The following is a 288,358-nucleotide window of genomic DNA, read 5'->3' on the forward strand; positions in this document are numbered from 1 at the left end:
GAGATACAGTCTTCTTTTGCGGACTAAGTGTCTATTTCCTCTCTGATTCTGCAAGCAGTAAAATTATACCTTACTCATTTTAACTAGACTTTCTGAAGTCATATCTTAGAAATGAGTTATAGCACATCTAAGGCAAATAAGTAAAAGTCTGAGGTTGATTTTGTTAGGCGTATGGTGTACTTTTTGTTTCAAAAGGTATACAATGTGTATGTATACTGTCCTCTTAGTGTCTGTGCATTAAGTATTAATATGCATCTTCTGAATTAAAATGCATTGGGCTGTTTGCATTGTGGCTGTTGGCCTTTAGAAAACTGAAGAATAGGATAGAGCCAGAGGACCTTCTCCCCATTGGGAGCCAATACATGTTTTTAGAAGAAGAAGACATTGGATTTCAGTGTCTGAGTGGCTCACAATCTCCTCTATCTTCCTCCCCCACAACAGACACCCTGTGAGGTGGGTGGGGCTGGAGAGGGCTCTCCCAGCAGCTGCCCTTTCAAGGACAACCTCTGCCAGAGCTATGGCTGACCCAAGGCCATGCTAGCAGGTGCAAGTGGAGGAGTGGGGAATCAAACCCGGTTCTTCCAGATAAGAGTCCACACACTTCTCCACCAAACTGGCTCTCCAGGTAACCTTCAGGAAATTTTTAAATGTAGCAGAGATGTACGTTTTTGACAGTATCTTTCAGCTGTATTTCATCCTTCTTTATGGCTTGTGAGAATGTGATACTAAAAAAAAAAAAGTAGGAAGCCCTCAGAATTTTCATATACACCAGTGAGCCTGTAATCTGGTCCATCAAACTGGTTAATTATATGTAAGACATTTTTCAAAAGTCTAGTGAAATGTACTAAAGAGCTTAGAGAAGCAACTTTTTATATAGTAAAGTGTTGGCATGCTGGAAAGTCACAATATGGCATGTGATATAATGGTGTCAGGATCCAAGCGCTTCGCACAATTACTTTAGTCTAATTTATTTGAAACCTGTCTTACCTCACTTCCTCTGATTCAGTGTGGCTAACAATCACCACCAGGATACAAGGACAAAGAACAGTTCCATTAACAAGATCTTAAAAATGCAGATTAAAAGCATAGGGTTTTGTTTTTTTCTTAAAAGCACAGAAATGAGAATTGAAATGTTATTAAACTTGTTTTATGTACCTTTCTAAAGGTAGCAAAGTGGAGGCGCCCTCTGAACCATCCTAGTAATCCATTCCAAAGGACGGAACCCACCATAGAAAAAGCCTGTGACATGGTTGGCACCCTGTGAACAGTCCAAAGGAGAAAGTTGTCTAACGAATTTAGCTGGCATGTGGGCATTTTGCTGCAAGTAGAGAAGTGCCAAATTACCAATTCTCACAAAAGCCATTTGAGGATTGTCGTCCTGTGGTGCAGAGCGCAGTTGCACATGCTCCTCCTCACCAAGAATATAAGGCTTTGTGTGAGCCAGGCATATAAGATCCACACACTCCTTTCCCTTCATTAAGAAGATATTGGATTTATATCCCGCCCTCCACTCCGAAGAGTCTCAGAGCGGCTCACAATCTCCTTTCCCTTCCCCCCCACAACAGACACCCTGTGAGGTAGATGAAGATATTGCATTTATATCCCGCCCTCCACTCCGAAGAGTCTCAGAGCGGCTCACAATCTCCTTTCCCTTCCTCCCCCACAACAGACACCCTGTGAGGTAGATGAAGATATTGGATTTATATCCCGCCCTCCACTCCGAAGAGTCTCAGAGCGGCTCACACTCTCCTTTCCCTTCCTCCCCCACAACAGACACCCTGTGAGGTGGGTGGGGCTGGAGAGGGCTCTCCCAGCAGCTGCCCTTTCAAGGACAACCTCTGCCAGAGCTATGGCTGACCCAAGGCCATGCCAGCAGGTGCAAGTGGAGGAGTGGGGAATCAAACCCGGTTCTCCCAGATAAAAGTCCGCACACTTTACCACTACACCAAACTGGCTCTCCACTTAAAAGGTATATCAATGAACCCTATATGTATATGCCATTAACAAGATTTTTGAATTATGTTACCACACCAGTAAATTGCAAACCAGTGTGAATTTCAGAGAATACTGTAGTTTGCTGTATAGAAAATGAGATGGCACTGACCCCTTCCCAAATAAAACTACTCTGAAACTGAAGATCTGGGTTTGAATCCAGTGAACGGGATAAGCTAGGCAGGCTCAGCCACAGACCATATTTCTGCTTTTGCTAAAAATTCCTCTTGTAAGAAGGTCCCATTTAAAAATCATTGCTCTTGCACAAACAAGTGAGGGGGAAGTACACTCCACAGTAGATTAGTACATGGAAGTCGGTCATAGAACCCAAGCCAGTGTAATTGTTTAGTCATGTCAAATTGGTGTCCTGGGTTTCTTTTATTTGTGTGTGTGTGTGGGGGGGGGGTGCAGTTCTGCTCAGGATTGCATCATTTTGAAATACATCAACCACTTAGTGCTGTATTCCAGAAGATGGCAGGAAGTGGTTGTCTGGCATTGAAAGAAAAGAAGCATCTTAATCTTTGCAGCCTGAGCTTGGCAATAAGAACTTCGTTCAGAACTGAGTGATAGTTGGCAGTAATTTGGGGGTGCTTATGGACCCTACTTGGCTATTTGAAAAGCAGGTTGGTGCTGTTGCTAGGAATGTTTCCTACCATTTCCATTTGGTTAGGAAACTCCTTACTACACAGTCACGGTGAATTAGACAACTGCAATGCACTCTATGTGGCTTGAAGGTAAGTTGGAAAAATCAGTGCAAAACATTGCAGCCTGTTAGTATAAAGTGGTTTGGCTTGCTACAGTTGTATTAGTAGTAATTTGAAACAATTTAATCAATCCTATTATTTCTGACCTCCGTTTAAGGTGCTGGTTCTTTCCGCCATGGGCTAAGCTCCACATATTTTGAAGTGCATACTAGTCTGCTGGAACAAGTTTGCCCTCTGCCAAATGCATTCTGGAATGAAACTGTTTAGATCAGCACACTGGTTTAGGTTCTTAGAACAATGCTTCTCGTATTTGTGCCATCTACTTAACTGCTTAACAAGTTTATATTTTCTTGGCCAGATTATGACAATTTTCTGTTGTTGTCCCAGTCTTCCGGAATGGGATTGTGGAAGAAATCTGGAGAAACATCCTCCTTGGTGATGTTTCAAAAGCGATGTAAGACAGTCCATTGGAGGGCATGCTTTTTTGAGCAGGTTATCTTGATTTGCAGATTTAGGTGTTCTGGTTTTTAATTGCGGTGATTTTAATATATTTGAACGAATTGGTTGTTAATACCTCATAGTCAAAGAGGTGGGGTATAAATGTTTATATATTTGAGGCCTAAAAAGCATCTATTTGACTTCAGAGTCAATAACATCACTTAGGTTCAAGTAGTAACTTGGCTGCCACATTTTAAGCAATATTTCTTTCCTGTGGATGCCTTAAGGTACTAGTGGCCATTAATAAGTCCTTTTGTGGGCTTTATGGTAGAATGAAGCCATTAGGAGTGAAGTGGGCATGGTAATCAGAAATGCATTTAATATTGTGCAGGTTAATAAGCAGTGGCACAGAAAAGAGATAGGACAGAAGTTCTACTGCTCTATCTAATCTCAAACTCATTTAAAGTAATTCTTCCATGCTATTGGAGCACAATGTGTTGTTCTTTAATAATGTATAATTATTAAGGCAAGTGTCGTATAGATCAAAATGGCATGCTTTGGCTATCAGCCTTTTGGATTAGAGCAAAAAAATGTACTCCCAATGTCAAAGAGGGTGATGACTCACTGTATAAATGTATCAATAATAAGTACTGCCTACAGATTTTCTTTCAAAATAATTCTGCTCACTTTAGTAGGAATGTAGAAACTGGGAAACCACAAGGTTATGTAAGGGGCATCTCATTTTCCCCTGCTCCACTAATTCTTAGCCTTCCCTGGAAGGTGTCACAGACTATCCTCCTTTCTTGCTTCTCTTCTTCCTACTACCGACCAGCCTACTTTTTTCTGCCCTCATGTCTTCAGCTTTTCTTCCTTCCCTCACCCTGGCAGCCTCTCCGTAGGAAACCTGGCTAAATTGCATAGTGCAGGCAGCTGAGCCACACCCAGTTGTATGATGGAGAACCAGCAATGATTTGTACATTATTTCCGCCCCCCCCATCCCCTTCCCTCACTGCTTCCTCTTCCCCTCCTCCTGACAGCCCCATATCCTTACCTTTCCCTGCTTCCTTCTACCCACACCCCAACTAACCTGCTACTTATCTGCCTGCCATCTTCAGGTGTGTGTGTTATTTAATTATTTCATTTATATGCCATCCTTCTCCACATTGGGGACCCCAAACAGCAGGCATCGTTCTCCATGTTTATCCTCACACAATCCTGTGAGATAGGTGAGGCTGAGTGCATGTGACCGACCCGAGGTCACCCCACCAGTTTCCATGGCAGAGTAGAGATTCAAACCTTTGTAGTACAGATCCTAGTCTGAACCTGTAACTCCTGTACCACACTGGCTTTTGGGAGGTGGCTGCTGTTTAATGGTAGCAAGCAGCTGTGCCTGGATGAGTCACGCAAGTCGCAAGGTTGCAAGTTGGCCGGTGGTTGCTGCCAGGCCTGGTCCTGATGAGTCCTCTGTTAAAAGGCAAAACCGCCTCTTACAGGCAGATACCAAGGTTTGAAGGCTGGCATACTGTTGTAGTTGCCTAGTAACTTTCTTAAAGCTGTAGGTGCTGCTTCTATTATTCTAACCCTCAGTTGTTTTTTTAAAGATTTCAGATTTTTCTGCAAACCTGGAACATTTTTCAGGTTTGTATAAAGATTTGTCTATTTATGGCTCGTTTCTGGACTGAAGTATCCGCAGATTTGGCAATATTGAGAACTGGAGGTGCTGAGGTGATTAATTTTGATCATGCAGCACTGTGAGCTATGAAGTAAACCATTTCACATGCTATCAGATTTCTACACCTAAAACGCTTGGGATGGGAGATTAAGTGCATGCAACCAGCATGCATATATTGATCCAGGAGATGGTTATCTACCTGGTTGTTCTGCTGCACTATGTACAAATGCTGGGAAGCTGCAGCTGATTTCCAGTCATTAGCACTTTATATGCACAAGAAAAAGCAGCATGAGCTCTGTGCAAGTTGAATGTGCTTGCATATAGGGATTTGCAGTGCTATCCTAAGCAATAAATAAATAGGCTTAGAATAATTCTCCTTAGGATGGCACTGGTGAGATGTGATTCAGGGAGCAATCCTAAACATGTTTACTCAGAACAAAGCCTCATATTCTTCAGTAGGGCTTACTCTAGGAAAATATTCTTAAGATTGTATTTTCAGTTTAGTTGAATAACAATGATACCTAACTGAGCAGGGGGTATCTGGATTGTTGTATGTGATTGTTTAATTTAAAACATTGCTCAGCAGCTACCTAAGCTTTTACTGTAACAGAATATATGCATCAAGATACGGTTATAGGCATCGATATATACCATTTAAGTGTCTTCTACAAATATAGGCTGGAATAGAGAATGGAATTTTCCTGCTCTAGAATAACTACCATTCTGGAATTGGGCTTACATTTTCCACAATTGTAACAGTGAAAAAGAGCTGGCCTTGGGTCTTTGATTTTAAGTACTGCTCACTAGCTTTAAGCACCACATTTTCTTTACTGAGTGTGCACTGGGAGCCGTTACTTTCCTGGGTATGTAGCTCCAGCTGGTGGGAGATGAGGGCGCCCCTCCATATCTGCCAAGATCCTTTCCCACAGCAACAAGTAACCACAACTAGAATGCCTCGCTGGTACTAGAAAGAAGGCCTTTATGGCTCAAAGGATATGGGTTTTAAAAGAGTGTTGAATTTCCCTCATTTTAGCAAATGGTAATAATTAAGAAGTACACTTTTTAGATAATTACTAGAGCTATTAAGCCCCTCCGTTCTCCCATTTGCAAAAATAAGTTTGTAGAAAGGATACTTTTAACAATTAAGCCAAAAATGGAAGCCCAAGATGGCAGAAAAAAAATAACCTCTTCCACAATTAAATTAATTGTATATGTAGAACACATTAGCACAAGAAATCTGAAAGCCAAACTTATCTAGGTCTATTGGAAAGCAAGCCCCACTGTGTACAAGGAGAGTACACATGATTCTTAGTGGAGCCTTAGGCTTCCTCTTGTTAATTTAGCCCTTCCAATCAAGATGCAATCACAAGAGGCTGTGAGTATATGAGAAAAGATGGTTGCTGCTTCTTGCCCTGGATCATAGTTTAATGCAAGTTCTAACAACATAGTTTCAGTCTCATGGATTCTTGCCCTGGATCATAGTTTAATGCAAGTTCTAACAACATAGTTTCAGTCTCATGGATTTTAGCTGACTGTACTATGCTTGAGATCACAGTTGTGCAGAAGAGTCCTGAGGACTGTAATACAAAGAAAAAAGTAAGAGGATTAGATTCAGAGGCTATTGCACAAAAATGAGGTGACAACTTTTTATGGGGCATTAATTTAATTTGTTAGGACAACACAGCTACATTATGTGAGGCTTTGCATTGACAACAGGGGTGCAATAGACTAGAAGTTAGTTTTAGATGTGGAAAACATTCAAATCCCTGCTAATCTATCATTAGTAATTGGGTAACTTTGGGAACTTTACAATGACTGTAACCAATATTACAAAAGAGGGAAGAGTTGATCTGAGATCCATGGAGGAAGAAGTGCATGCAAATTAAATAAATTTAAGCACAATTAGGACATTGGAAAGGAGTGCCAACATTAAGCATAAGTCATTATCAGGACCAGCAAAACTAAATATTAAAGCTGAAAAACATAATGCTGAAATATTAATATTAATAATATTAAAGCTGAAAAACATAAGCATATGAGGTTTGCCAAGTAACACTCAGATAGACTTTTGCTGTATGAATCTAGGTGAAGCTTTATTACCAACATGCTACAGGAACAAAACTCTTCTCATTAAGAGACATTGTTAGGAATGAGAATAATTGATACAGACAGTCCTAAATAGCCCCAACGCCCCCCCCCCCAGCTCCCTGCCTGCAAACCCTTCTAATATAAGCAATCCAACAAGCAGTTACACTTTAATATAAACAAAGTGAGGAACAGATCAGGGAGATCATGGCACCACTCTTGGAGGTTGGGTCTCTCCTTCCTCCCAGATGTGTGTGGGAACAATTCACACAAAAATGCTTTCATGCCTCTCCTCTACCATCTCTAAGGACATTACATGAGATACAATATAGAACAGGAATAGATGAGAAAAACAACATGGCAGGTGATATAACATGGATTCTGACATAGCCCAAACAGTTCTCTTAAGGCAGGGTCAGATATACCAGTGACACTCTGATCAGGGAACACCGTTTACAGGAATGGGCATGGTCACAGGAGTGTCTGCACCTCCCCAACAGCAGCTACAAGCCCATGGTGCGCAAAGGGAAGATGCAAAGGACAGTGAGTGGTTGGCAGCGAATTACAGTTTTGTAAAAATAAAAATAAAAATGGGGACACCACAGAATGACAGAATGATCATTGGCTTGTAACAGACTGATCTCAGGTAAAAATTCTTGGAAATATATTTCAATGATTTGAATAGGACTTCTTCCAATTTGTGAAACAATGGTGATGTCATAGGGAACGCTTTCCCTATGAAGAAAAGTTAAGATGCTTGGGGCTCTTTAGCTTGGAGAAATGTCGACTGCGGGGTGACATGATAGAGGTTTACAAGATTATACATGGGATGGAGAAAGTAGAGAAAGAAGTACTTTTCTCCCTTTCTCACAATACAAGAATGGATAAAAAGAGGTACTTCTTCACCCAAAGGGTGATTAACATGTGGAATTCACTGCCACAGGAGGTGGTGGCGGCTACAAGCATGGCCAGCTTCAAGAGGGGTTAGATAAAAATATGGAGCAGAGGTCCATCAGTGGCTATTAGCCACAGTGTGTGTGTATGTATGTGTGTGTGTATATGTGTGTGTGTGTATATATATATATATATATATATAAATTTTTGGCCACTGTGTGATATAGAGTGTTGGACTGGATGGGCCATTGGCCTGATCCAACATGGCTTCTCTTATGTTCTTATGTTCATTTACAAAGTGTGAGGAACCATCTTGGAAAGAAATACAATCTCCCCATGCCAACATTTCCATATGTATGGCTTTTATCTATAAAAGTACAGACTTTTGTGATGATGCCATTCAGAAGAATAAGCAAGCGCCCAGATATGGCATGCATCTTTCACCTCTTAGGAATCAGCCCCTTTAGTGATTTTGATTAGCAGGAAATAAATTTCTAGCCATCTCTATATTATATAGTGTGTTGGTTTTTCATAGATTAAAAGGCTACAAGGACTGCAATAGTGTCTGGGGACTTGCCAAAGTTGGGCAGTTGGTCCATGATCAATGTTCGATTCTGAACTTCTGGTTCTTTGTTTAAAACGACAAATTGAATTGATGATGGATGGAAAAGTAAAGGTTAAAAAGAGGCCCAAATAAGTGAAAAAAGAGGTCAGGTAACAACAAACTTTTCTGAAACAACAGCAAGATAGTAAAGATTTTTGGCTGAGAATATACATTTAGGAACATGGGCATTCCACCATCAACTGCCTAACAGTGCGTTCTAAGGGCACTTTCCTGAAGTAAGCCCCAGTGAATAACATGGGACTTACTTCTGAATATACCTGCTAAGGATTCTTCTCTTAATTACATCCAATTAAATACATTCTACTAAATGCATTCTCCAAGCTTTCCAGCAAAAGCAGGGAAAAGATCCCCCCCCCCCCCCGGCACCTCTCGGAGTCTCCAAGAGGCTGGGGCTGGCTGCTGCTGTGGTGTGACCCCAGAGAAGGGGTTAAAAGTTTAAAACATCTTCTCTAGCATCGTGCTGCAGTGGCAGCCCAATCTCTCCATTCTATCCCATGGGCGCATAGGATAGGATGGATTCCATTCTGGGGTGGGGAGGGGCACAAGTAGGTAGCCTTGCCTAGGTACCAAACAATCTATGTCCAGCCCTGACTAAGGATGACTAATGGAAGGCTTACTGAGGCTCTTGTCTCTGTGTTGTCTCTGTGAGCAGCTGGAACTGCAAAATAGAGCACTGCTCCAAAAGGGTTTTCTGCAAAGGCTATTAAAACGTTGTGCTTATAAAAGAAGCTGTCAATTTAACTTCTGGGCTTCATACAGGCAATAGTTTTTTTTCACACAAGCAAGAGGGTCTGGAATCCTTTCCTCTTTTGCTTTTGGTATTTTGTGCGGACAGGTTTTTGTTTTAAATTGCCAAATATATTCTCCAGTCAAGATAAAATACATCTCTCTCAAATCATTTAATCACTTTTAAACCGGGGTCAGTGTTTTCTGGCAGGAAAAAAATTGCATGGACTATTTTAGTACTCCAACATGTTTTGGGGCTACAGTAACAAATTATCCCATTGGCAAAATCAACAAATTTCTCAGGTTGTTTTCTACCCTGGGTGATTTTCTCTTGCCAACAGAAAGAAAACTATACATAGTGTGTGGCTGTGAGCACACTGTTTTACAGATGTGCAGGTGAAGAAAAACTTCTAGAGCCACTTCTCTTTGCATTCTGCCCCAAAAGGCAGTTGGGCTTGACATTCATCTCTCAAAATAGTTTAGCAGGGTTTAAAAAGAATTTTCAATGAAGAAGCCCTCCTAAAATGTTTATTTCATTCCCTCGCTTTCCCCTGTATTCCTATTACAGCTAATATAAATTTGAATGTGCACATCTTAAATGTAATGTTAAAGATGTCAGGAACACAAAAGATGAACTGGTAAGACAAACATCAATGTATGGCAATAATTACCTTCCAAACATTATGAAGTTCTTAAAGCAGAGAAAATGCAAATGTAAACTGCACAATTCCTCTATTATTGCTATAAATAACGCCTCCATTATTTATCAAGAGATCTAACATAGCAGCTCTAACATAGCAGCATGGAGATCTAACATAGCAATTGAACTAAGAGGAGGGAGGAGGCTCACGGTCAATATCCTCACGCAGCCACTCTGCCTACTGGGAATGCTATTCTGGCAAGAAATTTCAATGGTTTAAGAACAACCATTCGAGAGCAGTGATGCTCTATATTCTTGGTGCTTGGAGGGCAGCAGTGGGAAAGCTTCTAGAGTTCTGGCCCCTCTGGTGGACCTCTTGATCCAGTTTGGGGTAGTGGTTAAGTGTGCGGACTCTTATCTGGGAGAACTGGGTTTGGTTCCCCACTCTTCCACTTGCACCTGCTGGAATGGCCTTGGGTCAGCCATAGCTCTGGCAGAGGTTGTCCTTGAAAGGGCAGCTGCTGTGAGAGCCCTCTCCAGCCCCACCCACCTCACAGGGTGTCTGTTGTGGGGGAGGAAGGGAAAGGAGATCGTGAGCCGCTCTGAGACTCTTTGGAGTGGAGGGCGGGATATAAATCCAATATCATCTACTTCTTCTTGATGATGCCTGGGTTTTGGTCACTGTGTAACAGGAGTGTTGGACTTGATGGGCCACTGGCCTGATCCAACACGGCTTCTCTTACGTTCTTATGTAACCACACCTAAGATAAGCTTGGGACAGTCACTTGGCCTAAGATAAGCCAAACCTGTTTGCAGGAGGAGGCAAGAACCACGCCTAACGTGAGCTTCTCCTGGGAGGCCTGCGATAAGGCCGTAAGGGATGTCGATAACGGCGGATTTATTTATGTAACTCCATCCTAGCATTTCTCAGAATACCTGCCCCAAAGCGGTTTACAATCTTTTGGGAATGAAAGAGAGCAACACCAATACCAACCCCTCGCCCCACTTCACAAACATCAGTAGGCAGCAACAGAGAGGGCGCTGTTCCTCCGCCCCCCTTTGCCTTTAATAATAATAATAATAATAATAATAATAATAATAATGCTTTTATTTATATTTTTTTAGAAGATAGATATTGGATTTATATCCCGCCCTCCACTCCGAAGAGCCTCAGCGGCTCACAATCTCCTTTCCCTTCCTCCCCCACAACAGACACCCTGTGAGGTGGGTGGGGCTGGAGAGGGCTCTCCCAGCAGCTGCCCTTTCAAGGACAACCTCTGCCAGGGCTATGGCTGACCCAAGGCCATTCCAGCAGGTGCAAGTGGAGGAGTGAGGAATCAAACCCGGCCCTCCCAGATAAGAGTCCGCTCACTTAACCACTATGGCTGACCCAAGGCCATTCCAGCAGGTGCAAGCGGAGGAGTGGGGAATCAAACCCGGTTCTCCCAGATAAGAGCCGGCACACTTAACCACTACACCAAACAGGCTCTCTATATCCCGCCCTCCCCGCCGAGGCAGGCTCAGGGCGGCTCACAAGACCCGGAGCGCACCATGATTATATTCCCGCGGGGGGGGGGGGCGTTTGTGCGCGCGGCAGGCTTTCGCGCCCCCGTCGCCCCCCTCCTGCAGTTTCCAGAACTACGACTCCCAGGATGCTTCAGCAGAGCGCCTCTCTCTCTTTCTCTTCTCCTCGGCCGGGGAGCTTGGGGAGGGGCCGGCGTCCGCGCCGTGCAATCACAAAGCCCGCGGAGGTGGGCAGGGGCCGGCGGCCGGCGGGGGATGCGCGATGGCTGCGGGAGAGCGGGCGAGCGGCGCTAGCGCTCCGAGGAGCCCGCCGCCAGCATTCGCCCCGCACGGCGCTGCGCGATAGAGCGCGCGAGAGAGAGATTCCTGCCACGCTGCTTGTCTTCTGCACCTGCTTTCCCGAAGCAAGAGCAACTCCGCGGCGATCCGAAGGGGCGTCCCGGGACTGCTTTGCAGCAGAAGCCCGCCTCCTCCCCGCTGCTGGCGGATGCCTCCCTCGGCCGCCTAGTCCTCTGGCTCGGCTCCCCTCCTCTCTCTCGCTCGCTCGCTCTGCCAAAGGCCCCGGCGGGGAAGCTCGGCGTGGAGATCTCGCCGCCCCGATGGCGGACCCGGCCGAATGCAGCATCAAAGTGATGTGCCGCTTCCGACCCCTCAACGAAGCCGAGATCCTCCGCGGGGACAAGTTCATCCCCAAATTCAAAGGGGAGGAGACGGTGGTGATCGGGGTAAGCCTCGGCGGGGGGAATGGATCGCCCTGCCCAGCCGCCCCTCGCCTCCTGCAGCGGCTCTGCTGCGCCCCCCCCCCCCGCCTGGCTCATTGTTCGCGGCGCCTGGGTGTGGGCCGGGGGGGGGCGCCCGTTTCACCTGGAGCTGCCGGAGGCGAGGCCGCTTGGGAGGGGAAGGGGGCCTCTTTCTCCTGGATGCGGGGGGCAGGGGGGTCCGTCCCGGTGGACTTGGGGGGACATTTGGAGCTGAGGTTGCTCAGGGGTGGAGCGTCTGCTTGGGAAGCAGAAGGTCGCAGGTTCAATCCCCGGCATCTCCCAAAAAGGGTCCAGGCAAAGAGGCGTGAAAAGCCTCAGCTGGAGACCCTGGAGAGCCATGAATGGGGCTGCGGCTCGGTGGTAGAGCATCTGCTTGGGAAGCAGAAGGTCCCAGGTTCAATCCCTGGCATCTCCAAAAAAGGGTGCAGGCAAATAGGTGTGAAAAACCTCAGTTGAGACCCTGGAGAGCCATGAATGGGGCTGTGGCTCAGTGGTAGAGCATCTGCTTGGGAAGCAGAATGTCCCAGGTTCAATCCCCGGCATCTCCAACTAAAAAGGGTCCAGGCAAGTAGGCGTGAATAACCTCAGCTTGAGACCCTGGAGAGCCATGAATGGGGCTGTGGCTCAGTGGCAGAGCATCTGCTTGGGAAGCAGAAGGTCCCAGGTTCAATCCCTGGCATCTCCAACTGAAAGGGTCCAGGCAAATTGGTGTGAAAAACCTCAGCTGGAGACCCTGGAGAGCCATGAATGGGGCTGTGGCTCAGTGGTAGAGCATCTGCTTGGGAAGCAGAAGGTCCCAGGTTCAATCCCTGGCATCTCCAAAAAAGGGTGCAGGCAAATAGGTGTGAAAAACCTCAGTTGAGACCCTGGAGAGCCATGAATGGGGCTGTGGCTCAGTGGTAGAGCATCTGCTTGGGAAGCAGAATGTCCCAGGTTCAATCCCCGGCATCTCCAACTAAAAAGGGTCCAGGCAAGTAGGCGTGAATAACCTCAGCTTGAGACCCTGGAGAGCCATGAATGGGGCTGTGGCTCAGTGGCAGAGCATCTGCTTGGGAAGCAGAAGGTCCCAGGTTCAATCCCTGGCATCTCCAACTGAAAGGGTCCAGGCAAATTGGTGTGAAAAACCTCAGCTGGAGACCCTGGAGAGCCATGAATGGGGCTGTGGCTCAGTGGCAGAGCATCTGCTTGGGAAGCAGAAGGTCGCAGGTTCAATCCCTGGCATCTCCCAAAAAGGGTCCAGGCAGAGGCATGAAAAACCTCAGTTTGGGACCCTGGAGAGCCATGAATGGGGCTGTGGCTCAGTGGCAGAGCATCTGCTTGGGAAGCAGAAGGTCCCAGGTTCAATCCCTGGCATCTCCCAAAAAGGGTCCAGGCAAAGAGGCGTGAAAAACCTCAGCTGGAGACCCTGGAGAGCCATGAATGGGGCTGGGGCTCAGTGGTAGAGCATCTGCTTGGGAAGCAGAAGGTCCCAGGTTCAATCCCTGGCATCTCCCAAAAAGGGTCCAGGCAAAGAGGCGTGAAAAACCTCAGCTGGAGACCCTGGAGAGCCATGAATGGGGCTGTGGCTCAGTGGTAGAGCATCTGCTTGGGAAGCAGAAGGTCCCAGGTTCAATCCCTGGCATCTCCCAAAAAGGGTCCAGGCTAAGAGGCACAAAAAGCCTCAGCTTGGGACCCTGGAGAGCCATGAATGGGGCTGTGGCTCAGTGGCAGAGCATTTGCTTGGGAAGCAGGAGGTCCCAGGTTCAATCCCTGGCATCTCCAAAAAAGGGTCCAGGCAAATAGGTGTGAAAAACCTCAGCTGGAGACCCTGGAGAGCTGCTGCCAGTCTGAGAAGACAAGACTGACTTTGATGGACCAAGGGTCTGATTCAGTATAAGGCAGCTTCAGATGTTCATAGGTCCCAAAGGAGAATGTTTTTTTTATGCCAGGGTCAATCCAGACGGACAGAGCATGCCGGAGAGCACAAGCCTTCTCTTAAACATTGCAGGGGGGAGTGGGGAGGGGAGGCTTGCTATGGAGGTCCGTTAAGTTTCCGTGCATTGCTGTGAGCGCAGGTGGGAGGCTTTGGTGACTCTCGCCAGGGTCAAAGGCTTGTTGTAGAAACTCACAGCTTCTTTGGCAGGCCCCGAGGACTTCCCATGCAGCCCTATGGAGAGTTGATCTAGTCGAAGCCGATTGAAATCAGGGCCTCGGATTGCTTCGGGCTGCGTTTTTTAGAGACCCGTGTTGGGTGCCTGCGGTTGCGGAAATGCTGCTGTAACTCGCCCAAACGTTCTCCATCCCCCCTCCTTTGTGCCTCCCACTGCAGGGAGAAACCTCTCCTGTACAGTCACGCTTGGCTGAGCTCCCTGTTTGTGTAGCCGCAGCAGAGGGCATTGGTGGGGAACTGAATGGAGTCGACCCCAATTGACTCTTCCAGCTGCTTCTCCCGGTTATTGCTGCAGCCTGCCGCTCCTCAACATTCATCAAGCTGATGTCATCTGGATCACTGGGCATGCTCGCTTTCCTTCCTCCTTTATGCCTTGGATTGATTGACAGGTGGCAAGACATTGCTGGGAGAATCGCCTTGGTGGAGGAATTCCCCGCCTGTATCTTTTTTCCTGTCCCTGCCCCTCTGCAACACCCAGCTTAGAAGCCCATGCATTTTAGTAGCACTTGGGTTAAAAAGCTTGCCAAGCTGCAGTCTCTGCAGATGGGGGGAAAGCGGGGTTTATGTATTCCGTACAGAGATGTTCTTCGGTTTTTCTCGCTGCAGTATGGATAGAGGACTCAGCTGTCAAATGCTGCCTTCTCTTAGGAAAGGCTCCTCACCTCCTTGCATCTTACTGGCCATTTCATAGAGAGAGACGTTGTCAGAGTTAGACTTGTCTGAGGTCCCTCCGCCCCGCTGTGCTGAGTTGAGCTTCTGCTGCTTTGACTACAGAGATCACATTCTGTGGGAAATAGTGGGATTTTATTCTGAGTTTCCATGAAAGCTTGTCAGTGGAAGGATCAGTGATAGCAGACAAACTTCTCTGAAAGATAATTTGGCTATTAGCTTTCCTTTGCTATGTGTAGACCAGGGGTCCTCAAACTTTTTAAATAGGGGGCCAGTTCACTGTCCCTCAGACTGTTGGAGGGCCAGACTGTAGAAGGCCATGGGCCGTCAGTTCTCCGTCTTCTGCATCTCTCTCCCTTCCCCACACCGCACACCCCGGCCTGGGAACTCACCTCACCTCGGTATCACCTCACACTCTGTCTCCGCTGCCTCAGCCCAGTGCCGGAAGTGTGCATTGCTAACGCGAGTTTAGGTCGAACGTCACTTCCGGTCTGATTTTGCCATAACCCGGCGGGCCGCATAAACGTCCTCAGCGGGCCGCATCTGGCCCGCGGGCCGTAGTTTGAGGACCCCTGGTGTAGACTATGTGAGTACTTTCTAGGACACAATGTCAGTTCATGTGGAGTAGCAGGCCCATTAAACTTAGTCAGTGCTTGAGTAAACTGAGTGTGCAATCCTAGAATAATAATAATAATAGTTTTTATTTATATCCCCCCCTCCCCGCCGAAGCAGGCTCAGGGCGGCTCACAACATATGTGAATGTGCTGAGGATCCTCTGAAAGACATGCCAGTGTGTTAAACATTGCTTGGTGGCTACATAGAGATGAAAGCCACTGTATGGATGAAAATACTGGATGCAGTGTAGGTGTTCCTTCTACTCAGAAGAAGGAGGTTTGGATTGATACAGTTTCTTTCACTTGGAGTTTCAGAGCGGTTTACAATCTCCTACCCTTACTCGCCCCACAACAGACATCCTGTGAGGTAGGTGGGGCTGAGAGACCTCTGAGACAACTGCTTTTGAGCGAACAGCTCTTTCGCGAACTGTGACTGACCCAAGGTCAGCCAGCCACCACGTGTAGAGGGTTAGAGTATCCAGGTTAGAGTTCACCGCTTTTAAACACTACACCAAATTGGTGAAGATTGGCTTTACCTGGGCTATCCAGGTCAGGGTGAGAGAGAGCTTCATTCCTGGTAGGTGATCCTTCCCATCAGTCAGGATGCAGCCCTCCTCTAAGTGAGAAATGTGGCTTTTTAAAATAATGTTTGTTTTGTATTGCTCCCTTTGCTTTAGGAGCTCAAATTGACATTTTTAGCCCCACAGAAAGCCTATGACATAGGGTTTGCTGAGAGAAGGTTACTTACCACAGCTATCTGGCTTTGTAACTGACTGGGTGTTTGAACCTGTACGTCTTAAAAAATGAATGCTTTTCACCAACTTTATGAAAAGGAGCATACCCCCACTAAGTTTTCTGAAGAAGACCATATTTTTTGCAGTGGCAGTGATTTCACAAAGGAAAATTGTTGCCATTTGGAAGCAACCTGACACTTGAACGACTATACTATACTGGCTTTTGACTGAGGACTATTTTTTGCCATCAAGTCACTGTTGACTTATGGTTACCCCATAAGGTAGGATTGTCAAACATGTGACCCACAGAATGCATCCGGCCCTGCAAGGGCTCCTATCCATCCCTTGAGCAACTGCCTCTCCTGCGTCCTTCTCCAGTTCTTCTACTGCTGTGTCACATCTTGCTTTGCCAAACTCTCTCAATCACACAGGAAAGATAGATAGGCAAGCTCTGTTCTCTGCACTGGTTGAGGCTCCTCCCCATCCTTCTTCCAGGGGGATGGAGGGAATGAGCCAGAGCTTGGCTTTCTGGCCTCAGGCACACAGGAGACAAAAGCAAGCCTTTCTTCCGTTGCCTTTGGCTGAGGCCCCATCCTCCCCTTTGCTCGCTGCCTCAATCACATGGGAGAAATATGAAGCACTTTTAAGACCAACAAAATTAAATTCAAGGCATGTGCTTTTGTGTGCTTTGTCTTGTGTGTGTGCATTTGGTTGGGCTCATTACTCTCTATGTGTGTGTTTTGATGGGCTTGTTATGCTGTGGTTCTCCTGGGTGCAACTGGGTTTGCCTCCCCTTTATTACTGTATTCATGCTCTCCTGATCTAGTCTTTCTCAGTAGGAAAGCAGTGTGAACTATTTAGATGAGGAATAACAACAAACCAGTGATGTGGATTAGGCTGAGAGTGTGTGTCCAGACCAAGTTCACCCAGCACATTTCTTTCACAGTCTGAGAATTTTGAACCTAGACTTCCCAGATAGCAGGCTGATACTGACCACTATACATGGCTGTCTCTCTGTTCTTGCACTGCCTCATAGGAGTTGCAGTTATTATTCTGGGAAGACTACAGTTTTGTAGGCAAACACATAGCGTTCACTTTGTGTCATCATACCTTTACGTGTTCTTGAACAGCACATGAAGGAAATTATGTCCAAAAGCTTGCAATGTCCAGCCATTTCATGTTTTCCTCTGGGTCTTAGGCTCAGAGCATTGATCATGAGATCTCTGTAATTAATGTCAGTAAATCAGAAGTCGGTTTGCAGCTTACAGACACACACCTGAACTGCATACAGGCATTTTGATTTGGTAATTCAGAGGTAGAGGTGTCAGTTATCAGAGACTGTTAAATAAACAAAATATTGAAAGAATGCTAATGTTTTAAGCATATTTTTTATATTAAGCAAAACAAATCTTTATTTTTGTTTGTGTCCTTTATAAAGGTTTTAGATCTGCTACTTGGCATTACATTTTATGACACACCAAGCCCAACAAGGTCTCATTTGTGTCAGATCTGGCCCTCATAACAAATGTGTTCGACACCCTTACTGTAGGGTTTTTAAGGCAAGAGATATTCAGAAGTGGTTTGCCATTGCCAGCCTCTGGGCCATGACCCTGATATTCCTTGGAGGTCTTCTACCGAAATTCTAGCCATGGCCACCCGGGTTAGCTTCTGAGATTCGGCTAGCCTTGGCTATCCAGGTCAGGGTGATTGATGACTCCTGATTGCTTAAATTGCATGTTTAAGTTAAGCTTCTGATACTTGATTACAGGTATAGGCGTTCTCTCTTGAGGGGAGGGGGACACTCTGATATGCTTGGGTTCCTCTTCCTACAATCCCTGGAGGCAGGAAATTGATTGCTCTTGCCATCTCCAGGGAGAGGAGGAACCCACCCTCAGTCAGTTTGGTGTAGTGGTTAAGTGCTCGGACTCTAATCTGGGAGAACCAGGTTTGATTCCCCACTTCTCCACGTGTACCTGCTGGGTGACCTTGGATTAGCCACAGAGCTAATCTCTCAGGAGCAGTTCTCGGAGAGCTCTCTCAGACCCACCTACCTCACAGGGTGTCTGTTGTGGGGAGAGGAAGGGAGGGAGTTTATAAACCACTCTAAGACTTTTGAGTGTAGGGCTGGGTATAGATCCAATCTCTTCCTCTCTGAGAGAAAAGTGGATTTAACCAGAATGTTAATTTTAGTAATTTTAGAATCTTAAATTAAACTATGTTTTTAAAAACTTATTGTATAATTACCGTATTGATGTTGTTAGCCGCCCTGAGCCTGCTTCGGCGGGGAGGGCGGGATATAAATAAAATGTTGTTGTTGTTGTTATTTAGAGAGGTTCTGAGATTTTCCTTTAAGGATCTCCTTTGATTGCGCTTTGTTTTTCTGTTTCAATGTGTGTGACTTTCTATATGCCTCTCCCTTTGTTTAAAAAACACACAAAACTTTATTCTTCTGGCTTCGCCTTCATTGAGGCTGTTTGCCTTTTGTTTGCTGCTTCAGTCATGGCGATGTCTGCAGCTGAGGTCTCTGACCATGGGACCTCCTCCAAGGGAGAGTTGGGGGAGGTGATCTACAGGCATTGGAGAAAGAAATCCCTGCAAACCCACTTGCCAGCCATCCCACCATGGCAGACCTCCTGGAGAGAGCCATAAATCACCTGGCTTGGATCATGAAGAAGCAGGCTTGATTTTTGGTGCCAAAACTGTCCCCTGTGCTGATCAGCCAGGATGGCCCGTATTGGCCCATCAGACCTGTTCAACACAGCCTTCTGCAGCCATAGGAGCTGTCAAGAGGAGAACATAGCTTCCCACTGGAGCCAGTTGGGGGAGAGCCCTTTGTTGTCCCACCAGGCTCCTAGGACTGGCTAGAACAATTTGTCTCCAGTTAGAGAAGGAAAAAAGAACTTCTTTACCCTCCTGGAAAATATGACTTCTTCCACTCAACACCCTTCCCTGTCCAGCTGAGCACCTTAAAAAATTAAGGCCTTTAGACACAGAGAAATGCCAGGGCTCCTCTTGACCAACAAAGGCTGCCTGTAAAAAGCACTTTCCTCATTTAGGAGCAATTATTCAATTTTCTTAGACTGCAGATCTGAAGACAGGGATTCCTTCTTGATGCATATCTGGATCAAGTGGAAGTCCCATTGCCTGAGGTCAAAGGCCCTCAACAGAGCAAGCCAACTCTCAGCACTTTTTTTTTCCTCATGAGGAGCTTCCCATTCTCATACATAAAACATTAAAAGTCCCTAACCCTATTCAACCTGCAGAAGAGCCAACTAACATCTGCCTAAAGCATCATGCATTTGGGGTCAGTGATAGATTCAATCCAGAAAAAAGTGTTTCTTCCACTAGGCAGAGCAGATTGTTCAGATGTAGAAAAGGTTCATTCTGTGAGATCAATGGACTTGATGATCCTAGCATGTCTTCTAGGTTAAATGTTTGCAGTTATGGAGACATAGTCATTTGAGCCCAGGCACGCTGTTGGGTACTTCAGTGGATGCTATTGCCATATCAGAGGCTCATAGCCCTCTGAAAGCACATCAGAGTCAGCATCAGTCAGCATCTCAGGAAGCACCTCCTTTGGTAGACAAGCAAGAAACGCTTGCAGGCAGACCCTTCCAAGTGACCACAGACCTACAGATCACAACATATGCTGGCTCGATGGGTTGGAGAGCCCATTGCATGCTGGGCCACATGCAGGGCTCCTGATCCCATCAAGAAGCTTCCCTCAGCATCAGCCTTTTGGAACTGTGTGTAATTCATCTTGCACTGCTCTACTTCCAAGGCCATCTGTCTCAATTGAACATATGCATATGGACAGATGACACCATGGCCAAGACCCATGTGAACCACCAGGGAGGCACCAAAGCCAAGAAGCTACAGCAGAAGTCTACTATCCTCATGTCCTGGACAGAACAACATCTGGCCTCTCTCAGAGCAGAACACATCAGGGGCAAAAGCAGATATTCAAGGAGATTGGTCAGCCAAATTAAGCTGGACCAGGGAGAGTGGTCCCTCAGTCTGTGGTTCTACATTTTAGCTTACCATACATAGATCTCTTTGCCTTCCTGACTAGTGCCAGGACAACCAGATTCTTCTTGAGACACCAGTGTCAACAAGCAAAACAGGTGATTGCTCTGATGTCCCCTTGGCCATTGGGCCTTCTTAATGCCTCTCCCTCCCACCCCAATTCCTTTGATTCCAAAGGTTCTGAATAAAATGAAACAGGAGAAGGCAGAGTTGATTTGCCTGGCCCTATTTTAGCCCAGGTGACCTTGGTTTTCCAGCCAGCTGAAATCATCAGTTCACCCACCATGCTAACTTCCACTGTCACTCAGTATATTAACCACAGGTCCCATCTGTCATCCCAACTCAGTTTGGCTTCATCTGACAGGATGGAGATTTAATGGCAAGTGCTGATCACACAGGGTTTCTCTGATCAGGCCATGCAGGCCATAATGGTGGCCTGGAGAATCTCCACTTCTAGAATTTACAAGACTTCTTGAAAGGGTTTGTAGAATCTTTCGGGCTCAAGTGCCGTGTTCTACTGAACACGGCACTTGAGCCCGAAAGATTCTACAAACCCTAATGATGTTACCAGCCATGAAAACCTGAAATCTTTGATAGTTCTTGAAAGGCTTTTGTCACATGAGGTGTCATGGGTGCTGGGGACCCTGTAGAGGAAGTTGAGCCTGCAGCAGAAACTGTGCCCCTGCCACCTGCACCAGTGCCCCTGCCTCCTGCTGGAGAAGATCCCAGCCCCCCTGCCTCGCCCTTTCGGGTGGCGCGTGTACGTGACCGCCTCCGTCAGGACCTCAGGGATCGGAGGAGGGCGGCACGCTCACAAGCAAGACGCTCCCTGAGCCCTGAGTTTTGAGAGGATTCTGGCCCTTCTAAGAGCAAGGATGCTTGAGTTGCAACAGGATCCTGGCTGCCTCTCTGAGCCAGCAATTAGCCCAAATGGGCAACAGCCAGCAGAGGGCTATATAGCTGTAGGCTTTGGGAGGAGGCTTTGTGGAAGCAACTAGTCATCTACCTGACGTCCTAGCATCCACTTCGGCTTTTGACTTTGGACCTCCTGACCTTGGCTTGACTTCTGGACCCCCTGACTACGGCTTCTGAACCTCTGACCTACGATACCTGGACAACGATTTGGCTTTGGCACCTTGGACACTCTTGCTCACCGGTTACAGACCTTGGACTGCCCCTGGACTTCGCTTGGCCTGGCCCCAGCTCGTGACAGATTGCTTCCACCCACACAAACACCCATTCCACAGGATGGATGCTGAAGCAAGTGGAACCGCAGGACTACTGGCTGCCCTCCAAGCCCAGGTACAGCAGCTGACACAGGCAGTAGTGCACTTGCAGCAACAGCCTGCAGCCAGTGCTCCAGCCAAGTGCCCAGTTCCCCCACCTGACAGATTTGGGGGTGCTGTGGAAGAATTTCCTGCGTTCCTGGCACAGTGTCAGCTGTACTTTGAACTAAGAGCACGGGACTTCCCCAATGACAAGACGAAGGTGTGTTTTATCATTAGTCTGTTAAAGGGGCAGGCGGCCAAGTGGGCCACACCCCTACTGGTTGGGTCCTCTCCCCTACTGACTGATTACCAGGGGTTTGAGGCCCACCTGTCTGCTGCCTTCTCCAACCCAGTCCAAGCAGCCACAGCCAACCGGAAAATCAGGGCCCTGAAACAAGGCCAGTCCTCGGTGGCTCAGTATGCCACCGAATTCAAGCTCCTGGCCCAAGACTTGGCGTGGAATGAGGCTGCTCAGATGGACCAGTTTACCGAGGGGTTGGCAGAGGAAGTCCTGGACGAACTGGCCAGGGTGGAGCGGCCCCCCACGCTCCAGGAACTTATCACCCTCTGCCTCCGCATCGATGGCCGCCTGGAAAGTCGCCGCCAAGCCAAGACCCGAGGGCGCCAGCTCCCTGCGCCATGCCACTTGGCTCCTCTCCCATCCCCAGCTAGTACCAGAGACGAGGGTGAGCCTATGCAGCTTGGAGCTGCTCGACCCCGCCTGACTCCAGAAGAAAAGGCCAGACGCCGCACGCAGAACCTGTGCCTCTACTGCGGCACGGCAGGCCACTATGCCTCTGGCTGCCCTGCTAAACATCGAATACCCAGACCTACATTGCCACCGCCGCCAAAAGGCCAGCCCCAGGCGTAAGTGGACCCTCCAGCCTGGGGCGACTAGCTGGGTCCTCCGAACAACAGGCTGATACCCCGGGCCCGTTCCTGCTACCAGTCAAACTCCATCTGCCCGATGGACGCTGGCTGTTCGTGTATGCCATGCTGGACTCGGGAGCGGCCCACTGTTTCGTAGATGCCGCCTTTGTAAAGCAGCACCAGATCCCAGTGCAGCCAAAAGAGATTCCGACGCTGGTGGAGGCTATTGACGGGCGCCTCCTCCGTTCTGGCCCCGTCACCCAGGAGACCTGTCCCATCACCTTCCACGTCCAGCAGCACCAAGAACAGCTGCAGTTTGATGTCGCCCGCATGCCTCGCTTCCCGCTGATTCTAGGCCTTTCCTGGCTGAAGCTGCACAACCCCATCGTGGACTGGGCTCAGCAAAACCTACGCTTCCGAGACCCATGCCCCCATCTGACTCCTCCCACCACTCTAGCAGCCGGCATCCCGAGTGGTGGTCCTCAGCTCCCTCAGAAGTATGCAGATTTCGCCGATGTCTTTGAAGAGACAGGAGCAGATCAGCTTCCCCCTCACCGACCCTATGACTGTGCCATTGATTTGGTACCTGGGGCACCACTCCCGGTGGGGCGTCTGTACCCAATGTCGGAGCCTGAGTTGGCAGCTTTGCGAGACTACCTGGACAAGAACCTGAAGCGCGGATTCATCCGACCCTCAACTTCTCCCCTGTCTGCTCCAGTCCTCTTCGTGAAGAAGAAAAGCGGGGAGCTCCGGCTGTGCAATGACTACCGGGCCCTGAACAAGATCACCATCCGCGACCGGTACCCTCTACCACTGATCCCTGAACTCTTGGATCGTTTAAAGGGGGCCCAAATCTACACCAAGCTGGACCTCCGCGGAGCGTACAATTTGGTGCGCATACGGCCCGGAGACGAATGGAAGACCGCGTTTGGGACCCGATACGGGCAGTACGAGCACCTGGTGATGCCCTTCGGATTGACCAACGCCCCCGCTGTCTTCCAGAGGTTCATGAATGATGTATTCCGGGACCTGCTCGACCGCTTCGCGATCATATACCTGGATGACATTCTAATTTACTCCCGCAATCCTGCCCAGCATGCCGAGCACGTCCGCCAGGTCCTACAGCGCCTACGAGCCCATGGCCTCTACGCCAAGCTGGAGAAGTGCGACTTTGACCTGCGCTCCGTCGAGTTCCTTGGTCACATTGTGTCACCACAGGGAATCCTCATGGACCCGAAGAAGGTGGAAGCGGTCCTGACCTGGCAGGCCCCTCAGAATTGCAAAGACCTGCAGCGGTTCCTTGGTTTTGCCAACTACTATCGGCAATTCATCCCAGCCTATGCATCTCTGACAACACCCCTGACTCAACTACTCCGCCCCAAAGAACTTTTCCACTGGTCCCCAGAGGCCGATAACGCTTTCTCCACCCTGAAGACCCGCTTCGCCACCGGGCCACTCCTGAGATACCCCGACCCCCAGCTTCCCTTTACGGTGGAAGCTGATGCCTCCAACGTGGCCCTGGGAGCAGTGCTGTCCCAGCGCGAGGAGCCGTCCCTGCCACTCCAGCCCTGCGCCTATTACTCACGCCAGCTCACTGCGGCAGAGAGGAACTACACCATCTGGGAGAGGGAGTTGCTCGCGATCAAGGTGGCTTTTGAGGTTTGGAGACATTACCTTGAAGGGGCTCGCCACCCTGTCCAAGTGCTCACCGACCACCGGAACTTGGAGCATCTCCAGACCACCCGCCGTCTCAACCAGCGCCAGATCCGGTGGTCCCTATTCTTCTCCCGCTTTGACTTCAAGATCACCTACATCCCCCATACCCAGAACCGGAAAGCCGATGCGCTCTCGCGGAAACCGGAATACGCTCCTGCTTCGACTGAGACCGTGCCTGCTGCTCCCATCCTGCCACCCTCAGTGTTTGCAGCCACCTACACTTCACCAGCACTCGTGGAGGACATTCGTGCTAGCCAGGCCAATGATCCCTGGGTCCAGTAACACCTCCAGGCACTCCAAGATGGCTCAACAGGCGAGTTCACGACTCGAGGCGGCCTCTTGCTACACCACGAACGCCTCTATGTGCCGCCCGGGCCCTTGCGGGCAGAAGTACTACGCATGACCCACGACGCGTTACCCGCTGGGCACTTTGGACAACATAAGACCACCCACTTGCTGACACGGGAATTCTGGTGGCCACGAGTTCGCTCCGATGTTGCCCGTTATGTCAGCTCCTGTGACGTCTGCCGACGGGCCAAAGACGTCCCAGCCAAACCCTCGGGGTTGTTACAGCCCTTGCCCACACCCTCAGGACTCTGGGATACCATCTCGATGGACTTCATCACGGAACTTCCACGATCCAAGGGTCAGACGTGCATCTTGGTGGTCGTCGACCTATTTACCAAGATGGCCCACTTCATTCCGTGCCCGAAACTTCCCACAGCTCAGGAGACAGCCCAGCTCTACCTGCAACACATCTTTCGTCTGCACGGACTCCCAGCCCACCTGATCTCAGACCGGGGCCCCCAGTTCTCCTCTCGGTTCTGGCAAGCCCTCCATTCCAGCCTGGGGACTCGAGTGCACCTGTCCTCAGCTTACCACCCACAGACAGATGGTCAGACAGAGCGCACCAATGCCACGCTAGAGCAATATCTCCGCTGTTACACCTGCTACCAGCAGGACGACTGGACCACTCTGTTGCCTCTAGCGGAATTTGCATACAACAACGCGGTCCATTCCTCCACCCAAATGACCCCGTTTGCTGCAACCTACGGGTACCACCCTCGGTTCTTCCCGGCGATCCTGCCACCCACGAATGTCCCCGCCGTTGAGGCCTACCTGCAAGAACTCCGCGCCAGCCAAGACTTGCTCCGAGAGCAGCTACAGCGGGCCAAGGAAGCCTATAAACTAGCTGCGGACCGGAAGAGGCAGGAAGGCCCCCCAATCCAGCCGGGGGATCAGGTGTGGCTCTCAACTCGCTACCTGCTCCGGCCTGGTCGGTCTCACAAGCTGGATGCGCGGTTCATTGGACCCTACCCTGTCTTAGAACAAATAAACCCCGTCGCCTTCAGGCTCCAGTTGCCACCCCACCTCCGCATTCACCCCGTGTTCCATCGCTCCCTCCTTGTTCCAGCTGCACGCCCTGACCCAGCTCGGCCTCCTTCTCCACCGCCACCACCACCAGTGTTGGTGGATGATGAAGAAGAATACGAGGTGCGCCAGATCCTGGACTCCCGGTACCATCGTGGAGGCCTCCAGTACCTTGTGGACTGGGAGGGATACGGCCCAGAAGACCGGTCTTGGGAGCCCGTGGACAATCTTCATGCCCGGACTTGGTGCAACGGTTCCACAACGACCACCCCGACCTCCCAGGCCCCTCGACGGAGGGGGGCCCTGGGGGGGGGATAGTGTCATGGGTGCTGGGGACCCTGTAGAGGAAGTTGAGCCTGCAGCAGAAACTGTGCCCCTGCCACCTGCACCAGTGCCCCTGCCTCCTGCTGGAGAAGATCCCAGCCCCCCTGCCTCGCCCTCTTGGGTGGCGCGTGTACGTGACCGCCTCCGTCAGGACCTCAGGGATCGGAGGAGGGCGGCACGCTCACAAGCAAGACGCTCCCTGAGCCCTGAGTTTTGAGAGGATTCTGGCCCTTCTAAGAGCAAGGATGCTTGAGTTGCAACAGGATCCTGGCTGCCTCTCTGAGCCAGCAATTAGCCCAAATGGGCAACAGCCAGCAGAGGGCTATATAGCTGTAGGCTTTGGGAGGAGGCTTTGTGGAAGCAACTAGTCATCTACCTGACGTCCTAGCATCCACTTCGGCTTTTGACTTTGGACCTCCTGACCTTGGCTTGACTTCTGGACCCCCTGACTACGGCTTCTGAACCTCTGACCTACGATACCTGGACAACGATTTGGCTTTGGCACCTTGGACACTCTTGCTCACCGGTTACAGACCTTGGACTGCCCCTGGACTTCGCCTGGCCTGGCCCCAGCTCGTGACATGAGGTAAGAGGAAACACCTCCATCCAGGCAACCTGGATCTTCCTTCAGGTACTGTCCTTCCTACAGGATGGAGTCTCTCGGGGTCTACAAGCAAGCACTCTCCATTGCCAGGGAGTCCTGTAGCCAGGATTTCAAACATTGGGGGGCATTTAAACTTCCTGGGAGGCACTTAATTTAATTAATTTTGAAGTTAACTTTGGGGCCTGAGGATTGGGGCCTAAGAAGAGGGAGGGAAGAGTGTTCATGAATAGTTGGGTCCTCCTATTCAGTTGTCCCACAAAAGCTTCTGCTCCCCCAAGTGCAGAGCTTTGCCCCATTGGACTATCCTCTTTGAAGCAAAGGAAAGAGACTGTGGGAGGAAAGGGAGAGCTTCTTGTGTAGTACAGAGCTCTTCCTGCGGCAGTGGGATCATGATGCCTTCCCAGACAGCCACAAAATGGCCCCTTTGGAAATGCTTGTGGGACAGACAGGGAAGCTTGCCAGTCCTTCACCAGGTGACACTGTGCTCCTCCAGGCAAGCCCTTCCTGTCCAGTCTACTGTCCCGCTGTCTGCCAAGCGCGCCCAGTGGTTCCTGCAGTGCTGGATCTAGGACAGGCGGGTCCCTAAAAGCATGACCAGCATGAAGAGATCAGATCCTCTCCCACCACCACTGGTGGTGCCCAGGCTTTTGGTCAGGCCCTCTAGGCCCCTACAGTGCACAGGTTTCCTTCTTTGAGACTTCATGTTGTTCTTTAGGTTCTAACCATTTGAACCTTTGAGTATGTTCTCCTTGAAATTCCTTACCCATCAGGAAGGGCTTATGCATCTTCCATAAGGACATGGTGGTTCTGTGCACAAATTCCATCTTCATTCTCAAGGTCAACACAACGCACAGGAGATATATTTGCCATCCTTCTGCCCAAAGCCATCTCATCCTAGGCAGAAGAATTGACACTTTCTTGACCTTCACAGAGCACTTCACATTTATATCAGGAGGACCAAGCCTTTTAGGAAGTCAGATTCCCTTTTGGGGCCTTTTCATCCAGCAGTCAACAGGAAAAGGGTTTCTAAGGTTATACTAAGCAGATGGCTAAAGGACTGCATCTCCTTGGCATATGAATCTCAAAGCCTTCAAGTCCCAGAGAGGATCACAGCTCATTCAACAAGAAATGTGATGTCAGCAGCATTTGATATGAATACATCTGTTGCAGAGATCTGCAAAGTTGCTACCTGGGCCTTGGTGTCAATAATTTTCAGACTGATACAATATGTGGGCAGAGAGTCTACAGCAAGTGGCCTAGTCCTACTGTTATGTCTATGCTCAGCAGTCACTTTTCCCTTCCTGGATCTGATGAGCATTGTAACATCCCAAGTGTATCAGTGTTTTCCTCCTCTTGAGAGAGAATGGAACACTGGGTTTACTGTGAAGGTTCATTCTTCTCAGGGATGAGGATGGCACTCCGGACCCACCCTAGTTGGAAGGTCTCTGTTTAGCCAGTTATGCTACCTAAAGTATGATTGACTGCCACTCCATGTTCATTGTTCTTTCACTGTTCTAACAGTTTATCTTTACCTGTATAGTTGGTTTCATAGGGTTCTGTAAGTCTTGCTGTGTGTCTGTTTGACTCACATTGTGGGTTGTTATAGCTGCGGAAGTCTCCAGACTGAGGTGTGGACTCCTTCTTCTCCCAGAGACAGAAAGTGCAGTCAATTCCTTGCCTCCAGGGATTGTGGGAAGAGGAACTCAAGCCTCAGAGTGTCTTCCTTGCCTTCAAGCAGAAGGAGCCTTCACAGTAAATCCAGTGTTCCATTTTCAAAGAGAGAGCATTTTGCGAATTCAGGTGGAAACTGACATTTCTCCCCGCAAGTTGACGCTTCCAGGCCATTTGCCAGGGGGCTACATCTTGGTGGTATTGCCATATGTTCAACTGTACAAAATAAGCAGCTTCAGCTTACTTATTTATATAGCATCTAACAGTATCCTAGGGATTTTTTTTTTGAAGATAAAAACAAACTGGAACCTACAGAAATAGCTTTCATTCGTAAAAAAAAAATGAGTGAGGGAAAGGAAGGGAGAAATTGCATATAAAACTACTTGTTTACAATATTGTATTTTTTCATAAGTGCTTCGTTAAGGAGAGTGGTAGTAGATAATCATTTCTGTAAAATAAGTGGACTGACAACCAAGTTTCTTTCCATCTCATTATGTTGAAGACCTACCGGATGTTGAAGATTTATGTGTGTGTGGCGTTGGCATGTCATCTGTGTCCATGCAGACAGGGATACGTGTTATCGTCTTTCAGTGTCAGGTTTGTGCGACTGGTAGGGTTAGCCCTTTCATTTCAGCCATTTATTTATTTGGAGTTGATTCCAATTTGATCGGTGGGAATAAGGACAGAGAAAGGTTTTAGTCTTTCAGTCTATGTGATGCTTCTGTTCAAGACGTTTTAATGTGCCCTTGGTTTATAGAAGGGTATTGCTGCATTGGATCTTGATGGTAGCTGTCACAACTTCTCTTTTAATTTATGTGATTAGATTTCTTGTTATTTCTCTGTCTGGTTATGTAACGCTGCCACCAGGAATTTAGTCCCAATCTTATTAGTTAACCTTCCCCACAGTATTGTGCCGAAGCTCTAAGGTGCCTTCGTTGGACTATGTGGTCCTGAGGATGAAACTCTTATATTTTAATAGCATACAGGGGTGGCCTCCAGATGTTTTTTGCCTACAACTCCCATCAGCCCCAGCCAGCATGACCAATGGCTGGGGCTGATGGGAGTCGTAGGTAAAAAACATCTGGAGAGCTACCGTTGGCCACCCCTGGCATAGGACACCAGGTCAAAATAAATTTATTTAATTAATTTCTACCCCACCCTTCCCACAAGCAGGCTTAGGGCATGGAAGACTAACAACAATGAAACTAACCATAAAACTATACAAGATCATTAATCCCTAAAAACAAGGTATCATTCTAAAAAATCATTTCACAGTGTCCTGGTATAATATGGCTGAAGAGAAAAGAGACGCCAGAGCCCATAAGAGTTTTTTAGATGGTGAAGGTCATTGCTCCAAATAAATCCAGCGATACAACAGATTACAGCAAATTATAGCTAAACAGAACAAGCATATTGATTTCAAGTTGATTTGTAACTTGTCTCTTTAGTGAATAAAACAGTGTATATGAATAACTCCTGACTGTGGTATCGCACTCTTAACCACTACACCAAACTGGAGAGCCAGTTTGGTGTAGTGGTTAAGTGTGCGGACTCTTATCTGGGAGAACCGGGTTTGATTCCCCACTCCTCCACTTGCACCTGCTAGCATGGCCTTGGGTCAGCCATAGCTCTGGCAGAGGTTGTCCTTGAAAGGGCAGCTGCTGTGAGAGCCCTCTCCAGCCCCACCCACCTCACAGGGTGACTGTTGTGGGGGAGGAAGGGAAAGGAGATTGTGAGCCGCTCTGAGACTCTTCGGAGTGGAGGGCAGGATATAAATCCAATATCTTCATCGACCTCACAGGGTGTCTGTTGTGGGGGAGGAAGGTAAAAGAGGTTGTGAGCCCCTCTGAGACTCTTCGGAGTGGAGGGCGGGATATAAATCCAATATCTTCATCTACCTCACAGGGTGTCTGTTGTGGGGGAGGAAGGGAAAGGAGATTGTGAGCCGCTCTGAGACTCTTCGGAGTGGAGGGTGGGATATAAATCCAATATCTTCTTCTTCTTTCATTTCACAAACACTCCTCACTCTAAAATCCTCCTTTCTCTTCAGGATGCACTTTATTCAGTCTTTATTTAGCCCAGTTTAATCTTTCTTAACTCAGCTTTCTGTTAGCTTCTGTCTCCCATACTCTTATAATACTTTGACAATATTAGGTTTAACTCTCTCTGGTCACTAAGTATTCTATTTACTTTTTTAGAATATTAATACCTTTCACAGCACTAATATGAGATTCTAATAAGAAGACTGCTTCTCAGACTTTGTAGACTGTTGACGGACCATAACTGACTGTTTAACTATTGACGGATTGACTGACTTCTGCCTTCTCTCTTTCCGCACACACATCCATATACTCTCAGTCACCAACCAGTCACCTCACTCATTCATTCCCCTCTTTCACCCCACTTGTTCTCCTGCAGTTTACCAAACATTTAAAGAAATACACACTTTAAATCATTTTTAGTAGCAGACAGAAAGCGATCTGTCATCCACCATCCTTACCAGTTTATCTTATCGTGTGTTTGGGACTCTAGAACACAGAGCGTGGATAGACCTACTAATCTTCCGAGCCACACGTTACTCTTCAGTCATTAAGAGAGCTGCAAGAAGCACACAATCTTTACACATTTCTTAAAATCTTATTTTTGCTTACTTATCCCACCTTTTAAACAATAACAAAGAGAAGGACGGGTATGCATGAAGCTCTTGCTTCGGCTCTTCAGCCAGTCATGAGTGGCAGCCAGTGCAGAAAAGGCTATCTACTACAACGGTGGCCAGACTTGCTTAATTAAGGTAAGGGCCGCATGGAATAAACATCAGATGTTTGAGAGCTGCCAGACATGAATGTCAGATGTTTGAGGGCCGCAAGACAGACAGGAAGGAAGGAAGGAAGGAAGGAAGGAAGAGCCGCTGCCAGTCTGAGAGAGACAATACTGACTTTGATGGACCAAGGGTCTGGTTCAGTATAAGGCAGCTTCATATGTTCATATATATGTTCAAGGAAGGAAGGAAGGAACATAGATGGGAAGAGGGAGAGGTGAAAATAAAGCAACTTTAAATGCAGTCTCCAAGCCACAAACTGGCTTGGTTTGGAGAAGTGATTTTAAGAGACCAATGCCTTCTCCAAGCTGGCCAATGGGGTGGTGGAGGCTTAAAGAGCCACACAATATGTGCAAAAGAGCCACATGTGGCTCCCAAGCCGCAGTCTGGTCACCCCTGGTTTAGTGCAAGAGGTAGTAACAGCTGCACAAAGATAGAAAAATGACAAGTGATGTTGGGAGAAAGGCTTGAATGCCAGGGGAGATTTATTTATTTATTTATTTATTTATTTATTCATTCATTCTATAACTTATATCCCGCCCTTCCCACAAAATGGCTCAGGGCGGCTCACAGCAAACGATAAAACAATAAGACAAAGTACAGAGTTATTACATTTAAAAATCAAAGCATTTTAAAACCTAAAAACCTTAAAATCTTAACATTAAAACTATACAGTATAATTCACAGAAGTCTAATAAGCTACATTTATCCAGTCAGGCGTAGGCTAACCGGAAGAGGGTTGTCTTACAGATGTGAAGTGCTTTGTTTTGTTAGCCATTCTTTACCTATTTAGAGTATTTCACAGGCCCATTCTGGAATAAAATGCATCTGTAACCCATTCTGCTGGTTTACTCATCCAGATTGTAGCTGTCTGCATTCTGTTTGGTGATGTGTTGGCTAAAGGAAATGTCTGAACATATCAGCTGGTCTGACAGGAAAGTTATATTGGATATTGACATGCGTCAGTGTCATTAGAAGAGATCAAATCAAATGGAAATTGTGAGGAAACAAAAAAAATAATCTAAAGGTAGGGTGTAGTGGCTTGAGTTGCAAAAACAGAGTCCAGAATACCATTTTAACAGATATCAGATTGGTAGATTTTATTGCAATAGATCTTCCTACGTTTGCTAGTCATGATAGTCAGCAGCACAACCTTCTTATTTAATACAATTTGCATTTTGCTCACCCTTTAAGGAGTTGTGTGTGTCTGTGTCCATTTTAAAGTGGTATCCATTATCTGAACCAGTTTTTAGATGATCTCTTATATTGGGCTAACTTTTGTTGTTTGAAGACTGTGCGAAGTTAAATGAGTTCTGTACTTGCCTCATAGATGCATGGGAGATAGAAAAGGATGTTCTTTTTAATGCTATGGTTCCAGCGCTCCTCTTCTTAAAAAAGTTTATACATAAATTTGCTATGAGATTCAAGCAACTGAACCTACCGTAATTTCAGTTCAAGACTACCTTTGTATAGCCTTTTTCTGTGCTTCTTGGAAATAAATCCCAATGAGTTAGTCGAGGCTTGCTTACTCTCATTAAAATACTAATAGGATTGCAGCCTTTGTTTTCATGCTTTAGGAGAAGCTTTCTGCTTAAGATCCTTAGCCGAGTGTCTAAAACTCAAAAGCCCTTAGACAGGGGATTGTGACGCTCAGGTTGGCCTTGCTCCATATTCACCCTGCCCTGAGAATCACTTGGATTTTAAGAGAACTGACTGATTATATTTCCATCTTTATGAGTAAGCACGTTTGGTATGTCTCATTATCAGGCATACTTCGCAGTAAATGTGCATTGTACTGCAGGTTGTATATGTGCTGGTTTAGGTTATTCAGTTTGTATCACCTACCATTTTCCTATCGAATCCTTAAAAATATTTGCACTTACAGTCATTAAAATAATTTTGTGGCAATTAATGCCCCTGGGTTAATCATGTGATAGATGAAGCAATGCTTCGTTATGTTTGACTAGAAGAGCTTTCCGTTAGTTTCAGTCGATGAGTCAGAGATTTGTACTCTGAAGGACAGTGAAGTGAAACATTTCTTTTTCTCTCCCAATAGATAAAGCAAAAGGAAGTATGTTTGGTTATTTGATCCCTGTTGTGTCCAGACACCATTAATTTTTATCCTCTAATGAGAACTCAGTATGGTACTGTTCTCTAAAGCCCCCCAATAGAAGCTTTGGCTTGATGGTACAGCCACAGTGCAACCGTGCTCATTCTACTGGGCTTGATTCACTTGGATCTCTAAGGGATGAGCACTGGTCTAACTATTGCTCAAGTCAGCCAAGTCAGTTGAAGCCATCACAACTCGGTGCCCTCTTCTGTTAAGTAGAACCTGTGTGACATCATGTTTGACTGAGGAGTTGGAGAGAGTAACACACAACAGGGATGAAAGTTTGCAGGATGGTGGTAAAATACCAAACTTGAGAAGACACCAGCTGGAATCCCCTTCAGAGCCTACTGTGTGGCAGTGGCAAAGAAACATTACGTTCCCACGTTGCGTATTCTTGATGTCATCTAACACTTCCTTTGTGTATTTTTTTTGTGTGTGTGTGCAACTGGAAGTTATGGTGACCTCTCGTGACTGACCCCTACTGGGGGCCTAGAGAATGTTCAAGGAGGTGGCTGAATAATCCTGCCCCCCCCCCCTCGTGACTGGGTATTTCAAGGACAGTTTCCCATCCGAGTACTAATCACAGTCGACCTTGTTTAGTTTCTGAGATCTGATGAGATTGACCTTGCCTGGGCTTGTCATCTAACAGTTTTGAGTCATTTGAGGTCTTGGGCCAAACCTCTGTGAACTGCTGTGACCAACTTGCTAAGCACTTTGAGAACAGAGTTGCTTATATCTGTTCACATTTCATGCTACATTAGAAGCAGTAAGCATATGCATAGCTACAGCTTGTTCTAGTTTATATTTTTCAGTTTCTGCGACCTGAGGACGTGGACAAGATCTTTGGAGAGGTGAGGCGTGTGACCCTTGTGTCGGACTTTTAGCTTAAGGCTGCCAGAGAAGGGAGTGTCTGACTTGGCTGGGTGGCAGAGATATTGAATGGCTCCTTGAAGTGGCAGTTCCGTTTGTCCCCCTTGCAGTTTACAATCTTAATGAAAACAGTGAGTGAGGTTGACTGGAGATTTGGGGTACGGAGTCATTAGTACTACTGGACTATTGAATTTGTTTGCTTATGACCTGACGGTATGTGAGCACAAAGTACAGAATAAATGGAACTGTATAAATAAATAATGATCTCTCTCTCTCTCTCTCAGCACAAACAAACCAAAGCTTAATCTACGTAATCTAGAAAAGCTGAGGTGTTATTCCTTAGTGGTATTACTGGCCTGGGAGCTGGTCTACAGCCTTTTTGGCAGGGTTATGTTTTCCTCTTAAGATTCAGTTCTGAAATATGGGCATGTTGCTGGTCCGGCATTGATGCACAGGTCTCAGCTGTGGCCACAAGTGCCTTTTCTCAAGAAAGGATGACAGACACCTGTTAGGGGAGGGACAGTGGCTCAGTGGTAGAGCATCTGCTTGGGAAGCAGAAGGTCCCAGGTTCAGTCCCTGGCATCTCCAAAAAAGGGTCCAGGCAAATAGGTGTGAAAAACCTCAGCTTGAGACCCTGGAGAGCCATGAATGGGGCTGTGGCTCAGTGGTAGAGCATCTGCTTGGGAAGCAGAAGGTCCCAGGTTCAATCCCTGGCATCTCCAAAAAAGGGTCCAGGCAAATAGGTGTGAAAAACCTCAGCTTGAGACCCTGAAGAGCCGCTGCCAGTCTGAGAAGACAATACTGACTTTGATGGACCAAAGGTCTGATTCAGTATAAGGCAGCTTCATATGTTTATATATATATATATATATATATATATATATATATATATATATATATATATATATATGACACCAGGGCTGGTTGCTCAGCCTGGACCACCTCACAAGGTTGTTGTTGGTGGTGGTGATGGGGGAGGGGAAAGTCTGGTGTGCCTCCTTGAGGCCCTCAGAGGTAGAACACCCAGGCATGTGTGTGTGTCTTGCATATGATTAAATGAATTTATTGGGGCTTTTGTGGATTCCCCAGTAATCAGTTGCTTTCACTCCTAGGAATCAATTGCTTTTGTTTGTATTTTGAGTAAAAAACCCCCATTAATTGGTTTTTCCTATGTTATTTATAAAGTTTATATCTTTAGTACTTGCCGTTATATTTCATGGTATACATGACCCAGCCTGATAAAGTAACATTTATGTCATATCTGGCCCTTGTAACAAATTAGTTCGACACCTTTGACTTAGAAGGTGAACAGGCAAAAGGAATGAGGTAACTATGATACAATAGATGGTTTATCACACAGACAGGTCTTTAAAATCGTGGAGAGACTTTTCTTGGCAGTCACTGCTTAAATAAACAAGCATAAGCTTCTTTGTCTCAAAAATACATAAGTTTATAGCCTCCACAATTCTCTAATTGTTATGGGCCCATTCAAAATTTGTCTTTGATCTTCTGAAATCTTGGACAGATTTTATTTTCTAATATATTAATCTATTACAGACAAGGAGACCTCCTGATTTTTATATAAATTAGAATAATATTTATGAAATGCTCTTCTCAGGGGGCATTTTGGACTGCTGAAGGAAGGGAAAGATCAGGGGCATTTTGGACTGCTAAGGGAAAAGTCCATGTAGCCATGGAATTGAAAGTCTGGCTCTAGCCCATGATTTTGTGGACTAAAGTATTAATAACGAAATGGATTTCTGTGAAGAAAGCTATGAAGTAATGGTTGTTGTGATCCAGACCATTGGTTATTACTGTTCACAACTTATGCTACAGTATTTATTTAATGCAATGAGTACAATTTGGGCAAAATGGCTTTTTAAAATTAAAAATGTAATTCATCTCTTCTAAATAGTTAAATTGTTTTTAAAAACTGAATCATGTCCAACTACCGCAGATTAAAATATATTTCTTGGTGTGAAGAGAAGGAGAAGAAACATGAGGACTAACTAGAGATATACAATTTCTGAAAATTTTTTAGCCTTTGGGGAAAAAAACTAGAAGTTTTGGAGGAAAAGGAAATTTGGGAAAACATTAAAATATGTGCAATACTTGTTTTCCTATCAAACTGAAACCTCTTTTATTGATTTAACATGAAATGCATTATTTATAATTTAGTCAGCATATATTTGGCATATTTATGGAATTTAAAACTATAAATATCTTCATTTTCTATAAGAAAAACTATAAGAATACACAGTACCTTAGAAAAAGTTGCAAACTACTGCATCCGATACTACTCTTCTACACAGATATTTATTTTTTACTATGAGTGGTAGGAAAAAAATAAAAGTTGAAGGTAGAAAACATTCTGTAGTAAACAAAAGGCAGTGTGTTATTTGGACAGAAATTCCTCATTGTGGTCACTATAGATAGGATTACCAGCATGTCTTGACATTAAGCTAAACTTTGTGACATTGAAAACACTAAATTCTTTGATAATGTATTATTAAATACATCATAGCATATTAATTGTTGCCAAAACTATTTACTTAAAAAAAAAAGAATGTTGCAAATATTGTGTATGTCTACAGTATAAGAGTTTTTTCATTGCTCCCCCAAATTTCTGGTTTTTCCCATCAGAAAAATTGAGGGAGTCCTCAGGAGATTTCATGCTGTACATTTGGAAAAAGTGAAATGCTTTGTAACATAAAATTTTTCTCATTCAAATTAAAAAAAAAATCATAGGAGGTTTCCATGCACCCTAGTGTACATTTTCTACTCTGAGTAGTCTACAATTCTATCTAGCACAAGATATTACACTTGTGGCATTTTTCTCTCTGCCATAATGACAGCTGAAAAGACCTTACATACTTGGAATCTGAAAAGGGCTTTTGTTGTTTTCCTTAAAGAAGAGAAGTCCTTTCTGTAAAGTCTCTCAGTTGTTCATCTGTCTTGTCGGGCCATCTAAAAGCCAGGCAGCATCATCTCAAATTCTGCCAAGGTGTATCATTTTGGCCATCAGATTGTGCTGTGAACATGCAGGGCTTTCCCGTCCCCTTTGGTGTGAGAATACATTCAACAAGGGCACAATCTGCTCTGTTAGCCTTCTTGCAAGGTGTTTTGTTGAGTGAGATCTGCAGGACTACAACATGGTCATCCTCTGACATTTTTGTGGAACTTTTCTGTGGACATGAAGAGAGATGTCAGTTGGATAGGGAGTCCTACATGCTCTCTTCCAATGAGAGCTGCACCCCATCTCCAGGGCAGGTTAACTTGTTAGTTTCCCAACATGGGACTGCATAGAGGACTAAATGTGAAAACAGTATTACATTTACCTGTAACTGTTATTCATTGAGTTGTCTTCTGTGCAGGCACACATTCCCTCCCTCCTGCCCTGCTGTGAGCTTTCAGAATGAAGCTGAGGTACACAAGGGGTGAAAAAGAGTGTGAACATTCATTCCTACCTGTTTCTGTGTATGCTGATCTGATTATATGACAGCAGGTGCAGTACCAGAATCCAGTCCATTTCCACTCTTTGTGTGAGAGTGCCTAGACTAGGTTTCAGGGGAACTCTCACAGGAAAAATGACTGATTGGGGAGAGTTTTCCCATGCTTTTTGCAAAACTGTAACCATAGTCCTGGAAGGGAAAGCACTATTACCATTGGTAATTCCACAATGCTTAAAAAGTAAATTGATATGATATATAGAGTGATATATCTATGATATATGATATATCTATGCAGGAAAATGCTGTGAGTATAGTAGAAGATCACTGGCTATGGATTCAGAAATGGAGAAGTGCTTTTATTTTTATTTAGTTTGCTGTCTTTAGAAACATGCATCTTGCTGACTCGTATTATTCAGGTGTAGCATTCAGGACCACGGTGACCTGCCTCTGTTATATAGCTGCTGCTGACTGTGCTTTGTGTCTCTCAGCTGTGTTGCTCATGCTTTCCCCTGATTTAGAATATTGATTTTTGAGAGAACTGGCTGTAGCCGAAAACGCCATGACAGGAGGAGAGAGTGAAAGGCAGTGGGCGATATGGGAACAAAATTGGAAGTAATATAAAAGGAATCAGTGAGGGGTTGTCAAAACAATAAATGATTGTGCGTTTTGGAGAAGGAACACTATGTCTAGCTGCATGGCAAGCATAATAGCAGACAGAGATGTGAAATGTGTCTTTTTAAGCATAGAATAGGAGTAGCCTGGTTTTACTATAATGAGGCTACGTGTATGAAATATTGATAGAACAGTTTAAGGAACTGTAGAACATGCTATGAACAAAACAGTATAGCAGTGAGATTTCTGGTCTTCCACAAAGTGAGTATAGGTAGTTTTGTGCCTACCTTCAGATGCTGCTAAAAAGGCAGTTTTATTTCCTGGTCTGATACTAATGGGAGAAATGCAGAGTCCTCAACATGCGTGTTGTGTGTTTTCCATTTTTCTTGCAAAGTCTTGCATACAATTAATTTTTGTATGGCTTGTGTGATTCATTCATTCCTGATAATGGGATGTATTTAAACAACAACAAAAATAACTACATTTTAATTTGCACACTGCTTCTTCGCTATGGGCACCTCGCTAATCTCATTCACTAATTTTTTCAGCAGAAGCTATGTTTGACTGCTTGAGAATCACATTCTGAGGATCTTGTCTGGCAAATTCTGTAGAATATTTTGAGGAGGAATATCAATGTGTAACAACCTTGATTAGCTCAAGCTTATCAGTGCTTGGAAGCTAAGTAGGATAGGCCATAGTTAGTATTGGACTAAGATTGTAATAATAATAATAATAATAATAATAATAATAATAATAATAATAATAATAATAATACTTTGTATCCCGCCCTCCCCGCCAGGGCAGGCTCAGGGCGGCTCACAGCATATAAATATAATATACAATAAAACCATACATAGTAGATACAATTACAATTATAAAATCAGCATTAAAACATTAGCAACTTACATTAAAATTAACATTGTGGTGCTATAACTTAAGTCTTTAGTAAAATTCAGTGACTAAAATATATCCAGCGAGACTTTCTTGATTTGGCATTAGGTGAAGGCTATTTTGAAGAGGTAGGTCTTACAAGCCCTGCGGAATTGGTCTAAATATCGCAGGGCCCGTACCTCCTCCGGGAGTTGATTCCACAGCAGTGGGGCTGCAATGGAGAAGGCTCGATCCCGGGTGGTCTTCAATCTGGCCTCTCTTGGCCCGGGGATATTCAGCTGGTTCTTTCCAGCTGACCTCAGCGCTCTCTGGGGTTCATATGGGGAGAGACGGTCCCTCAAGTAGGCAGGTCCTCGGCCATATAGGGCTTTAAAGGCGATAACCAGCACTTTGTAAAGGACTCGGTACACCACTGGCAGCCAGTGCAGTCCGCGTAGACCCGGCTGTATGTGTTCCCATCTTGGGAGCCCTAACAGCAGCCTAGCCGCCGCGTTCTGCACCAGCTGCAGCCGTCGAGTTCGGCACAAGGGCAGCCCCATGTAGAGGGCGTTACAGGAGAAGGTAATGGCCAACCACCTTGGCTCATGTCTTGCCTTGAAAACTTTTGCAAGGGTTGTCATAACGTGACCACGACTTGATGGCACTTAATTATTCTTATTATGTTGATGTATAGTTGCCAGTATAGAATTTTAAGGACCCATACCTGCTGTTGTAGGAGAATGAAATGCGTTTGTATGGGGAAATGAGAGTGTTTCTGAGACAAAGTTGAAATGAAATGCAATATATTCTGGGTTTTACTTCCTGGAAGTAATTATTTTGGTGTAGAAGATAAAATCTGATAAAGACCATTTTATGGTGTCTGTCAAAATAGTATTTTCTTTGTATGCAGTTTTCGTAGTGAAGATGATTAATAGTACAAAACTGCTGAAAGTGTATTGGGTGCGCTGTGGTTTTTATTAATGGTTTAAGAAAACGTTGTAGTCTTTTATACTCTTTGCTGGCCTTGAGCGCAAGGAGAGCTGGTGGCACCTAGCATTTTATGCAGTGATTCACATTTGTGAAGTGATGTACTAGCATTAAGTAAATGAATTATTGCAGCTCACCACACCCTCCTGGTATGGAGAATGATTTTCAATGGCAGCCCACGATTCAAGTGCCCTGAAGTCAACTGAGAACTTTAACTTAATGACAGTGACTGCTAACCGGTGTACTGCTTGAGGGACGGCACTTAGGCCTATTATGCACACACAGCTTACTGCAGAGAATCTGAGCAGTCAAGTCTTTAAGCTTGACTTCAGATTCTGTGCTTGCGGTACATACCATTCTTTCCTTCCAGGGTATTTATTCTGCAGCCCAGAATAAGTATACTGGGCTCTGTATTTGTGCTGCCCAGATTGAACCAGATGGCATGAGAAGTCAGCCCAGCCAGGCTCGCTGTGTGTGCAGGGAGCCAGTGGTCCCTAGCAGGCACAGCTCTTTGCTGCCTTCTCCGGGTAGTGGGAGAGGATAGTCCAGCTGGGCTTGCTGTGCATATGGGGAGCTGATGGCTCCCAGCAAGTGTAACTCAGTGTTGCCTTCTCATGCCTTCTCAGCGCTGCCTTTTCCTCACCAGGTGGTAGGGAAGGACAGCCCAGCCAGACTCACTGTGTACACACAGGGAGTTGATGGCTCTCAGCAGGAGCATCTCAACACTATCTTCTTGTGCTTTCCTGTTGAAGCTGGGGGGCCAGGAGAAGGCAGGAGAGGGCAGTCCAGCTCAAAGGCACTCTCACAAAACCTAGAAAAACAGCAAATGAGAAGCAAACTGAGAACTGAGGGAGGGAATGAAATGCAGAATCAAAAAGAAAACCTAAAGGACATGTATGGTAAAAGTGAGGCACTCGTAATGCAAGTGTGAGTGCAGTTTTCAATGCAGCAGTTGCTGTGCTAGAGTGAAGAGCAGTACTTCCTGGATGCTGGACCTTAGGACAACAAATTCCTCAGGAAGAATATCTTGGTACTGCCTAATCATTTTTATGATTAGGCCTTGTTGTTTGGATCAAATGGGACAGTCCCCCTTAAAAGCAGATAAAGTTATTATTAAGTACCTGTAACATCTAGCTTCTCTGTAAATAGAAAGAATAAATAGAATTTTATAAATAAAAAGGATAAGTTAACTGAACTAACAGTAATGTCAGATATATGCTACCTGGAACAGAGAGTGGGAAGGGTGTATGGACCAGTCAGCCTCCAGAATACCGCTGGACCACTGATATTAGCATGAAGCTGAACAAACAGAAGTCCAGTGGCACCTTGAGGAGCGGTGATGGCTATCTGAACAAGAGCATTCCTGAGCCAGAGCCCATCCCTTTGGGTGTGTGAAGGAGAGACCACCAAAGTGCAGGGGATGGGAGAGCAGAGCTCCAGCATCTATTCAGTTTCCAAGCTTTCTGAGGGTGAAACCAACTGGAAGCTTCAGGACAGCTTCCCTTTCTTTCCTCAACTTGACATACTCCTAGGAGAGCAGTTTACTAGGGGCACCTGCTTTGCGGGCTGTAGCTCAGCCCCCTGAAATCCAATTTTAATCAAACTTAGAGAGCAGGTAGAGGAGAGTCTGCTGAAGGGTTTGCCACAAGTTTGGCATCTCTAGCTTCCTCAGGGGCTGTTCTTTGCCTTCCTGAACTGAACAAACCAATGAACCACAAATTGTTTGGGAAATTGAATGAAACATGAACCAAACTGAACCACTGATTCAGACAATGAACCACAAACTGAACCAGCATTTTCGCATTCCAGCTCAATCCCTAGTTGTACTTTTTTCAAACTGTACGTTAATTGCAGTCACTGGTGACATTGCATTTCACAAGCAAATTATGAGTTGTATGAAGAAGTATTTCTTTGTGTGTCCTAGATCTACTTCAAAAGATGTTTCCCAAAATTAGGGATATTTGGAGAGAGGAAGGACGAATGTTCTGTATCTGCTTCCTCCAAACTGTGTTTTATAAATCTTTATGGCATCCTATATAGTTGTCTCCTTTTTTCAATTAAACAGAAGATTAAAAAGTGGAGAAGTAGGTGACAAAGAAAACGGGCTCAGCAAAATTTAAAAAAAAATAGAGGAGGGAAAAATGACAGAGTTCAGCTGTCAAGCAGATGAATATTGAGAAAAATTCAAGTAAAGGAAAATAAGGCCACTAAGTCAAAAAGTGAGTGAAAGTGAAAAAAAAAAACCATAAACATAAAATGAATGAAATTGTAACACTGGTAGAATTCGCTAAATTGTTCAGCACTGCAGTAGATAAATGGAGGAAGGGTTATTGAGCAGATGGAGGATATGAATGAAAAAAGGAGAAAAGAATCATAGCAGTATTGAGGAAGAAAACAGTAGCAAAAACAGTAGATGCTACAGTAGCAGGATGCAGAAGTGGAATTAGGTGATAAGCAGCAGAAGACGGTGGAGGACAGATGAGTCAATCAAAACAAAGCAAAGAATATTAATAAGATGTGTGATTAATGTGCAAGCTATTAAAAGAACCACAATGGATGTAAATAACAGCAAGAAATATATGCCACGGGGAAAATAGTCTATGGCATGGAATTCAAAATTAGAAGAGTGATGAGAATGGCATCTTAATGAAAGGAGTATTTGGTCCCCACGAACACCAGATATGCCACGGAGGAAGTAGGAGAAAAGGATGAAGCCTGAAAACATTTGAAAGACTATGGAGGAGAAAGACAATAGTTGATAAAAAGGAAAACACTAAGGAATGAATAACGAATGACAGGAATTCTGCATTTTTGTAATCAAGCGTTCATCTGTTTTCCTGGTTGCTGTTTGGGGTTGGACAGCATGAGGTAACCATTACCACTGATGCCTCTCTGGATGGGTGGGGAGGGCATTGTAGAGATCTCCATGTCCAAAGAAAGTGTCCTTCTCAGGAGAGGAAGTTACATATAAATGGAGATATACTCTTTAACTCTTTTTCAGATATTATCCAAGGGAGATCAGTTCTCATTCATACTGACAATGTTTCTGCCATGTTCTGCTCGAACAGGCAGGCAGGCTTTTCCCCCTCTCAAATGAGCCAAACCATTTAGGAAGTGTGTTAATCTTTTTCTTTCTTATGCCGTGCACAAGGAGAAACCAGTCACCTCCCAGACATTGTCTACTCTAGGTGGATTCAGAACGTAAGCATTTGTGTGCATGCACACTTTTTCAGACGAGGAATGAGGTACAGTAAGCAGAGCCACATATAGCTGGTGGGGTTTGGAATGCCAAGTGGTACAAAGTTAAAATCCAATAGCAGAAAAATAAAATCAACAAATTCAGAAAACCTTTGATCTGGGTTGAATTAGCGTGGGAAACCATAAAACAATAACGTGTCAGAATGTGAGAATGCCTGTTAATTATTCTATTGCTAATAAACCTGGGTCAAAAAGAAGGCATTTCTTTCCCAGAAGTCAGCAAAAAGTTTCTTCCCGACTTTTAAACTCCCCCACCATATCATTCTCCAGGAGGAACTGCGCAGAATTGCAGCCTCCGCAAAAGATTTCTTGGAAGTAAACTTCCTTCTCCCCATTCCCTGCTTGCCCTTTCCAAAGTTTGCAAAAAGTTCGAAGTGCAGGGCTGGGGAGGGGGGTGATCCCTGAGGGTGCTTACCTCCTGACTGAGGAATGGCTGCTTTGAACCGGGCAGGCGGATGGATGTACTGCAGCATGCTTGCAAGACCATGGCTGGTTCTCTGCCTTGGAGCAAGGCCGCGCTGCTTCTTTCATTTGCCTGGGTCCCAGGTGGATGAAAGGGGGAGCAGGGCTGCTCTGCCTCACTCCATGGCCCGGTTGCTAACAGGCCACGGACTGGTACCTGTCCACGACCCAGTGGTTGAGGAACCTTGTGATAGAGGAAGGTAAGATTTAGATAACTATAGCCTTGAAAAGAACATTACAGAAACATTTTACAAATTATTATTGAAAATTATACATCTCGGATAAAGAACAAAACAAAAGAAAGTTCTGCACTGAAGGACTGGGTTCCTGGCTATGAAACTCACTGGCCATATTAGCACAGGCCTTACAATTTTACCACTAAACCCCAAGTGGCTCTCCATCCTTGCATGCACATTTGAAAAATGTTTTCTACTACAATTTAATTACCCTAATTAGAATAACTGGGCTTCTGGCAAAGTAGAAGGCATTCTCTCCAGTTCTGTCAGCATAACTTATCTCTTGTTATTGTCACATTAAAATGGAGAACTTCATAGTGGAGGGTGGAATAAAAATGTGAAAGATGAGTGGTAAGATTGGCATTAAAAACTCCAGAGCTGCAATTAGCTACTTGCACAGGTTCACATGGTTGCATGTTTGTAGCTAAGTACTCATGCTCCAAAATATAGGCTGAACATGTATTCAGATATATGGCATTGCAAAGGTAAGACATTATCAAAATTAAATAGCCCTTATATTTTTGGTGAGGTGTTAAAGCTAGTTTCTACCCTTATTTGTCACTGATAATGTGCATTAAATTATAGTGATATTGACACGAGTTGAAAGTTTAATACGGTCAAAGACCAATCAATTAAATACAAATAACTTAATAAGATACAGTCAGGCAATACTATAATGGGAATAAAACATACACAGTATAAAATATAATTAGGCAATACTATAATGAGAATAAAACATAGACAGTATAAAATATAATTTCCTCCCCAAAAACACCGATTAAATTCCAGAACCAAGGCGTTCAGTTGGGTATTTCCCTTAGGAATTGCTTCCGGAGACTTATAGCTCGCGAAGCTATAAGATACAGTCAGGCAATACTATAAGGGGAATAAAACATACACAGTATAAAATATAATTAGGCAATACTATAATGAGAATAAAACATAGACAGTATAAAATATAATTTCCTCCCCAAAATAGTGATATTGTAATTTAATACAATTTAAGCCAGGATAATTGTCATTGTAGGAAAAACACAATTTCACACAAGTTCTGTTAGGCATTTTGAATAAAATAAAAGGGGACAGGCCATTTTGCTTTGACTTATGACTGATGACAATAATGTCAGATGTACATAGCAAGTGTGCCTTCTATTACATAATGGCTTGAATCCAGCCCTGAGCCCGCCTCGGTGGGGAGGGCAGGATATAAATCGAATAAATAAAAATAAAATAAATAAATTGCTGGAATCAATTACACCTCCCCCCCCCCCGTGTCCACAGAAATCCAACTCAACACTTAGTCAGACATGGTCACCTAAAAGTAAAATGGGAGATAGTTTTGAATATATCAAAATGTCCCAACACTTATATAGTAATATATATGTGATTAATTTTACTGATATAATATGAGAAAAATAAGACTCTACCTTAATTAGTTATTAGTATGTCTAATCCTCAACATGGTGGATACTGAAATCTAGAAAATAGGGCTATGAACATAGAAGACAAATCTTTCTGAGAACAGCCCCTAGTTTGAAGAAAAAGTTGAAATCTTAAAACACCTGGGGTGTGGTTTAACACCCCCAAATAAAGCATATGTAGTTTTAAGAAACATAGGTTCCCTGTGACCATTGCTAGGCAATTATAACAGCACTGCCAGTTGAAGCCTTGGTTTCTGTCAGGAAAAGAAACAGGAAGGGGACAGGGCCCTTTCAACTGCCATTTTGGCCATTGAGAGAGGTCTCATTAAAAATGGAGAGGAGGGGTTTTACCAGTTCTTTTGGGTGAAATGGACACCTTATCAATTTTAGAGAATTCTACGGAATAATTTTGGTGGCTTTTCATTTCCACTTTATGAAGATATGCCCCAAATAAACACATTTAATTCTGGCCCTTTGAAACTACAGGAAGCTAACGTATTCCTTTAAAAATAGTTTATTGGCTTCTGAAGGTTTACGAAAGGGAGAATTAAGGGAAGTACATAAAAGGAATCTCCATGCAGGAAAAGTGTATTTTGGCCTCAACAACATCCTTTATGTAATGAAGGGCTTGTGTGAGCAAAGTAGGCTTCCCAACCCCCCCCCCCCGTCCTGGTGGGGGACCCCCAGATTAGCAGCCTCTTCCCCCGCTCTCCAAAAATCCAGAAATGGGGGGGGGGGGGAGAAACAGCGCCAATTTTGGTGCCACTCTCTCAAACAGAGACACTCTTTCCCTGCCTGCCTCCCTTGCAGGCTTCAGGTTCCTCCCTTCCTCCGGGTCACAAAGAACTGCCCACTGCCGGCCTGCTATTCACTCCAGTCCGGCCTCCCTTTTCGAGGTGCACGTCCTCTCCGGCTGCCGGGCGGCATCTCCTTGGGGACTACGTTTCCTGGCGTGTCCCGCTCGGCTCCTTCCGCGGCTGGGCAGCTGTGTGTGGCGGCCGAATGGCAGTGCAGGGCCAGCAGAGGCAATGCCGATGAGGGGAGCCAGGCCGTAGCTGGAGGCGAGGCGAGGCAGCCGGCGGCATGTTTGGGCGGTCACGCAGCTGGGATGGCGGGCACGGCAGTGCCACCCGCAATGTCTGCTCCCTCGACAACCTCAAGTGAGTCTCCCGGGAGGGGGAGGCGGAAGGAAGGGGGCTCTAACACGGGTTCGGGACGGGGCACGTGGCCTTGATCTTGGCTCCACCCCTAATGTCTCCTGGCCCCACCCCCAAAGTCTCCTGGCTCCACCCCCAAAGTCCCCAGATATTTCTTGAATTGGACTTAGCAACCCTAGAGCAAAGCGATTGCATAAATGATTTACCTAATCTGAGTGATATTCCTGCACTCTTTTTAGCAAAACAAAACAGGAAACTGAATACCCATAACTGGCTAAATGTGGGGTTTCACACATTTTTTACTGTCAGTTTTCAGAATTTTCTAAGGAAAGCAGGTTACAGGTTTATAGCTTTCTTTTATAGAGAAGTCAAAATGAAACTAATGGAGCACAGGCACTGGACAGACTGGGTGCAGATTACAGATGCAGCTAAAGGGAACTGTATAATTAGATAGAATTTATTTGTCTGGAAGAAGTTAGCTTCACAGTCTTCCTGTTACCTGGTTGGCAAAAAGAAGTATATTTTGAATGGAGAATAGTCTGAACATCTACAAATGTTTGCCTAGAGATCCGCTTCCAGAGTGCCAAAGGCAAAGGATTCTGAATCTTTCCTGTGAATAGAACTTTGCTGGAGCTTTCAGCAGCTTACTCCAGTTTATTTGCATCTAGCTCACAGAAATCAGTGCTATCAGCGGAGAAAACTTAGCAGAGCTTTAGACTAGTTGGGAGGTGATTAAAGAAGTCTCATGGCTGGGAAACATGTAATTGTTGCCATGGGGAAACACTTAAAAATGGCCTCCCCATTAATGCTGCAAGGAGACAATTTTTTGACAAAATTTGGCTGGGTCCAGACCGGCAGTTTAAACTGACACAAGGACAGTTTGCAGACAGATTTAAAAATCAAGTCCAAAAATGTCCATCTGCCTCCTGTCTGGTTCTCATGCTCACCCTGTCCTCCGGTGGCTCTGGGGTGGCTCAAAAAACTACCACTTAGGAAGTGTTAGCAAATTCTTTTTGCCGCACACCATTCGCCTTTCTGGGCACCTGAATGCCAGAGTGCGAAGTGAATTGGTGGCGTGAACCCACCAATCCACTCTAGGTGCTCACCAGTATTCTTAAAATAAAACTGCCCTAGCTGTTTGGGTGTATGAGTGCATGGCCAATAAAAAAAGTAAGGAACAAAAGAAACTCAAACCATACTAAGGGGTTGGGGCGTAACAACTATCTGACGGTGCTCAAGTGTCCCTCATGTGAGATACAGGCACCTTGCACAGGAGCGTCTGATTGCTCTTTGTCCACTCCAGTTTGGGGTGCCTCCAGTGCGCCCTAAGCTGCCCGTCTGTACCCAGCCTGTCTGTGTCAAATAGTCCTCATCCTTGCTGTATTTTGTACTGATACCGACATATGACCTGAAGCTATTAGACAGGCTTTCTATAGTACCAGCAGTTGCAGGGACTGGCATGGAAATTTGGAATATGAAGACTCAGTCACTTGGCAACTGTTCTTATATGTAGCTCTTCAGATGAGAGGTTGCTTGCTTCAGCGTACCTGTGGCAAACGTTAAATGTGTGCTCCATTCCTCAGGGATACTCTGTGTGTGTGTATGTGGACTTGGTGGTTTTGCATAGGAATGAATTTGCAGAGGAATGAATTATTGATTTATTATGTTAGATTTATATCCCACCTATTCTACGAAGACTCAAGGTGGCTAACATAAAATAAACAATATTAAAACAGTAAAACAATCAGATAAAATCGCAATGGTGCTACTTTATCGATTCAGGCAGGATCATATAGTATTTTCCTTTCTCCAAAGTGGTGCATTTCATTTTTGTAAATACTGTTGGCTGAAAGAGAATTTGAGATGTTTCGGTTTTCCTAGGATAAATTCTAACCATTTTTTTAAAAGTACCTTTTGCTGTTTCTGATTTTGCCCCCGTCTTGTCGGTATCTTCTGGACTTCCCGGGAATTCTATGCAAACTACCTTGAATTGCATAAAGAAAGAAAAGCAGGATGGAAACACAATAAATGCGAATGAACTTTTCTTCCATGAGGAACCAAATGGGAGCTGGTCATAAATGGAGTTTTCTAATGATTTGATGACTTCACTCCTGCAAAGTTAGATGTCTGCAGATTACATATATAATGTTTTAATTTGAAGTAAAGAAAGTAAAACCTTCTAAGTTGTGACACTGATGAATGTGTTGTTTCCTGTTTTAGTTGAGGTTCAAACAGATTGATCTAATAGGAAATTAGAATTCTAACACGCTTGCTAACTGTTATGGATATGCTATCTCAGAAATGCCCAATATGGCATTTTGTTAATTCTGCCATCTTTGTAGTAATCGGCAATTCTAAAACCGTGGGAATGCCATTTGAGATGAATCTCTGTACTTTATAATAGCAGTTTCGTTGGATTTATTCCCTCCTAAAATAGTTCTTTTTCTTGCAGCAAGGGAAGCCTTATGTCTTCGATAGAGTGTTGCCTCCCAATACAACTCAGGAACAAGTCTACAATGCTTGTGCCAAGCAAATCGTTAAAGGTAAGATGCCCAGTTATGTTCTATTGTAGAAAATGTAATAATTTAATCATTCGAACATCTATTAGCTGTGTTCTCCTATGTAAACTCTTGAGATGTATGGTAGAAAACTTTTGCCGTAATTTCAGTATGATTTGAATGAATTATCATGTTATTTTTTGGGGGGGGGGCGGAAATGCAAGTAGGATAGCTTCCTGGGCAAAGCCATGTGCTGATCCCCAAGACTTGGTCTGAACTCACAAGCTGCATGCCTATACATGATTCCAAGCACTGTAAAATGAAACCACAATAGTTACAGTTTTTATTTGCCCATATTGAATAAAGGCATGCACCTGTCAGTGTGTATGCAAAGCCAAGCAGTTTCTAGCACATGCTGGGAAAGTGAAAGTAACAGAACTGCCAGGTAGATCATCTAAGTGACAGAAGGTGGCTGGTTGCCAGATTGCATCAGCCTGGGCAATGTCAGCATGACTCAGCAGCAAGCTGATTGGTTACCTGGGTGGATGATGTGTATAAATGTACAAAGACACTTTACTGTGTGTGGGATATGTATGGTGGAGTTGCAGCGGAGCATTCTGTCGGTTTGGAGAGTGGAGGTGTAAATAAACTGTATATACTTTTACTTTACTTTACTTTATTCGATTTATATCCCGCCCTACCCCACCGAGGTGGGCTCAGGGCGGCTTACAACAATAAAAGCTAACAAAGGTCGATTTAAATACAATTAAAATTATACAATAAAATACATAAAAGCCTAAAAATACATAAAACTCACATCGATATACACTATGCTACTATTCCTTAAATCAGTCCTTCAAATTTCCAATATTCAGTAATCTGATGTTTAAGATTTAATATTCAGGCATTCTGCTCACAGTTAATTATATGCCAACCGGAAGAGGGTTGTTTTACAGGCCCTGCGGAACTGTTCAAGGCTCCGCAGGGCCCTCACCTCCTCCGGGAGCTGATTCCACCAACAGGGAGCTGCAATCGAGAAGGCCCTGTCCCTGGTCGCTTTCAGACGGGCCTCCTTTGGCCCAGGGATTATAAGGAGGTTCTGAGACCCCGACCTCAGCACTCTCTGGGGGACATGTGGGGAGAGACGGTCCCTAAGGTAGGCAGGTCCCAGACCATAAAGGGCTTTAAAGGTCATAACCAGCACCTTGTACCGAACTCGGTATGTTATCAGCAGCCAGTGCAGTCCTCGAAGCCCCGGCTGGATGTGCTCCCGTCTAGGGAGCCCTAACAACAGCTGGGCAGCGGCATTCTGCACTAGCTGCAACTTCCGGGTTCGGCACAAGGGCAACCCCATGTAGAGGGCATTGCAGTAATCCAGCCTCGAGGTGACCGTTGCATGGATCACTGTTGCCAGGTCGTCGCCCTCCAGGAAAGGGGCCAACTGCCTTGCCCGCCTAAGATGAAAAAATGCGGACTTGGCAGTGGCTGCTATCTGGGCCTCCATAGTTAGGGTAGGCTCCAGTAGCACCCCCAGGCTCCTAACCCTGTGTGCCGCTGACAGAGGCACACCATCGAGGGCCGGTAAGGGAATCTCCCTCCCTGGACCACGGCGACCCAGGCAAAGGACCTCTGTCTTCGTCGGATTTAGCTTCAGCCCGCTCAGCCTGAGCCATCTAGACACGGCCTGCAATGCCAGGTCCAGGTTTTCTGGGACACAGGCAGGCCGGCCGTCCATAAGTAGATAGAGCTGGGTGTCATCAGCGTACTGGTGGCAACCCAGCCCATATCTCCGGGCAATCTGGGTAAGAGGGCGCATATAGATGTTAAACAACATCGGGGATAGAACTGCTCCCTGAGGGACCCCGCAATCCAGCGGGTATCTCTGGGACAATTCACCCCCAATCGCCACTCTTTGTCCCCGACCTTTGAGGAAAGAGGTAAGCCATTGTAAAGCCAACCCCTGAATCCCCACGTCGGCAAGACGGCAAGTCAGCAACCGATGGTCGACCGTGTCGAACGCTGCCGACAGGTCTAACAGCATCAGTACCGCCGAGCCGCCTCGTTCCAGATGCCGCTGGAGATCATCCACCAGGGCGACCAGCACTGTCTCCATCCCATGACCCGGGCGGAAGCCCGACTGATGGGAGTCAAGGACGGAAGCATCCTCCAGGAAACTCTGTAGTTGCAACGCCACTGCCCTCTCAATGAGTTTACCCAAAAAGGGTAAATTCGAGACCGGCCGATAGTGTGCCAATTCGGCCGGATCCAGTGTTGGTTTTTTTAAGAGGGGACGGACCACTGCCTCCTTAAGAGGCGTTGGAAATTGCCCTTCCATCAGGGATCTGTTTATGATATCCCGTATAGGATACCTAAGCTCCCTCTGGCAAGATTTAATAAGCCAGGAGGGGCAAGGGTCCGAATTGCAAGTTGTAGGGCGTGCAGACAAGAGGATCCTGTCAACTTCCTCCAAGCTGAGAGCGCCGAAACCATCCAGAATACAATCTGAAGACAGGCAAGGAGCCTCGGGTTCGGATACTGTCTCCAATATGGCGGGGGTGTCGCGGCGGAGCGACGCAACTTTATCTGCAAAAAATTTTGCAAAAGCCTCACAGCCTATTTCCAATTGACTAACGTTTGGGCTGCCCTGTGGCAGCGTTACAAGGGTCCGAATTATGTTGAACAATTGTGCCGGGCGCGAAGTTGCAGATGCAATCTTAGCCGCAAAGTATGTTTTCTTTGCGGCTTTGACTGCCATCTCATAGGACTTCATACACTCTCTATAAGATGTTCTAGTCGCTTCGTCTCGAGTACACCGCCATTGCCTCTCTAGTCGTCTGAGTCCTCGCTTTAGTTGCCGCAACTCCTGGTTATACTAGGGTGCTAGCTTTAGGCGAGGGCGCAGAGGACGTCTAGGTGCAATCTCATCGATGGCCCTGGAGAGCCTATCATTCCAGGACTCCACCAGGTCATCGAGGGAGTTGCCAGAGGGCCAGGGATCCCGTAGAGCCATCTGGAACCGTTCGGGGTCCATCTGGCTCCGCGGGCGAGCTAAAATAGGCTCGCCGCCTAAACGGGCTTGGGGTGGGATATTCATACGAGCCTTAAGGGCATAGTGGTCCGACCATGGCACTGTCTGAGCAGTAATATCGTCCACTAAAATTCCCGCCGCGAAGATCAGGTCTAACATGTGCCCCGCCTGGTGGGTAGGCGTTGTAACAAACTGGGAGAGTCCTAGCGTCGCCATGGATGACACTAGGTCCATCGCCTGACTAGAGGACATGTCATCGGCATGGACATTGAAGTCACCCAGGATCAAAAGCCTTGGGTACTCCAATGCCCAGCCTGCTACGGCCTCCATCAGGGATGGTAAGGCGCCGGCTGGTGCGTTAGGCGGTCGGTACACCAGCCAAACCGCCAACCCCTCCCCAACGTCCCACGCCAAACCGGCACATTCAATGCCCCCGATCTCCGGAGGCGGGAGGGCCCGAAAGGAGTAAGCCTCTCGTATGAGTATAGCCACCCCTCCCCCCCGCCCGCTAGTCCGGGACTGGTGAACGACCGAGAATCCTGGGGGAACCAACTGGGAGAGAGCTACAGTCTCCCCTTCGTGCACCCAGGTCTCGGTCACGCATGCCAGGTCCATATCCTGTTCGAACAGGAACTCCCGAAGGGTAGAGATCTTATTATTGATGGACCTGGCATTACATAACACCAGTGACGGAGGCGGGTAATTTACTCTGGCCCTACTACTTGCCACCGTCGGGATGGGACGTAGGCTGGAAGGGGGTCGAGCCCTGTTGTGTCTCAACCCCCTTCCCTTATAATTCCGCCTAGTCCCACCGTCATACCTTCCCCTCCCCAGGAGTACTGGAATCCCCAGGCCAGTCATCTCCTAGTTGTGTCCGCTCCACTGATGAAATAATTGAGGCTGAACTGCCCTCTTCTCCAACCCTCCTCCTCTCAACCGATCTATTTATGAACCAATCTGCCAATCACCCTAATAGTTATTTAATTAAAAGCCCCACCCAATCTTCCCAATAAATAATTAGCTAAAAATTAATTAATTATATAGTGGTTTTATCACTGCTGTGTGCAAGCCTTCATTCTTTGCATCACTAAAGACCACCCTCACTAAGCACAGGCGCATCAACAGCACCAAGGCTGAGCCCAGTGTTCTTTTTTTTTTACATTTTAGTATCATGTTAAAAAAACAGTTGTCAATGTTGTTATAGTGTCTTGTGTGATGCTGCTACTTTTCCATTCTTCCCAGATTGTCATTGCCTTGTTTGGTCCTTTTTCTCCTTTCCCTTTTTCAGCCTATCTTAGCCCTGTGTCCTGCCGGTGTTCCTTCTTTCTCAAGAGCATTGAGCTTCTTTTCTAAAGTTGCTGTATTACCTAATCACTAGTTTACATCCCTTACTGGTTCTGAACTTTTTTGAACTACGCCTCATTCTTCCCAGACTTCCCTGCCAGGGTAGTACACTCAGATCAGTGGGTAGGCTGGGCACAAAGGGCAAACAGTATTGCGTACATAGCTTTTTCTGTGTGGCTTGGGTGTTCTAAATCCCGCTGCTTTGAAGGCATGCACTAGGAGAGCAGAAAGTAGAGAAGACATCATGGTTCAAGTATTAATCTAGAAGTATGTGAGTGACTTGGTCTCTGCATCATCCATACTACAGTGGTGATGTGAAATATCTTTGAACCTTTTCTTTTTGTATATTGTAATAAAGCACACAGTTGGTCTATCAAGGTCAGTCTTGTCTACTTTGACAGGCAGAGGCTCTCAGGTAGAGGTCTTTCATATCAACTACTGTCTAATCCAGGAGGGTCAAACATACAGCCCAGGGGATGGAACTGGCCCGTCCAGGTCTGTTATTTGGCCCACAAGCAAGTTGGAGCCAGTTTGGTGTAGTGGTGAAGTGTGCGGACTCTTATCTGGGAGAACTGGGTTTGATTCTCCACTCCTCCACTTGCACCTGCTAGCATGGCCTTGGGTCAGCCATAGCTCTGGCAGAGGTTGTCCTTGAAAGGGCAGGTGCTGTGAGAGCCCTCTCCAGCCCCACCCACCTCACAGGGTGTCTGTTGTGGGGGAGGAAGGTAAAGGAGATTGTGAGCCACTCTGAGACTCTTCGGAGTGAGGGGCGGGATATAAATCCAATATCTTCTTCTTCTTCAAGGAAGAGGAGGGTCCCAGAAGCAGCAAGAGTGGTGAAAAGACCTGCATCAAGTCGGCTTTTTGGAGGGTCCATCCATCCTTCTTCCTTCTCCCAGAATGTGTGCACACTGGGCCTCCCCCTTTGCTTCAGCAGCAGAAGCAACCTCTTTAACCACACTTGCTACCACTTTCTTCTTCTCCTCTGCCTGCCTGTCTCACTCTTTGTCTGCTGTGATGCCAGAGAAGTGGGCCTTTGAGAAGAGGGATGAGGAGGGGGGGTTAGATAAAATATGGAGCAGAGGTCCATCAGTGGCTATTAGCCACAGTGTGTGTGTGTGTGTGTATATATAAATTATTGGCCACTGTGTGATACAGAGTGTTGGACTGGATGAGCCATTGGCCTGATCCAACATGGCTTCTCTTATGTTCTCTTGTAGTTGTATGCTAATTTGCTGCCATTCACAGGTCATAACAGCTGCTTTAATCCAATCTCAATTATATTAATCACCCAGTTACTTATGCGTCTTGAATCTATCTAGCACTTTCTGGCAACTACCACCCTCACCTGTATATATAAAGCTTGAAGAAAAATATTTTAATGCATCTGATGAAGTATGCCTGCACAGGAAAGCTTATACCCAGAATTAAAATATGTTGTACTATAATGTGGTCTTTCTGCTCTGTGTTACTGTGGCATATAATAAAAGCAATTAATTAAAATTCTCAGTCTTGCCAATTGACACACCCTCAGCTAGTTATAGGAGTAGTTCTGAGATTCATAAATGTGTCTTATACTGACCAAAAACCTTCTGTCATAGGTGTTTACAGGTAGTCCACCACCTTTGCATTGTATGGCTCAAGGAAACCTCCTAAAACAAGGCTAATTTATTGCTATATCCATTGGTTTTGTAGACAGCAAACCTTTGCTCTTTAAATTCTTTACAAAAAAGTAAATGTTGTTATTTGCACAAATGCTGTGGTTGTGATATGTGGCAAATATGGTCAGAAAACCTTGCTTCAGTATTTCCAGATTAGGTGTCCATAAGACTTTACCTTGGTAGTTCTATCTACATCAGGGGTCCTTCTTGTTGATCCAGTGGACACACTTGGAACTTTGAAAAAAGATAATGGGGAGCACCACAAAAATGGCTGCTATGCATGTTCCAAGTCAAATACTGCCTTATGATGGAGGTGCTGTTTCTGACAGAGTTGTTGAAAGGGTTCTTGTGTAGACACAAAATGAAGCTGTCTGGGCTCTTCTGAAACACTCTTTGCCTCATTGGGGGAGAAGAAAGCCAGAAGTGGCTTTTTGCTTTGAGGAGCAGATGCACTGGGGGGAGGGGAAGTGGGTGCCAGGAAACACAATGACAAGCACTATGGTACCCATCGGCACCATGTTGGGATCACTGCTCTACATAATTTCATCTACTGAGAAGGCAGAGAATGCTCTGCAGTGCCCTGGCCTCTTCTAGATACTTCTTAACCATAACCGTAGGGGAGGGACGGTGGCTCAGTGGTAGAGCATCTGCTTGGTAAGCAGAAGGTCGCAGGTTCAATCCCTGACATCTCCAAAAAAGGGTCCAGGCAAATAGGTGTGAAAAAACCTCAGCTTGAGACCCTGGAGAGCCATGAATGGGGCTGTGGCTCAGTGGTAGAGCATCTGCTTGGTAAGCAGAAGGTCCCAGGTTCAATCCCCAGCATCTCCAACTAAAAAGGGTCCAGGCAAATAGGTGTGAAAAACCTCAGCTTGAGACCCTGGAGAGCCGCTGCCAGTCTGAGTAGACAATACTGACTTTGATGGACCAAGGGTCTGATTCAGTAGAAGGCAGCTTCATATGTTAGTGTTTTCCCCTAGCCTTGTATGCACATTAATGTGAATTATATACAGATGTGCCTGTTGCAGCATGTATATATATTTGCTGTCTTTCTTCCTGGATTTCTGTTAATCTACTGGGAATAACTGCTAGGAAATACACCTTCATGAATTGTCTCAATGAACAATATATCATGTCCTTATTATTCCAAGTGGCAGACCTACCCTTAGGGCTTTTTCTCGTATAGTGTCCTTGGGACCAGAAAAGCTATTTCCAGGATGTATTTATGTATACATATTTTTAAAGAGTTGTTTATTACTGAGTATGTCATTTTGCTTAGTAGTCATTATGACTGTTGGTATGAATACCAGTTGACAGGCAGTTTTCTGTTGTCCAGACTAGAAATGTGTAGGGAAGATAAATTGCCAATCTCTCCCCCCTGAAATAACACATAAAACATGTTTCCCCCCTCCTAACTTTTGACCAACTACATTATTTTGAGGGAAATAAAATGTCTACATAATAGTACTACAGATCTGACATTTGTTTTTTTTTAACATCACTTCTTCTGTGATATAGTAACATCATTTTAAAAGGCTAATACAAAGGCTCCACTTAATTGCCTGCCTCCCCTCCCTCTCTGTTTCCCTTGTGCCCTGCTCTGGCTGTTTGTTGTTAGAAGAATATAAATTTTCTGTGCACAGAAATGACTGCCCTATCAGTGGAAAACTGCTGACTGAAAGGAATTAAGCACCATGGTTACTAGACGTTGTCATTGGAGTATACGGAAATAATACATGGCCAATATATTGCAAACTGGTGACCATTTTTCTTTTTCACAGTGGTAGTTTACAGGGGACATCTGGAGCACTGGATGAAGGCAAAATGATATTTTTAATTATTTGGATTGAGGGGAGTAGTTGTCTGCTGGACTCTTGTCAGTCTACTGACTGTCCCATTTTGGTTATTTGGATGCCTCACTTGGTTGAATAATTTGTGATAAGGTTTTTTTTGGTGTGTAAAATGTGTAGAGAAAAGAGCATCTTTAAGAAATGCACTTCAGGGTTTTTAAAATTCCCATATAATAGAGTAGCCTAACTTTTGCAAAGACCAGGTGAATTTTTATTGTATAGTATGGTGATTATAGAAATGTGTATGACACTTCACAGAGTTAATGTAAGTGCACGAAAAACTGATCTTTTCCCCCTGTCCCAAAGAAGCTTACAGTCTAAACAAACAATTCTGCTGTTTTCTTGCCTGAGTGGAAGCCTCTTTATCAGGAGGAATTAAAACTGCCTGAAGAACAGAAGCAGGAAAAAGAGAGAGAAAAATTAAAACTGGGATGAGAATGTTAAAAAGGGATGAAGGATGGTTTGCTAGAAGGGAGTTATCATGTCACAAGCTTTCTGGATCCCCAGGACAATTGCTTTTATATAGGGGTCACTTTCCTTTTTAGATTCTGTCAAGTGTTATGAATTCGGAGCACTCTAGATGACTCCTTAGCTTCATCTTTAATTACTTCACTCTTGCAGATTGTGGAGACATTGCATCTTATCACTGGGTTTGGGTTGCAAAAAAATCTATTTCAAGTACTGTGGACTGCTGCAAGCAAAGCACGAGATAATTAAGTTATGAGGCAGTGTTGGACATTTTCCTCTAACCGTAAACATGTAGGTTGTGACCTTCCTTAGAATAGGTAGCTGTTTTTAATGTTTGCATTAACTATGTAAATTTATAGAAGCATCATGCTATAAAATAAAAACACTCACCATGTTCCTTTGGAATAGATAGACTTTATATGTGAAAATATTATTGCATATTTAAGAATTACTGTGTTGTATTAAAGCAAGACGGAAGAAGCAAGTGTGTATTTGTTTTTCCTCAAGCATTTTTCATTGTTTTTAGTAGCTGATTTTTATAGTTTCTTGTCTGTAATTTCAGCACAGAACTCATTCCCTACATATGTAGTAGAGCTATTTTTCTTTGCCAGCTCTTTGTCAGAAAACAACTGTTTATCTGTTTATTGCTGGAGGCCTGTGATATGCTGTCCTCTAATCCAGCAGCCCCATTACTGCTTTCTACAGATGTATTTCTACATATTTCTACATCAGTGCCTGTATTCCTTGGCTGCTCTGTAAAGTGAAAGGATTGTTCTTCTGTTTAGTTTTACACTCTGTTTGCTGAGGGACTTAGGGCCAGATCTTAGTTACCGTATTTTGTTGATTTGTACTTTTTTGGTGTGGATGTATGGCTGAGAGGGATCTACTGGACCATATGTGTAGCTTTTTCCTTCTTCCCAGAAATTTTGGCTGCAAATGGTAACCAGCTGTTCCCAGCACCAGATATGTCAGACTGCAACGCATTTTGCACAAGACTGATGAGAGGTCTAACATTGTGACCTATATAATCATTTCTTTCCCTCTCCCTTTTTTGTGTTTTAATAGTTTGATGACGAGTTTTAGAGAACTCAGATACTTGCACACTTAGGTGATTTTTGTTGATCCTAATTAATAGTATTGCATGTATTTTGTTTTGGGGGGGGGGAGGCTGGTAGTTCCCCTGTCAGAAGTATATAGTGTAGGAACCTTTGGTGGGGAGCCGTGGCAGACTCTGCAAATGTGGAGACACACTGTGGTCAAAATTGTCTGCAAGAGGGCAAATCCCTGCTGATGCAGTCTCTGGATGAAATAGAGATAGCCCACTTTGTTTTCACTACAGCAGCTCCCCTGCTGGTTTTCTTGAAGAGACACCCAGGGTATGAGCAGCCGAGAGACCGGGGAAAACATTGAGCTGATTGCCACAGTGAAATACTAATGGACATTAAGTCTGACCAATTCTCACTTCTTAAGCTTCAAAGGATCTGATTAACATCATTGATAAAGAGAGATTGTCTTCTACCGCAGAGACAATGAACCTTGTGGTGAGATAAGCCTCTTCTTTCAGATAACATAAATCAACACAACCTTTATGGATTTAATGGTTTGAAATCTGGGTGTGTAAAAAGCTGAATAAGGTGAAGAAATAAGAAAGATTTTGAATGTATAAGGGGGGACAGTAAAAATGCTTTTATTAATTTTGTATATGGAAAATCTGCATGTGGATAAAGAGTTATTAGCTGAAGGGATGGGGGCAGGAATACATGGCCAGCTCTAGTGTTTTCCTTAAGACCACGTCTAACTGGCGGATTTATAAATACTCAAGGGCAAGCTAATATTTTGGCTGTGATGCTTTGTTCTTACAGCAACTTGATAAGAGGCTGCGGAATACTATATTGAAGAGACGGGAACAGAACTGCACGACTATTTCCGGTGTTTTGCTTGAGACTGCATTTTATTGGTGGATTATAACTAAGGACAGGCTAATGATCTAATTGTGCTGCTTTCTTGCTATGGCAACCTGAGGAGAGGCTGAGGAATATAAATACAGTAAAGTATCTTAATTGTCTCTTTTCCATTTAGTCAGTACAGAGAGCCCTGTTCCTGGATGTTGATGAATAGTTTCATTAAAGGAAGAGGGCCGGATCAGTAGACATGCCATCTGAAAAAGCAGTCACAGCTGAGCTACTTCAGAAACTATTTGACCAAATGGGTACAAAAATTAGAAGCTTTTGAAAAGAGAATGGAATTATATCTCAGGAATTTGGGACTCCTTCAAGCCAACCTTAAGGGGCAGGCTGATTGCCGTTGCTTCAGCCTGTAAGAAAGACAAACAAAATATATTAATAGAGATACAAAATAAGATGGCTTCACTAGAGAAAAAGCACATGCTTCTGGGGTGGGGGGTGGGGGGAGACTTTAAGAGCATTAGAAAGAGAAAGGAAAAAGTTGGATTTGTTAGAAACCTCTTCTATTCAGATAAATATATTGATTTTAGAACAAAAATATGTACGAAGAATCCAAAGTCTCTTAGGCTCCTGAAGTATAGAATTGCTAAGAAGCAGTCTGACAATATGATTCATGCCATTATAATGTCACAGGGTAATACATCCAGAGGAGTTAGCCGTTTTAGTCTGTTGCTGTAAAATAGTAAAGAGTTAAATATAGTAAAGAGTAGCACCTTTAAGACTTTAATAGTAAAGAGTAGCACCTTTAAGACTTAACACATTTTATTGTAGCAGAGAGCTGAGTTTCTCAAAAGCTTAATGCACTTATTAATTCAAAAGTTATCAGTGAAGTTTTTAAAGTAAATATTAAAAACTCTGTACACGTCAACTAACCCACAACCCGAATCCGATGAAGATGGAGGTTCTATATCTGAGTTGTGGTGGTCCGAGAAAGGAGATCCCCTTGCCAGCTTTTGATGGGGTGCCTCTAATATTGGCCCCAAAGCTCAGTTGCCTGGGAGTGCTCCTCTGACTATGAGGCCCAGGTAGCTACCACTGCCAAGTCCGCCTTTTTCCATCTGAGGCAGGTACGGCAGTTGGCCCTTTTTTGGATTACCACAATTTAGTAATGGTGATCCATGCTACTGTCACCTCGAGAATAGACTACTGTAATGCCCTCTACTTGGGGCTGTCCTTGACTCTGACTCGGAAATTGCAGCTAGTGCAGAACACTGCAGCACAGTGGTTAATGGGGCTTCTTGATGGAAGCACATTCAACCAGTGCTGAAAGAGCTGCACTGGCTTCCTGTTGTGTACCAAGTCCATTTCAAAGTGTTGGTACTGACCTTTAAAGCAGGTGACCAAGGACCTGCCTAACTCCGGGACCGCCTTTCCCCAAATGTTCCCCAGAGAGCACTGCATTCGGGAGCCCAAAATCTGCTATCCATCCCCAGACCAAGGGAGGCCAGACTAAGCTCTACACGGGCCAGGGCCTTCTCAGTGGCAGCACCAATGCTGTGGAATGCTCTCTCAAAGGCTGTAAAAGCCCTGTGGGATCTTTCCCAATTCCACAGGACCTGTAAAACTGAACTTTTCTGACAGACCTATAATCACTAAGTGGAAGAAGGCTGCCACTCTATGCTGCTGAGCAATATCATCAGAAGGACCACTAACAGATAAACAGAAGAATTATGACATCAATATAATCTGATCCACCTATGTTAAAATTCTTGTATATACAAAATTCTTGTATAGCAAATATTTAGTTTAAATTGTTATTTGTTTTAAGTTTTATCGTTTTTAAAATTGCAACTGAAACTGTTGTTTTTAACATGACTGTTAGCTGCCCTGAGTCTGCTTGTGGAGCGGCCGGGATATAAATCTAAGGTAAATAAAAAAATGAATGAATAAATAAATAAATAAATATTGGATTATTTAACATTGACTACATTCAATAAGATTTTAACAATGGACAACTTGGATTTTTGGATCAGCCTATTACACCTTCTGAAGTGAACACAGTATTTTTTTTAAAAAAAATTCAGAACAATAAGGCTATGGGTAGGGATTGCCACCCTATAGAATTTTATATATAAAAAAATTAAAAATATTTTGCCACAACCCCTTGGGGATATCTGCAGTCATGTCACGTCCACTGGTCAAATTCTTCGTTCTTGGCAAGAATCCACAATGATAGTCATACATAAGACCGGAAAGAACAACCATTATCCAGCTTCTTACCAGCCCATCTCACTACTCAATTATGACTTTAAAAAAAATTAATCTTTCTTAGCAGACAGATTAAATGAAATTATAGCAACCTATGTACATGAGGATCAAGTAGGTTTTATTCCTGGTTGTGCACTATCTGACAATATTAGGTAGGCTTGCTAATCCCCAGGTCCCAGCAGAGGATCCCCCAGTTTTGCAGGCTCCTTCCTGCCCCTAGTCAAGTGGTTGGTGGGGAGAAGCCCCACCCCAAAGCCACCATGTGCCTTTCCACCTCAGAAGGCTTAGAAGACTTGGGAAGGGCTTGCTTTTTGAAAAGTGTGTGTGCCTTTAAATCTCCAGAGACAGGCTGAATGGGGTGGAGTCAGCCTGCAGAACAGTGGCTGTTGTGAGAGAGGGAAGAGAAGCAGCCCTGTTCCTTCGTTTGTTTTACAGCCCCTCCAGAAGGCGTTTGCACAGTAAACTTCTGGTTTCCTGTGTTAGTCTAAAGAACTTGGTTGAGTATACAGCATTCAACAACACCTATGGTGAGTAAATTGTCCCAGTGAGACCACAAAATGTGTGCTTCCAGACTGTGTTTATTTTGGCTGGGCTGTGTGTGTGTGTGTGTGTGTGTGTGTGTGAGAGAGAGAGAGAGAGAGAGAGAGAGAGAGAGAGAGAGAGAGAGAGAGAGAGAGAAGGAGGAAGAAGAAGAAGGAGGAGGAGGAGGAAGGAAGCAGAAGTGCAGCCAGCTGCTGGGGGATGAGGGAATGAAGACTGCATTCAGGGGAACTGCACTGCTGTATTTTTAGTTATTTATTTTAGGGAATGGGAAAGTCTCCTGGCTCTACCCCTAAAGTCTCCTAGCCCACTCCCAAAGTCCCCAGATATTTTCTGAGTTAGACTTGGCAACCCTAATATTAGGAAATCTCTTCATTTGATACACTATTGTAGAACCAGGGCTTTTAAAAAGCTGAGTGCTGCTCTGGCTGGCTTGGCGAGGGCTTCAGCTCAAAAAAAGGTCTTATGGGGTCAAGCTGCACTGCTGCTCAGCTTTCTGGAACATCTGCTGGGTCTTTTCTAGAAAAAAAGAACCCCTGGGTAAAACCAGATAATCCCACTTTAACAGATGACATTTGCAATCCCAACAGAACTATTGTCAAACCAAAGAATCTTGGAGAATACGGCCAGTGTCAAACAAGGGCGCAGTCAATACCAAGACCTGTCATGAAGACACTGACACAAACACACTGTAAAATTATATTTCAAGAATTTTGGAGGGACCCATTTACCAGTATCCTGAAAACCCCTTGAATAACATCTGTATACCTGAACGTATCCCAAAAATATCAAGTGATGTTTTTTGAATATATATTCAGACTGGAATTATTGGAACTAGGGATATGAAGAAAACAGACCACGGACCTAATTTTTGCATGGACCAGGGATAGGTTCGAGGTCAGTTTACCTAGTCTGTGCATTTCCCCTTTTGATGGACTGTCCCTGGACCATGTTTTGATTTTCAGCGGCCCATTTGGTCCATTGGGGCAGTCTGTGGGCCAGACAACCTGATACCAAGGCTTTAATTGCCAGTAGGTTGGCAGTCTCTGAAGTGAGGTTGAATATTTGAAGGCTTGCTGTTCCATTTTGAAATTGATGCATCTATTATTATGTGAATAAGATACCAGGCCTTGGATAAAGGGAACTGCACCCTGAGATGATCATCTGACTTGGACACTTTTTTCCACGCTTGTCTATGCTGGAGGAGTCCATTGGAGTGATTCTGAGTCAAACTACTTTCTTTAGAGACTCTTTACTCTGTTCAGGACAGTTGCTTTGCTGACATTGATACTGGTGATGGATTTGGACTCTATTTGTTGAACTACTTAACTGCATTTAACTTACATTAGTGGATTTGGACTTTACCTGTTGAACTACTTACCTGTATTTAGATCATTTTCAGTTTATTATTATTACAGCCCATGGCCAACATAGTTCAAAACAAACTAATTTACATAAAATACAGAAAGTGCACGGCCAATAAGAGTATTATAATACAATATACAAGGACTTAAGGAGGTATTTAAAGGGATCTTATAGCATTCTTGATGGGGTGGGGGGGGGGAGGAAGAAAATAAAGGAAGAAGAATGCAAAGCCTAAGGGACATTGTTATCACTCCTTTGTGTAGTCTTTGCGAATTCGAAAGGCTGCAGCCATTCCCTTATTTTAGGATTAGGGCCAAAGGCCATTTCTTTTGTTTTTTTGGTAATCTCCAGGTGGTTATGGTCACAATAAAGGCCACATTGCTTTAAAGCCCTTCTAAGGCCTACCGGTGTCCTAGCTAGTAGGACTGTGTCATCTGCAAATCACCAGAGAGGGAGGATGGGTATCAATTAGGCTGAGATGACTAATCAGGTCGTTGATATAAATGGCAAAAAGGGAAGGGGCCAGAACGCAGCATTGTTTTACTGCTTTTGTTGATGGAATAAGGTTAGTTAGAAGCCCTTGTTTATTGCATCTGATTCTGACAACAGTGTTGGTATAAAGTGCCTGGTTCAAGAATAGGTCTATCAACTGAGGTGGCACTGAGTTTTTCCCAGAGGTTTGCTCTTGGTATGGAATCAAAGGCAGATTTTAAGTCTACGAAGGCTATATAAAGAGAGATCATTTTCTCGGTCACATATTTGTCAACCAAATGAGATAGTATCAAATGATGACCCAAGGTGGGTATTTAGATCTGTGACAGTAAAATTCTGGTATAATTTTGATACAGTTGTTTTCCACGGTTTTCTTTTAATTGTCTCCTTTGGGCCTGTCTTGTAACAGGTTTTTTCTGGGTACCATTCTGGCTTTGTTAATCTGTTTCTTGACTTCATCGGGTTGATACTTTAGTTCAAAAAAGGTTTGTTGTAGATCCCTCAGGTGAGAATCTCTGTGTGTAGGACTGGAGGAGATGCAGCCATAGCGTAGAGTCTAACTGTATACAAGGGATCATTTGATATGCTTAGGATGGTAGCTGGATGCATGTAGATGTTTGTCAATCTGTAGGCTTCTCATATAAGGTGGTGACTTTGTGTTCATTATGTATTTTTACAGTAGTGTACAGAAAATATATTTCTTGTATAGATTGGCTCATTGTCAGGTTGATGGTGGGGTGAAAGTCATTGAATGCCTGGTGGAATATATCCAGGGTGTCTTTACCAGGTGTCCATATAATAAAAATGCCATTAGTTATCACAGGTATAAGAGAGGTGTGAGTCGGTAGGGTTTTAGGAAGCACTGCTCCACGTCAGCCATAAAGATGTTAGCATTCTCTGAGACCAGGCTGTAATGTGGGACCATGGCTGTACCACCACGGGGGAGGGACGGTGGCTCAGTGGTAGAGCATCTGCTTGAGAAGCAGAAAGTCCCAGGTTCAATCCCCAGCATCTCCAAAAAAGGGTCCAGGCAAATAGGTGTGAAAAACCTCAGCTCGAGACCCTGGAGAGCCGCTGCCAGTCTGAGAAGACAATACTGACTTTGATGGACCAAGGGTCTGATTCAGTATAAGGCAGCTTCATTTGTTCATATGTTCACTGATCTGAAACAAGTTGTCATCAAATTTGAAGTGCTTATGGATGAGAACAAAATGGCAGTTTAGTAGCAGAGTCAGCTTTAATGTTGTCAGAAATCATGTTCCGTTTTGTTTGTTTGTTAGTTTTATTCAAGTTCTGTCCTGCGCTTCCTACCAAAAAGGGCTCAGGGCAGGTTACAGCATAAAAATTCATACATCAGCCCACATATAAGTATAATAAACTGTATCTTAATGCTTGTAATCCATCACTGTGTGGGGTGTTGGTATACAGAGATTACACATCCATGGTGGCTAAAATAGTATTCTCTGTAGGCTGTTCAAAGATTGTAGCTTTCTCAGAAAGTCTGTGGTGTCATGCACATAACTAGGAGCATCGATGGCATAGGGTCTTAGAACAGAGTCCATATATTCAGATAACCCCACAGTGATAGTGCCTATGCCTGAGACAATGGAGTGTCTTGGGTTGTTGAGTTTGTGTATTTTGGATTTGTACCTGTGTTCAAAAGGATATGTTCCTGAATGTGCAGGGCTAATTCCTTTATAATCTTGCTTAGTTCTTTTTTGTATTCCTGTTTGGGATCTGAGTAACTTGTTTGTAACAAGCAGCTTTCGGGAGTTGTCTTTGAACCTCCTGGATGTAGTCTGATCTATTCATGACTTCAACAGCTCCATTTTTGTCTGCCTCTAATTATATCGGGATTGTTCCTGACAGTGTCCATGGCCTTCCTTTCAGCATGGTTGAGATTCTGTTGTATGCAGTAGTGTTTGTTGATCACATCAGTTTGGACTATATGGTGAAAACATTTGATTTAGAGATCCAGTGTGGCATTGTGGCTATCAGGAGGGGTCCATGTGGAGTCTCTCTCTTTTTTAATCATTGTTTTGATGGTATGTGGTGGTACGTATCTTACTCTCTGGTGGGTTGGAGGGATGGTAGCTGTTCTCCAGTAGACTGTGTGATGGTATATTGTGAAGATGCTGTCTGTTTTTTTCTTGTTTTGTCCTTGCATACGTTGAAAGTACTCCTTCAGGCATACAACTTGCTGTGTAAGCTGACAGTCTCCAGAATTAAGTAGGAGTCAAGTGGCACCTTTAAGACCAACAAAGTTTTATTCAGAATGTTTATTCTGAATGTAAGCTTTCGTATACATGCGTACTTCTTCAGACAAGGGAATGGGATTCAGCGAGCAGAAATACATATAGCTGGTGGGCTAAGAGTGTAAACTGATACAAAGTTAGGATCAAATAGCAAAATAGTGTAATAAATTGGAAGACCATTTGGTCTGGATAGCATTTGTGTGGGAAACCAATAAAAGGTAATAAAAGTTGCCTGTTAATTGCTCTTGCTACAAGTCTAGGTAAAACAAGAGGACTTGTATTTCCTAGTGATGTTCTTGTCCACCTAATTTACTTTTTAACATGTAACATATATTATAAACATCATTCTAGTTTGCCATTAGAAAAAAATAATACATTAACATATAGTGAAAATGGGTTAAGTATATGAGATAAACAGCCAATAACCTTTATTTGAGTATGTCAGTTTAAAATATGATTCTGATACACTATTCTAAAAGAAAACTACATTGGAATTCTGCGGATACATAGCTATACTCTATATATAGACTTCAGAATTGTCTGCAACAGTTGTCAATGTTCTGAGGCATTCTACTCAAAGTTGGTGCCAAACCTTAGTTCTGCGGATAGAATACAGCAATCCTGTAGAGATAAGAAGAGATCCCACTGTATGGAAGACAGCACAAGTTTTTAGTGGTTCTCAGAGCATACTCAATTGGATGCAGTTAACATTTTGACTCAATCTTATCCAGACCCTCTCCTTATTACAGTCCCTGTTGTGCATGGCTTTTGAAGATACAGGACTTGTGGTCCCCAGCATTAGCCTTGTTTTGGTAGTCAGAAGAGACCTGTATCTTCATTTTCACCAGCACAAAAACTAACTGGATCCAATTTACTGTTTTGCCATACTGTTTAACATAAAACTTCTGGTTCTCTTCTCAGGCTTGATAAATCTTACATTGGACACGGGAGCCTAAGAGAAATATATATTTTCCGGGAAGAGGGACACATGTCTCATGCAGAGTCTATGATCTGGCCTCATTCCCTGTTGTCATCGAATAGATTATGTGCCCTGAGCTATTGTCCTTGAAGAAAGGTCACCCCTATTCATAATATTATTTGTAGGAGGAACTGCACATTTTATTTATGGCCTTTCAGTCTTTCTGTGCAAAGCTGCAGAGTTAAGTCGGTCCATTTTCTCAAAGAGAAGGAACCTTATGATACTAATTTTTAAAATTAAGCTTCAGGAAGATAAAGGAGCATAAAATAATCCCAGGTGGAGAAGAAACTGTACACAAGTCTTAAAACCTGGTTTTGTTTCTCTTCCTGAGCAATGCTGGAAAGTTCACATTGTAGGAACAGGTTTTTTCTCCCCCTTGTACTCTAATTCTGATAAATTGGACACTAACAAGAGTTCAAAGTATGTTTATTTAGGAAAGCAATAGGAAGGTTCAAATGTCTCCATTATTATCTAAATTAGATCTGGATGTCAAGAAATCCAGTTTCTTTGTGTTACCATAGCAACATTGTACATCTGTGCATTTTCTAGCAGATGCCATTCCTTAATTTCCCATTCTTTCCTTTCCTTGTTCTTACTGAATGTTGACTAATACATATGGTGCTTTTTTCTCTCAATGATTTATAGTTGTCTATAAATATTACCAATTCCTTTTTTTTCTTATTGCTTTCAGATGTTCTTGAGGGCTACAATGGTACTATTTTTGCTTATGGTCAAACATCTTCAGGAAAAACACATACCATGGAGGTAAGAGTAATTTAAAAAATGAATAGTAACTTAATCAGTAATGAAGGATCTTGGGGTAGAACCATGTTATGGTTTGCATTGCTGAAACTTGATGGTTACTTATACATTATGTATTGTAACAACAAATATAGTGTTTATTGATATTGGTTTTAGCACTTTGTCATTTCTTGCATTTTTTTTATATACACCGGAGGGGGACCTGCAAGGACTCACAGGGAAGGGAAAATCACCTATAGATCTGGTTGTGCTTCTCCTCCCACCCCCTGCACTCTATCCCTGCCTCATTCTGGCTCCCGTTCCATCATACTGTACTCTCACACTTCTTCTCTTGCTGTTTATGGCCACTGCTGGCATTTCAGGTGCCATTTGGAGGGTTTCTTCATCCAGAGAGGTGATGGGGGGAGTCAGCAGCTGGCCATGTGATGCTTTATATACAGGAAGACCATTCTTTGTTCTGAGAAATGTATGCTCTGACATGTAACAGAGTAAACAACGAAGGGCGAAGTAGAGATGGGGATACTTTGTGGAGGTATTGAGCTCCTGCTTCTACCCCAACCTAGTTGTGTTTTGGCCTGGGTAAATGGCACAGGGAGAAAGTAGCAGCCCCTCCTTCCCTCATGGTCCTGATCAGAAGGAGGCCTCCAGTGCCTCTAAATGGAGTTTCCACCAGGATCTCACATAGGGGTGTGTGTTCAGTATAAACTAAACCAAATAAATACCTCCCCCCCCAAAACCCCCCCACCTTATTGGTATTTTGGGGGTATTTAATAATAATAATAATAATAATAATAATAATAATAATAATAATAATAATAATAATAACTTTTATTTCTATCCCGCCCTCCCCGCCTAGGCGGCTCAGGGCGGCTAACAACAACTTACACATTAACATAAATAATAAAACTTTAAATTTAACTATTAAAATTAAACATAAAAACCAGTCAGTTAAGTTAAAATACATGATTTTCATTAGACTAAATATATATGAGTATATCTGGCATCTGAATGCAGATTAGACAATCTAGTTTGCCTATCTATTGTATATAGCTGGCCTGAATAAAAGCCAATATTTAGCTTTTATTTGTGCCAGCGATATTGCTGAGTTGTGCCACTACCACTGCAGCAATGCAGCTTAGAGAAGGCATTCCGTTAACTTGTGGAGGCATGCCACCAAGGTGGCTTGATTTTGCAAGTTAAGAAATCCCTTCACTCTCTGGAGTTGCAGCTCCTTGGTGACAGACCTCCACAAATGAATGAAATACAAATGTCTTCTTTTCACTTACTAAACTATTGTTAGGCTGTGCATTCAGCCCAGAAGGCTTATTTACAAAATACATGATTAAAAAACCAGTACCACAATAAAGTCAGCGAAGTAAGACAGTAGAGTAATAGTGGTATGTCCTTTAAAAAGGTTCTAGTAAAGCCTTGTCAATTGACAAGGAGATTGACAATAGGCTGGCAAAGGCAAACCGTGCATTTGGCCGACTGCATAAAAGAGTGTGGAGCAATAAGCATCTGAAAAAAGGCACAAACATCAATGTTTATAAAGCGGTTGTGATGACAACCCTAATCTACAGCTCCGAATCGTGGGTTTTATACCGTCATCACCTGCGACTCCTGGAGCGCTTTCATCAGCGCTGCCTTCGCACCATCCTCAACATCCACTGGAGTGACTTTGTGACCAACACTGAAGTCCTCAAGCGGGCGGAGGTTACAAGCATCGAGGCACTGCTGTTGAAGACACAGCTGCACTGGGCAGGGCATATTTCCAGGATGGAAAACCACCGCCTTCCCAAGATTGCCCTGTATGGCGAACTTTCCACCGGCCATCGAAATAGAGGGGCACCAAAGAAGAGGTACAAGGACTCCTTGAAGAAATCCCTTGGCACCTGTCGCATCAACCATCACCAGTGGTCTGACCTAGCCTCAGATCGCAAAGCAAGGAGGCACACCATCCACCAGGCTGTCTCTTCCTTTGAGAACGCATGCATAGCTGGTCTTGAGGACAAAAGGAGATTGAGGAAGAATCGCACTGCTACAGCACCAACCCCAAATCAGACTTTTCCCTGCAGCCACTGTAGCCGGACCTGCCTGTCCTGCATTGGTCTTGTCAGCCACCAGCGAGCCTGCAGCAGACGTGGACTACTGTACCCTTCTTAAATCTTCGTTCGTGAAGTCAAGCCAAGAAGAGTAAAGCCTTGTTCTTGCATTATTTGTTTGTGTGTCTTGGACTCTACCACCTCACTCGATCCGCCAGCTGTTTAAGAATAAATATTTTCAATTTGTTTTAATTTCCCCTTTAATTCAAAATCCATAATGGGGGAACATGATCATATTTGGATGCAGAATGAATTAAACAGGTGGCAGAGACTTAAGAGCTCTGATGAAACGGAACATTTTACTGTAGGGAAAAATAAAAGGATATAGTTCAAGGAATTATTTCCAATCACAATATCTATGTGAATAGCCACTAACAAAAAACACTGGACGTGGCAATGTTTTTCCCCCAAGTATTGCTCAGCGAAATGGTAGGATAGGATTAAAATCTACCCCCTATGCAGGACCTTTTTTGTAGAAAAAGTCCAGTAGGAACTCATGTTCATATTAGGCCACACCCCCTGACATCACCATTGTTTAGTATAGCTCTTTTGCATATTAGGCCACACCCTCTGTTGCCAAGCCAGCTGGAACTGTGTTCCTGTGCGTTCCTGCTCAAAAAAAGCCCTCCCCCTATGACTTCCTGTTGGATCCTATGACTCCCTTCTACCAAGTCTTCTTCCACAGAGAAAGACTTTCCTTCAGCAAACAGTGCTATTTGTAACCCAGGCACTGGAAGTAAGGGCAACTACAAGGCTTAAGGCCTCCTTTCTTAAATCCCCCCTCCCACTCACACACCTTGACTTAAGCAAAGTAACTATTTATTATAAGAGTAAACACAGTTTTATACATCGGGTATGGTGCTCTACACCCCCAAATTACTTTCCCTTCCCAAACCAGAGATCCAGCAGTCGGTGTCGCAGAAGGGCTGCCTTCTTGATGAAGCTGGCCCAGTCGCAGTCCCTCAGAAGCAGTAGGCCTCCAGTGGGAAGGAAAGTCCTCAGGGCCTCTCTCCTCACCATCCAACAGAAGAAGTCGGCTTCAGTTCATAGGCAGGTGGTCTGGGGGCTAACCTCCTCCAGAAAAACAGTCAGTTCCAAAAAACAGAGGGCCCACACCAGACAAACATCTCTTCAGCTGAGGCCTCAGCACTTCAGTCCTCGGAGAGCCCAAACGATTAGGGCTCTGCTCCCCCCAATATGCAAATGAAGTGCTTTCACTTCTTTTCCAACAGCATATATCCCCAACGTTCTACACATTTCTCCATCAGAAAATGTCATTTGCCATCTGGAGACGTCTTTCTCCCTCTAAGGAAAAGTTGGCAGAGGAAAGTCATAGGATCCCACTTAGCAGAAGGGAATAGTAGGATCCAACCCACAATTTACTTTCTGTCAAAATGAACATGCCATTTCAACTAAGTAAGCGAGTAACATATTAAGCAATTGTGGCATTAGTCTACCAGTCTTTAGGGCTGATATTTTAAAATGTGCATTATTTAACATGTTTTAATGTGCTTGTGGTAATGATCTGTCTCATCTAGTAGCATCTTCATTTATTACTTAGTAGGCATATGTAAAAAGATTTACTCTTCCCAAGGATTAGAGCAGATGAGATGCAGTGAGATCTGTAATCAGATCTCCAATCTATGTTTTACTGCAGCTGTGTAAGGTCTGCTTTGACTAAGAGCCAGTCAGGGGTAGCAAGGTTTGGGGTTTTTTTGTGTGTGTGTATTTTCCTCTCATTTTCTCCCCTACCCCTGCCTTTGAGATCTGTCCTCTTGGAAGAAACATATAAGCAGCCAGTATGTTTTCCCTATGGGCCAAGTAATTCCTGGGGGCTATGTGAGTTTGAGAAATGGGAGATGCAGAAAAAAAAATTAAATCTTCCCCTCCCAGTTGTGCATGAAGTTGCCTTGTACTGAGACAGACCCTTGGCCTGTTAAGGTCAATATTGACTACAATGAAGTGCATAGGCTCTCCAGGGGTCTCAGGTAGATGTCTTTCACTTCTGCCAGGTTCTTTTAATTGGAGATGCTAGCACCTTCTTTCTTTTCAGATAAGAGCCATAGCTCAGTTGTAATGCAGATGTGTGGTGTGCATAAAGTATCAATTTGACTTGCTATCATGTCAAGTTAAAACGGCTTCAGTTAGTAGGGCTGGGAAAGACCTCTGTCCAAGATTACTGAGAAACGCTTCTATTCAGAGTCGATAATACTGTGCAAGATGGATCAACTTTCGTAACTTCATTTAAAGATCCTTGATGTATTCAAAGATGGTGGGCAAATGAATGCTAATTGTATGTGAAATGTTTTTCTAGACAGTAACATTTGACATTTCAGCTGGGTATATCTAAGCATATCAGTAGTGGTAGATGTGAGTCAGAAGGCAGTAATGGTGTAGTTTATATTGATAGTGTTCATTTGCCACTGTCTTCTGTCCCAGTGCTAGGCTAAAGAGCCAGATAGGAAACCATTGCTATTTCCTGATGTGGGCTGGAGTGAAGAACTTCAAAAGTGAAGAAATGCTTATGTATTTGAAGGGCATATGTACACAGCAGGAAATGCTGAACGCTTGTCATTTTTCTGTTATGTGGAAATTTTTAAATCACTGCATGACTTTCAAACTTTTTTTCCTTGCATTTTGTAACATGTACATTGAGGGACGCAGATACAAGCTGTTATACAGGTATAAAAGTATTAATGTCTGCTTTATTTATCTGCCAAACCATTTATCATGAGGCTGCTTTCTTTCCCCCGTGTTCCAAAGCAGTGTCTCAGATCCACCAAAAATATCTTCTTTTCAAAACATGAAAGTTATAGTTCAGAGTAGGCTTTTATGTGTATATGAATATTTTAGAGTAGGCACACACACAAGTGTCCATGGTCTCCCCCTACCCTCAGGGCCGGAGAATGTGTGTGAGAGAGGAGAACTTTGGGTGCAGTCAGATGTACCATTAGTGGCGACACAGCTCCATCCCGCTGACGGATTAAATGTGTTCGTTCAGACATCCACATCTGGCAATCGAGCATCATCCAGGGTCATCCCGGCTTGCTGTGTCTCAATGCTGCATTAATTTGACAGCGCAGAAAGTCTGACCCTTTTTCAAAAAAGCGGCACAAGATCGGCTTTTTCCTGTTTGGACAGCTCACGCGCGATACTGCCCCTTGGAATGTTTACCGCCCCTCCCACCTTTTTTTTAAAAAAAAAAGCCCCAGCAGACATGCACATTGCCAGATCATCCGGGAATCTGAGGTGACGCTTCTGCCTCTCCAATCATCACAGGATCGGAGGGGGGCAGGGAACGTTATCCCACTATTCAGAACAGGAAAAAAAAAATCTTTTTTTTCAATGTGGAGGATTTCCAGATATCATTGTCACTGCCAATTTCTAGGAAAGTAATTCCTGGCAGTTCCCTGGTTTGAATCGGCAACGTTAATTCCGGAAACCTTCCCCCCCCCGCCTCTGAAGTAACATTTGATTTCCCACCTCCAAACAGTTGGGCACATTTCAATGGACACCCCCCCCCCCGAAATCACCATCTAATCACGCATGCTCCAAGAAAAGAGCGTGATAGTATTGGATGTCTGATCGCTCAACAACAGAATGAGTTGCATTCTTGGATGCTCGTCTGAATGGCCCTGCATCGAATCAATATTCAGCGGGCTACACACCCACTTGTAATGTAACGTGTGACCGCACCCTTTGTGAGACTAATATTTGCAGCAAAATAGAAGGAAAAATGCCCAGATCTGAACGGAATATGCGATAATGACAAAATTAACATTTATGTATACAATAAACCGGTTTCAGAATTTCAAGAAAAAGGGAAACTGTTTTTGATTATATTGCTGAGAATCAGAAATAATTTCAAGTTAAAAACAGAGAAATGAAAAGAGGCCATACAAATCTGTGGTGTTTGTTATAGTAAAATATCTGATATGAAGAAAGTTGGGATAGAAAAAAGATATTCAAATAGATGTGAAACTCAAGAGTATCTATAAATAAGCTTTAATAAGTCTGTATGTGTGTATGCCTTTTTTTGTAGCAGGAATTCCTTTGCATATTAGGCTACACCCTCCTGACGTAGCCAATCCTCCAAGAGCCTACAGGGCTCTTAGAACAGGGCCTAATGTAAGCTCTTGGAGGATTGGCTACATCAGGGGGTATGCAAAGGAGTTCCTGTTATAAACAAGCTCTCTGTGTGTGTGTAGAGAGGGGGAAGGGAAGGAAAACTCTCTCTGATATAGGCCTGTGGACTCTGCATCTCTGCCTTAATCTGTATCAGGTGGTTGTGTAGGCAGTCTCTGTTGGTGTCTGCTCTACATAGACAGAAGTTCATTTGTGTAGCATTTTCTAGAAGCGTTTCAAAACGTTGAATTCCCAAATTTGAATGGTTGGATTAAGATGTTACCATGTTTGTTTAGATTTTTATCTTGATTTCTAGGAGCCATTTTTATATAGCCACTGCATTTCTTATTAAAAAGTCTTAAATTGTACCATGCAAATGAAGGATGTTAGGATGAAATTTAAATAACTGGAAATGCAACCTGCCTCAAGGAGAAAACTGAGCATTGGTGTTTTGCAGGCCTCGGATTCAGCGGGAGCTCACAGGAGCACAGCTCCTGAACCTTTCTGACAGTTCCACCTCCTCCTCTCCACCTTGTCCATTGAATAGTAGGTGCTGCTGTGTAACAATCCGTAGATGAGCTCCACCACCTTTTCCCCTGCAAAACAACCCCTGGTGTTTTGTAAAATAACTTATTCCCTCATTAGTTTTTTCCCCCTCTGTTGGTTAATCTTTGCTGTTTTCTAGAGAGCAGGTAAGATGGATGGCAGAGGTGGCCAAACTGTGACTCGGGAGGCACATGTGGCTCTTTCACGCATATTGCGTGGCTCTTGACGCCCCCACCACCTTGTTGGCCAGCTCAGAGAAGACATTTGTGTCTTTAAAGCACTTCTCCAAGCCAAGCCAGCTGGCTGCTTGGAGAATGTATTTAGTTGCTTTCTTTTTCCCCTCTCCATCTTCCTTCCTTCCTTCCTTCCTTCCTTCCTTCCTTCCTTCCTTCCTTCCTTCCTTCCTTCCTTCCTTCCTTCCTTCCTTCCTTCCTTCCTTCCTTCCTTCCTTCCTTCCTTCCTTCCTTCCTTCCTTCCTTCCTTCCTTCCTTCCTTCCTTCCTTCCTTCCTTCCCTCCCTCCCTCCCTCCCTCCCTCAAACATCTGGCATTCATGTCTTGCTGCTCTCAAACATCTGACATTTATTCTGTGGCTCTTACATTAAACAAGTTTGGCCATCCCGATGGATGGTATAGGCAAGGGAAATTGCCAACTCCTTCTGTGCAGATGGTGAAATAGCACAGTAATCCATGAGCTCAGAATGTAATTAAATCAGAATGAATGTGGAGTTTGAGCTGGTAGAGAAGAGATATTTTTGAAAGCCAATTTACATACAGAATTAGAGGCTTAGATTAATTTTTTTTAGAAAGGGAAAAGATTTGTGTGTTTTGCTTGCTGCTTCCTGTTATTTGGTGGTTTTAAACACAGATTTCAGTCCATTCTGTGTTTTAATTCTTTTTTCTTTTAACTCTGGCATCCTTTTAGGCCTTTTAACCATACTTGTTAGGCCTTTTACCCATACTTTGGAAAACAATAAGCCTATTGTAAATACAAGGTTACATATATTCATTTCACATAATACCTTTTATGGGGGATTTCTCTTGTAAAATCTTATGCTTCAGCGTTTGAGCTGGAAAATATTTTAACATTGAGCCTTTACAGCTTATTGATCCTGCTGAAAACCTGTAGTACTTCTCTTTGCATTCCTGCAGGAACCCTTCCCTTTGCTTTTCTCTCCTGGTATCTTATTCTTTGCCAAAATTTATTCAGTTTGGGGAAACATCTTTCCGTCTGTGCTCTAAGCGCTGTCATAAAAACACCTTGAGTTAGATCCTGCATGTCCCTTCTGATGTAAAAAACCATTGCCTTGTCCTCACTTACTGAGATGCTCATAAACCCAAACGATCTTGCCTACAGTTTTGCAACAGAGTAACACAAATAGTTTGATTCAGTTCAGTTATAATGCCAAACCACGTTTTAGTGATTGGGAGCGCCACCACCAGCCTGGATTCTCTTCTCTTTCTACTACTTCCTACTTTATCACCTCCTTCGCTTTCTGCCACCTCCTACCCAGCCTGGGTTCTCTTCCTTTTCTACCACCTTCTACCTTTCTCTTCCCCCCCCACTTCCTACCCTTCTGGTTTATGCTGACTATATTTTGTCATGATGTTCTGAAATGGATTTGCAAACCATGTTAGAGATTAGCACTAATATACTTTACATGTTTGAATTCCTGAGAAACTCTGATTAGTAAAAACCAATAGAGGGAGGAATTCACACATAGGAGTGAGTCTGGGGTATGCATTCTTGATTGTCGCTGGTCATTACCTTTAAAGCCCTATATGGCCGAGGACCTGCTTACCTTAGGGACTGCCTCTCTCTACATGTTCCCCAGAGAGCACTAAGATCTAGCTCCCAAAGCCTCTTAAGGATCCCTGGACCAAAGGAGGCCAAACTGAAAGTAACGAGGGAGCAGGCCTTCTCTATAATGGCCCCCCACTGGTGGAATCAACTACAGGAGGAAGTGCGAGCCCTGCGGGACTTTAATCAGTTCCGCAGGGCTTGCAAAACCACCCTCTTTCTGCAAGCTTATAAGGAACCCTGAAAATGACATCTAGCCATCGGAATACATCTGTTGAATATAGCACCTTAATTTATTGTAGTTTTAAATTTTATGTAACTGTTTTTAAATGTATTTATTAACTGTATCTTAAAATTGTTTTACATAAACCATGGTATATACCATGTCCTGTTAGCCGCCCTGAGCCTGCTTCGGAGGGGAGGGCGGGATATAAATAAAATTATTTATTATTATTATTATTATTATTATTATTATTATTATTATTATTAAAGACTTGGTGCTATGTCTGAATTGCGTTTCTGTGAGTATGATATATACTTTGAGCAGACATCCAGGTGTTCTAAGCACATATTTAGAGTTTTCTTGGTTCTTCTAAGGTAGGGGAGGGGCCATGGCTCAGTAGTAGAGCATCTGTTTGACATGCAGCAGATCCCAAGTTTAGTCCCCAGTATCTCCACTTAAAAGGCTGTAGGTGATATGAAGACTTCCAGCTGAGACCTTGAAGAACTGCAGCCATTCTGAGGAGACAGTGGTGGCCTTGAGAGCCGGAGAGCCGGTTTGGTGTAGTGGTTAAGTGTGCGGACTCTTATCTGGGAGAATTGGGTTTGATTCCCCACTCCTCCACTTGCACCTGCTGGAATGGCCTTGGGTCAGCCATAGCTCTGGCAGAGGTTGTCCTTGAAAGGGCAGCTGCTGTGAGAGCCCTCTCCAGCCCCACTCATCTCACAGGGTGTCTGTTGTGGGGGAGGAAGGGAAAGGAGATTGTGAGCCGCTCTGAGACTCTTCGGAGTGGAGGGCGGGATATAAATCCAATATCTTCTTCTTCTTCTTCTTGATGGACCAAGAGTCTGATTCAGAATGAGGTAGCTTCATGTGTTCAATTTAATCAGCACTAAGGGCTTTAGTAGGTACATTTTTGTCATGAAATGTACTGTGAAAAGGTTGGTTCACTTAAGTTTTTTTGTTTTTTGGCAGGCCCTCCCAGGTAGGTGACTGGGGGCAGGGCTTTGGTTTAGCTCAGCTACTCGGCGTTTTCTCCTTGCCTAACGTGGTACTCTCCTTTGAATATTTAAGATACAGCCATAACATTGATAAGCACATTGATTCTACAACTCTGCATTTCTTCTCTGAAAACTCTAATGCAGCAGTTGTTGCAGTATTGGGGGGCGGGGAATCAGTCCCAGAATAAAACTGGAAGACCGAAGGAGGTCCTTACTTGAAAAGACAGATCGAAAGGATCTGGAAACAAAGACCTTGTGGACCATGAGAATAATTGGTGAAAACGGATTAAAAATTGTTTAATCTAATGAAAATGTTGCTTTTTACTGGTTGTTTTCCTTTACCAAACCTTTAGAATTACGGTTCTGTGCAGATGGCCTTGCCCAGGGTTTTTCCAAGGCTGTTGGGGTTGTGGTGGGGGAGAGTTGTCCGAGTAGGATGCAAGCCTCTTAGCGAAATGCACGGCTCTGGCACACATTATTGGGGCTCTGTCATTTTGTCTGCAGTATGCCACCCACCATTAATGAATATCAGTGTGTACGTTCCAGAGTTCTTTTTTAAATCTATACCTCTGATGATTCAGCACCTTATGCTGGCACACTGCTTCGCTTTTCCTTTGACCTGATTCTTCCCAAGCTGAGGACCAATGTCAGTAGTACCGGTTCTGACAGATCGGACTTGTTTTCTTACATTAAATTAGATAAAGGACTAAAAAATGGAACGGTCTGACCATTGCTCTTAGGAGGAAGGGTTATATAGACATCTATATAGATATCTATATAATTCATTCAGTACATTTTGCTCGACTGGAGTAGATTGTGCAGTAATGTATGAACTGGGACGGTAAAGCTGTGTGGGTTTTGTTAGGAAGAGCATTTTAATAATATCCTATTTGATTAATGCCTCCCAAATATCATTAGTAGCTGAAAGCTAGGGAACTTTAAAGTAAGCTCAAGTCAGTTGACTATATATAGTCTGTGCTAGCTTTTCATGTTCAATTTCCTTCATAATGGCTTGAATGATTAAGCTGGCTGCCAATCCTCCAGTTCCATTGCACTGAGATGTGGCATGTCATGTCTAAAGGGGCTATAGCTAAGAGCTGTGATGAAAACTGACTGACTACTGGCTTCCTTTTGTATACAGAGCAGCAGGGAGAGCAAGGTATGACACACTATCGAGTTGAGCTGTAAATATATGCGACGGCATGCTCTTCCACAGTTCATGCAGGGTTTTCGGCAGATGGGGGAGGGGAGAGCGAGAGCTGAAGGGACCTCCCTTGTTTTCTCGTCAATCTTCGCCCTGAAATCGGTCATGTGTATCAGTGATGTTGAGGAAAGAGCAGAAACCAAGGCCAAAGTGTCACTCTTGGTCTGCCCTCCAGCCATGCCAGCAATTTGGATTACCTCCCCCTTTTTTGGAGTGAAAGTGAAGACCATCTGAACCTGCTCTTCTGCTTTGTGCTATCCCATCCATTGGTCATAACTGACATAGGCTTGTATCCAATGAGATCTGCTTGAGGAACCCTGGTGGAGTACAACTTCTACTTCCTCCTCTGGTTGCAACGTGATGGCAGACGTACAATAACTTAAAACTTCGGTGTGAATGCACTGATCAGGATCACTGGAAAAGTTGGGCTGAGATAATGTGGCATTTTAATATCAATAGCTGCAATACTTGCAATGGTGGCAGAGCACCCAACTCAAGTACTCATGCATTGAAAATTGAGTTATATGTGTCTCCTGCTAACATACTTGGAAGGGAGGAAGTGCAGATGTGACCTTTTAAGGTCACTGGCTCTGTTTTAAAGAAACACATCACCCTGGTGCGTGAGTGGCCAGTTTGTCTCCCCCCTGAAGTCCTTGGAAAGAAGCATGAAGAGTATTTGTTATTAAGTCAGACACTTCCAGACCAGAAGGATTAATGTGTGTTTAAAAACTTGTTAGATGAATAAGAAAAAGTCAGAGTAAGAAACGACCATCTCTTCTCCCATGCATTCTTTAGCTACTCAAAAGCCCAGTAAAATTTCCTTATTGTTTGATCATACAGCTGCTGTATGGTGGTCTGACTGGTGTTGGTTTTCTTAGAGTGGTTAACAGGGGTGGGCGTGAATCTAATTCATGATTAAAATCACCTGGTTTGTGAACTGAACCTTCCATGACCCTCCATGTGGTTTTTGAAGGTTCGAGCAGTTCATAGTGGCGCGTGTTGGTGGCATCCGTGGCAGACATGAAGGCACAGATCAATTAAAATCATCAAAGCAATGTAGGAATGGACTTCTGCAGCCCTGGAAACACAAATATTGGCCCTTCAAAGCTTGACGGGCAGCACTGGCTGCCAATAAAAGAGCTCCCATTCTTCTGGAGGGGAGCTTGTACGGGGGTATCCCAGGGAGGTCTGCTTCAAAATTGATTTTTCTGGCTTACGGAGGTTCCATTCTGTACATTCCTGGACTTGTGGCTGTGATTTCCCTAGAGAGCAATTTCCTGGGGGCACCTACTTGGGGGGGCTGGTACTCCTTCCCCGAAGCCAATCCTCACCAAATTCTAGTGGGATATGAAGTGTTTGTATCTGGTACATGATTGAAAAAAAAATATTGGAGCAAAGGAAAGCTTCCAGGTCAACCGCTAGTAGCTGGCTGACCATGTAGACAGAAATCAGTGTGAAGTACACTGGTACAAGGTGCTGGTTATTACCTTTAAAGCCCTATATGGCCTGGGACCTGCCTACCTGAAGGACCGTCTCTCCCCACATGTTCCCCAGAGAGCACTGAGGTCAGGAACACAAAATCTCCTCTCTATCCCCGGGCCAAAAGAAGCCCGCTTGAAAGTCACCAGAGAAAGGGCTTTCTCCGTTATGGCCCCCACATGGTGGAATCAGCTGCCGGAAGAGGTGAGGGCCCTGCGGGACCTGGTTCAGTTCCGCAGGGCCTGTAAGACGACCCTCTTCCGGCTAGCTTACACCTAGCTGGGATGAAAACTTGATGTAACTGGCCAGCCATCTGTTTATATGAAATGTAATGTTACTGGTTTTTAAGGTTTAATTGTTTTTATCAAATTGAAATGTTACTGGTTTTTAAGGTTTTAAATGTTTAAGTATCTAATTGTTTTATACTTAAAATTGTTTAAATTTTATGTTTGATTAATTGTTGGAAGCCGCCCTGAGCCACTTGTGGGAAGGGCGGGATATAAATCCCGAATAAATAAATAAATAAAGTAGAAATGGAATGGAAGATGGATGGGAAGGTAATAAATCTGCAGACTGTTTTGCTGGGCTTAGAGCCAACTAATGCTGCCTTGCTAGCAGTACTGGTAGCATGCAAAGTCAGCTTCCTTTGCTTTATGCAAAGAATTTTAAGAAGGAAGAGCAGAGCATTTCTCACCCTACATATAACAGAGGTGTCAAACTCATTTGTTACGAGGGCTGGATCGAATATAAACGGGACTTTGTGGGGCCTGGCCATGCATGTCATAAAATGTAATGCCGGGTAGCAGAGATATAAACTTTACAAAGGACACAAACACAAAGATTTTTTTTAACTTAAAAATACAAATGCTTAAAGGTCTTGCAATATTTTGTTTAAAATGGAAAGGTGGCGGAATAGTGGGATTTGGCAATGCATTTTTTAAAATAAGACATCGAGAAAAAGCACAAGGATCACAGCAAAAATTAAAAATAGAAAATGCTCTGTCTACGAAAATATGAAACGGCTGGGCATTGCAAGCGTCTCTCCCCTCCCCCCATCTAGTCAGATTGGCAGTGGCTCTCTAGTGTAATATGGCTTTGGGTTCCCAGAGTAGAGTACTTCATGTCCATTCCGCAGTCTTCACGACCATTCAGCAGAGACAAGCTGGCTCAAAGCATCAGTCCTTTATTTGCAAGGACATAACTCCAGGAAGCAAGAACTTCAGCTGGCCATAGGAATGCTGGACTTGAAACACATTGCAGCACAGACAAAGTTGCAAGGAAAATGTGGAATGGATTTTCCATTAAGGTCTCTGAGCTGAGCCCTATCTATCTGGGCACAGAGACCTTAATGGAAAATCCATTCCATATTTTCCTTGCAGCTTTGCTTCCTGCTGCAGCCAGCAAAGACAAGGCAGAAAGAGCAGGGTACTTCGGCAGCCTCTGAGCTTCAAAGGGTGAGGGCGGGAGTGGGGGAGGGGGAGGAAGGAGCTCCACGAGCCTGATTGAAGCCCTGGGAGGGCCAGTTCTGGCCCACAGGGCAGACATTTGACACTCCTGACATATAATTTCTAACTTTTCCTCAGTGCAGTAATGAAGATACCTCCCCCCACTTTACTTTGTTGCTTATTTTTGTTGTAGCAATATAGTGAAGGCTTGCTTATAATTCTTCCCTAAAACCAGGAATATAAACACTCAGCAGTTCCAGTGTTTTGCAGTTAAGGGACAGCATTATGACCTCCCTGGCAGGATTATAAAACTCTTAACCTGTAACAAGTCAGGGATGCATACAGGAAAGCGAGGGGGCAGTTGTTAACAAGGACAAAAGGACATCACACACATTAAAAGCTAAAGGCTTTGCTCGCTCAGACTCCAGAGCATTTTTATGGGTAGAATAGGTATTCCAGCTGTCATGTGGGACCGGGGGATCCCCTGGAATTACAGCTTATTTTATCAGTTCCTCTGGAGAAAAGGGAGGTTTGGCATTGTACCCAGTGAGGTCCCCGTCCTCCCTAAGCTGCATCCCCAAATCTCCAAGAGTTTCCCAGCCTGGTTCTGGCCACCCAGATCCCCATCCCCTGCTAGTGGCCAGAGGGGCTTTCACAACCCGAGGGTGGAATTATTTCTTTCCGTAGAGCAGGATTATCCTCCTTGCTGTATCCACAAATGCTTCTCAAAATGCTGTCCTGGAGCAGAACAGCTCTTCCATCCCTGGAGATCTATAGCAATAGAAGAGGGAGGAGTGATTTTTTTCTTCACTTCTTCCCCTCACTGTAGTCTGCCAACCCACAGGACTGTTTGATAAAAATCCAATATCTTCATCTTCTTCTTCTTAAGCCACATGAATGCTGCAACCTCAGGAATTAACTTTGCAGGGGGCAGCAATTGATGCTGGGGTGAGGGGAAGGGGGGAGAGAGATGCAGTTCTTGCATCAGTGGGTCACTGGATCCATCCCCACTCATTTCAAAAGAGAACATATTTCATTTGCTTCCCCCCCCCCAAAAAAAACCCCCACATCTCCATTAGAATAACTGAGAAGACATCTTGGAGGGCATACCCTCCAGCATTCCGTGTTCCCTCTCCCAATTGGGTTGCCAGCTTTGGACCGGGAAATATCTGGAGATTTTGGGGGTAGAGGTTGAGGAGGGCAGGGTTTGGGGAGGGGAGGGTGTTCAGTGGGGTATAATGCCACAGAGTGCAACTGCCAAAGCAGCCATTTTCATGGGTTAACTGATCTCTGTCACATGGAGATCAGATGTAATCCCAGGAGATCTCCATGCACCACTTGGAAGTTGACAGCTCTCCCTCCCAGCCTTCATATCTCTGATGCCAGGCAAAATGGTCTGGTGTGCCACTTTTTGGCATAGATGCCAGAGGTTGCCTATCTCTGGCTTAGAGCAAAAGAATGATGCAGGATGGGATAGTGGAGAATTGCAGATTTGAATGGGACAGGGAGTTTATATGAAAAGAACTGTAGATATGGAGTTGGAGACCTGGTTTGAAGTCATTTCCCCTGTACCATAGCCTTGCAGATCACCATATGACAATTTCCGATGTATGAAGTGTGCACAATAATACGTATGTAAGGCTGCACTATTATTCCAGTATACAGGATACTTGTGCTGGGCAGAATGCACTGAAGCATGTGAAGAACTTTCAAATTTAAGAGACTGTATAAACTGTTAGTACCTGTGTTCGTTCAGATGCCTCTAGACATGCACTAGAAAGAAAGTTGGTACCTGCAGTGTTAAATATACATTTACTGAAGAGTTTTTTTCTCCTCCATGGTGAACATGTGGAATTCACTGCCACAGGAGGTGGTGGCAGCCACAAGCATAGCCACCTTCAAGAGGGGTTTAGATAAAAATATGGAGCAGAGGTCCATCAGTGGCTATTAGCCACAAAAAAATTTTGCCACTGTGTGACACAGAGTGTTGGACTGGATGGGCCATTGGCCTGATCCAACATGGCTTCTCTTATGTTCTTATGTGACACAGAGTGTTGGACTGGATGGGCCATTGGCCTGATCCAACATGGCTTCTCTTATGTTCTTATGTGACACAGAGTGTTGGACTGGATGGGCCATTGGCCTGATCCAACAGGGCTTCTCTTATGTTCTTATGTGACACAGAGTGTTGGACTGGATGGGCTGTGGAGAAACGCCATCTGAGAGTGTTGGTGCTTCATCCAAAAAGGCAGGGATCAGTAAATCCATTCAGCAGGCTTTGTAGCCTTCCCCTCACTCCCCCCCTCCCTTCCAGAGCCAAACCAACAACGCTAGGGGGAAAGTTTCCTAGAGAGGCAGGAAGGGCTGTTGTTCTTGCCATGTGCTAGGCAGGAAGAGTTTCTCAGTTTGCAGCAGGCGCTCGGGAAGGGAGGCTGCTTGCCTGTGGGCTCCTGCCTGGGAGGCTCCAGGCAGTAAGACAAAGTAAGTCATTCTCTTAGGCAGATCAAGTATAGACCAGGGACAATACGATGCGTTTAAAAACCACCTTTATTTTGTTATGCTGTTTGCTGGGCTTTGCTGTGTGGTGCTGTGCTGTGCTAACTTTTTAAATGCAACTGTTTTTGTTTTGTGTTTTTCTTTTCCTATATTTTTCTCTTTTAAATAAATGTTTTTTTTTCTGTTTTAAATGCTGGCAGTCAATCTCTGTACCACATAGATCCCCAGACCGCTTTAGACCACGCTGTGTTGAGAAGGGGGCCCCAGGTGAAGGGGGGGGAAGGCATGCAGTTGGATAAGGTGCCAATCCTCCAGGGGTGCCCCAAGGAAGCGCTGAGGTCTCTGTGAAACCCAAGTGCAGGGTGGCAGAGGACCTTGAGGCCTAGCCTCATAGCAGGAGAGGGGGATTGGGAGTCCTGTTCCTCTCAATCTGAACCCCGGGACTGAGCAGGTGGTGGCAGCGAGCCCAAGGGGCAGGAGGAGAGATAGCTCCCTCCAGGAGTTGGCGACTCCATAGGGAGCTGACGGGACCGGGTCTGAAGGCAGAATCGGGCCGGTTCCGCCACATGGGCCATTGGCCTGATCCAACAGGGCTTCTCTTATGTTCTTATGTGACACAGAGTGTTGGACTGGATGGGCCATTGGCCTGATCCAACATGGCTTCTCTTATGTTCTTATGTTATGTTCTAACATGGTTTCTTCAACTTTTTTTCCTTTTTTCCCCCCCTTTTTCTCTCTTTAGGGGAAGCTACATGACCCACAGCTGATGGGAATAATTCCAAGAATTGCACATGACATCTTTGATCACATCTATTCCATGGATGAAAACCTAGAATTTCACATAAAGGTAAATGTGGAATGACATGTTATGTAATGGCCAAATGAAGAAAAAAATTACTTTGATGTCAGACTGCAGTCACATTGTAAAAAGCTTGTATTTATCTGTAGGTGTTTTCTGTAAGTTAACGTTAATATGAAACAAATTTGGGTTCCCCATATCTAAGTTGAAGAAAAGATAGCTTGCTGCTATGCCAGTGTCTTAGTGACGCTCTGCTTCTTGCTATAATTTGAAAGAAGTGAATTTCTGGATTTTCTTCACTACGTTCCATATCTGCATTTTTGAACTCAGAAGATAAATGAAGATGCCAGGGCTGCATTCTCACATGGTTAAAAGCTGTGGTTTGATCAAACTTTGGGTGGCAGGGATTGTTATAGCTCCCAAACTGTTTCCCTGGACCCCTGTACATGTGTCATACTCTTGAACCAAATAAATAAAAATGTATAGCCCTTGCCATTACCTGGAGAATTTTTGTTTTTAGAAGATGGGCTGCTCCAGTTAATACTTCATCCTTTCAACATGAGTGTGTGAGTAAGATGAGGGTCCCAGCCTCCTTTTCCCCAAGTCTGTCTGGTAGGTTGAATTTAGAGCAGATTTAGGGTTGCTAACTTCCAGATAGTGACTGCTGATCTCCTGGGATTACAGTTGATTTTGTAAGATTTGGAGAGCCAGTTTGGTGTAGTGGTTAAGTGTGCAGACTCTTATCTGGGAGAACCGGGTTTGATTCCCCACTCCTCCACTTGCACCTGCTAGCATGGCCTTGGGTCAGCCATAGCTCTGGCAGAGGTTGTCCTTGAAAGGGCAGCTGCTGGGAGAGCCCTCTCCAGCCCCACCCACCTCACAGGGTGTCTGTTGTGGGGGAGGAAGGGAAAGGAGATTGTGAGCCACTCTGAGACTCTTCGGAGTGGAGGGCGGGATATAAATCCAATATCTTCATTTACCTCACAGGGTGTCTGTTGTGGGGGAGGAAGGAAAAGGAGATTGTGAGCCGCTCTGAGACTCTTCAGAGTGGAGGGGGGGATATAAATCTTATATCTTCATCTACCTCACAGGGTGTCTGTTGTGGGGGAGGAAGGTAAAGGAGATTGTGAGCCGCTCTGAGACTCTTCGGAGTGGAGGGCGGGATATAAATCCAATATCTTCTATCTTCTTCATCTTCTTCTTGATCTCCAGGTGACACAGATCAGTTCACCTGTAGCAAATTGCTGCTTTGGAAGGTGGACTCTGTGGCATTATACCCCACTGAACTCCCTTCTCCCAACCCCCCTCTTCCTCAGGCTCCATCCCCAAAATCTCCAGGTATTTCCCAACCTAGAGCTGGCAACCCTAAACAGACAGCTGAATGGGGGAAATAATCCATAAATTGGTGGGGACAGGACAGGCAAAGCACAAATTGTAAAAAAAAAATTATTCTGCATGCACAAATGAAGATCTGTTGGGGAAACCTGCACAGGGAACAATGTAATACAGAAAAAGGAAGGAAAATGCAGTTTCTTGCAAAGTAAATCTTACACAAGCTTCTGACATCTTCCCATCTAGGAGATGGTTCATTGTTAGCACACACACACACCACTGAAAGTTTCTGGGCTTGACAAAACATAAGAAAGGCTTATTCCTTTCAGACTCTTTTATGATCAACCAATTTTAATTCTGAGTATAAGCTTTTGTGTTATGCAGCCAGAAGCTTATACCAAGAATTAAACTTTGTTGGTCTTAAAGGTGCCACTGGACTCAAACTTTTTTCTGCTGCTTCAGACCAACTTGGCTACCCACCCGAATCGACTTTTGAATTCATTTTGTAGGGATCTTTCAGAGGCAGGGAAGTTTTTGTTGGACTATTTAGAAAGTGGAGTGTCCATTCAAACTTCCTGACAAAGGAGACTTTAAAATATGAAAATGCTGCAGTTTGTAAAAAGAGAGCGGATTGCGGAGAAGAAGTTGCTGTTAGACTAGGTAGATTCTCCATTGGACTCTTCCGCCACCCTGGGTTGGATAGCTATGGGTCATTGTGACAGATGACAGGTGAATCATCTGTACACTGATTCTCTTCTCCACTCAGTTTGGGATGCTCATCGGAATCTTGGTTTAATGGAGTTTTGGGGTCAGCTGAAAACTCCAAACAGGGCAGGCTTGTTCCTTCCTAAAATATAGGACTCTTGTAAAAGTGGTGTCTAAATGTAGGTATCTAATGGTTTATCTTGAAGCCTGAATGTAGTCCAAATGCAATTTGAAGTGAACAGAGGGGTAAAAGGGATTTTGCATAAGTGCGTATAGTTTCTGAAAATGTATGTTGCAAAAATCCATAAAATACTTTTTTTTAACCTTTTGTTGTAGTGGTCAAGCAGAGTCCCCCTTTTAAGCTGCCTCAGCCTGCATTTTGCTGGAAAGAAAGCTGTGACATGTCACTCTTAATGATACGATCACGATTTAAGAGCTTAGCTCATCTTAACACCGGTTGTATTTAAAAGGTTTAAGAGGCTGCTGGATAATCCTGGAGTTGAGCTATTGAGCCAAATATTGCTCTTACAGCAGGATTAGTTTTGGACCAAGCGGATAGCTTTTTCTTCTATTTGACATAGCTTTGAATTAATCAGAAGCATTAGGAAAAGAAAAGGGGAAAAAAAAACCCTTGTAAGCATTTAAAAAGATTAGGAATGCTGTTCATCCATTAATATAACTTAGAATAGCCCTAATATTGTATTGCTTCGCTTGAAAATTGATTTTTTAAAATTTGACTGACAGGTTGGCACAGATCCCCTTGCACCAGCAGTGAACCATGCGCTCTGCTCCATGCAGGCATCCCCAGTGAACAGGGTGGGATTTATTAGCTTGGGGAGTGTGGGGGAACACGGATACATCGCTTGAACACATACCCTAAATGGCATAATGTTATTTCTAGAACAAAAAAGGGAAAAATGCCAGGTGATAGATGACTGATCTATTATGCAAAGTCCCTATGCATTTAGCCATGCAGGCTTCATGGGGGGGGGAATTAAAACATTCACCTAGTGCTGGATAACATTAGGTGAATGTTCTGATTCCCGCTGACAAAACCTACATGGCAAAACAGGGAACTTTTGATAATTAGTCATCATAGCCAGAATTTTTCATTTGGTGAGGCCCACAGCCAGGATTTTTGTTTAGTGGGGCACAGTTTTTGTGGGAGCCCTAATTATTAGGAAATCCAGAGACTTCAAACTGCATTTTTTAGCTATTACCCCTCTGTTTTGACCACCGTTACATGGTGTCCTTGAGTTCAGGTCTGGGAAAAATCCAGCTGCTCTCTTCAAAGCAGCAACAGATAAAACACCCACAACTTGAACTATGTGTTTTGATTTTTTTTTTAAAGTACTCTCCCCCCCCCCCCCCGCAGACATTGAATTGGTAGGGATGGAAGACACCCGGTGGATGAGACATTGAACTGTGTGTTGCATCCCTCTTCCCCCAAGCAGAAATTTGGATCCTCCCCCCCCAGTCACACCAGCAGTCTGGCTAGGGTTGCCAATCCCCAGGTGGGGGCAGGGGATCCCCCAGTTTGGAGGCCCTCCCCCCTCTTCAGGGTCAACAGAAAGCGGGGGGAGGGGAGGGAAATGTCTGCTGGGAACTCTGTTATTCCCTATGGAGATTTATCCCCATAGAAAATAATGGAGAATTGATCCATGGGTATCTGGGGCTCTGGAGGGGCTGTTTTTTGAGGTAGAGGCACCAAATTTTCAGTATAGCATCTAGTGCCTCTCCCCAAAATATCCCCCAAGTTTCAAAAAGATTGGACCAGGAGGTCCAATTCTATGAGCCCCAAAAGAAGGTGCCCCTATCCTTCATTATTTCCTATGGAAGGAAGGCATTGAAAAGGTGTGCCGTCCCTTTAAATGTGATGGCCAGAACTCCCTTTGGAGTTCAATTATGCTTGCCACAGCCTTGATCTTGGCTCCACCCCCAAAGTTTCCTGGCTCCACCCCCAAAGTCCCCAGATATTTCTTGAATTGGACTTGGCAACCCTAAGTCTGGCCTTGGCTTACAGAGAGGCGGCATTATGTTTGGAGGTCTGCCTTCAGGCTGGGTGTTTAAAAAAAAAAAAAGAGAGAGAGGAGGGGGGTGCCACCACAAGCACAAGGCTTGGTGGGAGTGATGGGGGACTTGGGAGTGATGGTGGGCTGTGCTTGGAGGCGGCGGTGGCACAAGGCTTGGTGGGAGTGATGAGTGACTGCTTGGAGGCAGCAGCAGCGTGAGGCTTGGTGGGAGCAGTGGGGGGACTGTGCTTGGAGGCAGCAGAGGTGGGAGTGATGGGGTACTCTGGGCAAAGGGGGCTGGTGCTAAGTGGGGCTAGGAACTTTACATTGCAGGTAAATTGGTGGGGACAGGACCCTGGGGGGCCCCACATAGCTACAAGCCTGGATTTATCACCTGGCATTTCCCCCTTTTTATTCTGTTAGCTTGGGCTGCCAAGCTCCCACCAGGGGCGGGGGATTCCCCACCTGGGAGGGCCCCACCCTACCGCCAGGGAGCAGGCCGATGGAAGATCCCCACCCCTAAAGAGCCCTGTTGGCACATGCTGTCCCTGGCACTCTTGGAATTGCACTAAAAGCTCTTTGGTACCATAGAGTTTTACCACGAATCCTAGATCATTTCTGGTGTGACATTCTAGGAATCGTGGTAAAACTCTATGGTATGATAGAGTTTTATCGTGAGTCCTATAGCATCCCCAGTGTGATGACGTCACTTCTGGGTGATGTCATCGTGCTCCGTGCACCCCTGCCACAGTGGCGGAGGGATTTGGCAAGCCTGTGTTAGTGCATTGCTGGGTTTAGCCCAATTTTTCTTTATTGCTGGTATTAAAAAGGGGGGGGGGGATGCCAGACAGTTTTTACATTTGACTTTTCTTGTGCAGACATTTCTGTTGTGAGTTGGAATAGTATATTCATGGGTTCCCTCTTACCCTGCTCTTGACAAAGCTGGTGGTGTCTCTCTTCTGTTAGGAGATGATTAGGAAATTTGGGATGTTCTGTGGACTTGGGTGGTACCCAGTGGCCTACCTGGGGGGGGCAGTGCACCTCAGGTGCAACTTAAAGGCCTTTGAAGGAGGTGTGTCCTCACTGCAATGCCCCATGGACTGGGGGTCGTAGTGCAGAGAAGAACCCACATGGGTGGACTGGAGAGTTAGCAGTGCAGTGCTGGGCAGACACTTATTTGTTGCCGGGGGAGGGGGCAAACCTAGTGTTGCCAATCCCCAGGTGGGGGCAGGGGATCCCCCAGTTTGGAGGCCCTCCCCCTGCTTCAAGGTCATCAGAAAGCGGGGGGAGGAGGGGAGAGAAATGTCTGCTGGGTACTCATGATTCCCTATGGAGACCTATTCCCATAGAAAATAATGGAGAATTTATCCACGGGTATCTGGGGCTCTGGGGGCCCTGTTTTTTGAGGTAGAGGCACCAAATTTTGAGTATAGTATGCAGTGGCTCTCCCCAAAATACCCCCCAGGTTTCAAAAAGATTGGACCAGGGGGTCCAATTCTATGAGCCCCAAAAGAAGGTGCCCCTATCCTTCATTATTTCCTATGGAAGGAAGGCATTGAAAAGGTGTGCCGTCCCTTGAAATGTGGTGGCCGGAACTCCCTTTGGAGTTCAATGATGCTTGTCACAGCCTTGATCTTGGCTCCACCCCTAATGTCTCCTGGCTCCGCCCCCAAAGTCTCCTGGCTCCACCCCCCAAAAAGTCCCCAGATATTTCTTGAATTGGATTTGGCAACCCTAGGCAAACCCTTTCCTCATCCTGCTCCTGCCGCCAGTGTTGTGAGCCTGGGCTGAGTGTAGGGTGTGGTGAACTCCTGCCTGCTCTCAAGCCACCGTGGAAGGAAATTGGGAAGACAAGATGAACTACCCCCCCCCCCCCCTGGGGCAGAAGCCAGGTGCACAGCTGCACCCAGGGCAAGCCTTGGCTGCTTGGCTATCCACGGTGGGGTGATACTGGGGGCTCAAGCCAAAGATTGTCAGCAAGCTGTGCCACCCCCATGCAGCAGCATATGCTTTTGGCCGAAGGCTGTTGAATCATCTGAGGAGAGGAAGCAGGCATATGAACATATGAAGCTGCCTTATACTGAATCAGACCCTCGGTCCATCAAAGTCAGTATTGTCTACTCAGACTGGCAGCGGCTCTCCAGGTCTGAAGCTGAGGTTATTCACGCCTATTTGCCTGGACCCTTTTTTGGAGATGCCAGGGATTGAACCTGGGACCTTCTGCTTCCCAAGCAGATGCTCTACCACTGAGCCACAGCCCCATTCATGGCTCTCCAGGGTCTCAAGCTGAGGTTTTTCACACCTATTTGCCTGGACCCTTTTTTGGAGATGCCAGGGATTGAACTTGGGACCTTCTGCTTCCCAAGCAGATGCTCTACCACTGAGCCACAGCCCCATTCATGGCTCTCCAGGGTCTCAAGCTGAGGTTTTTCACACCTATTTGCATGGACCCTTTTTTGGAGATGCCAGGGATTGAACCTGGGACCTTCTGCTTCCCAAGCAGATGCTCTACCACTGAGCCACCGTCCCTCCCCACAGGCAGTTACCATGCATGTAGCAGAGGCCCCAGGCCACCCAGTGACCAGTAAAACGGGAGTTTGCTGGCACAGTCCTCCCATGAGGTGGTAGTTGCCTACAGCTAAAGGCCACCAGGTGGTCCATGGGGGAGGGAAGGCCAAATGCTGAGTTGCACGTTCAAAGTCAGGACTAGGCCCCCCCAGTGTGTGCATGAAGCTGCCAAAGAATATCCCCATTGGCCAAAGCACAACCGCCGCCTGGGGGGTGCGAATATGGCGGTGGTGCTGGCCACCAGCAGGTGCCGGCAGAGGATTGTCTGCACCCTCTGTGTGCAAATTCTGATCCCCACAGCCAACCAGGACAGCATCCTGTCAGCTGCAGGCCAAGCAGAGAGGTGTGTAACATCATCTTGGAATAGGCTTCCCAATCCCCAGGTCCCAGAGGGGGATCCCCCGGTTTTACAGGCTTCCCCCCTCCCCTAGCCAGCTGGTCGGTGGGGGAAGCCCCGCCCACAGAGCCATCATGCACCTCCATGAACGATTCCCATAGGGAATGATGGGGAATTGATCCGTGGGTATCGGGGGCTCTGGGGAGCTGTTTTTTGAGATAGAGGCACCAAAGCTTCAGTATAGCATCTAGTGCCTCTCCCCAAAATACCTCCCAAGTTTCAAAAAGATTGGACCAGGGGGTCCAATTCTATGAGCCCCAAAAGAAGGTGCCTCTATCCTTCATTATTTCCTATGGAAGGAAGGCATTTAAAAATTTGTGCAGTCCCTTTAAATGTGATGGCCAGAACTCCCTTGAAGTTCAATTATGCTTGTCACACCCTTGCTCTTGGCTCCACCCCCAAAGTTTCCTGGCTCCACCCCGCAAAGTCTCCTGGCTCCACCCCCAAAGTCTCCTGGCTCCACCCCCCAAAGTTCCCAGATATTTCTTGAATTGGACTTGGCAACCCTAGCTTGGAACCCTGAGCTGGCATGAATGCAGCTGTGGTGACTCCCTATCTTACCAGTGAGGCTGCCACTGAAGCAAAGCTATTCTGCTTGACTACTGCAGAGAAGGTTTTTCTACCACGCTGAAGCTGCAATTGGAGTGGCTCCGCTCCCTCCCTCCCCCGAGCAGCCTCCTGTTCCTTCTCTTGCACCAGTTGTTGGCTTGCAGGCAGGGTAGGAGCTCTGGGCCTTAGGTATGACACCCCTAGGCTATGTTTCTCTTTCCTCCAAGCCTCAAGCAATCTTCCTTAACAGATCATGCTGATAGCTGCTCCAGTAATTGCCACATCCCTGTTGTTTTCTCTAATACCTCTCTCCCCCCCTTTCCTTGCACCCAGCTCAGCCAGATCTTGCAAAGTAGTAGAGTGTTGCAGCAAGATAAAACAACCTTTCCCTCTCTTAATTTCCCTCCCTCTTTTCCACACATTTTTCATTCATTTCTGTCTCCTTTCATATAATTTTTCCTGTGTCCCACTCCCTTCTTTTCACTTTTTGGTTTCAATACCTTCTCATCCCCTATCGTGCTTGGTTGCCATAAGTCAACTGTGATTTGATGGGGAAAAAACCGGAAGGGTGATGTTAAAAATTATCTGACGCAGACACCAAATAGGCTATTTACACAACTCATGTTATCTTGCCTCTCTTCTCTGCAACAATTTCTGGTGAATACAGAGTAGGGGGAAATATATACAGTGCTTTAACACCCCTCCCCCCCAAAGGGACTTGGGTGAACACACATAAAAGTGCCTTATACTGAATCCGACCATTGGTCCATCGGGTCAGTATTGTTTTCTCAGACTGGCAGTGGCTCTCCAGGGTTTCAAGGAGAGGTCTTTTGGCCATCATTCTCCAACACAACTCTGGCTATGCTTGATTTTATGTCTAACCTCAGTTCAATTCTGACTTATCTTGTCTATCCAAATCTATTTTCTGTATTTTATGCTATACCATTAAAGGTTTGAAATTGAAATTGAAAGGTCTTTCACGTCACCACCTGTTCCTTTTTTTAACTGGATATGCAGGGGATTGAACTCAGACCTTCTACATTCAAAGCCGAGGCTCTTGCACTGTGCCACAGCTCCCTTCCCTCACTTCTCTGATCATTTATTTATTTGGCACAGTTTTATGTCACCTCTCCAGGGAAACCTGCCTGAAGCATCTTACAAAATAAAACATGATCAAAGCAAAACATTAGAAATTGTTAATTAAAACCTTGCATTACTGACCCAGCTAGATCATAAAAACAGACCACTGAGCAGCTTAAAGTAACAGTTTCAGACCAAAAACACACTCAGATGATGTTAACCGTGGTTAACATGCACCCTGTTGCAGAGTTAATGTTTGCATTTTTGCTTTTCTTGTGTGGTGTGGTAGGGAAGAATGTTGCTCCATTTCAGCCCATGTTGCTTTTGAACGGAAGGACGGACAGGAAAGGTTAAGAGTGTTGTAGTAGTAACTGTTATACTCAGGTTCGAATCACCACTTATGCCATGGAAGCTCATTGAGTGACTTTGGGTCAGTCACACTCTCTCAGCCTAACCTCACAGGGTTTTGTGACAATAAAATGTGGAAGAGGAGGATGATGTAAGGTGCTTTCAGTTTTCACTGGGGAGAAAGGCAGGGCATAAAATAATTTTATAAATAAAATATAATCATGTTAGCTGTGGTTAGGAAAAGTTCAAAATTGAGGCTATAAGCTGATTGGCAGACTGATTAATGTATTGTTTTGGCACCAGAACAATGCCTCCAGTCTACATACCCTTGCATGAAGCTTAATGTAGCTGTGAAGATCTGTGTGCAAACATCTACTATCCAAGTAGCTGATTCTGGGGTGTTGCATGCAGCATTTGCGGGTGATGCATGTTTTATAATCACATGGGTCCCATTTATGCACAGAGTTTTGCGTAACAAAACAGACACATACAGTCTTGTGTGGCTAGTCTTTATGAAATGGCAGTGCCAAATTATATTTTGTATCTAATTTGAAATTTAAAAAATCATTTTGTGCATATATCTTTTGTTGCGCTTCTTATGGCAGTGTTTTTCTCACTTCATATGGATGTGAGGAAAAAAATATTGTTTAAAATTACCCTGCTGTATTCTGTGACCCCCCACCCCTCCAGCCCAAAGCATTACAGCATGATAACAATTGACTGTTGCATACAGCTGTGACAGCAAATGTACTTGAATGGTATTTAATGGTGGTGCAAGCTGAATTACAAGAGAAAGGTGTCATTTGGAAGCAGGCATTCTGGCAGTGCTATAGAGGATTTAAGAACATAAGAGAAGCCATGTTAGATCAGGCCAATGGCCCATCCAGTCCAACACTCTGTGGCAAAATTTATATATATATATATATATATATATATATATATATATATACACACACACACACACACACACACACACACTGTGGCTAATAGCCACTGATGGACCTCTGCTCCATATTTTTATCTAAACCCCTCTTGAAGGTGGCCATGCTTGCAGCCGCCACCACCTCCTGTGGCAGTGAATTCCACATGTTAATCACCCTTTGGGTGAAGAAGTACTTCCTTTTATCCGTTTTAACCTGTCTGCTCAGCAATTTCATCGAATGCCCAGGAGTTCTTGTATTGTGAGAAAGGGAGAAAAGTACTTCTTTCTCTACTTTCTCCATCCCATGCATTATCTTGTAAGCCTCTATCATGTCACTCTGCAGTCGACGTTTCTCCAAGCTAAAGAGTCCCAAGCATTTCAACCTTTCTTCATAGGGAAAGTGTTCCAGCCCTTTAATCATTCTAGTTGCCCTTTTCTGGACTTTCTCCAGGATTTCATCAGACTGACACCATACCTTTCTGGATGAAATATTTTCAGGTGGGTAGCCATGTTGATTTGAAGCCACAGAACAAGCCCTTCCTGGCAACTAACCCCTCCCAGCCTATATATAATGGTTAGTCAACTCTGTTTCAATGTATCTCAAGAAATGTGCATGCACATGAAAGCTTATACCAAGAATGAAACTTGGTTAGGCTTAAAGTTGCCACTGGACTCGAACTTTGTTCTGGATAAAATATTGTTACTGTCAAAGCTCACTCAGCTGTGAGAATATTTCTTTAAAATGTAGAGAGTAACTGAGAGAAATGCTTATTTTCACATTTTAAAGTTACTGTTGGCTGGCCACCCATGAGTCAAATGCATTTGCACAGCAAAAGCAGATGGAGGACATAGAATCATTGGGACCCACCAAACACTGAAGGACTGCATAATTAACAGTATCGTTATGCTTACCTTTAGTGTTCTACATGCCCCAGATAAGATTCTTTTTCCTCCCCTGTGCTTTGGTTGTAGAAATGTGTTTGGCCTCTGCTTTTATCAACTGCATCTTTCCTTTATTTCGTTTTATAATAGGCATTTGCTTCACAGTTTGGTAGTAACATTAATTCTTACAGTGTTTGATTAGTAGCTATTGTATGAATGCAAACTGAACTTTGATGTCTTAGTTTTATACTTAAGTGTTCAGTGGTTTTTAAAAAATATCCGGGAACCCTTCCTACTCTAATTACAGTATTTTTCGCACCATAAGGCGCTCCGGACGATAGGACGCACCTTCCTCCTGGGGGGCGATCCGCTGCCTCTGCCTCCGATCCGGCGTTTCCCCCGCGCCTCCCTGCCTGGCTCCATCTTTTTCCAGCAAGCGCTGGGATCGCTCCACGTAGCCCCACCGCAAACCCAGCACTTCGCGAGCGCCGGCTGCAGAGGGGGCAGCGTGCTTCCTCCTTGCCTGTGTGCCTGGCTCCACCTCTGATGCTTAAAGCAAGCGCTGGGATCGCTCCCTCCGATCCCAGCGCTTGCTTTAAGCATCACAGCTGAAGCCAGGCACAAAGGCAAGGAGGAAGCACCCGCCCCCTCCGCAAACCCAGCGCTTCGCGAGTGCCGGCTGTGGAGGGGGCAGCGTGCTTCCTCCTTGCCTGTGTGCCTGGCTTCAGCTGTGATGCTTAAAGCAAGCGCTGGGATCGGAGGGCGGAGGGAGCGATTCCAGCGCTTGCTTTAAGCATCAGAGGTGGAGCCAGGCACACAGGCAAGGAGGAAGCACACTGCCCCCTCCACAGCCGGCGCTCGCGAAGCGCTGGGTTTGCGGTGGGGTCACGTGGAGCGATCCCAGGGCTTGCTGGAAGAAGATGGAGCCAGGCAGGGAGGCGCGGGGGAAGCACCGGATCGGAGAAAGAGGCAGCGGATCGCCCCCCCCAGGAAGGTACGTACCTTCGCTCCATAAGATGCACACACTTTCCCCCCCACTTTTTTTGGGGGGGGGGAAGTGCGTCTTATGGTCCGAAAAATACGATACTTGCATGCAGTCTTCATTGATTTTGGACTCTACAATGAGCTTTTAAGATTGAGTTAGCCTAGGAATCAAACAATGTGGTGCTTGTCAATACCGGTAGGCAAGGGGTGTACCCGTTCAGTCCTTAGTGACTGATAACAAAGCAAAACGAGCCATTTATCTGAATGCTTAAACCCAATGCATTACTTTGTTCATCTGCTTCTTGTTCAAAACTGTAACACTAAATGGATCTTTGAGGCTGGGTCCAGACCAGCAGCTTCGGACACACGGAAGGCATCTCAAATGGGCCCAATTAAAAATGGAATGTGCGAATCCTGATCAGATGCTCCCATGCGAGCCACCTGTTTCCCATGCAGGAGATGCTTTGGCACGATCAGATAGCTGTTGCACACCGTCCTCTTGGCGTGGTTTGGGTTTCTTTTTTTCCATACATTTTAGTGGCCATGCGCATATGCGTTCATGCGCTTTGGGCAGTTTGTTAAAAAAGGAATACCAGCAAGCACCTAGAGTGGATTGGCGGGTTCATACCACCAATCTGCTTCACTTGTGTGCTCCTGTGTTCAGACGCCCAGAAAGATGGAAGGTGTGCAGCAGAAGGATTTTTGAGATGCCTCAGAGATGCCAGAGGACAGGGTGAATACGGGAGCAGGACAGGAGGCAGACTTTCATGTTTGGACTTGATTTTTTAATCCATCTGTGAACCGTCCCTGTGTTGACTTAAAATGTGAGTCTGGACCCAGACTGATAGAAACTTTAATAGTTCCATTTACATTGCTCCATCACTTCTGGTGGTGAGGCAGCGGTGAAAACTAAAATATGACTATTTTTACTGCGCAGTCCTCAAGAATAATGGAATTGGGGGGCATGGCGTCGGCGCTGAAGCAGATGGACGCCTAATTTAGTGCTCTGCTTCCTCAGCCCCCTTAAGCCAAATAAATAAGCGATCTGAACTTTTAAATACCTATCTCTGACATGGGAAGTAAGAAGGGAAACAAGTCAGGGCCAGCTTTAAAGGACTCTAAATATATTCCTGATCTTTATGCCCGAGCTTCTGAGGGTTTTGTCAGTGAGGAGAGTGAAGAAGAAAGCAACAACATGGCAACAGAACGAGCCCTGGTAAGCCCGCAGCCCCCTCCCCCCCAATCGCAAGATGAGATTTTTACCTCACTGTTTAATAAAATGGAACAGAAGCTGATGGCCAACATGTCAGCTCTTTTTATGCCACTCTCAGAGCAACTGACTGAATAAAAAATATCGATGCAAACTGTTACACAAAAAGCGGACTCAGCATATGAAATAAGCACTAACTTACAAAATGGCTACCAGGCTCTTAAGTCAGAAAATGAACGCTTACAGTCCCCAATCTTAGCCTTGGAATCCTCTTCACGTAAAGCTCACCTTAAATTCCCGTGCTTCGATGAGTCTTTGGCCCCAATTCCGGAACTTTCTCTACATTTCTATCACAGTGGCTTACTCATGAGTTAAAATTGGAGGTGGGGGTGGCTCCTTTAATAACAGCTGCCTACAGACTGGGCTCTTCCCGCAATAATAAAAGATAATGTCCAAGGGACATTCTGGCTGTGATACCCGACTCTCACGTGAGAAAATCAATCCTTGATGCTGCCATATCCTGGGGTTCCTTGTCATTTAAAGGCTCTGCTATAGCTGTCTTCCCAGATCTCCCTCCTGATGTTCTTAGTAAATGAAGAGATTTGAAACCCATTGCAGAGGCTCTGCGACATGCACACATTCCTTATCGCTGGAAGGATCTAGTCAAAATACAAGTAGTCCACAAGGAACACACATATAATGCTGATGACTGGGACTCTGGGAGACTCCTTCTTCAGAATCTCCAAGTGCCAATGCCTACTGATTTCGGGAAGTCAGTCTCTAAGCGTAAACGGGAACAGCCACCCTTCTCCAGTGATAGATGAAAAAGTCTCAATTATTCAGCTTTAAACTGTGCTGCTTTTGTGATATTACAATAGCATTAAGTGCCTCTGCCTGTATGATTACAATGCTTGATGTTCAGGTTGCTTGTTATTGATATTTATAATAAATATATGGGTTTGGGAGGAGGAGGAGGACTATTATTTTTGCTCCTAGTTTTTACTTGCTTTGAAAAGTCTTTAAACATAAATTCCTTTGTTTTTGTGTGTGTATAGGTGGGTGGGTGTGGGTATACATTTGATTTTTACTCTAATTAATTGGGGGAGGAATTTAAAAAAAAATTAAATAAAATACATAATTCTAGATAGTACGTTTTAATAATATTATCAATATTTAAATATATAACAATAATTCTGCATCTTGTATATTTATTTTTTTCCCCAGTGTTGTGAGTTTTGTTTGAGGTTGTAGATAGTAGTTCCAGAACTTCTTAATACTCTTCACAGTTTTTAAGATTTTATCTCTTTGTCTGAAAAGCCATTTCTGTACATTAAACTTTTATATACTCTTTATATAAAAACTTAAATATTTAAATTATTCATTAATTTTTATTAATAATCTAGTATCAATTGTATAACTCATTGATTCATAAAACTGCTTAGAAAATTATAGTGTGATTAATTCTTAGAATTTGATAATATTATTTATCAAGATCAATTTTTATCAGGTCACTAATTTACAGTTTGTGAATTAATTCTTAAATTGAATTCTGTGTGCTCTTCACATATTTACTAGTAAATATAGAGTTGATATTTTTTTTAAAAAAATCATTGTAATAGCAAGTTAGATAGAACTACTGTATTTACATTAATATTTTGTGTGCTTATAGAGTATATCTAAACTAAGGTTTAACTTGCTGTCTGACTCACCCCAAATCTAGTCCTTTATTTTGATCGAAGCCTCATCCATTAATTCTTTCATTTATTTAATTTATATAGATAGATTTTTATGTCTATTAATTTTTAATTAATTATTTCTTTTATCCTTATGATTCTTCATTTATTATTTCTAGTATTATTATTATTAGTAGTATTATTATCCTATACTATCTTTTTGTATTCCTGCTTTGCCCAAGTTGCCTGTTATTGCAACCTTACAACGAATTCTTCAAGACACTCAGTCCCAGTGTGAATACGTCTCAACTGGTTTTATGCCTGGGAGAGACCCCGCTTCCAACATATTTAAGACCATAAATATCATTTCATCTTGTACTCAGGAGGGCCCAGAAACATTGTTACTTTCATTAGATATTGAGAAAGCGTTTGATTCATTGGAAACTAAATATCTACTTTACCTTTTGCAAAATATGAACTTCGGGGATAATTTTGCACGTATGGTGGACACCTTATATGCTAATCCTTCTGCATATGTCAGAGTGAATGGAACATTATCTAACAAATTTATTCTACAACGAGCTACACGTCAGGGATGTCCTTTGTCACCTATTCTCTTTGCAATAACATTAGAACCATTAGCAAATGTGATCTGAAATAACAACAACATACACGGAGTTCCCCTGCAAAATCATGAATTTAAAGTTAGTATGTTTGCTTATGACATGCTTTTGTACATCACGGAACCAGAAACATCTTTACTGCAGCTTCAAGAAGTTCTTGCAGAATTTAGCTCTATTGCAGGTTTGACAGTGAACACCTCAAAGTCTGCAATTTTAGCTCTTACCTTATCAGATGATAGAATAAACCCTATGAAAACCCTTTTTGCTTATAAATGGTCAAAATCATCACTGCCCTACCTAGGGATTCAACTTTCCTCCTTGTTTAGTGATTTGCTGAAGATTAATTATTTGAAGAAAATTCAAGATATCCAGTCGGATCTTAGAAAATGAAACGAATTATCCTTCAATTGGCATGATCACTTCTACTTAATAAAGTCTTTTGTGGTACCAAAGCTCCTATTTCTTTTTCGAACTCTTCCAATTTATATACCAAACAAACTTTTGACTGCCTGGGAAAGCACTTTAATCAGTTTTTATGGAAGCATAAAATGCTTTCAATATTTTAAGACTACACACCTCTCAAGGAGGTCTAAAGTATCCTGACATCACTTTGTATTACAGAACTGCATTGCTGACAACAGTGGTTAAGTTGCTTAGGAATGTGGAGTATGCTGATTGGACAAAGACTGTTCCTGAGCTCCCTCACATTATGAACATTCAGGAGGCTTTTTGGAAGAAACCATCATCTCGTCCACAATAAGTTACGTAATAACTTAATACTGTCAACTTTATTTAAATCTTGGGACTCTCTCAAAGGCAAGTTATTACCAAATATATCCAGATTTTCCTTCTTTTTACAACAAGATTGGTTCCTTCCGGGTTGTGACCTGCATATCCTCTCAGTCTGGAAGAAAGCTAAAATCACTTGTCAAATAGACATATCTTCAAAACAAGACCTTCTTCCTAAGCTACTTCTGGAATGAAAATTACAAGCAGATGTTCCCTGGTTTTTCTATCTTCAACTTCATCATATGACTACTCAACTTAAACTAAATGCGGTATTGCAGTCTCCACAAACAGACTTTGAAAAGCTGCTCGATAGTAAGGAAATGAATTATCGTGGTCTTACATCGCTAATATATGCAATACTTCTAAAAAGTTCACGATATAAACTCTTTCCTTATCAAATATCTTGGAATAAATATTGTAATAATGTTATAACAGAGGATCACTGGCCTACTATCTGGCATTCTATACTTGTCAGTTCATCTTCACGACACATGAAGCTTCAAAACTTTAAGTTGTTAACCCACTGGTATCTTAGTCTGAAACAACTGGCTAAATTTTCAGCATCCAACTCTTCTTTACGTTGGAAAGAGTGTGGAGACACTGGATCTTTCACACATTGTTGGTGGCAATATCCATTTATTGTGGCTTTCTGGAACACAGTTCTTGAACACATTGCTAAAATTACTAGCTATAGAATCCCATTTCAGCCTCTGATACTTTTTCTCCAGTACTGTCAAGATACAATAGTTCCTACAATCAGACACTCATTAATTGATAGCTAATTAATGGCAGCAAAAATATCAATATCTTCTCTCTGGAAATCCAACACAACACCTTCAAACTCGTTATGGTTCACAAAAATATGGGATCAATTAATTATGGAAAAAATCACAGACCAAATAGCCCAGTCGGACATTTATCCTAAATCTACTTTTTTTGAAGAAAAATGGTTCCCATTTATGGAGTATATTTCAACTCATGATATCCTACCAGGCAATTCAACTTATAGACAAATTCTTTCACTCTGAATTTTGAATATGTTTTGTTATTAATTTTATTTGTATCTTACTTACTTTTTAATGATTTTTATGTTATTCTTAGTTCACTTTCTTTCTTATTTCATATTTCTTATCATCATCATCATCATCATCAGATATAAGGTGCAGTCAGACAGTTCCTCAGAATCAGTTTTTGAAAAATATTCTGTGTATTATTTTGGTTACACAAAGTAGTCTTACTCTTGATGATATCGTTATGTTGAATTTTCTAGCCATATTGTACAGGATTTATTGTGTTTATATGCTCAGTAATTTCTATTGGAGGTTGCTAAAATGCTTCTTCATATATTTATTCTGTATTGTCAAAATAGTTAATAATAAAATCTTTGAAAAGTTAAAAAAAAAAAGAATAATGGAATTGGCACCACATTTGATTCTTAGGCTTCTTGCCTGTATTGATAAGCATGCATGTTTAAAAACAAGTGCAGTGAGACTACTTTGTAGTCTGGCTTTAGTGAACAGCAAGACCTATGGAATTAAAAGTCTTTCAGTAGCAGAACTACTCCCACTGTTTGGGTTGAGCAGTTCATGTTCTGGGAGTTCTGTGTTAAAAATTAATGACTTGTTGGAAAACAAGCAAACAAAATAAAATCCTCCTCCACTAAAATGGATTGTAGCTTAACACCCATTGAAACATTAAAAAAGACTGTGCAGTCTCTGTTTGCATTCAGTTTAATGAGCCGTTAGTGTCTGAGATGCCTGTTGTGATTGCTGATGATTGAAACAGTATGAAAAAGGGGGAAGGATTTCCACGTTGAAAAAGATGGTGTTTATGTAAGGAATTACCCATAGTTGTAGCATCAGGGCTTTTTTTTGAGCAAGAATGCACAGGAATGCAGTCCCAGCCCGCTTGGTGTCAGGGGTGTGGCCTAACATGCAAATGAGTTCCTGCTGGGCTTTTTCTACAAAAAAACCCTGTGTAGCATCATTAGTGTACAGTGGTGTGCTTGCTCTTTCAACTATCATGAATCAACTATCGTAAATCATAAACAGTGGCAATGAGAAACATCTCAGCAAAAAGCATGGAATAAAGATTGCTCTAACATTCCCACAGAAATTCATTGGTCAACAATTTGGGCCTCTAAATTATACCATACAATCTCTTTAAATATTAAACTACAAAAAAAAAAGAGGTAGACCCAACATGAGATAGATTGACTCAACAAAAGAAACCTCGAATTTCAGTTTGCAAGAGCTGAGAATGGCTGCTAACAAAAGGATGTTTTGGAGAACATTGATTCGTAGGGTTGTCATAAGTCGAAAGCCACTTGATAGCACTTAACACTCAAACATGCTTTGCTTTGTTTGAGATTATTTACTTTTAAGGAAGGTAGGAAAAAGCTAATACCTGACCAAGGAGAAAGGACAGACTGAAATGTAAGGAATGCTGGAAAGAAAAAAGCACTTCCTAGAGCTGATACCCATCTGGACTTGCCTATAAATGTTTGTCTAGGTTGTAACACACACTCTGCTGGGGTCATGAGCATTAAGAAGCAGTTTCCAGTGAAAGTAATATAATCTGTTGCTTTTGTAGTGGTTTGACTTTTTTTTTTTTTGCCTTCTTCCAACTGCATCCCTTTGTGTCCCCTGAAAAGTTCCTCCCCAAAGATCAGGACACCCATTGGAATTGCCTGCAGTGTTGTTCATGTGTGCCCCTGGAGAGGGGAAATTGGAGTCTCCCATTGCATGATAAAAAGTCCATCAGGCTTGTTCATCGAACTCTCTGAGTCTTGTTATCTAATAATATAATTCCTAGCTTGTGTGAATCATGAAAGTAGCAATTGAGTCCACCCAGAAACAAGAAAGAAGTTTTTTCATACAGAGGAAGTGTCCCATAAGGGTGTGCATTTGGTATAAACCAAGCTGCATAAATACCCAAATAATACCTTACCAGTATTATTTGGGTATTTATTAAGCCAAATTAGATTTTCTAATCTGATCTGGCTACCGAATAAGGAGTCCCAAATAAAAGCTGAAATGATAATTATCCAGCTTTTATTCAGGCACAGCTTGGAGAAGCTGAGTTGAGCGAACTTAGGCATTTAAAGGAACTGTGTCCCTTTACATGCCTTTCTTTGTCTGTTAGGAATAATGGCGGAATGGTCCCCACAGGCTATAATGGAGCGGAGGATATAACAGAGAGATCTCTCAGCAAATTCCTTCAGTGTTCACTCACCCACCTAAATGCCTTCATAGAGAATTCCAAAGGTATTTTGCATTTTGCCTTTGGAGCTCACTCACTGCAGCCCAGACTCATGCGGTGGCATGGAGAAGGCATTTAAAGGGACCATATCCCTTTCCCACTGCATTGGAAACAAGTATTTTTGAAACTTGGGTGGTTTTTTGAAGAGCGGTACCAGCAGTTATGCTGCAAATTTGGTGCCTCTACCTCACAGCCCCCCCCCCAGCCCCAGATACCCCTGGATTCATTCTCCATTATAACCTGTGAGGAATGGTCCCTACAGGCTATAATGAAGCTGAATAAATTTGGGTTTCCTAATGTTCCTAATATTAGCAGTATTAGTAACTGTCAATAAAATACTAACCATAGGATAAAATACAATTCTCAAGCCCCCCTTCCCCCCGGCTGATTCTTTGTGGGCCCCAACTTGTGCTGATATGCACCTAAAATGTAATTATATACATATTTGGCAGTAGAATGTGCAGCAAACATTTTAACTGTAGGTTTGATCTTGCTTTCCTTGGAAAGAACTTCTGTTTGTTAGTATTTTACAAGCCTTTGTAAATCTGTGTTAAACTTTGATTTGCTCATTTAGGTTTCTTACTTTGAGATTTATTTGGACAAAATACGGGACTTGCTTGATGGTAAGTAAATGATGATCTTTAGTTGTAATTGTGTTTCAGAAGCTGATCTTTATTTTTCAATTTGGATCATTAAGCAACATTCAATATTTAATGTCTAAATGGACTATAAAACTCTAGAACCTGAGGCAGGTTGGTATATATTTGTCGCTTACTGAGATATGCCAGGATTCTAATGAATTTCCAGAATTGTAGACTTTGTATCAGGAAGATGAACAGGTGAGGGGGAAATAAGCAGTTTGCTGATGTGTGGACTGTAGAAAAGGTTAGGGACTACATGCAGAAGCTGATCTTGTTTATAATTGTTGCTTTTATTAATGTTGTTAGTTGTGTTTTTTGAAATATGAATCACCAGGGGTAAACCTGGAAGCTATATATTGTGCATGCCGTTTATTTTGCCATGTCCATGTTTTCACTAGGATGTTAGAGTACTGCTTCCTGGAGCCTAGTTAAGTCCTTTCTTTCTCAAATAGAAAAACTGAGTGGTATTAGATGAATCTCACTTTTGTAAGGTCAGTGAGGCTATGGTAGCTTACCTTTATGGTAGCTTAATTTAATTACTAATTTCAGCCAATGAAAAATCTGATTATATTTATAGTATATTCAGATTAACCTTGGCACTCTGCAAATTTGTGTAGTATATTTATCGGTTGCTGCTTTTATATCTTTCAGTTTCAAAGACAAACCTTGCAGTACATGAAGACAAGAATAGAGTTCCTTATGTAAAGGTAAAAAACATTTCTTCAAATGCAGATTCATTACAATGATAATTAACCTTAGTTTCTGCTTTCATATTTATGTACTCTACTTAGGTGTGGTTTTTTATTGATGAGAAGGGAATTTATGTAGGTAAGCTTACAAGTAATTTTGACTTACCATTTTTATTTTTGGGTTGGAAAGTTGGGAACATTCCTAGTTAGTAGCAATTATCACAGCTTAAATAGTAGGGATATTTAAAATTAGATCTGTCATAGTAGTCACTTATTAGAAGTAGTCATTTGGGAAGTATATCCTCTTTTTTGCTTTTCAAAATATGGTAACCCTACCTTTGTAGGAATTACCTACTGAGAGGATCAGTGATCCCAGCTTCCCTTTTCTGTGTTGCTGTTCTAAGGTCCTTTGTGCCTGCATCCCTTCCTATCCATCAGTTGGTTACTGCAGGGAGAGCTCACTGCATTTGTACACAACTAGAGGATTAGCAAATTGCCAGCTGACTGTCCGCCTGCCGGAGCCCATTTTAAATAAAGTGTTTGAATGGTGGAGGTCTGTGTGGTACAGAGAACAATTGCCAGCATTAAAAATTATAAAGCATGTATTAAAAATGAAATATCCACATGCATACTCACAGCAAAGCAAAAGACTAAGCAAGGAATTCAAAAGAAAGATATAAACAAGCAATTCCTCTGTCCCTCACTCTGTACATGCCCTTGCTGATCTTATTCTAAGGCCAGCTCTTTAATTTAGAAGTTATAGTGTTCTAAAAGCTTGCTGTTACCTTGGAGCCTTTATTCAGGCAGGCAACCAAAGAAGACCTCCCCCATGCCAATAGGTTTTATTATCTGTTTCTCCCTTCCATGTGTCAAGCCTTTTCTGAAATCTCCAGGAAGATACGTTGCAGCATCTTAAACCTCCCAAGTCCCTGTTCCCTTCTAGTTGTCATCTTCTAGCTGGATGTGTGAGGTGACCATTTCATTGTCTCCGGCCAGAGAAGCTATTAGCATTTCTAAACATTACTGCATGAGGCTAGAGAGTTCCCCCTTCTACCTGTTCTCAGCTAAGAGAGAGAGAGAGAGAGAGAGAGAGAGAAACTTTTTAAAACTAAAGATGAAGTCTAAATCTCCGAAGTGCAACATATTTCTCCATAGCCAACAATCTGTCCAGGGTTGCATTCCCACAGAGTTGGATATTAATGCAATGGTGCTATAGCAATAATTGTGTCTTGCCCACATGGGAAAATCTAGTTATGAATGTTTGTTACAGCACAGTGATTATACAAGATCCACCTCTGGGTGGATGCTGCTCATGTCTGTCCTGATCATGCAGGTGAGTTGCCTGTAGCCAGTGTACAGTCAGTGAAACAGTGCCAAGGAAAAATCACTGCAGAAACTGTTTCTTTGATAAAGATAGTTTGTTGATCTATGATTGCATCAAAAATAAGTTTGAGACCTGAATCTTGGCTTTGGTCTTGGGGTAGCCATTTTAGGGATTTGTGTTAGGATTTTTGTATTTATTTTGCCCTTTCAATCTTTCCCTGTTTTAACAAACATTTAATTTCATATTTGATTGCATCAAAAATAAGTTTGAGACCCGAATCTTGGCTTTGGTCTTGGGGTAACCATTTTAGAAATTTGTGTTAGGATTTCTTTATTTATTTTGCCCTTTCAATCTTTCCCTGTTTTAACAAACATTTAATTTCATATCTGATTGCATCAAAAATAAGTTTGAGACCCGAATCTTGGCTTTGGTCTTGGGGTAACCATTTTAGAAATTTGTGTTAGGATTTCTTTATTTATTTTGCCCTTTCAATCTTTCCCTGTTTTAACAAACATTTAATTTCATATCTGATTGCATCAAAAATAAGTTTGAGACCCGAATCTTGGCTTTGGTCTTGGGGTAACCATTTTAGAAATTTGTGTTAGGATTTCTTTATTTATTTTGCCCTTTCAATCTTTCCCTGTTTTAACAAACATTTAATTTCATATTTTTAGGGTTGTACAGAGAGGTTTGTCTCTAGTCCAGAAGAGGTTATGGATGTCATTGATGAGGGGAAAACAAACCGACATGTAGCTGTTACAAGTAAGCATTTCTGTACTCTGCTAGACCAGCAGTTAGGTTCCAACTCAACTGTTGTAAATACTGAATTGTTAAAGTAGCCGTTAATGTTGTCAAACTTTCTAGCATAATGCTGTAAGGTACAGCTGGTTCATGTGGCTTCTTTGTCAGCTGACATTTCCTAGCCTACACAAGTTACAGTTTCTAATGCATAATGACCACCTAGATTTATTTATTTATTTTATTATTTATTTTATTCAATTTCTATCCCGCTTTCCCCACCAAAGTAGGTTCAGCTTATTGTGTGTATGCTTTCAGAGGCTTTGGATTAACTTTAAAAAAAATAAATGTATATGTTAAATGTTTTGTAACACACACACGCGCGCATATATGCCTTAGTCATAAAAACTTTTACAGAATGTTATGAGTGAGTTCCTCTTTTGGTGAAGAGATTAGATTTTTAAAAATTCCACTGAATGTTTGTTTTAGCCCTGTATTATGAGATACATATATACAAAAATGTGTTGAGTCAATTGTGTTCTCCCGCACTGCCATCTGTATACGGATCTATGTTATACGTATTTATACCCTGTTTTAGCCAGTATGATCAACTGCTCGGACACACTTAAGAGTCCATAGACTCTTGAACGATTTTTCTATCAATGTTACTGAGAGGTCAGGCAAGTTTCTGTACTCTGCTCTAAAGTCGCGGCAAAGGATACCACAGAAATAATTTCTGTTCATACAAGTGTACATGAAAGTGCAGCTGGTTTGAAGCTTGAAGCCTTCCAGGAGATAATTACAGTATTTCCTAATTTGTAAAGATCCAGAGGTTTTCTAGGGTGGCCAATCACCAGTTGGGGGCAAGGGATCCCCTGGTTGGGAGGCCCTCCCCTGGCTTCAGGGATATCAGAAAGTGTGTGTGGGGGGAAAGACCTGGCTACAGTGCCCATGCAGTGACTTCCAGGCTGGACTACTGTAACTCGCTCTGTGCTGGCCTACCCCTGAAACTGATCCGGAAACTGCTGCGGGTGCAGAATGCGGCAGCTTGCCGGCTGACTGCATCACCTGTATGGGTGAGCATACGGCCGCCACTCCATGATCTGCACTGGCTGTCTATAGAGTACCGGATCTGTTTCAAGGTGTTAGTTTTGACTTTTAAGGCCTTGCGCTGCCTGGGACCAACATACCTACGGGACCATCTTCTCTCATATATGCCCCAGAGGTAGCTTTGTTTGGCCTCCCAAGATCTTCTGATAGTCCCCGGCCCAAGAGATGCCCATCTTGCCTCTACCAGGGCCAGGAGTTTCTCGGTCCTGGCCCCAACCTGGTGGAATCAACTCCCTATGGAGATCCGGGCCCTACCTGGCTTGCTGACCTTTAATAGGGCCTGCAAAACGGAGCTGTTCCACCAGGTCTTGGATGAGGCAGTGGCATCTGTTTATCGATCGGTTGGCCTCCCCCCTACTGCTCTGCTGCTCCACTGCACTACTGTACTGTGATGCTGTACTGTGGTACTATTTTGTGCTATACCACCTTGCTGTCATGTCATCTTGCTGAATCATCTTGCTGCACTTTGATGAACGTTGTAATTGGTTTTATTATGATTTTATTGTGATTTTATTTCGATCTGCTGTACTCCGCTCTGAGCCCCCAATGGGAAAAATGGGCAAAATATAAATAAACAACAAAAAAGTTTCTGCTGGGCATGAATGTCCACTATACCCTACGGAGGTTGGTTCCCCATAGGTTATAATGGAGAATCAATCTGTGGGGATCTGGAGCCCCCTGTTTTTTTAGGTAGAGACACTAAATTATTAGCATGAATAGAGGACAAAGTAGCTTGGCAAAAGCAGGAGCCTCAGTCAACCGCAGAGAGGTAGAATCCACCCGGAGCTATAAAGGTTCTCCCCTCCCTTTTGTACTTTGGACCCTAGGATCGTCAACTTCTGCGCCTCTGAGCGCCCACCCCCCTGGCTTGGCATCATCAGTTGGCCTTGCTCTGCTTGTCACTCATATTGGTTTCCCAGCTGTCCATCCCGTTTTGCTCTTTGGAACCTAGGATCCTTGACTTCTATGCCTCTGAGCACCCACCTCCCTGGTTTGGCATCATCACCAGACCTCCCTAGGATGCCTCTGTACATGCCCACCCTTCCCTTCCTAGCCATTGAAAGGGGCAGCCTTCCCTAAATGATAGCATTCCATGTGCAATTGAAGCTAAGGATAAAGCACTATTATTGCCATTATGGCTTGCTCCAGCACACACATGATCTACAGATTTTGACACAATAATTCAGGGCAGGAGGTGTCAGTTATCAAGACTGCTAAACAAAATACTGCAAGAGTTTTAATGTTATAAGAATGTTTTGTGTTTTAAGGAAAAATAATATATTTACTTGTTTAAATATCTGTAATTGTTTAAAAATACTATCTTTAATTGTGTTTGTCTGTTTTCTTTATAAAGTTTATATCTCTCGTACCAGGCGTTATATTTTATGACATTTATTTATGGCCCAGCCAAACAAAGTCCCATTTATTCCAGGTCCAACCCTTTTAACAAATGAGTTTGACACCCCTGTTCTAGAAGGTTGGTTTTTTGGGGGTGAGGGGGGTTCACTGTTCTGTGTGTGTGCTTCTGGTTCATCTTAGGGCTAAGTACAATACTTAAGTGCTGCTAAATAGGCTTTTAGTAATAAGGGCTTTAGGACTTGTTTAACTTGTAACACATTAAATAAATTTCAACTTAGAGCTTTAGTTTTTTCCCTAACTAGGCCAGTGCTAGGAGGATATTAAAAGAGGCAAGGTTCTGTGTATCTTCAAAACAGTGGTATAATAAGCTAGATTAACTTCTGAAAAAAAGCAGTGTGCTTTATGGTACTCTGAGTTTAAGTGAAGGCAGGTGCTTTTGGAAAAAAAATATTTTTCTGTAGGTTGTCCTGTAGTTTTTCAGTTTTCAGGAGAGAACTCCTGCATATCCATATAGAAAATCAAGCTTGTTCCAATAGAATCTAATCAGGAGAAGTTTAATGAAGAGCCTTAGCTTTTAAAAAGGTTTGCTATTCCATCTCAAGGATAGTTTCTTAAGCCATAGTCAGATTCAGATTCCAATTTTGTAGAATTTTGTAGAGAGCATTTTGCCAGCTAAATCCAGAAGGCTTTTAAATCTGGTTAAAGAAGAGGTTCAAGACTGGCTTGCTCCTTATATAGATGTAAACATGTGACATTGAGAAGGTAATAAATTTTGAAGAAAATTAAAAGGTTGCAGAGAGCATTTTGCCAGTCAAATTTGAAAGGCTTTTGCATCTGTTTAGAGAAGAGGTTAAGGCCTGGCTTGCTTCCACTATCAACACTGAATTGTAACAAGACACTGATAACGTTGAAGAAAATAGGAATACTCCTAAGGAAGATTTTTGATGAAATTAGCCTATATTAGAGTGCTTATTGGATGGACTTTTAATTGTAATAAAGTTGTGCTTCTTTATAATGTGCGCAAAAGATTTTATATAACTCTTTAAAAAGTTTTGCTAAATGTGTTAGCCAGTATATCATGGTTGTTTGTTTGTATTTCCTGTAATATGAGCTGTGATCCTAGGTGGTTGTTTAATCTCCAGGTCAGGGCTGGAGATCACTCAGAATTACAGCTGCTCTCCAGATGGCAGAGATCAGTTCCTCTGGAGAAAATGATTGTGTCATTGTATCCTGCTGAGGCCTCTTCCCTCCTGCTTTGGTCTCCACTGTGGAGAAATACTATACTTTTCCTAGGTAGAGGTTGCAGGGAGGGGGGAAGGAGATGGGAAGTTGAAGTCAGATCACTTCCCCTACAGAAAACAGCTGCCTTGAAGCACATACTCTATAGTATACCATAACACAATCATGCCAGTCCAAAAAAAAAAAAAAGACAGACCACACCACAAGCACATGCTGATATTAAAAGTTGCAAGACTGAATACAACAGGAAAAGGTGGTAATGACACACTACAGACAAAAGGAATGCTGAGCTTTAGCATCTGCATAATTGTCATCATGGTATGCCACCACAGCAAATCGACTTGCCCAGAGCCACTTTCTAGAGTCCGTTGTATTTATTCTCACAATGGGCCTTATTCCTAGTATGCGTATAAATAACAGGCTGTAGAGTGTATAAAAGACTTTTATAAGGACATCAGTTTAAAGATTAGACTAGGTGTCCATAGCCTATTGTCTAGCTCAGTTAAAACCGCAAAAGGGGCTTGTATTTTGGCCCCACTGCTTTTAAACCTAAACATGATTGATATGGTAGAATTCCTGTCAGGTCCTCCTTTCTTTCCAGTTAAAGTATGCAGAAAGACCATTTCAGTTTTGCTCTGCACAGATGACACACTGCTAATGTGAGAACATCTGTACTTTATAGACTTGAGTATTCCCATACTCAAATTGGTCCTAGAAGGCTCTTGAGACAGTTCAGCCACTACTGTAAAAAAACCCCTACTAAATGTTAATTATGATAAAACCAAGATTATGGTTATTGTGAAACAGTCTCATTATCATAAATGGACAATGGATGAGAAACCATTACAACAGATATTTAGCCTTAAATATTTAGGGGTGATGTTTCATCAGCCAGGCTCTTGGACAACCCTTATCGACTATGCTAAGTAGAAACTTGAAAAAGTTGACCTTGGTATTCTTTGATTTTATGGGAGGAGAGGAAACTGTCTGATTCCTCCAAGAGCCAGTTTGGTGTAGTGTTTAAGTGTGCGGACTCTTATCAGGGAGAACTGGGTTTGATTCCCCGCTCCTCCACTTGCACCTACTGGAATGGCCTTGGGTCAGCCATAGCTTTTGTAGGAGTTGTCCTTGAAAGTGCAGCTGCTGTAAGAGCTCTCTTAGCTCCACCTACCTCACAGGGTGTCTCTTGTGGGGGGGGGGAAGGTAAAGGAGATTGTGACCGCTTTGAGACTCTGAGATTCTGAGACTCTGAGTATAGGGCAGGATATAAATCCAATATCTTCTTTTTCTTCTTTAGACATTTATAAAATGAAGCTTCTGCCCCAGCTTCTGTATGGCGTGGCAATTTGGGGCTCTGGAAATCTTCAGTCTTCAGAAATTACTCGAAACAAATTTGCCCATTGGCTGTTGGTTGTCTCACCAACAGCATCTTCAGCTGTGATCTCTACCCTCAAGAACAAGTTTATAAGATAACCATTTAATTACTGGCTGAAAATCATCTGTGCATTACCAGGCATTTTGGGGATATATTTGGTATATGGAGAGATGAATTTATGGCATGTTAGTGGCTAATCTTGGCTTCTCAGTAGAATGTTCGAGGACCCTTGGATTCTGTGCAAACTACTCAAAAAACAAAGATTGTTAGATCAGAGTGGTCAAATTGATGTAAGTCTAGTAAGTGCTTTGAGAACATCTGTACTTTATATACAGCATCTCCATCCTCCCTGACTCTTCCAGGATGCTTTGCCAATTTAAGGAATTTTAAGTACATAAAGGTCTTTATCAAGGCATGCTTAGATATTTTACTGCTTGCGGTTTTTGAAGGCCACTTTATATATATGGTGGTTTTGGTTTCTGGGCTGCTTGCCAATTTTTATTCTTCCAACAGTGTTTTGGTTATGTGTGACCTTGGAAGGAGTTGTTCTAATCTCCTTCTAATTAATGGTTACTCTCAGCTGCACTAGGAGAGTCAGCTTGGGTTGATTGATTCTTCCGGGATTCCCATTTTTGGTTTGTCATTAGCCAGCTGAGGGGGATTTATACTGTTCCACAAAACCGCTTTTTTATTACTGTTTTTCTTGGCAAAAAGTCATCCTGCTTACTGGCTGGTGATTATGGGGTGATGAAAGTCGTATTAGTTAGTTATATTTTATAACGTTGTTATTTTGTTTGCACCAGTGTATTCTGAAACTGCCTGCCAGCTCAATAAAGTAATATTTTTTGCTTATCTTTGAGTTGTGTTGCCTTGTCTGTCACTGTAAAGAAAACACCTTGCTCTGCCTCGGTGTGAGGGAAGTGTAGGTTGTTACGCAAAGACTTGTCCCGTGTCACATTCCAATATCCAAAATATGAGGTGGAATGCAATACCTGGCTTCCCCGGAAGGTCAGATCAAGATAAATCAGTTTGGTGTAGTGTTTAAGAGTAGTAGGACTCTATTCTGGAGAACTGTGCTGAATTCCCCACTCCTCCAGATGAAGCCAGCTGGGTGACATTGGATCAATCACAGCTCTCAGAGCTCTCTCAGGCCACCAAGTCTAGCTCCCCACAGAGTTAGAACTTTGGTTGCCAGACAATGCTTGGTTCTCCTGGCTATACAAAACACAGTGCCATATGATAATTAATTATTATTATTGGTAGAGAAGGACAGATTATTACTTTCCAAATGGCAAGATTTGCTGCTGTTGTCATAAAGGATAAAAAGTTCAGAGTGCTGGCCAAAGTACGGCCAATTCCACACTAGTGTGGCCAATTCCACACTAGATCGTCAATTCTGGTTCAGCCCTGACATTCTACACTTAAGAACATAAGAGAAGCCATGTTGGATCAGGCCAACGGCCCATCAAGTCCAACACTCTGTGTCACACAGCGGCAAAAATTTTTATATACACACATACACTGTGGCTAATAGCACACGGTGGCAACTTGAATCATAGAAACCAACTTTGAGTTTATGATTCTAGTGTAGAAAATCTGTTTGGAGACAGGGTTGAACCAGGATTAAAGGTCTAGTGTGGAATTTTCCACTTTGGGTCATTTGTCTCTGGACTATATTGTTTGCCTTTTTATTATTAGGTATATTTTTATTGATGATTTTAACGTTTTCTGTAAAAATGTCCAATTCTTTATTATTTTATTATTATTATTAAAATCTTATTGTATATTTCCATTTTGCTCTGTGTTGTTGCTATGGCTTTTTTTGCTAATGCAATAAAGATTGATTGACCCAGTTAGAATAAATTCTGCCCTGTGTCATCTTAATCAGCAAAGGACATACAACTACAGTTTGCTTTAGACTTCCCATGGGCAGTGTATCCATCTGAGGAAGAGTGCTTATTTTAAAGAGATGCAGTTCCTTCCTTAAAAACTTGTATTTTGTGCCTGCAGTTATGCTTTGGCCGAGTTACCTTTCTATTGTGCAAACCCATAAATGGGCTTAGAATTTACATTTAAACAGGATGATTTGTGCTGCTTCAGTGCTTATTAAGTAGTCATGACTAAATTAAAAAAAAAATGATGATTTTATCAGTCTTTAGAAAAGATAACTTGCGTGTGTTGTTTTATACTGCATTTTCTTTTCATAGATATGAATGAACACAGTTCTAGAAGCCACAGCATTTTCCTAATTAACATCAAGCAAGAGAATGTTGAAACAGAAAAAAAACTCAGTGGAAAGCTGTATCTGGTGGATTTGGCTGGGAGTGAAAAGGTAACAAGAGCATCTTACTATTGAAAAGAGAATTATTGATTTCTTTATGGCATGCGGTGGGGATAGTTCTAGCATGTATAATGAAATGTATTTGAAATCTGAAAGGACTCTTAAGGGCTTAGAAAGCAATTTAGAAGATTGCCTTGGCTAATTCTACCATTTGTGAGGGGATGCATAATATTATGCAGTTGAAACAGGAAACAGCTGTAACTATCCTAATGTAAAAGACACATTGCCTGTCATCCATAGACGTAAGTGTGCTGGATTCACATGCCTATCTGCGGGGATTACTCTGAAGTGTGATTCGTGATTTGCTGGGATCCTGGACTGGCAAAATACCTATTTCTCTAACAGCCCTGCGATTTTCACTTTGTGTGGAGAACTTAAGAGATAGTGTGAGAATATTTTCAGTTTGTGCAGGGTGCGTGTGTGGGGGGTGCGGGGAGACTCTGGGTAGTTTTGACTACAGGCCTCCAAAATTTTGGAAGCTGCTGTGACCAGCAGAACACTTTCCTTCACTTTGATAAGAGTACCCCCTTCATCTTGCATTGTATGTTGTTGTTCATACTTGGGTGAATTTGGAAGCATCTTGTGTTTTTAAGGGGTGGCTTTAATAAAGAAGACCAGAGACACTTTGCCTAGGATCTGCTATTTTCAGCAATCCTGGAAAGCATTAGTACAAGACTTTCTGCACAAAACTTGTCCTGTTGAAGGCATGTGCTTATGTTCTTGTACAGAGTAATGTCCAGATAATGAAAATCAGTCTATGTGACACAGCTGCATACTGAAGCCAGCAAGTCTCACTCTGCAAGGTGCCTGGATGGGAACATAAGAACATAAGAGAAGCCATGTTGGATCAGGCCAATGGCCCATCCAGTCCAACACTCTGTGTCACATAAGAACATAAGAGAAGCCATGTTGGATCAGGCCAATGGCTCATCCAGTCCAACACTCTGTGTCACACAGTGGCCAAAAAAATTATATATACACACACACACACACACTGTGGCTAACAGCCACTGATGGACCTCTGCTCCATATTTTTATCTAACTCCCTCTTGAAGGTGGCCATGCTTGTAGCCGCCACCACCTCCTGTGGCAGTGAATTCCACATGTTAATCACCCTTTGGGTGAAGAAGTACTTCCTTTTATCCATTTTGACCTGACTGCTCAGCAATTTCATTGAATGCCCATGAGTTCTTGTATTGTGAGAAATGGAGAAAAGGACTTCTTTCTCTACTTTCTCCATCCCATGCATTATCTTGTAAACCTCTATCATGTCACCCCGCAGTCGACGTTTCTCCAAGCTAAAGAGCCCCAAGCGTTTTAACCTTTCTTCATAGGAAAAGTGTTGCAACCCTTTAATCATTCTAGTTGCCCTTTTCTGGACTTTTTCCAATGCTATAATATCCTTTTTGAGGCGCGGTGACCAGAATTGCACACAGTATTCCAAATGAGACTGCAGCTTCTGTAGGGGAACCACTGCAGGGGAAGCTGCTTTTAGTTTAACAGAAGAACTGGGTGTTTGTGAAATAAAATAAATAAGCACTTTGTTTTTTTTCCTTGGTTTCTTTGCCAAACAACATTAGTGTGGGTGACATGAAAATGTATATCGCTTTACAACCAATGTGCTTCTTCATCTGGGGCTGAAGTATGTACTCAATTGGATGAAACGTTTCTGCTGACTGATGTTATATTCTGTCTGACACAGTTTGAGCTCACAGTTCAGTGTGACCCCTTTTTGCTCTCTGGCAGGTCAGCAAAACTGGGGCAGAGGGTTCTGTTCTTGATGAAGCTAAAAATATTAATAAATCTTTATCTGCTTTGGGCAATGTGATCTCAGCACTGGCAGAAGGCACTGTAAGTCATTCTCTTTTTTATAAAAGCTGTTAAGTAGTAATCATTTGGCTTTTCTTTTCCCTGCTTCCCCTTTCCATTCACACACACATAAGTTTGAAGGTGGGGAGGAAGTGGTGTCATCCCTCTCATAAACCATCACTGTTCTTTCTACAATTGAAATGCAAGTGGAGAGTCTGCATGATACAATGCTTAGCACAGTGCGCTAGGACTGAGGAGACTAAGCTTCAAATCCCTACTATGGCCAGAAGTTCACTGGGTGACCTTGGGCCAGACACTCACTCTCACCTTAACCTACCTTCCAAAGTAGAGTAAATGGAGGAAGGAAAAAAAATAGCATAAACTGCCTGGATATACTTGGAGGAAGGGTGAGATAATGTGTGCTATTTATAGGGATTTATATTTCTAGATTTATCAATGTGGGTGGATACTTTCTTTGAATCTTTTCGTGGTTAGCACTTCACCTGCATTATCAGCATGATCGAAATAGCCAGTACAGAATGAAGAGCTGTTCCACTCAGATGGCTTGTTGCATGTCTCCAACTAGTTGTGATGCAGGCAGCCTCCTCATAGGAGACAGTTTACATGCACTGATTGCTTGTAATCAAACTTCTAAATAGAACTGTGGAAGCTTGGAAGAAAACTAGGAAAAATTGGGTTTTGACTAGTAAGTTTTAGAATAAACAGGAAAATCCTTCTCATAGTCATGTCAAAATATTGTTACTCCTTTGCCTTCAAACTACTTTTTAATGCCCAAATACTATTTTATATAGATGTACTTTGTAACATAAAATTCGAAGTATGAGGTAATTATAATTTCTGTGCATCTTCCTTAAATATACACCTGTAATTCCATAGTGCCTTACAGGTCTCAATTACAGGTAATTCCATAGTGTCTTACAGGTCTCAATCTGCCATTGATAATAAATGTGCAAAATTTGGTTGACAATACTGATTTAGTGATATTCATTAATATTGCTAGATATTATTTACATTATGTATTGAATAATTAATTAATGCTTGTTTTCTGATCTGTCTGTTCATGATAATGTTGGGATCTGCCATTCTGAAACAAAATAATATTTTTGTGTATCACCACAAAATTGATAGCTGCAACTTATATTTTTATTTACAATTTGAAGTTTATTTTTCCTCACTTATCTTTTGTCAAGAAGATATTTATTTGCTTATTGCTTTGATATTAAGTAAAATATGCTGCGTATGTTACCTCTCTACAAATTCTAAACTCAGGTGGCTTTCAGTATATTAAAATCTTTAGAACTGTGTCCCCTAAAAAGAATACTATACCATCATTATATACATCGGACTAAAGTGTGTTTTTTTAAAAATAAAAATGCCTACAACATTACAAGAACATTCAAAAATTACAGTTAACAGTGGTAGTTTTTTTAAAAAAACCACAACCACAGGAGATCTTGAATGCTTGGGATAATTAAAATGTATTCATCTGATGCCTAAAACAATATACCCTTGGTGCCTCTGTAGAGGGGGAGTTCCACAATACAGGCTCCATTACTACAAAGGCCCTGTCTGTAGTGCACACAACCTAGATTTGCTTTGCGTAGGGGCATAGAGAGCAGGGTGTCTGAAGATCACCTCAGTAGGTGAGCGTGTACGTAGAAGAAGAGATGGCTCTTCAGTTATGTTTGTGAACCTATGGCCAGTTGAGGAGAGAATGTGTGGAAGAAAATGAAACACAAGAAATCATTTTGTGGAAGAAAATTGGCCACAGCATTATTAGGAACAAACAAATGGACATTGATACAGCATTGGGACAGATCCAGCATCATTCAATTTGACTGTTGCCCAATTAAAAAAACCCATAACCCCCCCTCCCCTAGCTTGCCTGCTGGAAGGGGGAACCAAGGAGTGACAAAGTTTCTGGAGACCACATGGGCGCCAGCTATTGTGTGGTTCCCTTGCCATCTGGAGGTGAGAGCCAGACAATAGCTCCCAAGCTGGGCAAGCCACTAATGGCTCCACACCGAAGACTCTTTAAGGGAGTCCCCAAACAGAGGGCTGGGTATGCAGGCCCCACCCCAAATGGATGTATCCTGATGCCCAAGCCACCACAAGAGCAAGGGGAATTCCCGCCTGCTCCTGCCAACAAACCCACGACTAAAGCTGCATAAAGCCCTGCAGCATCTGTATAGTGATTGGCTTACATTAATCAGGTACTGTTGGAGAAGTCTGCCTCCACCCTATGATAGCATGGCAAGCAATAAAAGAGATACAGGGATCAGAAAAGCCCAAGGCCCTGTTATAAAAGGAAATTGCGACTAGATGCAAGGTCAGTTCTGGATGCAAGATTGAGTTCTTTTAGATGAGCAGTATAATAGAGAACAAGTGCTTCAGATACTGAGAAGGTTGTGTTAAAGCCCAAGTGTGCCAGACAAGAGAAAAAGGAAGAGACAGCCCAGTCATAAGACTGGCGGTTGGATAGAGCAAAGGAACCAAATATTCCCTGTAAGATCACTTGTTCCAAGGTTCTGCTGCTCCTCTGGAAACCAGTCTCAGTGTTGCTGCACATCAGGTGCCCAAAGCTGGAATCTCTGCTCCTGAGATTGAGACAGTATGTTCACAATGTCGTTACTGGCACCCGCAACATATTTTGCTATAAAGGAGATGTTATACACAAGGAAAGCAAGCACAAGCCTCTGTACAAGACACATAACCCACTCAGAGTGAGATGACTGTCGATTGATAACACTAACTGCCACCTGATTGCCTCACCAAAACACAATACATTTATTATGGAAATACCCCCCCCCCCCAAATATTATAACTGCCCTCAGTATAAGGAAGAACTCAAAGGTGGAAGATCCTTAAGCATTCCTGATCTAGACCAATATAAATGTCAGTGCTGTATGCATCAAAGTCCTGCAAAGTAAACCCATGCTGCCTTCTGCATCAGAGTGGACCTGCAGTGTGTCATCAGGAGATAAAATTAATCACAACCTGATTAAAATTGGCCAGAAAATTAACCCAAATGTGCAAGCCTTCCTTAATATCTCCAGGTAATTCTGATGTGTTGCTGAGGTGCAGAAATGCTGGCAGTAGACCTTGCTAAGTGGGTGCAAAATGTGCATTTGGGAGTAACTACCCTACAGGTGAAATTGAGGTGATTGAGGAAAGCCTGGATCTCCTTAAGTGTGCATTTTCCCTCTAAGTGACCTGAAGCAGTAAGACCCTGAGTGCTGTCAGTTTATCATTAGGTAACCAGGAAATGCCTTGAACAGAATCAAGTAGAACACCCAGATAGGTGATCTATGTGTCACGACCCTCCAGTTTGTCCAGGGGTAATGGTACCCCAAACTCTGATGCCAGCTTCTGGAAAATAGACAAGCAATTAGCACAGTTGGGGAATCCAACTGACCCAGTAAATGAGAAATCATCAAGATAATCATCTAAAAACATGCTGAAGGTCTCAAAAGCAGCACAGGCTACTGAACAACCCATGGCCGTGGCTTTATCAACAAACCAGTGACCGTTGAGTTTGAAGCCTAAAAGGCTAAAGTCATTTCGGCGAACCAGTAAAAGGCGGACGGCAGAACGTATATTGCATTTGGCCACAAGGATGCCAGGGCCACATGATTTTGCAAGGCGAACTCCTTGATCAATGAATCATATTTCATGGTATAAAATTCACTGAGGATAGCATCATTCGCTGAGGAACCCATAGGGTGAGATAGGTGGTCCAATCAACCTATACGCGTGTCAGTTTTTTTTAAAGGAATAAAGGGGAAGATTCATAAAAGGAGAGGATGTGAAGGGGCCTGCGACCTGGCCCTCTGCACATTGCTTGATTACCTTTTGCATTACTATGTCAGGAAGATCCTTAGTTGATTTGAGATTGCCACAACTCATCACCACTTGGGGACCTGTAAAAAGAATTCAAAACACATGAGTTAAATCCTTCATAAAGAAAATGCGCTGTAGCCCTATTGAGATATGAGGCTAAAAATTGGGCCAATGCCTATGGGCAGATAGGTGTTCAGGCTGGACCCAGACTCAAGAACCCTGCCATGGCTGAATTACTTTGCTGTGCTGGAGAAAGAAGTATTGTCCGACCCTCCCATCTTTTTTGCTATCAGCACTAGAAGAGGATCAGGCAGCCTGCAATGGCTGCCCACCGCTACACATGCATGACAGTTTGGGGTGAGGGCCAAAATATGCATTACAGTTGTGTTCGAATTGTATTCCCAGCAAACCCCGCATGGAGGATCCCATCTTTTGGAAGGATCCCTTGCTTTTGGAAGATTTTATGAGGGCTGACAGTTGTAAACCAGATTTTATCATTGGTAACATCCCATCTGGAAAACTTAGTATGGGAGACCTGCTTACAGGGGGCGCCTCATAATAATCAATAGCAGCAGCCTCTCCAGCTAAAAAGACACGTAATTCATTAAATGCCAACCTCAGTCTAGATAGACTTACAGCACCACGCTCATAAAGACTGCATAGCTGGACATCCAATTTAAAAAAATTGCAATCGGCTAAACTTTTTTTGGTCACCTCTCTTGTCAGAATTAGGACCACGTCTGCTCTTATTGCTTTCTAATCCAAGCAGTGAAAAAACATCCACATAATAAGAGAACATAAGAGAAGCCCTGTTGGATCAGGCCAATGGCCCATCCAGTCCAACACTCTGTGTCACATAAGAGAAGCCCTGTTGGATCAGGCCAATGGCCATCTAGTCCAACACTCTGTGTCACACAGTGGCCAATATATATATACACACACACACACACACACACTGTGGCTAATAGCCACTGATGGACCTCTGCTCCATATTTTTATCTAAACCCCTCTTGAAGGTGGCCATGCTTGTGGCCTCCACCACCTCCTGTGGCAGTGAATTCCACATGTTAATCACCCTTTGGGTGAAGAAGTACTTCCTTTTATCCGTTTTAACCTGTCTGCTCAGCAATTTCATCGAATGCCCACGAGTTCTTGTATTGTGAGAAATGGAGAAAAGGACTTCTTTCTCTACTTTCTCCATCCCATGCATAATCTTGTCAACCTCTATCATGTCACCCCGCAGTCGACGTTTCTCCAAGCTAAAGAGTCCTAAGCGTTTCAACCTTTCTTCATAGGGAAAGTGTTCCAGCCCTTTAATCATTCTAGTTGCCCTTTTCTGGACTTTCTCCAATGCTATAATATCCTTTTTGAGGTGCGGCGACCAGAACTGCACACAGTACTCCAAATGGGACTGCACCATCGATTTATACAGGGGCATTATGATAGTCATCTAGGATGTGTTCCCAGACCTTATGGGGGAGGTAGATGTCTAGATGTTGTTATTTTTTAATTGCTGTAGATCACATAACTCTTGGCAGCATCTGGTTGCTCCGAATCCCAAATCCCGAGTTCCTAGGCCAATCTCAATCCCCCTGCACTTTAACACCCATGCTGGCAAACATAGAATATGCACACTTTTGACCCAGTAACTCCAACTCGTATATGTAGATTCCTCCTCAGAGGATGACTCACCGGAACCTAAACTGCTGCCTGAAGAATCATGCTCTTTAATCACTCATCAAGACTTGCACATCTCTTCTTATGGTGTGGCTGGTTCTGCAAAATGGTTTCCAGGGAATCACAGGTGAATTGGATTCTGCCGGGGAGTGCGGGCTTCTGCCCTGGCTCCTGGCTCTTTTTGGAACAGAAGGCTCAGAGGCTGAAGTGCCCAAAAATGCTCAGATAACCACTCTAATTTCTGGGCAGTCCCCAAGAGGACAGCAGACTTATCCAGCAGTGAAGCCAGGGCTGTATTGTTAACTGCTGCCTGTGTGGCTTTGGACTGCTGAGCTGGACCCTTGGCGACAGTAGGTCTTTTGGATGGAGCACCTGGGAAGCACTTTTAGATGGTTTAGGAGCAATGGACCTCATGCCTTGCTGGGCAGTAGCTGTACTTCTACTGGGAGCCCCCATCCTAGAGCCTACAGAGCTTTCCCCCTTGTTTGAGGCATGCTTTGGAGCCGTTTTATGTTGCTAAGAACTTGCCTTAAAGTAAATCCGAACTCTTAAAACTGTATTATAATTTACCAAACTTAATTTACTGTAGTGCAGCCTAATGTAATTATGCAGTTAATGATTTGTTCCAGGTCCTCTCTTTAAAAAATTTATAAGAAATCCTGCTTTAGCTGAAGCAACAAGCTATGTAGTAAATAATGAAAATGAGTATACTCCTGTAAAACCAGTCCTGCTCAGTCCCCAAATAGTAAATAAACCTGCTGTAAGGAAGTAAAAACAAACATAGAGGCTATGATTAAATGCCAGAAACATTGCTTCCCACATGGCAATACCAGCCCAAAGCATAGTAAACTTCCCAAGGAACAAGAAACCAAATAGTCACTAATCCCAACTATCTACCCCTTATGGGATTGAAGCAGCATTTTTAAAACCCTGTTAATCTCTAGGAAAGTTGCAATGTTAACTCAACAACAGTACCCCATGAAGTTTTGAGGGATGGGAGAATGTAGGGATGGGCAGAAACTGATCCATGAACTGTGGTTCATACATGAACCAGACAGGTTCATAGTTTGTTTCAAACTGGTTCAGGAGGAAATGCCTCCCACAAATCCTTCCCGAATCTCCCAAACCTTCTCACTAGAGCTATGTCGCAGCAGCAGCACAATCTTTCCATTGAATCCTATTGCTCCATATGGTACAATGGAGAGACCATGGGCTAGAGAAGGGAGGGGTGGCAGCCTGCTATCTAGTGTCCCTTCTGCAGCCTGCTGTCTAGTGTCCCCAGCTGGTCTGACAGGGGAGGCTGGCTGGGGAAGGGAATGGGAAGTAGAGTGGGTCAGTTTCACTCCATGGGGTGTGAAATTGACCTGCTCTCCCACCCCGTGCTTCCAGCAGCCAGCCACTGTGAAGGGGTGGTTGGGGAAAGCAAGGGAAGGGAGAGCCCGTCAGTTTCAGTCCATTGAAACAGACAATGCCCAAGGGAAAGTGAGCTCTGAAGGCATTTAAATGCCTTCAGAGCTCACTAGGGACCAGAAGAACTGGACAAACTGATGAACTACAAAATGGTTCAGGCCATCAAATGGAACCATGAACCAAAATGAAATACTGGTTTGGCAGTCAAACAAACCACAAACCGACATGAACCACCGTTTTCCCAGTTCATGCCCATCCCTAGGGGATTATTGATCTCAGTAAATTAGCAGCTCTATGTGGCTGCTGCTTAAGGTTTAATAAACATAGCAACACTTTCACCCAGTTGCACAGTAGTGCTTGCGACCAAGCTCCCCCCTCCCCAAGCCACAGGCAAACCAAATAAAAACAGCTAAGTAAATATTGGCTCTGTGAAGCAAGGAAGTCTACTGGTTCACTGGGCACTCACAGCTGCCTGCTTTCAAACAAACCAAGCACCTAGCCTACAAACCTTGCACTTACTTGAAGAGAAGGATTTGCCATGTGGAAGCCTTTGCAGAGCCATAAGATCCCACAAACGGGGTGAGGTGCTCTGCCACAGTGGTTTAAATGCCCTGGGAGAGCTTGCCAAAAACCCCTGCATCATTGCTGTTTCCAGGACAGCCCCTCCCCTGGAAGCAAAGACAATGATGTGACTAGCAAGCAGGGAATGTTGCCGGCATCAGCCTCCAATCACAGCCAGCTTGCCCATGGGACTGCAGGAGCCAACAAACCTTTTCCTCCTTTCTCTCCCAGCCCAGGCTGCAAAACTTGGCACCCAGTAAGTCAGGTTCTTGTGTGATTTCACACTGCGTAATGGGCTTCTGAAATCAGCACCACTTCCAACTCAAAAGCAAACTTGCAGCCAAAGCAGATGAGATGTGTTCTCGAAAGCTCATGTGATGTAGCGGCCATGTTTAGACCTATTAAAGGCTATAGGTTGTATCTACAGACAGCCTCACATATATAATCACACTTATATAATTTATTTATTTATTTTATTTGGTTAATTTATGTTCTGCCCTTTCCCATGGGAAATTAACACATGCAGCTTCATTTGCAGCTAATGACACATTAAATGTCAGCCCAAAGACATAAAAGATTGTCTTTAGGTCCATATCAGTGTTCCCTCTAAGCTGTGTGCATGAGCGGCCTCTCATTAGCACAGGAAGCCCTGCTCAGCAGCAGCAGTCTGGGGAGCTGTGCAGGATCTTTAACTGCCCATTGTCCATTTTAAGATTATGGCAGTTATATTCTGCTCAGGATGTGAACAGCTCCACACAGGAGGGGGAAAAATTAGAGGGAACATTGGTCCGTATCTTTTCTCTTCACCTTAGCAATATGAAAACTCTGCTGCATATATCAGATAAATGATAACAGGACTTACTGGCATAGTTATTTGTTTAAGAATATATTTTATGTGATGATATTTGAAATGTGTCCCCTGTCTCTCAATCAGAAAACTCATGTCCCGTATCGAGACAGCAAAATGACCCGGATTCTTCAGGACTCTTTAGGGGGGAATTGTAGAACCACCATTGTCATCTGCTGTTCTCCATCCATCTTCAATGAAGCAGAAACCAAGTCTACTCTTATGTTTGGTCAAAGGTGAGCACAGACATCTCTTGCAGTAGGTCATGCCTTCATTAAAGTCTGGTTACTGAGTTTTGGACAAGTTGATTACAAATTAGTGGATTTTTGAATAATAAGACTTGAAAGTATATGCCGCAATAAAGTAAAACAGCACATTATTAGCCATACCATGCATGAATTGCGCTTTAATTTACTAGAGGCAAGAGTGACTAAATCTTTAGAGGAAAGTACAATTTAAAAGTCTGTTGCATTCTTTCAGTGAAAATTTCCAGAGAAATCTGAACTGAAGACAGTTGTAGGGACATGGTCAATAGTGTCTAGGCCAGTTTGGGTTTTGAGTCAAAGTAAAGCTAGTTAATTAAAGCTAAATGAGGGGGGTGGGAGCTGGATTTTGATTTGGGATTTTCTGCTAACAGGCATCAGTGATATTGCACTGATACTACCAGAAGGCTCTTAAGAATAAAATTGTGGATGCAGCAAAAGAACTTGGCTTTGTGCGTAATTTCATGCATGAGTACTTCGCTGGCTCACAGCCTGCTGTGGCTGTATTGATCTTTCTGTGACTATGTTGGTATAGAGAGTGTGAATAGCAAACCTCATAATAAATGTGCAAATCAGATATGTGATCGTAACTCAACATTATTAAACTATGTGAAGAGAAAAGTTTCAACTCCAACCTTAGAGCAAGCATTAAGCCTCTGTAATGGAGGTTAGTGCTACTAGCATTGATAGCTTTGGTGGGGTTGGAGGAAAGAGTCTGTCTTAGGTCAGATCTTTACATCATTCTTGTTTAGATACACACAACGCAGGCTGCATGGTCCCCACCATATTTACATTTCTGTAAATTTCTGTTCTCTGTATCTCTCTCCTTTGCTTAAATCATCAAAAAAAAAAAGCAGTTTGAATTTGGAAAGCAAATCTGTTTTGGAGCAGACTGAGTCAGCACAGTGTGGCTTGGCTCAGTTAATGAGGACCTTGATAGATGCTGCGTAAATAATGAGCTCTGGGAGGAGAACCTTTCTCTCTGTGCCAGCCATAAAACTGGAAGCAATTGGCTGTTACATATGAAGCTCACTGATGCTGTGGTCTTCTTGTTTTAAGGAAATCAAGGCACCAGATCTGATCATTTATTAAAGGCAAAAGAACTAGATGATGCTTGTATGAAGAGAGAATAAGAGATTTGAGAGGAGAGAGAGCAAATCATGTGGATTAGTTCACTGTAAAGTATGTGGGAGAAATTTGACACTATTCATGGATTTGTCAATCCATGCATTTGTTGCTATTCATATATTTTATTTATGGTGAAACTACGTATGTGTTCTGTGATTATTTGTCCTACCTGTAAGGACTGTGATTTTAAAAGGGCAAGTTGGCTTAAGGGAGGAGAGACTGCACATTTCCTTTCATTCCCCAAATCACCATTCCCAAGCTGCTTTTACTCACTTGTGGGAAGAAATGCAAGTACATTATATATTGTTGCCAGGTGGTATAAAAGTACCCGGGGCAGTGAAACCTCACTGTGGGTTCCCCTCCAAGGGTCTTCTCCCCTGGAACCTGTTTGTGGAAACAAAATTCTCAATAAATGTTTAAAAGTTCATGAGGGGCGTCCGTTTGTTTCTCCTTCATTTCTCACTTGAGAGCTTCGGCACCTCTTTTTCCAGAAAAAAAGCCCTAGTATCCACAGATGTTTTCCTTGTCTCCCACTTTTTGATTGTTGAGGAAGAAGCAAAGAGCCTTGAGTGGAACTGACTGACTAGAAAAGTGTGGCGTTCTAATCATAACCATGTACCCTTAAATTAGTCATAGACTATCTTGTGTCTCTGGGCTTGGTAACCTTTTGCTGTAGTTGTGCAGGGAATAAATGCTCCTCTTTTTGGAAACTAAAACTAAAATGTTTTTTTCCAAAATGGTGATCTGATCCGGCCTTCTATGGCCTTAAGAATATAAGAGAAGCCATGTTGGGTCAGGCCAGTGGCCCATCTAGTCCAACACTCTGGGTCACATAAGAACATAAGAGAAGCCATGTTGGATCAGGCCAGTGGCCATCTAGTCCAACACTCTGTGTTACATAAGAACATAAGAGAAGCCATGTTGGATCAGGCCAGTGGCCCATCTTGTCCAACCCTGTGTCACACAGTGGCCAAAAACCAGGTGCCATCTGGAAGCCCATCAGTGGGGTCATAACTCCCACAGTCGCCCCACCCCCCCATGCACCAAGAATACAGAGCATCACTGCCTCAGATATAGTATTCCATCTATTCTTTGTGACAAATAGCCAGTGATGGACCTCTGCTCCTTATATTTATCCAGTCCCCTCCTGAAGCTGTTTTGTGGCAGTGCCCATAATTCTTTCTTAAAATTCTACAAGTGCCTGCAGACTCAATGAGGGTGGAGACCCCCCCGATATGGGCCAGGAAAATGGTCTTAACAAGAAAGAGCTAAACCTTCCCTGTGTAATTTTACCCCTCAGTGCTTCAACATGTTAAAACAAACCGACGCAAATTTTGGTGAAAATAATCATGGAATTACAAGTTATATTTACTTCTGTTGCCATTAATATGGCAGAGAAGGGAACAAAATTAATACCAAATCAATAAGACTTCAGGTTCTTGCTGTATTTTTACCAGCTGCTTTTTTGAGTTGAGACAAGGCCCCCATTCTTACTCTTTTGCACCTCTGAAAATGCTTTTTTCCCCTGTGCATCTCCATACAGAGGCTGACTTGCTTATTCACTGTAGAAGACAACAAGCTGTTTAATTTAAGCTGAGAATAATTTACTCTTGGGCATAGAGTTGCCATGTCCTCCCTGCCCACTGGCAGGGAATTGGGGGGGGGGGTAGGATTAACAACTCCAGGTTAGGAAACTCCTGGAGATTTGGGGTAGAACTTGAGGGGGGTAGTGACCTCCGTTGGGTACAGTTCTATAGTGTCCACCTTTCAAACCAGCCATTTTCTCTGTGGGAACTGATCTCTGTAGTCTGGAGATGAGCTGTAATTCTGGGGGATTAGGGTGCACAAGAAGCCACATACTGAGCTGTAGCCGAGGTGAAATAGATGCTGGAGACGCTCTGCGTCCCTCTTTTTTGAAAATTGTGTAAAAATCCATATAATTGAATCAATATGTAAGTATGATATACTTTTTCACTGGAAGAGGGTTGGTGGTGTCTGAATGTCCTTCTAATATTTTTGTATAATATTTTCTTTTGTTAGTGGTCCCAGGTCTGATGAAGACTGGAAAGAAACAAGTACTTAATCGATTGGCTTGTCACCACACTACTTTGGGACTTAAATATACATGTTTTGGACATTTGGACTGGTTTCCATATACTTCTTAGTAAATTGGTCACTAGCTTGCATTTTTTGTTGTGTTATCCACCAGGAGGCTGGCATCCCTACTTGGGTACCTTGGCATCTCTTTTCAAGATTTTGAAAAATGCTGCAAGTAAATAAGTGTTGCAGTTCCTAAGATCAATTTAGCATGCTTTGTGCTTTTGAACAATTTAACAGCTATTTCAGTTTTCTCACTACTCTTTCTTAGATAATAATGGTTCTGTAATTGGGAGAGAAAGTGAAAAAAATTTCCTAGTTCTGTATGCTAAGACATTTCTGTATGCATTTATGTTATCTGATATCAAGACAGAGTGAGTAATACCTGTGGTGGTTTCATTTGGTATCTAAGTAGAGGCTGATGGTTCTTGGAACATTTTTCTCTGTGTTACTGTAAAGATCAGGACTTGAGAAATCCCAGTTGCAGGTTGTCATGGCACCTGGAAATGTCTTTGTGGTGTCTAGGGTGTGTGTGTGTGGTAGCAGTAGTTAGAAAATATGGTCATACATAACCCTGAAGTCTGAAATTTGATTCTGCCTCCTCAATTTTTGAGCTGGCCAAGAAAATTTGTCAAGGCTTGGTATACATGTTTTAAATGTTTTGATATGCTATTTGGAATTGTTGAGATAAGGTAAGGGTTTTCGGGGGGTTTTTGCCTTGGCTAATTTTATTTTATTTATCTGTCTGCAAATTTCCTATTTTTCTTATTTTCCTATGTCCTATGTTTTCCCACAACGCCTAAGAAACATTCAAACAATCAAAAAAGTCACTGTTTGCTTGATTCAAGGATGAGGCTGGAAGTCCTCAGTCTCATCTGCTTGGCCAAAATGGAAGACTTTCTGGTTTGTAACAAACCACAGTTTGTTTGGATGTGTGAATTGTGTGAAGTTTATCTCATTTTATAGACAAGAATAAACTGCAGGTTTTTTTACAGCACAGGTATACCACCGAAAATAGCCACTCACCACAAACCAGGAAGTTGTCAGTCTTCAAGGGAAAGGCATCTGATGACTTCCCTGCTCATTCCTGTTGCAAACAAACTGAGGTTTGCTAGTTCAGGATGTCTGAACTGCAGGCTTTCTCTTTGGCTGTTCTGTCTGTGCCTAATTTCCATGATCTAACCTCAAATAGTTCCTCTTCCTTATTGCTTCCTGACACATTAACCCAACTGTATGCCTTAGGCAGGAAATAGTAGTAGTGCAGCGAGATTCATAACTTTATTGGAAAACTAATCGGGGAAGTGTTTGGAATAACTGTAAAAAGGATGGTTTCTGTGGTAATTACTTAAAACAGTGACTAAGTTACAATAAAATAATTTTAGTTGGCATGTGAATCATTGCTTATTATGCTGAGATCTATGGCTAAGATTAAAGGGCATCCAGTTATTGCTTGTTTGATTCTCTCTCTTTTTTCCTGCATAGAGCCAAAACTATTAAGAACACTGTGTCTGTAAATCTTGAGTTGACAGCCGAAGAGTGGAAGAAAAAATATGAGAAGGAAAAGGAAAAAAACAAGACACTTAAAAATGTTATCCAGCATCTGGAGATGGAACTGAACAGGTGGAGAAATGGTAAGAAATAATCATCAGGTTTTTACTTACTGGGCAGCAGTTGTCTTGCATTTTAAAAAGCGGTTTACCAAATAATGTCAAGTATTTCTCCCCTCATAAATTTTAATATACTATATGGATTAGTTAAACAATATAATAATGCTGTTATTCACTGTGTTGGTAGACTCCAAACAATACAATTTATAGTTCAATTTAGACTTCGTGCCGAACTAGTGATGGAAGCTCAACTATGGTGTGAGTGGGGAGTGGCCCCGTTAGGGCCAGGCAATGGCCCAGCACCACAGTTTGCCTGGCTGGAAGTAAACACAACCAAGCCAGAAGTGGTACCATGTCTCTTCTGACTGGGCAGGATCTGCCTCCACAGCTCTGAAATGGTTCGTAAGGAGTCCTCAGCTAGGTCCAATGGTGCGACTGAGAAGAGCCCAACAGCTCAAGAGAGGTGGCAGACCAGGAATAGGGAACTGGGAGAAGACCCCAGTTGTAGCATTTTGTGTGATAAAGGAGAATTGTGCTTTCTTCTTCAACAAAATTGTAGGTATAGACTACACAGATAAGGCTGTGTTGTCCCTGCAGTCTGTTATAACATTACATATAATAAGTGTACATCAGGCAGTGATTACCATGCCTGATGAGCATCTCTGAATAAGCCCTTCCCCAACTGTGTATATAGAACCAGCAATGCTACATTTTTCTATGGAATATTTCCCACCTCACTTACGTAAATACAGTCTGTTTATAATTGTAATGGCTTTTGGGCAGCAGGTCAGTCATGTTAGAGGAACTTCCGTATTTTTCGGACTATAAGGCGCACTCCCCCCCTTAAAAAAAAGTGGGGGGGAAAGTGTGTGCGTCTTATGGTCCGAAGGTACGTACCTTTGGTGGGGAGGGGGCGATCTGCTGCCTCTTCCTCCGATCCGGCTTCCCCCGCGCCTGCCTGCCTGGCTCCATCTTCTTCAGGCAAGCGCTGGGATCGCTCCACGTGGCCCCAGCGCTTTGCAAGCGCCCCCTCCGCAAACCCAGCGCTTTGCAAGCGCCGGCTGTGGAGAGGGCAGCGTGCTTTCTCCTTGCCTGTGTGCCTGCCTTCAGCTGTGATGTTTAAAACAAGCGCTGGGATCGGAGGGGGGAGGGAGCGATCCCAGCGCTTGCTTTAAACATCACAGCTGAAGCCAGGCACACAGGCAAGGAGGAAGCACGCTGCCCCCTCCGCAGCCGGCGCTTGCGAAGCGCTGGGGCCACGTGGAGCGATCCCAGCGCTTGCCTGAAGAAGATGGAGCCAGGCAGGCAGGCGCGAGGGAAGCCGGATCGGAGGAAGAGGCAGCAGATCGCCCCCCCCCAGGAGGAAGGTGCGTCCTATCCTCCGGAGCGCCTTATGGTGTGAAAAATACAGTATATGTGGGATGTTTATTTTATTTATGTTGTTTATAGTCCACCTTTCTCCAAGAGACTTAAGGCAGATTATGCATGCTGAGTCAAATATAAAATGGTACATTCAGTAAGCAAACCCCAGTGCTTGTACACAGTCCAGGCTTGTACGTGGTGTATTTGCCTTCTTTTGCTAACATTATTTAAATATTACATTATTTATTTCAATCAGAATAGTTTCCAATTCAGATTTCCCCAGGAAACCTACATCCTTTCCCAGAGCTGTGTGTGAACCAGTTTTCTGCCTTGATACAACTTTCCCCCCTGATATCAGAAATGTTGTTTGCATCTTTAAAACAAAAACATTCCTGTTAGGTTTTGTTGGGAGCTGGAAAGTTGCCTAATGTTTCTCATGCAGGAGTTTAGCTGAGATTAAATTAATTAGCAAATGCTGTCATTAGAGGCTGCTGCCTACCTGCTTTCCAGTCAACATTTTTAGATGAAACTTTATTATGTGGAGGTCAGCAACTATGCTTATAATGGGAACATGAAGTGGATAATTACCCTTATTTTCCTCTCATCCAGAAAATACAAGGTAATTCAATGGGTGGCATTTATGTCAAATTTCAGTAAGTTTAACTTAACTAAAAAAAAAAAGGATTTTTCCTATTGTAGATTATTGCTAGTTAACTTCATTTAGTATGAAATTGAGTGGGGGGGGGGAGATTTATGTTTTGGGATGGTTTTGTTTGGCTTAAGATCCAACCTTCCACCAACAGATTAAGCTATCAAACCCCTAAAGATCCTTTAAAAATATGCTATGTGGCTTTAACAAGAAAGAGGAATCTGCCCAACCCTTTCAATCTTGCACTAACGGAGCAAACTGTATGAATGAAGCCAAAGCCAAATGCATGGGGTGGGGGTAGGGGTGAGATTTGGAACCATATCATCTTTTTGCATCCTCCTTGTACTACATGTCTGGAGGATCCCCTAAATGTAAGTGATAGCTTTTCAGCTGGGTACAGGAGTTGCTGCTAAAAATGGTTTCTAGGGGGTTGTTCCATTAAAAATAAATTTCAAAACAAATTATTGTGAGTCATTTAACAGTTACCATTAATACTTTTTCTGTTCAGGCAGTACAGAACGTAGAAGTTAATTGTATTCATTACAGGCAGACATTAATGTCTAGTTGTAATGTGCATCTTTGATTTACTGCTAGGCTTTTAATATCCAGTTTCAAAAGACAAAGATGCCTTGCCCAAGTCTCTTACCTAAGTAACCAATTATCCAGGGCTTTTTTCTTTTTTAAGAAAAAGCCCGGCGGGAACTCATTTGCATACTAGGCCACACACCCCTGACACCAAGCCACCCGGAATTGTGTTCCTGTGCATTCCTACTAAAAAAAAAAGCCCTGCAATTGTCATACACTGAGTGTGCTTACTATGATAGCTATTTATTTCTATATCTAAAAATGCAAAGCTGCCTTTTCTAATTGCTTTTTTCTCCTTCCTGAACTGCTTGTAGCTGTCAGGCTTCTTATAGCAAGCTGTCTAGAAAGGTGCTTTCCATTGTTGTCACCAAAGATTCAGGTCATTGCAGTGCCGGGAATATTTCTCTATTAATATTGTGTATTTTCCACTGTGGTAGTTTACTTTTTGACAGGTATTAAGCAGAGCTGGAATTTTGCAATTGGCTAGTCTTGTGTGTTGAATTCTGTTTGCTAAATATTGTCTCCCCCAAAATGTTCTTTTCACCTTGGAAAGACAGTATTTTTCAGAAAATAAAATGGAATAATGGCAGGGTTTGAAATAATTATCACCCTCTAGATAGCTTCAGACTGCTGATCTGCAGTAGAACAGCTAGATTCTGCTCTAAATTGCTTCATGTGCTGGTCAAGGACATGTGAAGGCATCATGACACAGACTGAGGGCTATGTGTTTGTCTACAAAACTATGGTCTTCCCAGAAAAATAACTGCAACTCCTATGGGGCAGTGCAAGAATAGAGATACAGCCATGTATAGTGGTCAGTGTCAATCTGCTATCTGGGAAGTCTAGGTTTAAAACCCCCAGTCTATGAAGGAAATGTGCTGGGTGAACTTAGTCTGGACCTGGGGTGGCCAAACTTGCTTAAGAGCCATATAGAATAAACGTCAGATGTTTGAGAGCCGCAAGAGAAGGGAGGAAGGCAGGCAGGCAAATAGATGGGCAGGGAGGTGCAGGTGGAAAGAAAGCAACTTTAACTTTAAATGTATACTCCAAGCTGCCGGCAGACTTGGCTTGGAGAAGTGATTTAGAGAGAAATGCCTTCTTCAATCCAGCTGACAGGGCAGGGGGGCTTCAAGAGCCACACAAAATGTGTGAAAGAGCCATATGTGACTCCTGAACCATAGTTTGGCCACCCCTAGTCTGGACACACAGTCTCAACCTAATCCACCTCACTGGTTTATTGTTATTCCTCATCTAAATAGTTCACATTGCTTTCCTACTGAGAAAGAGTGGATCAGGAAGGCATGATACATTAATAAAGGGGAGACAAACCCAGTTGCACCCAGGAGAACCATAGCATAACAAGCCAAACAAAACACACACATAGCATAATGAGCCCAACAAAATACACACACACTGTAGTGAGGCACACAAAAGCTCATACCTTGAGCAAAACTTCGTTGGTCTAAAAGGTGCTTTGCATTTCTCCCATGTGATTGCCAAGCGAAGAGGAGGAAGGGAAGGAGCCTCAGCCAATGGAAAGGAACAAAGGCTTACCTTTGTTTCCTGTGTGATTGAGGGAGCCTGGTCAGAAAGCAAGCCTCAACCAATGTAGAGAACAGAGGCTTACCTATCTATCTCTCCTGCGTGATTGAGAGTGCGTGGCAAAACAAGCTGCAGTGCAACAGTAGCAGAACTGGAGAAGAAGCAGGAGACAGCCAGTTGCTCAAGGGCTGGATAGGAGCCCTGTGGGGATGGTTATGGCCCATGGGGCACATGTTTGACACCCCTGCTCTAATGCCGATTCCATTTTCAGTATTTCAACATATTTGCTTAATTGTACATCTCATTTTAATTTTCTAAAGATAACACCACATGAAATCATGGCAGGCTAGTCATTATAAAAGCAGCATTGTTCCACAACTTTAACTATTCTGATCCAGCAACTGGAGAAGACTTATAACAAAACCTGTTTCTACAAATAGAAATCTTGTGGCACCTTAAAGGTTTAACACAAATTTCTGCAAAAGCTTTCATTGACTAGCATTTGCTGCCTCACATGTGGCTTCCCAGAACTTGTTCGTATACATTTGTAATATTGTGTGTTCTGGTTCTATTGTGTACCACTGGAATTGTGTACCACTGGAACATATCCATTTATATCATCTAGTTAGTCATCCATGCTCATATCTGGGGCTATCCTCTTAAAAATGCATCAGGTCCAAAACGTTATGGCTAGAGTGAGAGCCAGTTTGGTGTAGAGGTTAATTATGTGGACTAATCTGGGAGAACTGAGTTTGATTCCCCACTCCTCCACCTGCACCTGCTGGTATGACCTTGGGTCAGTCATAACTCAAGAGTTCCACTCAAGAGTAGTTCTGGGAGAACTCTCTCAGCCCCACCTGGCTCACAAGGTGTCTGTTGTGGGGAGGGGAAGGGAAAAGAGATTGTAAACCACTCTGAGACTTCAATTGAAGGGTGGGGTATTGTTGTGCCCCGCCTCCTTCGATGGCCCCTCCCCTTAGGTGGCTGTTGCCCCACCAGACTGTTGTCCTGCCCCATGAAGTGGCTGGGGGGGGGGTCTCAGATATGGTGGAGAGCTGGGTTATGTCACCCGGTCACCCTTCTATTGAACCATTGCTCTGCACTTCCCCCTCTCTGTGCTTGCAGCTAGTGCCCGGCTTCACCAATCCTCCTCCTCAGTCTCTGTTCTGGCTGCCTTATGTACCCTTCCTGGTCCCCTAACCCCTCCCCTCATCTGACCCCTCCCTCTTTATAAGTGCAGATGCTCAGGGAGCATCTCCAGCAGCAGCATTTTCTGTGCCTGCCCCCTCCCTGTCAGCTGGATGCTTCTTATGGTCCTTGCCAGCCGCTGCTATGGGCTCTAAGTGCCACTGGGGCCTCCCCAACCATCTCCCTAGCTCAAAGCAGTGATGTGGGGCTCAGGTGATGCTCCGCCCACAATTAGGGTTTCACTTGGTGTTTTTTCCAGGTTGGTTGCAGCAGCCATGGTGTGATGGGATCCCACCCCTTCTTTGGAGCCCTGGTTCCTCCTGGAGGGTTCTGGGGCATTTGTTGGTGCAGGGCTGGGGGTCGTGTGCAGGGGTTGCAGGGGGTCAGCGAGAGTCCCAGTGGGCGTGACTGGGACAGGTATAAATCCAATCTCTTCCTCCTCCTCTTCTTAGCTTGTTATAGAACTTTATCACCTTTCGGTATATTTCAAAGTGCTGGTTTTGAACACTAATGCCCAAAACAGTTTGAGACCAGGATATAAGAAGAACCATCTGCTTTCATATTGTCGGCCAGTTCCGGTCATTGAAGTCATCTAGGGAGACCATGCTTTTTGTGCCTCCACTGAGTCAGGGGGAGATGAGATGGGATAGGGCTTTTTGTGGGTGGTATGTGACAACTTTGGAATAGCATCCCCTTGAAGGCTGACCTGGAGCTGAAATTTCTGTTTCACTTAGCATTAGTATATTGTTGATGTACTGTTCTATTGTTGCCCTTGTTTGGATAATTCTAAGTTTTATGTATATTGGTTTTATCTGCCACTGTGGTGCCAATCATCCCTTCTTAAAATCACCTTTTCCTCCCTAAGTTGAGATGTTTTGTCTATGTTGCCAAAACGTCATGGAACTGACAGGAAGGCTCAGTGGGAGGTGGATATTATTTGTGGGAAGTGGGATAGAAACACCCCGAAGCTTGGCAGTTAGTACAGCATATCTATCATAACAACCTGTGGCTTGCCTACCATGGAGGATTTCTGCGGATGGAAGGAATGATTTTTGCAAAGTCTCCCTCCTGCTGCAGGTCTCTGACTGCCTCCTATGCTGTTTCTAGGGCCGTTTTCCCACTGAGCTTACCTCGGAGCGACGTCCCTCTTCACCGCGCAGCGTCTGCGCGAATTTCCCACGAACTGCTCCGAGGCTGCTCTGAGGAACCAGGAAGTTCCCGACCTTTTGCGTCGCAAATGGAAACCGCTAAAACCCAGTTTACGTTAGCAACGCAAAAGCCGCGACTCTACTTGGTTACTCGGAGCAGTTAGTGGGAAATCCGCACAGACGCTGCACAGTGAAGAGGGACGTCGCTCCGAAGCTCAGTGGGAAAATGGCCTAGGACTGCCATGCACCATGCATTTTAGGGAATATTTTTGGCTGCAATGCAGTGTTCCCTCTAAGCTGAGTTAGCATGAGCCAGCTCACAGATTTTTTAGCCTCCAGCTCACACCTTTTTGTCTTAGCTCAGGAAAAATGGCCCCAGAGCAAAATAATTTATGCAGCAGCTCACAACTTCAATGCCAGTAGCTCACAAAGTAGAATTTTTGCTCACAAGACTCTGCAGCTTAGAGGGAACACTGCTGCAGCGGGATGGGGAAGGTGAGATCACAGTCCACTGATAGAAATCCTTGCTCCCAGTTTTTTTTTTAATATAACCGCCATCTATAATATTATCTAAACTGGCAGAACCAGCGCCAGAACAGTTTTATTGCTGCCAGATATATATAATGTAACTTAAACTATGTATTTTAACTTAACTAACTGGTTTTTATATGTTTAACTTTAATTGTTAAATTCAATGTTTTATCTATTTATGTTAATGTTGAATTGTTGTTAGCCGCCCTGAGCCGCCTAGGCGGGGAGGGCGGGATATAAATAAAATTTATTATATTATTATTATTATTATTATTATAACCATGAATCCCCCACTTTATCATGTGAAGGAATACAATCCCGGTTTCCCACAGGGAATTAAGCCAAAGGGATGGGCTCCAGATTTTTAATAATCTATGAAAAGAAGATCCAGATGTTGGGTTTTGTCCTGTGTTTTGTTCATTACTCCTGTGCTGTTCTGACAGAGCACAGAGGAAGATTGGTTCTACTGGGAACCACCAGTATAACGTATTTTTAGATTGATAGAGAATGCATCTTGCTAGCTCTTAATGGTTTTATTCCTTTTTTCAGCTCTGGATTTTATGTGAGCTTTTAACCTTCCTAATTAGAGCCGTACTTATTCTAATACCCTACTCCTTTCTCTCTTTGTCTCCAAATACACATCTTTGGTTTTTTACTTGTAGTAAGTTGTTGCTGCCCTTTTCTACCAACAGTCTTTGTATATGCTGCAGAAACGTTTCAGTACAGTTGCCTCAAGGAAAAAGGGGTAGACTTTCTGCCTGAGGTCTGTTTGCTTCCTCCTCTCTGAGCGAGTACAAATAGACTGCTGTCCAAGGTACTGAATGAACAAGAAGAGTGAGAGCTGTGTTTTTATCCTAATCCTGGAGCTAGTGGCAGTGTGTGTGTGTGTGTGTGTGTGTGAGAGAGAGGGGGGGGGGGGGCGGGGGACCCTTTCACTTTAGCTGTTGAGGGTTTCATAGCACCTTTTGTGCCAACCAAGGAAGGTACCCTTCAGATCCCCTTGACTGTTATGTGAAATAATCTTTTTATGAGTGCTGCAAAATTTGGATTTATTTTGATGCTATTAATATGTACTTCTGTCTTGCCGATTCATGTTTCTCTTTGCTGTTGACATTTTATATTGTTGTATTCTTGTAAAAATCACTATTGTGTGTTGTATCTCAGTGTGCTTCAAATGCCATGCGTAATACAGAAGTAAATTAACACCAGTTTTAGCGATAGCAGCAATGCTAAAAAGACAAATTAATGCTAAATGCTAAAAGACCTGTAATCCACCCTGAGCCCGCTTGCAGGGAGGGTAAGATATAAATTGAATATAATAAAGAAATGATATGGATCACTACAAAAAATGAGGATACCAGTCATTCTATTAATAACCTATATTGCCTTCCTATTAGACATCCACTTTCATATTCCGTTCTGAAAGGATAGCCTTAAGCCTTACGAAAAAGAAAGAAAGAAAAAAGAAACCCTCAAGAGGCGTTCTATGAAGCTGCTTGGGCAGGCCATTCTAGGATCAGAACTATACCGAGAGCAGCTGCAATCTTGCTGAAGGTCTAAATCTGAATAAGCTGTAAAGACCACATTGGGCATAAAGTGAGCTGGAAAAATACCCCCAAAATACCTTTAGCAAGATGGTACTGGTATTTTCCAGTTCCTATTTAAATCAAATACAGATCAGAGAATCTGATCAGCTACCAGTATAGCTGAGCCTGAATAGAGCCATTTTTTTTTTTTGCTGTTCTTTGGGAACAGCTGGGGCGGTGGGAGCTGAGAAGTCCATGCTGCCTTTGCTGGGGCTGGATCCCCTTGCAGCTTGTTTCCTGAACTGCAAGAGGAGCCAGCCCCAGTCAAAGCAGTAGAAAGGTCGTCAGCTGCTGCCACCCCAGCTGATCTTCTCTTACCTCCCCACTGCATGCAGATTGGGGGGCCAGTTTCTCCTGCGGCACAGTTTAAACTACTTCAGAAGAAGCCCTTCCAGCCAGGTCTGTGTGTAGCGGGGAGAGACCTCCCCACTGCATGCAGATCCTGAGGTCAGCTTCTCCTGCAGTGCTGTTTAAACTGTGCTACAGAAGAAGCGAAGCCAGCCACATAGGGTTGGGCTGGCCTTTTTAAGAAAATCAGTATTTTTCTTTTCGGATCTATTGGACACCCAAAAATTCAGGATTTCCAAAACATCCTGGATCCAATTACCATATTGGCATTGGGATCCAGGATTTTTTGGAAATACCAATTTCTTTTTTTTTTTTTTTGGGGGGGGGGGTGCCAATAGAACAAAAAAATAAATAAATCATTTTTTGCACACTCCTAATAAAGACCATGACTGGCAGGTTGTGTTCATATTCATTGTTCATGACCTTGGATTTTTTAAAGAAGAAAGGCAGAATATCAGGTTTTTAGATAAATATGTGATGGCTGATCTCTATCCAACTAAATTAGGGATTATTTGTTGGTTTCACGAAGGAGATTTAGGTCAGGTGAGGAAAATTCATAACACATTTCAAAGGCCTATTAATGGGCATATTCAAGTTTTAAAGATCCTGCTTTGCATTTGTAGTTGTCTCTGTATACCTCTTACTGAACAGAAGATATAGATGCTTTGAGGGATATCTGGTCTGAAACACAGAGGACAGACTGAACCTTCTGCGTTCCGATTACCATTTTTAGTCCTGCTTTTAGGAACTGCACATACTTAATTTGCCTTTTCCTTCCTCGCTGGATTATCTGATTTCTATTGTTCTGGTGAAATAGCTGTGATTCTTTGGACAAAATGGTCACCTCTGGTTTCTGATAGTTCTGAGAGGCCACTGAGTGTAGTTGTCTGAAAAGAAGGGAAACATGGGGTTGGATCCAGTGCTGTGTGAACTGAAGTGTGGCCTCATTCCGCAGTTCCATTTGCTTAGAACAGACAGCCTTATATGCTTCAATAGGGACTAGTAATTACTTCCACATGTCTTAACACTAGTCTTAACACTAGTAGAAGTGCAACTTGAGATAGAGTAAGTTTAATTTAGTATAAGCTGCCAAGTATAGTCTTTTCAAGTATGCATCCACTTGCACAGAAATCTTCCGCTGGAACTCATAGATCAGATGCTTTAAAGCGCCAATGAAGATTTAGTCTGGCTTTTAGGAACTGCTTCTTTATCACTGATTTGTATTGAGAAATATTCTGTCTGCAGGAGAAGCCGTTCCTGAGGATGAACAGATTAATGCTAAAGACCAAAAGAACCTGGAGCCATGTGACAACACCCCCATCATTGATAATATTGTGCCAGTTGTTGCCAGCATCTCAGTTGAAGAGAAACGAAAATATGAGGACGAGATTACTAGTCTCTACAGACAGCTGGATGATAAGGTTGGAAATTACTTAACATTTATTCTTCACTGGGGACATTACTTCTGCAAACAGTGTTTCTGTTATCAGCAAAGTCATCACATGTCTCAGCTGTACAAATCTTCTTATTCAATATTCAAAAACATTTACTAGTGCCCTCTTCTCCCCCCCCCCCCCAGTCCTGAACAATTAATGCATTAGCCCCAGTCAAGCATGTTTTTATGGAGAATCAAACTATTGCTAACTTCAAGGATAAAACAGGAAGTAGTAGCTTAATATAAGCTTTTGTTTTTAGAGGTATTGCGATAAGATACTCCTCAAGAAGGAAGAGAGAAAGAACAGAAATTTACAATCAACTGATAGAAAAACTAAGTAAATAGGAGAAAATATTAAACGTGAAAGGCACAAAGGAAGTAAGAATGAAAGTCAAAAATATCCAACATCAGATAAACTTATTGTTGAATGAAGAAATAGAGAAAAAACTGAAGTGGACGAAACAAGCTTTTGTTTTCATAGTCTCCCCCCTGCCCTTCATTTACAATATGCCCTGAAAAGATGGCTTCAGATTAGCCTTGCCATAAGAAATTAATTACACAACTTGAAGCTACGTTTAGAGAATTCCAGCTTCTTTGGGGTTCTGGTTTATACCATATCAGATGTACGCCCTAAGTGCAGAAAATGAAATTTCATGGGCAAAAGTTGTAGCCTGACCTTGTCCTTGGCATGTTAGTTTTCTACATGTAGCCATGTTTTCTTTTCATGTAGAACCTGCAGAGTGGTAGAATCAAGGCAGAGGCTTGCCACTTGAGTGAAACTGTGCCTGCGTATTGAAAAGTCTCATTTCACAAACATGGGAGACTTTGGTGTTGAGAGTGATGTGAGGGCTGCATCCCTGCTTTTTTTTTTTTGGTGAACAGACAGAGGCAATTGATCATTTTCCTTTTTATTTCTCCATTTCCCCATAACTCTTAAATCATCCTTGAGCAATGTAATGGGACTTGAAGTGATTAAAAAATTAAAAAGAGATTTAGTATATATTGTGCGTGCTCATAAATTAATTCCCTTCTACCTAGGAGGGAAAGATGCTCAGAAGAGAGCTGCCTTGGAGGTGGGATAGAGATATTTTAAGTAAATAAAATAAAATGAAAGCCAAAGGTAATTTAACACAAAAGATAGGGCAATGACATCATTTGTGATCACTGAAAAAAAAGTGGCAAGTTTTACAGCATCCTTGAGTTTCACTTGCAGAAAGTGAATAAAATTGTGTAGTTCAGCTGTAATCCACCATATTGATGTCTGAATAAATGTTGGGTTGAGGAGGGGTTGAAAGAAAGTAGATTGAAGCTTTTACTAGAAGTAGTTCTCATTTCAAGCACTTTTACTGGCATCATAATCCAGTTTGTTTAATGAAAGCAGGTTGAATCCAGTTATAATTTTATGCTTTGAAGTGCATTTTTACTTTCTAAAAATGAGATTGGTTTTGTGTTTGTGAGGGTTTTTTTATTTACGATACAAGACTTCATGCTCTGCACGTTCCTTATTTTCTAAAGCATTTTAAATTAGATATGACAGATTTCATGTTGTTACTGTGTCACTGCATGAAAGCTGTAGAAAAAAGCAAGAAATAAATAGCATTTTATCTGTTGCAGGATGATGAAATTAACCAACAGAGTCAGTTGGCTGAGAAACTAAAGCAACAAATGTTGGATCAAGATGAGGTAAACGAATCCAAAGAAATAGTTTTATTCTTTATGAAGCAGGCATTCCTTGCCTCACTTCCTGCTCCTTTTAAAGCGAATGATATTGCTTTCTAATAACCCCAGTTTAGTTGGCAAAACAAACTGCTCTCCCCAAAGAATTCAGCATTGCTTCAGTGCATCTTCTCTCATGACTTGGAAGCCTAAGCCTAGAGGACCCCAAACATATGATCTGTTGATTTAATGGTATCAATATTAATTCAGTCCTACTTCCTTTCAAATAAGGGTCAGGAATGGAGGCCCTTCAACCAGACCTGGTCCCTTGAGGGACATGGGAAGCTGCCTTATGCCATTGGTCCATGTAACTCTGTATTGTTTCTTTGGCTGGTAGCAGTTCTCCAGGATCTCAGGATAGAGACAGATTTTTCCCAACCTGTATTCTTCAACCAGAGGTGCTGGGGATGGAACTGGAAACCTTCTGCATGCAAAGCATGTACTTGAAACTCTCTCAAGTCTTATTCCAGTTTACCATCTTGTCTAATGCAGAAAACGATTCACCCATTCTCTGCAACTGTTTGTGATTAGCTCACTGGTATTTGGACAGTGGGGTGTCTGCCTTAATTAGGGTTTATCCTTAATTAGCCAGAACACTTATTTCTGGCTGATTAAGCCAGAAGATTTACTGTTAACATAACTGTTCAGAGCAGGAATGTGCTGTACTAATATTCTTTATGCTGATTCAGTTTGTCACAAAAATGCTTGCTGGGATGACGTAGACTATACGTTGAATCTGAATTCTTCACCATGCTTTAATTTTAAAGGACATAAGCTAAAATTCTGTCTGCTAAGTGTAAGGTCAATAATAGATTCACATTGGTTGCTTGTATTTTAATCTGTTGTGTTAATTGCAGCTGATTGCAGATTACTCCCTTTTACAAACAAACATATTTTGGACTTCGCGTGTTTGAAGGAAGTATGTCTTTTAACAGAATGACAGTATTTGAAAACGTCAGGCAAAGTGCTCTTATAGTTCAGATAACATTAATAGCAGTAAGAGGTTTCTGATGAATGAAATACCTTTATCTTTAGCCACTGTACAAAAGATAATCAAGTTTTTATTGCATTTATGTTGATTAGCCAGCGGTCAACGATACTTTGTAATTTTGATGGCTTTCCTCATCAGATGGTTCTTTTATTAGAAGTAGCTGACAGTTTAGTTTTACATGTAATTTAAGAAATAAGCGTAATATGGCTTTTTTTCAAAATCTTCTGGTGTGTTTGATATACAGCTGCATCCTTCACAATTAAGGAGAAAAAACAGACATTTTTATATTAGGTGAATGTACTGTATATTTCTCATGGCCAGAGCTTGCTCTCTCACTCATAAGTGTTCCCCACCTGCCTCCAAATAGCAGCTAGAATTCCTTTCTGAGCCTTTAATTCGGGTTGTCATGATCTTGTATATAAAGATTCCTTATGCTGGTTGTCAGAAGAAGGTGATTTTAAAGAGCACTTATATGGGCCTATGCGTTATCACCTTTAGCTGTCATGGGAGTGTTTCACTGAAGGCTTCTTCAGACGCTGTACTTACTTCTGATATTATATTTAGTTTTGTCTTTGTAGCCTCCTGATATCTTTTTGATTTCTTTCAATTGTTTCCTCTAGACCTTAGATGTTATAAAACCTGAAAATCTTTATCTTTTTATAGCTCTTGGCCTCTACTAGGAGAGATTACGAGAAGATCCAGGAGGAGCTGACTCGACTTCAGACTGAAAACGAGGCTGCGAAAGAGGAAGTGAAAGAAGTTCTTCAGGCACTGGAGGAATTAGCTGTTAATTATGACCAGAAATCACAAGAAGTGGAGGACAAACTGAGAGCTAATGAACAGCTAGCTGACGAACTTCAACAGAAAACAGTAGGAACAATCCTCTATGTTCCTGTGTGCTTCTTTGTGTGGGCGCACATGCATATTTATTTATTGTATAATTAATTGGTTTACCAGCATAAATCGCAGCAACTTAGGCAGTTTCTCTTCCGTAAATCTGAATCCAGATTGAAAATGATGTAGGCACTTTTATGGGGATGCCTGGAGTTGCTTCACTACAACCTTTTCTGAGGACTTCCCCTTTAAAAGGGAAGTTAGATACCATCCTATAATTTGTTTAGATCTGTGCTATCTAATGATGGTTTCCTCAGAGGAGTCTAATCATTGCCTTTTTTTAGCACTGAATGAATCAGCATCATTCAACTTCTCAAACCTTCCCTGGCCCATTTCACTAGCCATGATGGGCACAGGTCTAATGGACAAGTGGTCTCCTTCCATATATCTTTATACACCATTACAAGCTCCTCCTTTGAGATCTTCTGATATCAGTGAAAGGCCTGCCTATTTCTCAGGGCTTTGAACAGCAGGTATCTTTAAGGGGGGAGAGATTTGGGATTTGCTAATTTATTTTTTGGTTTTCATTGAAAAAAGGTGGGATATAAATGTTTTAATAAATGAATAAATAGATCTTTCCTCTCCAAGTATTGTATTCTTGTCTTCAGGTCGATTTAATGAAAAGTATCCACAGTAACGTGGAAGCCTCAGGGACATTCACTGCAACTGTTGTTAATGCACAGTCCAAGTTGGACTGGATACAAGTAGTTTTGTCCATGGAATGCGTAGCAAATTGGTCATGATGAGCTAAAAGGGGTTCTCCTATCTGCTCTGATGGCCACCTTGTAAAAAACCTCTTAGTACGCTAAAAACCATCATTGGATGACTTTGTGTAGATGTGATGGTAGCAGAGTAGTAGCAGCATAGGCTTTCAAATGCATTCTAACTTAGGCCAAGTCTGACCAAACATAAGTTTTCCTTCACCATCACTCCAGTTGTCTTCCCTTCCATTTCATGAGCTCTTGTTCCACTGTGACCTGGGGACTACATGATCTCCAGCACAGGAGAGAGATGCTCAAGAGCAATCACCTCAGTTGAGCGTTGGGTCTCCCAGTTCGTGGCCCACTAGATGTTCCATAAGACTCTTAAGTTAACTGTTCAACTGTTACCTTTACTGCTTGTTCCATATGCATCTGTACTCAACATCAGATCCTCCCAAATTCAGTGGAGGCTGTTCCTAGGTAAGTGTGATAGACTTTCAGCTTTCGAAGTATATTCAAAGAATCTATTAGCCCGTGTTTCTGGGATTGTTGCCGCATCATGCTAGGAAAGAAGCCTGGTGGTTAGAGCTTCCTAATTTACAAGCTATCCATGTTTTTGGGGTCCACATAAATAGTTTCAGTCTTGCACATAATCTCTGCCCTTCTTAAGCTGCTATATCATTTCTTTAGCACCTGGCAATAATTTCCCATCCGGCTAGTCCTGCAAATAAGTTGATTGATTTCAGATTTAGTGCTTACGTCATAGTTGCTTAAAACTGTTCCCTGTCTGGAGAATGACAATAGTCCTAAAATGACTGACAATTTGAAATCTGTGGCATTGATTTCCAATAAAGCTTTTAGTCATCATATTGTTTTCCTGGAGACTGGATCATTGTATTAGATTTTTACATCCTGTCACATCCAGTTTGTTCAAGGAGGTTTACAGTGCAAAAAATAATAACTGTAAAAAGCAGTAAGACAGTGACTCCAGATCAGCTCTGGTCTATTTGTAAAAACAGCAATGACAATTTTAAATTGATGAAGACACCCATATCACAGCATTTTGTATATTTGAAATAATGATTGAAAAAAACCAGCCTTACACCTTTTCCAAACAAATAAGAGAATCTCTGGTGTGTCAACAGAGAGCTTTTTCAGAGTTTTGGAACAACAGCTACAAGGGATCTTCTGCTACCCATACCTGTTTTCTTTGAGAAAGACTGCTGCTTTAGACCTTAAGAAGTGTGTGTAACATGCACGTGTTTTCATATGCCAGTGTTTGGTTGTGTGTCTGTCTTGAAGATACTCTGAACTTCAAGCTGCTTAATAGTGAATTGGAAAGCTGCACTGTATAAATGTGAATCATCAACGTGTTGGGGAAATTTCAAAGATTTTAGATAGTAGAACTCATAATGCATTTCTGCTTCAGCTCACTAATACCTTTAATAGCATCAACTATCATTTCCTGAGTGGCACATTTATATTTTGTGTAAATATTGGTAATGTGGCTAGCTGCTTAGAGATTATGTTCTTCTGTTTGTGCTCAGAATAGACAGGCAGATTAGTTTCTGATACAGTCCTATCTTTAGACCTTTACTGCCATCAGAATATGACCCAAGGAGCTCTCTCTTTACTAAGCTAATATTCAGCCAGCCCGATACAGAGGAACTGCAAAATGATTTCCAGGATTGTATTATAGAAGTTAGCATTTCATTTGACATTTACCCTGCAGTCATAGCGCTGAAACCTGGAACGTTACATCAATTTTTACATTTCTTTTCATTGAAATCGGTTCTGCCATGACAGGTAGTAGAAGGCCACATTACATAAATTACATTCTCCTGCTTACCAGTCACCGGGAAGCAGTTTCTTTGTGAAAATTTAATTGGAAGAGCATTGGCAGGAACAAGATTGCAAGAAGAAAGGAAGGGGGGGGGGGAAGGGAGGTTTTTGTTACAGTTTAATATTCTTTCAGTGAAAACAAAATCAGGGAAAGCTGATAGTAGCTAGCATATGTTTTGTTTTTGTTTTTTTTAGGTTGGTTATCATTGGGGGATGCTGTTTTAAATGCATGTTTTCATGGCACTGTTGTGAACATAAGATTATTTGCATGCAGCTGCACACCACATTTTATTGCTATGGTACAATCAGTTGTTCAAATCTCCTTGCGTGTCTGTGGTTTTTAAAAAGGATCCTCGTAGTTTTGATTCATAGAATTCTGCAAGACTTTGTTTTCTTCAAGCTTCAGTTACCATCTAGCCTTAGCTAAGACTAAAGTGGGCACCAAATAACTTTCGTTTAAGAACATAAGAGAAGCCATGTTAGATCAGGCCAATGGCCCATCCAGTCCAACATTCTGTGTCACACAGCGGCCAAATATATATATATATATATATATATATATATATATATATATATATATATATATATATATATATATATATATATATATATATATATATATATATATATATATATATATATATATTTATCTAATCCCCTCTTGAAGGTGGCCATGCTTGTGGCCGCCACCACCTCCTGTGGCAGTGAATTCCACATGTTAATCACCCTTTGGGTGAAGAAGTACTTCCTTTTATCCGTTTTAACCTGTCTGCTCAGCAATTTCATCGAATGCCCACGAGTTCTCGTATTGTGAGAAAGGGAGAAAAGTACTTCTTTCTCTACTTTCTCCATCCCATGCATTATCTTGTAAACCTCTATCATGTCACCCCTCAGTCGACCCCACTTCCTTCAGTTTACCCCACTTCCTTCAGATTTATCTTTAGTAATATATGTACCAGAAACTTTTCATATCTGAACACTGGGAAGAGGGGAAGTTGTATACAGATTTTTGATTTTGGGCTGTCATTGTGGCGTGCAAGTATATCATCACTGGATGGCACCCATATTGACTCTGCCAGCCTGGCAGGCCCTTAGTGGTTTTCATTGTGGCCATGAAGTCCTGAGCTGCTCCATGAACAGTGAAGTCCCCGAGGACAAGAATGTTGAGATTGTCAACACTAAGATCGCCTCTTGTCAGCTCAGGCAGGGAGACCGTTGGGCAGCCAGGTGGACAGTACACCAATAGAATCCCTGTTCTTTTCAAGTACCTAGCACCAGGTACATACACTCAGAATTGGGGCTGTGACTAATAAAACATCTTGGGAGTGCTACAGAGACTCAACAGACTGTGGCTACCCCTTGTCCCCGGGAATCCTAGGCTGATGCTGCACAAGAATATCGAAGTAATGGGTGACAACTCTACTTTTTCACAGGGAAAAATTAACTTGGCAGTAAGAGGCTAAAATGTTTCAAATATAGTTTAGGAAACTTGAATTACTGTGGTTTTTTTCAAAGGACTTTGGATTATATATTTAGGACTTGGGAAGAAGCAAACCTTTTGCACTTTGCATGCTGAACACAAGACATGTCACCATCAAATGGGTGTAATCGCAGATTCCACAAAGTGCAAAAGCAGCTCTCTCGTTATTCAGTGTGTTTAGGGTAAATGGGTCAGCTTATAACACTGTGCATAAATTGTTTCGCAGTCTGCGCTGATGTCTACCCAGAGAGAGTTGAGTCAATTGCAAGAGCTCAATAACCATCAGAAAAAGAGAGCTACTGAGATCCTGAATTTACTCCTCAAGGACCTTGGAGAGATTGGAGGAATCATTGGTACCAATGATGTTAAAACAGTAAGTTGAATAGTAGGAGGGGTTAAAAGAACAGTGCTTCATTTCTGGATGATGATAGTGCAAATGAGCTAGTGTGTGTGTGTGTGTGTGTGTGTGTACGCGCACTTGCATGCATGACTGGAAGTCATGGTGACTTCCGGTGACCCCTAATGGAGCATGGAGGATGCTCAGAGAAGTGGCTTGATACAGCCTGCCTCTGCCTCCCGGTCCTGGTCTCCCATCCAAATACTTGCCAGGGTCGGTCCTGCTTAGCTTCTGAGATTTGATGAGATTGGTCTTACTTGGGCTATCCAGGTCAGGGAAGCAGCAATCTTGATGCTAGATGGAGTGTGTGGATATCATAGACACTGGACTGTATAAAAAGAGTATCTGTCACTCCTTTGTAACAGCCATAGTTATGTCCTGGGAAAACAAGTGCGGAGTTTCATAGGTTACAAGTAGAAGAAGAAGAAGAAGATATTGGATTTATATCCCGCCCTCCACTCCGAAGAGTCTCAGAGCGGCTCACAATCTCCTCTCCCTTCCTCCCCACAACAGCCGCCCTGTGAGGTGGGTGGGGCTGGAGAGGGCTCTCACAGCAGCTGCCCTTTCAAGGACAACCTCTGCCAGAGCTATGGCTGACCCAAGGCCATTCCAGCAGGTGCAAGTGGAGGAGTAGGGAATCAAACCCGGTTCTCCCAGATAAGAGTCCGCACACTTAACCACTACACCAAACTGGCTCTCCAATGCAGCATTTGAGAGAAGATTCTAATTCTCAGCTACCATTTGCTCATTCATCAGCAACCAGAATCCAAAGAGCTGCTTAATCATGCAGTCCTATGCAGAATTACTTCAGTTTAAGCCTTTTGACTTCAGTGGACTTAGGCTGAAGTGACTCTGCATTGGGTTGCAGTGTAGATTTGCTGGAAGAGGCTTGCACTTGCCCAGTGGCCCTTTTGGCTTGGAATAGCTGATGTTTATCACCAACTGATTTTGAAAGTGCTTTACTATTTTAAAAGCAGCTTGTAAAACGGGGGATAAAAACATGCCTCAAGCCCCTTTGGACTCGGGTTTAATTCATAGTTTCTAAAATCCTGGTACAAGTGCAAACAGAAGCAAAGAGCTAAATCTTTAAAACTTTTCTGTAGCGTGTTAAGACTCATTGTGATTGGAAGATGTTAAGTATTGTTCAGTTTTAACCACTATTTGTGGTGAACAAATAGAATATGGGGAATCAGAGGCAGGAATGGTATATTAACAACATGCGGTATTTATTTATTGGTTGCAAAAAACAGATAAGCAGCACAGGTATCCATGCAGACAAAGGAGAAACCTAGCTGAGGCACATTAATTTAAGCTAGCTGTGGCTTCAGAGAGTAGTTTGAATGTTCTTTGATGCTTTCAGGCATAAAGAGGCTTTTACTGACTAACCACTAAGTTGGATCTTTTCACACAGATAGGATTCTACTCACACCAGAGCCAGACTAAACGGTACAAGATTTGCTCATTATCAGAGACTGGCCTAACAGTCTCTGAGCACTCTTTTGTCTCCCAGAAGTAGAGTTAAACTACTCTGCCACACTACTGAGTTGAGCTTCCCATCACTCTGTCTGTTCTCTTTGGCAGCCAGACCTGAGCTCTCACTGCTTTCTCCCTGAGACAGACCTGAACACCTTCTGTGCTGTCGTTGAGGCAGTTCTGAAGTAAACTCCTGTCAGCAGAGAACTGTCTCCCTTGAAGGTCAATGGCCTTCTGCTGGGGTTCTTGCCTGATGAGGCCGGCAGCGGCTGGTGGAGAGCAGAATCAGCCAGTGGAATCCTCAGAATTGCCACCATGGTTGGGCTTTTATGTATAACTGAGAAAATCTTTCTCAGTGTGATACGTACATCAGTAGCTGCAAAAACATTATCTAAACTATAATGTCATTCTAATTACTTGAAGATTCTCCTATCACATCTGCCATGTGGGAAGCTGCTGGAAACTCTTATATATGCTCAGGAGCTGAACGTTGCATGCTGCATGAATCATAGACCATGTGGAGAGACTCTATTTCTGTCGCAGTGGTGGGAGAGAGTGCACATGATTGAGTAATCTGTGTGTTGAGTGGCTTTCAGATACCGTATCACTGTGTGGAGCTACTACTGTGCTTCTGTGTTTCCATTTCCCTTGCTGTACTTCTTTAAGCAGAGCTACATCCTCCTAATTCTGTTGAAGTCAGTAAGCTTAGAACAGCGTACCTCTTCATAGGATGAAGAAGAAGAAGAAGAAGATATTGGATTTATATCCCCCCCCTCCACTCCGAAGAGTCTCAAAGCGGCTCACAATCTCCTTTCCCTTCCTCCCCCACAACAGACACCCTGTGAGGTGGGTGGGGCTGGAGAGGGCTCTCACAGCAGCTGCCCTTTCAAGGACAACATCTGCCAGAGTTATGGCTGACCCAAGGCCATTCCAGCAGGTGCAAGTGGAGGAGTGGGGAATCAAACCCGGTTCTCCCAGATAAGAGTCCTCACACTTAACCACTACACCAAACTGGCTCTCAGGATGGCACAGATGTAGTATAAGTACTGCCCCTGAATTCATGGCCTCTTTTATAACAGCGACCTAAGCCATTTACACAGGAAAAGATGAGAAGATTGTCACAATTTGAATGAAGAGGAAAAGGGCTTTTTCCTGAACCGTTGGTTACAGTATTATTGTAAAAAGTTAAGCACATACTACACATTCTGCATCGTATCACGCACTCTTCCTAGAGTCATTAAGGTTTATTCTCATGTTACATAATGATCTGTTTTGTTTACGTGACAATTTGGTAAAAGTGTGGGAATGGCTGCTGTAATAGTCAAGTGCTCTTTAAGGTTTTCTTCTTTACTTAACTTCATAATAAATATTAAATAATAAATATTATTCACAATAATATCTGAATCTTTAAAAAATAGTTTAAACAGATAACCAGCAAAGACTAAGAAAATTTAATCTGGCCACCAAGAAACATTTTGTAGTTTTCTTGTAGGTTTCTGGTATTATTGGATCATTCATTAGCTGTTGTTGCACATTGAATATACTAATACTATGAGATACCCTACAGCCATACTTGAAAGTTAAAGCAATGGTATCTTGGCTTTCTCTGATTACTGGACATCTTATGCATGTGTTGTGGTTGGTGATGTATACTGAAATTGAGTAGATTTCAGCACAAGCAGTACAACACATAGCAAACATGTTAAGGTACAGCTGCATTTTGCTAACAAGAAAAGCCTTGAATTAATCTACACTAGTCTAGACTCATGCAGACAAACTATGGGTGCAATCACATGAGCGTTTTGGTCCAACATAGCCGTCCTCCCCCAGATTAAATGGGTGCAATCACATGCACATATCTGGCCCCCGTGCTCTACTTGTCCTTACCACGTGCTGTGATGACTCCTAGACAGATTAAATAGCCGCTGGGAAATTTCCAGTGGTTTCCTGGGGAAGCGCTTCCGCGGTGGGTTGTCTGATTGCCCCGGTGCACCATGGAAATGCGTGAGCGGTCTGATCACTCCATTTCCAGCACTTCCTTTTTTCCTTCCAACTCCACTCTGAGGAGCACTCATCCACAGTGGGACTTTTTTAAAAAAACAGACCCATTTCCTGTGGGTACCTGGTTGTGGCACGTGAATGGCCGACCATGGGCCTGTGTCATTTTGATGCCAGCAGAGCACCCACTGTCTTATCACAGCAGAGCGGTGCAAACTCAAATGGCTTTTCCAGATGCAAGATTCTGCTGCTGCAGCATGCCCATCTGATCCCTCCCTATAACATGCAGTGAACATATGAACATACATGAACCTATGAAGCTGCCTTATACTGACTCACCCTCGGTCCATCAAAGTCAGTATTGTCTTCTCAGACTGGCAGCAGCTCTCCAGGGTCTCAAGCTGAGGTTTTTCACATCTATTTGCCTGGACCCTTTTTAGTTGGAGATGCTGGGGATTGAACCTGGGACCTTCTGCTTACCAAGCAGATGCTCTGCCACTGAGCCACCATCCCTCCCCTAACATATGAAGCTGCCTTATACTGAATCAGACCCTCGGTCCATCAAAGTCAGTATTGTCTACTCAGACTGGCAGCGGCTCTCCAGGGTCTCAAGCTGAGGATTTTCACACCTATTTGCCTGGACCCTTTTAGTTGGAGATGCCAGGGATTGAACCTGGGACCTTCTGCTTCCTAAGCAGATGCTCTACCACTGAGCCACAGCCCCATTCATGGCTCTCCAGGGTCTCAAGCTGAGGTTTTTCACACCTATTTGCCTGGACCCTTTTTTGGAGATGCCGGGGATTGAACCTGGGACCTTCTGCTTCCCAAGCAGATGCTCTACCACTGAGCCACAGCCCCATTCATGGCTCTCCAGGGTCTCAAGCTGAGGTTATTCACACCTATTTGCCTGGACCCTTTTTTGGAGATGCCAGGGATTGAACCTGGGACCTTCTGCTTCCCAAGCAGATGCTCTACGACTGAGCCACCGTCCCTCCCCAATGGTATATAGTGACTATACCATTGTACAAGTGGGCCTGAAAAGCAGTAGCTAGAGGGAATGGAGTATTTATTAAAATATTGTCGCTTCATTAGAGTTCCTCAGGATACGCTACTGCAGTCTTTGGTGGCTCTATATTTTCATGTGATGTTTCCTGGAGACTAGTTTAGATTGCCCTAGTCTGGGTTTCTTGCTCTCCCTTGCTTTATCCGTATTGTTAAAAATCCAAATTTGAATCCAAGATTCTTTTTCATTCAATCTCTGAGGCAAACACAAACGTATTTCTATGCCTCTAGCAGAATGGCAACAAAGGTAATTTCCAGGTGACCTTTTATTGGACAACTATTTTTCATTGTTCAGTTAGCAGATGTGAATGGTGTGATTGAGGAGGAGTTCACCATGGCTCGACTCTACATCAGCAAGATGAAGTCGGAGGTGAAATCTCTGGTGAACCGCAGCAAGCAGTTAGAGAGCGCTCAGATAGACTGCAATAGGAAGATGAATGCCAGTGAAAGGGAACTTGCTGCTTGCCAGCTCCTCATCTCACAGGTGATTGGAGTTCTGCACTTTTATCTATCCAATTAATTCCCGCCCCCCTCCTTGCTTTCTTTGCGGTGCATATAAAATGTTCTGCTTGTCATGTTTGTTTTCTTTTAAAGCATGAAGCCAAAATCAAGTCTCTCACAGACTACATGCAGAACATGGAGCAGAAACGAAGACAGTTGGAAGAATCACAGGATTCACTAAATGAAGAGCTGGCCAAATTGCGTGCTCAAGGTAGGAGCGCTCTTAGTGGCAGAACACTTGCAGATGGTCCCACATTCATCCCTGGTCCCACATTCTGTCCCTGCTATCTTTATATAGACCATCTTGTATGATGGGTTGGGAAAGACCTTTCTCTTCCAGAGATCATGGAGAACTGCTTCTGCCAGCATTGACAACATTGAACTAGAACAGTGGATTGGATCTGAAAGGCAGTTTTGCATATTCATATTTTAGGTTTCCCAGTTTTGCCCATTTCTTGATAGAAACCGTTCTTGCGCAGTTTTCCAGTGGATGTGGAATTTTGATGTGGCATTTTCTTTGCGGTCACTGAAAAGAAGACCGTTGAACTAGTTAATGTTTCATAGGCCAGTCGGGTGAGCATTTGTAATAAATAACCTGCCAATTCTTCACAGTTAACGTGAATACATTGTACAAATGTTATGCGTCCTCTGACTCAGCATTATATGGCAATGCGTACAGGCTCAGCCTATCATGATTCACGGCCACCTCAATCAGCTTTGTGCTGCTACGTAAATGTCAGTTGAATTGCAAGCTGACTGAGGCGCCCAAAGTTGCATGACTACTTCATCACGTGGTGAATCCTACATAAAGCCTCTGATGATCTTGACATTCTGCTTTTCTCATGGGAATTGGCCCAGAGGATCGCTGCATTCTAAATTAGCAGTGGTTGGCATAAGAATGAAAGCAGAAGGAAGCAGAATTGTTTAGTAGCACAGATGGTGCTCGACAGGGTTACCCCGCTTTTTGCTTTCTAAAAGGCATTTCTCGAAAAGCATAGCTTAAAGCTTAGCTTAACTAGGAATTGTCATAAAGAAACAGCAGCTGCTGTGCTGGGAAGGCAATTCCTTTAGGTTTTGCTTCCATACAGAGCAAGGGCAAGATATGGGTATGGGATAGGCTTGCCAATCCCCAGGTCCTAGTGGGGGTTCTTCCACTTTCCCAGGCTCCTTCCCGCCCCCAGTCAGCTGGCCGGCGGGGGGAAGCCCCGCCCCCAGTCAGCTGGCCAGCGGGGGGGAAGCCCCGCCCCCAGAGGACCATGTGCCTTTGCACCTCCGGAGGCTTCAGTCTCCGATTGAAAGGCTTCCTCTTGGGATGGTGTGTCTGTGTGTACTTTGAAGAAGTTGGCAGCAACTCGTGAGTAGAGTGGCCAATCCCTCACTTCAGAGTCACCAGAAAGGGGTGGGGTGGGGCGGGGAGGGAAACGTCTGCTGAGCACTTCATTATTCCTTATGTGGAGATCGATTCTCATAGGATATAATGGGGAATTGATCTGGAGGTTTCGGGAGCTCTGGGGGAGCTGTTTTTTGAGGTAGAGGCACCAAATTTTCAGTATAGTATCTAGTGCCTCTCCCCAAAGTACCCCCCAAGTTTCAAAACGATTGGACCAGGGGGTCCAATTCTATGAGCCCCCAAAGAAGGTGCCCCTATCCTTCATTATTTCCTATGGAAGGAAGACATTTAAAAAGGTGTGCTGTTCCTTTAAATGTGATGGCCAGAACTCCCTTTGAGTTCCATTATGCTTGTCACACCCTTGTTCCTGGCTCTGCCCCCAATGCCTCCTGGCTCCAGCCCCAAAGTCTCCTGGCTCCACCCTCAAAGTCCCCAGATATTTCTTGAATTGGACTTGGCATCCCTAGTATGGGAAGAAGTTATCATTTGCTTGCCAAGGGACAGTCTTTGGGGATTTGAGTGGCTTTCTGTTAAAACAATACCACTTCAACCACTTGTCAGCTTAACTGTTTTGTTTTGTTTTAAATAGAAAAAATGCATGAAGTTAGCTTCAAAGATAAAGAAAAAGAACACTTGACCTTGCTGCAGGATGCAGAGGAAATGAAGGTAATCTCGTGTGCTGCAGTCATGAGATTGGTTTCTCACCAAAAACACTTTTCAAACGTCTGTTGAAGGCCAAATTATGGACGAAAAAGGGAAAGACAAGCTCAACTCAAAATACACTGGCAGTGTGAAAAAAGGCCAAGTTAACCTCAAAATAAATATGATCCAGTTTGGTATTTATTTTGTGGCTAGGTTGACCCTTTTAACATTGAAGGTCAAATTATACTATCATGTGACACATTTCTATACATTTGATGAACATTTTGCAACAAAATGCTAGTGTGCGTTAAGAAATCTAATAGACAGATAGTGCATGTTTGCATCATGGCAGGGAAAGAGCTCTTCCAAAATTTTTAAGTGATGTTTATCGTTTCGTGTATTGTTGATGTATTTGTGCTAACCCTAATTGACGAACAGAAGTACAATAACCTGTATTCATAAAACAGGTATGCAGGGTGATAGAAGGAATAGGTGAGATGACCATGCTGCTCATCACAAGACGAAGGCTTTTAGTACTTGCTGACAGCTTTTCTATTAGGTGTGCACGGTCAGTGGGGGAATACAGCCAACAAAGACATTTTAAAAACAAATTTCAAGTAACACTTCCATAGATCCCCCAGAGAGCACTGCGATCAGGGACAAAAAAATTTGCTGTCCGCTCCTGGGCCAAAAGAAGCCAGGTTATGTGTAACAAGATCTAGGGCTTTTTCGGTGGCAGCACCAGAACTTTGGAACACCCTTCCAGAAGCCATAAGGGTCCTGCGGGATTTGTCTGCGTTCCGCAGGGCCTGCAAGACCGAATTGTTTAAGCAGGCTTTTGCTGTTTAATTGAAAAAGGGCTGCCACCGGACATCATATAGAATACTGGTGATCACAGTTGAGAATTCAATACTGCTTATATTGTACAGCGCCATAGAATGGTTTTAAAATTGAAATAAGTAAATTATGGTTTTATATGTTTTATTGGATTGATTGTATTGTATAATGTTGTGAGCCGCCCTGAGTCCGCTTGCGGAGAGGGCGGGATATAAATTGAACGTAATAAATAAATAAATAAATGACAGTAAAGATGAATAAATACTTCAGTGGTGAGGGTTACACACCAAGAGTTATGCACAGCCACTAGGAACGTGTTTTCCCCACAAAATGACTTACGCATTTGAAATAATGGAGCTAATGAATACAGTGCAGTTGTCCATTAGATGACCATGACATTATGTCATACAACGCAATTGCTTGGGGCCTTGGGAAAACTTCTAGATCCCATCCAAAAAGAGAACTGAATGCTTATTACACTATTTATAAGTTTTACATCTTTATCCTGTGACCGGCTGTATTGTGGGATCTTGGGATCCAGTATCAAAACCAAAACTCTGGTATCTATAGAGACAATTCATCTTGCAGCAGAGACTAAACAGGTTGTTGAACTAGCATTCCTGGGGTTTTCCACATGCGCTTTTTGTCATTATCGTGCCTGTATTTGAATGTTGTTTTTTAAGCATTTTTGAAGGGCTCAGAAAGAAGTCAGAGATACGGTGATGACATATCAAAGCAATCAGTAGAGGGAGCAAAACGTGTACAGAAAAGGAGGGGTGGGGAGGACTTGACACAACGTGTATACATAAGAGATCTGAATAACACATGCGAAAAAACTCTCTGTTAGTTTTTTAGTCTGCTAAGCATCCTAAAGCACTGTTTGGTTCCTAGGAACCACACGACCTAGTACAATATGTATTAATCATAGTGGATAAATAAATCAATATATTAAATAGTTTTAGCTTTTACATAAGTAAGTAACAATAAATATAGCTAACAAACCCCAATAACAAATATTGAATAGAACAGGTATTGAAAGGCTGAAAATCTAGGACTGTGTAATCCATTAAGCATATGAGTTTATCCTGAAACTTGCATGAATAAAATGGACTTCAGTTTCTTGAAGATGTACCTGTAATCCCTTGTAGGCAAAGGAAGAGGGCTAGAGCATCTTGGGAAGCAGAAGGTCCCAGGTTCAATCCCCGGCATCTCCAAAAAAAGGGTCCAGGCAAATAGGTGTGAAAAACCTCAGCTTGAGACCCTGGAGAGCCGCTGCCAGTCTGAGAAGACAAGACTGACTTTGATGGACCGAGGGTCTGATTCAGTATAAGGCAGCTTCATGTTTTCATATATGTTCATATGTTAAGAGGTTATTGTAATCCACTATGAGTTTCTTGATAGGAACAGCCTCTAGATTATAATTATATGCTGAATCGGGAAGGCAACAATGTTGCCTTTCAAAGACTTCCATAACTTTACCAAGGAAATCCTTCTTGCTTTTTCCTCTCTCAAGCAAAGCCGTCTCATCCCAATTTCCCTCAAATGCCTCCCCTAACAGTCTGTTTTCTTGAACTGTCCTCCCCTGAATATTCCTTGAACTTCAGACCCTCCACTACAGAGGAGCTGCTGGCAGACACTTGTAGTGCCCTATATGTATACCTAATATTTGTCAGTGTATGCATTAGAATAGTGTATGCATGCATGGCAATTTACTTGCAGAACTAATTGGTGATGGGGCTACACAAGATAGTGACATATATCCCACCTTAGTCTGGAGGGTGTGCCAACAGCCCAAAGTGGTTCTTTCTCCTTAGGCTGGAAGAAGCCTTCAGACGTTGTTGAGTGGAATAGCAGGATACCAGGCAATTCCACAGGTTAGTTTTAGAAGTGGGTAAGGATCCATAGCAATCATGCAAATCTGAGCCACGTCTTTAAATGGTTTTGTGAAATGTTAGACTCAGCAACGGACAAAAAAGACAAATACTTGACATTTATTTCCTTCCCATTTTAATGAACAGAATACTCTGGAGCAGCAGATGGAAAGTCATAGGGAAGCCCACCAGAAGCAGCTGTCAAGACTGCGTGATGAGATTGAGGAGAAACAGAAACTCATAGACGAAATCAGAGAGTAAGTTTCTGTTTTACCTCCCTACTGGCGCCCTTGGTCTTTCTCCAAACACACACACACAGCACACAGGAGATGACTTAGTCTCATCAAGATTTATTAGCAGAGCTTCTCATTAAAACCCACCAGCCTATGTTCTGCACATCTCTCTCCGGTATTCTTCTGCTATTGTTGCTAAATAAACAAAGGGCAGAAAACTGTTGAAACAGTCATAATGTGCTTCTGCTTTACAGTAATTGGACAAAGGGGCTTTTAAAAAGAAATAAATGGAAATAACCTGAATTTCTAAAGCTTGCATGCAAGTGTATAGTTAGAAGTATTTTTCTGTCCTTTTAATCTGATATACAATAACTATATGGAAATCGTCGGAATTAGAAGAATAAAGAGGGATGTCTTTTGGGTAGGCCTGCATCATGGCTGCTACTGAAAACTGCTTTAACAAAATGCATGGCATTTGTATCAGGAATTGTGCTATATAGAGAAAGCGAAAAAGAATCCTAAATCATCCTCCTGAAAAATGTGATTTCAGGAAAATGACTGCTGTAATTCTGTGGTGGTGTCACTTGGCAGTGAAGAGTTTCTCCTCTAAGAGCTGACAGGCCCTATAGATATTACAGGTCCTTCAGCAGCCTCTCTGTGTCTTTCAAGTACAATAAGCTGGAAGTAGCATTATCTTTCAGATAGCCCCCAATCAATGCAATCGTGGGCTGACGATGAGGACTGCTTCATCTATACGTATGTTAATAATCTCTTGCTTAAAATACGATTTCTAAGGCTGCTTCCCACATAAGCCTTGCTGGCTGTTTTCCTCATATGGTAGTCCTTCAATACATTGGCACGTGGATATAATAATGTAGTGTATAACTTAATGGCTCATGAACGAACTCAACAGGCTACTTCCAAAACTGGCATTGCTATTGTGGGAATTGTTGCTGAGCTGTATTCAAAAGATCACAATGGGGGTGGGAGACACGGGAGGAATGTTATTTGTTTTGTAATCCTTTTGAGAAACAAAGGCTGTGAGCACACACGCTAAATAATGCACTTTCGATCCACTTTCAATCCACTTTCAATGCACTTTCAATCCACTTTCAATGCACTTTCAATCCACTTTCAATGCACTTTCAATGCACTTTCAATGCACTTTCAATGCACTTTCAATGCACTTTCAATGCACTTTCAATGCACTTTCAATCCACTTTCAATGCACTTTCAATGCACTTTCAATCCACTTTCAATCCACTTTCAATGCACTTTCAATGCACTTTCAATGCACTTTCGATCCACTTTCGATCCACTTTCGATCCACTTTCGATCCACTTTCGATCCACTTTCAATGCACTTTCAATGCACTTTCAATGCACTTTCAATCCACTTTCAATGCACTTTCAATGCACTTTCAATGCACTTTCAATGCACTTTCAATGCACTTTCAATGCACTTTCAATCCACTTTCAATGCACTTTCAATGCACTTTCAATCCACTTTCAATGCACTTTCAATGCACTTTCAATCCACTTTCAATCCACTTTCAATGCACTTTCAATGCACTTTCAATCCACTTTCAATGCACTTTCAATGCACTTTCAATGCACTTTCAATCCACTTTCAATGCACTTTCAATCCACTTTCAATGCACTTTCAATGCACTTTCAATCCACTTTCCAACTGGATTTTGCCAGTTCACACCGTAAAATCCAGTTGGAAAGTGCATCGGAAGTGCGTTATTGAGTGTGTGTGATCGCAGCCATAGTCAGGAAGACGCATCTGCGAGTCAGCTCATTGCCCAGGGTGTGTTTCCTGTGTCCCATGGTCATATTCCAAAGTGGCTTATAGTTTATGCTGTACACAATGACACGTCAGCGCAAGCAAACAGAAAACATGTTTGCAAAAGGTATAAGGCCCATAGAACAGGTTTGGTTCATATTTTCTCCCCCGAGCATATTGTCTTCTCAATATTACTATTATGTAGGCATTTGGACAAACAAATGGCAACTACTTTTTTTTTTGTCTCACGTTAACAAGTGAGATTCAATAATGTTATAAAAATATATATTGTCTGATATGCATAAAGGCAACTGTGTCTGAAATAGCAAAGTTAAGGTACGCTGAGTTCTTTATGATATAATTGCTTTATGGAATCATTTGATGATGATGTGATACATTATCTGTTTTAGTTGTTGGGGCACCTTTGATCTAGCTCTAGCGGCTTTTTGGTTTCTTCTCTGCCTCTCATTGCAATAATTCAATTGTGGGATTTTCTGCCAATGGATGTAGCGATGGCCACAAGCATAGATGGCTTTAAAAGAGAATTATTCTCATAGGTTCATTAGTGGCTACTAGTCAAGATGACTATATCCAGAGGCAGTAAAGTTCTGAGATATCATTACTAAGAGACAAAAGCAAGGGAAGATCTCGGCCTCTGTGGTCTTCTAGGGCTACTGTGGCAAGCCACTATATAAAATAGGATGCTGGACTAGATGGATCCCTACTCTGGTCCGGTTCTAATACTTGTTTGATCCTATGTGTTCGAATACCCATTTGATCCTCTTTTGTCTCCCCTCCAGTATGAATCAGAAACTGCAGCTGGAGCAAGAAAAACTGAGTTCTGATTATGAGAAATTGAAAGCAGAAGATCAGGAACGGGAAAAGAAGCTGGAAAAACTCATGTGAGTTAATAGGGTATTTAGGAGTCAGCAGGCTAATCTTTTCCTATTATGTTTAACAAGTGGAAATCCACTTCCCTTTCCCCTATTTCCTCTTTTCCTTTCCTGAAAGCCCCCATAGACTTTTCCCTTTTTCCTGCTTCCTTCATTCCTTCTAGGGCTGTCACCCTCCAAGTGGGGACTGGAGACTCTTGGAATCTCAACAGATCTCCCGTCTACAGAGATCAGTCTCCCTTAGGGTTGCCAGCTCCAGGTTGGGAAATCCCTGGAGATTTGGGGGTGGAGCCTTGGGCAGGTGAGGTTTGGGGAGGGAAGCAACCTCAGCAGGGAATAGTGCCGTAAAATCCTCCCTCCAAAGCAACAATTTCTTCCAGGGGAACTGATCTCTGTCATCTGGAGAGCAGTTGTAATTCTGGATAGTCTTCAGCTCCCACCTGGGGGTTGGAAACCCTAGTTCCCCTGGAGGGAATGGCTGCTTTGTAGGATGGGGTCTATGGTATTATACCCCTATGAGGTCCCTCTTCTCCTCCAGTTCCACCGTCCTAAGGCTCCACCCCCAACTCTCCAGGGATTTCCAGACTTGGAGTTGGCAGCCCTATCTCCTTTCCAGTCAACCTCCCTTGATCTGCCCCTCTGTCAAGCTTTCCCTCTCACCCCCATCCCTGGCAGCCTCTCCTTAGGAAAACTGTAGACAAGTTGTGTGGTGCTGGCCACTGGGCAAGGCCTGCTTTCATGGGAGGGGAACCCTTAAGGACTTGTGTTGTACCTCACTTCCCTCCTCCACACACTATTTCATCTTTCCCTCCTTTTGGCAGCCCCCATGTTTTATCTTTGGCTCATTTATTTACCTCATTGAAACCCCAGCTTTCTTCACAGTGGGGAGCAAAGAAGCTTACACTATTCGCTTATCCTCCTTTTTACCCACACAACAACCCTGTGAGGTAAGTTAGGCTGAAAGCATGTGACTGGTCCAAAATTGCCCAGTGAGCTTCCAAAACAAGATGGGATTTGAACCTGGGTCTCCCAGGCCCCCTGTACCACACTGGCATTCATGGTGTGGCTGCTGTTGAACAGAGGCACCCACAAAAAATCCCAAAGGCTCACGGTTGCAATTACTGGCAAACAATTATATAGCATTAAAGAGTGTAATTATTCCAAAATTCAAAAGTGCAATATAAACATTAAAAGACAATTTCATATGTGTTTGTTCATACAACTTTCACTTTGACCCGACAAACTCCCGATGTAACCGGGAGACAACAGATCAGCAGTTCAAAATCCAATTAACTCCACTGCAATCATTCCATAAATTCAGAGGCAAAGACCAGTGCCATTTTTCAGGGATTGTCAGTGGCAATGAAGCTGAACCCCAATTCCATTCATTGATCACGGGGCCGCAAGCTGGAGCCGGCCGTTTCACACGGAGGCTTCGTCAGATATTCGTTCTGAGGTTGTGCAGTATTTAAACTTCATTCATAAACATCTCGAGTCAAAGGTGCTGGCTCCTCCCAGGATGTTGAACAGAAGCAAGCAGCCAGGCCTAGTTCAGTCATGGAAGTCAGGTGCTATCAAGTCACCCAGAGGCTGCTGCCAGGCCTAGGGTTGTCAGCCTTCCAGAGAGACCTGGAAATACCTGAGAATTGCAACTGAACTCCAGAAAACAGAGATCCGTCCACCTGGAGAAAGTGGTTGGAGGGTGGACCTGACTTTTGGAGGGTGGACCCTGTGGGGTTATATTTGGCTGAGGCCTCTTCTCTCCCCAAATCCTGCCCTTCTCACACTCTGCCCCCAAATCACCAGGAGTTTTTTAACCTGGAGCTGGCCTGGCCCCAATGAATCCTTCCTCAAAGGCCAAAATAGGACTAGAAAGAGCCCTGCCTCCTGTCTTTTTACTCACAAGAAACTGAAGCCTAGAATACTGTGGTTGTCTAGCAACAGGAACTGAGGAAAATCCATGGCTTAAAGCTGTAGGTGCTCCTTTTATCATTTTGGGATTTTTAAAGCTGCCCATTGCATTTTTTTTTTAAAGATTTCACATTTTTTCTGCAAACCTTGGGCTCTTTTCAGATTTATTTCTGTCTCACCCATTCACAGCTCAAGTCACTGGGTGTAAGTATCCAAGGATTTCCCAACTTTTCTATTAAGATTACAAAATAGTTTACAATCCAGCAGTGATGCTCTTGGGACAATGAGTCTCACCCCTGGTGACAGCGTCTGGCTTAGGTCACTCCTTCTGTGTCTGAAGTGCAAACTGAAGAAATTGCTTGCAGTTTCTATTTTTTTTTTTACTTCCCAAGTCCCCCATTTCTTTTCCATCTTTCCAACCAACCTGGATTTTAGCCCTGGTTGCCCACTAGAGATTGCTATTGTCAAATACACAGATGTTTCTGCATTGGATCCTTCAAAGGGATTTGGAGCTTAGAAGGGTGTAACACTGTATAGGATGGCACTGTTCAATATTCAGGAAGTGTAGATGCACCTGTTCTTCCTTTGACTATATATGCATAAATGGGCTGAGATGAGCAAGTTGTGTTTCACTTACATGATTGTATAGTTCATTGTGTGTATCGTTCAACTTCAGTTTTAAAGTCATGCAGCATAATTCTCTGTCTAGATTGCTTAATGATAAAAGGGAACAAGCAAGAGAAGATCTTAAGGGACTGGAAGAAACTGTGGTATGTGTATTCTGTCTTCACACTTTGTGTTTTTCCTAAGGAGTTCTTTGAACACTTGACATTTTCTGTATTTTGCTTTGCATTTGTTAGCAGTGCAAAATATTTTCTGTATCACTTTTCTGTTCTGTTTAGAATATTTTGCTTTCCTGCAAAAATATGAGTTGATACTGATGGTAAGGCACTCTCCAGTTGGTAACTCTGCTTGCTCTCCTTCCTTCATAGTATAGCTTCATGGAGCAGATTTGGGCTTCAGTGATATTAGTGTGATATTTCAGTGAGATCAGTCACAAACAGATTATATTTTTTTTTGTTTTTTTTTAAAAATATTTTTCCTGCAGTTTTTGAAATGTATGAAATTTCCAGATTCTGTGGCTCTAAGCAGATATATCGCAAACTGCCAAAATACCAAACATATGAATGCTCAATTTATGGAGAAACACTTGAAAGATCCTTTAAGCTTTGACAGTTCACAGCATAAGAGGGGGCAGAAGCCCTGCATTTGAATTTACTCTGCCCATGATTAGCAATGTCAAAGATGAGAATATAAAATGTTCAGTAGAAGATGCAGCATATACTCAACCCAGTAGAGATCACAGTGGATTGGATCCCACCAAATTTTCTGCTAGTGAAAAAGGAAATAGGAGTCCCCTTGTTCCACCAAGAAGACTATGCTACAGACCGTAGGATCTGCATGGACAAAAGCCATGTGTCATGGGGGCTGTTGTAAGGAGAGAAATTGGACAAATTAAGTGGAAAAGTTGGCTGGATCCAACCAATTTTTTAGTGCTGAATGAAGGCTTGTTTATCCTTTGCAGCACCCTTTTACATGCATAGGACATAGCCTAAAGGTGATTCTGCATGTAAATCCCTGCTGGATTGGCGCATCCACAAACTTACATTATCATCACATTATAACATTGTAGTAGCAATATATGCAAAAGTGCAACGAAAGTATTAAGAAGTCAGAGATTCAGATTGTGTAATGTTTGGTGTAGTGGTTAAGTGTGCGGACTCTTATCTGGGAGAACCGGGTTTGATTCCCCACTCCTCCACTTGCACCTGCTAGCATGGCCTTGGGTCAGCCATAGCTCTGGCAGAGGTTGTCCTTGAAAGGGCAGCTGCTGTGAGAGCCCTCTCCAGCCCCACCCACCTCACAGGGTGTCTGTTGTGGGGGAGGAAGGGAAAGGAGATTGTGAGCCGCTCTGAGACTCTTCGGAGTGGAGGGCGGGATATAAATCCAATATCTTCATCTACCTCACAGGGTGTCTGTTGTGAGGGAGGAAGGTAAAGGAGATTGTGAGCCGCTCTGAGACTCTTCGGAGTGGAGGGCGGGATATAAATCCAATATCTTCATCTACCTCACAGGGTGTTTGTTGTGGGGGAGGAAGGTAAAGGAGATTGTGAGCCGCTCTGAGACTCTTCGGAATGGAGGGCAGGATATAAATCCAATATCTTCATCTACCTCACAGGGTGTCTGTTGTGGGGGAGGAAGGTAAAGGAGATTGTGAGCCGCTCTGAGACTCTTCGGAGTGGAGGGCGGGATATAAATCCAATATCTTCATCTACCTCACAGGGTGTTTGTTGTGGGGGAGGAAGGTAAAGGAGATTGTGAGCCGCTCTGAGACTCTTCGGAATGGAGGGCGGGATATAAATCCAATATCTTCTTCTTCGTCCAGGAGGAGTTGCCCCAAAGCAAGTCACAGCAGTTGCTTTCCCTTCCTTGGTCATTAGCACAGCAGTATTTATTGAAAATATTTTCCTCACAGGGCAATCCTAAGAACACCTTCCTGGGAGTAAGTGCCATTGAGTAGACTTCAGTAGGATTCTGAATAGACCTGCTTAGGATTGTATTGTCAGTAATAATGTACTGACATAACAGCTTGTTTTGTGCTGCTGAAGTAAAGCGAGTGATATTAATATAATTTTTGTTTTTTTGGGAAAAAATCCAGGCTCGAGAACTGCAGACTCTTCATAACTTACGCAAACTCTTTGTTCAAGATCTTACCACCAGAGTAAAAAAAGTAAGTGGTTAAGGTAGAGGGGGAATTTTGTCAAAATGCCAGTTTCCTTTTCCTTCCTATGTTCAGCAACTAAAACTTCAGTTTCTGTTGCACTAGTGCAATGAAAAGCTGGTGTATTTTTATTAGTATTTGATTTCTTAATTCAGACACTGTTAAAAGCAAATGTCTGTGTTTGGGTTCTATGGAATATATAAGAAGAATAGAAATCAAGACTTGAGAATAGGAGTACTACCCTATTTTATTACTTTAAAAGATAGAAAAGAATTCAAGAAATAGTTATCAGTCAATCAAAGGCAACCTTTTTTGGCATAACCAGAAAAAAAAAATACAGGCCAAGATAGAAGTGAACAGTCCTCAGGAGTTTTCTAGTACAAATAACTTAAAGAAGGAATAATTATCTTTGATGATAGCTCTCTGCTGAAGGGTACAGATACACTGTCAAGGCATTGCATGGCCTGTCTTCTCTCAGAGGTAGAAGTGAGACCCTCAGCTATTTCTGGTAAATCCATGGCAAAGCTTCATAGATGAAATAGGCAAACATCCTTGACACAGCAAGTGTTTGCTGTTTGCCTTGGTGAAACTTCATCTTCTCAATACACAAGTCACCCCATGACCTGGCTGTCTCTCACTTAATTATACTGTTTCCAGAATTCTTCCATATTCTCTGACCTTTATTTTATACCACAGATAAATTGGCCCAAAATACATAAAGTAATTTCACAAACGGGGGGGTTCCAGGGATCCCTGAGGTTTGCAAAGGTACACCAGATAATCCATGAGTCCTTCGGAAGCACAGAGAGTGAGCTCCTCTCACATTGATCAGGTAACGTGAAAACAGATCCACCACTCCCTCTAGAGGCAGGGAAAGTAGACGGGCCTGCATCACACACAATCATCTCAGAACACTAGCCAGAAAATGCTTATTCGTTGCTGGAATCCAGTAGTTCAGTCCTAGGAAATCTGATTTGCTGAGTGTGACCAGTGACTCACCAGTATCCTTGTCCTCATCCACCAGACACACACTTGTAAAGCATACAGTGTGTTCCATGGAAGCCTCAACTTCCTTAATGCCTTCAGAACAATACAATGGAAAACCCATCAGCTGCACTTCAAAATAGGTGCAAATAAAGTTTGACTTGTAGTACGCATGCCCTACAAGATAATGTCTCAGAGTATAGCCAATTCTGCAAAGTCCTAACTCAGAAGGCTCAGACTTAGGTTCTAATCAGTCTGACCCCTTGATTGGAAGGACTTTGTGCAGGAAATAGCATGAAACTTCCTTATCTATTACTAACTTTGACTCAGAGGCTGGCTTTACAGATGTGGGAAAGGGCTTAGAAAATGTTCAGAGCTGCTCAACGAACTAGAAACAAACCAGTTTTGCATTCAGCTTGAAGTCCCAGTATTCTCTGGAAAATCACCATTGGCTGTTTGAACACCGAGCAGTGTCTGTCTGTCTCCTGTGGTGAAATGGAAAATAACAGTTCAGCTTTAGATCTAAGTTAACAGTGATGTTACTTCAATGGGCGCTTAAAGGCAGGCTTTACATCTCTGGGAATTAGAGTGATATATAAGGCTGTTTTAAAGGTTCAGCTTAACATGGGAGGGAGGAGAACGTGAGGATTTTGTTTGGTTCTACTTGTTCTATTTAAATGGAAAGAATATTGAGAAATTCTGGTATTTTTATTGCTTCTACTAATGATCAAATGGCTTGATATACAAGGGGCTCTTTTAAGGTTTATAAGCCTGTAATGAAACTCTAGGGAAATTGAGCTTTATTGCACAACCCAACTACAATGAGTTGTAAATATTCAAACCTTGTTTCTCATTCTCTTTGCTTCCTGCATAGAGTGTCGAATTGGACAGTGATGATGGAGGTGGCAGTGCTGCTCAGAAACAGAAAATTTCATTCCTGGAAAACAATCTAGAACAACTTACAAAGGTTCACAAACAGGTAGGGTTATTATTGTGCAGGGCATTGCACCAGTGGCTGACATGCACAAATTGCCAGTCTGCTGGATACCGAAGGCAGGAAAATACAGCCAGTGCATGTGCTGTGGGGGAAGGGGTAGTCTGGAGCTCATCCAACAGCAAAATAATCATATGGCAAATCTTAAGAGCATCAGATAAAAGTAGATTTACTGCTGCTTTGTAGGATCCCTGCCAATTAGCCAGAAAGAAAGGTGTAGTTACAAAATGCTTGATTATGAATCTTCCACAGTCATTAGACCCTTGCTATGTTTAGTGCTGCCAAACTGAAGCATTGTTTTGTGGAAGCACTGAAATGTGCAGTGATTATTTTTTTTTTTTAACAGAGGACTACATGGGCCATGGAAAACATACCCGCAGTCACTTCTTGTTCTTATTTTCCTTCTCCATCTTCTATCTTTTGGTCAAGCTAGATGAGATATTGGAAGCTATGTGTATGGAGCACCCAATATTTTTCAATCCATTTATACAGCTAACGTAGTCAGTGTGTTTATAGGTGCTCAGTCTATTGTGCCTGGAGGAGCAGGTTAAACCTTCCCTATTTTTTTTTCACTCCAAAATGAAATTGCAGCCCTACAGGTTTGTTTTGGGTCAGGAAAATAGCACAGGCTGAAAGGCTTAAACAAACACACCCTTCTGTAGTTCTGATCTAAATTGTTCCCCCACTACGGATGTCCTAAAGGAGAAAAAAAAATCTAGGCGTTCCATGGATGGAATTTCATGTTTTAGTAAGTAAAGTAAAGTAAAGTAAAATTTTATTTGTATCCCGCCCTCCCCCGCCAAACAGGCTCAGGGTGGCTAACAACAGGAAAAAACAACAACAACACATTAACAAACCATTGCATTAATAAACATTAGATTAGCCTTAAAAACCAGTTAATACATTAATTAAAACCATTATTGATCTAATTGCATTAAATTAAGTTACATTAAATGTTTTGCCTCATTTGGCCGCTTGTTTCCCTGTGAAATGTCCGTAATAGAAACGAGGGATAATGCTTCGTTCTGTTTAAAAAGGTGAAATAATACAGTTGATACAGCTTTGAATCCGTCCTTCATTCTTTATATTTGTAATAATTAATTTGAAAGCTTAGGACTTGCTCCTGAGTAGACCTGCTTTGGCTTGCTCCATGTGTTTCCTAAGGGTTCAGTGAGCTTGTTGCTACTTTGGAAACGAACCCAGGTCTCTACTGTAAATAATAATAATAATAATAACTTTTTATTTGTATCCCGCCCTCCCCGCAAGCAGGCTCAGGGCAGCTCACAACACATGAATACAGTATACAATAAAACCATGTGCAGTCAATTATAAATTCATATACAATTCAATATAAAATCATCCTTAAAACATTAAAATTACATTAGAGTTAAGATTATGGTGCTATAATTAAGATCTTTCATAAATTCCAGTGATTAGAACATAAAACATAGGACGTATCCAACAGGACTTTCTGGCTCGGTTTATGTGAAGGCTGTTTTAAAGAGGTGGGTCTTACAGGCCCTGCGGAATTGATCTAAGCATCGCAGGGCCCGTACCTCCTCTGGGAGTTGGTTCCACAGTAGGGGGGCCGCTACAGAGAAGGCCCAATCCCAGGTGGACTTCAATCTGGCCTCCTTTGGCCCAGGGATATTCAGCTGGTTCTTACCAGCTGACCTCAGCGCTCTCTGGGGTTCATGCGGGGAGAGACGGTCCCTCAAGTAGGCAGGTCCTCGGCCATATAGGGCTTTAAAGGTAATAACCAGCACCTTGTAACGAACTCGGTGTGCCACTGGCAGCCAGTGCAGTCCGCGCAGCCCCGGCTGTATGTGCTCCCATCTTGGGAGCCCCAACAACAACCTAGCCGCTGCGTTCTGCACCAGCTGCAGCCGTCGAGTTCGGCACAGGGGCAGCCCCATGTAGAGGGCGTTACAGTAGTCCAATCTCGAGGTGACTGTAGCATGGATCACCGTTGCTAGGTCCTGGCGCCCAAGGAAGGGGGCCAGCTGCTTTGCCCGTCGAAGATGAAAAAACGTGGACTTGGCAGTGGCCGCTATCTGTGCCTCCATTGATAATGAAGGCTCCAGAAGAACCCCCAAGTTCCTGACTCTCTGGGCCGCTTTCAGCGGTACACCATCAAAAGCCGGAAGGGGGATTTCCCCCCCCAGGGCACCACGGCCCAAGCAAAGGACCTCTGTCTTCGTTGGATTCAACTTCAACCCACTCAGCCTGAGCCAACCTGCCACGGCCTGCAGTGCTAAGTCCAGGTTCTCCGGGACGCAGCCAGGCCGGCCGTCCATTAGCAGATAGAGCTGGGTGTCATCTGCATATTGGTGACACCCGAGCCCAAACCTCCGGCTATCTGGGCAAGGGGGCGCATGTAGATGTTAAATAACATCGGGGAGAGAACTGCACCCTGTGGCACCCCACACACTAGTGGGTGTCTCTGGGACAGCTCTCCCCCTATTGCCACCCTTTGTCACTTCTAGTTGGGCCCTTTGCAGCACAAAGAAGCTATAAATACATTATACGGTCTGTCAGGCAAATAGCATGCTGTTGCTACAAAAAACAGTAGGAGCAGGCTGTGAAAAACAAAATTGTTTAGGAGGGCATTTTGATAAAGGTAACAGGACTACAGTCTAACACAGGAAGGTGCTTTCATAAAGGGACTTGGAATGTATATTATTGTGCGTGATGTGTATTCTTTGTTTATTGTATGCATTATCCTGCATTCTTTTACACTTTTGGAATACCTTTTTTCTGCATTTTTACATATCATATCTGTTAGGTTTCTAATTTTTTGTAATCCCAGTCCTTATTGCATTGCTTATTTGATGTTTCATGTAATTGGCCTTGAGTCTCAGTGACAAAAGCAGACTATAAACAAACAAACAAACAAACAAATGGTCCAAGCTAATATTGTTCTGCCTTTTGTAACAATGCATTTTTTTTTTAAAAAAGGGCTTCTCTGCACTTTAGTGGTTCCCGTTTAGCTGCAGCATATCGCATTACTAATCCGTTTTCACTTCCTTCTTCTGCAGTTGGTACGTGATAATGCAGATCTCCGTTGTGAACTTCCGAAGCTTGAAAAACGACTTCGAGCTACAGCAGAGAGAGTGAAGGCCTTGGAGAGTGCATTGAAGGAAGCCAAGGAGAATGCCATGCGGGACCGGAAGAGATACCAGCAGGAGGTAGATCGCATTAAAGAGGCTGTCAGAGCCAAGAACATGGCAAGGAGAGCCCATTCTGCCCAAATTGGTACGTATCTGGCACAGAAAAGTCAGTGATAGTGTTGTGGGCTGAGGGACACGTGGGCAAGGTATGACAGTGATGGAGAAGGAATGGAGGAGTGGCGTCCCAGAGAGAAAAAGAAAAAGGAGGCACTTCTGATAGAGAGCATAATTAGGTTGCGAATGGTAGTAGTGCTTTGATATGTTATATCTTGATTGGAGGGTCCATGGTCTGGTGGGCTTGGGCCCTGGACTTGGCATCCAGATTGGCTAAGGCCCTTGGAGTCCATATGGGGAGGGATCTGAAAAGGGGAACTATTTGTTTGGGGTTGGTTGGGGCTGCCTCTGATTGGTATATTTTGGTTGCTGAGAGCAGTGTACTCGCTTGTGCGTGTGTTTGCAATGCCAGATGATAGACAAGAATGATGCTAGAGGATACTTGCAGGGTGCCCAAGGGGTACCACGCAACTGGCAAGGACCAGATGTTCCATGGATGGTAAGTACCCAGTTAGTAACTTTATTTTGCTTAGTGTAGTTAGATCTGACTTGTAACCACCCTGAGTTTTTTGCCTTGTAGAAATAAAGTTTAACTAAAGACTTCCTTACCCAACTGCTCTGGCAGTCAGCACAATAAAAAAAAACCCCACCCCTTTGGCATTGACCCTGGGTGACATCGTGTGATTTTTTTTACTCAGGGCGGTGGCATGCTAGCAGAAAACAAGGAGCAAAAAGCGACTTTCTGCCCCAGCTTCTTGACTCAGCAGTGCGCTGGCTGGAGAAGTCTGGGGAGAAAGTATCCTCACATACTCACAGTTTGGCAAGGGATCCTGGAGTTTTTTTTTTACCATCTTCTGGGTATGGAGCTGGAGGCATTGGGGATGTATGTGTGTGGGGGAAGTATTTGTGAGTTTCCTGCATTGTTCAGGGGGTTGGGCTAGATGACCCTGGAGGTCCCTTCCAACTCTAGGATTTACTAGGCAATAAAGCCTGCCACCACAGACTGTTTTTAAAACAAGTCTTCCTTGGACTTTATAGTCCCTATCCTGGCTTGATGTCAGGAACTATATTTTGAAGAACAATCCTGACTTGTGCTTTGGGTTCATGCTGTGATTATATAGTGCACATTTTAAAAAAGATTGCTACTGTTCCACCCATAAGCGTAATTACCAGCAAATTCAAGTAGACTATATTGTGATGGACAGCACTTTAAAAGATCTTATAAGTGCTGGGTAAACAGGTAATAGCCTGTGAAGGGTTAATTCCTCACAGAGAGCCTTGAGTGACAGGCTGCTCCGAGGAATTTGATTGGTTAACGTCAGTTAAACAGATAAAAACTTGAGAGCTGAATACTGAAGAGAGGGCAGTTGGAATTCAGCCCTGACTGAGAACAATCTAATACTGACAGAGTCTGGGTCTAACCCTGACTGAGAAGGGTTTAGAACTGACAGGGTTTGTGCTTAGCCCGGACTGAGAGCTGTTTTACACAGATGGACCTCTGGGGGTCCAGTGGGATCCTATATTCATCTGCCAGAGGCCCTGGGTCTGCTGAAATAGGGCAGTTGCTCCACACAGTTTCCTCATCCCCATTTCACTGCGTGGAGACTGATGAGCACATGACCTTGCCCACATATTCAGGAAGTCCTGCTTAATTCCTGCAAGGCATCCACCAGGAGATCCTGTGGAAATAAATGGAAATGCTTTGAACTATGGGCACCTTCTGAGGGCCATTTTCCCATTTCATGCTCTTTGTCAGTAGTTCTACGATATTTGCTCATTCTCAAGACACAGGGGTTGGCATACTCATTGGTGAAGGTTCATTTGGCAGCCAACTCTGTCTTTCACTGCCTCATAGTGGCCAGACCATAGACTCTAAACATTTTATGAAAGAGTTATTGAACATGTACCCCCACAACCTACATTGGTTCCACAATGGTGCCTCTTGTTAGTGCTTTCACAATTGATGATGGAGCCCTTCATGCTTTTAGCCACTTGCCCATTGGACTTATTATTGATTACGGCTGCTTCTTGGTATCCATAACTTCAGTCTGAAGTGTTAGCAAATTAGCCACACCACATACCAACTCCCATTTTTGAAACTCTTTGCAGAACAAGTGGTTCTTAGACCCAGTTTGGAAATTTTGCCCAAGGTACTCTCTATATTCTATATGCTACAGGACATAGTGTTACCTGTATTCTTCCCTGCACCTTCCTCTCCTGCTGAATGTGTGCTGCTTTTTTATCTCAAGCAAACCAAATCATTTAGGCAGTGTGTTAATTTTATATTTCTTGGACTGGGTGCAACGATGGGAAACCACACAGACATTATGCACATGGACTCTTTCAGCAATCCAGAGATGTTACAAACAAGCAGGGTTGCCTTCCCCTTTGCACATCCACTTTCATTCCACCAGAACACCGGTGCCCTCTGCTGTAATGCTACGTGGTTTTCCATGCTCGAGATTTGCAGACTGACCACTTGAAGATGTTCACAAATCTCTACACTCTGGATCTGTAGGCAAGACAGGTTGGCAAGGCCATCCTGCACTCTCTGTTCCAGTGACTATTTGAGGTGAGAACCTCACGCTGCCTCCTAGGTAATAGCTTAGTGACATCACATTGGGGAACTGCACAGAAGATTGAAGATGAAAACGGGGTTGCTATTACCTGTAACAGTTGTTCATCAAGTGTCTTCTGTGCAGGCATGCATTCCTCCCCCACCTCACTTGTCAGAAGACTTTCTCTTCTGTGGCTCAGGGCAGCTCAGGCAGAACTGAGGGGAGGGGGTGCCCCCTACCATGGGTCACGTGACTGTCTTTTGGGTGGGAAAAGGACAGCTTACAATGGAGTGAGGGAGGAGGAGCACCCTCTAGAGAACTTTTTAGCTTGGAAACAGACCTTCCTGCGGCAGGCCTGCTTGGAAGCAGACTTCCAGAAAGCTGTTGATAAAGTTCCTCATCAAAGGCTCCTTAGTAAGCTCAAGAATCATGGAGTAAAAGGACAGGTCCTCTTGTGGATCAAAAACTGGCTAATTAATAGGAAGCAGAGAGTGAGTATAAATGGGCAGTCTTCACAGTGGAGGACAGTAAGCAGTAGGGTGCCGTAGGGCTCAATACTGGGTCCCATGGTCTTTAACTTGTTCATTAATGATCTGGAGTTGGGAGTAAGCAGTGAAGTGGCCAAGTTTGCAGATGACACTAAATTGTTCAGGGTGGTGAGAACCAGAGAGGATTGTGAGGCACTCCAAAGGGATCTGTTGAGGCTGGGTGTCAACGTGGGTGTCAACATGGCAGATGAGGTTTGATGTGGCCAAGTGCAAAGTAATGCACATTGGGGCCAAGAATCCCAGCTACAAATACAAGTTGATGGGGTGTGAACTGGCAGAGACTGACCAAGAGAGAGATCTTGGGGTTGTGGTAGATAACTCACTGAAAATGTCAAGACAGTGTGCGATTGCAATAAAAAAGGCCAACGCCATGCTGGGAATTATTAGGAAGGGAATTGAAAACAAATCAGCCAGTATCATAATGCCCCTGTATAAATTGATGGTGCGGTCTCATTTGGAATACTGTGTACAATTCTGGTCACCGCACCTCAAAAAGGATATTATAGCATTGGAAAAGTGCAGAAGAGGGCAACTAGAATGATTAAAGGTTTGGAACACTTTTCCTATGAAGAAAGGTTAAAACGCTTGGGGCTCTTTAGCTTGGAGAAACGTCGACTACGGGGTGACATGATAGAGGTTTACAAGATTATGCATGGGATGGAGAAAGTAGAGAAAGAAGTCCTTTTCTCCCTTTCTCACAATACAAGAATTCGTGGGCATTCAATGAAATTGCTGAGCAGTCAGGTTAAAACGGATAAAATAAGTACTTCTTCACCCAAAGGGTGATTAACATGTGGAATTCACTGCCACAGGAGGTGGTGGAGGCTACAAGCATAGCCAGCTTTAAGAGGGGATTGGATAAAAATATGGAACAGAGGTCCATCGGTGGCTATTAGCCATATATAGACATAGACATACACACATACATATATTGGCCACTGTGTGATACAGAGTGTTGGACTGGATGGGCCACTGGCCTGATCCAACATGGCTTCTCTTATGTTCTTATGTCCCAACGTGGGTTTGCACAAAAGACATTTGATGAACAATGATTACAGGTATGAGGAACCCCATTTTCCTATTATGTGTCAGTTGTGTGAACAGACTGCACTAGAGTTTTTAATTTATGCAGTTTCTGTCATCCATAAAATACAGGAAGTATTGTAAAAGCTTGGCTTTTGGTATACTTAGCAAGTTAAGATGTTATGCACAGTGCTACTTAATAATACAAGATGATATTCATTCTTTCTACCACGAAATTCTGCAATCCATTTAAACACGTAGGGACAGAAAATGGTGTGCTGTTCATCTACATGCTGTATTCTCCCAATTTTGATTTTTCTCTTGCAGCCAAACCTATCCGCCCTGGTCACTATCCAGCATCTTCTCCTACAGCTGTTCATGCCATCCGAGGAGGAGGATTGTCCAATTCAAGTTACTATCAGAACATAAAATAAACACCAGGTAGATCGATGGCAGCCTGTTTGTGGTTTTCAGTATTTTGACATCACTAAGGAGCTCACTTCACCAATCAAAATTCTTACTATTGGGGGGGGGGGGCCTTCCTGTCTTTTTGGTGGGTGGTGGCTGTCTATTGCTATCTTGAACACAGATCAGCATTTAAAAGCCCAACAGCTGTCATTGTTTGTGGAAAGGGGACGTTTTATTAGGGCAGGATAGCAAATGGACTTGGAAGGCCAATGGCTACGAGGGCCTTATCAATACTTTTTCTCAAAAAAAAAAATGGCTCTTTCACCAGAATTCAGCAATAAACTGCCAGTTTCACTGTTTTAGTTTCAACAAGTTAAAGCCAACAGCAGTTGTTTCCCTTTACAAGTACGGTCTGCAGTTCCAGGCCATCAGAAAGCAGAACCCAGTGCTCTGAGGTTGTTGTACTGCAGCCTTCAAATAAATGCTGCAATGGGTGAAATCCAAACTTATGAGTAATTTGAATGCAGAACACAAATGTGGCACTGGTCTAGTGCCAGATCCACAAGGTGCCCTTTTTCCTGGATGTCGGCCACCATGTTGCAGACAGCCTTACTGAGGAAAAGTGGAAGTGCAAATCAAAATCTTGTTTGGCCATGATAATGGTTCATTGTGGTGCATGAAGTGAGAATGCTTCTTAGGAACAGTTGGACAGAAATACTCATTAGAAGTAGTTGGAAATAATGCCATCATATCATATTATTTCAAACCCAGTAGAGGTATAATTTGTGGCGATCTGGATAACATTTAAGAATGCACTCTGACCTGGATAGCCTAGGCAAGTCCTGATTTTGTCAGCTCTCAGAAGCTAAATAGGGTCAACTCTGGCAAGTACTTGGATGGGAGACCTCTTTGAAATACCAGCAGTCTGAAGGTGGGAGCAGACTTTATTCAGCCATCTCTCTGAATATCCTTCATGCCCCCAATAGAGGTCAGTCACTAGAGGTCACCATGACTTCCACTTGCGCACACACTCACATGCACACAACAATTACAAAAATACAAAACAAGAAGATTTTGAGAAGGGAGGGATGGTGGCTCAGTGGTAGAGCATCTGCTTGGGAAGCAGAAGGTCCCAGGTTCAATCCCTGGCATCTCCAAAAAAGGGTCCAGGCAAAAAGGTGAGAAAAACCTCAGCTTGAGACCCTGGAGAGCCGCTGCCAGTCTGAGAAGACAATACTGACTTTGATGGACCAAAGGTCTGATTCAGTATAAGGCAGCTTCATATGTTCATATGAGAATGCATGATAAAGCATAATAGAACTCCAATGTAAGTTGGGCCTGTCTCATTCTCTTTCATGAGTGCTAAATATGCTGTGATCCCTGCTGTGATCTGAGCCTGTCAGGGGAGGGCGGGATATAAATTTGATAAATAAATAAATTTGATAAATAAATATTGGAGCATGACATTTATGTTCCCTTTTCAGGTTTGCAATACTCTGAACAGGTAGCTATTCTAGGCAGTTATATACAAGGCTGTCTCAGATTATTCCATTTCATGGAATTGTGTACCTGCAAACGGAATGAGTTGCACTCATTATGATGTCTTCCTATGAACGCCTCCATGAACCATCCCAAGAATCACTCTATGGTTATATTTACATATTTTGGAAACGTTTTAAGTTTGGATCCAAACAGTTAAGCTGATTTAGGATACTCAGCATTCGTCCATCAGATACATTTAAGATCCTGGAGAGAAAATAGAAGAAAAACAAAAGATAGCATTTGGTAGCTGGGATTTTCTCTTTCACTGCTTAGTACTTACTTGTAAGAGGGGGGTTAACTTCTCCTGTGTGCATGGGAACTTTCTCTTTCCATGCTCAGAGGCCCTGTTTTTCTTCACATGGACATTTCCATTATAACAACTGCGGGAGAGTAAGCTTGGTTGGTTTTGCATATAAACAACATGCTAATAATAATTTAAATACATTGTTTATGTGTGTCTGGTCTTTTCCCTGCTTATGCTGTAATAATTTTACAGTTTGTTTTGTTTGGTAATGGACATCTTATGTTTCTAATGGGCACAATTTAAGTAAATTGGCATTTTCCCATTAGAGTTAATATAACTTATTTATCTTAAGATAACTTATTTATTTTTAAAAAAAATCACAACATTTAGAATTTAAGTTCCAGAATAACAGTTACCATATTTACCTGAAAAGAAGTCTAGGGTCCCCCCCCCAAAAAAAAGTGCGTCAAGAAAAAGAGGGAACTGTCTTTACAGGTATGAATGGTACTTTTTTTTGTTAGTATAATTTTAGTAGGTCTTCCTTTTGAGTAAATATGGTAATTAATTTTGTTCATTTCTTCAGAAATTGCATGTGCTACATCTTCAGAGATTTGTTCAAGGCAGCTCACAAAATAAGATATATGGTAGTTCTTTAAATTAACAAACCATTAAAAACTGACAATTAAAATCTATAGAGTATGAAAGCTCACAAATGCCAACAGCATAAAATATTTAGCACTCTAAATGATCCTAATAACCCTCCTTGCTGCATTTCTTTGATATTTGAAACGTTACTCATTTACAGAGTTAGTGGCCAAAACTGATTGTGTTTCACAATTTTTTTTTAAAAAAAAATACAGCTTGGCCCACCATTTTATTACTTTTTGTCCTGCATAGCTATCACTTTGTTATAAAAGGACCTCTAGATCAGGGGTGGGGAACCTTTTTTCTGCTAAGGGCCATATGGATATTTATAAAATCATTCGCGGGCCATTAAAAATTATCAACTTTAAAAAACAGTGCTCCGCCGAGAGAGAATGATTCAGGCCAGCAAAATTAATACAAATAATTGTTTTTCTATTTGAAGTCATGTGGGGAGAGTCTAATCTGGCACACACACACACACACACACACACACACACACAAACACGGCCCGCTGCCCGAGGCAAATGCATAAGTCCAGGGTTTTTTTGTAGAAGAAGCCCAGCAGGAACTCAATAGCATATTAGACCACATCCCCTAATATTAGCATATTAGGCCACACCATCTGGGATAATCAAGAGCAAACTGAACTGTGACAGTAACTTTTCCAGGCACTGCAGCAATTCTGGCCGGCCAGCCAGGCCCCAGGGAGGCTGCTGCACAGTACATCCGGGCCCTGTGATCCCTGCCTGGCCCTGGGGAGGCTGCTGCACAGCGCAGCTGGGCCCCACGATCCTCGCTGACCAGCCAGGCCCCATGGAGGCTGCCACGTGGCTTGGTTCGGTGCAGCAATCCCCGAGGGCCACACCAAGTGACCTCGAGGGCCGTATATGGCCCTTGGGACAGAGGTTCCCCACCCCTGCTCTAGATAGAGACCATCAATCATGCATTTTAATTTATTTTTTTAAATAAAAGCAAACTTTATTTATTCATAAAGCATCATAGCAATGAAAAGAGAAAAGAATGAATACGACAACCCAAAACGGGCAAATGTGTAAATAGCAAGCATACAAATATAACAACCATGAGTGGAAAAAAAGAGAGGAATATTGATACAAGTATCAACGTATTAACCTGTGATTAGCAACCATTAACCGATTTAAGGCACCATAAGAATATATACCTAAACAAATAAGAGACCTTAAACTCAGTAGTGGAGATCCTGAGCCAAAATTTTTTTTTAAAAAAAATAAAAATTAAATTAACAATATAGCTAGGAATGATATGTACTGTTAGATGGAAGAAAATTATATCTGGACATAAAATCCAAAACCAGAGCTCATGTAGAAACAAATTTGCTATATCCAGAACGAGCATGATCCACAATTGTTGAGATTTTCTGCCTAGCAAATTTATCCCAGACTTTGTCAAACCAGGCTTGTCGATTTGGAGGCAAAGAAGACTTCCATACTGATGCGATTGTGAGACGTGCATTTTTAGATAGCTTCCTGTATCCTCAGATAAAACATCACTTTTGTTTAATATGCCACATGTCCTAGTTGTGTGCAAACCATCTGTTAGGTTAATTTTTGGCTTTGACCTATTTTAACTGTTTGCATTTTGAGCATTTTATAAAAAGCCAGCTCTCCGTTCTAGGGAATAAAAACTTGTTGCAGTCTTTCATGTGATCTTAAAGCAGTCTGTTTGTAGAACTTTCCAACAAAGATAACCTGCACTTATTCTGCTCTTTGGAACAAAGGAGGCAGCGTACATTAGAATCTGTTTTAAAAGTTAGGTAAGCAGTTTAACAAGAATCCCCTGAACGAAACTTTCAAGGCAAAAGAAAATGAACCAAGTGCATATTTTGTGCATTAAATGAGCTGTCAAAAGCAGATTTGCACAGTAGGTACAGAAGTCCCACTGCAGTAAACAACACTACCATTATTAATTATTTTGAACTAGGGAGTGAACTGAAAGGAGCAGAGCAGAAACCATTCCGTAGCCTATGAAAAAGTCTTTAAAATGCAGATGTTTTAAGGGTGACAAAATACTAAGGCCGTTTTCCCCCAGAGCTTACCGCGGAGCGATGTCCCTCTTCACCGCGCAGCGTCTGCGCGGATTTCCCACCAACTGCTCTGCAGAAGTGCCGGACCTTTTGCGTCGCAGATGTAAACCGCTAAAAACCAGTTTACGTTAGCAACGCAAAAGCCGCGGCTCTTCCTGGTTATGCGGAGCAGTTGGTGGGAAATCCGCGCAGACGCTGCGCGGTGAAGAGGGACGTCGCTCCGTGGTAAGCTCTGTGGGAAAACGGCCTAAGCTAATTTGACTAAGTAGCTACAGCATTCTTCAGTTTATCAAAGGCCGAATCCCTAGTACACAGTGTAACTCTGCTTAAATCTTGTTTAAATCGGCAAGACTTGGGTACACTGAATTGTACATACTTATTTTGAAGCCAAGAATTTAGCAGATGGGATCTCAAGTTGGTACAGAATGGAGTAATCGTAACGGTTGGCACTCTATTTTGGGAGTATCTGGCATGTTAGTAGCATTTCTTCTTGACCATACATAGAGTGGAACTTTCTCCACAGTGTGGAATGCCCTCTGCAAGGAGGTCCACCTGGCTCAACCTCTAGGAATTCTCGTACATTTTGGGGAAAAAAGCACATTTGGTCTCTCGGGCTTCTTTCTGAACTGAATAATAGCCAACAGATTTGTTGCTATGTTAAATTTATTTGTTTTATTATTTTATCAGCTTTGATAATATAATTGTGATGACACTCTGGGGTTTTTTTTTAATTACTTTGTGACCAAATAATGTTGATTGCTGTTTTCTGTGAGGTTCTGTAAGAAAAAGTAACAAGTTAAAAAAAAACAAAACCAACCCTACAAAATTCTTTCCCTCCTTCCTTTCTTTTTATTTCATATGGTAATACACTGTAAGAAAAAATTACTTGTAGAAATAGTACTGTTTGCTAAAGCCAATATTGCATTGGGGTGGGATGAAATGTTCCTTACATAGTTCAGTGTATGAATGTAGTTTTTGTGGAATTTTAGCCTAAGAAATATTGACTTTTCTTTTTTGTTGTTTTTACAGAGCTGATGCCACTCGCATGTGAAAATTCAACATCAATTCACTAGGGTTTTTTTTTCCTTTTGGGACTGGACCTCTAATCCCCCATCCATTGTACGCTTTCTAGAGTCATCTGCAGTGCACCAGTTTCAGGTTTTCTTTTCGGCTTTGTAGAATCTTCATGTGTACAGAAGTGTGTCCAGCCCAGCTCTTCTTCTTAAACCGTGTACAGTGTATCTAACAAACCCACCTAAGCTACCAATAGGAGATCTGCTGCTCGGTCTCTGTCATTGACCGACCGAGTTCACCCTGTCGTGCCAGTTATGTTGGGGCTTCTGTGCTGGTGCTACTGATGCTTTTGTTTTGCTTTTATTTTGTTAAGTACTCTGGTGCATCAGTAAAATCCTGACTCCTGGCACCCAAGAATTAACTATCAAATAACAAAGTGCCGTCGGAAGCAGGTTGATTGTGTTCCATCATGACTTTCTGATTTTCTGTATAATATGCGTATTATTTTATATTTTTAGAGGATGACAGTTTGGGAAAAAAATTAACATGCTTTCAAAACATAAAGTTTCCCCAAAAAGATTTGTTTTCAATATACTGGTATTTTTGGGGTGGTGCGGGGAGGGGGGAAGGGGAATCTAACAGAATTATTAGAAGGCTCGTGTGGTAAAGATAATACTCTAGGGACATACAGGGATAGGTGGTTTAACTCAAGAAGTCCGGCAGTCACAGGGAGGCATCATCAGCATCCCAGAATTTACATCTGATCTGCTGATGATAACATTTTAACATTCTCTGACTGCCATGTGGCAGCATGGTTTGGATTTAGAATGAAATGTATCCAAAGAAGCAACTTTTACAAGAACAGCTAAAACCATCCCCTCCCTCTGGTAACTCAATTTCCTCATGATTTTGAAAGAAATCAGAAATGTGGCGCACACACAAAAATCTGTTGTATTATGGAATTTTTTAAAATGGTGTTGGGGGGAATAAGTGAGCATGTTTCTGGTGTGGTGCAGAAGGAAATACATTGCTGGAGGATAACTTTTTGCTTCTTTGTTTAAAATGAGTTTAAAACTACATTTATAACAGTATATGATGGAACGGAACAATATGCGAGTCTGCCTAGAGATAGTATAGTTTTAGTGTCTTCAACCAATAGTGAGATAATTCAATTTATTTTGGCTTCTCTTTTAGCAATATACATGGAGTGCCAGACGAGTATAAGCATAGAAGACATAGGTAGGCAGATTGGTGGTAAATTTGTTACATTGGTGGTTGTGTTTTCTTTCACTTGTTACATACATACATTTGAAACTGCACATAAAATATATATTGTGTCTCATTCCAAAATGACTGATTCGGAGTATACGCTCCTTTAGTCTTATTTGCTGCTGTGGGGTTTTTTTTTGGTTTTTTGTTAAGAGTAAATTTGGAGCTTTGGAATGTGTTTGGCTGATATTGAAAGATAATCTGCTCTAGAGCCTTCCTAAAGATTGTGAATTGACTTCAGGCATTTTTTCCTGACGCTGCTTAGAAGCCCTCAGATGTAGCAAAAGAAGATTGGGTTTGGTTTAATTTATTATGAGTTGCACTATTTAGGGAAAGGGGATACTTTTGTTACGTATTTAATGAAAGATTGCAGAGTTTGCATTTGTTTAATTTATTTTGTTAAGTTTTTTTTTAAAAAGACTTTTGGTTTTTTCCTCTTCTTAATACACATGTAAATGCACTGCCAGCAATTTTTAAGTGTGAATTTGCCATATCCAAGCCCCACTTCTTGAAATAATGTAGCCAACCTGTCAGTTTTATATATAGCTAAAATCTTTATTTTTTAAAAAAAGTACCAAGAAGTCTCCTGTTGTTTCTGTTACAAAAATGGCTGTCTTATTGCCCCTCCGCATCTCACAGTAGCTACAAGAAGGCCTCTTCCATGTGGCAAGTCCTCCGGAAGCAGGCCTTTGGTGTGATTTACTACATGCACTGCCTATGTTATGCAGTACAATGTGTGTAGCAGCAGCAGCAGCAGCATTAGAGTGCGCCAGTGATGTTTTATATAGGCATCTGCTCTGAATGTTATAGCTACTACATGGAAGCCACGTAGAGTGTGGCTATCAATGTGTAGACAAGCTCTTGGAGGAAAATGCACACCATTCATAAACTTTTATTTTGGAGTAGCTTTTATGTAGCTGAGATGCTGTGGAATGGATTTGTGATTTTTTTCCCCTTTAACTTTTGTGTACTTAAAAATTGCCGAAGTTCTGCATCCACCACGACTATCAGTGGAATCTTTTGAACATTATACTTGTGCATCTCCATTGGAATGAATGGAGACTCAATGTGGTTTTTACTCTGGGGCTGCATTTTGTGATAGAACTTCTGCTGACTTGCATAACGGTGCGTCCATCTTGAACCTCACGGCAACATTATCCTCCTCTAAGGAAAAAAAAAAATCTGGTGCTTCTCAGAAACAACTAGTTGCTGATCAGCCAGTCAGTTCATCTAGTTGGAATCCTTTGGTTTGGGCACCAGAGTTTCCATTGTGGTTCACAGATGGTAGATGAAATGTGGAAAAGGTATCATGTATTGCACCCTTTGAAGCTACATTTGTGTTACATGTTCATATATTTTGATACTGTGTCACTGTGATTTTATTTTGCTGTTAGATTTGCTTTATGGATCTAACTTTTGAAGCACTGTTTTACTTTATAGCACTATACTTGTAGAATTTTTGAATGTGAAATTGAAAACTCATTCTCTGTTATACAGACATCAGTAATCTGTGTTTTGTTTGCTTTAAATTCTTCCAGAGGCCCCCTCCTTTCCTCTAAATGTTCAAAGCATTTTTTCCTGCTTGTAAAAAAAATTCTGAAGGCTAAGAACTATCATGAATCTAATAGTTGACAAGTTAACACACGCACCATTCTATTGGAGGCCATTGCAGTGTGGATTTTTTTGTGTTCGCAGTTTTCTTTTCTACTGTGTCAAATTTCTCATTCTCCTAAATGGTTATCTTCAAATTCACCTATTACTTAGCTGTCCTTTCGGCATTGAGAAAAATGGCAATCCCATGATGGATATGTGTTAAATGTATATTTTGCCAAGCAAAGGTGAGAATGTATTGAACATATTAATTCAAGCAACACTTAGTATTTTAAAGTTGCTTGGGTACTTGAAAATGGATATAATTCCTTTCATAACTGATTTCTAGTAGACAGGATTCTCTCTATGCCTTCTTCCTCCTAAATTTAACCTTCAAATTCATGGGCCGTTCCTTAATTTCTGTGAGCCCTGTATGTATTACACCCAGCAAATCCCATCGAAATCAAAGAGATTGGGCAGTTGCAGTATGTAACCTACTGAAATTTTAAGCCCTAATCATCCTATTCTTGCCAGGGTGGGGTGGGGAATAAAAATTCAAAAATCATTTTGGAAAAATATGAACTATTCATTTGTTAATATTGTGAAATAATGTCTACGGGAGATACCTTCTCCTTTTGCTGGATAAGTGGCTTTATTAGGCTAAAAATAACACATTGGACATATGTCTGTTTAAACACTCATATGGAAGGATTACCACATCCTATTTTTGTGTCTTATTCCTAATTCCTTCTGTGTCTGTGTTTTTGTTTTGAAACACATTTAATAGTGGAAGATGTGGAAGAACAATAGGGGTTCAGGCATTCTGTAGATGTTTACATGTCTAGTTTGTAAAGTGTGTAATGTGTATTCTCTGGGATCTATGTACCTGTACAATAGCTTGTTTTAGGGAATAAATGAAATGTGGGTGCTTTTTCTGATGGTTACAATCTGGGGGAAATTGCTACTATTATCAAAGATGCTGTGATGAATTAAAACACTGTAACAGCTGAGCTGAACTTCCCCTTCCTTTCCCATGGATAAGTATTTCAGTTTTGGTTCTTAAAATACTATCTACTAAAATGTATGGATACACTGGCAGACTGCATGATGTATCATCCAAAAACTGTTAAAGTGGAAATAAATTGAAGTAAACTTTATCTTGTCAGTAGCATTTATGGTATGTGTTCACAGCGGTATTGATTTCAGCATGTCCTGTGTTACAGATGGCTTTTCTGAACTCATCTCTTCTTGTTACAGTGGAAAAACAAATGCTTGAAGCAAGTTGAATTCTGAATGCTCTTTGATTGATTTGGAGGCTCCCCGTTTGCCACTCCACACAATGCTCAAGCTACTGGCCTTAAGTGATAACCCCCTTAGCATGCAATCTATTACAATTTTATCCCAATCTTCCTCCCAAGGAGCTCAGCCTATCTCCACTGTATCTTGACAACAGCTCCAGAGCCACTTTGGTGTAGTGGTTAAGTGCACGGACTCTTATCTGGGAGAACCGGGTTTGATTCCCCACTCCTCCACTTGCACCTGCTGGAATGGCCTTCGGTTAGCCATAGCTCTGGCAGGGGTTGTCCTTGAAAGGGCAGCTGCTGTGGGAGCCCTCTCAGCCCCACCTACCTCACAGGATGTAGGAGATTGTAAGCTGCTCTGAGACTGATTCAGAGAGAAGGGCGGGGTATAAATCTGCAGTCTTCTTCTTCCATTAACAGGCCAAGGCAAATAAGGGGACTAGCCCAAGGTCACCCAGTGAACTTCATGGCTAAGGGGAAATTTGAACACAGAGCTCCCTAATACTTTACCTCACTGGCAATCCAAGTTTTCATATCTGAGGAAACCAACCAATATACAGTTTAGTCTATAAACCTCTGGAGCCCAGCTGGAACATTCCAGTGCTCATAACCCCTGTGTTCAGAAGCCGCTACTACCATTGCAGATCTGCTGAAGAAGAAAGAGGATGAGGGAACTCAGGGTAGTTTCTCCTTGCCAGATTCCAGCTTTTTGCTCCTACTTGCTGTATCTTCTCCCCCTTTTTTCTTCCTCTTAAGGAGCAAGCAAATGCAGCCCAAATCCAGCAGATACGGTGAGGATTCAGGTATTTCTGATCCTACTGGCTGTTGCTCCCTCAGCCAACGATATTATTTATTTTATTTATTTATTTATCTGGGATTTATATCCCGCCTTTCCCACCGAGTGGCTCAGGGCGGCTTACAACATATATAAAACTAACATAAAAATATAAAATTACACTTTAAAATTAACATTTCATAATATATAATTAAAATCAACATTTGTTATAACTATACATCATTAAAACAGACAGCGGTCGTGGAGCTACACTCTATTCAGCTTCAGATACGTATACAGTATTCAGTAGTCGGTATACAGGACCGTTAGTTGTGGGCCAGCCGGAAGAGGACTGTCTTACAGGCCCTGCGGAATTGGGTGAGATCCCGCAGGGCCCTTACCTCCTCCGGCAGCTGGTTCCACCAAAATGGAGCCATTACAGAGAAGGCCCGGTCCCTTGTGATCTTCAAGCGGGCTTCCTTTGGCCCGGGGACAACCAAAAGATTTTGAGATCCCGATCTCAGTGCTCTCTGGGGAACATGCGGGGAGAGACGGTCCCTCAGGTAGGCAGGTCCTAGACCATATAGTAGAATTGTTCTGATTAACAAAGCAAGAAAAATGCCAAGCATCATCCCCTTAACTGACTTTGCATAAAGACAGAGAACAGAACTTACAGAAATATTATCAAGTATCTCTTGTAGTACCACAGACAGCCTGAAGGGTGCAGGTTCACTCAGAATTTCCCCCCTCTGAAGCTCCATTTATACTCGGACAGCAGCTTAGTGCTCGCGGGCAGGCCTCGGATTCAGTGGGAGCTCGCAGGAGCACAGCTCCTGAACCTTTCTGAGAGTTCCACCTCCTCCTTCTGAGAGTTCCGCCTCCTTGTCCATTGAACAGTAGGTGCAGCTGCATAACAATCCCTGGATGAGCTCCACCGCCTATTTTTCTACAAAATGACCTCTGCTCACTGGCAATAGTTTTTTAAGATCTCGAAGAGGCGCATCCCAGCTACTTTAAAAGAACACCTCAGTGACACCAGGGGGCGACAGTGTTTGTTTTACAAAATACATTTGTTTTATAGAATTCTGATTAAAGTGAGTTGTGAAACAGAAAGCATCAATATCTTTCTTGGATGGCCTTGGGCCATATTTTTGGACTAGAAAAGTTTGCATTTAAGTTCCACTAGATGGCAGTCTCAGCATAATGTATATACATATTGTACTATCTGAGAAACTACAGGCTTAAAAAAAGGAAGTCGTCTGATTATAAGCGAGCATTTACTTAAAAAGGAGTTTTGATTACCTGAAAATAACTAAAACTGCAGGGGGAGAGAGAGAGAGAGATGCACATTTTACAACTTAAAAGTAAAGGTAGTCCCCTGTGCAAGCACCAGTCGTTTCCAACTCAGGGGTGATGTTGCTTTCACAACATTTTCACGGCAGACTTTTTACGGGTTGGTTTGCCATTCCCGTCCCCAGTCATCTACACTTTCCCCCCAGCAAGCTGGGTACTCATTTTACTGACCTCGGAAGGATGGAACGCTAAGTCAACCTGGAGCCAGCTACTTGAACTAGCTTCTGCTGGAATCGAACTCAGGTCGTGTCACGGCTGGGGCCGGGTCAGGCAAAGTCCAGAGGCAGTCCAGAGGCAGTCCAAGGTCTGTAGCCAGCAAGCAGGAGTGTCCAAGGTGCCAAATCCAAATCGCTGTGCAAGTATCGCAGGTCCGAGGTCCAGAAACCGAGGTCAGGGAGTCCAGAAGTCAAAAGCCAAAGTCAGGGAGTCAGGAACCAAAGTCAAGCCGGAGTGGATGCTAGAACGTCAGGGAGATGACTAGTTGCTTCCACAAAGCCTCCTCCCAAAGCCCACAGCTATATAGCCCTCTGCTGGCTGTTGCCCATTTGGGCTAATTGCTGGCTCTGGGAGGCAGCCAGGATCCTGTTACAACTCAAGCATCCTTGCTCTTAGGAGGGCCAGAATCCTCTCAAAACTCAGGACTCAGGGAGCGTCTTGCTTGTGAGCGTGCCGCCCTCCTCCGATCCCTGAGGTCCTGACGGAGGCGGTCACGCACACGAGCCACCCGAGAGGGCGAGGCAGGGGGGGCTGGGATCTTCTTCAGCAGGAGGCAGGGGTACTGGTGCAGGTGGCAGGGGTACAGTTTCCTTGGCAGACTCGTCTTCCTCTGCAGGGTCGCCAGCACCCACGACAGGTCGTGAGTTAGTCTAACAGTTGCGCAAAGCTTCTTGGTCTGCCCGCCCAATCCTACTGGAATTTAAAATTCGCCAAACTGGGGAGGAGGGGTGTCTTTTCGCCGTTTCGTCGCCTTCCCTTTGCCTGCCTTACACGAAGCAGTGGCTAAGTGCTCTTTTGCCCCAATGCACTTTTACTCCTTTGAACGCCACCATCTCTAGCTGCTCCGGGGCTTCTAATTCGCGGCTGTCTCGTGGAAGAGGCAAGCGACTAACTTTTCAAGGAACATCTGAATCTGCCTTCTACTGAATCAGACCCTCGGTCCATTGAAGTCAGTATTGTCTACTCAGACTGGCAGCGGCTCTCCAGGGTCTCAAGCTGAGGTTTTTCACACCTATTTGCCTGGACCGTTTCTAGTTGGAGATGCCGGGGATTGAACCTGGGGCCTTCCGCTTCCCAAGCAGATGCTCTACCCCTGAGCCACGATTCCTCCCATACATATGAACATCTGAAGCTGCCTTCCACTGAATCAGACCCTTGGTCCATCAGTCAGTATTGTCTACTCAGACTGGCAGTGGCTCTCCAGGGTCTCGAGCTAAGGTTTTTCAGGCCTATTTGCCTGGACCCTTTTGAGTTGGAGATGCTGGGGATTGCAAGCAGATGCTCTACCCCTGAGCCACAATTCCTCCCATACGTACGAACATCTGAAGCTGCCTTATACTGAATCAGACCCTCAGTCCATCGAAGTCAGTATTGTCTACTCAGACCGGCAGCGGCTCTCCAGGGTCTCAAGCTGAGGTTTTTCAGGCCTATTTGGCTAGATCCTTTTGAGTTGGAGATGCTGGGGATTGAACCTGGGACCTTCTGCTTCCCAAGCAGATGCTCTACCACTGAGCCACAGCCCCATTCATGGCTCTCCAGGGCCTCAAGCTGAGGTTTTTCAGGCCTATTTGCCTGGACCTTTTTTTGGAGATGCCCGGGATTGAACCTGGGACCTTCTGCTTCGCAAGCAGATGCTCTACCCCTGAGCTACCGTCCCTCCCAACGCCGCGTGTAGAAAAAGTGAAGCAGACGGCGGGTTTCGCCGGTCGCAGCCCCCTGGGGGAATTTCTTCCCACCCGGAGAATCAGCAGCCGCGCGCGCCTTTCCCCCTCCCGCGGTTTTCGTGCAGCCGCCAAGCGAGCCGACCCTCCTCCGCGCGCGACTCCCCCCCCCCAGACCCGCCCAGGCAGGTGAAGCCCCTCCCAGCCCTGCCCTGCCCTGCCGGTGGCTGCAGCGGCGTCTGCCTCGTTCTCTCCGCTCCGCGGGGGCTTCCCTCGCCGCCCAAGTTCTCCAGAAGGCTGCCTGGGCAGTGGAGCGAAGGGGAAGGAAAGGAGGCGGCCGCCGTCTAAAGCTGTGGAAACGGGGCGTTGGCGCCGGCCCGCCCGCCCGCCGCCTTGGAGCCCTTGGGACAGGTACTGGGGCGGGGTGGGGAGGGGGCTGGTCATGGCGAAGGGAAGACTTCGAAGTCGCTCCTTGTCCCTCCCTATAATGCAGCCTCGCAGTTCTGCACGGCGCTCAGCGCAGCTCCCCAACTTGGGACCCGGCTGGGTTCAGAGAGCGGCGCTGGTGGGAGCCGAGGGTGCCGCTAGAGGGCGTCCTCTCTCTCTCTCTCGCGCGCGCGCCGGGCTCAAAGTGGTGGGAAGACGCTGCGCGGGCCGCTCTCACAGGCGCCCCAGACGGCAGCTCCACTTACCATTAACTAACGAAGGAGGGGATGGCGCGGGGGGGGGGGGGGGGGGGGCCCTGCTGACACTCATCGGGCGCTGCCCTTTTTACCTGTTTCATAGACATCTGAAGCTGCCTTCTGCTGAATCAGACCCTCAAAGGTCCATCAAAGTCAGTATTGTCTTCTCAGACTGGCAGCGGCTCTCCAGGGTCTCAGGCTGAGGTTCTTCACACTCATTTGCCTGGACCCTTTTTTGGAGATGCCGGGGATTGAACCTGGGACCTTCTGCTTCCCAAGCAGATACTCTACCACTGAGCCACAGCCCCATTCATGGCTCTCCAGGGTCTCAAGCTGAGGTTTTTCATGCCTACTTGCCTGGACCCTTTTTTGGAGATGCCGGGGATTGAATCTGGGACCTTCTGCTTCCCAAGCAGATGCTCCACCCCTGAGCCACAGCCCCATTCATGGCTCTCCAGGGTCTCAAGCTGAGGTTTTTCACACCTATTTCCCTGGACCCTTTTTAGTTGGAGATGCCAGGGATTGAACCTGGGACCTTTTGCTTACCAAGCAGATGCTTTACCACTGAGCCACAGCCCCATTCATTGCTCTCCAAGGTCTCAAGCTGAGATTTTTCACACCTATTTCCCTGGATCCTTTTTTGGAGATGCCAGGGATTGAACCTGGGACCTTCTGCTTACCAAGCAGATGCTCTACCACTGAGCCACCATCCCTCCGCTAACATATGAACATCTGAAGCTGCCTTTTACTGAATCAGACCCTCGGTTCATCAAAGTCAGTATTGTCTACTCAGGCTGGCAGCGGCTCTCCAGGGTCTCAAGTTAAGGTTTTTCACGCCTATTTGCCGGAACCCTTTTTAGTTGGAGATGCAGGGGACTGAACCTGGGACTTTCTGCTTACCAAGCAGATGCTCTGCCACTGAGCCACCATCCCTCCCCTAACTTATGAACATCTGAAGCTGCCTTATACTGAATCAGACCCTGGGTCCATCAAAGTCAGCATTGTCTACTCAGACTGGCAGCGGCTCTCCAGGGTCTCAAGCTGAGGTTTTTCATGCCTATTTTCCTGGACCCTTTTTAGTTGGAGATGCCGGAGATTGAACCTGGGACCATCTACCACTGAGCCACCGTCCCTCGGGCTACACGTGTGTCTGTTGAGTGCGTCAAGTCTGAATTGATGTTTTCTAAAAAGTCCTCTTGCTAACAGCCTTGCTCAAGTCTTGCAAACTGAGGGCTGAGACTTCTTTGATCGGGTCAATCCACCTCACATCGGGTCTTCCTCTTTTCCCACTGCCTTCATTTTTCCTATTGTTATGCCCACGCGTGTACAAAACAGGTTTTTTTAATTCCTAGGCAGAGTGAAGTATTTGTTTTCAGCCTTCAAACCACTAAACCATAAATTAGCACAGTGGTTGTTCTAGGGTTGCCAGTCTCCAGGTGGGGCCTGGAGATCTCCTGCTTTTACAACTGACTTCCTGCTGGCAGAGATCAGCTCCCCTGGAGAAAATGTGCTGCTTGAAGGGCACTTGGTGTAATTAGTAGACTGGTCAAAGTAATCAAGTAATACCCCATCTTTCAGTTTGCAAAAATATATTATAAGGATTGTATAATAAACAATACAATAATGATAAAGGCCAGTGTTGCTAGGGCCTTTTAAAGTAACAGAAACCCCGAGGGACCAAAAAACCCCATCCCCAAATGAATAGATATAAAGTCCAAACTTAGGAGAGCCAGTTTGGTGTAGTGGTTAAGTGTGCAGACTCTTATCTGGGAGAACCGGGTTGGATTCCCCACTCCTCCACTTGCACCTGCTGAGATGGCCTTGGGTCAGCCATAGCTCTAGCAGGGGTTGTCCTTGAAAGGGCAGCTGCTGTAAGAGCCCTCTCCAGTCCCACCCACCTCACAGGCTGTTTGTTGTGGGGGAGGAAGGGAAAAGAGATTGTGAGCAGCTCTGAGACTCTTCGGAGTGGAGGGCGGGATATAAATCCAATATCTTCATCTACCTCACAGGCTGTTTGTTGTGGGGGAGGAAGGGAAAAGAGATTGTGAGCAGCTCTGAGACTCTTCGGAGTGGAGGGCGGGATATAAATCCAATATCATCTTCTTCTTCAAACTTGGAAATAGTCCAACTGAAATTCACAAGGTGGATGTTCCTGAGGAGTGTAGCAGATGCGTTGAAGCTACACTCCTCAGGAGCACCCACCTTGTGAATTTCAGTTGGACTATTTCCAAGTTTGGAAATTTTTATTCTGTTTTATACTGTGTCCTGTTTTCCTGAGAAATCTTGGCTTTCTCCCCCCCCCCCACCTTAAAGTGGTGCACACCAAACATGATGGGGGGAGGAGTTGGCTGATGCCTTTTCAGGCATGCGGGTGTCTCTGAATATGTGCCTGAGATCTGTGTGTTGTAGGCTTATATAATAAATATACTAACATAAATAAAGTTGCCTTGTCATTAGTGCTGTTTTTACATCTTGGGTAATTTGCTTGGGGGAAGGGTGTTTGATGATACTATATGGGTGATAAGCACGACTCTCTCTAAGCTGCGGAGTCTTGTGAGCAAACATGGTATGTTGTGACCTACTGGCATTAAAGTTGTGAGCTGCTGCATAAATTAGTTTGCTCTGGGGCCGTTTTGCCTGAGCTAAGACAAAAATATGCGGGCCGGAGGCTAAAAAAACTGATTTAACTCACGCTAACTCAGCTTAGAGGGAACACTGGTGATAAGCAGCTGTGAATGTATTTATTTGTTTTATTCTATTTTTAACCTGCCTAACCTGCCCAGCAAGCTCAAGACACGATACAACAACTGTAAACATCAAAAATTATTTTACCATAAATAGACTATAAAAACTTGATACAATAATTAAAACCTGCAGCATCAGATAATTGGTTAATACTACCAATAGATGGCGATCTGTAGCACAAATGCTGAGTCCCAATCCTATCTCTGTGTCCTGTGGATGGAATAACACATACAAGGGAGTGGGCAGGGCAGGCCAGTGGAGCTGGTTTACTGCTGCCTCAGCCATAGGCCTAGCAAAAAAATCTCCATTTTACAGGATTTGTGGAATTGCATTAAATCCCGCAGGGTCTGGATTTCGCTTGGGAGAGTATTCCACCCAGCTGGTGCCAGTGCTGGAAAAGTTCTGGATAGGGTTGCCAAGTCCAATTAAAGAAAAATCTGGGGACTTTGGGGGCGGAGCCAGGAGACTTTGGGGGTGGAGCCAGGAGACACTGGGGGTGGAGCCAGGAACAAGGGTGTGACAAGCATAATTGAACTCCAAGGGAGTTCTGGCCATCACATTTAAAGGGGCAGCACACCTTTTCAAATGCCTTTCTTCCATAGGAAATAATTAAGGATAGGGGCACCATCTTTTGGGGCTCATAGAATTGGACCCTCTGGTCCAATCGTTTTGAAACTTGGGGGGTATTTTGGGGAGAGGCACTAGATGCTATACTAAAAATCTGGTGCCTCTACCTCAAAAAATAGCCCCCCCAGGGCCCCCAATACCCACGGATCAATTCCCTATTATTCCCTATGGGAATCATTCTCCATAGGGAATAATAGAGTGCCCAGTAGACATTTCCCTCCCCCCCACACACTTTCTAAAGGGAGGGAGGGCCTCCATACCAGGGAATCCCCCTCCCTCTCTCACACACACACAAATACTTACTTGGTCTTCTTCCGGAGAACTGTGCCTGCTGAGAAAACGAAAGCAAAGAAGGGAGGGGCCGTTCTCCGAAGCCCTTCCTGTTTCCTCCTTCCTGCCCAGCTTTAAAGGGACAGGGATTTTACAAACTGCTCAGGAGCTCTACAACAGGAGCTCTATAGGTATGTTCTCCCCCCCTCCATCCCCCCCCCCCCCGCTTCTCAATTTTTGAAGACCGGGAGATTAAGCTGGGAACCCAGAAGTCTCCCGCTAAAGCGGGGGGATTGGGAACCCTAGTTCTGGATCACCAGCAGTTGTTGATCTGGAGAGTATAAAGGCTTTCGAGGGACATATTTGGAAAGACAGTCCTGCAGATATGGAATAAAATGTTAAGAGCAACTGCCTTAACGTATTCAGCTTTGTTTCATTTTGATCTGGGATCTGTGTCAGATCCAGGGCCTTGTTTTGTAGTAGAAGCTCCTTTGCATATTAGGCCACACCCCCCCCCCCGATGTAGCTAATCCTCTAAGAGCTTACAGAGCTCTTCGCACAGGGCCTGCTATAAGCTTTAGGAGGATTGGCTACATCAGGGGTGTGTGGCCTAATATGCAAAGGAGTTCTTGCTACAAAAAAAGCCCTGATTAACCTGTGACCTGTAGTACGTGGTAAGTCTTATACTCTGTACAGGGTAAGTCTTGTACTCTTTAAGAACATAATATCTGATGTGCTGATCAGACCAAAATTCAACCTGTACAGCATTCTATTTCCTGGTAATGTCACTATGAACTTTGTAAACACCAAGTTAATAGTTACACTCTGTTGTCTGTCTCCAGCATCGCTATGCCTGCTGGTTTTGTTTTCCCATCACAGGCTACCCCAACTTAATTCAAGTTTAGATTAGGTTGCTTCGCTTTTGTTTGTTTTTTCTTGCTTGTGCAATTTTATTTTTGTCTTAAGTCTTTCTGTGTTTCAGTATGTCTTGTTTTAGTTCCTCTAAGATGCATAGGTATGACTACAGTTACTGAATACAGATTTGTGCATTATGAGACAGTTGGATGCTGAGTGTTTGGACTTGTTATCAAACGTGTATTAAAGCTGAACTAGTACCTAAAGCAGCCCTGTGGTGTAGAATGGTAGAGCTGCAGTACTGCAGTCTGAATACTCTGCTCGTGACCTGAGTTCAATCCCGGCAGAAGCTGGATTCAGGTAGCCGGCTCAAGGTTGTCTCAGCCTTCCATCCTTCTGAGGTCAGTAAAATGAGTGCCCAGCTTGCTGTGGGGAAAGTGTAGATGACTGGGGAAGGCAATAGCAAACCATTCTGTAACAAGTCTGCCGTGAAAATGTTGTGATGCGACGTCACCCCAGAGTTGGAAATAATTGGTGCTTGCACAGGGGACTACCTTTACCTTTTTTAGTTGTATGATATCTAATGTAATTTAGAAGGCTATTCATCAACTGCAGTGACAAAAATCAGAAATACATTTTTAATTAAATGGTACTTAATTGAATGAAACAACTGAAATTGAATTCATATGAACGCAAACAGAAGAAGAAGAATTGCAGATTTATATCTCGCCCTTCTCCCTGAATCAGAGACTCAGAGCGGCTTACAATCTCCTATGTCTTCTCCCCTCACAACAGACACCCTGTGAGGTGGGTGGGGCTGGAGAGGGCTCTCACAGCAGCTGCCCTTTCAAGGACACCCTCTGCCAGAGCTATGGCTGACCCAAGGCCATTCCAGCAGGCGCAAGTGGAGGAGTGGGGAATCAAACCCGGTTCTCCCAGATAAGAGTCTGCACACTTAACCACTACACCAAACTGGCTCTCTACACCAAACAGATCACACCACTACACCAAACAGATCACAGCAGCGTATGTATGAAAAGAACAGATTACAATGAATGGCAAATGGGATTGTAAATTTAACTTCTGGATTTGCTTCACCAAATGAGGTGGATTTCAGTTCACAAAGACATCTAGTTCTGTTTGTTTCAAGTCTTGCTTCGAACATTCTTGAGTTTTCTTGTCATTTTCCTCTTACTCCCACTTCTCCCCGGCTATAGGGTCACAGTGTTCATGCATAACTGCTGAGTTACTAGAACAAAGTTTCAGTCCAGTGGCATCTTTTTCCAGAGTTTCATTCAAGGTAAATGCTTTGTTTGTTTTTCTTAAACAGAGCCAGACTAACAAATGCAGTGACTATGCACAAGTGCAGAGCAGCAAAAGTCAATAATTGCACACCTGAGCTATTCAACCCTCCTTTTTGTTTATATTTTGCATGGACTCTGCAGAACAGAAAAATCTGACTGGGTCATTCTTGTTTTATGAGTGACTGGGCACCAAAGTTTGGTGATTTACCTTTGCTTTCTTGTGTGTTTCATGCAACTTTTGAAGCTCTTAGCAGCTGTGGTTTTGAATCTGCCCCTGCCAGCTTTCAGTGGCATCTGTTTCTGGTGAGGAGGTGATATTCTTATCTTTGCCATGAACTGCCTAGATGGGCATCCCAAAGCAAATTCAGACTAAATTCAGTACTTGGCAGCTGCTTGAACATAATCACATTACCATAGAATACCCAGAACTTTGTTGGTTTTAAAGGTGCCACTTGTCTCCAACTTAGTTCTCACATCTGTTTGTTAACTCTTTGGTTTTAAAGGTGCCACTTGTCTCCAACTTAGTTCTCACATCTGTTTGTTAACTCTTTCATTATCTGTATGCTAATTTGCTGCTATTCACAGATCTTACCAACTTAGGGTTGCCAAGTCCAATTCAAGAAATATCTGTGAACTTTGGGGGTGGATCCAGAAGACTTTGGGGGTGGAGCAAGGTTGTGACAAGCATAATTGAACTCTAAAGGGAATTCTGGCCATCACCCTTAAATGGACTGGAAAGGAAAGGTCCCCTGTGCAAGCACCAGTCGTTTCCAACTCTGGGGTGACATTGCTTTCACAGCGTTTTCACGGCAGACTTTTTGCCGTGGTTTGCCATTGTCTTCCCCAGTCATCTACACTTTCCCCCCAGCAAGCTGGATACTCATTTTACCGACCTTGGAAGGATGGAAGGCTGAGTCAACCTCAAGCCGGCTACCTGAAAACCCAGCTACCGCCGGGGATCGAACTCAGTTCGTGAGGAGAGCTTAGGACTGCAGTACTGCAGCTTTAACTCTCTGTGTCACGGGGCTCTTTTAAAGGGACTGCATGCCTTTAAAATGCCTTCCTTCCATTGGAAATAATGAAGGATAGGGGCACCTTCTTTTGGGGCTCATAGAATTGGACCCCCGGTCCAATCCTTTTGAAACTTGGAGGGTGTTTTGAGGAGAGGCATTGGATACTATGCTGAAAATTTGGTGCTTCCACCTCAAAAAGCAGCCCCCCCCAATACCCACATATCAATTCTCCATTATTACCCTATGAAAATTGATCTCCATAGGGAATAATGCACTGCCCAGCAGACATTTCCCTCCCCCCCCCTCTTTCTGATGACCCTGAAGTGGGGGGAGGGCTTCCAAACCGGGATATTCCATGCCCCCACCTAGAGATTGGCAACCCTATACCAACTGCTTTAATATAATCTTAGCTATAGTTATCACTCAGTTACTTATACCTCTTTGCTCTAATTAGCCCTTCCTGGTAACTACCGTGCCACGTATGTGTTGAGGAAGTCTTGTTTCAATGTATGTGAAGAAGTGTGCATGCGCATGAAAGCTCACACCCATTATTAAACTTTGTTCATCTTAAAAGTGCCACTGGACTCAGGCTTTGCTCCGTTGCTTCGGACCAGCACAGCTACCCACCTGTATTTATAGGATAGTTTAACATTGTAGCTGCTGCAGACTGAAAAGGTTATGCCAACTGACAACTTGTTTAAGAGGAAATACAGCAGTGCCTCCAGCAACTATCTTATGCCTGAACTGAAATCATGATTGTCGTGACATGAACTCAAGCCTGTGATTGGGACATGTGCCATTCCTTGGTAAGCATCTTTCTCTAAAAGAGCAGCTTAACAGCCTGGGAGCGTTTCTGAACCCTGTATTGGTTCTGTAGGGTCAGGTAGCTTCTGTGGCCAATCAGTTACACCCAATACTTCTTTTTTTGTAGCAGGAGCTCCTTTGCATATTCGGCCACACATCCCTGATGTAGCCAATCCTCCAAGAGCTTACAGGGCTCTTATTACAGGACCTATTGTAAGCTCTTGGAGGATTGGCTACATTAGGGGTGTGTGGCCTAATATGCAAAGGAGCTCCTGCTACAAAAAAAGCTCTAGTTGCACCTAATAGGCAAGTTGCACCCTTTTCCTAAACAGCAGAGGTCTTGTGATGACTTGCTAATTTATGTATTGATAACTGCCGTGTAGGGCTGTCCTTGGAGACTGTGCAGAGGCTTCAACTGAATCCGAATGTGCTAGCATCAATTGCAGAAGGTATAGGCTTGCTATTCCAAACATTCTCATTATATTATGTCTGAGCACGACGTTGAAGGTTCTGGTTATTGCTTCTGTAACCCTAAATGACAGGGGCCTAGAGTTCTTCTTCTGCCATCTGAAACCCTCAGCCATTTGAAGATTTTATGGCAAGTCTTTGCTCTGTAATTTGTCTCACTGTGGGCTTGTTTTTATACGAGAATGGAGTAGAGCAGTCTCACTGATCGTGTGGAATCGCTTCCTTGAAGAGGCCAAGCCTGACACAGTGGAATTTCCAAAGACTGATGCAGCCTCTTTGTTGCTCAGATAGACTCCCGTTGAAGTGTTGGATGAGGCTGTCTGAATCTGCTCAGCCTTAATATAGTTGTTTTAATTGCTTATATTATGTCATAATGCTCGCTAAGTTACCACCCCAAGTGTTAAGGGAAAAGTAATGTATAAAGTACAATAAATAAAAAAGTTTCTGGTTAATCACTGCAAAAATTGACCAGAGTACCAAACTGTTCCTTACCTAGGACCTGCCCGACCCAGCATGACTTTCGTTAACAAGGACCGTTTTCGCACACAGCTCACCACGCAGTCACAATCCTGTTCCCTCCGCAGCGTCCGGTCGGATTTCGCACCATCTGCGCCGGAGTTACAGGAAGTGCCGCAGCTTTTGCGTATCAAACGTAAACCGCTAAAACCCAGTTTACGTTTGCTATGCAAAAGCCGTGGCACTTCCTGTAACTCTGGCGCAGATGGTGCGAAATCCGACCGGACGCTGCGGAGGGAACAGGATTGTGGCTGCGTGGTGAGCTGTGTGCGAAAACGGTCAAGGTGTAACTCATATTGTACAAGAGGCAAAATATTGAAAATAGTGGTGACTTGCAGTGACTCCTAGGATTCCTGAAGATACTTGGCCTGCGACCTCTTTTTCTTTAGTACTTTCAAGGCATCTGCATTTCTGGGATAATCTCCCTTACAGATGTTCATCTGTTAGTTGATCCACCATACTTCAGCATTTTTAATACGTACCACAGTAGCATCTGCTATGCATAAATCAAGCCAGAAGTTACTTCAGAGTGACAGATTAGATGTAAATCTTCTGGGTCAATGAAAAGGAAAAGTTAACATTCCCTTTGAGAGGGAGAGTGAAAAATGCTGAAAGGCCTTTCATTCAGGATCCAGCCTTGGGAAGGTAGGAATGGCTATCCGTATTTGATAGGGACTCATGGTAATGAACAGAATTGCTAAATTTTTGAAAAAATGAAGTATATGTCCTCAGGGCAAACTCTGCATCAAGTATGATGAATTATCAAGTTAACGTCTGGACATGTGGAGAAGGATTTGAAGCATCTGCTTACTAAAGAAATATTAGTTCTGAATATTTGTTATTATGCAGAGACATGCTTTTATTCTGGTTTAAGAGATACAGGATTTTTGGCTGGAGGCCAAACAATGGTGCTACGTGTTTCTACATGCCCAAACAGTATTTGAAACTGCTTTTCAAAGATTGGCTTCCCTGCTTTATAGCCATATTGAAAAACTCCCTTTGGAAACAAAATGTTTTTTAAAAAATAGTATTGCAACACAGAGTGGGTGGAGTGAAATAATCAGCTGTTGAGGAAACAGTAAAATGTTTTCTAGGTGCATGCCAGGTTTGGGGCGTGCATAAAGCAGATAGCTCTTTGGATCCTGATCTTTCTCAGGAGTGAACATTTTAATGGTCTGAACTAGCTGTTTAATTGCTTTGGTTTTATTGTGATTGTTAACTTGTAATCCGCCCTGAGCCCATTTGTGGGATAGCTCAGAATAGAAATCAGCAAAAATAAAATAAAAACATACAATATGACTTATCTTTGATGTAGCCCTTGTAAGTCAGTGTGCAATTAATATAATAAATCAAAGATTTCAGGTTTTCACGGCTGGTAACATCATTAGGGTTTGTAGGATCTTTCAGGATCAAGTGCTGTGCTGTGCATTGCTGTGCACAGCAGCCAAGAAGGTCAGAGCACCTGCTCCGGCTGCAACGCCACTGAGGATGTTCTCCGCAGCTGAGAACGAAACGTCTGGAAGAAAAACTTTCTCCAGTAGAACACGGCACTTGAGCCCGAAAGATTCTACAAACCCTAATATAATAAATGCTCATATTGTAGGTGTAACATTATGTAGGGGTCCGCACTCCTATAATGTAGGTCAGGTCTGATAAATAAAGACCCACAATTCTTATCAGGCTTTTTGAAACTTTTTGTAACTTTTTTGTTGTCTTCTTCTATCTAACTCCACATCTTTTAAGAAGAGGATTGAGATGGATTTCATGATTTAGCATAGAATTCAGTTGAAAAATATTTTGCCCAAAATTATGGTTGTTGTATCTCCTGGACGTGCCCAGGTCTGCACAAAAGTAATCCCATTTCATTCAATGATGCTTGCCCCCAGAAAAATGTTTTTAGGATTTCACTGAGCCCCACTGAATAAGCATGAGTAGGATTATAAGTATACCTGTTCAGGATTGCTTTCTAATTTTGCAATCCTAAAGACACTTTCCTGAGAGTAAGCTTCATTGACTAATATGGGACATACTTCTGCGTAGACCTGCTTTGGCTTGCACCCTATATTTTTAAAAATTTAATGAGTTTGCTGCCACTTTGGATAGAAACCCAGGTTTCTACTGAAAATGTAGGCATTCACTGTCCCTGACAGCTCTAGCTGTATTCGTTGCAGCACAAGGAAGCTATAAAGCCATTATATTGTCTGTCAAGCAAACAGCATGCTATTATTACCAGAAACCCTGAGTAGGAGCAGCTGTGTAAAACAGAATTGTTCAGGAGGGCATTTTTATAAAGGCAATAGGGCTATAGTATAACGGAATGGATTAAGAAGGTGCTTTTATAAAAGGAAGAGGGGTATATGCTACCATGTATGGTATGTGTTATTTGTCTATTGTCAGTATTATCCTGCTGTGACTGCATTGTTTTTAAATCTTGTAATAATGTTTTCTGCATTTTGACATACTCTAGCTAATACTTTTTTTTGCATTGTTTCTAATTTTTGTAATTCTAGTGCATTGCGTATTAGATGGTCCATGTAATTTTATTGCATTGATTTACCCATTGAGACTCAGTGAGAAAGGCAGACTATAAAGTTTACGTAAATACTGATGTAGTCACCAACTTTCATTTTCCTGAATCCTGTGAATCAAAGTCAAACAATATATACATACATAGAGGGCTTTTTTTTGTAGAAAAGGCCCAGCAGGAACTTATTAGTATGTGAGGCCACACCTCTGACATCACCGTCATTTGCATACTAGGCCACACCTCTGACATCACCAAAAGTGCTATATCTTTTTTGAGGTGGTCACTGCACCTCAAAAAAGATATTCTAGCAATGGAAATAAGTCCAGATATATATAGCCATATATATATAGCCATTACAGAAAAAAAAATATCAAATTTCAACACACTGCTTGATCACAAGAGCCAGCATGATGTAATGCTTGAAAAAAGAAAGAGAAATAAAGCAAATAGATGGAGGAAAAGACTGAGAGAGACAGAGAGAGAGAGACAGAGAGAGAGAGACTGAAAGACTGATAGAGAGAAAATACTGTCTGATTGACAGAGAGAGGGGGGGGGGGGGATAAAAGCAAATAGAAAGGAAAAAGAAAGGCTGACAGCCTGGAGGAAGCTGACAGAATGGTCTCTACTGTATGCCCAGTCACTTGCAACCTTGACCTGTGCCCATCGTGGCTAATTAAAGTTGGCCACAGTGGGTTACAAGGTTCCCTAAGGGAGATTGTCAACAAGTCCCTCTTTGAAGGGACTTTTCCTGGGGCACTTAAGGAAGTAGTGGTCTGCCCTCTCTTGAAAAAAAAAACATCTTTGGATCTGACCAAATTGGTAAACTTCCAGCTGATGTCCAACTTGCTTTTTGGGGGCAAGAGAACTGAGAGAGCAGTAGCAATTCAGCTGCAGAGTTTCCTGGATGACGCTTCCTTATTAGATCCATTCCATTCTGGCTTTCACTCAGGCCATGGGATGGAGATGATCCGCGAAGCACTTGGATCAGGGTGCAGTGGTGATACTATTGTTGTTAGACCTGTCGACAGTGTTCAACATGGTCAGCAGTCAGTTACTGATCCACTGCCTTGCCAACACTGGGATTCAGGGGTTTACCTTGCACTGGCTTTCCTCTTTCCTTCAAGGTCAGGGAGAAATGGTGGTGCTAGGGGAGCAGCTCTCCCAAAGGTGCCTGCTGGTATGTGGAGCTGGGGCTGTTTTGTCCCCAATGTTATTTAACATCTACATGCACCCCCTTGCCCAGATTGCCTGGGCGTGTGGGCTGAGTTATCCCTAGTATGCAGATGACACCCAACTTTATTTTTTATTATTATTATTAATAGTTTATTTATATTTCGCCCATTCCCCCATGGGGGCTCAGGGCGGAGCACAACATAATAAAATCACATTAAAATCATATATTAATAAAAGCAATTACAATTATTCAATGAACAAATAACTCGGCAGAACAGTTTTGATGAGATAGTGCAGTGAGTCAGCGCAGTAGGATATACAGTATATACAGTTAACTGTTGTTGGGTAGCTGGCCTGGCCCTGAATCAGAAGATCTGGACCTGGCGCTACAAACTGTGGTGGGGTGGCTCAGGTTGAGTTGATGGAAATTGAATCCAATGAAGGCAGAGGTATTTTATTTAAGTTGCAGTGGCCTAAGTCAGGTATCTCACTTCTGACCTTCAATGGGGCACCACTGGTGCCAGTGCTGGAGGTTAGGAGTTTGGAAGTGTCCTTGGATGTCTCCTTAACAATGGAGACCCAGGTAGCAGCCGCTGCCAAGTCAGCTTTTTATCACACAATTGGTTCCCATCCTCGAACACAGAGACTTGGCAACAGTGATCCACACAATGGTCACCTTGAGACTGGATTACTACAATGCTCTCTACATGGGGCTGCCCTTGACCCAAATCCAGAATCTGCAACTGGTACAGAAAGCAGCAGCCAGGCTGTTATTGGATCTCCTCAAGGGAGCAAATTCAGCCTGTGCTTGAAGGTACTGCACTGGTTGCCTGTAGCATACTGGGTTCGCTTCAAGGTGCTGGTTCCTACCTATAAAGCTTTATATGGCCAAGGGCCTGCATAGCTATCGGACCGCTTTTTCCCACATATTCCCCAGAGAGTACTACGGTCAGGATCTCAAAATCTCCTTGTACTCCCTAGCCCCCAAAATGTCTGACTGGCTATGACTAGGGCTGGGGCCTTTTTGGTTGTGGCCCCATGCTGGTGGAATGAGCTCCCTGAAGACATCAGAGCCCTGTGGGATCTTTTACAATTCAGCAAGGCTTACAAGATGGAGCTTTTCCATCAAGGTTTTGACTAAGACGCTGTGGCCACCAATTTAACAATGGCTGTCTGTGCTTAGTGCACTGCATACCTGGGAGCCTAGACTTCGGATTTCCATCTAGTATTGACTGGATCTCCTCTCTGTATATGGCAGGCATGGCCAACGGTAGCTCTCCAGATGTTTTCTGCCTACAACTCCCATCAGCCCCAGCCAGCATGGCCAATGACTGCGGCTGATGGAAATTGTAGGCAAAAAACATCTGGAGAGCTACCGTTGGCCACCCCTGGTGTATGATGATCATGGACTGCTGCATTTTACCATCGCACTTTATGATGTTTTTACTGTTTCAAATTGTTTTTTAATTGTTTTATGGTGAGCTATGCTGGTTTGGCTCTTGTAAGCTGCCCTGAACCTACCTCGGTGGGGAGGATGGGATATAAATAGAACAATTAAATAAATAATAATAAATAAGCTGTATCTTGTGGGATAGATACCTCTTCATGCAGGCACTGAGACCATGATAGAGGTGGACTGAACCTGCTGTATTCTATCCCAAAGCAGTGTTTATCTTTGTTTTGCAATCCTCAGAAATTTTCCTACATACAATTATAAACAAATATTTAGGATTTTTTTTGATGCAGGTGTCCTCCCCGCCCCCCCCCCCCCCCAAACCCCCCACAACGAAGCTGCATTCTGATCTTTCTTGGAACAGATTATATTGGACTTGTAGAATCCATATTTCACAAAACAGAATCCTAACAGCTGCCCTTTTCATTTCAGTATGCAGCCACCAAGTTAACAGCCACCAAGTTTAAAAACAGGTTTTTTAAAAAATGTAGTTACTTTGCTTTATTTGTTTGAATTTGTTTTTTTAAAGCCATAACTACAGGTTAATGTTGATGTTCCATACTAAAGAGAAAAGCAGTGAATTGTGTACATTTATAAAAAACTTACCTAACGTTATTTTTTTTAAAAAACTGTATGTTCTTTTTTAAAAGTTAAATTGTTAAATAATAATTTGCTTTGTAATTAGCAAATATCTCAAACCCATTGGTGATTCTCACTGCAGTTGTAAGGAGTTAGACCCTTCTTGGGCCGCTGATATTTTCGAAGAATATAACTCTGCATAGAGTTGCACTGTAAAGCTTCTCTTTTATAATTCTAAAGTTGTTAATGCTTTAGAATACTTAACCAATCTTTGACTGTTCAGTTATCCAAATCTTTTTCGACCAGTCAGGTGCCCAGGACATAAGACTTGATTCAGTTATATTATAGACTTTGCTACTGCTCATGTTGGGCATTTTAAAAAGTGTTCTGTGACATGTAGAAGCCAATGTCTTAATTATGTCATGTGAAAATAAAGACTAAATGGAGGAAAATACCGTATCACCAGTCCTTAGCATTTGCATCAGAATGGGCATAGGCCACTTCTGCTAGGAAGGTCTACTAATTGCTATCAAATTACTATTTGGTAGTAAAGATTAACAGGAGTCCTCACACTGGACCATGGCTAAGGGGCTAATGAATCATATACCTTGGACACATTTATTTATTTAATCTTGGAGATGGTAGGGACCAGCAGGGTCATCTAGTCTAACCCCCTGCCAATGCAGAAAGTGCAGCTATGGGGTCCCTGACAAGTAGGTATCCAATCAATACTTCAAAACCTCAATTGATAAAGAATGCTTCTCCGTTCTTCTAATCATGCTGGGGTTTTCACACATTGCAATGACCAGCTTCTGTTGTGCAGTCTTTAGTGATGAATGAGGAGGATGGAGGATTTTCAGCTGTGCTAGAACTGTATCACTAATAATTACTGTGTTACGCTACACGTCCATGTCATGTTAACTACTAGAAGAGAAGCAAATCCAGTGATCAACTTATGTCTGATGAGCTCTGTCTAGACTGTTGATCTTTGGCATACATCTGCTTTATTTCATGAGGCAAGCGGAAGCGCACAAAGGTGCTGTACGGCTTCTGTTGCTTTTGAGGATTTATAAAAACAACAAGAAGAAGATCCATGTGCCAGAGGTCAGGTTGTGTGGCCAAGGTTCTTTATAAACAGTTGGAAATGTTTTTGTAGCCTTGGGGTTTTCCTTGGAAATGGAGCTTTCCCTCACAATACCTGTGAGTATTTGAAAATAAGAGGGTAGATCCAAAGTTCACTTTGTGATAATGGAAGGCAGTTCCATCAGCAAAACTGACATTTCCTACCCCTCTCTTCCTGCTGTGTGTGGCCCAATGAACTTCCTGGAAACCCTGAGGAACATTCAGGAACAGCATAGGGGAGGACCTTGGAGGGGGGCACTATGATGAGAGGTAAAAATTGGAGGAAATAGTTACCCCACCTCCCCTTGAAGGGATTGAAACAGACCCCGAATCCAACTGTAGCTATACCCTCTACTGGTCGGGTAAGTCAAAGGCTGAGAGCCGCCTTTCTGGCGTTGGCTTCATGGTCAGGAACTCCATTGCCTCCAAACTCGAAAACCTGCCAACATGAATTCATGTCATTTATGCTTGAAAAAGTCCCTGATGGTTTGCATTCTTGTTCTATATTACTTGGAGTCATCTGGCAAGTGTGACAGAAATTAAAGCCTTTTAAAAGTGATTGATATTGTGTATCTTTGATTCCACATGGAGCTAATTGTGTAACAAAGTCCTATAAAGCAAAGCATGATGGAAGGCCCCTTCAGATTAATTTATTTAGCATGTTTTTATCCTGGTTTAAGCAGCACACACAATTTTTACCTTCTCCAAGTTTATCTGCACAACTGCCCTGTTAGGTGCATTAGGGGGGGAGAGGAGAGAGAGAGATTGACTGGTCCAGAGTCACCCAGCTTTATGGCAGAGTGGAGATTTGAACCTTGGTCTCCCAGGTTGTAGTCTGGCACTCTGATCTCTGTGCCACACTAACACAAAATATGCTCCACAAAATATAAAATGTGAATGCATCAAGGCATATTTGAAATTTATGTACTGAACAAGTATACTTGTCAGGATGTTATTGGAACTCCTTCTGAGTTTACCCAAACTTGAAACAAAGGATAGAATGCACCTCATTTTGAGAAAACTATACATAGTATTGGGCTGCAAGAATGTTCGTCTTCACACAACACATAAATGTAGTATTCACATTCAGTTCTGTTAGTGCATTTTACAAGTAGCATGCATTGTGGAGACTGTACTTTAACTCCATTTTAATTTTGTTGTCCAGAGCTTGAGTATAATGGTTTACCTGTAATTGCTGCAATTGGTAAGCCTATTCTGAAAACGTAATAGGAAATGTCTGTGTAAATTAGGATGAATAGTGGTTAACTTTTTGTTGTTGTGGATTCATTGTGATTGACATCAGAAGAGAGCCTGGATTTCTTAGTAATAGCTTGCCAAGTAATGTCATGCCAAAAACAATTAGAGGAGTGTGCATGCACTGCTCTTATCTCAGGTATCTTTCATGACACATTTTGAAGCGTATAATTAAAGTTTATTCTGGAAACATGTGGCACTTGACCTCTTTCCCATGTTTCATGTTCCATTCAAATCTTACCAGATGCCTTGGACCTTAAAGGTGCCTTTGACAGTAGCTAATAATTGAGGTTTCAGAGTAAGGTAGTAATTCCATCACTGACATAATTTTGTAGAGATGGTTAACTTTGTCTTCGCTTTATGGAGGGATGGTCAAAACACCTCGAATATGAAATTAATACATCTGTGTTGGTTTTTTTTATTTAAAAAGACTTCGCCATTAGTCTTAATATTTGTGAAAATATCCTGAAAATTGCTAACCAATGGCATCTGTTCCATAGAGTTCACAAAACTACCGTATTTTTCGGACCATAAGATGCACTCCCCCCCCAAAAAAAAAGTGGAGGGGAAAGTGTGTGCGTCTTATGGTCCGAAGGTACGTACCTTCTGGGGGGGGCAATCTGCTGCCTCTTCCTCCAATCCGGCGCTTCCCTCGCACCTGCCTGCCTGGCTCCATCTTCTTCAGGCAAGCGCTGGGATCGCTCCACGTGGCCCCACCGCAAACCCAGCGCTTTGCAATCGCCAGCTGCGGAGGGGGCAGCGTGCTTCCTCCTTGCCTGTGCGCCTAGCTTCAGCTGTGATGTTTAAAGCAAGCGCTGGGATCGCTCCCTCCGCCCTCTGACCCCAGCGCTTGCTTTAAACATCACAGCTGAAGCCAGGCACACAGGCAAGGAGGAAGCACGCTGCCCTCTCCACAGCCGGCGCTCGCAAAGCGCTGGGTTTGCGGAGGGGGCGGGTGCTTCCTCCTTGCCTGTGTGCCTGGCTTCAGCTGTGATGTTTAAAGCAAGCGCTGGGATCGAAGGGGGGAGGGAGCGATCCCAGTGCTTGCTTTAAACATCACAGCTGAAGCTAGGCACACAGGCAAGGAGGAAGCACGCTGCCCTCTCCACAGCCGGTGCTCGCGAAGTGCTGGGTTTGTGGAGGGGGCAGGTGCGTGGGGGAAGCACCAGATCAGAGGCAGAGGCAGCGGATCGCCCCCCAGGAGGAAGGTGCGTCCTATCCTCCGGAGCGCCTTATGGTGCGAAAACTACGGTATATGGGAAAAGGTTGGCACTGCCATGCAGATAATGCAGCATTTCTCCATATATGGTAGAAACATCTGCATGCCATTCAATAATGGAAAATGGTACATTATCAAACCAAACCTTATTGTTTGGTATATGTTTTTGATTTTTTTTGTGTACCAAAGAAGTGTCATTGAATTATGTGGCAGAGGTCCCTAAAACTCTATCTGATTTTGTGTTGAATGTAGTTACTGCAGTTCATTTAGTATTTGCAGCTCATTTCGTATTTGATAAATTACTCTTCTAATTAGAAGACACACAGGAATCAATGTTATTTTATTTGGAAAATGTAGGATGAATTGTAATGTGTGATAAATAAATGTTAAAAATAAGTATATATAAAAATATAAAGATTTGAAATTTGAATATAAGACTTTCAGCTTCACTTCTTTACCTCACCATTATCACTGTTAATGGAAGTTCCTGATTTTGAAACTGTGTTGTGTAAACAGAGTCCAATCTTAGCCATAGTTCTTCTCATGTAAGAATTCTGTTGTGTTTTTGTTTTTTTAAATCTATTATATTTTTCAGGGCTATCAAGTTTATTATGATTGAATAAGAGTCTCTTTCCTCTCAGAATATTGTTGTCTTTCTGTAGTGGGTTTAGTAAAGTTAACATCAGTATATTTAATAGTTGACATGGCCCCATCTGTGGATACTTAAAGCTGTGGTTTGGGGCCATGTAGACAGAAGGGATTTTTTTCCAGCAAACTTGGGATACCTTGCAGGTTTGCAGAAAAATCTAAAACCTGAGAAAAAAAGGAATGGAGAAGTCACCCCAAATAGAGGACTATTTGTGCATGAACACACAACCCTTCTCGGAGCTGCTGCCTCATAGTGGAGACAACAGTGCTAAGGGAAGGAAGTGGGCACAGTGGTGGAAGGGCAGAGTGTCTGGGGATGCAAGAGAAAGATCTGTGCCCTCCCTGTTTGAGATGCCATTTGAGATGCCACTGTGAAAGGCAGGTGGCATTCCAGAGTCAGGAGACATTGCACTAGGACTGCTGAGACTCAGGTTTGGTTCTCACTCTGCCAGGAAACTCACTTGGTGATTTGAGGCCAGTCACTTTCTTTTATCTGGACCTTCCAACCTGTCTTGAGGACAAAATGGAGAAAAGGAGAGTAGTGAGCGAAGCATGTCACCTTGAACTTCTTGGGAAAAGTAAGATAGATGCTGTCTTTGTAAACTAGTATTTTCAGTCAATAAAAAGATGGAGTACTCTTAACCAGTACATAAATGTGTGCATGTTGATGCTTTATTTGTGTAAACCAAGAGAAAAGTCTAAAGATGAAGCTTGGCGAGGGCCAGAAAGCAATTGCTGACATGAAACATAACAAGAACTTGAACAATTTGACACCTGAGCAACAACTGTCCTTCAGAGAAATAGTGTAATCTGCATTTTCCTGCCAACTGGCAAGTAGTTCTTAAGGGAACCCAGCAATAACAAGTTCACAGTTCAAATAGTTGTTAACAAGTATATGTCTGAACACTGCCGCCAATGCCAGAAAGAAAAAAAAATTAGCTGGGGAAAAATACCTTTAACAAAAGTTCCCCTAGCAATATTGGCAAGGCATGAACCACACTCCACCTTCAAAACAGCTGAAGCTGTCTGGGTGCTCTTCTACCATCTTGGGAAGTTTATCTAAAATCAAGCTAAGGAAAACAAAGACCATAAAGCAGGGATGTCGAACGCATTTGTTATGAGGGCTGGATCTGACATAAATGAGACTTTGTTGGGTCAGGCCGTGCGTATCGCAAAATGTGATGACAGATTTCAGAGATATAAACTTTTTGAAGCGCACAGACAAGCACAATTAAAGATTTTGAAAAACCCTTAAAACAGGGGTGTCAAACACGCAGCTTCGGGGCTTAACCAGGCCCCCAGAGGGCTCCTATCAGCCCCCCAAGCAACTGGCTGTCATCTGCTTCCTTCTCCCTCTCTCTTGCTTCCTTCTGAATCACAGCTTGCTTTGCCAGGCTTGCTCAATCACACAAGAGCTACAGCCTCTTATTTTCTCCATTTACTGAGGCTCCTCCCATGGGGAGGAAGGGTGGGAGGGACAGCTTGCTTTGCTAGGCTCTCTCAATCACACAGCAGAACTGAGTCATGCTTCTCTTCCTTCTATTGGCTGAGGCTCCTCCTCTTCTTGGTCCCCTGGGGAAGGAAGGAAAGAGCCAGAGTTTCCTTCGCTCAGTTCCCTGGATCCTGTGGGAGAGATACAAATAATAATAATAATAATTAAACACCTTTAAGACCAATGAGTGCTAATATTTTAATCACGTTTTACTTTAAGTTTTTTTAAAAAGTCTTTAATTGTATTTGTCTGGCTGAGAACAGACAGGCATTCTGGGGCGGCTGGGAGGCATCCCGAAGTGGGGCGGCACAAAAAGAGCCATCCCGGAGCCTCCCCATGCTCATGATCGGTTTCATTAAAAAAAACAACAGAGCAGCTTGGGGCGGGTTGACATGGCCTGGCCCGACAAAGTCTCATTTATGTCAGATCTGGCCCTCATAACAAATGAGCTCGACCCCCCTGGATTAGTTCATCTGGATAAGATGAATGCTTTGGAAGGTGGAGTCTATAGCATTATACCTGGGGGAGGTCCCATCCCTCACCAAACCCCACCGTCCTCAGGCTCTACCCCCACCCCATCTCCAGGTATTTCCAAACCTGGAGCTGTCAACCCTGTTCCAGAGTGATAAAATACCCAAGTTGCCTGAGCGTTTTGAGGGGAAAATGCTTTCTGTTCTCAATAAACCCTTTGCATTTTGAACTAGTTGCATAGCCTTTGAACAAGTGCACATCGCTGTTTCATAGTAACTTGCCTAAACATGCAGCCAACGAAGCAAGCCATGCAGAGTAGGATTTATGCAATACACTTTTATACATATCTATTTAGAAATAAGCCATTGTGTTCACTCTCAGGTAAATGAGCATAGGTTTGCAGCTTCACAGTACAATCCTAAGAACAGTTTCCTGGGAGTAGGACCCATTGAGTAGACTTGCGCTGCTGGTCTGTTAAAAGCAAGTGAGTCATAGATCTCCCCCCCCCCCCCACTAGTATTTAATTAAGGAATGCTTAGCTGTAAAGTGTTCCACAGTATATGTATTTTTGTTAATTATTGTTTTGGAGGCATGGGGAGCTGGTTTATTAGATGCTGCATCCTTGAATGTCTGATCTTGCATGTCTTATAATTGAAGTTAGGAGTCTGTTCTTACCAGTCCTTTACTGGAAGCTAAAAATCAATTAACATAGTTACAATCAGGCTTCACTTTTGTTGTCTGCCAACAGTTGTAGAAGAGAGGGATAAATCTTTGCCTGCTGGAATTGATCTTAGGGAGAAGTAGTAGGAAGGAAACCAGAACAACCTGCACTTTTCCCCCCCTGCCGGTTACCTGCAATTGTCAGAAAGGAAAAATGAAAAAAATGAAATAGAGTTGAAGAAGAAGAAGATATTGGATTTATATCCTGCCCTCCACTCCGAAGAGTCTCAGAGCGGCTCACAATCTCCTTTACCTTCCCCCCCCCCAACAGCCACCCTGTGAGGTGGGTGGGGCTGAGAGGGAAGAAGAAGATATTGGATTTATATCCCGCCCTCCACTCCAAAGAGCCTCAGAGCGGCTCACAATCTCCTTTACCTTCCTCCCCCACAACAGACACCCTGTGAGGTGGGTGGGACTGGAGAGGGCTCTTGCAGCAGCTGCCCTTTCAAGGACAACCTCTGCTTGAGCTATGGCTGACCCAAGGCCAGTCCAGCAGGTGCAAGTGGAGGAGTGGGGAATCAAACCTGGTTCTCTCAGATAAGAGTCCGCACACTTAACCACTACACCAAACTGGCGGGGGGGGGGAGGGAAATGTCTACTAGGCACTCTATTATTCCCTATGGAGAACGATTCCCATAGAGAATAAAAGGGAATTGATCCATGGGTATTGGGGGCTCTGGGGGGGCTATTTTTTGAGGTAGAGGCACCAGACTTTTAGTATAGCAGCTAGGGCTCTCACAGCAGCTTCCCTTTCAAGGACAACCTCTGCCAGAGCTATGGCTGACGCAAGGCCATGCCAGCAGGTGCAAGTGGAGGAGTGGGGAATCAAACCCGGTTCTCCCAGATAAGAGTCAGCACACTTAACCACTACACCAAACTGGCTCTCTGACAAGATGTCGGTTATGAGTACAGTCTTAAAACTTAATGAGATCCAGTGGATTATCTAATCCGATGTCCTATTTCATGATAGGATATTCTTATACCTTGCTGGATTAACAATCAGTTTTGGAAAGCCTTAGAAGTACTCTCTGCCACTTCTCTTAAGTTTACTGTCATTGTAATACTGTGCAAAGTGACTGCATCCTAAACACACTGGAAATCGCTAATTTGAGAATGGAGTAGCCCTGAAAAACCCTGATCTGCATGGCCTTGACTAAAGCAATCTCATAAAATCTTAGAAGCTAAACAGGGTCTGCCCTGGTTAGTATTTGGATGGGAGACCATCAAGTAAACCCAGGTTTTCTGCACACAGGCAGGCAATGGCAAACTACTTACTCTTGCTTTGGAAATTATACCGTTGTTTCCATTTCAGAGGTCCCCCACTCTTTTTTAACCAACAAGTCATTACCGACCCATGAGATGATGTCACATCATGACATTTTCTTCGCAGACTTTTTGTTATGGGGTGGGTTGCCATTGCCTTCCCCAGTCATCTACACTTTCCCCCCAGCAAGCTGGGTACTCATTTTACCGACCTCGGAAGGATGGAAGGCTGAGTCAACCTTGAGCTGGCTACCTGAACCCAGTTTCTGCCAGGATCGAACTCAGGTTGTGGGCACAGCTTGGACTACAGTACTGCAGTTTACCACTCTGTGCCATGGACCTCCTTCCACTCCTCCTTAGTCGCCAATTAAGAAAATCGATGGTGATCATTGAAGTGGATACACCAATTAATTATGTAAAGAGAAGTATGGTTAAAGAATTTTTTAAAAAATTGGGAAATTACCATGATGATTATAAGTAAAGATGAAAGATGAATGATTTGTATTAGCTACTGAAATGCTTTCTGTTATTCTAATTACTAGTATAGGTTGTATTAATATAATTTAATATAATTGTTGCAGATAATATTTTAATGGCATAAATATAGGGTTTTTTTGAACAATGCTATACTTTATGAAATAGTGGCACACTGAAGATTATAAAATTAACTTTGACATATATAATTATGAATTTACTTTGTTATCCTTTTTATTTTTAGAAATGGTTTTTAAAATACTCTTGGATTTAAATTTAATTACAATAAGTGTGATAGTACTATTAGAATATATTACTATTACTACTATAGTACTATTAAGGTAAGGTAAGGTAAGGTAAAATTTTATTTGTATCCCGCCCTCCCCCGCCGAAGCAGGCTCAGGGCGGCTAACAGCATTTAAAAGTGAACAATACAATAATAAGACATTAAAATCACATTAAAACCAATCAATAATTAATTAAAACATTTCTAAATCTATTATTAGTACTATTAGAATATATTCTAGTACTATAGTACTATTTGAATATCTAATGAAATATTTTATTTATTTATTATTCAAAGTTATATTCTGCCCTTCCCACGATCGGGCTCAGGGTGGATCACAACATAAATAAACATTTAAAGCAATCAATATAAATAACAATTCAATTCAGTAAGAACAATAAACACAATTAGAACACAGAGTGTTAATAATGAATGTTAATAATAGTAACCAGGGCTTTTTTGCAGAAAAAAGCCCAGCAGGAACTCATTTGCATATTAGGCCACACCCCCTGCCACCAAGCCAGCTGGAATTGCATTCATGCTAAAAAAAAAAGCCCCAATAGTAACTTACAATAATAAAAGTTAGGTTTCAGTAACAAGCACAGTATGTAGAAATTACTGAATACTAGGTATTTTAAATGCTTATGTTTTACACTTTACTCTGATGCCATTTGCCCTTATGATGAACAAATTGCAGATAAATATGATACTTATAATTCCCCCCTTCCTTCTTTTCTTTTCTGTACCCCTAGCTCAATTTATAATAATAAAAATTATAGAGGATGTAGATACACCAGTTCATAACACTATTATTCAATAATTATGAAGCATGCTGTATGTGTCAGCGACAGAACCTCCTTGTTTGCATATGCAGTGCATAACATCACAAAAAAAGGCTGGATGTGTTGTGGGAAACAGCATAGTGGCCACCATTTCAAAGATTCCCCATTCCTCCTCAGTCAGTATCTAAAAATATGACTGATGATTGTTGAACTGGATGCATCAATTCATAATGCTTATTCAATAATTATGAAGCATGCTAAATGTGTCATCATGTACAGAACCTTTTCTTTGCATATGCCACACTGTTATAACATTGTATAAAAGAAAGGGAAAACGTACTGGGAGCTATGGGGCAAAGAAGGGGGGAGAGAATGAAGAAACAGCACAAGCACATGGTATCAAAATGTACCCACCAAAAAGAAAAGGGGAAAGGAAAGGAACTTTATGGATGAGTAATTGCACGAAGGCTACATGAAACCTCATTGCCCATTTTGTCACAACTTTGTAACATTGCTATATTAACATTTCAAAAACTGTATTGTAACACAATCAACATTACACTTAAAACTTAGCATATTGCTCAGGGGACAACCTGAGAGGGGGCATGAGGAGGGGTGCACACACAACACTGATGATGACACAAAAGGGCATTGGGAAACAAAATTCAAAATCAGGAATTCCTCGCTGGAAGACTGCAAGTTCAGATCCAAAGAGTAGAAAGTGTGGGAAAAGGGGATTTGGAAAACACTGGGTAAGGGGCACTAAATTTGGAGCCAAAAAAGTTTTACAAACTTCAGTTATAAGAATACTTGTGTACAAATGGTCAGGATTGCAGTAAATTTCGGTAAGTCAGCTGCGGCTTGCCAGCACTTTTCACCAAGTCCAACCTTCAAGAGTGCTGCAGTGTTTTAAACCACCGCCGAAATAGCTTCTTAGAAACTAGGAAGGTCTAAATACATCACTTCCCTCACCATTTACAAATACTTTTTCAGTTGCTTGAATTTGTAGCAACGTAAGTATTTGAAATCCATACTGCTGAAGGCCATCATTCATTTTTTCCTACGAAAGACTCAGTTTAGGTGGTTAATAATTATTAGGCAGTGAAGTAGCTAGAGGGGAAGGAGTGTCAAATGAACCAGGTTTTCTACTTCATTAGATTGAGAAAATGAAAGGTTTGGTATGCGGCAGTAAGACATGACCACTTTGCAAAAATTTGGTGTATGTTGGGAAGGAAATTTGATCAAGCCACACAATAGATTCCTCACAAACCTTGTCAGGTTATATAATGTCTGTTTTCATGTTTGGCTATACATTTTTTGAGGTGCTAAGTAATTTTAAGCAAAGCTTATTGTCACTATAGTTACGAGCTTCATAGTGCAAATAGTTTTGCAGGAACCAAAGGTCCTTTTATTTGTTCAGGGCTCTTTAATAGTCTGCTTTTTTTGATGACAGGCTCACAACAGCTTCCAGCGAGACGTTAGACATATCACAGTACAAACATCTATTATAGCAACCATCCAGACAAATAACCCAGGCTCAAAAATGTCATAGTTCTTAAAAGACATATCAGCAGAAAAATGCGTCCTGAAAAATTCAGCTTTATGTAATTTTAGGCAGTGTGACAGGATGGATGCCTTCTAGAGAGCCAGTTTGGTGTAGTGGTTAAGTGTGTGGACTCTTATCTAGGAGAACCGGGTTTGATTCTCCACTCCTCCACTTGCACCTGCTAGCATGGTCTTGGGTCAGCCATAGCTCTGGCAGAGGTTGTCCTTGAAAGGGCAGCTGCTGTGAGAGCCCTCTCCAGCCCCACCCACCTCACAGGGTGTCTGTTGTGGGGGAGGAAGGTAAAGGAGATTGTGAGCCGCTCTGAGACTCTTTGGAGTGGAGGGCGGGATATAAATCCAATATCTTCTTCATCTTCTTCCTGATCATTTCAGAAAGACCACTTCACAATAGGGCTGCCAGGTCCTTTGGACCTTGTGTTGGGAGATGGTTGGGCGTGTTCCCAGTTTGTGGAACAAGGATACCAGACCCCTTGGAGCAGGCAGGGGTCCCTTGGTTTTGGGCAGTCCTCTCTGTCCCCCAATTACCCACCCCCCAAACTGACAAGAAGCCAGAAATAAACATGGCATGCCTACATGATCCAGAAGTGATGTAGGCACTGAGTGGGGATGGAAGGAATGGGGAGGAATGCTCAAAAGAAACGTGCTTACATGACCTGGGAGAGGAAGCAGGGAGGAATGCTGAAAATAAACGCAATATGCCTACATGACCCAGAAGTGACATAGGCATGTCAGGAGACAGTGCTTTGGTTTTGAGGCAAAACTCTATGGTAGAATTAGTTCCTATGATAGAGTTTTGCTCCAAAACCAGATGTTGCTCCCCCTTATGTCACCAATGTGCCAACATCACTTCTGGGTCACATAGGCACATCATGTTCTATTTCTGGCTTCTTGCTTGTTTGGGGGGTAATTGGGGGGCAGAGAGGAGTGTTCAAAACTGGGAGACCCCTTTCTGCTCCGGGGGTCTGGCATCCCTACTCTATCAATTGGAAACAACCCCAGCAAATCGAGCAGACAAGGGCTAATCTAACCCAGCACCAGCTACAGGGTCCAACTCAGTGAAGGCAAAGTTAGGTAAGACACTGCATGAAGAGGGATCAGACTTATAGTTTCTGCTTAGTTGTATATTCACGGAAATGTGGCTATGGAGCTGTGAGTCTAATTGGAGCAGTGGCATGCATTGAAGTGTGTCTTTCCCCTTGGACTGTCTTCACCCGGAAGGTGAAAAATATAAAGGGATCCTGATTTCTTTCCTCTTGTGGTGAGAGAGTAGTTGAAAGTGATGATTTCTGGCTCCAAGTGAGAGAAGAAGAAGATATTGGATTTATATCCCGCCCTCCACTCCAAAGAGTCTCAGAGCGGCTCACGATCTCCTTTCCCTTCCTCCCCCACAACAGACACCCTGTGAGGTGGGTGGGGCTGGAGAGGGCTCTCACAGCAGCTGCCCTTTCAAGGACAACCTCTGCCAGAGCTATGGCTGACCCCAGGCCATGCTAGCAGGTGCAAGTGGAGGAGTGGGGAATCAAACCCGGTTCTTCCAGATAAGAGTCCGCACACTTAACCACTACACCAAACTGGAGGGGGGCATTTTAAAAGTCATCAGGCAACTAATCACTTTGTACTTCTAATAATTCCAAGGTAGTAGCTGTGTTAGTCTGTTGCAGAAAAGTGAAACAGTAATCATGACATCTTAATGACTGACTGACTGTTAGTCATTAAGTTGCCTCTTGATTTTCGTTTCCTTATAAAAAGTCTACAGTGCAATTAGGGATGTCAACCTCCAGCTAGCACCTGGAGATCCCCCACTATTACAATTGATCTCCAGATGTCCAAGATGAAATGGCTGCTTTAGATGGTGGACACTATGGCATTATACCCAACTGAAATCCCTCCCCCGGCTCCATCCCCGTAATTTCTAGGTATTTCCCGTTCCAGAGCTGGCAACCCTAATGTGTGATATATAAGGATCTATATAGTGTGGAGCCCATGTGCATTGCAAGCTGTAATATCTCTTGTTTTACCTGTGGGGTCCTCTTACCTGTGTTTTATCCATGGAGTGCTCTTAGGGTAGCATTCAGCGGAAGCAAAGCTCCATCCCATTATTGAAAATTTAATATGAATTTTACTAGTTTAGTTCTATAAGAGTTGTTGCCACAAGATTAAACCGCCTCATTCAAATATCAGAGGGGAAAATAGCTATAGAAATCTCATAATGGAGATTGTTTCTCTGTTATCTTCGACTTTCAAAATGGGCCTGCTTCATCTATCATCTGTTTGTGCATCACAAACATTTGCTGTTCAGTGCGCTCCCTGAGGCTTCCTTTGAAACTGTAAGTTCTTTCTTGGCCTACCTTTTAGAAAAGTAGTACAGTCTCTTTTTTATTGTCTTGCCCTTGGAAATTCACTTTAGAAGGATGCTTTTGACTGCTTGATGTACAGGGACTTGTATTTACTCGGTTTTGGTTGATCATTGTTCAGCTTTTTCTGTTATAAAACCAGCATATAAAAGTTTAAAATAAATAAAATCCTGTGTCTCCTGGAGTCAGGTCTGGCCGGGTCCCAAGTCCAGAACTGTCCTGTTGAAAGAAACAAGATGGTTTTATACTGAATGGTTTGCCTTTTTAAAGTCTCTTAACATTGCGGGGGTGGGGGAGGAACCTGGATTCTGTGTTAGCTGCTTCTATGTAACCACTTCAGAGTTAGCAGAAGCGTCTGTGAATGTGCCGTCTAATGAGTCTGTCCTACTAACCCTATCCCACATTGACTCTCTAGCAACACCTCGGTGATCTGGTTTGTAAGCAGCTGCCTGACATCAAAGCATTCTTTATGCCAATTCAAACAAAGCCGGATTCAACAGGAACCATGGCATAATAAAGAACTAGCGAAAGGTGAGGGAGAACCCACTGACTGGCATGTTTATTCATACTTTAACATGCATAGACAAACCAAATGGCTTGAGATATTAGCAAAAGTAAGCCACAAAATACTAGGTTGGCTATTTTTGAGCTGTTTCCACACAAACTAATCTATGGAACAAGACAAAACAATTCAAGCATCCTTCCACTCTCTAGTGTCTTGACCTGTGCACAACAGACTGTGTTTATATGATCGCATTGTGTTTACCTGGCTTGATAGCACTGAAGATTTCCATAAAGAGAACGAAATCCTTCCTCAGGATCCCTCCCCCCCATTCTCCAGGTATTTTCCAACCTGGAGCTGGGAACCGTAGATAGAAGGGGTTGATTTTTGCTGGCTACCCCCACATATAGCAAACCACCAACTCCTCCATTTTTTTCTACGGGTCCCCTGCTGTAGTGTATGTGTGTTGCGGGGGGTGGGGTGGGGGTGGGGTGGGGTAAGATCTATGTTATTGGTGGAAATGCCTTCCATCAGAGGAAGTGTCCCACAAGACACATACAAGGGCATTAGATGGACCTACATTACTGCTGTCACCAATTAAATTAATCTGAACGCGATGAATTGTTTAATTGAATGTGTTTTTAAAAGATGAAATCTGCATGTGTGCAAACAATAATTCTGAAGACAAAAGCCTTCTTGTCTCCTTGAGAGCCCTTAGGGTTAATAGATGGGGCAAAAAAAAAATATTTTAAATGATTTAGAATTTAAAATCCTAATCAACTTTATGCAATCTTTAAGGAAGAAAACAAGTATTGCATATTCTAGCTATTTCACACCTATTTCAACAGGAGAAAGAGAAGCTAGAAAGCATGCTTTTAGAAACAGCTGAACTTCATGTGCTCTTGAACAACAAATGGTATGGGGAAAATGAGACAGCAACAGGATAATTTTGCTTGGTCTGATAGGCCCTTTGATTTCCCAAGCTGAAACATTCTGTCAGTGGCTTATGTACCTCCATCTGTTCACTTTTGTTCTGAAATATATCAGCAAGAAAACAGCATAAACAAAATGCTGGAGCCTGAGCCAAAATGCAGAAAGGAATTTATGACAGAATATTCACTGTTTGAGTGGTAAAGCTGCAGTACTGCAGTCCTAAGCGCTGCTCGTGACCTGAGTTTGATCCCGGCAGAAGCTGGATTCAGGTAGCTGGCTCCAGGTTGGCTCAGCCTTCCATCCTTCTGAAGTCGGTAAAATGAGTCCCCAGCTTGCTGGGGGGAAAGTATAGGTGACTGGGGAAGATAATGGCAAACCACCCCGTAAAAAGTCTGCCATGAAAACGTTGTGAAAGCAATGCCACCCCAGAGTTGGAAACGACTGGTGCTTGCACAGGGGACCTTTTCCTTTTTATTCACTATTTATTTACAGTGATAACTTTAATGATAACTTTGTGAGCATCTCTCCTCACAGTTCTAAGTTGCTTGATAAATTGCCTCACCTCACACAGTTTGGGGGAAAAAATCATTGCAGACTTCTTTCTTGACAAGTTTACTATCCTGGTGCTGGTTGTATTATTATTATTATTTTAAATGGAAGGTAGGTTAGAGATCTCCGTATGAGCCTTTACTGAGTAAACAGTGGTGGTTTGTTAAGGAATTGGATTTCTAACAAACCAGCCCAGCACTGGTTGGCAATGGAGGTCACAAGCACTGACTGGAAAAATGAGAAGAAAGGATTGTATAGAATGACTTACTCAGGCAGCCCTGGTAAACTGCAGCAATGACTAATGTGAAAGGGTTGCCAGCTCTGGGTTGGGAAATTCCTGGGGATTTGAAGGGGAGCTGGTAAGGGCAAAGTAGCATCTGCCCTCCAAAGCAGCCACCTTCTCCAAGGAAACTGATTTATGTCATTGAGAGATGAGTTGTAATTCTGGGAGATCTCTGTGCCCTAACTGGTGATTGGCTGTTCTGGTGATGTGTGGCTTCAGCTCATATCTCAGCTGCTCATGGATTTTCACTGTTTCCAGACACAATTAAATGTCCAAAAAGATCCAAAGCATCTAAAGGGTTATTTCCTTCCATGTGCACCTGCCCACCAATTGCAATATTCACTGAAGACCCTAGTTCAGGGATATCAAATGTGTGGCCCAAGGGCTGGATCAGGCCTCCAGAGGGCTCTTATCAGGCCCACAAGCAACTCACTGTCATCTGCTTCCTTCTCTCTCTCGCTCGCTTTCCTTCTGCATCACATCTTGCTTTGCCAGGCTTGCTCAATCACGCAGGAGCTACAGAGCAAAGCCTCTATTTTCTCCATTGGCTAACCAGCACATGAAGCAACTTGCATACAAAAACTCTCAGTGCCCAGCCATTTCATGTTTTCCCCTGGGTCATAGGCGCAAAGCATTGACCATGATATTTCTTTTAATGAATGTCAATAAATCAAAAGTAGGTTTGCAACTTACACACACACACACACCTGAACTACACCTGAACAGCATACTAAAGATTGCTACAGCACAGACATTGTCTCCAGATTTTGATTTAATAATTCAGAGCAAGATGTGTCAGTTATCAGAGACTGTTAAATAAACAAAATATTGCAAGACTGCGGCTCTTTTAAGCAGATTTTTAAGTTTAAAAAAATTTAATAGTGTTTGTCTGTGTCCTTTATGATGTTTATATCTCCACTACCTGGCATTACATTTTATTACACACATGACCTGGCGCAACAAGGTCTCATTTATGTCAGATCTGGCCCTCAGTACCCCTGCCCTAGTTATTCCTGCAATCAGCTGTGTTACAGCTGGAGCCAAGTCTTTTTTATAGTTGCACACAGCTTTTGAAATTTGTTCCTGAGAAATGTTCCCCTGGAGCTGTCTTTTAGTTGCTGGGCAGAATTTGGCCTGAGTCTTGGTGTGCACACATGTGTGTGCTGGCACTGTTGGCTTTCGTTAGTTCAATTGCCGTTGTTTCTGCTTCTGTCTGTGCTGCTGCTTTTCTTGCATTGCTGCTGTTCATTGTAATATTGTTGCTTGTATATAGTAGGTCGCCTGGAATATTCCATGAGGCAAAATGCTAATTTGGCAATGTTTCCCTTTTAGAAGATTGTTGTGGCTTTTGTCTTCCAGTTCCATTGTTGGATATGTTAACTGGATTGATCTTTGTTTCATAAGCTTTGACTTTATGCTAGTTCGGGTAATAATGGGAGGAAATTTTGCACACAGCTTGAACTACCATATTTATTATTTATTTATTTATTTTCATAGATTTATAGGCCGCCCTTTCCCATAGTGGGCTCAGGGCAGCTTCCAACACATTAAAACAATCAAATCAATTTAAAACAATTAAAATAGTTTAAAATTAAAACAATTATGCCATAACTCACAATTAAGTAGGGCGTCAAAGATGGTATTAACAGATCAATTCGGCTTGCTTGTCCCAACCTAGATGTTTAAATCCCGGCTATCTTGGTTTCAAAGAATCAGTACAATGCGGTCGGTGCAGGGGGGCCTGTTTAAATTATAGGACGCCCGTCTGCCTCAGTCATAGGCCCAATGGAACAGCTCCATCTTACAGGCCTGAATCCTGGAGGGCCCGGATTTATCTCAATTATCTTTCTCAATTATCTTGCTCAGAAATGGTAAATTCGACACTGGGCGATAATCGGCTAGGACCAATGGGTCCAGAGATGGTTTCTTCAAAAGTGGGTGAACCACTGCCTCTTTAAGCTTAGTTGGAAAAACACCTAATGACAGGGATAGATTAACAATCTCAGCTAAGGGCCCCTGAATGTCCTCCCCACCTGCTTTAACAAGCCAGGGACATGGGTCCAGAGAACAAGTGGTGGGCTTCACCGTAGCCAGGATCTTGTCCACATCCTCCTGAGAGGTGCGGCTGAAGTGGTGCAATGTGGGACCCGAAGATGGACAACAGACTTCCAGTTCCCATACTGTGTCAGTTGTTGCTGGGAGATTATGGCGGAGAGTCGAGACTTTATCTGCGAAGTAAGTCGCAAAGGCCTCACAGCAAATATCCAATTCTCTAAATTTTTAATTGCCAACCGGCACCATAGTCAATGATCGAATCGTTCTAAACAATTGGACTGGGCACGATTTTGCAGATGCAATGGAGGCCGCATAGAAATCTCTCTTAGCGGACTTTACTTGCCTTCTCATAGACCTTCATAAACGTTCTATAAAAAGTTCTAGACTCCTCGTCATAAGATCTCTGCCACACTCACTCTAGCCATCTAAGCTGCCGCTTCATCCTCTGCAACTCCAAGGTATACTAAGGCACTGCTTTGGTGTGGCAGCGAAGAGGGTGCCGGGGTGCAATATCGTTGATAGCTGTAGACAGCCAGGAATACAAGTCCTCCACTAGCTCATCTAACGATCCGCCTGGGGGCATCGGATCCCGTAGAGCCTCCCAAAGCTGCTCCAGGTCCAGTTGGCTCCGCAGGCGAGCATAAATCCACTCACCGCCCAAACAGGAGGTGGGCTGCAGGCCCAGTCGGACTTTCAGGGCAGAATGATCTGACCATGGAACTGTATCAACAGCTATCAGATCCTGTGTTATCCCAGCCCCAAAGACCAAATCGAGCGTATGGCCGGCCTGGTGAGTGGGAGCCGAAACAATCTGGCTGAGCCCCAGTGTCTCCATGGATGACACCAGGTCCTGGGCATGCATGGAAGCTGCATCATCCACATGGACATTGAAATCCCCCAGAACTTCTAGCCTGGGGAAGGCCAATGCTTGATACTGCCTCCAGCAGGGCAGGCAGGCTCTCTGGGGATGCGTTGGGCACCCGGTACACAACCCAGATAGCCAAACTCTCCTCCCATATCAGACCGACACATTCAATGCCCATGATGTTTGGGGCAGGAAGTGCCCTGAAAAAGAAAGACTCACGAATGAGCACCGCAACTCCCCCCCCCCCCCCGGCCAGTAGTCTGCTATTGGTGGAGGACTGAGAACCCGGCTGGGGTAAGCTGATTCCCATATCCAGGTCTTCATCACACATGCCAGGTCTGTCTGTTGTTCCAATAAATAATCACGTAAGGTTTGGGTCTTATTGTTGATAGACCTGGCATTAATCAACACCAATGTCGGATCCAGATAAATCTTCCTAGCCCCACAACCTGCATACCTTGGGATGGGACGTAGGAGGGAAGAGGTCCGAGCTTTCCCATATCTCTGGCCTCTTCCTAATCTCTGAGACCTAGTCCCACCGCCATAAGTCCCCTGCCCCCAAATGACTGGGATCCCTGGCCCAGTCAGGGGGAGGGACGGTGGCTCAGTGGTAGAGCATCTGCTTGGGGAGCAGAAGGTCCCAGGTTCAATCCCTGGCATCTCCAAAAAAGGGTCCAGGCAAATCGGTGTGAAAAACCTCAGCTTGAGACCCTGGAGAGCCGCTGCCAGTCTGAGAAGACAATACTGACTTTGATGGACCAAAGATCTGATTCAGTATAAGGCAGCTTCATATGTTCATATGTTGTTCCCCTGCACAGTGCTATCGAGCCAAGTTGGTTCACCTAGCCTGTGTTACATAAATAGGTATTGGCAGTCTGAATCTCCACAAAAGAGTTCTTAGCATGAAAACTGGTGTAGTAGGCAAGAGCAGTGGTCACTATACAAGGATGAAGCAGGGAGCACCTCCCAAAATCACAGCTTGTCAAAAAGTTAGGAGTAGGGGAGAACCCTATAAAATTAAAGTGCTGTTAAGCTGGTTTATTACTCTCAGAACAGTCACATTGTCCATGCAAATGCAAATGTGTCTGTGTCTATGCCGTCAATATATAGCTATTCCTACAGAAGCCATTTAAGAGTCAAGCTTTCAGAATATGGAATATCTATACTCTTGTAGAAAATACCTATACTCTTGCAATAAAATTAGTTACAGTAGCATACAAGTAAATTCTAGGGTTATGGTACCTGATTATATCTTTCAGGAAAGTATAGTTAGAACCAGCCCAGCTATAAAAGAAAACTAGCATCATTTAAAATGCTAATAGGTGAGTAGGTTTCATTTAGAATTTTGTTTCCTTTCCACCACTACTACCCATTATTTTCTGGTTTAATTAGCTTGTCACCAGTATACTTCTCAGATCACAAATCACTGAGGACTCTTACTCCAAAATGCCACACTGCTGTGATCAGTGGCTTAAAGAATCTCCTGGACCTTCAAAACAAATTTTAACCAATGTAGTGCTGGCAGCATATTCATTTCCTGCAGTGTATTCATTTCCTGACATGCAAGGGCAGTTCCTGAGACTGCAGTTATAATGGTATTTGAAACACTTGTAACGAAGCAAATCTTTCTTGCTGCTTGAGAAGCATAAGCTGTACACCATCTATTAACATGGTTTCTCTACTTTTTGATGTCCTCAGTGAGGAGCAATCCAGACAAAAGTGAATCACTTGATCACATTTCATGATATTTCATGCTTCTTCCATGATTTCTGTTTTACCTTCCTTCCCATCCATTCACCCATATCAACCTACTTATCTCTATAAATGCATCTTTGTAGATCTAGATAAAACTTGTCCGCATGCCAAAACCTGTAACCATATAAATATTTATAAAGTACATTTTCCTTACAAATTTGTCACTGCTGCCATTCCATAGCAGGCTATGAGAGTAAAATTGTTTTTTTTTTTAAGTTCAATATGCATAAGCATTTAAAATAATTGTCTTAGATTTATCCTATGCATGAAGCGAAATGAGGTAGCAGCATCCAGTGCTGAGTAAAATATACAATACTACTTCAAATGACACATGGTGGGTGCCATTTTTAATGCTTTTCCATGTAACACCCCCACCTCCCTACAAATATAAGATTAACCCTTCAGGGAACTATCTGCCAGGGACCTCCAAACCCAGATCAGCCTTGGTTATATCCTCTCACCTTTTTTGAAAGGAACAAGAGCACAAGGGCTGCCAGCTCGGAGCTGGGAAATACCTCAAAATTTTAGGAGTGGAGCCTGAAGAGGGCTGGGTTTGGGGTAGTGAGGAACTTCACTAGGGTTTAATGCCATAGAGTCCACTTTAAACGTGGCCATTTTTTCCAGGTGAACTGATCTTCGTTTGGTGTAGAGGTTTAGTTTGGTGTAGTGGTTTAGTGTGCGGACTCTTATCTGGGAGAACCGGGTTTGATTCCCCACTCCTCCACTTGCACCTGCTAGCATGGCCTTGGGTCAGCCATAGCTCTGGCAGAGGTTGTCCTTGAAAGGGCAGCTGCTGGGAGAGCCATCTCCAGCCCCACCCACCTCACAGGGTGTCTGTTGTGGGGGAGGAAGGTAAAGGAGATTGTGAGCCGCTCTGAGCCGCTTCGGAGTGGAGGGCAGGATATAAATCCAATATCATCATCATCATCATCATCATCATCATCATCATCATCATCATCATCATCATCATCATCATCATCATCTTCTTCTTCTTCTTCTTCTTCTTCTTCTTCTTCTTCTTCTTCTTCTTCTTCTTCTTCTTCTTCTTCTTCTTCTTCTTCTTCTTCTTCTTCTTCTTCTTCTTCTTCTTCGTCTGGAGATCGAGTGTAATCCCAGGAAATCTTTAGTCATTTGTTATGAGGGCCGGATTTGACATAAATGAGACCTTGTCAGGCCGGGCCATGTGTGTCATAAAATGTAATGCCAGGTAGCGGACATACAAACTTTATAAAGGGCACACACAAAGATTTGTTTTTGCTTAAAATAAGACATGCTTAAAATATTAGCCTGCTTGCAATATTTTGTTTTACAGTCTCTGATAAATGTCACCTCTTGCTATGAATTATTGCATCAAAAACTGCAGACAGTGTCTGTGCTGTACCAGTCTTGAATATGTGCTATTCAGGTGTGCATATTTGTAAGTTGCAAACCTACTTTTGATTCATTGACATTCATTACAGACATCTCATGGTCAATGCTTTGAGCCTAAGACCGGGTCCGGGTCGTGACACAGAGGAACATGAAGCAGCTGGGCATTGTGAACTTTTGTACAGAAGTTGCTTCACGTACTAGTCAAGAACATGTGAAGGCACCATGGCACAGACTGAGGGCTCCGTGCTTGTCTACAAAACTATAATTTCCCCCAGAAAAATGACTACAACTCAAAAAAAAATACAACTTCCCCCCAAAAAATAACTACAAGAACAGAGAGACAGCCATGTACAGTGGTCAGTGTCAGCGTACTATCTGGGAAGTCTAAATTCAAGACCCCCAATCAAAGAAAAATGTGAAAGAAAAAAAAATAAAGAAAATTTGCTGAGGAACACACTCTCAGCCTAATGCTGATATTTCTCTTCTAAATAGTTCACATGCCTTCCTATTGAGAAAGACTGGAGGGCATGAGTACAGTGAAAAAGAGGAGGGGGATCCAGTTACAAGCCCAACAAAACTCTCTCTCTCTCTCTCTGGGCGTTTTCGCACTGACCTTAATCGGCAGCGACACCCCTCTTCAGCGCGCAGGATCTGCCCGGATTTCGCACCAATTGCCGCGGAGCACCCGGAAGAGCCGGAAAGTCCTGCGGCTTTTGCGGTGCAAATGGAAACAGCCAAAATCCAGTTTCCATTTGCACCGCAAAAGCCGCGGGACTTTCCGGCTCTTCCGGGTGCTCCGCGGCAATTGGTGCGAAATCCGGGCTGATCCTGCACGCTGAAGAAGGGCGTCACTGCCAGTTAAGGTCAGTGCGAAAACGCCCTCTCTGTAGCAAGGCAAAAAGCTCATACCTTCACTAAAACGTTGCTAGTTTTAAAAGCACTCTTTGTTGCTCTCCTGATGGTGGGGTCTATGCAAAGGAAGCTCTGGGTCTTTCTTTCCTTCCCCAGGGCAGGGGGAGGGGGAGGAGCCTCAGCTATTCATTAGAAGGAAGAGAGGCTTGTCTAAGTAGCTGTGTAGAGTGATTAATTGAGCCTGGCAAACTTAATCACCCAGCAGAGCTATAGAGCCAAGTTCCCTCATTGGCTGAGGCTGCTCCTTCCTCCTCCTCCCTTTGGGAAAAGGGAGGGGGGAGAGGGAAAGGCTGCTTTGCTGCTCTGGCCTGTCAGGGGAGAAACACAAAATGGCAACCAAAAAAAGCAGGCAAGGGAAAATGAAGCAGATGACAGCCAGTTGCTGGAGGGCCTGATTGGAGCCCTCTGCGAGCCTGATCCGGCCCGCAGGCCACATGTTTGACACCCCTGACCTAGAGGCGGCAACCCTACCAGACAGTCCAAGTCCCTCTTTAGCCAAACATGTGAAGTTAAAGGCGGATCCTCTGAATAATGAATTAATACCCCTATAATAATGAATATAATGAATAAGAGCATGCTTTGCCTCCAGAACTAAAATGTCTGATGTAACTTTCCGTTAAAGCGCTGGCCACAGCATAGTGGCTAGCTAGATAAGAGAAGCATCCTCTTAGAGGCGTCTTGCTGTAATAGATGTGAAGGGATGATGTCATGGAATTTTACCAGGGAGAACTCTGCGAAGGAGGGATCTTTGAAATCAGATGAGCTTGGTTGCTAGAAAACTTTGTGTATGCAGGGGGACGCATCTCAGTTCTGTTGGGCCATGCTGCCTGAACTGAGCTCTGCTCTGGTTCCAGAGAAAAAAACCTCGCTTCATACCAGAAATTTTGTACGGATCTCGTTATTTTTCTGGTACATTTACCTGGTGCGATTGGCTGTGAAAATAACGGGGTAGCATATTTCCTTCCCCTTGGGGTGGCTGCATAACCGTCCGCCTTCCACCCTTGTAGCGGGAAGATCGGACTAGGCACCATGGTTACATTTTCGATCGAGTCCAGCTCTCTCTGCCCAGTGGGAGAAGGTCCGCCAACCAAGATCTCGCGCCTGATTGAACCGATGTGTGCAGGGAATTGGAAATCTTCAGGACTGTGAGTATGAACTGTCTGGGAATCTGGAATTACCGGTACCTCTCCTTAGGAGAGAAGAAGGGTCTGATCTCCCCTTAAGCCATGTCCAGTAGGCTCTGTTCTGGCGCTGAAGCACAGAGGCTAGGATTTGGGAGGATTTCTGTGGTGTGTGTGTGTGTGTGTGAATGAGAGGAGGTGCAGCCTCTAAGCGAAAGTGGATTCTCAATTGTGCATTTCCTAGTAGGGCGACCTCACTGGGTCATAAGCGAGAGGAAGTGAAAACCCTCAGGGCTCCCTGGCCGTCCAGACCCCTTACTGGCAGCTGCTGTTTTCTGTTCTCCCCAGAAGTGTCTTGTCTAAATGTCGGGTGCCACGGGGGGAAATCAGTCAAAAACTCCGTTAGAATACGTGTCAGAACTTTAAGGAACATTTCTGTGATGATTGTGGAGTCAAGTTGACTCCTGAAACTCTGAAAGCGTTATGTCAGGAAGACTGGGTGGCCTTACATGTAGAATGGTCGCCCAAGGGTAGTTTTGACCAAGGCTTGGTCCATCAAGTTTATAAAAGTGTAGTACAGTCCCCAAGTCACGAAACTCAGTTCCCCTACATCGACAGTTGGGCAGCAACGGTGCAGAAGTCTTACTGGTGGCCAGAAAAGTTACAGAAGATGAAAAAGAAGTGGGCTCAGAGGGCCGCTGATAAAGCTGCAAGTCAAGTTATGGCTTTGCGCCGGGATGTGTTAATAAAAACAATGACCCCTTCAAAGAAGGAAAAGCCCCCAGTGTTAGATGCCAGACTCGAAGACACCTTGGCCAGTCCCCTGCCATATGTCCCAGCATACCCACCTCTCCCGATGCCTCCAGCTGGAGGAGGTGCCGGGGCAGCGGAAGGCAAGGCTGATGGCAAGAGCAAAGCGCAGCCAGTTAAAGGCGCTCCAGAATCCTTTGATGAGGAGAACCAGGAAGCAGAGGCGAATGAGGGAGCCGGGGCTGTGAAAGGGCGAACAAGATCCCTGCAAACTTTAAATTCAATCCAGCAGCTGTTTTCTGAATGATCATTTCATGCAACAGCCCCCCATTACTCCACGCCTGTGTCTAATAGCCAGAAGTTAGCTGCATGTTTTAATTCGCCCCTAGAGCTTTCCTCCAACACTGAACTCTCTCCCAGCACTGAGCAAACTTCCAGCTCCTCCATGGCCTCCCCCTCAACTTTTCTGGGTTTTATATCTGGCACAGAGGGCTCACTGCTAGCTCCCCTCTGGGAAGTTCACATCCTTCAACAGCTTGGTCCCGGCATTGAGACCCGATATATGTATGTGCCCTTCACTTCAAGTGATCTAGTAAATTGGAAAACCCATACTGTTGCATTTTCTGACAATCCTGTCCCAATGACAAATCTGCTAACCAGTATTGTGGCTACACATCAGCCTACCTATGCAGATTGTCAACAGCTTTTGCTGGCCCTCTTTACAACAGAGGAGAGAAGCCACATCCTGCATCATGCCCGAAAACATGTAGAAGGAAGAGTCCTCCCAGAAACTGCAGATAGAGAAGAGTGGATAAAGAACCAAATTGGGACCCCAATGGTCGCGAGTCCAAAGAGTGTCTACCAGAATACAGGCAGGCAATCTTAGAGGGGATGAAAGAGGCAGAGGCCTATTAATATGTCCAAAGTCAGTGAAGTTCTCCAGAAAGCAGATGAGAGCCCTGGAGCTTTTGCTGAGCGCTTGATGCAAGCATTTTGAATGTATACTCCATTCGATTCTGAGGCTGCAGAAAACTTGTGCATGGTGAATACAGCTTTTGTCACTCAAGCCTATGCTGACATCCACAAAAAGCTCCAGAAGCAAGATGGCTTTGCCGGCATGAATTTATCCCAACTGCTAGAGATTGCCCAGAAAGTTTATGCCAATTGGGATGCAGACCAGAGGCGGGAAGCAGAAAGAAAGATGAAAAAGAAGGCCAATCTGTTGGCAGCGGCTCTGGCTGGGCAGCCATCTATGAGAGGCAGAGGGGCAGTTCAGGGGCAAGGAATAAATGGCAAAAATCAAAGATCTGCAATGACTAATTTAGACCCAAACCAGTGTGTGTACTGTAAAGAATCTGGGCACTGGAGAAACTCATGCCCGAATTGACCACTCCTCTGCACACAAGAGATCCAAAGCGCCCGTAGACAGATAACAGGACTGGAGTTTAGAGGCTGTGGGAGCAGAGGAGTCAGAGGAAGAGGCAGAGGAAGAGGCCAGGTCCGGAGCGGCAGATATCAGAGGAATGAAGAAGAGCCTATGTTTGATCTGGTCTGGTCTGGTCTGGAAGGATGGGATGACTAGGACAGACCAGGCACTGTTGGTCCTGGCCCCACGGAGCCCATGGTCACTATTGAGGGTCGGGAGATTCCATTCCTCATAGATATGGAGCTGCACAATCTGTGGTGCCTGTTAAGATTGCTCCTTCAATCCACAAATACGTTAATATAATTGGAGCTACAGGGCATAAGCAATCCACACCACTTCTAGCCAAACAAACTTGTACAGTAGGAGGCCATGTAGTCCGCCACAATTCTGTCCATTTACCCGATTTCTCGGTGCTGCTGATGGGAAGAGACCTGCTTTATAAGTTGCGGGCCCAATTGACTTTTGAGTCAGAGAGCCAAATGAACTTTGAGTTGCCTTATACAACACCAGAAGGCGAACTACAGTATCAAGGTGTATATGCTTTAGAATGCCCCTGAGAAGAAGAGTGGTGGTTTTACCAACCAGTTCCTGTCAGAAGCCTGGTTTCAACAATTTCCAGATGTATGGGCAGAGGAAAACCCACCGGGGCTAGCAGTAAACCGCACGCCTACCAAGGTAGAGTTAATCCGGGGGGCTGCTCCAGTCCGAGAACGCCAGTACCCAATCCTCAAGAAGGCAGTACCTGGCATCTAGAAACACCTAGGCAGGCTCCTCCATTATGGAATTCTTATTGAATGTCAGTCTCCATGGAATTTCCCCCTTTTGCCAGTTCAGAAGCCGGGCATCAATGATTACAGACCAGTGCAGGATTTGCGCAATGTTAATTCTTGCACACAGACTTTGCATCCTGTGGTCCCCAATCATTATGTCTTGTTGGGACTTATACCTGCCTCAGCCACTTATTTCTCAGTTGTGAATCTTAAGGATGCTTTCTTTTGTTTAAGACTGGCACCTGAGAGTCAGCCACTATTTGCCTTCCAGTGGGAAGAGAAAGAGACTGGTAGAAAGTTACAATATACATGGACCCGTTTACCCCAGGGATTCAAAAATCCACCCACTCTCTTTGGCAATGCCCTCAGCAAAGACTTGAGCCAGTTCCCAACTGTGCCAAGAGAAGTTGTGTGCCTTCAGTATGTTGATGATCTCCTGAGGGGCCAAAGACTTACAGAAGAAGAAGCCACTGCCAAGAAGCCACTGCTACTTTGCTAACGCAAAACAGAGATGTTCCATCAGGCCTATGGTTGAGGTTAGCAATGGTTTACCATCATATCTGACCCTGATCTCCCCCCCTCCCTGTAAGAGAAATTAATAACTTGCCTACACCACCAGAATGTTCTCAAGATTTAATTTAAATGGATTTTAGATTAATTTTATATTTGCTTGTGAAACTGTGTTTTTAACAATATTGTATGCTGCCCTGAGTCCTGCGGGGGAGGGCAGTATAGAAATAAAAAAATAAAAAATGTGTTGATCTCAAATCAGTGCACCTAACCGAAATGGCGGGGAGCTGCTAGTCAGCTTTAAATAAAGACTTTGCAAAATGACAGAAAGTTGAAAACTCTACTTCTTAAGTAATCCTTCTGCGGAAGATGCAGAGTGAAAGAAAACTGGTTGGCAAAGCACATCAAAGATGAAACTCGGAACATTCTGCGAGTCAGTCATACTAACCTGTTTATCATGAATAAACCTTCTGAACTTTGGCGCAATATCTTGACTGAATGTCTTATGTCTCACCTCACTCCGTAGTGAGATTAAGCTTTAGGGTGAAGGATGAAGCCTAGCTGTACGGCATGCTTTTTGGATTTTTGCCCACCACCCAGAAGCAATAAACTTCACTTCAATAAAAGAGTTAGATGGATGGTTATTACCTTCTCATTCCTCTATCATCACCATCGTCTTAGTCACAGAAGCCTTAAAAGCTAGAATTCAAAAATTGATGGGGTTGTGGTGATGTAAAGGTCACACGTAATTTTTTTTTTAAAAAAAATCTTAGATGACTTAAATGTGCCAGCTGTTCTACAGGTAAAGATGAAAAAAAAAACCCCTCAAGCATGACCAAATAGTTATACCAGGAATGCCAAACTGTGATTCATGTTGGTGTCTGGGCAGTTCAGGGATGTGAAAGGAAACTTGAAATGTGAAGAAAATTCGTTCTCTGGAAGTGATAGGTGTCTGCGTATGTTGTGTCTGTCCTTGAGTATTTGAAGTCATGATGGAAGAAGAGAAATAAGTACTATGTAATAGCTTTTTTTGTAGCTGGAACTCCTTTGCTTATTAGGCCACTCCCCCCTGTTGTAGCCAATTCTCCTGAAGCTTACAGTAGCTTATGAAGAGTCCTGTAAGCTCTTGGAGGACTGCCTACATCAGGGGTGTGTGGCCTAATATGCAAAGGAGTTCCTGCAACAAAAAAAGCCATGAGTATACATATGGTTGTGAAAGGAAGGCAAACAGGAGCCAGCAAGAGGTCAGGTGGAGGAAGAGATTGTAGAAGAAATGACAGGTGGACTAGGTAGGGAGAACCTGTAGAGGTGAGTACAACTCATGAGGTGACAAAGGGCAGTTTTTGTTGCTGCCCTTTGTCACTTGATTTCAGTAACCAAATCCTCCTCTCTGAGTCTCTGTTCTGCCTGCTTTAAGCTCCCACTTTAATGAGAGAGACTAGCCAGCTGCGTAGTTAGCTCTCTCTTCCTGATCTTGGAAGCTGAAATGTCAAGGATTTTAAACCAGTTCTACTTTTTGCTGCTAATGTTTTTCTTTCTCCACTGGAAATTAACAGAAATCTATATGTTAGGCAGAATGTTCCAGACAGAACAAGCAAAGGAAGACCAGAGAACTGGTTAGTGTATTTGTGGGGGAGGGCCTAGAGAACCTCTGGACTCATGAGGGGAAAGAGTTCTAGGAGAAGTTGGTCCTCAGGCACTGCTATAGGAACAGGTTAAGGATGAAGGATTCTCCTTCCAGGTCCAGAATGCTATAGGAGGGACCAGACTTGAAGGAAGCTGAGTTAAGGTTGTGAAAATGGGGCGTGAAGATGTTACTAATGTACTAATGACAGATGCTGACTGTTTGTGAAAGTCTGAAGCTTGGTGGTATAGTTCGCACTTGAATAGCAAGACCCTTCTTGGACTGAGACCTTGAATAGTCATTACCAATCATGATTGACGAAACTGAGCTAGGGCCAGTGGTCCAATTGTGGTATTGTCAGGACTTTTTTTTTTAAAAAAAAGCTCAGCAGGAACTCGTTTGCATATTAGGCCACACCCCCTGCCATCACCATTGTTTCACGCAGGGCATTTGTGTAGAAAAAGCCCAGGAGAAATTAATTTTCATATTAGGCCACACCCCCTAATGCCAAGCCAGCCAGAACTGCATTTCTGTGTGTTCCTGCTCGAAAAAAGGTTATCAGGTTGTCGCACCCTGGGCACCCCTCCCGGTCTCCCGGTGCTGCCGTCGCCCCTCCCGGGCACTCTGGGGCGTTCCCCGGAGGTCTCAGAAACAGGGGTGGGAGCCAGGTTACTTCACCATAGGCCCCCATTCCCCTCCTGGCTGTGCTGCGGCTCCTGTCCCTCTCTCTCGCGAGGCAGCCTCAATAAGCACCGGCCAGCTTCCTCCCCGACCTCCTGGCTGCCCTTCCCTTTATCCCCCCGTCCCAATCTTCCCCCTTCCTGTGTTCCGCCCCTCTCTGGCTCCGCCCCCCTTCAAAGCCCCAGACGCCCGGGAGAGGCGAGCCGGGGCTGGGCTGCCTGGGCGTGCTTCGGGCGTCCTGGACCTCTGCAGCGCGCTGGGGTGTGGCATCTCTCGCTGCCACGGGTCAGGCGGCTCTCCTCCTCCCTGCCCAGCGCTGGGCTTAGCTTCTCCCTCCTGTTCCCCGACGTCTCGCTCCGGCCAGGCTCCTTGGACCCGGAGACGGGCGCGTCGGCTGTGGGGTGTTGCTGTTGGCGCCCTGTCGGCCCAGGTGAGGGGTGGGGCCGCCCCGGGGGCTTGGGAAGGCGTGGGAGGCTCTCGGGGTGGCGACGGGGGCCAGAAGCGGCTGGCAGGTGCCGGGGGGGGTCCTCCTCAAGCAGTTCTCGCCCAGTCTGGGTGGGACACAGGTTATTCCCACCCCTGGTCTGTGCTTATTTTTTAAATGTGAAAAGCAAAAGGGAAACAATAGAGTATCAATCTCCAGAGGAAAAAAAATAGAACGTCCTGTGTCTTTTTGAGTTTTGACAAATGACAATATGGGAGGGTTGTCTTTACAGAAAACTACCTGTTTTAAGAGACTGCTCCTGTCGGTGCAGCCTAGATAGATGATCTTTCCATTGTTAAATCGCTGTCTCCCTTTGTGGCTGTGCTACGTGCTGTGCTTCATCACCAGGGTCATGCATCAGTGTGCTTTGTGTGAAAATGGCCCCAATGCCAACCACCTGTCGCAAACCTGTGCATGGGCTTGTAAATGATCTCACTCACCTTCTGGAAATAAATCCTTTATTTAATGAATAATTCATCCATAATTGAAATGCAAAGTCTGCTCCTTAACAGATGTTCTGTGTATGAATAGTACCATTGTTGAGAGTTTTAAAAGGTAGTTTTATTTTGGAACCAGATGTACTGTTTTGTCCTTTTTATTGTTCTCCACTTCATTCCTTGTATTAACTATTAACAGTGCAAGCCTGTTTCTTGTGTTTCTTCTTCTAATGATTCCCTTTCTTGCTTCCACTTTAATATGGTTTTCTATCTTCTTAGATATGTTTTCATTACTAGATGTCATAAATAGATGTCAGTCTCCCTCCACACACAAACTTCTGGGATCAGATTTTTTTTTAAAAAAAGGAGAAACAGACATGGAACATTGAATTCCTTTCAGAGAATGCTAAAACAGTTTTAGTTGAGAGGCAGTGTGGTGTAGTGCCTCAGAGCGGCTCACAATCTCCTTCCCCTTCCTCCCCCACAACAGACACCCTGTGAGGTAGATGAAGATATTGGATTTATATCCCGCCCTCCACTCCAAAGAGTCTCAGAGCGGCTCACAATCTCCTTTTCCTTCCTGCCCCACAACAGACACCCTGTGAGGTAGAAGAAGATATTGGATTTATATCCCGCCCTCCACTCCGAAGAGTCTCAGAGCGGCTCAAAATCTCCTTTCCCTTCCTCCCCCACAACAGACACCCTGTGAGGTAGAAGAAGATATTGGATTTATATCCCGCCCTCCACTCCAAAGAGTCTCAGAGCGGCTCACAATCTCCTTTCCCTTCCTGCCCCACAACAGACACCCTGTGAGGTAGATGAAGATATTGGATTTATATCCTGCCCTCCACTCCAAAGAGTCTCAGAGCGGCTCAAAATCTCCTTTACCTTCCTCCCCCACAACAGACACCCTGTGAGGTAGATGAAGATATTGGATTTATATCCCACCCTCCACTCCAAAGAGTCTCAGAGCGGCTCACAATCTCCTTTATCTTCCTCCCCCACAACAGACACCCTGTGAGGTAGATGAAGATATTGGATTTATATCCCGCCCTCCACTCCAAAGAGTCTCAGAGCAGCTCACAATCTCCTTTCCCTTCCTCCCCCACAACAGACACCCTGTGAGGTAGAAGAAGATATTGGATTTATATCCTGCCCTCCACTCCGAAGAGTCTCAGAGCGGCTCAAAATCTCCTTTCCCTTCCTCCCCCACAACAGACACCCTGTGAGGTAGAAGAAGATATTGGATTTATATCCCGCCCTCCACTCCGAAGAGTCTCAGAGCGGCTCACGATCTCCTTTCCCTTCCTCCCCCACAACAGACACCCTGTGAGGTAGAAGAAGATATTGGATTTATATCCCGCCCTCCACTCCAAAGAGTCTCAGAGCGGCTCACAATCTCCTTTCCCTTCCTCCCCCACAACAGACACCCTGTGAGGTAGAAGAAGATATTGGATTTATATCCCGCCCTCCACTCCAAAGAGTCTCAGAGCGGCTCACAATCTTCTTTCCCTTCCTCCCCCATAACAGACACCCTGTGAGGTTGAAGAAGATATTGGATTTATATCCTGCCCTCCACTCCAAAGAGTCTCAGAGCGGCTCACAATCTCCTTTCTCTTCCTCCCCCACAACAAACACCCTGTGAGGTAGATGAAGATATTGGATTTATATCCCGCCCTCCACTCCGAAGAGTCTCAGAGCGGCTCACAATCTCCTTTACCTTCCTCCCCCACAACAGACACCCTGTAAGGTGGGTGGGGCTGGAGAGGGCTCTCACAGCAGCTGCCCTTTCAAGGACAACCTCTGCCAGAGCTATGGCTGACCCAAGGCCATTCCAGCAGGTGCAAGTGGAGGAGTGGGGAATCACACCCGGTTCTCCCAGATAAGAGTCCGCACACTTAACCACTACACCAAACTGGAAGAAATTGTCTTCTAGTCAATGCATATTAACTGAACCTTCTGAATAATCAAGAGCTGGATAAAAAAGTTTTTATGGTAAATTATTGTTCTTTCCAGTAATGAATACTAGAGGAATGAGGATAATCTATGGAATGGATCTCTCAATAATTTCCACAGACAGAAGAGAATGACGTTCTCACCTTCCAGTTCCTGCTGTGGCCCCAAATGCCTCCTAAAGTGGTGGTCCTGGTTGGTCAAAGAACCTCCAAGAGTAACATGAGGGTAGAGTTGGAGATCTGTAAGAGGGGGCAACTGGCAAAAATCAGCACCCTTCCATTCTCTGTGGGATCCAACCTACTGTATGTATAGGATAGGGATGGTCAAACTGCAGCTTGGGAGCCACATGTGGCTCTTTCACACACATTGTGTGGCTCTTGAAGCTCCCACCACCCCGTTGGCTGGCTAGGAGAATGCATTTAAAGTTGCTTTCTTTCCACCCCTCCCTCCCCTCATCTATTTGCCTGCCTCCTCCGTTCTTTTCTTCCTTCACTGTGGCTCTCAAACATCTGACATTTATGTTTTGCGGCTCTCAAACATCTCACATTTATTCTATGTGGCTCTTACGTTAAGCAAGCGTAGGAAATTTGCGCCATATATTGTGGCATAGGAAATTTGTGCCATATATTGTGGCATAGGAAATTTGTGCCAAATTTCAGATGAAAAAAACAGTGCATGAATATACTAAATATAAGCATAAAACCTGTATATAATTTCAGTAGCGTGTACCTATGTATAACGCTTGTAGGCACAGTTAAATACCACTGGGTCATGCTGCCTGATTTTGGGGGATCAATTTGATAGCAGTAAGCCATCTCATAATAAACATTATCTCTCTCCCCCCCACCCCCATGTCTAGTGGATTTTCTAACTTGTAACGTTTTTTAAAAATGGTTTTCCTGGTGTTGGAAATAACTTAGACGTTAATCGAGAACTGTACCATAGTCGCGGTGCTCCTGGATGAATGTCAGTACGCAGTAACAAAGCCCAGGTTTTTCTCAGGGAATGCAAGCACTGATATCTTTATCATTTCGGTTGAGCCTATTAACACTAGAATGCAAGTGTCTCATTTTCTGTCAGGCACATACAAAGAACTATTTGTTGTTGGAGGACTGAACAAGAAACTCAGTCAGGCTGTGCTAACTTTCAGAAACCAGAAGCAGAAATCTGCCATCTCATTAAGGTGACCCTTTTCCTGCTTTGCCTTGTAATGATGTAACAGTAGTGTTTTAGAAATTGTATGCAAACACACCGCATTAAAGTGTTATCAAGAGAATTCCAGGTTAAGTGGTGGCGGGTGCTACTGCTTGTCTTGGCAAATAGCGTGTTGTCCTACCCGTTCCCTTTGTCACTCCTTGTTCAGCACAAATCAATTAATTTAGCATTCCAAGGGGAAAGAGGTCTATTTCTGGTCTCCTGAAGCCACAGAGAAGTTCTATCGATTATTCAGTCTGGGGAATGAATTTCATGCAGCACTCAACGCTGTAGAAGTGCTTTCCGTATGAGACAAGACTTGTGTGGTTTCCCTGTTGTTGCTGCAGCCCCTTTCATTGCATTAAGTAGGATTGTAAACCTGCAGGTGAGGCGCCTCGAGATCTCCTGGAATTACCGCTGCTCTCCAGACCCCCCCCCCCCAAAAAAAAACAAATACCCCCCACAGATGTCAATTTCCCTGGAGAAAATGGCTGTCTTGGAGGATGGACTTTAAGGTATACCCTGCTCAGGTCCTTCCCCTTCCTAAACCCCTCTGTCTTCAATCTGCACCCCCAAATCTCCAGGTATTTCCCAGGACGGGTTTCCAGGTCTAACTCAGGAAATATCTGGGGACTTTGGGGGTGGAGCCAGGAGCAGGATTGTGACAAGCATGATTAGATTCCAAAGGGAGTTTTGGCCATCACATTTAAAGGGACCATGTTCCTTTAAAATGCCTTCCTTCCATTAGAAATAATGGGGGAATCTTATTCTGGGGCTCATAGAATTGGACTCCCTGGTCCAATCATTTGGAAACTTGGGGGATTTTTTGAGGAGAGGCACAAAATGATATGCTGAAATCTGGTGCCTCTACCTCAAAAAAACAGCCCCCCCACAGGCTCCAGATACCCATGGATCAATTTTCCATTATACCCTATGGGGATTGGTCTCCATAGGGTTTATTGGAGTGCCAGTGGACATTCAACTCCTCTCCCTTTTCTGATAACTCTGAAGCGGGGGAGGGCCTCCAAACCAGGGGATCCCCTGTCCTCAGTTGGGGATTGGTATCCCTATGAATCCCATGCAGGAGATGGAAGCCTTATTGCTGAGATATGCTATTATTATTATTATTATTATTATTATTATTATTATTATTATTATTATTATTATAAAACTAAAAAAGGAAAGATGTTTGGCTGGATGCAGCGTGACCTTGGCTTCAAGGCCTCTCTTTCAAGGGCCTTCCTTAAGCTGCTTTTATTATTATTATTATTATTTATTATTATTACTTTAAATTTCTATCCCGCCCTCTCCGCAAGCGGACTCAGGGCGGCTAACAACATACATTTTTACAATTTAACCAATAAAACTACAATTTAAAATTATTTAAAACACTTAAACATTAAAACATTCCATTGCATTTTTGGTGCTGTATCACTATGATATGATTTAACATAAATATAAATGTAAATGGTGATCATGGTACTCTTTAATGGTGTAGAGTGGCAGCTCTCTCCCAAATTAGGTTAGATCTCAAAGGCCCGTCGAAACAGTTCGGTCTTACAGGCCCTGCGGAAGGTGGAAAGATCCCGCAGGGCCCTTATGGCCTCTGGGAGAGCATTCCACAATTCTGGCGCTGCCACCGAGAAGGCCCTGGCTCGCGTCTGCCGCAACCTAGCCTCCCTTGGTCCAGGGATGGACAACAGATTTTTTGTCCCTGAAGGCAGTGCTCTCCGGGGAACGTGTGGGGAAAGGCGGTCCCACAGATAGACAGGCCCCTGACCATAGAGGGTTTTAAAGGTCAATACCAACACCTTGAAACGGACTCGGAACACAATAGGTAGCCAGTGCAGCTCTCTCAACACTGGCCGAATGTGCTCCCACCGGGGGAGCCCCATTAGCAGCCGCGCTGCAGCGTTCTGCACTAGCTGTAGTTTCCGGGTCAGCGCCAAGGGTAGCCCCATGTAGAGAGTGTTACAGTGATCTATTCTTGAGGTGACTGTAGCATGGATCACCAGTGCTAAGTCGTTGTGCTCCAGGAAGGGGGCCAACTGCCGCACCCGCCGAAGGTGAAAAAAGGCGGATCTAGTAGTGGCTGCTACCTGGTCCTCCATTGTAAGAGAGGACTCCAGGAGCACACCCAAGCTCTTGACCTTGGGGGCCGGGATTAGTGACACCCCATCAAGAGCCGGCAGAGGGATCTCCCCCCCTGGACAACCCCGACTCAGATAGAGAACCTCCGTCTTCGTCGGATTCAACTTCAACCGACTCAGCCTGAGCCAAAATACTACGGCTTGAAGAGTCAGGTCTAGATTTTCCGGGGTACAGTCGGAGTGACCAACCATCAATAGATAGAGCTGGGTGTCATCTGCATATTGGTGACATCCCAGCCCATACCTCCTGATAATCTGGGCAAGGGGGCGCATATAGATGTTAAATAACATCAGGGACAGAACCGCACCCTGTGGCACACCACATATAAGTGGGTGCCTTCGGGATGATTCTTCCCCTATCACCACCCTTTGTCCCCGATCTTGAAGGAAAGAGGCCAACCACTGTAAGGCAGACCCCTGAATCCCCACGGCTTTCCCCTTTATATGATGTGTGTACAGTTTTAGTGCATTCAAACTGGCCTTTGGATTTTTCAGACTTCTTGTTCATGCAATTGAAGCTATAACTGCATATAAAATATGCACATTCCTCACACAGACACCATCACTACCACATATGGGCAGTGCACACTCCTGAAACGTGCAGTTGTTGGTCTAGTGGTAGGTGTGAATGTAGTGTCTGAAAAGGTCTGAGGAGGGAGGATAGCAATCAAATGGGAGATACCCACAAAACTGGACCTCCAGTAACCACACAGCTATGAGGGGGGAGGCATTGACAGATGGGTGTGACTGGAGTCCTTTAAAAAGTGAGTTTAAGACTATTATCAGAGCTTAATCCCAGTGCCACTTTTTGTCCCAGAGTTTAGTTTTGGAACCTGTGAAAGAATAATGCTTTTTCAATTATTTTTAGTGTGGGTTCCTTCATTGCTTGTAACCAGTCATCAAAGTAAACTTACAGTTTTGCAGGGAAGGGTTTCTAGGTCAGAAGACCTCAGACCCAATCAGTCGTGAGCCATAGCACTAAGAAATCAAGCAACGGCTAACTCCAGCGGGGAAAGGAGGGGGGAGAGTGATCATATACAATGTTTACTCTAGGATTTTTTAAAATGTTTGTATTAAAATATGGCATTAACCAAACACTGAATTATTTATCATTGTGCTGAAACTGGAAAAAAAAAGTTCCTGAAAGTATGAAAGAAGAATGTACTGGAGCCTGTTATTTGGAGAAGGAAAAAAGGTGGGTCTGTTGACAGCCTGATGAGAAATTGTGCCCCCAGTTTTACAACATGGCAATTGCTGCAGAGTTGTTTCCTAGCAGCTGTGGAATTTGTTAAGATAGCAAAGCCCTTCAAACTTGTGTTCAGCGTTTTTCAAAGCAAAGTACTGAGCTTTGAGTGGACAGCCCCGCTAACAGACATGCCTTTGTAAATAAAGATATGACTAAAACATACACTCTGTTGAGCTTTTTTAATTATCTGTGGAACCTGAAAAGTCATGTGGACGTTTCTTTTTCAAAACTCCCCTGTTAAGCAAACCTTTCAGAACACTGTTTTAAAAGATTTTATGAGAAGTTTATGCTTTTACGGGCAGGTTGGAAACATTAGGGTATTAAAGTGATTAGGATTACTGTTGTATAATTTTTATCGATTAATATTTTTTTTATTGCCATGTATATTTTTGGTGATGCATAAGAATACATCCCACTTGTCTGTAGGGTCTTCTTTGCTTGTGTATCGCTGCTTGCCTTCTTCTGGTGACTTGGTTGGACATGCTCTGACTGTCCTCTTGATACTAACGTCTTGTGGTTAGCCATTTTACCTCTGTCCTCAGGGCTGTGACCCAAACACCTTTCTACAAGGGAAATAAGGAGTTTATTGCCCTGTCTTGCTGGAGGATAAAAATAGCTAAAGGAAGCGAAGTAGAAACAGGCCCATAGTACCCCAGTGGGCCCAGCCTCCTTGTGGATTTTACAGGCCCCCTCCCTGAGCCTTGACTCCCCCCTCCCCCTTGGGACCCCGATTGCCTCAGCACATGAAGCTAGTAGTGACACCAGCAAGCTCTCCCCTGAAGCACTCTGAGCAGAGTTGTGTAGGTGGGCAGATTCCAAATGTTGGGTGGGTAGGAGGGCAGCCAACCACACCCCCTGCTCCCAGCATCCCTTAGTCAGGCCTTGTTTGCCACTGCCATGAGCCTGAACGGTAAGTTCTTGGGTGGGTTGGGAGTAGAGGCCCCTAGATTGCACAGGCTGCAAGGGCAGCTAGAGTCCTTTGGGGGCGGGGAGGAAAGGAGGAGGGTAGCCAGAACATGTCTCCCCCCCAGTCAGCGTGTACAAGCTGCATGCATTCCCTGCTGCTCCCTGTTGGGGAAGGGCACAGGAAAGCAAGGAAATGGGGAGCGAGCACAGAGATACAAATCAGCCTTATTTTGAACTTTGGAATGGTAAGTTGATCACTGCAGGCTGAGCTCCGGGAAAGGTGGAAGGGGAATCGGAGCTTACATGCAATTTAAATTACAGTGGAGGGGGAAGGGGTGGCCCCCAGCCTCTTCAGCTTCACCCCGTAGCCCCCCTACGACCTCTCTGTGGCCCCCTTCCCCTGTAACTCTTAGCTATGGGGCTGAGTAGAAGAGACCTGTTGTGGGTAGCAATTTAGATTCTTTGGGCCAAACTAGATAAGATGGCATCCATGAATTTGTCCCAGAGGTGCACCGTCATTTTGTAGAGGGAATTTGCACTGGGGGCCTCCTTTTTATAGCACTGTGGGGACTGATTCTGGTTGGGACCACTGCAGCATAGGGGAAGGAGGGGCTCCAGTCTTCCCCCTGTGCTGGTTTTCTGACCCAAAATGGTGCTGGGGGGGGCATAATGGCAATTAATACTTCCCAGTGCCATCTTGGTGTCCCAACCCTATGAAAGAACACTGCAGCGCAGCTGAGTAAGAGTTTTAACAATTTGCCTAGAACCTGCAGGTTCATAACTTTGTAACCTGTTTTTTTCTTCATCTGAAACATACCTTCAATTTCTCTTGGCTGGTTCATATTATCTCAAAAGCCCACAAATATCCCAGGGGTCTTGCCTTAATTCGTCTTGTGAAAGTTCTCTTTTTATTAACAGTGATGAGTAAAGTTCCCTTTTTTTTTTAAATTAATTTTTGTTCTTCAGAAAAAAGAGCATGTGGACTAAGGACAAGGGAGAATGTGGCACACTGTGTAGAAGACTTTCCATTTCTCTGTATTTCGTAGCATGAGGGAACTTGTTTCGCACTTAGACCTTTAATCCTGGTCCAGCCCTGTCCCCAAACTGATTTTCTACACTAAAATCATAGAGTCATACACTCATAGGGTTGGTTTCTGTGATTCCATGATTCAAGTATAAAATGTCAATTTGGGGACAGGGCTGAACCAGGATTAAGAGTCTAGGGCAGAATTGGCCTGTGTCTTAACTCTTCTCTCAGACTGAGTAGGTTCTGAGTAGGAGAGCCAGTTTGGTGTAGTGGTTAAGTGTGTGGACTCTTATCTGGGAGAACCGGGTTTGATTCCCCACTCCTCCACTTGCACCTGCTGGAATGGCCTTGGGTCAGCCATAGCTCTGGCAGAAGTTGTCCTTGAAAGGGCAGCTGCTGGGAGAGCCCTCTCCAGCCCCACCCACCTCACAGGGTGTCTGTTGTGGGGGAGGAAGGGAAAGGAGATTGTGAGCCGCTCTGAGACTCTTCGGAGTGGAGGGCGGGATATAAATTCAATATCATCATCTTCTTCTTCATAGAATTTTTCTAGCAATGATACACAAATGACTGACAGACAGTGGAGTCAAAGGACAAGCAGTTCTGTAGCTGAAGGATGGGGGAAACTGTTTCACATGCTACTGTCACCAGTAGCATGTCACCATTCAGAATCTCCATCCCTTACCATGCCTCTGCAGACCATCCTTTTGGATTTTGTGGTATGTCATAAACTCTAGCTGGGGAGCACAAACTGAAATGAACATATGAACATATGAAGCTGCCTTATACTGAATCAGACCTTTGGTCCATCAAAGTCAGTATTATCTTCTCAGACTGGCAGCGGCTCTCCAGGGTCTCAAGCTGAGGTTTTTCACACCTATTTGCCTGGACCCTTTTTTGGAGATGCCGGGGATTGAACCTGGGACCTTCTGCTTCCCAAGCAGATGCTCTACCACTGAGCCACAGCCCCATTCATGGCTCTCCAGGGTCTCAAGCTGAGGTTTTTCACACCTATTTGCCTGGACCCTTTTTTTGGAGATGCCAGGGATTGAACCTGGGACCTTCTGCTTCCCAAGCAGATGCTCTACCACTGAGCCACTGTCCCTCCCCGAATGTCTTCCCACAAGGAGCAGTCCCTGCAAAAGTAGACACCCCATCTTGACTCCAAACGTAGAAAGTATGTAGCACAGTTTCACCTACAAAACTGATTTGTTCATTATTTAAAATACTTATATGCTCACCTTTCTCATGACCAAGAGTGATGACCTCTGGGGACAAGGGACCATTATACTTGGGGTCCATGCTATCCTGAAAGTGCCAGCCCAGTCACTGCTTCCTTGCACAGGTGGTTTTTGTTTTCACTTGACAGCTCCAGGTACTTGAAGGTGTTTTTATCTTCATCCACCTCAGGGTTACAATCGGGCCTTGGATTCAGCGGGAGCTCACAGGAGCACAACTCCTGACTCTTTCTGTAAGTTCTACCTCCTCCTTCCCACCTTGTCCATTGAATAGTAGGTGCAGCTGCATAACAATCGCTGGATGAGCTCCATCACCTATTTTTCTACAAAACGACCCCTGGTTACAATACATTGCAAAGGAGAAGAGCCTTAACATTGAAACCTGCCTTTTTGCCTAAGAACCTCCACGAGACAATTCCCTCCCTTTCTGGCTGCTTCTTCACCCTTCTCCCACTAGCTGGTTTGGCTTTCCTTTCTGTTTCTGTGCCTTCTCTCTACAGCCACCAGCCTCCTCCTAGTTCCCTTTCCAGGTAACCTGGCGCACAAAGACAGAACCCAGGGCAGGAGGATAGGAGCATATATGTGGTCTATGCTCAGTGGCAAGTTTCTGATGTAAATTTTCTCTAAAATTCTATTAACCAAAAACTATTATAGTTGAATGAGATTATGCTCGTAATTTTAAGAAGGAAAATGGAGAATACCACTGGATTTTGGACAAAACACAGGATGTAGTACTACAAGCATTTATTTGCATTTATTGCTCTGTGCATGGTCTTTGCATGCCACTGGGGAAAGTCCGTATTTCCTAATAAACAAGAATGGTTGGAACAAACTAAAGCATTACTTAAGCATTGTTAGACTGATGTATTTCCTGAAATCCAGATGTTTAGTGGATGTGGACAATTGAGGCAAATGTTTATAGTCATGTTAAAACATATTGTTTATATTTGCATATGCATTCACTGTTGCATACGGAATTATGTGGTTTTCTTTATCAAAAATAAAAAGGAAGAAAATGGAGCTTACACAGCTGGTGATTTTCTTTCAAAACCAAGCCAGTAGAGCTTATATACTTGTTGAATGCAGGAGTGGTATTTTGTCCTTACTTTATGAGTAACAGATGTACATTTCATGCAGGGTTTTTGTTTTGTTTTTAAAGAAGACAAAGGCATGGTAAGGAACTGAGGTCCTGACCGGTGACAGTAGCATTAATTGGTGTTCCGGTATATGAGGATTTTTATGATCTTCCTTGGTTGGTGATGGAGGTTAAGTTAAAAATTGAAAGAGATTCTTCAAGCCTGACTTGTTCAGACTTTCTGTTCAGCCTGAGGGGATAACGTGTTGTAGACAGGCTCAGTTTCAACCCATATCAGTGGTAATGAGCAAAGAACAGAGTCATTATTTTTTTCTTTCATTAGGCAGATTGATTAGCTTGGTTAACTATCTGCTTAACAGCCTCCTGTGCATAAATATGGGCAGCCTTGGATAATCTGAAATGTGTCTGTGGACTCGTTAACATCTCTTCCCTCAATGTGTCCTTTAACACATATGCTTCAGAATATCCTCTGTGATGCAGCGCTGCATGTTCTTTTGAAATGAATGGGGGTTGTGTGGTGGCACAGTCATGGATGGATTTTCTGTGCATAGAAGAAGACGACTGCAGATTTATACCCCGCCGTTCTGTCTGAATCAGAGACTCAGAGTGGCTTACAATCTCCGTTATCTTCTCCCCCTACAACAGACACCCTGTGAGATGGGTGGGGCTGAGAGGGTTCTCACAGCAGCTGCCCTTTCAAGGACAACTCCTGTGATAGCTATGGCTAATCCAAGGCCATTCCAGCAGCTGTAGGTGGAGGAGTGGGGAATCAAATCTGGTTCTCCCAGATAAGAGTCCACATACTTAATCACTACACCAAACTGGCTCTCAGATTAAGGCATACAAGACCCTACCCCTCTCCATGATAATGTAGTAATATTTAGTTAATCTTTAATAATTAGAGACCCCTTATAAATTGAGACTTGCAGTTGTAGTTTACTTAGCTTGTGCATATATTCAGCTCGGTTTCTGTGGTACCCCCTCTGAGCTATTGATCTATAGAGCCAGTTTACACACTATACCGGTTGGGTCGATGAGCTCCATCATGTGCCATAGATAACAGTTGCAGATTCTCATCCATTCCTGCTGTGCACTGCTCAATTTGGACTGAGGTTGCAGCATGCTTGGATAAAAACCTTCCCCTCTGCAGCATTTTCAGGACCTGAAATAGTCCTGGGCGCGGTGCTTGGCCCATTGGAGAAACCCACTGTACACTTGTGAGTTTTTCAAACAGACTGAACAGCACTCCCTCAGACCATTTCAGGTCAGGAAAATGGGGCCCAGGGAGGGGGGAGTCCGTTCTCCATGTGTGGTGCAGTGGTGATCCCAACTAAGCATTGCATGTGCAGAAATGAAGGGAAACCCATAACACAAGACGGAGGGTGGGGCCCCCAGGTCCGGCCTGTGTGCTCCATAATGTGTGAATCAGCACATGCTGTAAAAATGCTTAACTGTAGCATTCCATTCTTGCTTCCCTCTTGCAGATCACTGTGAACGTTGCTTAGGGGGCATTCCATGTGCGTGCTCTGCTTCTCTTTTCCTTATCAAATTAAACAGAGATAAGGGATGACGTCTGCCGAGTGATTCAGTTTCCAAAAATGTGTTGGACGAGACTGGGTCGAAAAACAGCAAATAGTTTCCAAAGCTCTGGTACTTAACAATTATCTGAATTATGTGGCTGTGTAAAACTTCACTTGTCATACATTCTATCTGTCAGTTGATCCTTCTCAGTGGGGTTTGTGTGTGTGTATGTGTGTGAGAGAGAATAATTTACTTTCCCCAGTCCTCAGTAAAATTTCATAATCTGAATGCTTCCTTCTTACTTAGAGAGGCAGTTTGGTGTAGTGGTTAAGTGCACGGACTCTTATCTGAGAGAAGAAGAAGATATTGGATTTATATCCCGCCCTCCACTCCGAAGAGTCTCAGAGCGGCTCACAATCTCCTTTACCTTCCTCCCCCACAACAGATACCCCGTGAGGTGGGTGGGGCTGGAGAGGGCTCTCACAGCAGCTGCCCTTTCAAGGACAACCTCTGCCAGAGCTATGGCTGACCCAAGGCCATGCTAGCAGGTGCAAGTGGAGGAGTGGGGAATCAAACCCAGTTCTCACAGATAAAAGTCCGCATACTTAACCACTACACCAAACTGGCTCTCCAACCGGATTTGAGAACCGGATTTGATTCCCCACTCCTTCACTTACAGCTGCTGGAATGGCCTTGGGTTAGCCAAAGCTATCTCAGGAGTTGTCCTTGAAAGGGCATCTGCTGTGAGACCCCTCTCAGCCCCACCCACCACACAGGGAGTCTGTTGTGTGGGGAGAAGATATAGGAGATTGTCAGCTGCTCTGAGTCTCTGATTCAGACAGAAGGGTGGGGCATAAATCTGCAGTCCTCTTCTTCTTCTTAGCAGAAGGGAATTGTGGAGTCCAGTCTTAATAAGTGTAAATGAGATTATGGAAGAACTGTATGGAAACTATGCTTGACATAGGTTAGCAGCCTAAGGAATACTTTTAAAGGACATTGCATTTCAGAAATTTAGGTCATGATCAATGTTTCCTCTAAGCTGTGGAGTCTTGTGAGCAGAAATTCTACTTTATGAGCTACTGGCATTAACGTTACGAGTGAGTGATTTGGCTACTGCATAAATTAATTTGCTCTGGGACCATCTTTCCTGAGCTAAGACAAAAATGTGTGAGTCAAAGACTAAAAAACTGTGAGCTACCTCACACTAACAGCTTAGAGAGAACACTGGTCATGATAATGGAGGTGTATAGTAGGGAGAATTTTGTCATGGGTGCTGGGGACCCTGCAGAAGAAACCGAGCCTGCAGAGCCTGCAGAAGGAACTGTGCCCCTGCCACCTGCACCAGTGCCCCTGCCTCCTGCTGAAGAAGATCCAAGCCCCCCTGCCTCGCCCTCTCGGGTGGCTCGTGTGCGTGACCGCCTTCGTCAGGACCTCAGGGATCGGAGGAGGGCGGCACACTCACAAGCAAGACGCTCCCTGAGCCCTGAGTGGTGAAAGGATTCTGGCCCTTCTAAGTGTGAGGATGCTTAAGTTTCGGCAGGATCCTGGCTGCTGCTCTGAGACAGCAATTAGCCCAAATGAGCAACAGGCAGCAGAGGGCTATATAGCTGTGGGCTTTGGGAGGAGGCTTTGTGGAAGCAACTAGTCACATACCTGACATCCTAGCATCCACTCCGGCTCTTGACTTTGGCTTTTGGATTCCTGACTTTGGCTTGGACCTCTGGACCCCCTGACTTCGGCTTCTGAACCTCTGACCTGTGATACCTGGATTACGATTCTGTTTTGGGGCCTTGGACCCTCCTTGCTCACGAGTTGCTGACCTTGGACTGCCTCTGGACTTTGCCTGACTCAGCCCCAGCTCGTGACAAATTTCTTTTCTCTGTATTTGTGCCTTCAGGACCCCCTGAGGGCCCATGTTGGCATTGTGCCTTCTCTTCTAGTGAATAACCAGATAGCGCTGCCAAGTGCCAGATGGGACCTGAAGATCTGCTGGAATAACAACTGATCTCCAGAATACAGAGATTAGTTTATCTTTGGAGGATGGCCTCGTCATTATACTTACTTATATTATAGTTCCTTCCCTTCCCCAAACCCTACCCTCCCAACACTCCACTACCAAATTTCCAAGAATTTCCTACCCAGAACCCTGAATTGGTCATGTATGTTGCAGTAAAACATAGGGCGTTTTCCCACAGAGCTTACCGTGGAGCGACGTCCCTCTTCACCGCGCAGCGTCTGTGCGGATTTCCCACCAACTGCTCTGCAGAACCAGGAAGAGCTGTGGCTTTTGCGTCGCTAATGTAAACTGGTTTTTAGCGGTTTACGTTTGTGACGCAAAAGGCCTGGCACTTCCTGGTTCTGCGGAGCAGTTGGTGGGAAATCTGTGCAGACACTGTGCGGTGAAGAGGGACGTCGCTCCGCGGTAAGCTCTGTGGGAAAACGCCCATAGAATTTTGCTCCAGTCCTAGAGTGTCACATCAGTGTCACTGGAAGTGAAATTCACTGGAAGTGAAATTGTGACATTATTTCCCTCCGTTTCCATGTCACCCCTCTGGTTCCCAACCTTTGGCTGGCAGTGCTATCATATAGTATAACCATTTCCAATGCCACCCAATGTTGCTGACAGTTTGCAATTTGAATTAGGAGAATTAATTCCTACCTCAGGATGGTTCTTACTATCCCCAACTGACAATGGAATAATTGTTTAAATTCTTTTCACACAGCGATGGTTAGCCAAACCTTTTAATAAAACATTTTAATGTAAATCTACGTTCTTCTGTATGTGAATATTCTAAATTAATAAATGGCAGCACCCTTTCAGTTCATGTATGAACTTCGTAATTCAATTCAACATTTTAAACTTCCTTTTGCTGCTAATCACGGTAAAGGATGTTTGAACTAATTCTTGCTGTAGGCTAAGAGGCCAAATAAGTGGCAGATCAAACAATGTCTTTCTATCTAGATTTGACACATTTTATCTTTGCCTTGTTGGTTTTCATAGATAGCACTTGGCAGGCAGTTATTTCTTTGTAGAATGTGCAAAGTTAAGCCAAGGTGAGATCAAAATGGACAGATCACTGAACTTCACTGACTGCCCTATGTAACTGCAAAAAAACCCAAACACACACACACATAAAAGATGCCACCATGCCTGAAGCACTGAATTGGGGAGGGATTCCAATCTACTGTGGGAAGTTTAGATCTTCAGAGTAGATGGAACTTCAGAAAAGCAGTGCCCATCTCAGTGACCTTGCCCACAGGGATTTTTCGTATTGTGTTTTGATGGAGATGAAACCCAGTCAGGAAATGCCAGGATCTCTTTTTCTCCCTAATGATTGTTCTACAGAGTGAGAAGCTGTAGAAAGCATGTAGCATTCTCAGCAGGTTAGAAACCTGAAGACCACTGATCAGGTGGGACCTAGAAAGTGTTGCCAACCTCCAGGTGCAGGCTGGAGATCTCCTGGAATTCCAACTGGAATCTAAAATCACCTGGAGAAAATGACTGCTTTGGAGGGTGGATGCTATGGCACTGAAGTCCTTCAGCTTTCCAAACCCTGCCTCCCCAGGCTCCACCTTCCAAATTTCTAGGTATTTCCCAAGTGGAAGTTGGCAACCCTAGGTCTGGAGATCTCCCAGAATTACAACCTACCTCCAGATGACAGAGATCAGCTCCCTTGGAGAAAATGGCTGCTTTGGATGGTGGACTATGTGGTATTATATACCTATGAGGTCCCTTTGCTCCTCAAACTCTGGCATCTCCAGGTTCTACCCCCTTAATTAGGATTCCCATTCTCCAGGTAGGTTGGGGATCTCCTGATTTTTAAGGTTCCTGCCCACTGTCAGCACTACGAAGAACCACGAGGTTCTCGGTCTCAGTCTCAGATCCTAGCAAGGTCAGTGACACACTGCCACAATGGGCATAGCTGTCTTGAACCCTATTAAAAGAAATATAGCTCTTTTGTCATTGTCTGGTTTGTGATTGGAAGGGGAAAGGGGAATCAGCTGCTGACTTCAGAGCACTTTACATGGAGGTGGGCAAATATGGCTACATGCTAGTGCTCAGTGAAATGATTGGATCTGCAATATAGATCAGCACAATCACTGGCACCACTGCTGTTCTGACAAATGCAGGTGTTGGTGTTGGAACTGTGGCATTAGATACTGCACAGAACTTTATTAAAGCGAAGGAAAAGCCCGAAGACCACAGGAGATCATATAAAAGGTACAAACAAAAAGCAAGGTAGTGTCTGAAAGAAAAAAAACTTCTGAGATACAGATATCAACAGCACTGGAAAAAGAGATGAGGATATCAAAATTGGATCTTGGGTATTTTCAGAAGTTGCTTCATTTCTTCTTATGTTCCTTTTCCTTTGCTGTACTATCCCTGAGGGCTGATGGGGAGAATTAAAAATCAAAGGAATATAAATGTTATCTGTTTTGAGACATAGTTGGGGGGAAAGAATGGAAAGGGAAGAGATAAATCTTAAAATGCTGACTTTGCAGTCTAATACAATTCATTGTTAAACAAGATTTATGCATATATTTGGAAAGGTCTCTTTGTTTAGTGTGATTCAACAAATCTTCCGGTTGTGGTCTTCTAAAATTACCTGTTTGTGGCATCTTTGGTGTCTTGGAGCCATGCATGTTGCAAGCCAAGAGTGGGAATCTTTGCTACCTAATCCGGGAACAACTTGTTGAGTAAGTGGGGGTCCATTCCCCCCCCCCCCATGAGAACTTGTGAGGGAAGTCCTGCAGCATCTCCACTTTATCTTTTTTGTGGTAACAGACTTCTACAGTAGCTTGGAATTTGCTGTTCCTGTATGCGTCTCTGTAGCTGTTGGTTACAAAGAAAAGATGCTTTAACACTGCTGTGTGCTTTCAAAAAAGTTCATGTTACACAGGTCACTTTGAGATTGAAGCTCTTGATCAGTACCACCAAGAGGAATTTAGCAAGTAAACCTGCACGACTGCAGATGTTTTTCTGCTGCCAACATATGATTATGCTATCATTCACAAAAGTCTAAGTCTTTTGATAGAAAGAAATGAATATTAATAGAAGAATTTTATCAGATTTATGGTAATGAACGGAAGAAATTAGTTTTCCGTTTCTGAGCAACTAGGGAGGATAAATAGCTCTGGCAGCACAGGGAAAAAATAATTCTACAAGAAGTTATGAAGTCTTTGCAGGATGGAGTAAATATATTATCAAGGCCACACAACAGACTTGTACAAGATCCGTCTGTTATTAATGGGGTGTTACTGTGCAAGTGTAGAATCATGGTTCTGCAATTGTTAAGGCAAGAAATGTTGACGTTTATAAAGCTCATCAAGGATTTGGAAATAAATTTAGAGTAGAACTGTTGTCTGTTGATGTGGTATCAACAGAGATATTTTTAAATAAATAACTGAATACTTCCAATTAAGATAAATGTTCATTGTAAACAATCCCTGACCGTTAGTATAGAATTTGTGAATATGAAGTGTGGAGCTAATATAGATGTATCTGAACATTTAGACATTTCTATTGATTAGCTCTGCATGAGTTGTAGCATTCTGGGACATAATTATACAATATTTATGCAAAACAGGACATTCTTCTAGTTAACTTTGTTTTGCAGGACACAATCATGACAGACTATCAAGGGTTAACACCTCACAGAGTCTGAAAACCTTTGAATGGCAGCAGGGGTTTTTTTTTTTGTAGAAAAAGCCCAGCAGGAGCTCCAGGAAGCGTGGCTCAGCCCTAAGAGCCCAGTCAGCAAGCTGGGTCCCAGGAAGCCACTGCCATAGCCCAGCCCAGCTGGTGAGCTGGGCCCCAGGCCCCAGGAAGCTATGCCACAGCCTGGCTTGGCCCCATGGGCCTGGCTGGTAAGTATTGCAAGCCTGGGAGATCATGGCTGCCTTCCCTTTGGAGCCCTGGCCAAGCCAGCCGGAGCGGTGTTCCAGTGTGCTCCGGCTCAAAAAAGCCGTGAGTGACAGGTTCTTCAAACAGAATTCTGTGTATCAGTTAAGAAATGATAGTTGGAAACTGACAGTTGAAGAAAAGACAGTTTAGCTCTGACTGTGGACTGGAAAAGAGGCAGAAGGAGTGAGTGGATCAATGAGGATCCTCATTGAAGCTGAAAAGGGAGGTAGCACTTGAAAGAAGAGTGATCCACGGTCTGTGTAGAGAGAAGGATTTTGGGAACTTTGTTGTATGTTCCTGCCTTCTAAATATGAAGTGTAAGTGAAACTCAGAAACCTATGTTTGCAAGTTAAAGCAGAAACTGAAAAGAAAGCCTCTCTCAGACCTTGTTGAAAAGCAGCACCACTTACTTGTTGGCAACATATTAGCTGGATTTAGTGTGATTACAAAATTACTTCAGTTTTTATTATCAGTTCACTTCATACTTCCTATCCCTGATTCCACTCCGATTCCACCTTGATCTACTCCTGATTCCAACTACTTTCCTCCCACCAAGTTAAATAAAATACTTTGTTTATATTTGAACGTTCCAAAACCCCTTATGTAGATTATATACAGTGCAATCCTAAGAACACTTTCCTGAGAGTAAGTCCCATTGATCAGACTTTAGAATTCTGAGTAGACCTATTTAGGATTGCACTGAGTCTCTTTCCCCAAGGCCCTGGGCTCGGCCAACATTAAAATATATAACAATTTGACAGAGTGGGACAGCCATAGACCAACAAATAAGAAGAAAACAGATATAGAGGCTGCTCAGCAAGAAAGAAAGGAGAAGCAAAGAAAAAAAATCCTGTATGTGAGGGAAGGAAGAGGGCGAGATCACCTTAACAGTATATCTAAGACAGTGGTAATAGATAATGGAGTTTAATTTTGTTGTCAGCACATCAGATATTATGTGTCATTTTATGAGTTTAAGCACCTTTTCTCTAGTTCCAAAAATCCCCAAGCCAAAATGTTAATGCTGTAAAAGTTATAAAGTGAATCATGTGTATAGCACAGGGACTTGATCATCCCTGAAGGTCCCCTGGTTCACACAGCCCAGGAAGATTTCTGCCTCATGTACCTGCTGGCCCAGGTGTGGCAGTTAAGTGCAACCTGCTCAGTGATGGTGCAGCTAAGGCTGGGCTTCGCTCCATGAAAAGGATAGTAGGGGAATGAGTGGGGCCTTTCCAGGGAACCCCTGAAATGTTGGGGGTCTACTTGTAAACGATGGAAGTTTTCTAGGAAAATTGAAATTGAAAATAAATTAAACAAATAATTTAAATATTTAAATAACGTTTTTCTCAAGATGTAAGGAAAGGAGGAACTGTCCACCCAGCACTTCTCCTTGAAAACAAGCTAAAGTTTCATTGAAGGTTTATACAAGCCATCTGAGCACCCTGCTCATTCATGCACACGTACATACTGCTGGGTTGGCCATACCACACGAGCTCTGAGTTGGGAAATATCTGGAGATTTTGGGGTCAGAGCCTGTAGAGAGTAGAATTTGGGAGTGGAGGAATCTCAGCAGGGGATAATGCCATATAGTCTACCCTCCAAAGCAGCCATTTTCTACCAGGGAATTGATCTCTGTAGTCTGAAGGTCAGTTAGATTCAAGTCCAGTAGCACCTTAGAGATCCACAAGAGTTTCAGGTATAAACTTTGTCAGGGTTTTTTTTTGTAGAAAAAGCCCAGTAGGCATATTAGGCCACACCCCCCTGATATCACCACTGTTTCACACAGGGCTTTTTGTAGAAAAAGCCCAGCAAGAACTCATTTGCATATTAGGTCATACTCCTTGATGCCAAACCAGCCAGAACTGTGTTCCTGTGTATTCCTGCTAAAAAAAAAAAGCCCTGAACTTTCTAAAGCCAGTGCTCTCTTTGGCTTATACCTGGACTTGAAAGCTTATACCTGGACTTGAAACTAACTGTTCAATTGCAAACCGACATGGCTGCCCTCTAAAACTATCTTCATGGAGAGCAGCTGCAATTCTGGGGGATCACAAGATCCTGCCTGGAGGTTGGCGACCCTAACACGCAACTGTTTTAACATCCAAGAATTGTTGATGGAAAAAGACTCTGCGCAACCTTCTTAAGCCTCGGCACGTCTCATCATTTCTTGACTGTAAAGTACTGGGGTCAGCGCAGTAAGAGACCAGAGTCGGAGAGTGATTTCAGCAAGCTTTACTTCAGGAACACCAACACAAACTGAACTCTATTCAAACCTCCTGCTCCTTTTTATACAATTCTTGCCCCCTTCTGATTGGACCTTAACTATGTACATGGATTGGCTATTTACAGAGGCCTAAGGGCCTATCAGGGTACAGTATGAGCCTAGATGTTGATTGGCTACTTATGTTTCAATCCTTCCCCTGATTGGGCATGCTTAGGCCTTCTCTGGAACCCTGGTGTGGAGTACAAGCTTGGCTTGTTCAGCTTCCCTCCAAAAGTAACAGTTCCCTCCAAAAGTAACAGTTCTCCATTTGAACCTAGGACACAACACCCCTCCCCCCATAGTTCCAGCTATCAGGTGACATAGTCCTGGAGATATGCCGGAGGGCGGCGGTCTCGTGTCGAGCGTCGGAGCTCCGAGGGGACTGGGCGTTCCGACTCGGTTGGTGGTTCCGCAGCTGCAGAGCTGGAGACATCTGGGACGGCGGCCCCGGGAGACCTGGGTTCAGCTGCGCGGTCGGGGGTCTCCTCCTGCTGGGCCGAAGCGGGCTCCACGGAACCCTGTTCTGTGTCAGGCTCACGGGGACTTACGTTGTCCGGATCTGGAGCCTCTGACCTTGGCTCCCCGGCAGGCAGGCGACCACGGAGTTGGTCGATGTGTCGCCTCAGGAGATGTCCACCCTCCAAAGTCACTGCATAGGAGACCGGTCCGGTGACGTGGTCCACCTTTCCAGGGAGCCAGGCGGGGCCAGTGGTGGCATAGTTCCGTGCCCACACTGTCTCACCTGGGTAGAACCCTCTGGGGGCTTTAAGGTGTTCCGGCGCCGGTCGCCTGTCTGGGGCTCGGTCAGGGTGCAGCTTGTCCAGCAGGGTGGTGATGCGGCGGCCCATGAGGAGTTCGGCTGGACTGCGACCTGTGGAGGCGGTGGGTGTGGTCCGGTAGGCCATTAGGAAACACGCCAAGTCTTTTGGCCAGTCTGAGGGGCCCAGACGGTTCAAGGCCTCCTTTGCCGTGCGCACCATCCGCTCTGCCTGGCCATTGGTGGCTGGATGAAACGAGGCAGAGCGAATGTGCCTGATGAGGTTCCTGGCTAAGAAGTCCTGGAACACTGCGGACGTGAATGCTGTGCCGTTGTCGGTGACGATGGTCTCCGGCAACCCGTGGGTTGCAAAGATGGCCCTCAGAGCCGTGATGGTCGCCTGCGATGATGGCGAGGGCACCTGGACCACCTCCAACCACTTGGAGTATGAATCCACTAGTATGAGTAGAGTCCGCCCATGGAAGGGGCCAGCAAAGTCCATATGCAGTCTTGACCAGGGGGTTTTGGTGGATTCCCATGGTTGCACTGGGCCACGTGGGGGGGTCAGGCCTTGACACCTGGCATGTCGGGCACCTTTTAACCCAAGCCTCAATTTCTGCATCGAGGCCGGGCCACCAGACATAGCTCCGTGCGAGAGCCTTCATGCGGACTATGCCCGGGTGTGCCTCGTGCAGGGCTCTAAGCACTTGGTCTTGCAAGGGTTTGGGGATGACAACTCTGTTGCCCCATAGTAGGCAGCCTTTGTGGGTGGATAGTTCGTCTTTCCGGGCTGCAAACGGAGTAAATTCCGGCCCAGTCGAGCCCTTGGGCCACCCCCTCCCCACCCAGTCCAAGACACGGGAGAGGACTGGATCACGAGCGGAGCGGGCAGCAACGTCGCGGGCGAGCAATGGCCTGTCCGGAAGCATGTCCATCAGTAGGATCTGATGAGCCGGGGCTGGATCGGGATCCACGTCAGGCAAGGGCAAGCGGCTCAGGGCGTCAGCATGGCCCATTGCCTTGCCCGGGCGATGCACTAGGGTGTAAGTGTAGCCGGCTAGAAAAATGGACCAACGGAGGACCCGTGGGGACAACACCTGAGGGGTCTGCCGGTCTGATGCAAAGAGGCCCAAGAGGGGTTTGTGGTCCGTATAGAGGGTAAAGGGCCGGCCGTAGATGTAATCATGAAATTTTTTGACACCGGCCACAACTGCCAACCCTTCTTTGTCGATTTGGGCGTAGTTCCGCTCCGCCGACGAGAGGGTCCGCGAGTAGTACGCGATAGGGACTTCGGTCCCATCAGGGAGTCGGTGGCCCAGAACTGCCCCCACGCCATAAGGGGATGCGTTGCATGCCAGGACCAAGGGCAGGGTCTCGTCGAAATGGGCAAGGACGGAGTTGGACATCAGGAGGCCCTTGATATCTTGGAAGGCTTTAGCGTGCTGGCGGCCCCACGCCCAGGGTCGGTTCTTGTCTAGAAGCCGGTGCAGGGGTTCGGCCACCGCTGCCTTGTGGGGGAGAAAAGCATGATAAAAGTTTAGGAGGCCGAGGAAGGCCTGGAGTTCTTGCTTGTTGGTGGGCGCTGGAGCATCTCTGATGGCACGCAGCTTGGCGTCGGAGGGATGGACCCCCTGGGCATCGATGGAGAACCCCAGGAATTCCACCCGATCCACGCCCAGGAGGCACTTCTCCCGTTTGACCTTGAGGCCGGCTGTTTCAAAACGTTGTAGGACTCCTCTAAGGCGGGCGGCGAATTCTTCAGGCGAGGCTGCCGCGATCAGCACATCATCGAAGAATGGAGTGACTCCGGGAAGTCCTCTTAAAAGAGAGTCCATGAGTTCCTGGAACAACCCCGGAGCCACACTCACGCCAAATTGCAACCGCTTTACTCTAAAGGCCCCCCGGTGGGTCACAATTGTTTGGGCGTTGGCCGTGGCCTCATCCACCGGCAGCTGTTGGTAAGCTTGGGCCAAGTCCAACTTGCCAAAAATTTTTGCGTCGGCTAGGGTGGCTAGAACGTGGCTGACGATGGGCACAGGGTATGCGTAGGCCTGAAGAGCCTTGTTGAGGGTGCACTTATAGTCTGCACAAATCCGCACTTCCCCACTGGGCTTGACTGGAGTCACGATGGGAGTTTCCCAGGTTGCGTGGGTGACAGGCTCTAGTATTCCCTGTGCAATCAGTTTATCCAGTTCCTCCTCAATTTTAGGCTTGAGCGCGAATGGAACTCGCCGCGCTTTAAGCCTAATAGGCCGCACTGTGGGGTCGAGGTGTAGTGTAACCGGGGGACCCGTGTAGCAGCCCAAGGTGCCATCGAAAACGGTCGGGAACCGTCTCTGCCGCTATAATAGATGATGCTGACCCAGAGTCCACCTCCATTTGGCAGGGCACCCCCCCGATCCCTACATTGACCCGGATTTTGGAGGGCCTGACTGGCGAGGGTAGGTACTGTACCGGGTATGGGTGGGCGTGGAGAGCATCGGTCTCGAAGTCTGGCTGGCCCTCGGAGTGCGCAGATCTTTGCGGGACGCGTGCTCGGGATGTGGATCTGCAGGCACAGGTGATGTGGCCTTCCTTGTTGCAGAGTCGACAGGTGGCATTCCGGAATCGGCAGGTCTTTCGCTCGTGCTGGCCCCCGCAGCTTGCACATGCAGGTGGTGTCTTGTGTCTCATGCCCTGTGGGGCATGGGTGGTCTTCCTTCCTGCTGAACGATAGCCGGTTTGTAGAGCTTTGTCCTCGTCTGAGTCCTCTGTAGATGGTTCAGGGTTGATCTGGTGTGCCGCAGCCTGTCTTGTCAGCCGTGGCTCTGCTGATCTGCCCTTCTCCCAGCTGGTGGCCACATCGATTGCCTTTGTTAGGTCGCACTCGGAGAGGGACAGGAGTTTCTGTACTAGTTTTTCGTCCCTCAAGCCCCATACAAACTGGTCAAGAAGGGCTTCATTGAGGTCTGCGAAACTGCATCGGCTTGCCACCCGGCGCAGGCTTGTCAAGAACGCCATCGTGGTTTCGCCTGCCTTCTGTGTCCTTTGTCGGAAGTCCCAGTGCCGGGTGAGCTTGGTTGGCTGGGGCTGGAAATACTTCTCCAGAGCGCTGATGATGTCGTCCACCGGCGTCTCTGAGAGCTTCCTGGGTTGGAGAAGAGCCCTGGCTAAGTCCACGGTCTCCGTGCCACACGTACTGATAAGCAGAGCTCTCTGCATGGTAGTCTCTGTAATCTTCCGGAAGGTCAGGTATGACTGGAAGCCTTCGACCCACGAGTCCCACAGCTCAGGGCGATCGATGCTAAAGGGCTGCAGGAGGTTAGCTGAAGCCTCCATTCTTGGCAGCGTGTCTGGGGGGCTTGAGAGATGGGGTGTGCACAGAGTGGAGGTGCAGACCCAGATGGCTTGGATTTAGCCACCTTTCCGTGTTCCTGGTTCTGTTGCTGGTTCTTACTGGCATCCCATCCTCGTCGCCAGTGTAAAGTACTGGGGTCAGCGCAGTAAGAGACCAGAGTCGGAGAGTGATTTCAGCAAGCTTTACTTCAGGAACACCAACACAAACTGAACTCTATTCAAACCTCCTGCTCCTTTTTATACAATTCTTGCCCCCTTCTGATTGGACCTTAACTATGTACATGGATTGGCTATTTACAGAGGCCTAAGGGCCTATCAGGGTACAGTATGAGCCTAGATGTTGACTGGCTACTTATGTTTCAATCCTTCCCCTGATTGGGCATGCTTAGGCCTTCTCTGGAACCCTGGTGTGGAGTACAAGCTTGGCTTGTTCAGCTTCCCTCCAAAAGTAACAGTTCCCTCCAAAAGTAACAGTTCTCCATTTGAACCTAGGACACAACATTGACCTAACTCCTCCTCCTGTGCATTGGAGGGATCTGGTCACTTGATATGGAATTATCTTCCAGTTGCTTGTGAGTTAGTGAAATGCTGACAAAGTGTAGTTGGGCCTGATTTCAGCCTCTCTTCCTCTCAGTTTAAGCACCTTTTCCTTATCTTAGCACCATAGCCTTCTTGGGTTGATGCAGCTGTCTCTTCATGGTATCTTTCTATTGGGCAGGGGTCAAGGAAAGTGAGCTGCAGATTAAGTGGATCTCCTTTATCTGTAATCTTTGGCCTTGGAGCTCACAGTCACACACACAGTCATAGTCTTTAATTCTAATGTAAGCCAGATGGTGAAAGAGAGAAAACGTACAGTTAAAGCAAGGCACAATACAGTCACAGAATTGCTTATGTAAAATAAACAGATGCATATATGAATAGTCCACTATATAGATTCAAATGTGGGTGCTGGAAGATAGGGACTGGGCAACAGCTGAAGCCAATGCAACTCACCAGCATGCATCCTTCTTCATTCATAAGCAAATGAGCGGCAATTATGCAAAGGCAGAGTCCGGCCAGCATGCTCATGGCCATTTTCCTTATCTCACTATACTGAATGTTCTTGCACTATAGGCTAGCTGCATTACATGGTCAGCCCATGGACAATGAATAAGAGAAACTGTGAATTGTGGATCCATGAATGGCAAGACTCTACTGTATTACAAAAGCATGATACAATATAGATAAATTGTGGTTAATGTTGGAATGATCCAGCAATTGTAATTTGGCAGAGTGTTCTGCATTCTTATGAGACAGACTGACTGATTTAGTCAGCATCTTACTCCATGCAAACTGAGTTAATCCTGTTTACTGGGCAGCAAAGAAACTCCAATCCAGCAGGTGCCTGTAATGAACCAGAGTTTATTTTAAACCAGAAATACTCTGCTGTGTTCTGTTATGTTAGGGTCCTTCCTAGCAAATTGTAGTTTAACAATATGCCTAGGGTTGCCAAGTCCAATTTAAGAAATATCTGGGGACTTTGGGGGTGGAGCCAGGAGACTTTGGGGGTGGGGCCAGGAGACATTAGGGGTGGAGCCAAGATCAAGGCTGTGACAAGCATAATTGAACTCCAAAGGGAGTTCCGGCCATCACATTTAAAGGGACGGCACACCTTTTCAATGCCTTCCTTCCATAGGAAATAATGAAGGATAGGGGCACCTTCTTTTGGGGCTCATAGAATTGGACCCCCTGGTTCAATCATTTTGAAACGTGGGGGATATTTTGGGGAGAGGCACTAGATGCTGTACAGAAAATTTGGTGCCTCTACTTCAAAAAACAGCCCCCCCCCAGAGCCCCAGATACCCGCGGATCAATTCTCCATGATTTTCTATGGGAATAAATCTTCATAGGGAATAACAGAGTTCCCAGCAGACATTTCCCTCCCCTCCCCTCGCTTTCTAATGACCCTGAAGCAGGGGGAGGGCCTCCAAACAGGGGGATCCCCTGCCCCCACCTGGGGATTGGCAACCCTAAATATGCCTGAATGCAACTTGAATCACTACAAATGTTTTTATGTTGAATGTTCATGAGTGAGAAAGAAGCTATTGTTTGATTTTGGTACAGTGATAACTGCCAGTACACTTCTGTCTATGAAAAACTTCTGTAAAAACCAGCTAGCCCACTGTTTTCGTATTCCAAATATTGATATTATTATTAGCCTTCAAGCAAGTAAAGAGAGACAACAGTATCATTCTGCTTTTTTCTGCAAAGGCACAAGCCATTAGCTCAACATTAGCTCATTTCATAGACTATATGACTTCGCACCATCCTCAACATCCACTGGAGTGACTTTGTGACCAACACTGAAGTCCTCAAGAGGGCGGAGGTTACAAGCATCGAAGCACTGCTGTTGAAGACGCAGCTGCGCTGGGCAGGGCATATTTCTAGGATGGAAAACCACCGCCTTCCCAAGATTGCTCTGTATGGCGAACTTTCCACCGGCCATCGAAATAGAGGGGCACCAAAGAAGAGGTACAAGGACTCCTTGAAGAAATCCCTTGGCACCTGTCGCATCAACCATCACCAGTGGTCTGACCTAGCCTCAGATCGCAAAGCATGGAGGCACACCATCCACCAGGCTGTCTCTTCCTTTGAGAACGTACGCATAGCTGGTCTTGAGGACAAAAGGAGATTGAGGAAGAATCGCACTGCTACAGCACCAACCCCAAACCAGACTTTTCCCTGCAGCCACTGTGGCCGGATCTGCCTGTCCCGCATTGGTCTTGTCAGCCACCAGCGAGCCTGCAGCAGACGTGGACTACTGCACCCTTCTTAAATCTTCGTTCGCGAAGCCAAGCCGAGAGACAAGTGAAGGACCCGCGAGAACTTTTGGGAAAGGCTTCTAATTTTCCTCTCGCCCACTGTTTCCTCTTTCCCGTTCCTGAAAGCTCCTATAAGCCTTCCCCCTCTTTCTGCTTCTTTCTTTCCTTCCTGTAAAGTATTCATCTCCACTCCATTTTATCCACACAGTAACCCTGTGAGGTAGGCTAAGCTGAGAATGTTTAACTGGCTCAAGGTTACCCAGTGAGCTTCCGCAGCAGAATGGGGATTTGAAATGGGATCTTCCTGATTTTTGTCTGAAACTGTAACCACTACAGTACACTGGCTTTCTTCCTGTTAAACAGTAGCAAGCAGCTGTGCCTGGGTGAACTGTGTAAATCAGGTGGTCACAAGTTGACCAATGGTTGGTGCCAGGCTGATGAGGCTTCCCTTGGAAGCCAAAGCAGCCTGGGAAAGGACTCTCCCCTACCTTTTACTGATAGAAACCAAGCCTGGAATGCAGAACTGTTGTGGTTGCCATTGATGGCCAATGAGGGCATCTCTTACTTAAAAACCACAGGCACTCTTTTTATCATTTGGTTTTTAAACCACTTCCCCCGCGCACGCGTGTGTGTATCTTGCAAACAATTTTCAGGTTTGTAGAAAGTTCTGTATTGTTTGTTCCCAGCTCCAGTTTCCAGATTTAAATATCCTCAGATTTGGTCAGGATGAGAATTAGATATATTGATGATGAAGAAGAAGATATTGGATTTATATCCCGCCCTCCACTCCGAAGAGTCTCAGAGCGGCTCACAATCTCTTTCCCCTTCCTCCCCCACAACAGACACCCTGTGAGGTAAATGAAGATATTGGATTTATATCCTGCCCTCCACTCCGAAGAGTCTCAGAGCGGCTCACAATCTCCTTTACCTTCCTCCCCCACAACAGACACCCTGTGAGGTGGGTGGGGCTGGAGAGGGCTCTCACAGCAGCTGCCCTTTCAAGGACAACCTCTGCCAGAGCTATGGCTGACCCAAGGCCATCCCAGCAGGTGCAAGTGGAGGAGTGGGAAATCAAACCTGGCTCTCCCAGATAAGAGTCCGCACACTTAACCACTACACCAAACTGGATTAATACCACAAGGGGACATATGTAGCAAAGAAAGATCAGGACTTGTTTAGGAATTCAGCTACTAGTGCAGTTTTGGCACTTTTTTCCTTTTGGTGCCATGACTAGATAGGCAAAGAGTGCAATTTTGGATGTAGCAACCTATTGTTTTCATGGTCATAACTAAAATAGACTCATAGGACTTGGTTGAGTAGGAACATATGCACTGTGGAGGTGCTCACATGACAGTTTTGCTCTAGAAATAATGAAAGCTTCTCTATTTATACTCACCTACCAGCAGTAAAGGCTTCAAATGCAGTGTTTTCCCTGGTTATACCATTCATCAGAGGAGACAAAGCCCCAAGCTTTTATAAGAATTTGTGGTAATCTGTTATATAAATACTTGGTGTTTAACCATAGACTGTGGTTTATCATGCGATGCAAACAAATTCTTCCATGGTGTGTAAAGATAATTCTCCACACTTCCTGCACTACTCAACTTGTTTATGTTTGCAGTAAATTTTGGAGCATAAAATACTGTTTTAATTTGCAGCCCCACTGACTGGGTGGCTTTATTACTTTTTTTTCCTGTTAGTTCACTGTTTTCAAATTCATGTTAGGAAAACAGTGGCTAAGAAAGATACATTATTGGCCCTCTTGCATTAGAACGTTGTCAGCAGCACACTAATTTTCTCAAAGATAGTCTCAGAGGGTAGCTGACAAAGAGAGCATTGACTCTCGAAAGCTTATGCCCCCCAAATCTTGTTGGTCTCTGAGGTGTTACTGGACTCCGATCTAGCTGCACTCATTTCCCTGTCTCTTGTTATTAGCTGGTTAGATTGCTTCAAGGGTATTCTTATCTGTGGAGTTTAGTGTTGGCGTAGTGTTATCTCTTGTTATCTCTGGCCCACTAACCTGCTTAGCTTCAAGTAAATATCTTGACTCTTAAATGAGCAAAATTACAACCCCTTTCTACAAAGTGAAGTCTTTAAACCACAGTGAAACAATGCCATGCTCTTCACCTGATCACAGATACTACGTAAGGCATTTAAACTCTGACCTAGTACTGTGATAACCGCACTAAGGACTGAGAAACTCCTCTACAACTTATGTAGTGAGCAGATAAAGAAAAGTGGGATTCCTTTGTCTCCTGGTTATGCCACTCAACCAGAATGTATGTTGTCTTGTAAGTAATAGCTGTCATAGAAAAACAGATGCAGATGGTTAGTGAAGACATAATGCTGGAGAATATTTATTTAACGTTATATGCTGCTTTTCTACTTTACAGTAGAACAAAGCTGTCAAATTAAACTAAACAACCAAATAAAAACCACAGATTTAAAAAAGGTTAAACAAATGAAAGCAGGCAGAGTTTCATATGCTCTACTCCTTCCAATTCCAGTTTTCCTCTCTCTGGCCTGAATTCCCCGATCCTCTTTACTCCTGTCTTTAACCGTAGATAAGTGTCACACTGGCACAAGTTCAACCATCATTAATGCTAACCAAGTTTTATTTACTCGGATTTCCAAACCAGTCTCAAACACATATGGTGTGTTCACACGACACTAAATAATGTGTTTCACATCCGGATTTTTACTGTGTAAGAATAGCAAAGATCCTGATGTAAAACACATTATTTAGTGTAGTGTGAACACACGAAAAGTGTAAAATTCTGGTTAAGAGCTGTTTCAGAGGGTAGCCATGTTGGTTTGCAGTAAATAGTTAAATCTGAGTCCAGGATCGGGGTATTTGATATAATTAATAAATACCTGAAAAATACCTTATTGGTCTTTTGGCGGTATTTATTCAGCTGAATCGGATTAGAGAATCTGATTTGGCTGCCAAAATAGCTGTGCCCAAATAAAAGGTGAATAATAGCATAGCTAGAAGGCACTTAAAGTTTAATGTCAGAGCCTTGCGGGACCTTATCCAGTTCTGCGAGGCCTGTAAAACCATGCTATTCCATCTTGTGTTTGACTGTTAATCTGATGAAAGGATTGCATCAAACTTGCTATGTCATTGTTGAGACCATTAGATGTGACCTGTGCCAGTCAAGATTACTTGAATGCCGCCTATTTATTTATTTGGGTTGGAATATCACCTAAGTGTCATTTTAATCTAATGTTTTTATGTTGTTGTTGTTTTATTATTATGAATTGTGAGCTGCCCTGAGTCTGCTTCATCAGGGAGGGCAGGATTTAAATCAAATAAACGAAACGAAAGCTGGTTCAAGTAGCCAGCTCCAGGTTGACTCAGCCTCCCATCCTTCCGAGGTCAGTAAAATGAGTCCCCAGCTTGCTGGGGGGAAAGTGTAGATGACTGGGGAAGGCGATGGCAACCCACCCCGTAAAAAGTCTGCTGTGAAAACATTGTGAAAGCAACGTCACCCCAGAGTCGGAAACGACTGGTGCTTGCACAGGAGACTACCTTTACCTTTTAAACTAAACTAAACTAAACTAAACTAAACTAAACTAAACTAAACTAAACTAAACTAAACTAAACTAAACTAAATACCTTCTGAATTCCATTAAATGCCTCCCCATAGGATAGAATGGAATTCATAAGGCATGTAGAGTTTAAATGCCTTCTGAACTTGCCAAGTCGTGTTGCTGTGGCAGTATGACTTGACAAGTGAACTCCATTATCCCCCATGGAGACAATCCCCACAGTATAATGAAGCCAAATAAATCCAGTTCTCCTGAACATTTGCCTGAGTCTCAATACAATACTGATATTGGGATTCAGGAAAATTTGAGAATATCACTATTTTTAGGTCCAATAGACCCAAATCAGAAAAAACACACATTTTTTTTGCATGCCCCTAGTCCAGTATTACCTAAGAGACCAGTAATGACAATGCTTAACATTAACTAGAAGTCATAATCAGTGCCCATATAACACAGTACAGTCCTAACCAGTTACACTCTTTTAAGTTCACTGAAGCTTGATTTGCAAGGGTCTGATTCTGCTTAGGACTGTACTGTTGATGATGGGTATAGTCAGAAAAGTTATGCACTGGTGGGAAGAAGAATATTTGTACCTACCACTATCATCCTGCTCACAATTATGACTAAGACATTTCCAGTGTTACTATTTCAGCCTGCCCATAGTTTTTTTTAAAGAGGTAAAACAAAAATATTGTTTATTAGATGTATTGACGTTGGCCCTTTGTGCGCAAGTGTTTTGCCTTGCTTTCACTGTGCTTGTCTATCATGTTTTCTTTTGCATTTTGTTAAAACCCTTCAGCATTAAACTCGCTTTCTGTTTGCTGTTTCCTAAAGTTTTGTGAGAGTGGTTTTGTGGTGGAATTTGGGGAGGACCGGTGGCTCAGTGGTAGAGCATCTGCTTGGTAAGCAGAAGGTCCCAGGTTCAATCCCTCGCATCTCCAACTAAAAGGGGCCCAGGCAGATAGATGTAAAAAACTTGAGGCTTGAGACCTTGGAGAGCTGCTGCCAGTCTGAGTAGACAGTACTGACTTTGATGGACCGAGGGTCTGATTCAGTATAAGGGATCTGATTCAGTATATACTGAATCAGACCCCTGGTCCATCAAAGTCAGTATTGTCTTCTCAGACTGGCAGCAGCTCTCCAGGATCTCAAGCTGAGGATTTTCACACCTATTTGCCTGGACCCTTTTTTGGAGATGCCGGGGATTGAACCTGGGACCTTCCGCTTCCCAAGCAGACGCTCTACCACTGAGCCACTGTTCCTCCCCATATGTTCATTGTTCCCTTGCTTTGATTCCAAGCTGAAGGTAAGTCAACAGCATACAGATTTCCTCAGATTCTCCCCATCTCTACCCCTCGTAGGCCACTCCACTGCCTACATCTTAATTTTTTTTTTCAAGTGGCATGAGTCTTGCAATAGGACACTATTGCTAGTCTCATGCTTTTTGCAATAGGAGACCATTGCTAGTCTCATGGTGTTTGTACAAAGAAAAAATTACTTTCCGATAGGCTGTCCTTTCCTTCTGTTACCACAAATGGTCCTGTCTTGATGTTCGGGAAATTAGCTATGAGACTGGGGAGGCCAGACGGTTTCAGGCATCACATGTCTTTGTATACAGAGGTCTAGCTCAGTAAGAAGACTCCAGAACTGAAAGGGTTTTAAGAATTTTACTTGGGAAATATGCTGGTTTACAATCACACTTAAGCAATCAAAATATACACACAATCCAAAGCTTGGAAAATAAGAGGTGAATGGTCTTGTTTTTCTAATGAAATTTAAATAATAAAAAAAAGAAAATAAGAGGTGAAAATAAGATATTAAGGAGCAGTTATAGAGGTTATACTACCTTCCCGGATGGGCAGACATCTGTGTAGAAGGGAGTGTGAATGGCCAGCATGTCACACAAAGGAGACCCAAAGAAGAGACTGTGGGGTATAATCTATGTAGGTGCCCACAGATTGCACACTAGGGCATGGTTTTATAGGATTCTGAGGGGCAATCTCTCCTTCTGGAATGTAGTGGGTTTAACAACCATTGATGGGTTTTCTGGAGCACATTGAATTGGTTCCCAGGCTTGGACAAAAAGTATGACTGTGTTCCTGATGGGTGTCAGGAAGGATGGTTAATGGTTTAATGTTTAGATTAATTTACCTTGGTACTCTGAAGGAAGGACAGGAAGGATGGAGTTTGTGTACAGTGAATTTGCACATTATTGCAGGTATCATACAAAAGAGATTAGGTGGGGTTCTGGAAACAGGAGAAGATTAGCCAGAAGTTGCTATCAAGCTTTGAGATTACCTGATGGAACTCATTGTCCCTGTCAGTCCATTGCTGTGGGGGGGGGGGGGGGGGAAGCAACTGGAGGTTGCCTTTGAGGATGCCTTTGTGTGCAGCCTTGGCTGGCTCTTTGGCAGTCTGAGAGTTCTCGCTTGGCCACCTCTAGTTCAGGTCAAGAGTGGGGGACCCCTGCTTTTGGGGTGATCCCACAAGCTAGGCAGCACCTCCTGGCTACACTGCCACCCTGTTTGGACTGAGCAGCATGAGAAGGCAGCACCAAGCCGCACCTGCTGGAAGCCACTGACTCCCCACATGCACAGTGAGCCCGGCCGGGCTGTCTTCTCCCTCTGCCCGGTTTGAACCAGGTGGCACGAGAAGGCAGCTCAGAGCTGCCCAGTTGAAACTGGGTGATGGAAGAGGACAGCCCAGCTGGGCTCACTGTGCATGGATCTGATGGCTCCCGACAGGCACAGTTCCCTGTACACACAGTGAGTTTGGCTGGGTTGTCCTCTCCTGTTATCTAGTTTCAGCTGGGTGTCAGGAGGAGGAAGCACTGATCTGTGGCTGCCAGGAGCCGTCATCTTCCCACATGGACAGGAAGCTCAGCTGGGCTGCCTTCTTGTGCCACCCGGTTCAAACTGGGCAGCTCAAGAAGGCAGCTCAGAGCCTCCGGCGGGGAGGGATGGTGGCTCAGTGGTAGAGCATCTGCTTGGTAAGCAGAAGGTCCCAGGTTCAATCCCTGGCATCTCCAAAAAAGGGTCCAGGCAAGTAGGCGTGAAAAACCTCAGCTTGAGACCCTGGAGAGCCATAAATGGGGTTGTGGCTCAGTGGTAGAGCATCTGCTTGGGAAGCAGAAGGTCCCAGGTTCAATCCCCGGCATCTCCAAAAAAGGGTCCAGGCAAATAGGTGTGGAAAACCTCAGCTTGAGACCCTGGAGAGCTGCTGCCAGTCTGAGTAGACAATACTGACTTTGATGGACCAAGGGTCTGATTCAGTAGAAGGCAACTTCATATTTTGGGCTGCAGAATAAATAGACCAGAGAAAAAGAATGGCGTATACTGCAGAAGCAGAATCTGAAATCAAGTTTAAAGGTTTGGCTGCTCAGATTATCTACAGTAAACTGTGTGTGCATAAAGGACCATATGCTGATTGGATTGATTTACGCTGTGCAATCTGCCTGCAGTCTGTGAGAAAAGTAGAGTACAAATAGTACAAATAAATAAATAGCAGCAGTCCTATGGATGTGTTAGTCTAAAACTTGACGGCTACTTCCTGTCCTCCAACGTTTTGTGTTTTCATACATAAAATTCGAAGAGACTTGTACCTAGCAATCAGCAAGAGATAGAGGAGACAAGTAATTATGAGGGGGGGGGGAGGTTTGGGGGGGCTGACTGGTGTTCCCAGGACAATAGTGTCACTGGCATTACTGGGGTTGATGCTGTAGGATTCAGCCGTACTGGAGTGTTATCTAGTGTGATAGCATCACTTCCAGGTCGTGCTGGAAGTGATGTCATCATGCCGGGACGACTAACTCAGCCGCCCTGAGGCTGCTTTGGTGGGGAGGGTGGGATACAAAGCAAATAAACTCACTAGCTGCCTCCCCATTGCTGGGAAATTTCTTTCTGGTGCTGAGTTAATCAGCAGTGGAGAATGGGAGGGTTGGAGGTCTCTTGCTAAACTGAAAGACCCAGTAACTGCACTGCAACATCGCTTTTTCTTGTATCCAGCATAGATGCCTGAGCTCATATGAACATATGAAGCTGCCTTCTACTGAATCAGACCCTCAGTCCATCAAAGTCAGTATTGTCTTCTCAGACTGGCAGCGGCTCTCCAGGGTCTCAAGCTGAGGATTTTCACACCTATTTGCCTGGACCGTTTTTGGAGATGCCGGGGATTGAACCTGGGACCTTCTGCTTCCCAAGCAGATGCTCTACCACTGAGCCACCATCCCTCCCCAGCTCCCTCTATCACATTTGCTGAAGGTGCTGCATTCATTTTCTCTGCAGTGGCCTGGCCTATCCTGCTTTTAAAACCAAGGTTTTTTTATTTGTCTTGATGTGAGATCTTACATGTTTTCAGGGACACAACACTGAAAGCATGCGGCTTAAAAATGTGCTTTAAAAACCAATATAATTGTACTAAAAACCCGTCACTTTCAGCCTGTAGCAACAGAACCAGGCTCCTATCAGATTATGCTGCATGGGGGTAGGGTTGCCAATCCCCAGGTGAGAGCAGGGGATCTCCTGGTTTGGAGACCCTCCCCCCGCTTCAGGGTCATCAGAAAGCGGGGGGAGGGGAGGGAAATGTCTGCTGGGAACTCTTATTATTGCCTATGGAGATTTATTCCCATAGAGAATTGATCTGCGGGTATCTGGGGCTCTGGGGGGGCTGTTTTTTGGGGTAGATTTTCAGTATAGCATCTAGTGCCTCTCCCCAAAATACCCCCCAAGTTTCAAAAAGATTGGACCAGGGGGCCCAATTCTATGAGCCCCAAAAGAAGGTGCCCCTATCCTTCATTATTTCCTATGGAAGGAAGGCATTGAGAAGGTGTGCCGTCCCTTTAAATGTGATGGCCAGAACTCCCTTTGGAGTTCAATGATGCTTGTCACAGCCTTGATCTTGGCTCCACCCCTAATGTTTCCTGGCTCCACCCCCCAAAGTCTCCTGGCTCCACCCCCAAAGTCCCCAGATATTTCTTGAATTGGACTTGGCAACCCTACATGGGGGTGTTTTTCCGTTAATCAGAGCAACAGAAACAGCCTGCCTGATAAAAAGTCCTCACGCAGGATAGGTGTTTCTGCTGCACTGGCCAACAAGAACAGTTGCTTGTAACATTTCACTGTGTGGAGACATTTTCTGTCCAAATCACTTCGGCATGCGATCATGTGGCACGTCTTTAGACTGTGACAGCAGTTACTTCACCTGACTGGCTATTAACTATAAAAATGTGGTGGGGAGAAGTGGCCGGGGGGGGGGGGACCTTGGGGAGGTATGATATCATACAGTCCACCCTGCAAAGCAACCATCTTCTCCAGGGAAATGGGTCTCTGGAGCTTTTTAATTCCTGAAGAACTCAAGGGCCCACCTGGAAGTGACCACCCTATTTACAGTGTGAGCAATTCTTATATAATTAAACAAAATAACCTTAAAGGTCAAGGTAGTCCCCTGTGCAAGCACCAGTCATTTCCAACTCTGGGGTGACGTCGCATCACAACGTTTTCATGGCAGACTTCTTTTTATGGGGTGGTTTGCCATTGACCTCCCCAGTCATCTACACTTTCCCCCCGGCAAGCTGGGTATTCATTTTACCAACGGAAGGATGGATTGCTGAGTTAACCTTGAGCCGACTACCTGAACCCAGCTTCTGCCGGGATCGAACTCAGGTCATGAGCAGAGAGCTTGGACTGCAGTACTGCAGCTTTACCACTCTGTATCACAGGGCTCCTAAAAATAACCTTAGCTACAGTTAATAATGGTTAAATCCAACTGCAGTCAATGGAACAGGTTAGGACTATGGCTAACAAATGCCCCGCTGCTTTCATTGAGACTAAAGCATGAGAAACTTTTAACCAGACTCGGGCCAGTGCCCCTTCCAACCGTACCATGTTGAATACATATCATATATTTTGCACAACTGTTACACGCAACAGTACTGGACAGAGAGACCATTTTCACACACACGTAAACTGCCGCATCAGTATTCTTAAATCATGTTTTTGTAAAACTTTCTGCGCAATTTTTGGCTGCTCCAGGAGTAGCTCTGAATTTACTGCCTCCTTACCCTGCTTTTTTTTTAGATCCACTTTTTTTACTGTTTCTCCCCCACTTCAGTTATTAACTAGCAGTTTTGAAGTGTGGCATTCCCAAAACTGAATTTTGTTTCCCAGTGACCCTTTGTGGTATCAGAATTGCATGTGCATCCCAAGCCTCCAAGTTCCCCAAACAGCAGGCTGATTTTTAAGTGTAGTTTTAAAAAAACCTTTTGTTTATAAATTTTAGCAAAATGTAATATAAAGAAAGAACTGTATAATTACCGGTATGTAACAAATGGAAACTACTGGTGAAATAACATCAGCTGTAAAATACACATGAGGTAGGAGGGGTTTTTTTTGTAAATAGTTTACATAAATGGTTAAGCATAGTTTTGATTATGTTATGACACTGATTTTTTTTTTAAAACACTAATATTGCTGCTTTATAATGCAGTGCCCAAATGAGCAGTGAGGTTGAAAGTAGCTTTCTCCATGCAATTACCTTGACCAGTTCCGCAGGGCCTGCAAGACCGCCCTCTTTAAATTGGCATTCACAAACAGCTGAGCAATAAGTGCATAACAAGAAACACTCGCCGTCTACATCAATTGTTAGGTTTAATTTAATGTATTAGATTAATTGTTTTAACTAATGTATTAAGTGGTTTTATTATTAATGTTCATTAGTATAATGTTTTATCAATGTATTGTTATCTTTTTTGTTGTTAGCCGCCCTGAGCCTGCTCCGACGGGGGAGGGCGGGATACAAATAAAATTTTACTTTACTTTACTTTACCCATCCATGCAGTTCCTTTCCTTTCCTTTCCTTTTTTTTTTTTGTTGATAGCTTTTGTTGCCTCACACTTGTATTGTTTCTTCATTCTCCCCCTACTTCTCTTCCCCGGTAGCTCCTGGTGCATTTTTGATGACAGTTCAGTCTTTGAAACATCTGAAGATAATAGAATTATATAATGGATTTGACAATCATGGAAATTCAACATGTGCAATGTTTCCGTTTAGTGTGCTTCATAATTATTGAACAACACTGTTATGAATCGGTGTATCCAGTTTGTTAATCACCAGCCATGCTGTTCACCACAATGCATGCAGCCTTTTTACAATGTTATAGTATAATGTTACTGCACCAAAACTGGTTTCAACCCAGAATTGTTCTTCACTTTGCAAGAGTACTTTTGAACAGGAGTTTTCTGCAGGTGGGTTCAATGCTCATGAAAAACAGAATTGACCCTGAGTGTAGAAACAGCCAAAGTACATGACACAGCTGCACAACCCGTTTTCAAAGTAAGTGCGGAACACATGGGGAGGGTTGGATTTGAATTCAGGAAAAAAAAATTCCCCAAAATAAGAGCCAGTTTGGTGTAGTGGTTAAGTGTGCGGACTCTTATCTGGGAGAACCGGGTTTGATTCCCCACGCCTCCACTTGCACCTGCTGGAATGGCCTTGGGTCAGCCATAGCTCTTGCAGAAGTTGTCCTTGAAAGGGCAGCTGCTGGGAGAGCCCTCTCCAGCCCCACCCACCTCACAGGGTGTTTGTTGTGGGGGAGGAAGGGAAAGGAGATTGTGAGCCGCTCTGAGACTCTTCGGAGTGGAGGGCGGGATATAAATCCAATATCTTCTTCTTCATCTTCTTCAAAATAAATGCCTTTTTGTGGAAGGGATACAAAAAACTTAGAGCATCAGCTGGGGATTCAACTTGTTGGGAGACAGTGGCAGTACTGAGGTGCTGAAAAAGTCTGAGTCTTTCTTAGCACAATAGGTATTTTAGCATTAACATTTGGCTGCTTAGGGAGTAGGTAGGAGCCAACAGCTTGCTTTATGTGGGTGGCCAACTATTTGCTAAGGCAAGCTTTGCTAGCTGCTGTAGTTGAGAGCAATTTCAAAGTGTAAGTAAAAGAGATTTCCTCCTTTATCAGTACTGTGACCAAACAAGTACAAATGAAAGAACAAGGAGCCACACTTTTCCGAGATGGTATTGCTAGTGGTGGGTCTTTTCCCAGCTTTACAACTATGGAACATCAAAGAGATCTTCAGAACCGTGGTCTAAATTGCAGGAAATGATAAATGCCTAATAACTGAGAATTAAACAGCCCTTTAAAGTGCCAGACTGCTTTTGTGCAAGCCAGACAAATATAGTGCTTGCAAAGGCTTGCCATTGGTGCAATTGTTCTAAGGGTTACTGATGTTGAGAGGGAAACTTGGAGGGAAGGAAACCAGCATCATTTACCACTTTTATGTTTTATTGTTGGAGATGGTGAAGGATGTACTTAAATTTCTCTCACTCAAATAAATGGAGCTGTAGAATGTTTAACTTTGGCTGGATTCAGCCCAGTGCTTTTGGCTTGGCTGTAAGTAAACCGCCTTTCTGAAATTAGTCCTTTTCTTGCCTATATCCTGTGTTTGAGACTAGCTTGTAAATCCTGACAGTTTTGACCTAAGCATGATACATATGTGCCTCTGTAAGTGGCTTGCATAACCCTGTACTGAGAGCCTGTGTGGGGTAGTGGTTAGATTCTTGGATTAGAACTGTGAAGAACCATGTTCAGACCCCTGCTTGGCTGTGAAAACCACTGCCTGACCTCTGTCCAAGAGACATAGAACTTTTTCACACAGCCTATGTATTCCGGTATGGAAGCTGGTCAGTTACTGAACAGTAACGGGTTTCTGCTGGCATTTCAGACAGACCCGACTCAGTAACTGGCTGCTACCGGAATACTGTCACCTTTTCACATAGTCCCGTGGCTGTCCTGGTAGTGAGGCATGCCTGAGTTGTTACTAACAAAGAGCAGCTTCTTCCAGTTTTCAACCCCTCCTTCCGGGTTGAAATCGGTATGGGGCGCTGTGTGAAATGTCCAGTATCTAATCCGGGAGCAGTTTTCGCACCCTTTTTCGCCCGCTGGTGCGCGATCTCTGGCTTTTTTGGGGGGGGGGGGGAACGTCAGGCTAAGATTGCTATAGCACTATAGCGCTATAGCGACGTATCACAACAGCATCACCATAGGGATGCCTGGATTCCATTAAGATGCCAGAGATCGCCGCCGCTGAAACTTGGTAACTTATCTCAATGGAGCCTAGCCATCTCTATGGTGGTGCTGTTGTGATACGTTGCTATAGCGCTATAGTGATCTTTGCGTGCCGGCAGGCAAAAACGGCTGGCACTGGTGGAAGCGAGATAAAAGCGGAACAGTGTGAAATGGCTTGCTTCAATAACGGAACCCTACAGGGAAAAAAAACATGTGTCTGAAAACTCCCATCCCTGTCTCGGATTACTGCAAGGCGGTACAATACCAACTCCCTTCCGGTTTCCACCGGTAAGTGTGAAAAGGTGCATAGTCTCAGCCTAATCTATCTCACAGGCTTGTTGCAAGCTTAAAAGGAGGGTAGGTGAACCTGGTTTCTCACTCTTAAGTTCCTTAGAAGATGGGTGAGGTATAAATACACTGAATGAATAATTGAGCTGATGTAAATTGAAAGACCAAAAGCAATTGCTGAAAGCCCCTTGCTGGTGTTTCTGTGACTTGATGGCACTTTATACACAGATGCACACATTCGTTATGAGATATGGGAAGAATGAAATTTTGATCCAGTTGAGCGGATTAAAATACTAATTAAATACTTGCCAAGCAAGCAACAGGGATATGCGATGGTATAGTATATAGCCTCATCTTGCCAGATCTCAAAAGCTAAGCGGAATTGGTGCTTGGATGGGAGACCACCAGGGGCTCTTTGCAGAGGTTGGTTACAGCTTGACAGCACAAGTTGGTTACAGCTTGACAGCACATACATGCATAAGCAACTGGTACGCAATACAACAAACTGCTTAATGTGTATGATTAGCAAACTTTTTATAATGTGCAAACTTAGTCGCCTGAATTTAGAGGACTGGGATATTATAACTGGCAATGTTTCTTGGGTCCCCCATTTGCTGATATATGGGGTCAAGAGTGATGCAGGAGAACACTGACTCCAGTACCTAGTAATAAGAAACCATCTCGTCTCCTGTCACTGATTTTGCAAAGTGGATAATCCATGTTCTTTAAACCGGTAGTTGCTATATTGAAACTGTTTTGATTACCACATATACTGTACAGTACAGTATCAAACACTGGCCAGAATGGTCATTACAAAAAAACTAAAAACACGTTGGGCGTTTTCACACTCACCTTCAGCCGGCGCGACCCCCCTCTTCGCCGCGCAGGATCTGCGCGGATTTCGCACTAAACGCTGCGGAGCAGCCTTTTGCGCCGGAAACTCCCGGCGCAAAAGCCACTCAAACGGAAACTGCTTTTTGGCGGTTTCCGTTTGAGCGGCTTTTGCGCGGGGAGTTTCCGGCTTTTCTGGCTGCTCCGCAGCGTTTAGTGCGAAATCCGCGCAGATCCTGCGCGGTGAAGAGGGGGGTCGCACCGGCGGAAGGTGAGTGCGAAAACGACCTAAGAGTAATCAGAGGTGGTAAAAAAAGAAACAGGCTTAAAGAGAGAAATGGATGGGGGGAGGTGAAGAGAAGAGGCAGAGGACTGAAATGGAACAAAGACATCTTTCTGAAGTGCAGGTGTGTTATCTAAAACTGTAAAGCAATCCAGGAAAAGAAGACTTGGATTCTCTGTGTGTTTAGTATGTGTTTTTATTATGGTTAGGGAAACAAATTTTCCCATTGATTCCACAAGGTTTTAATTTAATTTTTTCAATGTAATTAATTAAGGATATGAATTTGGGGTTGCGAGTTGACTGAGGATGGCCTACTTAAAATCAGAATATGGCTTCAGAGAGACTCATTGCAAGAGACGGTAGAGTGAAATCTGATTTAAATAAAACTAATTTTAAAATAATTGTAAGTGTAATATTTTTTCATTCCTTCAAGCTGATAACTCCTGTCATTGTAGTCGAGATTTTAGCCTTCATTGAGAACCAGAGTTATATAGTAGTTAAAGTGTTAGACTAAAATCTAGGAAACCCAGGTTCCAATCCCTAAGTGGCCATGTTAGTTCTCTGGGAGCTAGGGATGCCAGTTTCCAGGTGGAATCTCCTGGAATTGCAGCTCATCTCCAGACTGCAGAGATCAGTTCTCCTGAAGAAAATGGATGTTTTGAGGGGTCAGCTCTATGACTCTGCTAATGTCTCTGTCCTCCTCAGGCTCCATTCTCAAATCTCCATTCCCAAATCTAACTGGGATCTGCAACCCAACTCCCCATCCCCTGTCAGTGGCCAAGGGGGTGCAGAACCAAAAACAAATTACTGTAATAGCGCCCAAAATATGACAAGCCAAATGTCATGTACAAGACTCATAGGAACATATGGTTTCCACAAAAATTCATTCTAACCAACACACGTTCATTCATGCCAATACACAACATCTTTTTTTCAATACACAATATTCTTTCTGTGATCAATTAGATGCAAATATCAAGGAACAACTTAAGGCATAAAAGAGTCCAAAATTCAAAGATTTCAGGTTTTCACGGCTGGTATCATCATTAGGGTTTGTAGAATCTTTCGGGCTCAAGTGCCGCGTTCTACTGGAGAAAGTTTTTCTTCCAGAAAATTCTTCCAGAAAACACTATTTTTCACCATGGTATAGTCCAAAATTCATTCCTAAAAATACAACCTCAAATTCACAAAATACCATCCAAGGCACAGAAGAATCCAATGATCATTCTAGAATTCAGAATCCCAAGTTCAAGTTCAACATGAAAAATCACAAGTACAGGTCTCATTCCGGTCACCTTCATCAGTGAACCCTCTTAGATGTAGTAGCCAATTAATGACTACCAATATTAAGCAAAATTCTGTGTTGTTACTCCACAGGAAATACTATTTGGTCTGGGCACCATCAAAACTTCTTAGAACATGACTGAAACACTATTTTTCACCATGGTATAGCCTCGTGAGTTGCCAAGGGGGACCTGGCAACTCTTCAGGGTAGGGTTGCATGGTACCTCATCGCAACAGGCAGGGGATGAGGGGAACATACCGTCCAAAGTGCAGCGATGTGCCTGCTTCATTGCCTACGTGACCTGGAAGTGATGTCATCACTCCTGGGATGTTGAGACAAGGCTCTGGTATTTGGGGGAGAACTTTATGGTAAATTTGGCTTTTACCATAAGAGTTTTTGTCCAAATACCAGAGCATCGCCCAGATGACCCACTTGGGCAGCGATGTAGACATGTCGCTGCATGTCAGATGGATATCCCTCTTTTTCAGAGTAAGTTACCCACCACCCCTGCTGGCCAGCTGATCCTGCCTCCACCAGGTCTGGCAAACCTATTGCTGAGAGCCCTTGGATCTCTCTCAGCATAACCAACCTAACATAGGGTTGTTATGAAGTTAAAATGAAGGTGGGAGAACATTATAAGTCACTCTGGGTCCCCATTGGGATGTATAAATATTTAAATAAATATAATGGATTTTGCAAGCTGTATAGAAAGTAATTGGGCCTCATTGGTCAAGAAGTAAAATACAAGTGATCTGCAAACTGTTGAAAGTGCACAAAAAATGATCAATGAAAAGCCTTAAGAACATAAGAGAAGCCATGTTGGATCAGGCCAATGGCCCATCCAATCCAACACGCTGTGTCACACAGTGGCCAAAAAAACCAAGTGCCATCAGGAGGTCCACCAGGGGGCTAGAAGCCCTCCCACTGTGTCCCCCCAAGCACCAAGAATACAGAGCATCACTGCCCCAAATAGAGAATTCCAACAATATGCTGTGGCGAATAGCCACTGATGGACCTCTGTTCCATATGTTTATCCAATCTCCTCTTGAAGCTGTCTATGCTTGTAGCCGCCACCACCTCCTGTGGCAGTGAATTCCACATGTTAATTACCCTTTGGGTGAAGAAGTACTTCCTTTTATCAGTTCTAACTTGTTTGCTCAGCAATTTCATTGAATGTCCACGAGTTTTCATATTGTGAGAAAGGGAGACAAGTACTTCTTTCTCTGTTTCTCTGTGCATCAAAGGTATATCTCACTTCATTCCCCTCTATATTTGATCATGCAGGTTCACCTTGCATATGAAGCTTATTACATAATACATTCATTTCTATGGTAACTTACTGTTATTGTGGGGTTGTCATCCTCCAGGTGGGACCTGGAGATCTCCCAGAATTAGAGCTCATCTCCAGATATAATAGACATCATTTTCCCTGAGGAAAATGACTACTTTGGTGGGTAGACTGTATGGCATCCCACTGAGGTCCCTCCCCAGACTCTGCTCTTCCCCGGCTTCACTCCTGAATCTCCAGGAATTTCCCCACCTATAAGCGGCTACCCTAGATATGTGTTTTACTGGGTTATGTAGTTTGCATAGTCCAACAAAGTCAAAAGGAATAATGAATAACAAAGTGAAAATTGTTTATCCAGGACCTTGAAATGCTAGTTATATCCCTGTACGGTAATACCAGTTCCTTCTGCTGTATATTTTTGGCATAGTTGAAGAGCAGTCATTTATAAGACTTCAACAAGACTGTACTTTTCATAGTCAGTGACTCCACTTAGATTTTAATTACAAATCGGTGCTGAAACTTCTTGGATTGCTACAATTTTTCATTTGTAAGGAATGATAGCTTCCAGGAAGAACTTGTTTTTTTAAAAAAATCTATCCATACATTTGCTCAGTTGGCATTGTCACAGCAGATAGTTTCATAGGGTGTTCCACATCATTATGCTTTGATTAATAGGGCTATGAATGTGAACAAAAAACCTACTAGAAATACCTGGACTGGTTCTTTTTTTTAGTACATTGGCATTGTAAAACTTTGAGAAATGAGTTTTTATTTGGCCAGGGGATTTATTAACTCAACTGTTTTAATGGAAATGCAGGAAAAATCCAGATGTTATAATTAAAGAAGCAGACAAAAGTGAAGCTGTTGCCATCGTGGATAGATCAAACTACATGTAAGAGGTTCAAAGACAACTTTCAAATACTGCTTTTTACAAACAGCTATTCTCAGATCTCACACAGGAATACAAAAAAGAACAAGGCAAGATCATGAAGGAATTACCCCTGTGCATACAGGAGAAAATCCTTTCAGACACACCACAGGAACTTTGACCAGATATCTTTTACTTTATTCCAAAAATACACAAACTTGACAACCAGGACACCCCATTGTTTCAGGCATAGGCACTCTCGCCATGGGGATATCTGGATACATGGATTCTATTCTACAACCCTATGCCATTAATACTCCTAGTTATGTGTTTGACATCATAGATTTCTTGAGGAAATACAATCTTTGAATAGCCTTCCAGAGAATATTATTTTGGCCACCAAGAATGTGGAATCTCTGAACACCAACATCCCACACAAAAATGGATTACAAGTCACAAGAATAAGGATTTCTGACACAACAACCTTGCCACCAAACTGTGCCGTTTTGTTCTCACCTATAACTACTTCAAATTTGGTACCAACTTGTACCTTCAGATTAATGGTACAGCCATGGGCACCTGCATGGCATCACAACATGCTAACTTCTTCCTGGCTGATTTGGAGTAACGCTTCCTAACTCCTGCCCAGTCACACCTCTCCTATATCTGCATTGCATTGATGGCATTTATTGGTAAGGGAGCCCTGGGCAGATTCCACCAGGCATTCCACAACTTTCACCCCACCATCAAGTGAACCAATCTATGCAAGAAATATATTTTCTGGACAGTACTACACAAATATACAATGGACACATAGACACCACCTTACACTGGAAACCTACTGATTGACAAACATATCTACATACATCTAGCTATCATCCTAAACATACTAGAGAATCTATTTTCTACAGACAGGCTCTACGTTACAACCACATCTGTTCCAAACCTACAGACAGAGATTCTCATCTGAGATATCTGCAACAAACATTTTTGGGACAAAAATATCTACCTGATGAAGTCAAGAAACGGATTCACAAAGCCGGAACAATAGCCAGAGCAAGCCTGTTAGAAGACAGGGCCAAAAGAGACAATAACAGAACATCACTAGTAGTCACATAACAGCTCTCAACTCAAAACAGTTCAGCACATCCTCAGTGACTTACAACCTCTACTGAATACTGACAATTCTCTTTCGTAAGCACTGGGGGATAAACCTTTTCCTGTACACAGACAGCCCCCCAGTCTTAAACAATTCACCCACAATCTATAAATCTAACAGCCAACAAAAGCTGCCACTGGCTGTGGAGGCCTCCGGGATGCCACAGAAGCTGCCACTGGGTCCCTCCCACAGCCTCTGGGATGCACCAGAAGCTGCTGCCAGGTTTCACCCATAGCCTCCAGTATCAGGATGCCCCAGAAGCTGCTGTTGGTGTCACAGGAAAGAAGAGAAAGGGAAAGTAGACTTCGGGGGTGGGGGAGAAGAAAGCAAAGGTAGGACATGCCTACCTTTCTAGCAGGTCTCCTTCTTGTAATAAATCTAACTCAAACATGGGCATTGGTACCAGAACTTGCAATAAACTCAGATGTCAACTTTGCTGCCACATAGACCCAGACAATGTGATCACTGGACCTAACAACATCAACTACGCCATCTCAGGCTCATTCATTCACTTATCTTCTAAAATTGTATATACGATTAAATGAAAACAATGCTCTTCGGTTCTCTACATAGGACAAACAGGTCAGACCCTACGCCAAAGGATACATGGACACAAATCTAACATCAAGAATCACACGACTGAGAAACCTGTAGGAGAACACTTCAGTCTTCCAGTGCATTCAACGGGTGACCTCAAACTTTGCAACTTTTATAGCAAAGGAACTTCAGGGACAGATAGGAAAGGGAAATTGCTGAGTTACAAGTTATTACAGCACTTGGGTCAATGAAACCCAAGGACTTAACAGGAATATTGGTTTCTTATAAAGTTGCTAACTCCGGATTGGGAAATACATGGAGATTTTGGTGATGGAGCCTAAAAACAGGATTTGGGGAGGAGAGGGACAAAAGCAAAGAAACCACATTTCACTGTATCTGAAGAAGTGTGCATGCACACAAAAGCAAAAGGAGAGCCAGTTTAGTGTAGTGGTTAAGTGTGCGGACTCTTATATGGGAGAACCGGGTTTGATCCCCCACTCCTCCACTTGCACCTGCTGGAATGGCCTTGGGTCAGCCATAGCTCTGGCAGAGGTTGTCCTTGAAAGGGCAGCTGCTGTGAGAGCCCTCTCCAGCCCCACCCACCTCACAGGGTGTCTGTTGTGGGGGAGGAAGGGAAAGGAGATTGTGAGCCGCTCTGAGACTCTTCGGAGTGGAGGGCGGGATATAAATCCAATATCATCTTCTTATTATACCTTGAATAAAACTTTGTTGGTCTTAAGGGACTCAAATTTTGCTTTGTTTCTTAATGTGTAATCTGGTTGGAAGACTTTAGATCAGGAACTCTGTATGTACATATCTTTAAAGCTGTGCACATCTTATTAATATATTGATGGTGGTGAGTAGAAGAAAAATGTAATATACAAATCTAAAATATTGTCCTTGGGACAAAACATTGTTTTAGTTTAAATATTCCAGTTCTAAAGCCTGCAGTCGAAGCAATGATTTGAAATGTTCAATGTCTCAACATGGTTTTGGGATTAATCAAACAGAACATTGTATTCAAATGCTTTTGCAGGTATAAATTTTGGTCCGATTCACATTTCTATAAGTCTGGGTCCTGGTTCCTGTAGGCTTTGGCAGTCATTCTCAGTCAGCGTGTGCTTAAATAGCTGTGTAAAGCTGGTGCCATAAGTTAAACGCAGCCCAGATCTGTTTTGGCATTCTGCCAGAAATGTAGATTTTTGAGCCTTAACAGTTGTATGCCAATATAGGCTGAATTAAATACATGGCATGTGCTGCACAGCTGCGTCACCGTGGGTTAATTGGTTGGAAGTCAGCACAGCCAACTGCAAACTGTATGCTGCAAAAAATAACTCACTTGATCCACCCTTCTGTTGTTTCAGTATATGCGATGTCATTTGGCATATTTTCACAGTGTGTGTACCATTATGGAGATAGGGGAATGGCGAATGGAGTATAACCTTTGTTATAATCCATAATATGACTATTTTGTATTGAACATGATTAGAGGCTCTGTTTGTAAATGTAGCTGTTTACCTAGGCTTACCAATTCAGGGATGGGAAACTCCGGAGAATTGGGGTGGAGCCTGAAGAGGGAGAAGTCTGGGGAGAGGGGAACCTCAGTGAAGTATAATATCTTAGGGTCTTTACTCCAAACCTGCCATTTTCCTTGAGGGAACAGGTCTCTGTAGCCTGGGGATCAGTTATAATTCCAGCCTGGGGGCTGGCAACTGTAGCTGTACTGGTTATTATTATTATCGTTGTTGTTAATTATATTTATGAATTATCCATCCCTGCTGCTGTAGAGCTCTGGGCAATGTACAATATCAATAAAAACAACAGCAAGATAAGACCAATTTAAAACCATAGCAAAATATTTTACCAATCAGATGGGGAATAAAGACCCCCCCCCCCCCAATTCTGACAATTGGCAGGGGAGAAGAGATCAAGATAGATGAAAGTAGTAGGAAAAAACGCCAGCCATTGTCCTTCACGAAAGGCCTGGAGGAACATCTCTGTAGGCCTCTTCCCTGCCTCATATGAAGCAGGGGGACTTCACACTGGAGCAGCTGTGTATGACAGTTCGCGCCCGCTGCACATCCTCCTGGCCATCAATGGCAAAGTCTTCGATGTGACCAAAGGCAGCAAGGCCTACGGGCCCAGTGAGGAGAAAGGAGGATGGGGCTCTTCTCCCAGACAGTCCCCTCTCCCGACCTCCTTTCCTCCTTGCTTGGGTCAAGATTTAGGAAAGGTCAGAGGGGAGTGTCTCATCTTGCTCTTAGTGGTGCCTGCTGGGGATGGGGGAAGTGTGTGAGGGCACCTGGTCTCCTTTGCCTAGCCACGTGGGTAGTTGGTGTGAATCCAAGGTGTTGAAAGAGCACTTTCCCAGCAGGACTAGTTCCTGTGTTGAAAGTTCCTAACCCTTTATGTAGCCCCCTAGTGAGCTTGCTCAGAAGTAAGTCTCACTTGTGTTTGGGGTTTATTCCCCAGAAACCGTGCATAGAATTGCAAACTGTTGTATTTCAAATGTGTGTTCCCCCTGTGTGTTTGTAGGGTTGCCCTGTGCGAAACACCTATCCTTGGTATATCGCGTGTGCCTCTGTCTGCTTCCTACTTTGATGATCAGCTAATAACCTCGAGAAGTAAACTTGCCGATGTTCTGGTGTTCTATTACTAAGGAGCTGGGCAAAATAAACTCAGGTGTTGACACACACACTCACACTTGTGTGTGTATATATATATATGTGTGTGTGTGTGTGTGTGTGTGTGTCCCCATCCATCCATTAGTGTGGTGCTATATATTGGGGAATGATAGGGTAACTCAGAGTATGGTTCTTGAATTGACTATTGGAAAAAATGAGGGAATGAAAAATTTAATTCTAGGAGGAACAGAAAATAAAAAGAGCACAGTAGCATATGGAATAGCATCAGTGAGTATTATAAATAGCACACGCAAGGAAGCTAAATAAAAAACGGAAAGGACAGGGAAACCAGGAATCTGTGGAATGCAGTTTTGCTATGTAGTAGTTGTAGTATTCTGTAATAAAAAGAAAACATGCAGGAAAACTCTTCATTGAAACAAACTAATAGATCTTTGTCTTTTGAAGGAATAACCTTAAGGGATTTTGACAAGCCTTTTTTGTAGAACATCCAGAATAAATATATACTCCCATGTTGTGGATGTGGGCCAATGTTGGGTTTCTGCGCCCTAGGGTTGCCAGCCCTGAGTTGGGTTAGAGATTTTGGGGGTGGAGCCTGGGGAGGGTGGGGTTTGGGGCATAATTCTCCGTGTCCAACTTCCAAAGTGGCCATTTTCTCCATGTGAACTCATCTCTGTCACCTGGAGATCAGTTGTAATAGCAAGAGATCTCCAGCTACCACCTAGAGGTTGGCAACCCTACTGGGCCCTGATGGCAGACTCATGGCCTCACAATGCAGCTTGGATCCTACGGATTCCTCCAGTTACTGCCAGTCTTGAATTTGTCATTTCTGGGTAAGGTAATTGAAAGAGTGGTAGCCAAACAGCTCCAGAGTTTCCTGGACATCGGCATTGGACCCATTTCAGTCTAGTTTCTGCCCCAACCGCAGGATGGAGATGGCACGGGTCACTTTCATGGAGGACATCCTCAGACAGCTGGATTGAGGCAGGTTGGCCCTGCTATTACTGCTTGATCTTACATCAGCATTTGACATAGTCTATTGAAATCTTCTCATCCACTGCCCAGCTGGCATAGGAGACTGTGACATAGGAGTCCTGAGCCTTGTGTACTCAGGGTAAAGGTAGTCCCCTGTGCAAGCATCAAGTCATTACTGACCCATTGGGTGATGTCACATCACAACATTTGCTTGGCAGACTTTTGTAGAGTGATTTGCCACTGCTTTCCCCGGTCATCTACACTTTCCCCCCAGCAAGCTGGGCACTCATTTTACCGACCTCGGAAGGATGGAAGGTGGAGTCAACCTTGAACGGCTACCTGAACCCAGCTTCTGCCGGGATCGAACTCAGGTCATAAGCAGACCTTGGACTGCAGTACTGCAGCTTACCACTCTGTGCCACGAGGCCCCCACCCGAGGTAGGGTGAGCTATAAATTTGAAATATAAATAAATAACCTTTAGCTGAATAAAATGGTTGTTCTGAAGAGGAATGCACCCCATTGTTATTTATCATATGAATTCAAACTTGTTCAGGGGTACAATGTGAACTACTTTGGACATAATTCCAAAAGTGATAGCCAATTCCGTCTATAGCAACACAAATAAATGGGAATCTTGCAACACCTTAAAGGTTAACAGATTCTTATTTTAGCATAAATGTTGATATATATGAAATAAAACATTTGTCAGAAGTGCATGCATCCAGTGCAGTGGGCTGCTTTCCAATAAAAGCTATGGTGGGATAAAAACTTTTCCCGTAACCTGTTTGAAAAGCAAGACGATCATAACTGTGTCTTAATAATGCATCAGCTATTTGAGATATAAGAGCTCAGCCAGTAGATATATTTATCCCTCAGCTGCTGTAATATCAAAAGATGATTTGTGTCTTTTCTATATGTAAAGCAAGCATTACAGGTTCACTACCCATTCCATATAATGTCAAGTGCAGTACCTTTCAGCAGAGATTATTCATACATGCTGCTGTATGCCTTCATAGGTTGAGACATTGGCTAATATATGTGTCTGGTCTAGTCTTGAATTCTTCCACCCCTTTTCCTCCTCTGTGTGGTGGAAGTCCTTAGTAAACGGCTACAAGGCCAGCCCTGTAGTTATCTAACTATGTACTCTTTTTTGAATGTAGTGGGGAAACTTTGAGTGTGTTGTTTGAGGACTCCAGCCAAAAGAAACGTTAAAGTGAGGTCAGTGACCAGGTGTACAAAAGTAGGCACTGATATCGTGTTGTCAAGTGGCTTGCTTTGAGTGTGGGAATCTTTCATTCAGCTGATTTAAGTCAGTCGGTTAGTTAGGCTTAGTGCCTTAGAGGAAACTTCAGGAACTTGATACTTGAGAAATAAATACATTTTAAATTCTACAATAGTTGACCTCTGTGACAGATGGAATAGGTAGAAGTATCTTCGTGGAAGAGCCTTTGCTTTGCATGCAAAAGGTTTCAGGTTCAACCCCTGGCATCTCCAATTTAAAGGACCAGGCAGAAGGTGAAGAACTTCTTCCTTAGACTCTGGAGAACTGCTGCCAGTCTACACCAGGGGTCCTCAAACTACGGCCCGCGGGCCAGATGTGGCCCGCTGAGGACGTTTATGCGGCCCGCCGGGTTATGGCAAAATCAGACCGGAAGTGACGTTCGACCTAAACTCGCGTTAGCAACGCACACTTCCGGCACTGGGCTGAGGCGGCAGAGAGAGAGTGTGAGGCGATACCGAGGTGAGGTGATTTCCCAGGCTGGGGTGTGTGGTGTGGGGAAGGGAGAGAGATGCAGAAGACGGAGAACTGACGGCCCGCGGCCTTGTACAGTAACGGCAGCCACCACAACAGTCCAGCCCTCCAACAGTCTGAGGGACAGTGAACTGGCCCCCTATTTAAGAAGTTTGAGGACCCCTGGTCTAAGTAGACAATACTGACCTTGATGACTCAATGGGCTGATTCAGAATAAGGCAGATTTCATGTGTTCATGTGAAGCAGCATGCATTGGTTCCTTATGTATTGAGTAAGGTGAAAAAAACCCATATTCCACCCCCCAGAAATAGGGCTAATAACACTGATACAGGAAGGACCCACAGTACATTGACTAGTCAGGTAGCCATGAGCTTCTTGCATTACCTGGTCAATGTGGACAAAATGCACTACTAGGTCTCCTCAACCATGGGGGTAATGAAAGAATCCACCCTTATATGGGTGTCCCACTTAGTTTCCCTACTCAGTACAAGTCTGACTTTGCTTCAAACTGTGTTAAATAGAGTTGCCAGGTCCCCTATGGCCACCAGTAGGGGATGTGGATAGGCTTGCCAGATTCAGATTGGGAAACATGGAAATTTGGGGATGGTGTTTAGGAGGAGACAGGAACCTCAGTTGCGGTACAGTGCCATAGAGTCCACCCTCTAAATCATAACTTTTCTCCATGGGAACTGATCTCTGTAGTGAGGAGATTAGCTGAAGAAGAAGACATTGGATTTATATTCCACCCTCCACTCAAGAGTCTCAGAGCGGCTCACAATCTCCTTTATCTTCCTCCCCCACAACAAACACCGTGTGACGTGGGTGAGGCTGAGAGAGCTCTCCCAGAAGCTGCCCTTTCAAGGACAACTATGAGAGCTATGGCTGACCCAAGGCCATTCCAGCAGGTGCAAGTGGAGGAGTGGGGAATCAAACCTGGTTCTCCCAGATAAGAGTCCGCACACTTCACCACTACACCAAACTGGTTCTGAAGTAATTTCAGGAGATCCCCCAGGTCCCACCTGGAGGCTGGTTTCCCTAGAACTTAAAGCAACAAGGTTTAGAGGGGAAGATTGTGAATAGTACTGCAGGTGCAGTTCTGTGTTTTATTTACTGTGTTACTTGGCTGAAAGTGGCTTTACAGCAAGCTAAACTCTTCACACATTATTTGTAGAAAAGGCACTTGCTTCCCTCG

The 288,358-nt window shown here is 43.9% G+C and overlaps 1 protein-coding gene and 2 non-coding genes across 3 annotated transcripts; 1 reads left to right on the forward strand and 2 right to left on the reverse strand.

Moving 5' to 3' along the window:
• The first annotated feature begins 11,546 nt into the window (after positions 1–11,546).
• On the forward strand, positions 11,547–181,916 carry KIF5C (kinesin family member 5C). The gene is made up of 26 exons (XM_060257215.1): positions 11,547–12,025; positions 48,783–48,873; positions 67,671–67,744; positions 84,901–85,005; positions 104,867–104,915; positions 105,585–105,640; positions 107,621–107,708; positions 114,975–115,099; positions 116,855–116,959; positions 125,361–125,509; positions 130,244–130,392; positions 140,553–140,728; positions 142,357–142,425; positions 144,113–144,319; positions 148,593–148,739; positions 153,592–153,780; positions 153,891–154,008; positions 155,777–155,853; positions 158,685–158,794; positions 161,359–161,460; positions 164,072–164,132; positions 166,082–166,153; positions 168,003–168,107; positions 171,161–171,377; positions 175,803–175,916; positions 181,406–181,916. Exons 1-25 carry the CDS (start codon positions 11,900–11,902, stop codon positions 175,907–175,909), a joined length of 2,874 nt encoding a protein of 957 aa, XP_060113198.1. The 5' UTR covers positions 11,547–11,899; the 3' UTR covers positions 175,910–175,916; positions 181,406–181,916.
• Positions 152,887–152,958, reverse strand: TRNAP-AGG (transfer RNA proline (anticodon AGG)). The gene has a single exon. It is a non-coding gene; the product is annotated as a tRNA-Pro (tRNA).
• Positions 181,917–189,479: 7,563 nt separating the features above from the next.
• Positions 189,480–189,546, reverse strand: TRNAR-GCG (transfer RNA arginine (anticodon GCG)). Its single transcript has one exon. It is a non-coding gene; the product is annotated as a tRNA-Arg (tRNA).
• Positions 189,547–288,358: the final 98,812 nt, after the last annotated feature.

The sequence above is a fragment of the Heteronotia binoei genome, chromosome 16, assembly GCF_032191835.1.
Source record: "Heteronotia binoei isolate CCM8104 ecotype False Entrance Well chromosome 16, APGP_CSIRO_Hbin_v1, whole genome shotgun sequence".
In the NCBI taxonomy this organism is placed as follows: domain Eukaryota; kingdom Metazoa; phylum Chordata; class Lepidosauria; order Squamata; family Gekkonidae; genus Heteronotia; species Heteronotia binoei.

Bases quoted from the DNA above. Each gene is read 5' to 3' on its own strand.
- KIF5C (XM_060257215.1), top strand. From the start codon at position 11,900: ATGGCGGACCCGGCCGAATGCAGCATCAAAGTGATGTGCCGCTTCCGA. The intron at 48,874-67,670 runs GTAAGATGCCCA...TATTGCTTTCAG, and splicing joins TGCCAAGCAAATCGTTAAAG to ATGTTCTTGAGGGCTACAAT. The intron at 67,745-84,900 runs GTAAGAGTAATT...TTCTCTCTTTAG, and splicing joins GAAAAACACATACCATGGAG to GGGAAGCTACATGACCCACA.